Source organism: Epinephelus fuscoguttatus, linkage group LG10 (genome assembly GCF_011397635.1).
Source record: "Epinephelus fuscoguttatus linkage group LG10, E.fuscoguttatus.final_Chr_v1".
Taxonomy (NCBI): domain Eukaryota; kingdom Metazoa; phylum Chordata; class Actinopteri; order Perciformes; family Serranidae; genus Epinephelus; species Epinephelus fuscoguttatus.
The window spans coordinates 26,411,648-26,689,786 of NC_064761.1; the positions used below are offsets into that span (position 1 = coordinate 26,411,648).

The window sequence follows — 278,139 nt, forward strand, 5'->3', positions numbered from 1 at the left end:
ACATCGACAGACTTGACTCAGCTCTTTTTCTGTGTAGTGGGTTGTGTCATGAAAAAAAAAAAAAAAAAATCAAAACAAAAAACAAGCTATCTTTAAATTTAGAAAAAAAGTTATATACACATTGATAACAATGTTAAATTCATAATGTACAAGAGTAGTAAAAGTTTACAGTCAGAAAAAGTAATTGTATTTGCCCTCCATACTTTGGCTAAAAAAAATAGAAATCAACATCTCTAAAATGTAATACTTTTTTCTTTTCTTTAAAACAAAACAATAATACATACAATGCTTTGTTCTCACCCTGCGCTGCGTCACTAGCATGCTCTGTCCAACCGCGTTTCAGGTCATCAGAGTTCAACAAAACAAACCTAAACTTCCCTAAAAATCAAGTGCTTTCGTTTCCCAGGGGGGGCCGAGGATCTGTTGCTATTTACAGTTAAGAGCTTATTAATCAGTTCATTTATTCATTTTCAGAATCAAGGAACAACTGAATGCATTTCATATGGAAATCCCCAAAGTGTAATGCAATCACCTGTTGCTAATCACGGGGTTTTTGCATGTGCATTTGGGGCTGTCAAAACAGACTGATGATGAAAAGTAAAATCAATAAGCATCAAATTATTAAGCTATCTGCTGGTATAGATAATTCATTTTTCATGCACAAAGCAAGCCAGAGCTTAGCAGAGTAGAGACACAAGTTCAACATGGGTTCTTTTTCTTCTTTTTTTGGTAAAAATCATCAGTCATAATCCAAATTACAGTATTTACCCACCGAGCAGTGAGAAGGTTTCTCTCTGCAGTTACAACTAAACAACACAGCGTGTGTAAAAACATAATTTCTGTGTTTTCATTTCATGTTTGGAGGTGGAAAATCCTCTTTAGTGATTGGTGGAGACATGTTTCTGCTCTGAGGGGAGTGGACTGGGTGGGAGGGGTCAGGCGGGCCGTTAGTCTGAGCAAGGCACTATGGGTCGATGGCCCTGTTTGCTTTGCCACCCCTGACCTGCAACACTCCCATCCAACCACTAGAGGGCAGTCCAAACCATATCACACCAGACAGAGAGGAGGATTCCTGATTATCTTCAAAGGGGGCAGAAGGGTTTCAGAAAGGGTGTTTGGGTTTTTGTTGTTGAAAACTTGTCCTTGGACTTATCATCACCATTTTGCTTTTTGCAAGGATGCTGAGAACTTGCGCTTCAGTCAGAGTAGATAAAAGGTAGGTAGGTAGCTCTTCTTCCTCCTCGTCCTCTTTATCCTCCAACCACAAAGCATCAGGCCGCCTCCCTGAGACAAAAAGTTACAATCTAGATTTCATGTCTGTTTAATAGTTCTTATGGCACACAGGATTGTCCCAGTCCAGCTTTTTTTCTTTTCCTTTGCAGAGCGGGGGGGGCTCCTCTTTAAAACTTTTTAACCAGCCCAGACATCAGTGTCCTGATCAGCCAAAACAGACCCGATCCATGGCATTGACAGAAAATAAAGGTCATCTCTTGATATTCACAGTAGAAAAAATATACATACAAAACAAAAAAAATCAGAACAGAGAAACAGACAAATCAACCGACAAGGACTGGAGGAGACGTGGGAGCTAACTGTTTTGACCACAAAGAAACAGATCGACAGACTGAAGAAGAAGAAGAGTAGGGCTTTCTGCCAGACAACAGGTTCAGTCTAGATGTGATTTTTTTTTTTTTTTTTTTTTTAAAAAAGCATGAGGGTCCAGGGCTGAGCCGTGGCTGCATGTAGGTGATCACTGATATGCACAGTCAAGAGACGCTCTTTTTTTGACTCATGCTAATGTCACATCCCCAGAAACCAGTACAGCCGCTACTACATACAGTCCAGATGATTGGTGTATGCGGAAAAGGGGAACACACACAAACACACACACACACAACAAAGCTTTGCTGCTTCTTCCAGTGCCCGGGGGAGGCCTCTTGTGAGTAATTTTATAAACTGTATAGCAACTATGAGAAGGATAGTGTGTCGATAAAGTCAATTTACAGCCTCATGTTCCACATTTAATAAGTGCTGAGGGTAAAAATCATGAGGAGAGGGACAATAATCATATCCCTAGACTCTACACAGATGACTGGAGCTTTACACTCAAGACATTTAACAACAGAAAAGGGCAAAAAAATGATGCTCCCAACAATATCCACATACTGCAGGGGTCAATGGCAGCTTCCCCCGGGACACAAGAAGAAGAGAAAACTGAGAGGAGGCAGAGGGAGTTAATACACCACAGGGGGGAAAGGAATTCATCAGCAGTGTTGGTAATGTTAGAGAAAGTGATATTATTTGACTTTACGGGATACTGAGAGACTGACGGGGATGATTTTAGGCTCTTTAGACTGATTCCTCCATATGCACTGAGGTAGACTCTGGCCAAAACACAAAGACGACGACAATTACTTACTCACTAACTAACTAAATAACTAACTAACTCCTGCTGCTCGCCACCAGCTACTCCACCTGTACAATAACAAACTAGGCTTTTACATCGCTCCACTCTCAAAAACGCTCCACTAAAAAGCTAACTGTGTTCTTCTTATACAATGACAATGATCATAATAAAATAAATATCTGGTATTTCAAAGATATGGGCACCATCTTAATTAAAAATTGCATATGCGTGTGAACACCACCACAAGATAAGCAACCTAGGTCGAGGTGGAGATGAGAGCTGTGTCCCGATTCCATACTACATACTAACTCTAACTGGGTTTTGAGTATGTAATGTGTTCGTACTGGGAAATTAAGTACACTCAAAGATGTACTGCCAAAACAGTTCAGTATTAAGATAACAATTTAGTTTTAGTACATAGTGTGGAACTGCGACACAGCTGAGGTCCACCGTTTTTCTGTCATGTACGTAAAACTGACGGGCTTCAGATTTTTTTTTTTTTTTTTTTTTTAAATATACCTTTTTTCTGCTTTTATTTTCCAAACTATGTCACAGATTATTTACAAAGTACAAAAGCCCAAGATTGTAGTTCCTCTGTATAATTAGCTAAAATCTACATCATAACCTCGGGCACCTCTGAGTGCACAACAGCACAGACTCTGGCCAATCCACAGTGTCACCGCCAAAGCACGAGGTGAACGTCAGCGTTCAAACCTTACGCTGGCAACAAGCTGAAACCAAAAATATAAAATAATAATAATAAAAAAAACCCTGCCCCATAGACTTCTGCTTCTCCAGCTAAGAACAAAGTTGTAATCTTACAAACACAAATGTAGATGCAGCTTCAATTTCTACGCCTCTCCTGCCTCATGTGAAGAAATACAGAGAGAGCACAGAGGCCTGTGTGTGTGTGTGTGTGTGTGTGTGTGTGTGTGTGTGTGTGTGTAAGTGTGTGTGTTACTAGCCGATGTAACTAGCCTGGACGTGGCTCTGGGTTTGAGAAGGCACTGGTAAAATATGGAGGCAGCTTCTCTGCTTTCTCTGACTCTGATTCTGTGGGTTCTGGTTGTTGACAGAAAGCTGCCAACACTTTGGCTATACTATAAGTGCTGAATGCTGTTCGGCTGGATTGGCAACCACACCGGTCTGTGTGTCCAGAAAAATTAAAAAAAAAAAAAGTCTGCTCACAATCACCTCCCACGTCACTGACTGCACTGAGAGAGGAGCGGAGGATCTGCTGTGAAACTCTGACGGCCTTTGGGTTCTGAGTGAAGGTCAGAGTGAATTAATGATCTTAAGAGACACGACGAGATGTCGGCAATGAGGACGACTAACTTCTCTGTAGCTTTGTGTGACCATTTGGTCGACAGGAATGTTTCTGATTCCCGGCAGGAGAAACAAACTTCAAATATTCAATTTCTAAATAGGAAAAACAAAGTCTTTCATGTGTGCTGTGAATCTGATGGGGTGTGGTGATGGTATCAGCTTTGCCAGCAGGCAGGCAAAACAGAGGGTGGGTGGGGGTGGAGGGGGGGTGAGGGAACGAGCAGTTCCAACTAAATCCTGGAATGTCAGACCTGAGTGAAATAGCTGCTGCACACCGTGTCCTGACCGCCTAACTGCATGTGATAGCAGAGAGAATAATAGGATTAGCAAATCACTCACACACTCTCAGAGAGACACAGAGAGAGAGAGAGAGAGACTGCCCCTCTCTCCATTACCTGCTGTGGACTCTGAACACAGTTGGAACTTTCCGCATTTCTCTCCAGCCCCTTAACCACAAAACGTGGAAATTTCCAACAGCCCTGATTTTGAGCAGTGACTTGGGCAGCCAATGGGAAGCCTCGGGAAGAGTGAGGAGGCAGAGAGTGTGCGGGTGGTGCGTGTGGTGCAGAGCGAACCCAACTGAATGACAGTGACTACGTTTACATGCACAAACTACTCTGATTTTTGCCCTTATTCTCATTCATTTTCCTCAACTGCTTATCCCGTTGGGGGTCGTGGGGGGGCTGGAGCCTATCCCAGCTGACACTGGGCGAGACACCTTGGACAGGTCACCAGACTATCACAGGGCTGATACATAGACAGACAGCCATTAACGCTCACATTCACACCTACGTACAATTTAGAGTCACCAATTAACCTTTGGACTGCGGGAGGAAGCCGGAGTACCCGGAGAAAACCCACGCTGACACGGGGAGAACATGCAAACTCCAAACAGAAGGGTTTGAACTACGAAACCTCTTACTGTGAGGTGACAATGCTAACGACCAAAAACCACCTAAAACCTGAATTATACCAGCATATCCCACGTCTTTAACTGGAATATGCTACCCATATGGGATACCCAAATGGGATATGCTGTTCACATGACCACATCAAATTTAGAATATTGTCTTATTTTGAAAAATAAGGGCATGTTAGTGTGCAAGTAAACGTAGTCAGTGTGATGGGACCACAATGTGTGAGTTTAATAGAACCTTCTGTCTAACACTGAGGTCCTGACCTGTGCCAGATCTCAGGTCAGATGAAGAGAATGCTACCGCTCTCTGATGTAAATCATGAGGATGTTTAGTGCTGGTCATAAAACAGACAAAAAAATAAGTTAAAAAAAAGAGGGCCTCATTGTTCCACTTCACCTGCACTCGGCCGATAGCTGTTGTTAATTCCCCTCCCTGCCCTGATCCAAGCAGCACCAACACAACTAAAAAGCCATCGCTGTTACGCCAACATAAGGAAGTACAATCACCGGGCGAAGCTCTCCACGCTCTCTAACTTCACAATGATATAACAAACCTGTGATAACAAACACTAACAGACCTCAGCTCCAGCGTGATCTGACCAGAGAGACAGCAGACACGGAGACAAACACATCAGGTGCACTTCCACCTAGAAAGACCTCATTCCCCTTTTATAAAGCTCTTTTTTTTTTTTGGTTATTTCATTTTTTGTTTTGTTGTAGTAGTAAAGTTGCCTCTAAATATTGACAGCTCTCAGTGGGAACAAGGTTTATAAAAAAAATGATGCAGTGAGTTGACAATATTTCGGGGCTTCCTCCTTTCCCATCCGCATGGAGCGAGAGTACTCACGGGGGACAGGAGGCCTAAGACACAGAGAGCACTGATGGTAGATTAGTGTGATTTCTGGGGCTATAAAAATAAGAGAATTAAAAATAAAAAACCCAGAAAGAAAAACCCGGCAAAACAAAACGCTAGCAAAGCTTCTGATGAAAAATATTACAAATATGAACTATTTACAAAAAACATCAATATGTCATATATTATATATAAAATATTGGCACATAAATACCAATATTCCATATATACTATATATATTATATATATTTATATATTTCTATACCCACTAAAATATATCAAAGCAGCAGCTATTGGTCAGTCTGAGGAACTCTTTTGTCCAATTCTTAACTGTTTAAATATCCTTCAGCCATATAGTGAGGACACAGAAAAAAAACTGAGAAAGAGAAGAGGAAAAGAGGAGAGAAAATAACAATAAAAGCAAATAAATTAAAACTATTCACCAAACACCCGATGAATCTGTGTGTAGTTTGGAATTCTGCAGAACAAAAACAAAATGAAAACAAAAAGAAAACATTCCTCTAGGAATAGATGTTTGTTCTAGGATCAAGTCTTTGAAAGTCATCCCACCGTTCCAAACTGATTAAGTCATTGTTCAAAAAAGGAAATTAGTGTAAGCGCTGATAGACACTTCTCTTTGTTTATAGGCCACATACAAAAAGGCCACTATCTGAGTAACAAGATTTCACTTGGAGATAAAACAAAGCACAGAAATGTGGAAATGCAGATTGGTGGGGAGAGAAGGAGGGACAAGTCTTGAGGAGATTGAGCAAAAGCAGCCTTCTTGGTTGTCTAAGGTTTGTTGTGTTCACAGTTTTTTTTTTTTTATCTGTGTTTCCATCACGAGGAGTCCTGGAAACGTGGCAATAGTGAAAAAAACAATAGATAGGTAATATGGTAATAGAAAGTCCGATGTGTTGTGGAGGAAGTTAAAAAAGTGTTACACCATGTTTGCATCTCTTGCTTGCCTGTGTGCGGCAGCCATGAGGAAGAAAATAAAAAGTCCTGAGATCTGTGTGTCTTTTTTTTTTTTGAAGGGCTTCTCCAAGAATAAGAAAATCATTAGAAAATGATGAGAGGAACATGATACAGAAGAAAATGGACTGGAAGAGAAAGAAGGATGGGAAGGGTGGGTTAAACGAGTTCTTTTTAGGAAACAGGAAATGTTAGGAAGGGCTGGATCTGGGCAACGATAAGATTCGTCCGTTTTTCTTGCCACCGTTCATGTGTGTGTAGGGGACATGTTCCTCATAGTTCCCCCTGAGGGCCACCGAGGGCCCGCTGTCCCTGCCTAAGCTCTCCTCTCTCTGGGAGTATGACGACGGGTCCAGTGGGATGCTCTCCATGTTGTCCAGGTCCAGGTCGTACTCCTCTGTCTCAGGGACTTTGTTCTCCTCGCTGTAGAAGAAGGAGACCTCCTGGAACGACGGGTGCAGGTCCTCCCGCAGCATCTCGATGATCTCGTGGAACATCGGCCGCATCTTGGGGTTGTACTGCCAGCACATCTGCATTAGGCTGTGCCTGGGGGAGGGGATGAAGAGACACAGAGCTATAAACCTTTACTGCAGACCTCGGGTCTTACCCAAATAATTCATTCATTTCCTTTAATTAAGCATTCACCTCCCTGGGACAGCTCAAAAACAGAGGTATAGGAGACTTACTGAAAACTTTTCCAGACACAGACTAGGCCCCATGAGACATAATGTGTAGCTTTTGATGCAACATAAAGGTATATAGACATTTCAGATAGTGATACAAGCGTACAGGGCACAGTAGCAATCTTCTACGCAGCAGGGAGCATTGGGAACTACCTCAGGTTTACTGTTTGACACTATATTGCTGTTGTCTGATGCAAGAGGTTTAAAATGTTTTTTTTCTCTCAAGTACAAAGTATGTATCTGCTGAAGAAGCATCCTGAAAAATGTTATAGAGATCAAATTATCTCCTGTGTGCTGAACCGATCAGTGTAGTATATAAAGTACAATGGAAGCCTCTCAGGTCCCTCACACACCAAGCCCACCATCGGACGTTCGTCAATGTGGGGCCGTTTGTGAGCGTCTGTCGCCCTAGTTTTGGCGGTGTATATGATGGTGTCCCCCAGAGAACACATTATCCAGACATGATATAGCTCGAGGTGCCCAAAGGTGCCTCATTGACTGAATTTACTCACATCCTTTCGGGGCAGTTCTCCGGCCGGTCCAGGTATCCTCCATCCATGACAAACTTTAGAACCTGTTCGTTGGATAAACCCTGGTAAGGCTGCTCCGCTAGCGTGCTGATCTCCCACAGCACAACGCCAAACGACCTGCAAGACACACACACAACCACGTGTGATCGAAGGCACCAGTGATGTGATCAGGAACGTGAGGACAACACAACAGCTGCTGAGGCTCACCAGCAGTCAGAGTGGGCAGTGAAGACTCCATCCTTCAGAGACTCTGGAGCCATCCACCTGACGGGAAGCAGGCCCTTCCCTCCTTTACGGTAGTAGTCAGTCTCATAGATGTCTCGGGTCATACCAAAGTCTATGAGGAAGAGGCGAGAGAGAGCTCAGTACACCTTAACTGTACACCATAACACAGAAGTAACTGAGATGAACTGGAGCTAAACAAAAACAAGCCACAGTACCGCCAATCTTGACGGTGAAGTCCTCTGCCACCATGCAGTTCCTGGCTGCCAGGTCTCTGTGGACAAACTTCTTGGCGTTGAGGTAGGCCATGCCGTCTGCAATTTCTGCAGCCATCTGGATCATCTCCTTCAGTGTAGGTGGTGGACGGCCTGTGGGGTTGTTCTACAAAACCGCACACAAAAATACAGTCAGTGATGTGTTTAAATATCAGAGCTGAGCCTCCCTCAGCTGTAATGACTACCTCCACCTGAGGAGACAGGGCATCTGTGACACATACCTCAGAGTCCGGCCTGAGACTGCGCAGGTAGCTCTTCAGGTCACCGTGGGTCATCAGCTCCATCACGACTAGAGTGGGCTGACCTTTGGACACCACACCTAAAAGTCGCACCTACACAGAGAAACATAAAAAGAACACACATGGTCATACACACGTCAGTAATTCACCTCAGTGCAGTTAAAATATCTTCAGCAATTTCACCTTTAAGAGAAACATCCCTGCTGTTAACAGAGCAGACAGGATAACACATTTATAAAATGTTGCCACTATGTCGACTTGCTCGTCATCTGTGGGTAAATAATAACCCCCCCCCCGGCACACATGTCTCGACATGATTTTTAAAGCTGACAGCACAACATATGGCGATTTAATTGGTGCTTAGTAGGCTGTTTAATGAAATAATATCGGTAGGCACAATTGCTTACCAAGTGTGAACATTTGTTTTTGGAGTCACACTGTGTGTCAATATGGCAGCATCAACACAACAAGCGAGTCATGATTCTGTGAGTCATACATGTTCATGCTGGTTTCGGCAACATGACTGAAAGCTGTAATGTACTGTAATTCACAAGTGTATGGATAGCTGCTCTGCTGTGCCTGTTAGTGATGAGGCTGTGAGAGGAAACGTTTTGAAAGGGCATTTTGCAGTGTCGTACCACGTGGTGACAGCTGAAAGCCTTCATGACGGAGGCTTCGTTGAGGAACTCGATCCTCTCTCGCAGGCTGGCTGATTCGTTGACTGTCTTGACGGCCACGCGCGTGTCCGGGTCTCCTTTGATGATGTCCTTAGCGATTCCCTCGTACACCATGCCGAAGGAGCCCTGACCCAGCTCTCTGAGCACCGTGATCTTGTCCCGGGGCACCTCCCACTCATCAGGAACATACACTACACACAACAAATTTACATTTAGATTAAAAGAGACATTTACAAATAGTCATGAGGTGCTGCTTGTCTTTGTAAATACAGAGCTAAAGCACAATGTGTTCCCAATCTTAGCTGTTATTTTATGAGGCTCTTACCATCATTGGTGCTGATGTACTCAGGGTTTGAGGAGGCGATAAGAGGTCCTGTCGGCCCTTCTGTTTGCCTGTAACACAACCAAAAAAGCATCTGAGACGCTGCACAGTGTAATAAGACGACCTTCGTCAAATCCCACTACAAGTTTATAAAGAAAATAAGCAGCATTCCCTCTTTGATGTCATTTGGTGCAATCTGCTCAGTTTATGTATCCATCAGGGTGGATTATCCTGATAGACAGTCAAAGATCTTACCTCTTCTTAAAGATCACAAACACTCCACCTCCCACAAACAGCAGCAGGATGAAGCAGATGACTGGACCCATCACAATCCAAATTAAACCTTGATCCGCTGTAATAAACACAGACAGGCAACGGTCAGTTCAACAATTATGAGAGCAGTTTATGAACCTCCAGAAACAGGTGAATGATGCATGGCATGCAAGTTCAGTTAAGTCAGACATGTAGCGTCCAGTCTTACGATTGGGCATGAAGAAGTAAGTGGTTTCTGTAAAGGAGCCATTTCCTGCCAAGGAGGTGGCACGGACCCTCACGCTGTAGTTACCAGGTTGCACAAGCGAAAGCTTCGTGCCACCAACCTTGAGGTAGGCTGGCCGTGACACACACGCTGTGTGAACCTGGAACAAAAAGAAAAACACTTGAACACGAGAGATCATGACGAATAATGATAAGTATGTAGAGCGTACAGAAACATGTTCTAAACTGATTCATGCTTTTATAAACACTCAAAATTGCACTAGAAACTTTGGTTAAAAATTAGAAAATGAGAGAAAGCCTCTAAAGAAAGAGCTATGTGGCATTCAACGTCCTGAGTAAAGACAATATCAAGAGCCAGAGTCTACAACATGCAAGCACATCAGTGATAGTGCATTATCTAACTGGGTTTACTCATAATTAAAAAACAATAATGTACTGGTGAGTGTGTAAAAACTGGAAACATTCTGGATCACAGTTAACACCAGTAAAAAGGCAGCAACACACATAAAATAAGAAGTAAGTCCTTGAGTGTTTCGTCACGGTGCATGATTGGAGGTATACCTACACACCTACCTCAGGATGCCACAATATAAATGTATACTATGAATATTAAGCCTGGTTCAGACTTCAGGGGTTTGATATCCAAACTGACTTTGAAATCGGGCTGCATCACACACATAAGGAGAAATTTCAGCATGAATGCACCACCTCACGTGATCTCATGGGAAGCTGATTTAAGCAAAACGTAGTGTGATGTGGTGTGACAACTTGCTGCAATGTGAATGATGCTTTGCAGTTAGAAAAACAAAAGCAAAAAATACAATAAGTCTGGATGAGAAAATGGTTGGGGAGACGCAGTCAGCTTTTACTGTCAACTTTTTAGTGAGAACTGGAGGTGAGATTTAATATCTGTCAAGTCGTATGCTAGCCAACGTTAGCCTCAAGGGCTACAATTAGCAAAAACGTTAGCAGCTCCATACTGACATAATCATAATTGTAATCATCCAGATTTTAAATCTTGAATATCAAACACATTTAACGTGATTTCGGCAGCCGTGATGATCCTGCGATCAGCTTGAGAGGTTCAAGACTGGATGTGTAAACCTGTCACACTACCAGATAATCTAGGCCGAACATCTCTATTGTTTATAGTCCCAGAATGCTTTCTCTTCCGACTGTCAGGAGGGGTGAATCGAGGATAAATCAGCCCAAAGCTCCTGCAGTCTGAGCTCTGCTTTGGGTTAACTCTAAAAAGAAAATTTAATATTGCTCCTCCATCACAACATTAAATTAATCCAAAACTTCCTTAATATTTTAAAAAGAAAACCTAAAACACTGTGTTAGAATATTAACAACTTCAGCGTGTAGGCAAATAAACAGTCAGTCAGTCAGTCAGTCAGACGTCTGCATAAAAAAAACGTGTTTCTAGTCTTGCCATGTGCCACAACTGTGCAATAAACAAAACAATGAACTTGAACCTCTGACATGCTCTAAATGTGATTTTAAAATAAATCCAGATCAGTGTGTGAGCTGCGGGGAGTGTTTTCAGCAGTGTGTTTTGAGTGCAGTGCAGGAGATGTCGTCTGAGATGCCAGTCCATCTCTGCCACTGCATTCTAGTCTTCCTTCCTGCCTCTGTCACTATGGTAACAGAGCTGCTACTGGCTCCTAGGGTCAGGCAGTGCAGCAATGAATAGCAATGAGAGATGAATTCTCACATTTACAGCAAGTAAACAACAACAACAACATCACCGCCGCACACACTTAAAGAATCCCGCCATCACAGATGAGCACTCCTGCACACAAACACACAGGAATAATAATATGCAAACACACGCGGCAGAAAACGTCAACACACACAGTGGAAGCATTGGGAGTTTGTAAACAAATATTTCCTTTGTTCCTCTCTCCATATAAGGAACAAGCAGAATTTGAGTGTATACAGCAAACCTGTTTCTGCCTGCCTCCTCTCCCCAGAGTCTTCCCACATCACATCTCTCTCCATTTCCTCTCTTACCTTCCTCCATGTGTTCTCATGCACCTGTCTGCTCTTTAAGCCCTGTGTGTCTCCTTCCTACAGAGCATATCAGCATCATTTCTGCTGCTGCTCTCCCTCCCTGACTCCTGTGTCCTTCAGTTTAGGAAACCTCCTTCCTCTCCCTTTCTCCTGCATCCTCACTCTCTGAGAGTTGGGTGATGGTGATACTGACCTCTGAGTCTCCAACCTTCCTGTAGAACACTTCATACAGGATGATGAGGCCGTTCGGGGAGCGAGGTGGATTCCATTTGATAAACACATATGGAGGCTCGCCTGTCACTATCTCGTGGGTCACAGGGCCTGGGATGTCGTCTGCTTTCTCTGTAGGGATCGGACACAAAGACAAACACTTAACATGTGCAGGATAACACACTGCATTTTTACATTGTTGTTAGCTGGCAACATTTGTGTTTTTGGGGGGTGCACGTGTGAACTGATGATCGTCTGTGGCCTTTCTAAATGCTTAATGTGCAGGGACATCTTTAGGGTTGTACCAAGTTTTATTTATTTTCACTTGAATCTGAATCTCTTATTGAGATTGTTGTAGACATATTCCTTTAGCATGTATGCATGTATGAAAAGTCTAGTTTATCTATATGGCACATTTCTGCCAGAAGGTCAACATGTATAAGTCCCAGGCTATTGTTTGAGAGCCCTCCATTGGTCATGTATCATACATAGCCATATACATAGACCTTATGTGCTGGGAGTAACGCCATTCATGGCTGGTATGTACTTTAGTCTGATTAGTGTTTCTCAGACCCTGATGAAGACCTTGAGTTCATACGCATTGGTCTGTTAGACTGCCTGTGCTCAAAGAATAAATATATGATATCATGAGAGTCTTGTCTACATTTATTTGAGACTTCTGAGGTCTTATTTTGTAGTTCTGCACATAATACAATACTAATAATATTAGTGTAGCCTAATCTTCATCTGTAACGGCGCAGAACTTCCTAGGTCAAATATAATAAATTGACAAAATAAAGCTGTGCAGCAGTAAAATGTGGATAAGAATTTGAATGTCAACGTTATGAATGAGGCTTTGAACTATTTGGTAGAGCCCTAGAAATGTCAGTATAAGTTGTTATAAGGCACATACAAGTGAGAGATCTGCATTTTGTCTTACCCTCTGGCATAGTTCGGGCACTGACGTAAGTCGCCATGCTGCAGCGTTTGAGGTCTGACGGATGGTTGCAGGCCATGATCTCTATCTTGTAACTGGTGAAGTGGTGCAGGTTGGAAATGACCGTCGACTCCTTTGAGAACACCTTCAGCTCCACCTGAGCGGAGAGGATGAAAGAGATGTGATTAATCCAACAATGTCATGGATTAATGAATACATTCAAGTCAAGTTTATATTTACTTGAGCACAATATGGTCAATGTTTCATGAAGAATGTCATTATCAGGAACAGGGACATGTTCTTCCTTTGCTTTCTTTCTGGTTGTGACATTATTTCAGAACATCAAAATCAAAACATAATTTTAATGATCAGTAGGTAAAATAAATACCATGGATAAAGCCAAGGTTAAAATGAATTTACAGATTTGGAAATACATTCTTTGTCAGGGGACAGTTTTTACTTCTGGTTCTGCTGATTTGAGCAACTTGTTAATGCCATAAGTATTCATTTTTTTCTACTTTACATACACATCTTAAAACTGGAAATCCAGAATGGGGAACAGCAAACGTTCAGCACATAGTTCACACAAATATGACGTACAAAATTATGTATTGTATACAAAATCGAAAGTGTTTGAGACCTTGGATCCTTCCTCGTCTTCGTCTTCAGGGGTGGCTGTTGTGGAGCCTAATGCCAGACTGGGGGCTGTGGTGAGGAAAAGAGAGGGAATGGTGGCGTTGGCAACTCCCACTGAGCGTCGGCGACGAGACGGTCTGGAGAAACAGAGCAACAGGTAAAGCAGTTAGCAGATGTCAGGTAAAATACCACTGAAAACCTAAAGGAAGCAAAGTTTGTTTTTCTCAGACAAGCCAAAACACAGTAATACATAAGTCAGATGAATATCATGTGAATCAGATCCTGGCAGATGGAGCAGCAGTGTGGAGGAGGCCAGCGAGGACCTCTGCTCACACTAACCTTTATAATGTGCAACAAGTCTGACTGCGTGACATTTATCCATACACACACTACTGCCCTGCTGGAGGAGCTACCAACCCTCACCACTGGGTGGTGTCAATGAGCAAGCCCACTTTACTCTCAGTTGTTATGAGTGTAAGCCCACCACAAAGGCCATGACTCCTAAAAAAAAGACCTGCAGTGTACCTCTACTTACGAACAGGTAGAACCTTTGTTTAAAAATTAATTAACTATCTTCATTCCTTCAAAACTAAGCACAATTAAGTGTCCTTGATTACAACACTTCACCCCAAGTTGCTGCAGTGACGCCGCTCCCTCACTGTACAGGGAAGTGGAGTTAATGTTGAACCAATGCTCTCTCAGGTAGGAGAAAAATAAGAAGCTTCCTGCATCCCCTTTGCGTGACGGGAAAAGAGAGCACGGGGAGTCCTCTGTGTACTTCAGTGTATGGAGCTGACTTTGGCCGATTCAACAGCATGGGTTCAAAATCCAGCTGAGGTGTGTGTTGAGTTTGAGTGTTTGTGTGCATCCAAATGGCAGTCTGCATGACTGCTCCCCTGACTGGCATGAATGATAATGGGCACAGTAATCACTCCCCTAGGGAAGCGGAGGGAGAGACTGTGAGTGTGTGTGTGTGTGTGTGTGTGTGTGTCAGGGGAGAGGGTAGGGGCACCATGGCCCAGACAATCAGCACCTCCCACCCTAAGCCCCCCACAGTAGTGCCCTGTACAAAAACAAGGGTCTACACACACACACACACACACACACACACACACACACACACACACACACGGATGGACGAGACAGAGTTGGCACAGAGCTGTTTTGAGACGGACATTACGGTGGCTGGGACAAAAGTGGAGTGATGGGGTTTTGGCTGGATAGAGGGGCTCTGGTGTTGCTGCTGCAGTGCCACAAACAGCAACTAACAAAACAGGAAGCTCTTGTTGGGTGTTACGCTTGGTGTGAGAAAAACATCCTGTAATGTTAATGTGTAAAGGCATTTTAAACAAACAAAGCTCATTAAAAGTTGTGACCAAACTGCTGTTCAGTGTGTGGTTTTAGTGTGGCCACTGTAACAAGCATGTTTTAGTAACACTGCCCTGCCAGTCTGCACTGATATAAGAGGAGCAGTAACAAGCACAGCAACTTGGATGTTGGACTGAAATTGCATTTTGGGCATCAAGTGCCATAAAAAAGGGGGTAAGTGCAACATGGAAATATGACAAAATGTGGAACTGTCATGCACAAATCAGCAATAACAATGTAACGTTCGCTAGCTAGTTGCTAACAAGACGTCAGCATACTGAGTGATTTCTTTTGTTATGCTTGTAAAGAAAAGGACCGTAATACATTGAAACGGCATTAAACTAAGATAATATGATGTTTATCGTAATTTTTAAATCCTAATTAATGAAGGAATACATAGTATGTGGGTTTCTTTTGTTGCATGTACATCTTGCCAATGACTTCTCTTTGCAATCAGTTTGAAGTGTGAAAAATCTCTGTATGGAGGGCCTTGTAGCTCTAATGCTTCGCCCTACTCCTCTATCCCAACAAGAGTTGGGACACCCTATCCCTAAACATGAACGCACAAAACAGAGAGGTAAGGGCTAAGAGATATATACAAGGGGTGTGTTGGGATAGAGATTTAATTACAATCCAGGATGTGTACCTGCTCTCAAAGACTTCATTGTGGAGGTAATTCTCGAAGGTCTTGCGGTACTCGATCTCCTCCTGCTCCTTCTTTAGCTGGTTGTCTGTCTTGGGGCAGGCGCAGCACCTTCCCCCTGACGTAGGCTCATCCGTCTGGTTCCACTTCTGCTCATCCTCGCTGTCCAGGTGGGTCGGGGTACGAGACGGCAGCTTCATCCCTGAGCAGGAGAAACAGGCGTGAGCGAAAGCCAGACAAACAAATGTAAAGTGAGCAGCAGCTGATTAGTTTGCCAACAGTCGCCTGGACGGATCTGAATGGATCAACCTGTAGATACTGACCTTGGAGACAGTAGTCAAACTTGTAGAGGTCGCTGTCCTCTGCCTGCTTACGACAGATGACGCGGTAGTGGGTGATGTTGCCATTGGGACTGTTGGGAGGCTTCCACTTCAGGATGATCTGAGAGGAGGAGTTGGAGGAGGAGATGGGGTCCAGAGGCACAGAGGGTTCTGAGGAGGATGAAGAAAGACAACGGTCAGGACTGCATTGGTGTTGTATGACCTTAGGCCACGTTCAAACTGACTGTAGTCTCATGTAAAAAACGCAGCCCCTCATTTATTTGAATGGAGACAGCCTGGCGACACAGCAGGGGTGCCACTGCAGGGACGTCCAGTAAAAAAGTTGAACCTATGTCAACTGACAAGATTCTGTGGTGGCCAATCAAAAACATGAATACATTACTAACAGATTGACTTGAAACACTGGATTCCTACTGTTTACCTCATCATCATCATCACAACGGAGCATAAAATGATTGCGGTGGTGATGTTTTCCCAGACAGGAAAGGTGGGGAGGGGGAAATTTGCTATCAAGCAAACATGGATGTAAACAATGCAGGGTTTAAGATAAGCAAAAAATGTTGCTAATGATTTATGAAGAAGGAAATGCATTCAGCCTGTTTGTTATACCTCAAGGACAGACCAAATGCGTGTAAGTGAGGAAGACTAAATGTGAACATAACTGCGTTTGTTAAAAGGAAAACTCCACCAGATACCTTTTAGCCAAGACGGTTAAAAGTCCAAAAATTGTGATCCTGTTTAATTTATTCATTGTGCAGTTGTGAAGTCAGATGTTCTCGACTGTCACTGAAACAGTCTTAATCAAATCCAACGTTGTAAACGGAGAACATAGTCTCGATAAAACAGGTGGAACTCACTGGAGGCATTGGTGCGGACGTAGATGATCTCGCTCTTGGCTCCATGCACCTGGTGCTCGTCAGATGCAGACAGTTGGGTTTTGACCATAATGGCGTACTGGGTCCAGGGCTTCAAAGGTCGGATCAGGTGCCCTGGATCCTCTGCTTTCTTGTTGTCCGTGGAACGGTTCGGAGGTTCAACATCAGCGATGGCCCAGCTGTTTGAGCCACACGCGTCCTGTCCATCAAACTCTGTCACGTTCTTATATGGCCTGGAGCAAAGAAAGATCAGAGAAAATGGATCAACAACTTTAATTTAACTGTGAGAAGTACCAATGAAAATAATGTGGCAAGGTAAAGCATTGCAATTTTTATTTATATGGCACATTTTAGTACATATATACTTTGGAGCCGACCATCAAGTGCTCTAACAAATAGAAGTAGCATTTTGAGGCTGGTTCTGCATTGAACTGGGAGCAATTTAAGCGTTTTAATTCCTGGAGTAAAGTGTTTTTGTGTACGTGTGAGACTGCTGTGGTCTGAATAAGCTGGAGTCTCAAAGTGTTTGTTTGGGTACTGCAGCAAAAATAGCTGACTAACCTGGTTGAGATAAATACATGAACCAGTCTCTGAGAGTCACCATCCTCTAACTTTAGATGTCTTTTTCAAGTGAGTACAAGGCGTACTGGTTACTTTACTGACATGACTTTCGGAGTTGAGTCCAAAATAACTCCAGAGACAGTGATTCTAGGCATGAATACATTTACAAACATACGTCTCTGGTTTTTCAAACCTACTAATATCTCAGCCTTGTTTTTATTCAGCTATAAAGAGTTAATGACATTCAGTCGTTGATACTGATACAGTTTACAAGCATGCTTTTGGGACTAAGACCATCGGAATACAGCTGTGTGTCATGTAGATGATATGATAAGATAGGATATGGACAAATTAAAAAGCAAAGGTCCAAGAACTGGCCCTTGTGGGATCCCTGAGAAAATATTAAGGCCTTATCACGCCAAAGAGAAATCAACGAATTAGTGGCACTGGCCACGCCTGTGTCTTGGCCAAAAAGTTGCAGTTGAACACACTGCAAAGACTACAGCCAACAGCTAACTTGCACATATGTTCAGCGCCAGTGTAAGAGGAAATAACTGTACTTATACAAATCATATTTACTGTGTGGTAGTGAGGAGTAACACATCAAGAACTCTTTCTGCTAAAGATCTCACTGTCTAAAAATTTAATCTACTCAAATATAAAAAGTCTGTTTTGATCTCACACTCTCAAGTTTAGTTGGTACTTTACTTTCCTCAATTCCATTTCTGTTCTCTTACACTGAGCTGTGCTGCCAATCAGAGCCGATCCAGCATACTGAATCAACCAGAAAAAAGCAGACTAGAGCCAACGGTGCGGGACACCTTGAAAACTAGCGGAAGGATGCTCACTGAAAGCCCAACATTGACCAACGGCTGACTGTCAGCTTGGTGTTTTAGGGCCCTTAATTTCAGGTTTAAAGGGAATGATAAACATAAATGTTCCACCACTGATGTAAGAAGAAAACCAGCTAACAACAGGACCTGTTGGACCAACTGAATCTTGCAAACAAGGCCAACTGTAATGTTTGCTCACTCTCATTTTATTTTGCTATAAACATTGGTACATTTTATACAATGGTATGGGAAAATCCCAGGACTTCCGTCAGATACTTACGCCTCTTTGTAGAGAACCATAAAGCCCAGCAAGTCTCTGAAGTCTAAAGGCCAAAAGGACTCCCACTTCAACATAATCATGTTTGATGAGGTCTTGATCACGGTGAATTCAAGCAACTTGGTCTCACCTAAGGAATGAAACAGATGGTGCTCAGCACATGCCTTTGGGTAGAGAAGCTAATGAACAGAACATCAAACATCCCACTGCTTCTGATTTTAAAGTACAGGCAATCACACTGTAATGGTTAAAACCAAAGGTATAGGCAGCATTTCTGCACAAACAACAACATGTACTCTCAGCCTTAAAAGCCAGAAAGAGCAATGCTGAGGTGGCAAAAACAAAGTTACACGTACAGACAAATCTAGAGCAGATTTAGATCATCTACAAAATTTAAAAGATAAAGAGATAAAAAGATAAATATAATCAGCTGGCATAAGGTGGTGAACACCAAATGACAATCTCAAGTTCAGCAATCTGGTTATCTTACAGGAGGCTTGGTCCCCATTGGTGCGTACAGCGATGTCGTTCTTTTGGTTGCGCTCCTTGGTTCCCGTTACCTCCTCCATCTTTTTGATTTCAGACATGCAAAGTTTGGAGTTGTAGTGGAAGAACATACGACCACGCTGGATGGTCAGGTTGTGCTTTGACCAATCCCACAGCTCACGCAGGTTCTGGTTGTCAAGCGCATAGAAGGCGAAGGTACTAAAAGAGAGAGAGGGAAGATAGACAAGAAAAATTAACACACAATGTTTAGTTTAATGTCTGAACTTGGAGAAGAAAGGAAAGGAGGGGGGAGAAGACTTACTCTCCCTCAAGATGTTCCCCCCTAATGACGCGCAGTTTGCGGAGGAAGGAGAGGGAGACCAGGGCGTAGGCTCTGCGAACAGTCAGGTAGCCGGTGATTTCCTCAAGCTGGCCCAAACTAGCTTCCAACTCAGCTGCGATGTTGTCTGCAAGAAGACGGACATTTGGTCATACAGTCAGACAAACACACGTTTGAATGCACAGGTGGATAGAGTTAAACTGTATGGCTACAGAAATACCGACTGGATGGAGGGAGGAGACAGGCACAGTGTGCGAGCCAGAGCCTCTACATGAGGCCTAGCAGGTGCTGAGGTGTAGTAGTACTCACTTCCTCCTCGAATCTTGATGATCATGTTGCCGTGCAGAACAGTGCAGCCTCTCAAAGCCTGGGCTGAAGTTACAGAGTCGATCGTCTTGTTCCCCACACACAGTTTAGGACACAGGCCTGCACATGGCGAACAGGTCAACCTACACAGACGGACAGAGAAAGAAAGAGGTACAAACAGATTAGAGTCATCAACACACAGACATTTTAAAAAAAAAAAAAAAACAACAACTTGTGTGTTAATGCAGTAATTAGTGGCTGATGATACGGTGGGCAGAGAATCTTATTGGTGCAGATCAGAACAGATAAGCGAGATCATAACACGAGTTTATTCAAAAAGGGATCATTGTGCTCGAAATATTCCAAAGCTAAAAAACAACCCTGAGGCTGCGATGTTACTAAGAGCTGACAATTGATGTCACAATCATTTCAAACATGCTAAACTTAGTGTCAGGACACTGAGAAGAGCACAGTAATATTTAATAGTAGTGCCTTAAGTAGAAGTAAACAACAAACTGGTTTTTCAGAGAGAGAAAAAAAATACCACAAATGTTTCCGTGTGCAGATTTCAGAACAGGAATGACGCAGAACTGAATGGTATGAGGCAGGAATGCTAAGCGATGTACTGGTGTGGCGTGGGTTGGGGACTGGGGATGACATGGCATTTTTAAACAGGGCTGAATCTGTTTATTGGAGTTTAACTGGGATACATTTCTCCTGCTAGCTGGAATCTGTTTGGATTTTGATGTCCAGGTAGTGATCTGTTTTTATGTTTGGAGATTGTTTTGTTCTGAATGTCCTCTGCCTTCTATAAAGAGCAAATAATGTGTATTAAACCTACATTATGTAACTTTCTGCAGCTAGGAGACTCTCAGTCAAAACATTCACAAAAGGCAGAACAAAGCCGACACTGCAGTTTCTCCCTGTTAGGATTCCTTTCGTCTCATTGTTTTTACCGGGAGCCAAAATATCCACAGAGGTCTTCTTTCTAGGGATGCACCGAAATGAAAATTTGTGGCCGAAGCTGAAGCCGAATATTATTAAACGCTTGGCCGAAAACCGAGTACCGAATACCAAATAACGTTGTTTAGTTTTTCATTAGTTTTTGCAGATGCCCCTCCAGATGCCCCTCCAGATTAGTGTTGTCATGGTACCAAAATTGGGACCCACTGTACGATACCAATGAAAATATCATGGTTCTGAGTAGTATCACGATACCACAGCGAAAATGAGGCAGATGTGCCTTTTGTCATTTATAAAAAGATAAATCACTTTTCTATAATATATCAATGATATTTCAATGGAATAAATTACTTACTGACTTATTCATACTTCAAAAACAGCATCAATCAGTGATTAACATAGGGGGGATCAAAATAAAATAAATAAATAAAATAAAAATCAACCAGCCACCTTCCTCCCCTGACAGTCCCTTCATAAGTAAAGAACAGTCCCTAAAGTGCGCTGAGGTTTGTGGGCCGTTACTGCCACAAAGAGAGAAATGTGAACGGCTCGTTTCTCCTCTGAAACGTCACATACCTGTGTTCGGCTGGCTCGGCTGTTCAGGTACTTCTGGGCAGTCATGACACCAAGAAGAGGATATTATTGGAGCCGACTTCTCCGTCGCCAGGTAAGCTGATGGCCGCCGTATTTGACAGGAATACATTACTGTCTGTGTCTGTGACCCCCGTTCAACCCACAACCGGTGGGATTCGCCTTTCGTTTCTGCTGGTGGTTAAAATCTGTAGGCTGCTCACACAGCGTGCTGAATGATTTAAGCCTATTTTGCTCGCTCAAAACTATTTTTAGTCGCAAATGCGAGTGCCGTGACGGACGAATTGCCACACTGCCGACATTTTAATCCGCCCGTGACGGCAAGCTGTTTGACTGCGTTATCAAAACGCTGCTATTATTCGGCCTTGCTTTTAACTTATTCCACCGAATGTGTGTTTTACTGCAATACTCGGCCGAATATATTCGGTTACCGAATATTCGGTGCATCCCTACTCCTTTCAAAAACAAATGGACCAGGTAGTTAAAACCAGAAAATACACTGAATAAAGCAGTTTCAGGTCAAAAATCAGTGTTTCTCTGAGGCTGTTCGCCTCGTCAAGTAGGGCTGCTCGCCCAGCACCTGGTAATTTGTGCTCAGTTTTTTCTCTGATAACTTAAGATCAAAATGTTCAAGAGGTTTTTACTGGGAACAGAATTATCCAGAGAGGTCTCTGATTCTCCAAAACAACCAGACCTGGTGATTTAAACCGGTAAAAACACTCAATGGAGCAGTTTCATGTTAACAATCAGTGTTTCTCTGACACAGTTTGGTAGAGCTGAAGTCGAACTACCGCTAACGTTTGATCAGATGTTTCTCTGATAACTTAAGCTCCAGACGTCTAATGACGAATGTCCTTCATCTGTTTAAACATATAGCTAAAAATGACCAAGATCTAAAGAGTGTATTGCAAAATGTGGCTGGATAATCAGGAGAGGATAGCAGAAGAAACACCCGTACACCAGTTCTACTGAGCTGGATAGCCACAAAAGAGGTGTGCAGGTATTTCTTCTGCTTATCCTCTCTTGATTTTCCATTGTACCGACGCACTCAAGACGAACTTTTTGTTGCCCTAAATAGGCGCAGTTTCACAGCAGCGCTAAGACTTAAAGCTGGATAACAAATCAATTCATGACAGCTTCTTGCAGACAACATAAAGGGGATGTGACGCCACAGACCGAATGATTCCTCTGGATTTGAACATTGTTGGAAATGTTTGGCACAATGTAAGAACACAACTCACTTTCTCGACTTTCTAATAACCAGTGTGGGAGCAAGATGTATGAAGTTTTTGCTACAACAACTAACTAAATATCAGCAACACTCAACGTACAGTTTCTCAAAAGAGAGACAATCAAACAGAGCCCTGCAATTGAATGAATGAGCTGATGTATTCAGAGGTGAATCTGTATAATTCTCTCAATTAATTTGATAAGTCCCATAATGAATCCATAGGCTTTTAGGAGTGGAATTAGATTACGCAATCTCTCATCCACATCTGAGCCTCCTTCATTTTTATTAGCACTGGGGGATAGAGGAGAAAATGTACGCATCCTTTGCTTCAATTACGTCTGTCGCACATACAACACACACACACACACACACACACACACACACACACGAAGCACAATCACAGACAACAAAAACAACATGACTGAAACACCAGCTGCAGTTCCCAACAGGCATTCCTCTGTTTCTCTCTCACAGCTCCATGAGTGGCGTCCTCTCCCTACAAACATGTGCTTGTGCACGTAATCTCATACACACACATACACTGAGTAATGAGGCCTTGATAGTGCTGCCTTTCAGGAAATTCATTCACAAAAGGCAGGCCTTGTCTAGCGAGCAGCCGGGTACACGCCACGCGGAGAAAAGGGACCTGATGCTTCATTCACAAATGAGCACTTTTTTTTCTTTTTTGAAGCCCTCTCGAAAGAACATAATCCCTCTCTTTAATTCCACTTCCAGCTTTGACATCCCTAACCACAAAGGTCTGCCTCAGACATAAACTTAAACGCCGCTTTTTGGTTGGTCGGCTGCGAAACCTCAACATATTGCTCCTAACACCACTGAGTGATAGTTTCCCCCACCCACCTACATTTTTTCAGAGCACTGCTCAACAAAGCTGAGTTAAAATTATGTTTTCTTGAAAAATGCATCCACAAATGAGACAAGGGCAGGGGGATGACACGGGTTCACTAGAATGGATTCTGAAGCAGTCCAATCAGGGTTTCAAAACTCAAAGTAGAGGAGACAATGACATCAAACAGCAGCCTTAACAGGCACCTTTTTAAAGCAGCCCCTGTGCCCAGGGAGCAGCTAACAAAGGATGCTGTTGTTCGCTGCGGGGACCATGCAAGCTCTGCATGAACTGCTATTTGTAAGCTCACCCCGACTTAATTCTATGTTTATGCAACTCTTATTATAATCCCCCTCTCCAGGAAGCACACACACACATACACACACACAGTCTTACTGAAATTGTGCCCCTACTTTCCCCCTAAACAGCCAGGCCGTGCTATAGACGCCATTCACCATGGTGACATGAAACACTGAGTCCCAGGGGTGTTGTTTTGGTCCTTGTCTGGCCTTTCCTTACCCACCCAGAGAGAGCCAAATGACCCATTACACACCTGGCTTCTCCTAGTTTCCATCTTATCAAGCTCTTAATAATTCACATCAATCAGAAGCCAAATCATTGTTTCCCCTCTATGACTTCTGGGTGAGTGGAAACACACTGTAACGATCTCTCAAAACAACAGTGAGAAAAAAAACAAAAAAAACATGGATATTCTGTGTGTCCCTTTCTTTCTCCCACATGGAAAATCGTGTATTCAGCTTCTCAAAAGTAATGCTCTAGTTGCAGTGTAGAAAGAGAGAATGTTTTGGGCCGTTGTACTGAAAAACACAGACACACAGGCAGACAGGCTGGGTCCAACGGCAGCTCTTAAAGGGACAGTGTTTATCTGTGTCCGGCTGAACTCTGTGACTCGGGCTCCAGGGTCTGCTAGAACCATCTACAGAGGCCGCAGCTGACGCTCGGTTTGGTGTCGGGCCCGGGCCTGGCGGAACCAGACCGAGTGCACTCACTCACTCACTCACTCACATACATACACACGTACACACACACACACACAGCTGTACTACTGTGCTGTCACAGCGTCCAGGAAAGATGAGCAAAGTCTTTTCAGTAGATGTTTGCGACAGCCAAATGTCAAGAGAGCGCAGCTACCTGTCTGAAGAGACAAGACAGACACAGAGGGAATATATCCAAATGAAGAACACATGTATATGCTTAGAACATGCACTATAATATTACCGTAGTAAGTATACTATTTTTCATATCATGAAATGGTTCAGAAACATCCGAGGCTCTTCACCTGATTGTTTCCGTGTCAGTTTTGATCTTATTGTGACATCTGGTTCCTTTTGTATGCATATGCTAATAACTTTACATACTAAACATCCAGACTAACATTACAAATATTTAAATTTGCATAACGCTGACGGACGCCAGAATTTCACTATTTATTGGCGTCACAGAAAAACCACAATGCAAACCTTTTCCCCTACTTCTTGTCAATCCTCATAGCTGTGTGTGTACGTGCGTGAGTACTCATATGTACAATGTGTGTCGTCTGCCCGACTGTCTGCGTGTGTGTTTGTGTGTGTGTCTGTCTGGGAGTAGCTTCTGCCAGGCTAAGCCACTGTGATGACGCTTGTTCTCGCTATAACCAAACCATAGCAGCAAAACAGACGCACAGGAGCCCTGATGTTGTGACTGCGTCAGAATACCAATAAAAAAAAAAGAAAAGTCTTGTTTATCACATAATAGGTGCACACATACATCTATACGCAGGCACACACACATAAACAAACACATACAAAGGATGCCATTCTGCCTTGTGCCTCAGGGTGTATGACTGAGACTTAAAGCAATGTTCTTTTCTGTCTAAGCACCTGATAATCCCTGCAGGCTGGCAGCATGCAAGGGAAAGTCAATCTCACACACACACACACACACACACACACACACACACACACACACACACACGATACATTTTGCAGAAAGTAATGTTCCTTACTATTTCCGCTGGGTGTACTAAAGCTCCGTGCACGTGAGCGTGTGTTATTTACCTAATAAATATATCTCTGTATACATATAAACCTCTCTCTATCTGGACACAGTGGACATTTCCCCCAGCCTGCACCTGGAAAAAGCAACCCGACCAAACGCTTTACTGGGAACGAGCTAATGTAGTCACAAACACGTTCGGCACACACAAACACTCAGACGCACGTACGCGCATGCACATACACACGTATACGCGAAAACATGCACGTACACAGGTATACCAGAGACACACAAACACCATCAATCATCCAGCCACCTGCGGCTTCAAGCAATGCAGACATCTCCAGCACACAACCTGCTCTTATTAGAACAAACTCAGAGAAATACACCTCTCTGTGCTTCTTTTTTTTTTTTTTACCCGCCCTCCATCTTTCTTCCTTCTCCACACTCCATTAACGTCTCTATCTGTGTTCACACCAGCAAAAAGTGGTCTCGTACTCATCTATCGCAGCTTTAACACACATGAGTACTACTTCTTGGTATGTGACTTGGCGTATGATAATGTTTTTAAATTGCCTGGCAGCTCCTGCGGTAGCTGTTTGGGTAGATTTGCCTAGCCGCAAACAGACAACAGGAGTGTTACATGCGGGGTCTGAAATTAGCACCCGCCACCCGCCAAATGCGGGTAAGTTATTGGCAGTGGTGGGTAAAAATTGCCAGGCAATCTGCCACTTTGGCGCACAGGAAAATGAACAGAAAGACATGCTTGGTAAGGTTAGTGTATGATTGGACAGGATTATACATTTGAAAGTTGCTTGCAACTGCTATATGAATGCAACACTACTGGATGTAGAACCTTACTTGTTCTGATTAATGGTTGAAGTTCGCCAAATTCTGACCAATAACCAACAATATAGGGTGGCACGGTGGTGTGGTGGTTAGCACTCTCGAGCAAGAGGGTTGCCGGTTCGATCCCGGGCGTGGGAGCCCTTCTGTGTGGAGTTTGCATGTTCTCCCCATGTCAGCTTGGGTTCTCTCCGGGCACTCCCACAGTCCAAAGACATGCAGATTGGGGACTAGGTTAATTGGTGACTCTAAATTGTCCGTAGGTGTGAATGTGAGCGTGAATGGTTGTTTGTCTCTATGTGTCAGCCCTGCGATAGCCTGGCGACCTGTCCAGGGTGTACCCCGCCTCTCGCCCAATGTCAGCTGGGATAGGCTCCAGCCCCCCCGCGACCCTCAAGAGGATGAAGCAGTTAGAAGATGGATGGATGGATGGAACCAACAATATAAAGACGCCAACACACACACCCACTCACTGTATCTACATTACTACCTCACAAATCAACTTTTTTTGGAAAGAATAGCTCTGTGCGAGTGTGTATAGCGAGCGTGTGGTTATGATTTTCAAAAGTGGCAGATGATACTCATGAGTGGCAGACAATAAAAAAAGTGGCAGGTAGTGAAAAAAGTTCATCACAGACCCTAATTACATGCATCATGTTTCTACTAGAAACGTTTTATCCTCATTGCCCACACCTTGAGTATGTCTGTGTTTTAAAAGCACGCAAACAGCAGAGGTTTCAAACACACACTTTGCCTACTAACAAATAAATGTCCTCATTATTTGGCAACAGCAACTGACGCTAGACGAGGACGCTGGCGATGCTCCTCTACCCCCGTTTACTACAAGTAAGAATGCTAAATAAGGTCATGCCCTTGCTTGTTGCACATGTAGACAAAGCTGTGTGCTGAACAGGACCAGGTGAGGTCCAGACAGTTTTTGATGTTGCTTTTACATCCACGGCACCTGGCTGCCACTTTTATCCAGAGGGAATGCACAATAAGATAAGAGGTTCTGTGTGCTTAAGGACAAATGTCTTTATCGGGAATTTGGACCTTTGATCTTTCACCTGTGTACTTTTAACCACCTTAAACACTGAGCTATGCCGCTACTACAGAGCAGCATCCAGCCATGTCAGTGAACATGACATGAAATCCTGACGATCAATCAACGATTCTTGTTACTAATTTGCTATTATTTCACATGAAATTATCTCCTTATCCTTTCAATAGGAAAATAATTGGCTATTGGTGCATAAAGACCTGGGCACATTATCTCACCCCACTGCACCCCTGTACTCTGTTTCCAAAATAATTAACACTAAAGCATGATTACTCTCCGTGCTGATAAAAACTGATTTCTGTACGCAATGTAAAATCCAGTTTGAGATAATAATGCATTTAATCTGCATGTGTGAATGTTTAAAAACTTTTATAAACTGCTGAATTTGTGCTTTAATGTCAGTTTGGGAAGGCTCAGACTTGATGCAGCTGTGTAATCACTGAGAACAGAATGTGATGGAGGCTGTGGAAACACACCAGGGACTCATTTACGGCAATTGAGATTAGAGGACTTATTTGCATGACATTAAATGGTCTTGTACCTATATGGCAACTTTGTGTTTAGAGCTACTGAGTAACTTCTCATACCATTATTAAGTGACAAAACAGAAATTAGAACCAACCTTATTCTGAATTATGAGAAGGTGGTCTTTCTTACGGGCTATTGATCGTAAATCTTACACCTGCATGTTGTAACGGCTAAACAACGCTGCTTACATTTGACAAACAAAGCCAAACAATGACGCAGGTGATGTTTTGCCCTTATCTTTGCACCTCTGCTTCTCCACAGATGAGAGACGACTTTCCATAGTGGAAAACGACTCCTGCCTTTTTGTTTGATCAACTTCCAAACACCATCACCTCTTGTGTGCAAATGTTATTGAGTGTGTTGGGTGACCACAATCCACTTGTTCTGCTGAATTCACGGAGGGACAGTTTGTTGTGGGTGACAGTTACATCTCCGATCATGTAATGATGGCCGCCATCATAACACGGCAGTGTTTATGGTGGCATTAAAGGTGTGTGGGTGTGTGTGAGCCAGACGTACGTAGTGGAGTTGATAGTGGTGTATCCAGAAGGACACTCTGGGATACAGGCCCCATTGTGGATGACGTATTCGTAGCAGCCAGACTCCCGGTCCTGGTTCAGCTTCTTAGTCTGCCTACACTGATTGTGGAGCTCCTGGATTTAGAAAGAAAGGGATTTCACATATTAAATACGTACGTCTAAACCAGTATGTAGTTTACTGGGTCTACATTTGTGCTAAATATTATGAGTTAACCTCAAGAATTGCAGTTGTAACCCACCTGGCAGAAGGAGAAGCTGATGCAGCGCCAGCCCCTGAAGACGTAGTATCCAGCAGGACATTTGTCCACGCAGGTATTGCCATGCTGAAGGTTCCTGCAGGCCACACAGCTACTTGCATTACCCGGCTCCGAACAGCCGCCCAGGCACTGGTCGTGGCAGCACTGGCCCTGGAGGCTACACGCACCATGCTTACAGTTGTCCAAGCACACTGAGGAGAGACAGAAAGTGAGGAGAAACAGGAAAGAGGTGGTTAATATCAGGTTTGATACACGTGGACTCAGTCACGTTTTATTTTGACCCCCACTAGTATAAAGACTGTGTTTATAACCTCTTCTGGTTTCGCTGGCATTTAAAGACGAGTGGGAGCGCAGTGGGACTTAACCAAAGTTCACAAAAACACACAAATACTCTGCAGCAGCAAAGTAAAATAAAAGCAACATATAAACAGCACAGGGCAGCATGTAGGCAGGGATATTTCTCCGTGTCTAAGTCACACTGTGTTGCATTTAACGGCTCACAAAACGTTAAAACAAGGAGGGGCGGAGAGAGCAAAACCCTGTGGTCAAAATGGCCACCAAGTGGTGGTTTGCTCTGATCTGAGAGCATCGAGGGAACCACATGCATGTAAGTACCCACACATGAACATGGCTGCATGAACTATAAACAGGTGTTCTCGGCGAGGCCTTGTGGTCGCTTGTTGCTTTTTTAGTGTGTTGTTGCTGCAGTCGCTCAAAGAGAAAATGGAAACGGTGTGCAGCCATCAGAGGGAACACAAACCTGCGACTGGAACACTTGAGCCTCACAGAAAGATCAAACAGATTAATCGATTAGTTTTAAATATATTACATGAATCACCAACTAATTTGATGATCAGTTACTTGGTTAGAGCATTTTTTTTTAAGAGAAAAAGATAAAAAATCTCTGATTCAAGCTTCCGAGATGTAGATATTTTCAGGGGTTTTTTATTCATCTATGTCAGTAAACTAAATATCTGTGGGTTGTGGACAGAACAAGACATTTAGGGACGTCATTACATATTACACTAAAAACATCCCTGCTGACCCATGAGGTTGTCTGAACATTTCATCTTCATTTGCAGAAAAGCACACAATCAGACAAACACTAATCTGCATTCAAGAACACAATCAGATGATGCACACCTAGCATCTCTGAGACGCTGTCCACAATTCACGCCTGATAGTCAACAGCGCCAGTCTGCAGCGCCATAGAAACAACCCTAATTGCAAATGGGCTGAACATTATATGCCATTGGCTTATGTCAGGTTTTATTTGACCTATTGCGAAACAGCATTTGGAGAAAGAACCTGAGTGTCAATTGTGATTGGATTAGCAGTCTGGTTTGACCCGTACCCTGTAATGATCTAATAAACTAGCTGTTATTGCCTTGTCTGAGGGCCAGTACAGACTCATTACATCTCATTTTATACCAGCCGCTGACCTTTTTACCAAGTACATGTACTGAGTGGGGGCAAACAGGATAGGAAATCACCATAATGAGCTATGTTTACTGAAGCTGTAAGTTCATTCACTTTGGCAGGTAGAGAACATGAGCCATATGTACAAAAAGTATCCTGTGCCGGCAACGCTAGTGAAAACTCCAAAGAAAATCAGTGTTTCAATCTCTCCTTTCTTTGGGATCCACAAGAGAAAACGGCAAAATATCTAGGCCATATCTGACCTCCGACTGGGTTTCCTGTCCATGACCCTGTGTGTTAATCACCGTCTCTCCCCATGTTTCTCATGCTTCTCTGTCAGCTTTGATATCGTGTGCTAACTGAACCAAGCAGCATCAGGGCAAGACGCAGATCTAGGTCAAATAACAAGCTACAAACACTTTTTTAAGATGATCTCACCCTGCTTTGAGTCCCATATAGGTGAAAATTCACAGCATCAATGAAAGAAAGATTCTGCATTAGAGTATTCTGATTTACTCCCATGATATTGGAGTTATTAAAGCTAAAATCACCACTGTCATGGCTCCCCAGCAGCTACAGAACTGGAGGAAAGAATTTTTAGAGCAGTGCATCACACTGTTAGCTTTAAAGTGCAACGAGGGCACTGTATGCCAGCCTTCGTGGGATGCCACCTCTGTGAGGACATCACATGAGCTCTCACTGCCAAGGATACAGCGAGGACCCCCCCTGCACGGTAGGGCTGCCCATTGTGCTGCCTGAGTAAAAGCAGAGAGGACAGACGGGGTTGTGGCGGGGGGAGTGGAGGGGTAGGATAATGAGGTTAAAGAAAAGAATAATGACGAAGGGGACAGGGGGTCAAAACGGCGGAGAGGGGGGATGACTATTGTATAAAGAACATAATCTCCGACCTTCTGGGGTAGTTCATGCAGGGGTCGCTCCACTACATTTTCTTTACTATGAGCTAGTAAACCCACCGCTGCACACAGTCGTCTCTGACCCACAGAGGAAAAATGCATCGCTCTTCTCCAGCCCTCCCCCTCCCGTCTGTCTGCTGTGTGTGTACATGCTGTGACCACGGCATCGCATAACAGAGCAGGGAGGGCTGAGACAGCTCGCGGATCCAGCTCCAGCTCCAGTCGAGGATCCATGCCGGAGTGCTGCTCCATCCCCAGATCCACCCTCAGCTTCAGCCAATGTGTTTGCTGACTGGGGGAGGCAGCCATTCAATGGCCTCTTCCATGTCAGGGAGGAGAGACGCCCAGGGTTAACCCTGGCCTTGCTGGGGCAGACAGGGGGCAGACGCAGCCAAGCAGCCAGCATGCCAGGGAAGACGAATCTACTGTTGCTGCTTTGGTTGAATTACAACGAACTTAAGATCGGAGCAGGGCCAAAACAGAGATAGATAAATCCATTCAATTCAGGGTCATGAGAATCTGTTGTTTACATCCCTCTGTTATGTTAAGGGGCACGTGCAATAAATCAATGCACAACCTTTGTTTTTTATTCCATCTTTCTGTTATTTTCTTTATTAATCGGAGGTATAGTTACCCTTCTCCTCTCCTGTTTTTATCTGATCCCAGCACAGCGCTCTCAGCAGGGAGTATTATAGTAGCATAACACCACTACTGCAGCAGCATTATTCCCCATTCTGCTCACGCTAGCGCCGGGCTACACAAGCTAGCTGCTATGCCAAACATGCTCCAGTCAGCTCACTCATTCATTCATCCCCTCCTCCTCCTACTCCACTGTCCTCTTCTCTCTCCCTCCTATCCGCCACAGCCTCACCCTGCCCTGCACCACTATCTATCTCTCTATCTGCCTGCCTGCCTTTCTAGGCCACTCAACCCCTCCCACTTTCATTCATACAACGCCTTGTTTTGTTTTCATGCTGGCTGCTGGATGGGGGGATGGAGGGAAGAAGGCATGGATGGAAGGATGATTTCACTCATGCTTCAACAACAAGAGGAGGAGGAGGAGGCGGTAGCATCCTGGAGAGCTTATCTCTCATTAAGCTAAACACACACACGCACACACACGTAAACCTCACTGTGTCATTCAATAATTTGCCTGCCGCTTCCTTACACACACACACGCAGAGTTCCAGTAAGGGTTTTAAATGCAAAGCCTGATCAAAGGTGTGTTGTGTTTACCTTCCATTTGGCTGGGGCAGTAAAGAGCCGTGGCTGCTCAGTCCCCAGGGAAGGAACATGGGAGAAGCTGGGCAGCCAATAGCGTGCAGCCACACACGGCAACACTTCCTGCTCTTAACACATAAAACCTCCCCTTTAATTGGCACTGTTGTCTACAGGCGAAGTGCTGGGAACAATAACAAACACGTTTTTACCCCAGAGCCATTTACTCAGGAGAACGCATGCACACACACACACACACACACACACACACACACACACACACACACACACACTCATCCACCCTCTCTCTCTCACACACACACACACAGCTGCTGGATTCACGTTTACTATATTTGGCCACGGTGGGAGTCCTAAGCTTCAAAAGCTTTGCTATAAATGCTTCGAGTGATCTGATGTAAGACATTCGCCCTGAGAGAGTCGAGGATAAAGACGGGGGGAGGGAGTGTAAACAAAAACACACTGATTGCTGGGAGGGAGAGAGTGATACTGTCATAAGAAGCGTCAACATGCATGCAAGCAAGCGCAAGCATACACAAATACAAATACACTGAAGCAAAGGTCTGTTTGTGTTCATTGTTATGGCCAAAAGGAAAGTAAGATGGGGGGGAGTGGAGGGGGAATAAGGTAAGGGAAAACAGAGGAGCAAAACAGAGGGAGCTAAACTGTAATGTAGAGGAGGAAAGGTATAAAACATATCAATAATTATAATAAAAGTAAAAGGATGGGAACATGTTGGGGTTCTGATGCATTTTCCAATTCAATATGACACAGTTTCCTCCCTATGTACGCAAAAGTTTTACTCAAACCTGGACAAAAGTCCTCACAAGCAGTTTAACAATATGTGATCTTAATATTAAATCCCATCATTACCCATCTATATTTAACTTATCTGAATTTAATTTAGGGGCGGCACGGTGGTGTGGTGGTTAGCACTCTCGCCTCACAGCAAGAGGGTTGCCGGTTCGATCCCGGGCGTGGGAGCCCTTCTGTGCGGAGTTTGCATGTTCTCCCCGTGTCAACGTGGGTTCTCTCCGGGCACTCCGGCTTCCTCCCACAGTCCAAAGACATGCAGATTGGGGACTAGGTTAATGGATAACTCTAAATTGTCCATAGGTGTGAATGCGAGCGTGAATGGTTGTCTGTCTCTATGTGTCAGCCCTGCGATAGTCTGGCGACCTGTCCAGGGTGTACCCTGCCTCTCACCCGATGTAGCTGGGATAGGCTCCAAGAGGATGAAGCGGTTAAAGGATGAATGAATTTAATTTATGTATTGAGCAAAATAACTCCCTCCTATTATTATAAGCCCCACCCATCCCACAAGTAGTTCAGTGGCCAAACTCAGAACTGCAGGTTATGTGTGACGTCCTCAGGAGAAATTTTCCTGAGCATCATGCATACTCAAAAAGTCCATCAGCCATATGTAGGTGTTTAAATTCCACCCAGAATCAAATTAAACTAGAGAATATTTTTAAATAGTTGCTGGGTGCTGAAGACCTGAAGCTGAACAAACTGCGGGACGGGCAGACAGGAGCTGAACTGTGCTGCTGGCTTAACTTTGGAGCAGCTGAAGGAGACAGAGTTGGAATAATAAGAAAGTGCGAAAGGGGGCTAAATATAGTGTAAGCAATGCAAGGTGTTGAAACAAGGGTGATAATGTAAGGACTTAAATGAGCTTAAGTGTACGCAGAGGGAGTTGAGGTGTCATTCAAGTGTCTTAGTTTGAATAAGGGTGAACTATCAGCTGGGATGTGAGACCTACAAACACTGCTATGTACTACAAGAAGTGTGTGTGTGAAGACAAATGGTCATTGAGACATTTCATTTATAAGTCTTCAGCGCTAATGATGGTTGTTACCTTTTGAGGCTTTTATTTTGAAAATCCACGTTAAAAAAAACTTTCCCACAGTGTAAATTATTTCCAAAGTATGTAAGACACTGAATATCACTCAATATTTTTTTTCTTCGGTACCGATACTACTTTTTTACTCTCAACAGCGAGTTGACACACACACACATCTGCAGTGCCCATTTGGGCTTTTTTGTTCTTTGAACTACTGCAAGAAGAATGTTGTTTTCGTTAATTTAAAAAAAAAAAAAAAAAAAAAAAAAAAAAAAGCTTTGAACATTGTTAATGTTTACTACTGTAATATTGATTGATCGATATTTTTCAAGGTATTGCTTCAAAGCTGGAAATTCCAGTATTGTGACTACTTCACAAAGTTTGCGTGTTCAATGTTGAACAGTGTTAAAGTCGCTATATGCCAAAAATAAGAAGAATCAGAATATTAACATTATCCCCACCATTGACAAGATTTTCCGGCATTTATGACAGAATGCTTCCCCGCCATTGACGAGATATTCTGGCAATCCATGTTTTCATTGTTATAAGATGTCCAAAAACAAAAGAAGAAGAAGATCTGCTGGAAATCAGGAGATGATTTTGTTTATAGAAATATAGCCGCTTATAAACTGCATGAAAATGCCAGCGCTGATGGAAAAGTTTACAGCTGCGCAGGCTGTGGAGATGCTGATGGACTCAGACAGCGATAATTTATGTTTTGATCAACATTCTGAATCTGATTTGAACGAAGAAGCAAACGAGTTTGGTGGGACAAAAACCGGATCTCTATGACAGTGACAGTGACACACGGACAAGACAACCGCAGAGGAGAGGGAGACAACAGAACGCTGAACGTTCACTGAACATCGCAACGTGTTCTGCTATACCTCAAAGAGAATATTATCTTAATTATCATCATTATTATTATTATTATTTATACAATTCAAACTGATGTAAGGAAATGAGAAAAGACAAAAAATGTAAATGTGAAATTGATTTTATACTTATAATTGACTGTCTGACAAAAATGCATTTTTCTCAGCTTTTTGTCTGAAATGTTGTTTTTTTTAAATGAAAATGCACAAATTCAAGTGTTGATAAAAAAGGAATGGGATAAGATAGAATAGTTTTTTTTGTATGTGTCTAAAAACAGATGGTCTCTTCTTTAGTTTCATGTATGTACTCTTTACATATTTATATAACAAATTATTCTGTGGGTGTTGAAAGACTGGGATGACTGTTGCCCAGCAACAAAATGGGGTTGGTGATAGTGGGGTTCATCTTAATAATTTCTCATTTTCATGTGATTTTGGAATTAACATGAATATTTTAAACAGATTTTACATGCACTTTGAATATGTGCAAACTTTTTCCAACCTGAATGAAAGGGCGAAGAGAGAAGTAAACAGTCATACCCTTCCTTTCCCTCTGCAACAGCCACTCCCTCTCTGGGTTATTGACACACAGATAAAGAGCCGCCATTATGCAAGCACCTTTCCAAACACAGGAACTTGAGAGGTGTCTATAAGTTTACTCCTGTGTACTTGCAAATATCAAAATATTTCCCTGTGGTTACAAAGCTGTGTGGGGCGAGGGGCAGTTGATCTAATGAGAGAGGGTTGCTTTGAGTTCAGCAGGTGTGCAGTGAACTCCAAATGACCAGGTCTGAGTCATTCTTGTTTACATTATGTGTGTGAATGTGTATCTGTTTGTGTATATATATATGTGAAACCAGACATCAGCCATTAGATCATTATCGGATATCTTCTATTGATATTAGCCTCAAACATCCATTCAGGCTATGGAGTTTCCCAGTGGCACCATAAATATGACAGTTAGGCTTGTGGGTTTTATAAAAGATTTCCTGAGAACAAGATTGTGTAACGTGATGAAAGCAACACTACTGAAATAAGTTCCTGGGAATCGCTGCCAATCAGTGTTCCCTCAGAAGTGGCTCTGTGTATAGCTGCTAATAAAGGAAGTAAATACAGAGATAGCATTCAGGAATAACAAACGGAAAGTGGAGTATCACCACATCTCCCTCCCCTTCTATCAGACTCTATTTATATAATCCTGTGGAGCTGTCACCAAGACAATGACGACCATGACACTCTGTGGTGTCTCTTTACAGAGCGTGTATGACTCACACCCTGAAGCCTGAATCCAAAACAGTAAATGTTTGGACAAGACATGGTCTTATGCAGACCAGCTTTGTGCAGAGACTCATCTCAACAACACACACATACACACACTCATCACTCTGTAATGAGATTGAGTGGTTTACCATGCCAAGATGTTTACTGCCCTGTTTCATGTCACTGGTTCACGATGGCTTTATCGACCACATTGTATATTGCAGGTGGTAACACGCTGACACACAGACAACTAAAGGCCATTTTACACAAATGCATGTGTGTATTAGCACCCTTTCACTTGGTGATGTTCACCTTGTGATGACAGGGCCAACAATTATTAAAGCATCAATCACAGAGGAACTTCCTGTATTAGGTATATATTCTTATATGACATCCAGGGAGGGAAAAGTCAGAGCACCCTGACAACAGATTTTCATTTGTGTGTGTCTGTGTGTGTCCCATTGGCTAAATGGCCCAGACTAAATTGGGTTACTGATGGTTTGAATTGGCTGAAAGAGAACAGGGCTCGTCTCTCTCAAACACAAACACACACAGTTCATGCAGCGGTCTCTTTTTAGCGTTTGGTTTGCTCCAAGCTAGCAAACCTCCCTCACCCATAAACTCAATGACCTGCCCTTTGTAAACAGGTCATTGTGGTGAAAACGTCACATTTGCAAACATATTCACGAGAACAATGAAGACGCCTAAAATTAAATTTTCCACTTACACATCAACTTATTGAGCTCACTGCAGTTTTGTTTACAGGTTTAATGTGTTATTTATGACATTATGATTCAGCAAGATATCCAACAGTAGAGTTTTTCTTTCTCTGTCACACATGTGCACACAATCACACCCCTTACACATATCTGCAAACCTGCCTCAACATGCTTGGTTCTCCCCTTACATAAACAGTGTCTGTCAATCTCCCCATATTAAAGAGGGAGGGTCTGCTCATCGTAACGAGGCTCTTAAATGTTCGCTGTCTAAAACCAAATCTAATAACATCTTCTTCATTGCTGCCAACAGTCATTAAAATGACATAACTTCAGCACTCTGCCATGAAAAAGCTTCATCAATTAGAGGTTTCTTGCTTTGCTCAAGGACAATTCAGCAGCAGTTGCTGAGGGAGCAGAAACGTTTTCTCCCTTAAGGGACATAAAACTTAACTGTGTTTATTGACTTAACCCTCACATGATCTAAAGAAGCAACCTTCTCTGATCTTTACCTGCTGCTGCCCTGTTTAGTCAAATCTGTCCGTACTGGTGTTGTCAAAAATATTGATTTATTGATAGGTTCTAAATATTTGAAATGGTTTCAATACTACAGTACTGGCTGCGCTTTCTTGCTCTCTGTCATTGTTAACCTTTACTGCAGTCATTCTGCTTTTCTCTGCTACTAACCACGACTGAGATGCCTTAAGTTGAGCAGTCTTTTTTTTTCGGCAGTCACTGTGCAGAGCGTTTTGGTCCCCATATGTAGCTGCAAAGTCAGCGCTCCTCTCCTTCACAATGCTCTTTAGTACAGGCAGCTGCAGACCCAGAGTGGATCTGAGTGAGAGGAGGCAGCTGCCCGAAGGATGAGAGGCTTTGCTGAGGTAACGTTACCTTCTGCCTTCAGCTTTTAAGTGGTGAATTTACAGCTCACAGCAACTTCATGTGGTATAGTCCCTGGGATTTTGGCAAAATGTTGCAAATTTCTGATTTACTGTTAGCGTAGTTAGCGGGCATTAGCTCGGAGGGCTAATTTGGCTTGTTTACTATATAACGTGAATTATGCTGTCACCCTGAGCGTCTAGCCAAACCCTGTTCAAACTATTGGGAAAAAGGAACAAGCAGTCAACCACATCTGACATAATTCTGAGTTAACCCCCAAAAATGTAATTTTATTTTCACTTTTTTCCGCCCATGGTATCGAAAACAGTATCGAATATCGATATTTTTAAAGCAAAGATTCATCCAAGAGCAAAAAAACAAACAAACAAAAAAAAAAAACTACTTCTCTATGTAAAGGTTAGCTCTTTGTCGACAGCTGCTCTAGCAACAAATACTAGGTCTTAATGTGGGGTCAACAGGCAAGCATGAACTGATACACACATGAACACACACAGATGTGCAGACAAACAGAGTGAAAGGGTGAATCTGCCTTAATGAGCATGGTTTTGCTCCCTGCTTTGTCTGTCTGTTCATTGATTTCCTTGTCTGTGTCTTCCTGTGTGCTGGCCAGCCCTGCTGGCCCATCTTGTTACCATGGAGATGAGTCCAGACATAGACTGTCTGCAGTAATTAGCTGCATGCTCCCAACAGGCATTTTCTTAAATTCCCCTCTAGTCATCATTTGTGTCTTGTCTTTTCATCGTAAAGCCACGCTCTCTCCATCTCTCTGTCCCTTTAAGCTTTGCACTCTTCTCTCCTCTCTGACTTATTCTCCCTCTGCTCTCTCCTCCTCTCCTCCTTTTCTTGACCCTCCTCTCCCCCTGTCCCACCCAGCCATGGAGTCTAGCCCCAGGTGACAAATCTGCTCCCCCAGAAAGCCACAACCACTAGATCTCATTACAGACGCTCAGGAGGAAGCGACAATCAATACGTCCCACTGATGGTCCTCGTTGCCACTCCCTTATTCTTCTCTCCAAAAGATCTATCGCAACCACCCTCCCCGCTCACGCATTCTCATCCCTCCTTTGGTTACATCCCTCCTTACCATCCTATCCTTCCTCTCTTCCCTCCCCTGTGCCACATCTTTAATTTTGTCACACTGCCACCAACCGCAGCATTTGCTGCTGGCTGCACTTTTTCTGACATCTAGACGCAAACATGAAATACACACACACAAACAAAGACAAGCTGGGACCACAGACACACACACACTTTTATACATGCACTGCTGCAGTCAACACAAATACTCTGACAGGCACAGGCATAAAGCCAAAAGTAGACAAAAAGAGTCAGACATAACTAAGATCAACATGTAGTCTCACCCTCTCATGCACAAACACACACACAGAGGTCCGGCAGGTTTTGCTGACTGGGCAGTTTGGTGACAGTGGGAAGGTGATGGAGAGAGGCAGCGGGTGAACATCCATCTAGAGAGCCGGACACCTGCATCACTGGCCTCATGATTTTCCTTTACATCACTACCAGCTAGAATCACTCATCAACACACGCACAGACACAGGCACCACAACAGACCAGGCATGAGTCTCTTGGTAACAAAACACCAGTCATCCGCTCAACAAAAGCCCGGTGCCATGCTCACTTTTCCTGGTTCTCACACTCTAAACAATGGACCTGTGATTCATTAATGAGCCTGTGGCATCCACCAAGAGACACATTCATCAAACAATGTGGACAGGACTGGGAGACAACTATTTCAATCAGAGCAACTCAAACTTACTAGTTTCAGCATTTTGACCAACAAACACTTCCTTTGTCTCTAATAGTCGGTCAAACTAGAACCAGTAAACACACTGGAAAATGCTAATCTACCTTACACTAAGACTGGATCAAGAAAATCATCTCTAATTACCTTTCATCATCAAGACTTTTCTGCTGCACTGACCGGCCAAAGCATTCGGCCAGAGTGAACGTAACTGAAGTGAAAAGGTCTGGCTGCTCAAAACTATCCTCCAGTTCTAACTTCTGCCATGTCACAGAGGAAATTAAATGCCTGAATATATTAAATAACACTACTTTCAATTCTAGCTCCACACACACACACACACACACACACACACACAAAATGCACACACACACGCAGCCACAAAGAGCTGCAGACAGTGATTTGACATCTTTAACTGGGCACTCTTTAGTGCAGTTTTATGGATTGTAGTTGTGCTTAGATAAATACCCCTTCATCTGGGTAATTTAATCAGTGGCGCTGAGTGGCAGCCCAGTCATGACTAAGGTGTTTTTAAGCCTTCCCTTTCTGCCTCAATGGCCCATTATCTCCTCATATTAGCCACAGAAAGAGAGACGGAGAGAAAGGCTAAGATCGCTCTCCCTCTCTCTGTCCTCAGTTGACACAGAGAAAATGTTTATCAAAGGGCTGATTGTCAGATTCCTTCTCTTTCTCCTCTCCTCTTTCCTTACTCCATCATTCTCTCTTTTCCTCCCCTCCTACCTCTACCTCTGGTTCGCTCTCTTTTCCCTGGCTTTCTTGTGTTTCAGGGGCTTTGGGTTCAGCTCGCCCTTATGACCGGGACGAGGACTCGGCGCTGTTGGGGATGCCGCACATTTTTAAGGCCAGAGTAGCGCTTTGGTTCGCACTATCTTGGATTAGGCTGTGAGAAGACTAGGACCGAGCTCCAAAATGATTAGTCAATTAATGTTAGTCAATTAGTTCACTAACAGAAATTTAACTGGCAACCATTTTGATATTTAATTTTTCCTTTAAATACATACAAAAATTAACAATACAGCTTTTGTTTTGTATGATGCTGGTAAACTGGATATCTTTCAGCTGAGCCTGTGATGGCCATTTTTCACTATTTGCAAGCATTTTTTTAAGATTATTATTATCATTATTATATAAGAAAATAATCAGCAGGTTAATCCATAATCAAAGAAATCATAAATAGCAGCCCTACTTGGAATTTGTTTGCTCAGACACTAAATGAAAGGTAACAAGCTTTTGGAAATTTACTAGGTTAGACTTGTGTCTCAACAAAACTGCCACACAGGTTAAAGAGAGGCCAACAATACAGATGTGCACTTCAGATAAGGATGTAGTAACAAGCATACAGGCAAACGTGAAGACAAACATGCATGCACAGATAGCAGAAATCAATCTTGTGCAGGTAAACAAAGAGTCTCTCAGACACCAAAAGCATGAGAAACAAGGAGATGAACCCACGCAAACAAAGACACAAGTAAACTTAACTCTCTTTGACACACACACACACACACGCACACGCACAAGCTACATGCTCCTGTGTTTCTGCAGGCTGGCCAGCTGCACTGAGCAGTAGGCACAGTGAGGGGGCCTGGGCGGGATGGCTGCAGTGCAGATGCTAGCTGCCCTATTTCATATTCACAGCATAGCACTAAGCAGAGCTACAGTACACAGACAGGCACACAAATACACATTTACACACGTGCATGGATTCATGCACAAAGACCAGAGTAAATGATGGTAAGACAGATAAACATCCAACACTATAATGTTACAGATTCTGAAGTTTCAGAACAGAAAACAAAGCTTCCCAGTGTCGGAATATTATGTTGAGGACTCAGATGGCATAAACTAATTTGGCCAACAGGTGCCAAAATAATTCAATCAAATTAAATCAGATATTTCTTTTGTTCTGAGTCACCGAGTTAAGAAAACAAGGCTTTATCAAAATAAGGCCAGATGTCATTTTACGTGCCCTCACCGCTCTCTGTATCGGACGAATCTGAGCACCCCCATTCCGCCCGTCTCCTCCCTCCTTTCATATCCCACAAGGCCTCAGGAAGGCTATTTATTCTGGGAGGAAGGAGGGAAACTCTCCATCATGACTAGGAGAAACAGGCTTGTCACACGGGGTCACATACACACATTCCCTCATATTATGTCCAAAACACACCAAAAAAAAAACAGCCCGCGGGTCACATGTCCAAGACACGTGAAGTTCTAGTATCTTTCTTTTGTTCTAAGACAAGTGGCCCTCCCTTCCTGCCCCTCGACCCCTGACCCCAGGCTAGAGAACAACACAACAGTTGCCAGCCTTGAATCAATCTGAATTAATGGATTATTATTACATATATGGATATTTCAAATAGTGTCAGTGATGAATTGATATCTTCTCACGGTGACTGTCTCTTCTTTCTGACTTGTTTTTTTTTTTTAAACACCACAAAACAAACACATCTGCTGCTTCAAGACGATAAAATAAGACACTGCCAAATATTTCCAAGAGTATTAAATGCAGATCTGGTAGAAACAATTTGCATGTCAAAGGGGTGAATGTCGGCTACACAGTGTCCTTAAGGAGTTGAAAAACCCTTCAAATATTGACAAAAGTGGCTGCTTTGTCTCGCATATTGGCACGGGTTTAAAGAGCCTGCGGTCATGAAACGTACTTGGGTTATAAAATCTAAAACATGGTTGTAATAACAACTTTGCCCACAGAAAGAAGAGTTATGGAACTGCGGTTATCAATTCACAGTCATCCCTCACAACCTCACTTCAAGTTGCTGAGGCCTCAGTTTGACCTTGCTGAGACTCATCTTTCCATCAGCAGAGTGAGCGGCCAAGGAAAACAGCCGAGAAGACTGGCCAGGGGTCTCCTGGGCTGGTGCGCAGGGACTGATTATGGAGAGTGTTAGTCATAAGCAAAACAGTGTAAACTCAGATTCAGGCTCAAATGCGCCAAAGGAATTTTGGGAAAAATTGGGAGATCTCTTGCTTCTGTTTGCTCTACTTTTTGGTCATCCAGCTGTCTGGTCACATCCCCTGTTCCTTTGTCCTGGACTGGATATGCTGTGAGGCGTTTGTGGGAAAACTGAGGACTGGAACTGACACTGGGTTCTGCTGGTTTTAAGGAGAACAGGTCTACAACGCTATGGATTAAAGAAAACTATGTAAGATGTTTGTCACCAAATAACAAAAGGTGACATATTAATAACAAAAGGCCAATAACAAAAGGGAGAAAACAAAGCTAACGTACATTATTACTAAAAATACCCACTTAAAAGAGATTTGCCACTCCTGGAAAGATGGTCTGGACAGTCTATGCAGTAGAAAAACACAAATGTTTTTGAAACTTGTGCTTCATGACCAGAAAAAAACAAAGGAAAACGGCTGATTCCTTTGCTAAAGCTCAAGGAGTAGAACACCTACAACTACCTGAATGCACTGCGCAGTGCCGAACTAGTGGGTGACAAAAGCAAGTTGCTTGTCCGAGAACAATATGGCAGCCAGCTGTTAACAGACGACCTTGGTTTGAATCTTGGTTCATGCTTGATCGGCACTCCCATTTGTTCTCAGTTTTTTAAACCTCTATTTTTCACAATACAGGAAACAGTATGGTGCCCACTTCCTGTTCACAAAGTCTTCTATTACAGCGTAACAGTGGCCTAATATATATTTCACAAAACATTTTAGGCAAGAAATAGGCAATGCAGTAACAGTATCTTGGTTTATATTTGCTCAGTACTGTCTAGTTTTACATTTTGAGCGAAGTTTGGTAGCTCAGATCAGATCAGCTTCAACACTGTTTTTGTCCGTGTTGGCAATGTTCGAAAATGCGGAAGTGCAATCTGTAGTTTGAGCAACATCCCTAGAGTCAACAAAAATCCGCCTGATGATGGACAAGCATCATTTGGCTGACTTTCATTGACCAACAGGCAGGGAGATCTAGGCACTGACAAGATGGAGGAAGTTTACCATAGTTTATTTAGCTGGTAGAAATCTGCAAAGTATGCCTTTAAGTCACTCTCACTTCAATTTGAGTTAAACAGCTGTCGAAAAGACCATCCGATACCTTACTTATTTGTAAAAAAACAGATGTGGAAACTAGGTTCTTGATCAGATTAGGAATATAGCTTCTAAAATTAGCTATTCAGGCATCACAGCAAACACAAAACAAAATGGATAGCTCAGACGCTGCAGACAAAAGCAGCAGACGGACGTAGACATTTCCAGGTTAACTCCATTTTTGATGAAATTCAAATCCAAACCCATTTGACAGGCGCTGACATGATTCCATCAATCATCCGAACACCTCGCATCAATAACAGGAGGGATTTCTGGCAACAATGTGTGTGTGTGATCAGATACTCAAAAAGAAGGGCTACCACAATGTTCCACTACGACTGAATGGGAAGTGAGACTCCTCAAACTCTTGTAAAAATAATCCTGTGTAAAAAATTGAATCACCTCCCTGTCTGGATTCAGAAGAAATAGCATTCATACCATACAGTTTACATCTGTGCTTCTTATATGACAGGACTGATATGTCTGCTAGTTAGGATGATGATGACTCGCTGTCTGCCTGCCAGTCCACCCCTCAAACATGCCCCTGTTGTAATGCTAATGCAGCGTGTGCCGCTTTAAAACCTCCCCTAATTAAAATCTTAGTTCCAATAACTGCCAGACTAAAGAGATTTGTCATAAGCACACAATATTAACTGCTGAGGCAGAGAATGAAGGGAGATTATGTGCATGTGTCCCTGTGTGTGCATGTGCATGCATTCACATGCCAATGACAAGTATTATATATGTGATGCTTGGATTTCGACAACCTCAAGTTACAATAAACAGCATCAATCTAGGATACGAGCAAATTTTACACCTCCATGTAGCAGCGTCTATCATCAGCCGGACGGGCCATAAACGGATGCTTCTACCGACCTGGTCACACATCCTGTGTCCTGACATGCCTTCAGTGAAGATGTGAGAAAGGACTGGAGGGTAGGACCGATGCAGCGCGTAAAAACAGTCATACGAATGCATCGATACAGATGCACAAGTAAAGAGAGTGGTGGATGGAGGAAGGAGGCCAGGCAGAAGGGTGCTGCTCAAGGGGAGGGAAGGAGCTGAAAAGGAGAGCCAGAGAAAAGACTTGATGCAAGGGACGATACATATAGGACACTGACAGCGGAGGGTGCAGGCACGTGGCCACTTTGTGGGGAACCTATTAGCAGCCAAAACAGCATAGATTCAACAGTCCAGGGTAAGGAGCTCTCTGTTTTTGTCCTCCTATCCCTCATTCACTCAGTCTGATCAGTTCGCTTTGACAAACACCCCTCCCCCAGGCTTGTTTTTTTCTCCTGGTACAGGAATTCGCGGGGCGTCTCCTAGAAAACAAGATTAAACCGTGGACACATCAGTTACCAAAGGAGAGCCATTAGGGACAGGAGTTACGATTCAGTTACAATTTAAGTTTCTTGAATGTTTGTATCGCAGCAATAAATATTCCGTACTGGTATATTTAGTATTTTAACAGCTACTATTAAAAAGAAAGTGTGGTTATATTAAAAATATTATTTATTTGTATTTTTTCAAGAATTTACGACTAAAAACCTGAGAAACAAATGATCAAAGCTCTTCCAGTCAGACTGTGCTCTAACCTGAGCTGTGACACAAATACAACCAGATGTGATAATTCCTTCATCGGCTCTTTCATTATGACACTGTTGTAAATTTGTGTAATAAATGTTGATCCCCAGCACTGATTTATAGACGCCGCTGCCTGAACTGAAAGATTGACTATTAGCGCTTAAAAGGAATATGACAATTATTAAGTAGATTTAACTTGACGTTAGTGCCAACCTCAGTTTCTCACTCCTCTGTCTTTCACTGCATGTTTCTGTTTGCAAAGCCGACAAGTGAGAGACTGTGAGTAAGAACGAGGAGCTGCTTATTCACCGTAAGGACCCAGAGGAGATGAGAGGAGAGCTTTACCACACGCATAACATTTTTATTTTATCTGGGATTTCACATAAGAAGCAAAAGCAGCCACGGCTGTTTACAAACTCTGTCCTGGAGAAGTTAAGAACTGCGGTGATGGAAACAGCAGGCAGGTGCATCTGGCTAGACACCATACAGAAGTAAATATGGTAGAAAAAGAAAAGATAGAAGTGTTGAATTTACAATATAACAATTTACAGACACCGTGGCTTTTTAGTTAGATACTTGAATTATGATGTAGAAAACAGCTGAAAGAATGAGTCAACTCAAGACAATAACATCTGCAGCTCCACTCGAAACAAGTTTGCCTCTTACAACCCAAACAGCAATCCACGTGTTGTACAAACTATTTCCAAGAATTCAGATATATCAGAAATACAAACCACCAAATGTCTTCCGCTGGGACATAATAACACGGTGCTGCCTGCTTTGCTGAACACTGACCTACAACAAAGAGCCGCTGCTAAAGGCCTCCAGTGCCTTTGGATGTTTTGTCGCTATAATTGACTTGATCCTCTTCCCTGATGTTTACAGTCCAAATTTGACAGGAACATAAAAAGCAAATAAACAAACAAAAGAAAAAAAATTGATACTGCTTTGGGCTCCACCAGCTGCAACAACAAGCGCCCATTCTCATGTCTGATACGCACTTACACCCATTACGTCTCTGGCAGAGGGCTCTACCGTAGATGAGGCGCCGTTTTATTCTGAAAACATTCACGAGCTATTACGGCTGCAGCTCGGGCATAATGTGGACATTTGAGACAGAATGCGGAGAGAAGCTGGGTCCTCAGCCAGCCTCTGCTACATGCCAGGCTCAGGCACATGGTGTCCCTTTAGGGGCCTGACTGAGAAAAACAAACCCCGACTGAGGGATTTACACAGCGGGGTGACTGCTGGAGGAGAAGGGTTCGGCCACAAAGGAGCACCATTTGTATCATGATGCCATATGTGTGTATGTGTGCGTATGCATGTATGCACATACATAATACATGTACACTAGGGTATAGGACAAAGAGTGAGGAACTGAAGGGGGACTGAAGAGGCCCCACTTATCCTTGGGGACGCAGGTGTTGTCAACTGAGGCCCCTCTAGCAGGCAGGCAACCTGGGTGAGTGGGTGGGTGGCACACAAAGAGAAAAGGCTTTTGCTGAAACACAGCAGCCAGAGGTAAACAGAGAGAAAGACAAACTGTAACTACGTGTGCCTCGCAGAAAGCTTTACCTCTGCTAGTGCTAATAAAATAGGAATAAATAACAAAGACAGCTTGAACAAAATCACATTATCCTAGAATTCAACCCTGTGATTTCAATGTCTTGATTTTCTGTCTCTGTAACGAACACTGGCCAATGTGCTTACCAAAGCTACATTCAAAATCACATCTACAGAGCAACCCAGGAGAAACCTGTGCTTACTGTTTCTGTCAAAGGGTCGATAAAGAATATCTGACCGAGGTCCACCACCCTGCTCACAACCACAGTCTTTATGTAGCCCCAAAGGTGCTGTGAGCTAAGCTTTCAGCTTTAGTTCATACTGGCTACTTTGTTTTTTATTCAGAAATTCCTTAACTGGCAAATTATTGTGTGTCCTCGCTTGTGTTAAACCTATAAGATTTTATTCTGATAGGCCAATTCAGCTTAACATGCCCCATGTAGAGACAATGGGCCTCATTCACCAGTAAGAGCACACAAAGTGTTCTCACTTTGAGCACAAAATAACTGAGCATGTAAAATTACCTTTGGAGTCATGACACGTGCGCACAGGTTAATTTTGTTCTTACCAACATGCGTATGTTGTGGATCAGAATTATGCTAAACTAACAGGCACTTGTCCTATTTAAAATCAGCCCCCATTTCTCTATGTAAGGAAATACATTCCAACCTGATCTGCTATTTCCCTATGAAATGTCCCCATTACCAGGAAACCCATGGTGGACAGGACTCAAAACATAGAAGGTTTCAGCTGAGGGCACTGTGTCCTATGACTTAGATACACTCTCTTCAAACACGCTATGTCAGCCTCTGAAGATGTGCTCTCCCCTGAAGGCACAGGGAGCAAGACTAGCTATCTAAACACCTGCTTGGAGGTGAATCAAAATCTCTGATATTAATCAACTGGCTAACAATTAAATGGTAACAGTAAACGGACACTTATATAGCACCTTTCTAGTCTTCTAACCACTGAAAGGGCTTTGACACTATGTCACATTCATCCATTCAAACACTGGTGGCCGAGGCTACCATACCACATGACACTTGCTAGTCAGTAACCATTTACTCGCCATTTACTCGTACACTGATGGAGCAGCCATCTGGAGCAATTTGGGGTTCAGTATCTTGCCTAAGGACACTTCGACATGTGGGCCAGAGGAGCTGGGGATCTTCCAGTAAGTGGAGAACCCGCTCTACCCACCTCTGCCCCAATTAACATTGACTACACATGCCTAGTAACATGACATAATTTCAATACAGACATTCTCATATAGTCCACGGTAAGCAAGGACTTTCGGTTCGGAACGACCCTGTACCAAATTATTGGGCGCAGGATATTATTTTATTTTATTTTGTTTTATTTTAATTCCGTTTTTGCGAGCCGAACCATTTAAAATATGTAGTTAACCGGTAACTGTAGCTATTCGGCCGAATATTGCAAAAAACCCACACACATTCGGTATTCGGTGGAATAAGTTAAAAGCAAGGCCGAATAATAGCGGCATTTTGATAACGCAATCAAACAGCTTGCCGTCACGGGCGGAATAAAATGTCAGTAGTGTGGCAATACGTCCGTCACGGCACTCGCATTTGCGACTAAAAATAGTTTTGAGCGAGCAAAATAGGCTTAAATCATTCAGCATGCTGTGTGAGCAGCCTACAGATTTCAACCACCAGCAGAAACGAAAGGCGAATCCCACCGGTTGTGGGTTGAACGGGGGTCACAGACACAGACAGTAATGTATTACTGTCAATTACCGCGGCCATCGGCTTACCGCGCAATGGAAAAGTCGGTTCCCATAATATCCTCTTCTTGGTGTCATGACTGCCCAGAAGTACCTGAACAGCCGAGCCAGCCTAACACAGGTATGTGACGTGTCAGAGGAGAAACGAGCCGTTCACAGTCCACAAACCTCAGCGCACTTTAGGGACTGTTCTTTATTTATGAAGGGACCGTCAGGGGAGGAGGGTGGCTGGTTGATTTTTATTTTATTTATTTATTTTATTTTGATCCCCCCTATGTTAATCACTGATTGATGCTGTTTTTGAAGTATGAATAAGTCAGTAAGTAATTTATTCCACTGAAATATTATTGATTTATTATAGAAAAGCGATTTATCTTTTTATAAATGACAAAAGGCACATCTGCCTCATTTTCGCTGTGGTATCGTTATACTACTCCATGATGAACCATGATATTTTCATTGGTATCGCACACTGGGTCCCAATTTTGGTACCGTGACAACACTAATCTGGAGGGGGTTCATCTGCAAAAACTAATGAAAAACTAAACAATGATATTTGGTATTCGGTACTGGGTATTCGGCCAAGCGTTTAATAATGTTCGGCTTTGGCTTCGGACACAAATTTTCATTTCGGTGCATCCCTACTTTGGTTTCAGGGTAAAATACGAAGATGGAAATAAACAAGTTGACAAGACAAAAGTAGTGTGCCGACACTGCAGAACAGCAGTCAGGTATGTACTTGGAAACACGTCTAACATGCTAACGCATCTAAAGCGACACCACCCGAGTTTGAACGTTAACCGGCACGACTAGTAAAAGCTATCTGGTGCAAACTACGATATCGTTGTCGTTTAAAAAGAAAGAGCGTTTCCCTGACCATTGCGCTAAAGAAATAACCAACGTCATAGGAGTTGAGTAAAATTGTTTAAGCTGCACTTCAGACATAAGCATGTTTTGTTTACTGCACTTTAACAAAGTGGGAAAGCTAAGTAAGTTCCAAGTAAAACTGCATCTGAGCAAGCTTTAAAGCTGACCAGCTGCACTATACTTTTTATTTTAATTGAGTAAAACTGTTTAGGCAGAAATTTATATTTATATTTTTCATTCAAAAAATGTGTTAAAAAAAACAGCAGGATTTTATTTTTCACTTTTATATTTCTATTTTCATTCAAACAATGTGAAAAAGCAGGATTTTATATATATTTGTTTCATTCAAAAATTGGGTAGAAAGAGTTAACTGCTGTGGTGGTATGTTTTAATAAGGTTACCAATAAGTAAAAGATATTTAATATTATTTTTAGAATATTATCTATTTTTTTCATTACTGTACCGAAAAAAAACTGAACTGTGACTTGTGTACCGAGGTACGTACCGAACTGTGATTTTTGTGTACCGTTACACCCCTATTGAATATTCTAATTATGATAATAATTGATGAGTGTTAAAGGACGTCAATTTCATAGTAATTTAGATTAATATATTTGGCCATTCCATTAGTACATCATAGTTTTTAAATACTTACTTAAATACTTACTTTACTTTTAAAGCCTCTTTTAATGAACATAGTTTTAATATGCTATGTGTCAAATTAAAAGGTGGGTGTCAACATTTTTTAAGACACCCAGGCCTTCATCATTTAATTTAATTTTAATTTAATTTCATATACTTTATTAATCCCCAAGGGGAAATTACATTTTTTCACTCTGTTGTCATATACATATACACACAAGCCCGAAATATACACACATGCACAGACAGGACCTATACACGCATTAAATGGAGAGATGCCAGAATGAGGGGGGGTTCCCATAGACAGGCACCCCGAGCAGTTGGGGGTCCGGTGCCTTGCTCAAGGGCACCTCGGCACTGCCCAGGAGGTGAACTGGTGACCTCTGGTTCCCACCCCAAGTCTCTATGGACTGAGCTACTTGTGCGTACACATGGTCTGAGGTACTTCTAAATTTAGTTGAAGAGTAAGAAGATACAGATATGCACAGTTTAAGCACAGACTTGTGCTCACGCATTATCGGTAAATGAGGCCCACTGTCTTTGCTGTTGGGACTGTAGTGTGAGAGTCACACTTTTATATATGCCCTGCCTTCCTTTTTTGATCTTTTAAATAAGACAAAGCGCCCCCAAAAGATCTCCTTAAATCACAGATAAAACTTAATTCTGCAAGACTACACTGTACTGTAAATGATGGATCCCTGAACCAACACAACTCTGATCACAAGTACACTATGTACTGCAAGGCCAACATCGCAAATGAAAACTCATACTTAAACTGTCTGCCTGGTTTTGCATGAAGTGCATGTATATGTAACATCAGACACATTGAATTCACAGACCTGGGGCAGGCGAACACAAGGAAGCCCGGAGCTGATTTACACACATCCAGCAAACAATAAAAGACAGAGCAAGAATTTTATCTCTGGATGCTGCCAAGGCAAACATAATGAAAGCAGCTCAGAGGAGAAGAAGATGCCGCCTGCAGCTAAGCTGGCTACTGGACAGATGTTATTCTAAGAAACGCTGCTGTTGTGCAGATCTGTGTGTGTGTGTGTGTGTGTGTGTGTGTGTGTGTGTGTGTGTGTGTGTGTGTGTGTGTGAGTGAGTGAGTGAGTGAGGGAAAAGACATCCGTATGTGATGAGTAGGGAGCAGTTTGTGGAACAGTAGCATTTACACACCTGCATAGTCACACAGTAACAGGTGGGTTCCTATATATCTCACAGGCGCTTAGTAAAGGTGTGAAACATGTCCATCCTTCTATTGTTTTAATTCAGCGGAATCACTAAATAACAAACAAGCTGGGAACAAACTGCTCAATGAGTTTTAGTGAGCAGCAAACCCAAGTTTCTGTGGTGAGCTTCTAAATATGATACTTGCTTCAACACCACAACGCCACTGTATAACAGATGTGATTCTCTGCCACAGAACATTGGACAGCCAGAGGTAAACAGCCGCGTGTGTGTGTGTCTGTGTGTGTGTGTGTGTGTGTGTGTGTGTCTGTGTGTCTGTGTGTGTTTGTAATAAGATTTTAAAAAGTAGAATGAGGGCTAAATTATATCAGTGCAGAGGGGAGAGTCTGGGCGGTCAGGGGAAGAGCGGTTAACAGGAGACAGTAAACAGGTATTGGTGATTGATGCTATCAGCAGTCATAGCCAACTGAGTGTCCACTGAGAGACCTGTTGACTGCGTGTGTGTGTGTGTGTGTGTGTGTGTGTGTGTGTGTGTGTGTGTGTGTGTGTGTGTGAGTGTGTAGTAGGTATAACAATTCACAGAGGAGGAAATCAAACTGCTTTGTTATAATTAGGTCTTGGGCTGTAACTGACTCAGAATAATGTTAATTAAAATGGATTTGGCTGTTCAATATGGATATTTCACTATTCGTTCATTTTTTTCCCACACAGAATTTAAGATTTTAGGGTGCTTTCAGACCTAGAGTTGTCTTGCTTTGGACCGAATCAGGGACTCATTTTGCTACAAAGTTGTATAATTGCCTAGAGTTGGTTTGTGTTCTCACGGCAGCATTTACAAGCGGACCAGATCAAATGCCTTGCGTGAGAGAGCGGCTCTTAATTGGTCAGAATTGCCATGTGGGAAAAATCCAGGAAGTAAACCAAACGTTGAAGAAGAGTACACTTGCAGGATAAACGTGACACTTTCTAATGTCACAATGGAAGGACAACTACGCAGGTTGATATTAGCACTGGTCATCGTGGACTATATTGCTGTCATTGTTCATTTTAGTCAAACCATACAGTTTGAAAATGAGGCGCGGCTCCAACTAGAAAACAATGTTTTGATGTATCGGATGTGCTGAATGTGCATATAAGGCAGTACAGGAGGAGGTGCACATTAATAATCCTCCAGGACTGTAACATGCTCACGTTTAACCCAAACAATGTGTAATGCAACTGCAGTTGGTTTGGATCGAGGTCGGAACACGTTCTCACCACAAACTAACTGCACCAGAGTTTGTTTGTAATCACCCCGAGACCACCTCTTCAAGAAGGTCTTGAAGACGGTTGTTTTGGTGCGCCCGCACTCAGGGGGCAAACAAATATGAGTAAGATTGAACTGAACCAAACAGAGCAGGTTTGAAAGCACCCTTGAACAGGGGTTTGACGAGATGTTCCAGGTGTCAGCAATGTTCATGTAATATAGTAAAAGAGCCAAGTTAGCCCTCTGAGCTAATGTGTGATAACTACACAAACAATGGATCGAAAATCTGCAAAATTTTTGATGTTATTACATATCAAACAAAAGCCAGAGACTGTATCGTATGAAGTTGCTGTGAGATGTAAATTCACCACTTCTAAGCAAAGGAGGAAGATAACTTTATCTACATCTCACTCAGACCCAGCTGGGTTCTGGGTCTGCAGCTGCCTGCTCAGAGGAGCAGTGTGAAAGCAAGAAGAACTCACTCTGCAGCTGCATCCGGGAAACGTCCTCAGAAGTACACTACACACTGACTGCCAGAAACAAAAAACGACTGCTCGAATGTAAGAATCTCAGTAAACTGAGGGGTCCCGACTGATTCGAACCTTTCAACATTCACGGGGCAGCCCTAATTAGGTCACTTGGACAATTGATAAGTTATTTTCACTCTATTTGGTCTTGGGTATAATTTAAGACTGCCTGGGACGTAAATTAATCACCCATACTGCAATCAGGGATGCAAATTTGAAGCAGTTTCATTAACCAGTTGGCAGCCAGATTAATGATCAATAATCAGCATAAGCCCAAGCCTGAAGAAGCCAACACATCGGTGACCTTGACATGCATAAATAACATACCAGCATTACCACAGTTAATATATTCTGGATTGATCAAACTCTTAACAGTGATTAATTTGTCATTGATTACTCTTCCTTACCTGATTAAGTATAGCTTATGAAGTCAGCTATGAAAGTTAGGATCAGCAAAGGCAAATGAACAAATCGAACAGAAGATAAAAATGTTAAATTTAAGCAAATCTTCTCTCCAATGTGACAAATACTATGTCAAACAAAGTGCCCATTAATAAGACCACAGCTTTAATCAAACCACTGCCAACAATCACAGCTCACGATCTAACCAACATGGCCAATAAGCACGGGGGGGGGGGGGGGTACGGTCATCCAATCAGTTAGCACCGGCGAAGAGTGCCATGCATCACCACAGCTATTTCTCTGCAGTCCAGAAAAGCACTATTGGCACATTTATCTCTGTCAGCGGTACACATGAGACGAAGAGACATCTGTCTCAATCTACACATACACATACTGTCCACAGTATGGAATTATGGAGCGCCAGACAGTCCCTCCTACAGACATACGTCCCGTCAAACAGAACTGGGAGCTGAGTTTGTCATCCAAGCTGTTCTCTGCATCTCGGCATCCATCCCTCCATCACTGCGATCCAACCCTTGGAGGGGTCACACACACAAAGGCAATCATGTACACACACACATACAGCCGAGCGCTGACTTTAAACTGTTTTAACAGGACCATTAAAGACAGGCAAGGCTGATTGAAAGTGAAGGCTCTGATTCAAACATCCACTCCAACACTCAATTACTGATCAGTTCATTTGCATATCAGTCCATTGATTCAGCTAAATATTCAACTCTGTTCTGTCTGGAAAAATATAAACAGCCTCTAAAATGACCAATGACATGATTTAAACAAAAATTAAATACAATAAGTATATATAACATAAATGTTTGGTATTTGAAACATTAGAATCAGCTCTGTGTGGCCTTTTGCAATTTCTAGATGCTATCTGATTACATAGTTTGTCTTTTCTTTTATACTTTGCTGTTTTGTCAGTTAGAGCAATGCTGAGCCTGTCTAACGTAATTATGTTTCTTTTATTAAGAAGGGACAATGCACATTAAATAACACGAGCACTTGGGTCGGTCCATCATGTGAGTGTGTCAGATTGAGCCATACAGGCTAATTCTCGTCTACAGTCCCTGGCAGGCTGATGCAATGGCATATATAAAAACGTTAAAAGCAAATGTACAAAAGCACATAAGCACCGACAAAAGCACATAAACAAAGAATGACAACCGTATGGCAAATAAAAAACATTAAAGAAACGCATTTAAAATCGCATACACAGGCGAAGAGTAAAACAATGACACCCTTATGGCACATGAAAACATACCACAGGACATCAGCACAGACACACATATAAATGATATAAAAACAAACATTAAAGCCTATTGCAATATTGCATAGAAAGAACACAAAAGACATTCTCCATCTAAATTCGTTACACATACTGTATCATTCTTTTATAGCTCCACACATAATATGTGGAGGATAATAATCACAAATCCAATTTTTATGCAACAAAGGAGAGCTATAGAGTGGTAAACAGAGCTGGCTGTAATTAACTAAACAACAAATTATTACAAACTCATATGCTCTTAAATTTAGAGATTTTGTGGACTTTAAAACTGCACAATTAATTTATAAAGTAAAAAATAAAATGCTTTGAGACTGTATTCAGAATTTTTAGAGTAAGTGAGGATGAAGAAAGACTAGAACAAATGCAAAACAAAGATGTATAAAAATCAAAGGAATTTATTTGTGGAATATTTTAAAAAGGAAATGAAAATGTGTAAAACGTGTAATATGTGTAAATAGATATTTAAATTTATGGTATAATATCTAAAAATAAAATTGTATGTGTTGTCATACCTGGGCAATAAAGGAGATTCTCAATTTTAAAATGGATTCACAAGTAGAATATTTGCAAAATCTGACCATGTTTACAGAGTTTAAAGACTCATATTTAGTTAAAATTTTACAATGATGACTTTTTCCAACTGGTCACATTATAAGGAGTGGTCATTATAACTGAGCAGAGTTTAAACTAAGACCAACAGCAGATATCTGCTGCTGCATTTTTGTGTTGTGGTCCTATCAATGCTCTAACCTCTCTCTGTTTATGCTGACCTCTCTTCTCACTTCGCCATCTCCCCCTCTCTACTAAACCCTCCAGCAAGGCTCGCACGTCCACTAATAGGAGCCCCGCCCAGTTCCTCCCTTGGTGTTCCCACTCCTGCTCTGGGAGGAACTGAGGGATAAACACACAAACACACTAAACAGGGCCCGACTCAGGCGACACAGATATTCACCTCTGCTCCCAGACTCCCTTCTACCCACAAGCCCTTGCGACCAATTAGTTTCATGGAATTGGCCAGAGGGGCGCCCGTCTGCCTGGATTGGTCGAGGCAGGCGGCAGGAAGAGAGATGGTGGGCGATAAGGGGGACATACACCAGTATTCCTCCTGGGGGTTACATCTTATGTGGGTGACAAGCAAAACCATTTGTCACAAGATGTGTCAGGAACTTAAGTTCCTACTTATCTTTCAATTCCAGCGCTGTACACAAACAGCAAAAAACAAGTATAAAAAGTAAATCTTGCAACTAGAGAAGAATTCAGTCGAGAGTGTTTGTCCCCTTGGTTTCTTATTTTAGAAGCAGCCACACTGAAAGGAAAAGGCAGCTCCAAAATGGTGGTTAGTGTACTGGGTTAGCTGGCTAGAGACCTGCGGATGGATCAGTGTTGTTGTCGTGTGTCTGCTAATGTCCACTGTTCCTCCCACATGACTGATATGAATTACAGCAGGTCTCATGCTTAATGTCCACACACCAGAAATGCTGTGGGCCCAGTTGATCTCATTAACCTAAATTCTGAGTAGTGCAGGTCAGATGTAGGTACATACAGGCAGACTAAAAGAGGAAAACCTACAGCACATGACAGCAACATTCCTCATGAAAAAAAAAAATCCTCATTACACTCTATCTCTGTCAAGATACGCATCACACAAGGAGTAGTCAGATGATATATGGGTATACACAGTGCGCACAAACAAGCGCAGGTGCACCATAGTTCATCCAAAACACCAGCAAAACATAGCTGTGAGAGTCATCTGTGTCATGCGCATGTGAGAGTGTGTGGAACAGACAGCAGAGTGCAGTATGTCTGGCTGACAGGCGGCGAGCAGAGCACCGGAGCAGAACCTTATTTAGTTGCAACAATGCCATCACAAGGCCCAGAGCAGGAGACACTGGAGAGAGGAGGTAGCAGCCAAGGCATGCTAAATATTAGCTGGGCTGGACGTCACTCTGCCTGGTGATACACACACAAACACATGCGTCGTAAGAGACTAGCTCACTAGCTCATAGTCTATTTTAAGGACAGGCCATGGGTGCTACTCAGTGTCATCTTCAATATATATTAGGGAACGTGAATAATAGAATAGTTTCAGTTTGAGAGCAGCTTCTTTAAATTGGCAGAGTCCTATACAGAGCAACAAAACTATTATTCAATCAGCTGGCATGTAATGAAATAGGCAGATAAATTATAACACTCTGTGGCACCCTAATATATGATGACAAGTTCATCTAAAGGTAGAATGTGACGTAAGCCGTCTCAAATCAAATACTTCTGTGCTTATATTTGCTACTTTGAGTGCACAAGTGAGTTCACACTGAGAAGTATGACAAAAAGCAGCGCACAACAAGAACTTGAATGATGCACACATAACGATTAAAAGTTGAGTGGAGAACGTTGGACAATTCTCACCCTTAACAGAAAGGGCTGGACCACAACCACATTTCAAACTTGTGAATCACTGGCCGACTACCGCAGTCAACACCGAAGCACTGTACCAATATACATGTGCATTTTTCACTACCACTGTACTGTTGTCTCATAAAAGCCATCCGTTTGTTTATTGGGTAATAATTTGGTGCCGCAAACGGTTACATGAATTCTAACATTAGCTTGCTAGCTAGCTGACATCAGCACATTTTATCTTAAGGCACTGACGTTACATGCATTGTGGCATAATGAATGCAAGTTAGTCTTGGTGTTTATGCATGTTAAATTGTCGTCTTTACTGTAGAAGATGTTAGCGTTAGAATTTGTGGTCAGATGCTTGACAAGTCGTAAATATTTGCAAACTGCAGCAACTATCATTAACCCGGCAGATCGGCTGGTGATGGAGCCAGTATCAGCCATGTATACTCATCAATACAGAAACGTGCCATTAAAGCATGTTCATTTTTAAAACAATAATTACAGGAGAATGCAAGTGAAGAAACAAATAAATATGGCAAGCATGTATTTTGTCAAGTAATTATCGTCCGATAATGTTCCGTGCAGTTGCAATTAACCAAGTACAAGATAAAGAAAATGGTCAACTTTTGTGTCCGTCACTAATTACATGTCATTGTTAATTTAATTTTAATTAATTATGTCATTGTGGCCGTCGTAAATGCACAACGGCCCCGTTTGATTTGAGGCAATACTACCCTGATAAAACGTGTGCACTGCCAGGTAAGTACATAGTGTACGCAATGCAAAGTAAGTGTATTAACGGAAGTATCGCAATTAAGACAAACTTAAGAGTTCGTCATCCTTTTGTGTATATTCTAAATCTACTTAATCTGACATTAGTCTATATTTTAAAATTTACAAACTGAAGCGTGTGTGTACATAAGAGAGTCTCATCAAGAGAGAAACATTTTTGCATAGTTCTCAATTTACTTCTTTATCTCTACACATCTACTTTGAACCAAAGCTTAAATGATAAGCTGATTGCCAGAAAACCATGAAATTTTCATGAAAAAATGCCAAACATTACCTGGTTCCCACTTATAAAATGAGAGCATTTGATGCATTTCTTCGTCTTATGAGACAGTAAATAAATATCTTTGGGGTTTGGACTGTTGAACACATGAAACAAAACATTTGATAGCAACATTTTATAGATTAAACTATCAGCTATTTAAACACAAAAGTAATCAGCAGATAAATCAAAAATGAAAACTCTTAGTTGCAAGACCAACTTTGAGCCACTGTCTTCATCTCGAGGCGACACACCCCTCATTCACACACACAAGAAGACACAAACACAGCAGCTTGCAATAACACATACAGTATGTCTCTGTAGCCAAAACTGTGCAGGAAAGAAAACAGAGGAGAGGAAGAGTTATAGTCACTAAGCAGTCACAAATTACAGATGAAAACTGCGCCTTACACAAACAAAAAAACTGAATTCATACTTTTGCCAAGAACACAAGAGCTGTGGACAAACATGTTGCAACCAATCACACGCTGAGTAGCTCAGACGCGCACCAATCGCAGGCGCACACACTGCCAGGGCGGCCATCTTTAGTAACAGGAGCCAGGGCTGACAAGTTTGGTCTATCATTTTGAGGCCCAGAAATTCCTGCATGTCTGCATACCACAGCGCGAGGAGAAGGAAGAGGGGGAGAGAGGGAGAGCACAAAGCAAAGGAACAGAGGGACAGAAAGGAAAAAAAGGAGAAGGGAGGGAGTGCAGAGGGAGGAACTTTCACATAAGGTGGAGCAACAGGGAAGAGAAATGGAGAGAGAAAAAGAAAGAGGCAGGGAAAGACCATTTGTTCTCTTTTTCATGACACTGTTTAAGCGACGACTGATGCTTTTTGCAGGTTTTTCTGCACGACTAGACGACTAGACATCCCTACCATGTTGGTAAAATTATGAACTGAACTCATCCCTCATGAGGGCAACAGGGCCGTCAAAGTGTAGTGAGGAGAGGAGGAGGAGAGATGGTGAAGAGCAGGGAATGCATGAGCATGAACCTTCTACTGTTCAATAAAGATACTGTACTGTGAGAGAGATAGCAGCAGCCATTTTTACTGTGGGCTTACAACTCTGTCACCACTCAGGTATCATTATGGGATGCATTTAGGCAAAAATAAAGATTATCATGGCATTTTATATCTGTTTTGCAAATATATATTACCACTCAAGCTATCACGAAGAGAGTGAAGATGACATAGGTAGCCGAGGGACTTCATAGGCCTTAATGTTTTTATAACATCGCTTTTCTACTACAGGACCGTTCAGGCATGATCGAGACAGACGAGTGGCGGGGCAGAGTGTTTCGAGACAGCGGCAGGAGTGAGGCCAGGCGTTCAGCTGAAGCAACAAATGATAGAAAAGGAAAAAATGAAATAAATATTCAGTAAAAGAAGTAACTTTTTGTTTTTAAGGATGGTCAAACATGCGCTGCAGCTTCAGTATTTAGATTACAACATCAGCCTGCGAGGAAATTTAAAGCTGACGGTTACACAACCTCATGCTGTGACCTCCACTCAACCCTTGTCCATCACCTAAACCAGGGTTCATATCTTCATATCCTGTGACACATACAGACTGTTGGCACCGAGATTCCTGGTTATTTATCTGAAGAGTTAGGTTCACTCATATGTGAATGTCACCCTGTGTCGCTTCAGTGTAAACATTTCTTATCGGGTTTGTTTCACTACAGATTCTACAGATTTCTTCTACTAGCTCCTGATAATGCTGCAAGTCTCACAAAAGCAGCACAAGGGTACAGGTCGGAGGAAAGTACCTGTACAGCAAATTAAGTAACAGATTCAGACCGAACTGGGTGCTGCAATAACAAAATGCTTCATGACACCACTTCCTGACTACATGAGATACTAGATTTCTTTATAAGATATCTTACAACAACATTAAATGCCAAATCTCGCCCCGGGTGGTCCAGCTGGGGGAGACACCAACGAGAAAAAAAATATTTACACTCATCAAAACTTCATTACAGACTACTGAGCAGCAAGCGAGACTTTAAGGACACTTCACCATTTTAAATCGCTTCTGGAGCTGGCAGATATCTAATCAGATATGACATTAATAAGGTTTTATGTACAGTATCCTTGATAAATAGGATTTTATGTATAGATTTGAGCGGTAAAGCAGGTCTGTAGGGTCATGAAGAGGAGGAAGAAGAAGCATATCTCCCTGTGTGTTCCTGTTGCTAGGCAAAAACACTATGAACACACACCTGTCCATGTTCCGCATCGGCACTTCCTGTCTTTGTGAGCCCTCCTGGAATGTATGTGTACGGATGTGTATGCACGTACGCATCTACCCCCCCAATCTTCTACTGACTCACCTCTGACCTGGATGGGTCAAGTAAGGGTCACATTTTCCCAATAATGCGCCCCTGCATGCCCCCCCCCACCCCCCACCCCCCCCATCCCTGAGCCCAGTGTCACAAGTATCGCCTTAAATAGACAGAGGTTCTCTGGACTGCACCATTACAGCCTGCACAGGAGTGGTGGTCACCATCAAAGCTCAGTTCAGTGAGAATTATGCTCCTTTCCCAGACACTTAACACATTCTGGGTTGGGCCCGACTCCCCGGAGAGTGCTGTGTTTTTCTGCACTGAGAGAAACCTGTTAAATGGTTCACGGAAAAGAATTCTTGAAAGTCAAGGACACGACTTTCAGCGAAGTGAGCCGAGTCTGGACACAAGTGCATGGAAAGAGTTGGGTTTGGAAGCAACTTTAAGGATGGGGAGGTCACTTGAGGATAAACAAGTTCAATTCAGGAAGAGCAAGTTTAGAAACACAAAGTTGATTTCCAGCACTGATTTCTGAGAGCTTCCTTTAGTACACGCATGTTTTTAAGATTTAAGAAAAGCAGTGTCTTTTTAACCAAACTAGGGAGTACACATGCTGAAAACATAAAGAAATAATAATCAGAGAGCATACGAATCATTTTCCTAAGTTAGGTGCCAGATAAGCTTGAACTCCACATCTCGCACACCAGCACGAATACATTCCCAACCTGTGGGAAATACTGCTTTCCCAAGAAGCTGATGTAACAACAAAATTCTTGAGAATTTCAAATGTCCAAACATCCCTCCCAACCCCCTTCAGCTGAGCCGGTGTACCACCTCAAAGCCACCCATGAGATTCCAAGTATTTGACGGAGCATGAGCATAACATATTCCAAATACAGTACATACTAGTAGCTGTGGTTACAGACTATGTTAAGCCTCTGACACGCGGTTCTGGACTCATGTATGCATGAACATGCACAGCTACACACAGCTTATTTGCTGCACTGAAGCAGCAGTGTTGTTCCCCTTTACAGTCAGTTAATGATGTACAGGTAGGAACTGTGTGTGTTTTGACTCAGTTACAAAACATCACATCACTTTGTGCTGATGTTTTTTTATAGAGGGACTGTTATAATAAACTCCACAATAAACACTTTTATTATTTTCTTTTACTCATAAAAGATTAAAAATCTTTATGGTAACTGTCAAACTGTTTATTGCAGGCTTCAGATTTCACGTCATGTATATTTCTAAATTAGGAGCAGTGAAACCAATAATACTGTATATAATATAATCCTGTGCATGTATCCATGAATGACCTGTGTAAGTTTGACAACCCTGTCAGTGATACAGTATTGACTTTATTGTTAGGAGATACTGTTGCAGGTATGAGGAGGGTTCAGTCACGACAAACATGAGGTGGCAGGAATCTGCATGGCATGAATCAATAATAAAAATTGATCACAAAAAATACAAAGTCATGATGAATACAAGTGCTATGGTATCTAATTTCTTAAAAAGAAGGGGGCTTTATGATCAGAGGACTAGGATCAGACTTGGTGGGGCGTCACAGGTACAGCGGGTCATCCACTAATCAGAAGATCGGCGGTTCGATCCCTGGCTTCTCCAGTCTGCATGTCAAAGTATCCTTGGGCAAGATACTGACCCCCAAAATTGCTCCCAATGGCTGTTCCATTGGTGTGTGAGAGCTTGCGAATGGTTAATGAGTAGCAGGTGGCACCATGTATGGTAGTCTCGGCCACCAAAGTGTGAATGGGTGAGTGTGACATAGTGCAAAAAGCACTTTGAGTGGTTAGAAGACTAGAAAGGTAGTTTACATGTGCAGTCCATTTACCATAAGCTGTTTGACAGGATGTCTAATAGCAGTTTTTGTTTTCAGTATTAAACTAAATGCGGTTATTTGAGGAGAAATTTAATAAAACTCCATTCATTGCAGTTTCAATCACTTTTACTGTGCAACCATACGACTGACACGGTTTTGTCAGTTGTACTTAAATGAAAGTACAACGTTCCCGGTTGTCCTGTTAGGACTGGACCAAGTTGGTATAATGCTGCGACATGGGGGTAAAGTCTTCACTATCACAGGAGGAATCGGACAGTAAATCTAATGCTTTTTAGGACCTTTTAAGATGAATTTTAACCATTTTTTGACTGATTTTTGGACAAATCATCTTCTTATTCAAGCCCTGAGGGTAAGCATAAAGATAGATAGGTAATATATATGTGGTTCTGTGCTGAAGTAGGTTTTAGAAATGTGGAAGAGTTTGACACATTTTGACAAAAAGACAATAAAAGATAGATAAATAAAATTATATAAAATACTTGTGGTAATTAGGACCTTACAAATTTAAGACTATTTAATGACTTCGAAGGCCTAATATTTCTAAAATTGAATTTAAGTAATATCAAGACTTTTTAAGGCCCTGTATCAAGTGTGAATGTTTGTATAGCGTGTGTAGTGTTGATGTCAGAACTGGAAGCAGGCAGTCATCTGATCTGGCCAAACACCTGAAAACAATCCTCCGAGCAGAGGGAGGGTCGTGTTCTTTTCCTCCCTCAAACACAAACACTTCATGCAATCCTTGCAGCAGCTCACCTCTCATCTCAGCTGCCTGTATTCTAATTTCTGACAAACTGATTCACGACCCTGGGGTTTGCGTTTGCTTGGAGGCTTGCAAAGCCATTAATGAAATAAACATTTGCTGCACTGTCAGAGCTTGGCATTTCTGTTAAAGGGCTGCGGATCTAGAGAGCTGTGATCCATTCATCTAACTTTTCTTTCCTTTTATTTTCTCTCACATGTAAATAATATCCCCCCCACCACCCCCCTCCAACCCCACTCTCTGCGCCCGCCAGCCTTCCCCCCAGGGCCCAGTTGTACAGCTCGGCAGTAGGAAGTATTCTGGACAAAGGCAGGAAGTAATGAGGAAGTCCTTTCAGACAGCTCAGGCGGTAACAACCACTTGCCTGCCAACATGCTTTCCTCCACAGCTCACACACAGATTCACAAACATCAAACCACTCGTGCACAGAGGGAGTCAAACCATCACCCTCATCAGGAAGGTGTAACAGTCTCCTTATCAATATCCCCTTGTGCTATGTTAACACGAGTAACATGAGTATCCTGAAAGCATGCAAAAAAGAAAGGCATTTAGAGACGAGGAATGACTCTCGCCTTCTTGATACTTAAAAAAAAAACATAGTGCGGCAACAGTAGCTACACATCTTGTTCCAGCATGTTGGTATCCTCAGAAGCCCCCATCCTCTCCACACTATAGGCTACTTACATCTCTACCAGCAGCCAATCCCCTGTTAGAATAGTGGGCAGCAGTGTCATTGTGCTCCACTTAGCCTTGTGTGTACGTTTGTGCTCCACTTGGCCCTGCGCACAAGTGTGTATCTATTGTGCATGTGTCTATCTGAATGTGTACTGTTACAATTGCATATGTGCTGTTTGCGCGTGTGTGTGTGTGTGTTTAGAGCAGGATGTGGGAGTGCCCGTCCATTGATGAGCTGGAGGAGAGAGGAGAGAGAGTTTTCCAGATCCCCTGGGGCGCTCGGCTAGCACTGCCTGCCTGCTACTGCACTCGCTGCACGAATAGAGCGGGTAGAGGAAAATACACACACACACTCATGCACATACATAACTGATGCCAGCTTATCAAAGTTAATTTGGATTTGTTAACAAGGATGCAAGCTGCCAGGAAGGAAAACACAAGAGCACGATTACTAACTCTCCCTCTCCATCTGTCTGTTTCTATCCTCCCTTCCCTCCTTTCTTCCCCTCTCTTTCAGTTTTTGTCTCTTCCTCTCACTCCTTGTCCCTTATAAGATATTCATGGTAATTCAAACACCAGCGAGCGAGTGTATGTGTGTGTTGATGTAAGGCAAGCCACCACAGAAAAGCTTTAACTATCACAAATGGACAGCATCAAAGAGGAGCTTGTCTGTGTCTATAGCAATAAATGAGAGAGAGAGATGAGAACAAATGTACGCAGCTCTCTATCTTCTGTGTGTAAGAGTGTCTCACTATTGGGATCACATCACTTGTAATTCACTTTACGCGGGACCTGGAATGGAGAAGGAAATTGGAAACAATTCAAATACTATCATTCAAGCGTTCCCTCCCTACTTTTTCCTGTTTGAATGAGCAGAAGGACGACGGAAGGTTCACGTTTTTCACTTCGGGGCAGAGAAAAAAACTCTCAGAAGGAGTTTTGAATCACAAATCATGACAATATATCATGATAAATAAATCGGCAGAGGCAGATGGCCGCTCACCACAGAGTCTTGGTTCTGCTTGTGGTTTCTGCCTTTCAAAAGGAAGTTTTTCCTCGCCGCGGTCGCACAACAGAGGGAAATAATAAGTGCTAGCTCTTGGTGGGAATTCCTTTGAATTGTTGGGTCTCTGTAAATTAAAAGAGTATGTCTGGATGTGCTCTATGTAAAAAAGTGTCCTGAGATAACTTCTGCTATGGTTTGGCAGTCTATATACATGAAGCTGACTTGGCTCGGCTATTATGAGGGCAAATAACCGTAACTGTAACTGATAATAAAGCCCTAACTCCAACTCTGATGTGAACTTGCGTGCGTCAGACTCTCTCAGGTCCGACACCTTACTATATGACCCTAAAAAGGCATGTTAGACAGATGCCCATACTATTTTTATCCTATATGAGCAGTACTGTACTTTCCTTTCTTCTTACTGTGCACAAGTTCGTTAACTGTAAAACAACTTTCCACTTCCAAGCAGCCAAGTTAATTCCAGTCAGGGAGAAGACAGCGAAGGATAGCGTTTCTAGCTCGTGTCCCCTCTCACTGGAGAAGCATCTGTGTCAAAGTTCAAGCGGCCTCAGGGCTCCGGAATGCGATTATTTACTCGCCTTTAACGCCAATTTTTAGATGCGGTGAGACAAGTGTGCAAATATGCCCTCGAGGATTACTGTATGTATTTTGTTCTTGTCTTTGTCGTTTACCCTACGCAACTGTTGATTACCAGAGGGAAAGGTAATTAGTGTGTTTGTGCCTGTGTGATGGAGTCAGGTGATTGATATACAGGAAAAACAACAAGCCCTCTCCTGCAGATGGAGGCTCTGGAGTCGAGAGCAGTGACTCAGTGTAGGTGCAAAGGTTGTCGCTTCAAGCATTTGGTTGTGCACAATGCCAATTCTAACTCTCATGACAGTTCTGAATGCATATGTAGACATTTATAGTCGACAATATGTACACTTTATTTATAATCTGAATATGATTTTGACAGGGCAGCTCTCTCTGTCTGCTGCAGAGAGAAATAGATGGGTGTTATCAGCTTAGAAATGTTTTTTTAATTACGACTGAAAGCTTAAAACTATGAAAATTGTGTTCCTATTTCTCAAAGTACTTGTATAAAGTATCTCAGGTGTCAAAACTCAGGTATCATATCAGCGTTTGTATCAAACAACATCAAATGACGCTCAAAACAATGAAGCTATTACATACAGTCATCCCTAACATGAACACACACATGCAGAAATGATGCAGTGTTTCCTCACTACTGAGACTCATGAACACCCCTTACAGAACGCCGTAACACTCCTGCACTATCAGGCAGTCTGTCCCTTCGTGTTTCTGTCCTTGTGTTCCCTGTGTCACCGAGTGCTAAATGGCTAATTAAGTACAGCAGCTTCGGGAAAACTCTTTCATTTACTTCTCATTAGAAACAACTGCAGAAACTGAACCAAAGAAAGACAGGAGAGAATAAGAGATCGAGAGGAGTGAGTGTGGAAGCAGCCTGAACGCAGACTCTTTTACACCCCAATTAAGAGGCCGGGCTGGCTGAGTGTTTTTGTTTGGTTGTGGGTGCAGGCCAACAGCATGCTTCATTGAGCGCCTCCATCCTTAATACTGTCATTTTCTTTCTCTCTTAGCCTCCTTTAACTTGGCCACTTGCCACTCTGGCAAAAAGTGAATGTGTGTGTGTGTGTGTGTGTGTGTGTGTGTGTGTGTGTGTGTGTGTGTGTGTGGTTTTTGAGTGTGTGTCTGTGTGTGTACCTGGGAGCCACACTTGAAACTTGACTTGTTTGTTTTGCTCTGTTTATTTTGCTTTGCCCAACCCCTTCTCTTCCCCTCCTGGCCTCCTCATCTGGCCCTCATCTTATCCACACCAACTATCCACTTTCATTTGATAGCACAAGAAATTGGTGACAATTTTCCATGAATACCCACTGAGTATTATATTGTAATACAACAAATACCAATACTTTTTAACAGCAACATATATGGATATTAAACGAATGGTTCAGCATTTAGGAAAGGAGTTTTTCGTGTAGTTGTTCTGACTTAAACCGGAAGACAGATATCAATCTCATTACTGTCTGTCAGGAAACCTTAAGCTTAGTTTAGCCTGAAGACTGAGGGGAAACAATATAATCTGTACAAAAAAACAAAGTGCAAAAATAACAATTTTGTCCTTTCACTCGAGGTCATGTGCAGGACTACTTTTTGGCAGAGACCAGTGAGTTCAAGGAGTCTTTTCAGTATTTTGAATAAAAAATTCCCTCTTTGACTTTGTTCACATTCAGAGGATATGTCCTGGTACTTTCATGTAGATCTGGTGCAAGGACATAAACATAAAATACAGAAATAAACGTAAAACATACCTACCAGAACTAAGATATCGACTTGATTAGGCAAACTCACACTAAATCGACAAATGGCTCTCTCAACATACATGTGGGCAAAATGTGAGTGCCGTCAGATGTTCATTACCACTCACAGAGTACAGCTGCTCTGTGGATATAAAGTTCCAGTTCCTGAGAATAACATAAAGTACTGTAAACACCATGATGTTTCATTTTCAATTCTCCTCACGCTCCCTTTCCTCTGCTCAACCCCTCCTGTGCTTTCTGCCTCAGTCTCTGTTTTTACAAAAGCTTGGACGTTACTTGAATGTCTCTTAAACGCCCATATAATGAAATTAAATTCCCGTTCCCAGTAGAGAGGCCTGCTCAGAGCTGGGCAGTCCGACCCGTGTTCAACTCTGGTCAGTAGGAGGGTCACAAAGCCACGCCGAATGACGCACGCCAACCCATTTAGATCGACCACCAGTGCAGGTTTAACCTGTGTGACGGTCTGAAAGTTGTATGTGTAATGAAAAGAGGGCATTTTCCCACTGTGACTTTTGTCACTGGGAGGTGAAGCTGTGACTCTGAGTGCTGGTGTGTGTGTGTGTGTGTGTGTGTGTGTTTGTTTGTGTGACTGAAAACAATCGCAGCAAACAACAAAGCACGTAGGCGCAGGCGAAGTGAACTTTGACCTGAAAAGCTTTCTCTGCTCCTGCTTGTTTGAGTGTGTTTTTGTGTGAGTTGTGCAAGCACAGTGCTGGCTGGTGTCTGTGAGGCTGAACACAGTGTGCCGGGCCTCAGCAACAGACTGCCTTATCTAAACAGGAGATCGACTGTTTGCTCCCATTCCCTCTTTCTCTCATCTGTGAATATTACCCTTACTTCCTCTCTATCTCGACTTTTTTCTCTCTTTACCTCCCATTTGTTAATCCAGTCCTCGGTCTTGTGTGCTTGCTTTCCAACTAGCAAGCTGCCTTTGTGTGCGTCTACTATCCATCTGTCTGTCCTCTGTAAATAGTGCTGTGTCTCGTTTAGAAGTTCACCCCTCTTCTATTCTTCTTATTGCGCACAAATGCTTTTAAAAAAATGGGAATAAATAAAATAAGAAGTACACTACTACTTTCATATCAAAACAAAACCACTACGTTCGAAGACAGTAAAGAGCCTAAGATGGATCACATTAATCAAAACTGTCATTTAACTCATCCTGGGTGCATCTTGTGCAAACGTGTGCTTGTGCTGAGGTTGTATCCACATGCCTACACATCAGGTCTGTCTCATTTAAAAGCAGGTGCCGGTGATCTATGAACCCCGCTGATCTCAGACCTGCGAACTTTCCCCTTCTCTTCATTTTCTTGCCAATGCTGTATTTCAACACCAGTAGCAAACATTTTTTTACACTTGTGATCCTTGACTGAGAAATAATTATTTTCACTCTGTTTTCCATTGGGACATTCATCTGCAGGGTCAGCTGCAGAAGGGCACGTGTGGAACAGGTAGGAATTCACTGCTCAAAGACATTTCAGCTGCTTCGGTCCACAGAATTGTCCACGTAGAAAAACTAACTTGTGATTCAAGGATTTTAGTGTATTTAAAATTTGATGCCTTAAAAAAAGAACAGCATCTATGACATAAATTGGGAATTTCTGATGCTCTGCGCTACAGCACAACACAGCCTGCATACAGCAGACTACAGTCCTTGATCGAAATGCACTCTACCGTTGTCCAGAGGAAAACAAGCAACCACCAACATTCAATCAGGCAACGAAGCCACAGTAACTGCTGACAGCTTGTAAAAGCTACGAAAATTGCAGCCTGAGTGCACTTGACAAAGCTACTACTACTGGACTGACCTCCACACCCGAAAAGCTACCTGCACAACGTTGTGAATATAAAGGAGGCACATACGCACAAAACACGTGTGTGCATCACACACACACAAAAAACAGAGAAAATCGCACTGGGCAATGAATGTCAAATCTTATACTCTATCCAGGCTGTTTGGATTGCCAACAAGTTACTTAAGGGCCCTGCACAGTTAAACATGACATGTCTTGGTTCACACACACACTCGCAGTGGTTTTCCTGCTTGTAAGGAGCATGTGTAAGATCAGAGGAATGCAGGCTCTCCCTTGGCTCTTACCTAAGGCAACTGGAACCCTGTAAAAACACAACAAAAACAACCCCCCAGTTTCCACTCACACATAAACTTTAATGCCCCATCTAATGTTCCTCCGCCCTGTGCCCGCATCTTTGGTGCACACGCACACGTGTGTATGTGCACATCCAAGTTCGACTGACTGTGAGTTTTCATTCACAGAAGCCCTAATTAAAGATCCGAGAGTTTCCTCACGCCACCACCCAGCACGTGTTTCACTGTATATCACTGCACAAGCACCCAAGGGAAACAAGACATTTCTCCTTCTTGATGTTAACATCTCACATCCTTTTATCTCATGTGGGGCTGAAACATGCCTGCATAACAACACGCTGTGTAAAAGTGGTGTTAAACAGTTTTAAAAACTCATTGCTAATCATATACTGTCACTATGGCCATTGTTATAATTGCTGTCACACTAATAATGCTTTTGTTTGTATATTATTTGAATCTAAAACAGCCCTGATTTGAGAAAAGTAAGGTTTGGCTGATGTGGACTAAAAACATGGACAAGTTGAACTGTGGCTCTCACCACCAGTGGGAACATGCACTTAAGCACACATACATCAAACACAAACGGACACCCGCAAGCATTTACAGTAAGTGTACACATATCATCCCTGTGTGTAGCCTCCATACACACACACACTCACACTCACACTCACACTCCCCCCGCCGCGGGGGCAGACAGCCATTGCATCATGTTCTAGAAATGGCTCCTGCTTTGACACACAGCTCTTGACTAAACTGGAGCCTGTCACGTGACGCAGAGCACAGCGTCATACCTGCTCCCCTGGCCTATCCGCAGCAAAGGAGACATGAACGCACATGTACAACAAGTTGTTTGATGTACTGTGCACCTACTTGTGTTTATCAGCTGACATTCTTTTTGTTAATGGTCGGGGAGTTTGTCTTTGAAATCGAGTCTACGGCTCGTAGTTATCAAACTTAAAAGATTAACACTTACTCAACACAGGAGTAGAAAAAGTTCTTGAAGGTAATTTAGTACCTGACAGTGACGATGCATGGGAAGTGGAAAAAGACACTTCAAAACACGTCCCAGACAGATGTGTACTCACCTCTGTCCTGTACTGCAATCATTTAAGATATACTTTTAAACAATTTAGAGGACATTTGGTGCTCTCTTAAATTTGAAAGTATTTCTCAGTCAGCTTTTATAATCTTACACTTAATTCCAAAACTTTTTCTTTGATAAATACAGACTCAGGTTCTGCACAAGTATCAATGACAAACGTGTTTCTTTTCATTTGCCTAACATTTGAATTTTGCGCTCTTAACTGACCAAGTCCTGACCCCTTAGTTACTGTGACTGGACAGTAGGGCTGCCACAATTAGTCGACTAATTGATGACTAATCGATTATTAAAATAATCGGTGACTATTTTAGTAGTCGCCAGTCGGTTTGAGTAATTTTTCATAGAAAAGTACTATGAAAGTACCCCAAAATACTCTTACTGCAGCTTCTTACATTCAGATATTGGCAGCTTTACACACTCTCCCGTGACAGTGAACTAAAACCCTTTGGCGTGAGTATGAAACAAGACATTAGATGACGTAATTTTGGGGTTTGGGCGAGACAAACCGACATTTTTCAACATTTTAACACATTTTTCGATGAAATGATTAGTCGACTAATCGAAGAAATAATTGACAGAATAGTCGACAATGAAAATAATCGTTAGTGGGAGTCAGGCGATAAAGCCTCAAAAAATCGACAGCAAGGACTAAAGTATGGCATGGAAGGATATATTCACGATGTTAACCTTAATGACCAAGGTAAAACAACGAAAATTGTGGCTTCCCATCAACGAAGAAAAGTGAAGTAAAGAAAGAGGATGAAAAGATGTGTCCCATCCCTTTCCACCGTAAAGAGAGACTAATGTCTCTTTACGGTGGAAAGTTGCATTAGCTATTTTGGGGCAGTACGTAGCTTTACGGAGATAACGTAAAGGGACATTAGCCTTGATCTTCTCTGGCTAACGATAATTCATGTCGTTTTAAAAATAGGTTAGCATCCAACCTGTCTGTTCTTTTCCAAATCTCTTTCATGTTACCACAGAAATAATGAGAAAGCAAACCTGGCTGACGATGTTGATCAGCCATTAGGCTAATTCCTCTCAATGTAGCTATATGTTAGCTAGCTAATTAGCTAGTATTTTGCTAGCCATAGCTAACTCACAATGCAACTGTATACAATGTAATGTGTCCATAAAGATTTTAAAAATGTCTCCCAACCATATTTTTTAACTGTCTCAAAAATGTGGGTTTCTATGTAGGGCTAATTTTATTATGAGAAACTTTTTTAAGAAAGTTTTCCAACACCTGGAGTGCTGGGCAACGCAATCTGATGTGTCATTGCTCTTTATCTGTAATGCTACTAATTGATTTACCACACCATTAAAACAAATTGAATCCTGTACACCTTGTCGAAGTCAAAACTCTAGGGCAATGTGTGTGTTTGCGTGTGTGTGTGTGTAGAGACAGAGGCTGAGACACAAAAAGAGCTATTTCCTGTATTACTTTCCCGACAGTGAGACCTGGCAGAAAATCGAGGAGCCAACATTATATGCGGGCTGCAACAGTCAATGTTAAAGTATAAACATGGCCGAGGTCATTATGCTTTGAACGCTAGCCTTTCTGTCAGACACAGAGACAGAGGAGAAAAAACAACACAAGCTATAATCGCCTTAAAAAAATAATAAGCATTCTCTCTGTGCGTCTTACAATAGAAGCCATTCTCTGTGTTTATGGTAGGAGAGGAAAGACTGACTGACTGACTGGCCGACATACTGGCAGCTGGCTGCAGCACCAAGCAAACCCACAGCTCATTTCTACCAAAAGGAGAGAAAATCTGTACAATTTTTAACAAACAAGTGTACTATACCGTTTATTCATGTCCATTGACTCTCTCGTTTTTAACCTTCTTCTGTTCATTGCATTTCTCTTCCTATAATGCCTACCTTTGAGCTTGCAGTTCCCTGACTCAACAATGCAGTTGAGTCATTTCACACATCAAGCAGATCCCGAGCCTGTAATTACAGATCACTTGCCCACAATGCTCCAGTCAATGAATGCTAATCAGAGGGAGTCCACGACCCCTGGCTTCTGATATTAGGAGCAACCCTACGCATCATGAAAATCATTACATAAACCATTTGGAATGAAAACATCAGTCGTCTCAATTGATTTCTGGGAGGAAAAAAAAATCTCCAGTGCATTTTCTCATTATGTGTCTCAATGGACCACTTTACAATGAACAGCGTGATGGATTCTGGAAAGGTGCTATACTATCATGTCTGTACACAACAGCCAGTCAATATGGAGATTTTTCCACTGCTCCATAAGCCAACGTTTAGTCTTTTTTTCCTATTTATCAAAATACCAGGCTGGTTTAAACACCTGACACCGATCAACCCCTCAGGAAAACTTGACACAGCTGCTGAGGTTGTAAACAGGAAGTGTAATGATGCCATAGAGTCAGTTATTAGCTTTGGGCTACAACTTGAGCCCTTGGTTTTACTCTGTATTATTTTACACTTTGACAAATAAGAACCATGCCAATTTAGATATTAGCAGTTCCTGTTTGCAATGTACCCAAGGATGTAGGATTCTCAGGCAAGTTCTGGGTTTATAAGGAGCATCTTTTTCTATGACTATCAAGCAGAGTTATGGACGGTTATTTGCAATGAAAGTGAGCGATAATGATCCTCGCTTGTAAGTCAAACTGAATCTAGAAATATGGGAGTGTATGAGGGGAAAAAAACAGAGTAAGCCCTCCACTGTTTAAAGCACATTGAGACACATATACACTTACTTCTCTGGCAGTGGTTCTGTGACCAGCATCGTCCCCTGAAGTGTCCGTTGATGGTGTTCTGTGGGCAGATGGTCTGACCTTGAGCCGTGCCGGGACACACGTCCCCACACTCTCTGTCATTCTTATTGGCCACGATGAAGTTGTCCTCCACCGAGTCCAGGATCTTGGACCAGTCCAGGGTGGCCAGGTAGCACAGGTCCGGATTCTTCTCGATCCTCACGGCGCCCCGGGTGATATTCATGAGGCTGTGCAGGCCCACCTCCTTCAACTGCAGCATCTCGTAAATCACAAGAGCGTAGTTGAAGAAGAGGTTGTTTCCGCGGATCACCGTCAGGTTGGGGAAGAGATCGCCGAGAGCCTCGAGGCCGTAGACCCTGAACAGCAGCACATAGTCAGTCACAACTCGCAGCTTCGGGTAGCTGAGACCTCGGAAGTCCTCAGCCTTGGTCTTAAACATGAGCAGAATCTTCAGGTGGCCCTCGATGATGGTGCAGTTCTCCAGCGACTGGAGGTTGGTCACATTGTTCCGGATGTCCTTACTCTGGCAGACTAGAAGGATAAAGAGGGAGGGAGATGTCAGAAACAATAATAAGCCAGTCATACAACACAAGTGTTTTGAAATAGTTTCATTAATGTTTACAATAGGTTTTTTTTTTTAACTTTGCCCTTCTTCTCATTTATTCATCCAAAATAAATTTACACCAGGGAGCTGCCCATTAAAAACACAGCTCTGCTAGAACAATTTACATCAGACAACAGTTCCAGACCACATCAGCAAATGTGTATTTACACTCAGTTGTCAGGTTATTAGGAAGACTTTGCTACAGCCCTGGAATAAATCCCACCATCATGAAAGTTATAAGGTTCCTCTTTGCTTAAACTGTTTCAGAGTGGAGTTACCCTGCATTTATGTGTCAGAATAGTCAGAAAAATAAGTTCCTGACTGGGAAAATTCATGTGATCATGCCCTCAAGACGGTACAACAACTCGGAAAGTCGTCGGAAACTTTGGTACACAAGTTGCAGTTAACGTCATATATGCAAATGTTCGGTTGATGGTAATTAAGTGTATTTTTTATTCACGTTTTGCATGTCAATTTGTTGCACACATGTAATCTGTAATATTGTTTGAAGTTGTAAGTGTTACCATATGGAGTGGGAAGTTATTTGAGTAGTTGTTGAGGATGTACTGGTGCAGCAACAAGTCTGAAACAAAATCACTTCTCATATAGAGCTTCAATCTGTTATTAAGGCGTTGTTGCAGTGCTCTGAACGACCAGATACAACACATTTTCTCTGTAGCGTTCATGTTATTTCCACATTACATCTTAAAGCTCACGAACACAGCAAAGTCAGAGGAACGACTTCCTGACTCAGGAAATTGGACCATCCAAAGAGCATGAGAATGCAGCATAAATTCAATGTTTTATTTTGTTTTCCATTAACAAATGAATTGTTTAGCTATTAAAAGGAAATCATGAAACTATCACTATTTGCCATTAAATTGCAAGTTCATCATGTAAGATTAAGTTAAGCATCAAATCCACAGCACTGAGAAGATGGTTTTAGGGTATGTTTGGTAGCAGAAAAATGACTAAAAGATTAACCGACCAAAACAGTAGAAATAGGTCGATATTTTTCTACTGATCGACTAATTAACTGATTCATGGTTTCACATCGCAGTATGAATGGAAAGACATGTCATTCCTTAATGGTGGCTTACAGTAACAGACCAAACAGGCACAAGAGTCCTCATCGATTCGTAACGGTATCAAAACAAGCAGATATGAACATCAACAGATCCGTCTTTTTCCCATTTAAGCCATGAAACCACCAGTGATCTGCATTAAGTAGAGCAGAGCCATTCATGAAACAGCCTCGCTAAAGTCCCCTCTACAATCTGACTGGCCGCAAGCGCTCTCTCCCTCCCTCTCTCTATTACACACACACACACACACACACACACACACACACACACACAGTCTCTCTTCTCATTGGCTCCAGCATATTCCTCCAGAGAGGAAATTACTGTATGGCACTGTCTGATCTGAATGAAGCAGACATGAAGGGGTTAACAGAAATGAAGCCTGGAAGCAAAATGCTTATCCATGCTCATTCATACTCTTTAGCTGCTGCACACTGGCACATACACACAAGCCCACATTTGGACCAGCAAATGCATGCACACACACTTACTCACACACACACACACACACACACATCAGAGGAGTGGAGAATTCATTAGGGGACTGTTACTTAAGGAGATGTACAAAGAGAGGAGGCATGCTGCTGTTGCTCACTACAAATAATAAGATACACATTTCCAGTGTATTAAAATGAGTTAAAGCGAGGAGGAGGGAAGAATGCTTCGTAGTTTAAATAATATAAGATGTGTCTTACAAAATACAATACAAAATATTTCTATTGGTGCCATTATATCAATAATTTTCATTTCAACTTTTACAAACACAGGTTCAAGTTCCAAAAAGAAAGAGAGCAACAATACTGCTCACACACCTTGCCAAAGCCGTGCAACCATTTTCCTTGAAACCTCACCTTTCTATGAACTGCCCTCCATAAAAAACATCAAGAATGGTCATACAGGTCCGGTGGGATGTTTCTCGGACCATATCACCCCAAAAAAATATAAACAAGCTTGGCCGTCAACACATAAACAAACATTAGGCTACTTCTCTGAGTCGTTTACTGGATTACGGTTCTAACACAGAGGATGAGGAAAGAAGGCTGAATGAAATGCAAATAAAAGCAACACTAACTGTTCAAAAAAAGCAGGAAACTAATCATATTTAGCCTTTAACCCGTTTTGTTAATCAAATGTGAATATCTGTCATCAATACAAGTTCAATTTGTACAAACAAAATTATTGAAAAGGGTCCTGCGCTTGTGCATGTAGGGTAAAATGAGCCTCTTATCACAGAAGCGATCTGTCTCCATGTAGTCTGCTGCTTTCAAATCGATGATAGTGACACACACCTGCTAATCACACTCTGTAAGTGTCTTTCATGCATCTTAATGGTGTGAACCCCATCTGCTCGCCACCTTTTGATACGCTTCCCATTTATTACGCACAACCCCCTCTGCCACTTTGCACATGCAAAAAAATAATTAACTGCACCACAACATGCATCTTAAGAAGAAAGAAAGTCAGAATTCATTGCAGTGGACGACTTGGTTTTATTGAGTTGTTATTGACTGTCGTCATTTCCCAGGTGTAAGCTACCTATTAACTTCCCATTCTGTTAATGGTTTGCAAGACAAACGTCAACAATCCAGGTACAAACTCTGACCAGCAGCACATCAATGGAATGGTTTAAGTGACTTCTTGTAATGGACAGCAGCCAATAAAGCCTGTAATCACTACACTGCCAAATAAAACAGTGTTGTTTACTACAACAGCACGTAATAGAGGTGAGTAACTCAGGTGTGGAAATATGTCAGAGTGGAAAAAGTTTGCAAAGTGCCAACCTTATATAAAAATGTCTGGATCAGGAAGAAAAAAATCGAATTAACATTTTAATATCCATGCAACGCATCAGTGTTTCACATTATTTCAAGCAAGATATGTAAATTATCTCTGTGAATGTGCCTGATACCATCGAATAAATCAGAATAAAATAAAATGAGCTTCACAATTCACTCGTCTATTATCCAATAACATTTTTAACTGAAGAGAAACATACACACGCGATACCAAGACTGAATGTCCAAATCTTTTTTGCCTCTGTAGGACACCTTACAAAAGAGTAATGAAACATAGGCAGGTATGTTGATAACAGTTATCGTATTTGACATGGTGACAAAACCTTTCAGATAAAAGGAATTGTGCAGGTGAGATATTAAACAGTGGCTATCAACTTTACTCCTCTGTACACAAGTGCAGCCATGCTGTTATTCATTCAGCTTTACACTGGTAAACCAGTAGCGAACAGGACATCCAAATGTCTTCATATTGGTCACGGTGACCCACCAGCAACTTGAGGACAAATACAGAGTAGGGATGCATGATAATATCAGCATGTAATCAGTACAGAGCTTCGACCGATGACGCCGCCAGTTTACTGGAATTTTAAACCAGCCTTTGTCTTGCAAACGTACTACGTCAATACCTTTCTAATCAACATAGTTATGTAAAGTGTAGAGCTGCAACAACTAGCCTACTTGATTAGTTGCCAATTACTGAATTAATAGGCAACTAATTTGTTAATTGATGAATCAGTTTAAGTAGATTTTTTTTTTTTTTTAAAGATATTTTTTGGGGCATTTTGCCTTTATAGATAGGACAGTCAAGCGTGAAAGGGGGAGAGAGAGAGGGGGGATGACATGCAGCAAAGGGCCACAGGCTGGACTCGAACCCGGGCCGCTGCGGCAACAGCCCTGTACATGGGGCGCCCGCTCTGCCACTAAGCCACCGACGCCCCAGTTTAAGTAGATTTTTAAAGAAAAAAAAAAGTCAAAATACTTGTTTTTTAGCTTCTTAAATGTGATTTTTTTTTCTGGTTTCTTCACTCCTCTATGACAGTGAACTGAACATCTTTAGATTGTGGACAAAACAAGACACTTAAGGACATCATCTTGAGCTTATGGAAACTAATTAATTTTTCATAATTTTCTGATGTTTTGTAGCTCAAACAACTATTCGATTAATTCATAAAATAATCAACAGATTAATGGAGAATGAAAATAATTGTTAGTTGCAGTCCTAAAAGAAAATGACAAAATCATTTTAATTAAAATACAAATTCAAAATCATATAATGATATAATAATAAGTACCCACTTTCCGTCACTGACATTTTTAGCATGGAGGAAAAACACTGTCATCCATTCATGGTCAACTAGGTCAGACAGCAACAAGTGGGCACTGTCTGTCATTCATCGTGTACTGAAATTACTTCCATCATTACGAGAACAATCTGATAACACTAGCTTGGACAGAAAACATTTAAATGGAGTATTTACATTAGTGCGGACGTGGCCAAAGCCAGCTCAACTTTGCACACTTCCCCCTCGCAGCCAGCCTTGCCAGCAGCCAAAAACAACCCATAAAATAAAACAATAAATCCATTTCAGCTGTTACACATCTCATCAGATAAAGCGGAGTTTGAAACAACAACAGCTACTCATTCACACTAGCTAGCCACTTTGCCCTGGCCGCACCCTCTTTATTAGACACATACTGTATCAGAAACCAAAACACAAAAACACACTTCTTCCTCCACTATGTGGCAGTTGGTGTTATTCCCAGTGATAACAGCAACCTTACACCTCTCGGCCCCTCCTGCCTTATCTCCTGGACACATCAAACAGGCCTACAGGCCACCCACTCGCTGTCAGCCTGCAGAACTAACCGGATACCTATTGTGCAACACGACAACATAACAAACTACGTTACGCAACACCAACAGGGCCAGGGTGCAACTCACCTCTGCCCACAGTGATCTTCAAGAAAACACCAAGAGGACATAAACATGACCTTTTCACATTAATGTATTTTTCACAAGGCAAGTAAGAGGTGCGTTAGTGGAGGTGAGGTCTTTCTCTTCACACAGCGTGCTAACAGGCTAGCATATGTGTCACATCTCCTGTTGGAGACGCTTTATTGACACAAAGAAATGTTAGTGGGCCATGAGGGGAAGCAGTACACGGTGCTGGTGGGAGCTCCCTCCGCAAAATGGAGTCTTGTTTTCAACTGTCAGGAACGAGAGAGAGGGGGCAGGAGTGAGGGGGGGGGGAGACGTGGGTCATCGGGGGGCAGATGGGGAAGAGGAGAAGAGGAGGAGGAGGGAGAGTAAAGGAGTGGAGGAAGGGTTGTTATGCAGTCGGGGGTTGGCTGTGAGAGCCACTGTGTCTTTAAAATAATGAGCCATCTCCTCCCTCTCTCCTCCCAGGTTTAGGAGCAGGGGGACAGGAGAGGCAAAGAGCGCGAATAGGGAGATTGAGTCAGAGGGAAACGGGTCGTGGGCAAAAGGGGTGGGGGGAGGAAAAAGGGGTGAAGGGGAGGGGGAAATGATGGGAGGGGAGTGAGGGGGTGAAAGTGTAACCTGAGCCCAGGCAGGAACACAGGGTGACGTAAGGGACCTACAGGACGGTTGGTGATCACATGCATGAATGGAAGGCCGCTATGGACCACTGTTACATGACAAGCAAGATGCACACACATGGCCTCACGGGAGGGGGGGTGTTGCTACCTATTGACCACAAACACAACAATAACCAATCATCACCTATAACATAAAAAACTCAACAAACTGAGCTGATGAGTGGATGTATGATCGTAAAGACACCTGCTGCACAATCTCTTTTTTTTTGTCATCTGAAGAAAGAAAATTGCTCTGACACAAAAACTACACTGTGAACTGCTGTTTTAATTTACATTTTCACTCACATAAACAGAGCTCAATATAAAAAAAACAACCTGGTAGACAGTGTGTACATGGGGGGTTTGGTGGACAATGACCGTGACCCCTCTAAAGCCCACCCTCCCACTGAGGACCACCCATAAGCAGACAGCTTGGTGCTCTCACTGGCTGTACAGGAGCTCTTAATTACAATAACAACCCAATCAGCCACTAATGAGCCCGCGGGGCAGCGGAGGGGGGCGAGGTCTGTATCGGAGCACAGAATGGAATAACAGAGCACAGACTGGAACGTACTGTACCATACTGTGGATCTCTATAGGAGAAATGTGGGCCATCCACCCGCCTTCCCTGTCTGTTTGACACTTAATTTGGCAGCAGGAATGAGAAGAGGAGGAGGAAGTAGGGAGGTATAGCGGGGTGTCAGACAAACAGAAACAGCGGAGGAAAAAAGCTTGGAGATGGAGTGAGGTGAATGAGTTTAAGTCCTCAATAGGAGATTAACAAATTCCTTTTCAAAATTTTTTACAGAGACGTGTCGAGGAACTGCATCCTCAGTCACTTCTCTTGATAACACGTCTAAAAAGATACCGTCTAGACTTGTCACTGAGTGTGCTGCTGGAATAGTTATGAGGTCTATTCACATATTTGTGCTTTAACAGTAACTGAATAAATTGCCCAAACTGTTCCAGTGAAGGCCGCAGCTAAAGTAGGTATGCTTTAGTGTTATTTTAATATGACATGACCACCATTAATAGTGGCCAATCCTCCATGCACAGGCAATAGAGCACAATGAAATATGCCAGGACAGGATAGGACTCACAATACTTGGAAAAAACAACACTGAAATGTATATTATTTTCCAGTATAGATTGATAAATAATAAAAGAATCAACAGATATCTGCAGTTTTCCAAACTCTACTGAAGACCTTTAGTCTGCACTGAGACTGACTGTTGTGCAGAGAGAGCATGCATGTGAAACCAGTAACCAAACTGTAATTTAATGAGGCTAAATTATGTTATTTATCACAGGGATTGACTGTTTACTTTCAGGATTAGTCATAAAAGTTAATTTTGATAGTTTTCTTTTTCTATCAACCACTAAAATAATTTCCTAGTTTATGATGGTGAGTCTAACTGGCCTTGTCACACTGCCATGTACGCACGTGACTACAGCACATACTCACATTGCTATGTTGATGCTGAAACGAGAGATTGTTCAGCCCTAAAATTAAACTTCAGCACTGACGTCGCCTCAACTTATTTAGACCTCTAAACTGCTCTAACAGATTTTGATTATAATATTTTGGCATAACCTCCTTGCTCACACACAACCCTTTCAGAGCACAATATAAATAGTAATAGTACAGGCTGTGTGAGTACTGTATAGTGACACGGTGTATGTATAATCTACTCAGTCCTTCTGCTCTCCGTGATGTGAAAGTTTGTAACTTGAAACTACGATGTCAAAATTACTCCAACAATGTCTCAAGACATTCCACTACTTTTAATCTACTTGGCAACAGAGCAGATTTTGATTATAAGGTGCCATTCTGAAAATAGATGAACTTTCTGCATGTCCTGGCTCACATTCCCACAGAAAACCTAAATGCTGTGGATGCACTTCAGCCACAGTGTGAAAAAGTTATATGGTGGGAACTAAGGACACATCCACACGGGCATCCAATCTCTGTACATACAAGGTTTTTAGCACAGTTTCAGAATCATTCCCAGTGACATTAACTTGCCTAAAAATGCATATCATGTGACCATTCACGAACACTGGGCATGAGTGTACCAATGTAGACAGGAAGGATTGTCTCCTCTGCAATTGCACATATTGGCTGAGAGCATTAGCCATCACTGGAGGAAGTCATGGCAATGGGAAAGGAGTACTCACACAAGAAAGATAAACTCACAGAAGGTATGTAGACCTAGCTATAATGTTTTGACTTGACATGCTATGACTGATAAGACCCAATCAGGAAGTGAACGTGGGTGACTGTTTCTGCCTATTTAGACTAAAATCCAACCCGCAAGTTTTCAAACTAAGAAAAGGTCAAAAGCAATTCCAAAGGTCTCCATTTCAGGGGTTCCCAAACACCAGGTTAGTGTGGACGTTAGGCGTAAATGTTGCAGTAGTTCTGTATTTTACAACGAAAATGTATTCATAAGGATGACGCCTGAAATAAATATAATGATGATGATTTAGATTTTACTACGCTGCAAATCAAGGCTTTGTGGAATGGAAGATTGCGGTTTATGCAGCATGCTTGCAACACTGTGATCGTCAGTCTAAACTCTCTCCCCCCACTTGTTCTTGCAGATATCGCTTAGATCATAGGAATATTGTCCAGGGCGGCTCTAAATCATAAGTATTGGCTGTTTGTCACGAGTGTGATCAAAAAAAGCAAACATTTTTTCAATTTGCACTCATCCTATGTTACTCTAGAGACATCTGTTAAACGGCAGAAATATTGGCAAATTCCGCTTTAGCTCCCTGCCATTTTAGCTCGTCATCATCTGTCTCTTTCACATCTTTACTCCCTCTCCTTGTCAAATATGGAGCAGAATTAGCTCACAGAATAAGCTCGCCATAATTACAGCTCACTGTAATACTCAAATACAGCTTACTTGGGCATGACCGGTGCAACTGAGGTCATACCAATGTAACGGCTATCTCTGACAGAAACTGCCATCTCCACTATTCAGTGAGCACCCACAGCTGCAGCCTCCGTTATAGTGTAGCTACAATTTCAGACAGATTCTTCTCTTATTTTTAGAGTTGTGCTCCCTGCAGAGAATTTAATATGCATCAACTAACAGTAGCTGGCTGGCAGTGAGAAAGTGGATCACAGCGGCAGTTTTAGAAGGTGAGAGTGGAGCCCTCTGTGGCCCGGGGACCAACCTGCCTCTGCCTTTCACTGTAGCAGAGGGCGGCTGCACGTTAGCTTAGCGTGAAACCAGACCTGTCTAGCATGAAACCAGGTGGCAGCTAACTCTGGACTGTGAGAAGTTTCCTCTCTCTGTCAGCTTAGACGCACGTTGCCCCCGATGAGGTGATCTGCTGATTATAGATTTGTCAACAGCTCAGTTGCTGAACAAACCCCGGGAGAGAGAATATGCTGCCGCCGTGCCAAGTGGACTGCCAGTGGAAAAATGCATTTGTTTGTTAATATAGCTGTGGAAAGTCCTGAGAAGTAAAGCCAGCTCCCCGTGCGCCCACTGCCAAGCTGTGGCTTCCACAGTGAAAAATGATGCTGAGAAACTGCATGAGAGGCATTTTGATTAACATGTACCAACTTGTACCTCCAAAACAAAGAGAGTCGAGGACCAAAATAACAGTACGTGAGCCAGGGAAAGACCGAGAGGGGGGCAGTTTGAAGAGTGGAAATAAGATCAGCGCGCCATTACATTAAACCACACAGGAAATACTTTCAAGAAGAAATCTTCTGAGGGGACAACGACTGAGTGATACTACAAGAGAGCGTAGCGAACACGTGCATCGTGACTGACCTGTGCTTCCACATTTGAGGACATCAGATAAAGGTGTGTGTGGGGGGTGCTTGGGAAAGGAAAACGGAGCGGAGAGAGGGAGTGTGTGGGTTGGAGCACCTGTTCCTTCATTGCCTCAGCTTCCCATTGAGGAGCATGGCAAGGGGAGCTGGCCTAGCCTATTTATACACAACGCTGGGTCCCGTTACAGCTGTGGCACCGGGCCAGGCCGTGGCAGATTGAAGCGGGTAGAAAAGAGCAACATGCAGGCCCTGCGCTGTCAGATGGCTGGCCAAGAAAAGAGAGGCCTAAATCAGATCACACTGGTGACTTTGGCTCGCCTCCTTGCATCTACCTTCCGGCACTGGCAAAGGAGAGAGGGAGGGAGGGATGGAGGAAGAGGAGTAAGGATAGGTGCAGACAGAGGGAGACAAAGAGTTGAAATATAAACAGAGAGAAAGGTGCTGAGGTGCCGGGTCACTGTCACTTGTTCTTAAAAACAATGACTCACTATTTTCTACTTCCACCAACCTTGGCTCGACCTTGGGCTCAAGGCTGCTGAGAGAGAGGAGAGAAAAAAAGAGGTGTGAGGGCAAAGTGGAGGAAAAGAAGGCAGAGGGAACAAGAGCAGTATATGTGTAGACGGCCCTGTTTGACATCCTCCTAGAGTGACAGGGTACCTGATAGGAACTGATCCCTCGAGTCCATGTCCACCAACCCAAACACCAAATATCCACAGTGTGGGCACACCATGTCTGACAGTGAAACATGTCTCATGTCCGTCTTACATCTAAGACTGATATGAGATAGAATGACTAAGACTCTAAGATCTTTCCAGCTTGCCCTTTTACACTCAGAAACAGAACAAGGGGTTAAAAGAAGGGCTCCAACTTGCCCATAATGTCCTAGATAATAAAACACATTTTATCTGGCGACCTTACAGACTGCTAGCCTGTCTCCACGCTCTGACTCCATACTCAAAACCAGCAAACAAAGGCCAAAGAATGTAATATCCTCAGTCCATATGTAAAGCAGATAAGATGTTCATTGTCTTTGTATCTGAGGTTTTTCCCTCACTGCTCAGTTCCTCATTCCATTTCCAGCCCTCTCTCCTTCCCTCTGCCTCAAATGCTTCTGTAGCACAGCACAGTGCAATTTAACCTTTTGAAAAGAAAGTCACATCAAAGAATTTAAAATGCAGACCACTGATGCAAACTGCATCTGCAAGTAAATCGAACCTGACATGTTCGCTGTGACAGATACACACACACAATCACAGTGATCCATTCAGTCTTTCCGCGTTACTCCATGACCGTTTGCAACCAACATGTTCCCTGTCTAGAAAATAATTGGACAGCTGGTAATACACAAACCAAAAGAAAAAAAAAGTCTGAAAAAATTCTGGCCACGCCTTACAAAACAGCTAAACCAGGTGGTGCTCCAAACAAATAAAAAGCATGTTGGGGGGGGAGGGGGGGGGGGGGCAGCATTCCTGACATAGTCGAAGCATTTGGGAACAGACAGAAGACTATGAAACAAGAGCAGGTAATCAACTGCAGGCTGGACTGTGCTGAAGATATAGTGCAAGACAGACAGACAAGACACACAGAGACACACACACACACACACACACACACCAGAGTGAGTAATACAAAAAACATCTGATGTTCCTTTTCATCTTCCCACGTTAGCGAGTGGAGCGCAGAGCAGCGTCTTGGTGTGGTGAGCCTCGGCCTGAGAGGGAGGCAGCCGGGGCTCGGTTCCCCTGCTTGACTTGCAGCCACACGGCAGCAGCTGCAGGGCCCGGCCCCACCAGAGCTCCGACCCACAAACCAGATCTCCACACGAGGCTGGACGAGCTACGCCTGCCTGACGGCTCTGCCAAATCGGCTTCTTCAATCCCGTACGGCTTTCTTTCTTGTTCCAAATCGGCCTGTCTGCCTGCTTGAGACTTCTACAATAGCTGTGAAGCTATATTTCCAATCCTAACTTGTTTCCTTTAGTGCTGCAGTTTGTGCTTTAGCCACTCAGCATTCAGACTGAAACAGAAAAATCACGACAAAGAGGGATTCAGACGGGGAAGGGAGAGTACAAGAGCGGTGATGGGACAGCTGCCCGGGCTGTAGCTCAACGTGCTAACTCTTTCTTTTGACACTGAGCAGTTTTTACCTCCAGCTAAAACAGTTTAGGGGTTTAGTAGAGGTATTCCCTGTGTGGTGAATGGACGACTGAGCTCATCCCAAGCATGGCAAATCCTATTGATTTGACTGGATCGCTGCGAGGCTGCCAACTCCGAGCTACAGCTGAATCCAAAATTTGATGCAAACGAAGAAAAACACCCAGAGAGGAGGAAATAATTTAATTCTAACTGCCTTGAAATGAGACTCTGATTGTTTGTGTGTGCGTATGTGAATGTGTGTGTGTGTATGAGCCAGAGAAGGAGGAGTGAGGAGACAAGTTAACAAGCACAGGAGATGGGAGAGCAAGAAAAAAAGGGGGCAGAACTTGAGCGATGGAGAATCCAAAGTGGTACAGAAGCAAACAGAGAGACGGGGGAGAGGAGTTGACAAACCAAGACGGAAAAGAGGGAGAAGCAGAGGGGAGGCTGGAGAGATGGAGAGCAGAGGGGCCAGGTCAGTTTAATGGCCCGTTTGTCTGCACTGTTAGACCACCAGCTCTCACTGGCTGCTGCAGGAAAACCTCACACACACACACACACACACACAAACATGCAGACACACATCCTGCCTGCCTCTGCTTCCTTCTTTCCATATCTCTCCCTCCCTCTACCTTTTCCATTGCTCAGACCTGCACCCACAGCTTCAGGGCCTCCTTCCACTTAAAGTCCAACTGAAATTAAATTGTATTTTTTTTTGTCTGTTACAGCATAGATATCTGCTCTGTAAATCACCTGTCCAAAAAAATGGCACCCCTAGTTTTGCATTAATCTAACAAAATACCATCTAGTATCAGATATCCATCTACAGCCAATCAAATGTGACATGAATCTGCAGATCATTACTCTCTGCCTTGTAACACCATTTTCCCACATACTTGATATCATTATGGAGAAGCGAAGCACTGTGAACATGTTATCTATAAACATTCAGTCATTTTGATTATGGACAAATATCCCCTCCTCCTGCTGTTTGTTTTTCCACAAAAACCCTCTGCAGATTCCCAAAGACCTTCGATCATTGCCCTCCTCTGTTGGTTTTTCCGTACAGGATATCCACGGGCATGCTAGGTATGGCATGGATGGAATACTGACGTCATGTTAACGTTCACAAGGCCCCCCCCAGCCAACAAATCACTCGCTAGCCTCTGACAGACAAGTCCCTGGAGGGGAGGGCCTGTGGCCGCGGCGGTATTGTAAAATGACTTCCATTCATTACGCTGTCATTTAACAGCAAGGCATGATTCAATATGGGCCCCCTTTAACTGTAAGTGAATTAGGAATGCTTGATGCGGGCTCATAAACTAGGCGCAAACTCTTCATCTCTCTGTCCCTTTTCACTCCGTCTTGGCACGAGTCCCTACAGTGTTTGCTCCCAGGTGGAGGCTACAGTGTCAGCGTTGCCACACTGGGACACTCCTTTCACTCCAGTCTGTCCTCAAGTGTCTGTTTTCCTCACTTTCTTCAAGAGCAAGACGCCTAATGGCCGGTTAAACATTGTTACAGCAGCAAAAGGCACGTGATGAACACTCACACTCACACTCACACACACACACACAGCAAAGCAAGCGTCAACAACTATGCAATGACAATGAAAAACTTGGTCTGACCTGAATGCTTTAAAGCTTAATGTTTTGCCATAACTGGTGCTTACGTCTCTACTTAAATGCTTTGTTGTTTTCTTCCCAGAACATATACACACATATATGCAGGGTGAGCTATACGCCACTGATTTTACTCAACAGAAAGCTTTAACTTGTGACATTGTGCCTCATTAAGAGCTCTGTATTTGGCGTCCTACAGGAGGAACCAGCCCCACTTTTAACGTCAGGTTTTGTAGAATTTCACAAGCTGTTTTGTTCAGTGTGGTTTTAACCTGCGACTCATTTAAATGAACTTTAATCTGCAATGCCTTTCCAAGAAATTTTCTATTTGCTTGTCTAAGAATAATCAAAACTGCATTGCAGCTGTTTAAAAAACACACACACTGTCAATTTCTGCTAACCTGTCCTTCAAAATCAGTGTGTGAATCATAAAATGGTTGATTAGTCCAGTGCAAATCTGAGTGAGCTTGATTGATTCGCACTAAATGTTTTTCAGTTTCAACAAAAACAGAGCTCCAGAGATGTCTTCTGGCGTGTGCAAGGCTATTAGTAGGTTTGTTATTGCATGTATCACTGCCAAGGATCAAATAAAAGCCACAGTTCAATGGATAACACTGCTGAAGCGCAGAGAGAAACCAGTTCATTTGAAATTTAAAAAAAAAGACTAATAAAAATCATACAAGCATACATTCTGTAATTAAAACATTGCATTTACTGCCTGGCCAGTGGTTTTGTGAGGCATGGTCTCACCAATCTGGTTTCATGACTGCAGTGGGTGAAATGGCACAGAGGTGGACAGAGCTTTGCAGTGGGCACACAAAAGAACGGGAAGGTGCTTTACAGGCCTCTTTCTGTTAAGCAGGTGGTTTCCATCTCCCTCTCCATCTCCATCTATCGTAACGTCAGTGAGGATGCAGTAAAAAGTGGGTATAGTGCATGTTGGGAAAGCAAAAGATGTCTGTGGAGTGCAGTCAATGTTTGCTGAAGGTGAGCAACACTGCAGTTTGGCAGTTGAGTGGAGGACTTCTGCAAAAGCGTCTGACCAGTAAGCACCGATCATGCAAAACTGCAGCCGTGTCTCCTAGAAATTATGTGTACGCATGACTAATTTGATTTGTTTTTCTAAGGAAAACTTAATGCAGAGCAGTTTACGTTGCGTTACATTAATCATGGACCTGGCAAGGTGCAAAAATTGTGGATTCTGAATGTCTCAGCAAAATGTTCACTAACAATATATTTAATTTGTATCCCGCCAAAACAGGCAATCCTGCAATACACCTTCGACTTTATAGTGACCACATTATTGTTTGTTATTATTACCTTTTTATTAACATTTAATTGAAATCATGATCTTTCCCTAATTTTAACCAGTGCTTTAGTTGCCTGAACCATACCACAGACAAGGATCTGGAGGCAAACCCTGGGTTCTGGTGTAACAGTCCTGCATTTTGCATGTCCGCCACTTCCCTGGGAATCCAGCGTGGTGCATAAATGAGGAATTTCATTAACTCAAAGAAACATGTCTGAACATAATCCAGGCAGCGATTACATTGTCACCACAACATAATTATGAATGCAATTTAGTACAAAAACATAATTTGACAAGTGAGTCAAAAGTTATGGATCATTTTCAAACACTTTGATAATAGATATTGTAATGCGTTTGGGACAGTAGAAGCACTGAGCTCTGATCAGTTATTGACAGGCTGAGATCAGGAGTACAGGACACACACTGATCGGTGAGAGGTTCTGCCTTGATTACAGGTGTTGAGACTGAACTGTTGAAACAATCAGGATAGATTATGGTTTGTGTACAGTGGACATCACTCTGGGGGTCGAGATAGAGGGAAAATCAACCATGATTGTATCGCCACAAAACCACACAGCAGCACCTCCATAACATGCCACTGTAGACTATATTAAGACAACTATGCCAAAAATTATTATCCCACTTTCTGTTACCGCACATTAAAAATGCATAAATGAGTTAAATGTGAGTTAAACGCAGTGAGGCTAGAAGTGTATTTAGATAAGGGAGGAGGGGGGGGGAGCACTGTACTGCCAGCACAGCTAGTGCTGTCACCATAGTAACCCATCTCAGGCTAGTTCATCAGGACAAAAACAGAGCCCCCACCACCACCCGACACACACACACCTCCACTGAACACATACAAGCATGAGTGCTCATAAAAGCACGCACACACACACACACACACACACACACAGATGCAGCAAACACAACATAATCAGAATGGTCCATGTGACTGGGTGTTCACAATGTGCAGGTGTACATGTTAAGCGTCACTTAGGCCCAGCTGGAGCAAGCAGGCCTAATAAGAGAGGAGAAAGCAAAAAACAAAGAGGGGGGGTGTCAAATGGATGGTGTTCGCACCTTTAACAGGTTTGAAAGAGGAGGCTTTCCCACCACATACAGAGCAGGATTAGCAGGTGTGTGTATGTGTGTGTGTGAGTGTGTGTGTGTGTAAGGCAGGTCCACAGGCTGTGCGCATCTGCAGTGTGAAAGAAAAACAAATCAGTGGATGAGAGTGAACCCTCTTACCCCTGAACGTAAAAGCAAAAGGGAGGGGAGGAAGAATGAGGGATGGATATAAGAGGGGAGGGGAGCTCCAGCATTAAGCGGGAGAGAGATACACAGCTGAGAGAAAAGGCCTGGACACAGGAGGGAGAAGAAGTTGTTGTGGTGCAAACAACTTGTATTTCACTAATCTCATTTTGTTGCATGTTTCTCACCCAGAATGCATCAGAAACATTGCTCGATCATGGACAGACATGAATCCAATAAAGTGGCTGGTGGAGGACTGATGAAGGAGAAATGCTTAAGTCACGTCCCCTTTTTTTAAACTTCACATGCATTCTTCCTAAATTATATTTGCCTCCCTTTTTATGTCTTTCCATCAAGCATTATATTCCAAGCTGCTGGTTGAGGTTCAAGTCTGATTTAAAACATTTTATACAAGAGTGCACCAGTTAATAAATCTTACCAATTTTTCTAATTTAAAAGAAAACTGTCAGAAAACTGCCAGTAAAGCAACAATGCAGGCATTGGCTGTGTTTGTGCGATTGTGATCACAAATGCCAACAGTTGCCTGGGTCTGTAAAACCGTGATGTGCGAAGTACTCTGACATTTACAGCTAATGTCCATGATTGATTTCTATATGTCATTGATCATCTGTAGCCAATATTCCTTTATTTTATAGCTTGAATCTACCCGTTCCTCTGCTCAATAACAGTTTCCAACCATATGACCCTTTGTGTATGTGTCTGTGTGTGTGTGTGTGTGTGTGTGGTTGTAATTAACTGCTAAGAGACTCACTGGGCTGTGTGTCAAATGGCCACTTCTCAGTCATATGACAGTCCTCAAAATAAATTTAACCCATCAGGTTCAGTTACACAGCCACTCCAGCCCAACAAATTCACATAAACACACACACACACACACACACATCCCAGTGCACTTATACACTCAGATTCATGACAGAGATAAAGAGTGGGTGGCGTTTGCACTAACTTGTGCACATGTAGTGCAGTGCAAACAATTGGACGCCCTGCAAGCTTTAGTTTATTGATGAAGCAACAAAGAAATGATTGGAAAAGGTTTTGTTTTTATTAAGTTCATAAAATTAACTGGAATTAAATTAAAATTAGTATTGAAACTGTTTCACATATACAGCATCAATATGTATTTGATAAATCTATACTTAAGACAACACCACAGCATATGTTAAGGCAAGAAAAGACTATTTTTAATGACAGCCAATGTTCAATGCATGTTGTTACTACTATGAAAACAATCTTAATGGCACATCTGGTACACTTAAGCTCTTAATTTTAACTTTATTTTATACATAATCGTAGCCTACATGTCATAATTTCACTGTATCAACAGAATTGCATAAATCACAGGCACAAATTGTAGCTGAAACTGCTTTAAAAAAAAAAAAAAAAAAAGAGGGTTGTCAGAAATTTAGCACACACATCAGTCTACCCTGCACACAGCCCTGTTACACCGTAAACAGGAAGCTGTTTCTTCATATTTCCTTGTAAGGCACAAACTTGCATACATATAAGCTTTAGTCAGTGAGGTCAGAGAGTCAGGAAACATCTAGAAGATCAGTGTCCAACAGAGACGGACACGTTAACTGCTGAAAGTGTGACCCTCAAATTACAGGATGGTTTTCTGCACTGTAACCACCAGAGCTCAGACACAGAGTCCCATGTGACACAAACAATCCAGCCTTGCTCTCTCATACTAATGTAGATAAATCTGGAAACACTGTTTAAAATGTCCCAACTTTTCTGTCTACACAATTGCTTACATAAAAAGTCCGCCATCCACTGAACTGCCAAAACAATAGAAAAAACACATATCTCTTTTGCTGGGCAGGCGCCGGCCAACTGAGCCAGGAGCTCAGTTCTACCAAAGATGTTTCCACTGTTTTTGAACGGTTGTTTACTGAGCAAGGGGGAACAACGAACTGCGCAAGGAGTCGTTTTGGATGTGTAGCTAAAGCCTGGATCATATCACGATGTATACTTCAACATTTCCGAAACATTTTTCCTCATGACAATAAAATCAAGACTTGTTCAACCTCATCGGCTTTGGACAGCATCATTGCCAAAACAAAAACCCATTTTGGATAGTCAAAAACCCCAGGCCACTGACAATGGAAAGCCAATATGAAGACAAAAAGATGGATTTTCAAATTAACTCACATAAGGACATGGACATGGCCTCAGCCAGTGCCTGGTCCTGCCGGCAAAAGCTCCCCAAAAGATCCCATTGCTGATCCCGGCATTACAGGGCCAGCTCAACTTGGATTTTACTGTGTGAAGTCACCAACAGTTAAAATAGGGCAGATCCAAACAGCAACAAGGACTATCAAATCAGATTGTTGCAGCATGGCGTAACGGCGCTCTGTGTGTTTGTCTGTGTGAGTGTGTGTGTGTGTGAGTGATTCCCGCACCCCATCCATCCCCTCCCAACTCCACCACATTTCTGTGCAGTGAGCAGAGGTTTACATAAACAGCCACAGTTCTCTATCTAGGAATGGGAGTCAGAGAGAGGAAGGTATTAGCTCAGTATTAGAAAACCAGCCCAAGACTGATGCACATATTTCAACCTCACATGATAGTATGCTGGGTATGAAGAACTCCTTTGATCACTGTGGTCTCAACTCAAAGACACAAAGTAGCTTGAATCGATTCATTTCGACCAGATTCTGGATCAATTTGGCAACGACAAAGATTGCAGAATACGAATGAATACACTACAAGTCTTTGGCTGTAGTTTTATCCATAATAATGGACATTCAGGGTTGTCGGTTGTGTGGTATTAAAGAGACATTCAATAAGAAAAACTAAATGAAAAAAGTAATTTCTAATAAAAGTCTACATTGAAACTGATGGCCACAGATCCCCCCTTACATTTGTGTCCTTGCACCTTCCAATATAAAGGATGCTCTGACTTTACTTTGAATGAACTTCTTTGTAGACTTGAAATCAAATACATATCTCAACAATAAGAACTGCCCAAGTGCCCAGGACAAGTAAAATGCCACACTGGGCTAGTAAATCCAGCAACTCAGAGCAACTCACTTGCCCTCAAACTAATTAAACACACTGTTTTTTAATGGAGTTGATGATGGAAGTAGCTAAGGAGTAAGCCATCTTGCTTCCATCTCATCTCTTTCACGAAATGCATTTGCGCATTACCAATCGAACAAATGGAAAAGTGAAAATGGAAGCAGGTAAAGGCTAAATTTGTCAGTTGAAGTGCAAGTGAGCATTTTAATTTGTTTTTGTTTTTTTCTTCAAATGCAGGTCAAGTTTCTGAAAAACATTGCTGGAGTGGTGCAACAAGAGCCAACACCATCTCGCTCGCATGGCAGCTATGAATGCTGCCGACAACCCCTGAGTTGTTGTTGTTGTTATTGATAACTGCTAATAAATAAAACAATTTGTACAGGGGCAAATACAAACTACCTTTGAGTAAGTACATTTCTAACCCACTTGCCCAACCAGGCAAGTGAAAAAAAGAAACAGTAACGCTGAGCCCTGAAGAAAGAGGTAATATGTGGCTAAAAAACTGATAAAAAGTTATCAAAGCCAGACACAATGGCCCAACTCTCAGCATGCCTACACATTATGCCGAACAGATAGACTTCACATCTTTAGCATGCTCTCTAACCCCTAACAAAGACCGATGAGAACACTGCGATTCATAATTATTGTCTCTGCTTTCCAAAGGCTGAATTCAAATAACCCTCTCAGCCTTTACAATCAATTATGAAATGCAAACAATGTTAATGTTGCATTGAAGTGTCTGTCGAAAGCAGGCAAAACTAAAAAACACCAGCAATCACACTTGAATGTATTTGCTTGTGAATTGTGGGAGTCAAAAGGTCAGGTTATGTTTTTCATTCTCCACTTGTGTTGCTGTTGGAAAAGACTGCCAGGAACACACAAACACACACACACACACACAAATAAAAAAAATGTATTGGCAAGTAAGGAGTGGTTGTAAGGGATACTTGGAAAGATAAGAGCAGAGGAGGAAGCACTTAGGAAAGGCACCCCAACAGTTAATTTCCTTTTGCAGTGCATATTGCCTTCCTGGCCAACGCTCAAAACGCAGCTGGTGGAGTCCTCAGTTCATGACCCCCATTGTCTGCAGGCTCTGTGAACATGGACAACCCAAACGTACAATGGCAATCGACGACCAGCGATATGGCTTCATTGTGAAAGACAGGATTCTGTTTGTGGCCCATTAAACTTACAGTAAAGTCTGATAGCAATGTATGAGAACAAAATGCAACAGTTGACAACACAAATACAGTAATAGGTAATTACTTTAAACTCATTTATGTTTGAAATGGTGAGTAAAATTCAAATGGATTCACTGATAACAGCTTCTTACCAGCAACAGGTGCGTTAATATCTTTATTCTACCTAGATTCCTCCGATCTTTTATTACCGATTCCGATCTTGTAAAAATAACGTGATCAGCGCCGATACCCGATCCGATCCCTACTAACTTCACTGTTTACTGCTTTACAATGTGACATTCTTTGCCTTCACCTCATTCATTGTTTTTATGTATCGCACACCTTTTCATCCATTAATGCTAATGCTGTCTTATTTCATCACAAAAAGCATCATGCAATCTGTCCATTTGATGAATTGGATGTTTGGTGGGTCAAGGGGGCCACTCAGGGCGCAGGGGCTAGTGCTAACAGGCAGCCCACTCTTGAGCCTGCCGCTCTGGTACACACTGTTCTCATGCATGACCACCTCCTCCGGACACACACACACACACACACACACACACACACACACACAGATACACAAAAAACATACACTTCCCGGAAGTGGGCAGGTCAGGAGCTGAGAGATGAGATCCTGCAGACAGCACAGGGTGTCTGGGGAGCATACTGATATACATACACACACACACACACACACACACACACACACACACACAGACACACGCACAGACACATGCACAGGCACCTACATGGTGGGCCACTTCAAACACATTCCACAGCATGCACAGCATTGTCGGAAAATGCCACTGTGCACTCCAGTGAAGAGTGCCTGAGTATCCAAATGGGCTACAGACAAACTCGCACACAAACAGGGGGCATCTCTAGTCATCCTAATTTTACAAATCAACATGTTACTCTACCGGCAGAGTTGGAATAACTATTCAACTGAAGTTCATGAATAAATGAGACTGCTTTGGACACTTAATTCAGATCATCAGGGTGGGAGTTACTTTAGGTTTTGCACTCTGTGTTGTAGACTTGGTTTAAGAAGCATACAGGCTGTGGAAGCATACATAACAACGCATGCATACACACATGCAGCACACTACCCCTTTCCAACAGAGCTGTGCTCACAAGCCTGAGAGGAACAAGAAGGGGGCAAGGCTCCCAGTTGCACAACTTGTTTTTCGCGATTTAGACCAGGAGACAGCTCAGCGGTTACTTCAGAAAACTACTGATAACTATGACAAACAGCCCAATCAGAGTCAACACAAATGCTTTGGTACATTGTCCGGAGAGCGCTCAGCCGATCACAACCACAGCATGGTTTACATATCAATACAGCTTCCTCTTTCCCATGACTGAGGTGGAGATGTGCACATTCAGAATTAAAGTATTCTAAGTATTTTGGTTGTTGCCCCCCCGGCTCCCACTCCACCCCCCCAGGCGTAAACATCTCAAGAGTGCCAAATATGGTCACTTCCCAGAGAATTGAGTAAATCAGGAACCAGAAGCAGCCAATGATATGAACCCCACTCCCTGAGAGAGAGAGAGAGAGAGAGAGAGAGAGAGAGAGAGAGAGAGAGAGAGAGAGAGAATGAAAGAAGAAAGAGGAGGAAGGAGGGGTACCAGCAGCCCTGTCTCCTAAGACCCCTTTTCAGGGGCCTCTGTTCTGTCTGCATACATGACCTGTGTAAAGTAGCCAGAACATTTCCTTTGAAGCTGGCCACTGGGAGCCATTTTAAGTGATATAACTCAAAGTTTCAAGAGCCACAACATTGCTTAATTAAAGACAACACTATTTTATTAATAGTCTAATTAAGGTGCACTGTTGCCCAAATTTTTTGGCTCATTTGCTCAACTCACATGTGCTAGCTTCATGCGCTGAAAACACTTTGTGGACTTGTGCAACACATCATCTAAGAACTCCACACAAATCTCAAAAGTGTTAATGTAGGCCGAAGGTTAAAGCACTGATAAACAAGTTAAATGTGCATTAATTAATTTCACTTGTATTCCAGCTGCTCTTTATCTACAGTGAATATGTTTTCCACTGTGACATTCATTCATTCAAACTGAGACAACAGCCGTGAATCACCACATGGTCACAAGTATTATCTACTTTAAGTAATCATCTTTTCTTCTCTCATTCAGTCATCTCCTGCTGTTAAATTATACTTTTAACAATGTTAAGAGCTTGAATATATAATGCAGTCAATTGTACAGCTGGGAAATTAATTTATGAGTCAAGTCTGTGTATTTCTGTAACTTTGGTCAATGTGATGTTTCTTATTTAAATGTTAAATATCATGTTAATCCCAGTGAGAACTTTTAGACTTTAGATTAACTTGTCAGAATACATTTGTTACATTTAGTCTATTTGTGTCTAAGGACTCATTGTGTGTGTGCACATACATGGCCAATAAAGGTGATTACTTTCCACCATTATATGACTGCTTTATTGCAACAGCAGCCAACAATGATCGCTCCGACTGAAAACACCATATTTCAAATTATCACTCCTCTGATATTATTAAGGCGAGGTCATTACAGCGGAATCGTTATCTCCTGCTTCATCTCTGGCAAAGCATCACGTCACTGTTTATAATACGCGCTGTTATATTATTACAATCACTCCCCCAATTCATTGATTTAAAGAAAGAAAAGGAAACACCACAGGAAAGACATCCTCCGACGAGGAAGGAAGACGCCCATACTTTGGTGCGATCTGCTAAAGAGCAATGTAGGCTAATCCACCACCTATAAAGAGACTTCTTAGCGTCGGCGGCTAATTTGTTTACGTTCAGGCTGCAGCAGCACCCTGTGTGTGTGTGTGCGTTGTTTTGGTGTGTGTGTGTCTGTCGCCATGAGAGGCCTAGCTGCGCTCACAGGGCCAATCCTGCTACTCCCAGTTTAGACTCGCTGCAGCAGACCACACTCGTCCAGTTACAGCGACTAATCCGGCCCTGGGGCTGGCGCATCCAACACAGGCCGCTACTTTTATGTACCTTTAAGAGACGGCGCGAGGGGGGGCGGGGATATTACTCAATAAATTTACGCAAGAATATCAATTATTAGCGCGCGGCTACTCGTACGCAACAACTGAAATTACTAGCCCCCTTAATTAGACGCTGTGCCAAACTTTACGCATGCGCCAGAGCGCAGGCGAGAGTCTCGTGACTGAAATTACCATCCTAATTGATAAAATTAAGACAATAACACAGTCGGAAGCACTGTAAGCTTTCACCAGGGAGTAAAACCGTGTATTTATATGCCAAAAATATTTATTTTTTTAATAATAACCAAACAATAATATCCCTATTGTAACTGAATGTGTCTCTATGGAGTTTTGTGGTGTGTTTATGTTGTTTTTAATCACACTTGATAGCAGTTTATCCTTCTATAATGATACACTAATGTCACACAAATGTAAATGCAACATCCACTGTATTATTTAAGCATTAAACAATTTTAAAAATGGCGAAAATTGTTATTTTTTTCTGCATGCCCAGCCAGGAAAAGAGTGAAAATACGCGCTACGACTATCACACAGAAGCTCTGCTTGGGAAAAAACAATATAAAACATAAAAGCAATACTCACTTTCTCCGTTTATTAGTCCACACTGGCAGATAATGCAGGTGACGAGGATAAAAAACACAATTTGTGCTCGCAGCTTTAGCGTCCACCGTCTCATTTTGACGTGAAGATAAGTTGTGCTCTCCTCTTGAAGCTTCTCGACACAAAACAAAACAAAAAAAAAACTCCAGTCTTGTCTCCAGTCCTTTATTTCAATATCAAAAAGTATTGAACAAACTCTTAAAAATTAAGGTCCAGCAGAGTCAAGTGATTCAACGTTGCCCCCCGCAAACCGGGGGGGAGTAGTAAATTTATGAGTATCTTCCCAGCCAAGTTTGTGATATATGTGAGCCCTGGAAAAAATGTAGACCACTAAATAACGTGATCTTGGGTTCTGGCAACACATGTGCGAGTAAAGATCTTCATTTTCCATAAGTGAAGGCGACAGTCCACGTTCATCTGTTTGATTTTGGTGCTCCAGTGAATCAAGAGAGAAATAACTATTATTATTAATATCCTACACGCATGGAAGGGGGGCTGGTGTTGGAGGTCCCCGAAGGAGGTCCACTGGCCCCGGGCTCATTTCTCTGTAATGCACAGCTCCAAATGAGGGAAGACCCACTTCAAAAAGCAACTGCTGAGAAGTATTTTTCCTTTCGTTAAAAAGCAGCCTCCTCTTGTGCTCCTCCAGCCGACATGAGCTGAAGTTATGGATATCGCCAAACGCAGAGCCAAGAACGGGAGTTGGCGAGCTTTGCGCTTTCTCCTTTGAAGTCCACAGGTCTTTATAACACCCCGTTTGCTTGTATGGTCTCAGGAGCTCACCCTTTTTAAGACAGATGCGAGCACATCCCAGGAAACTCCTCCGAGCAGCTACGTGCAGGAAAAACGTGCAGCGACACACAGCTTTCCCCACTACGACCTTCCTCTGAACTCCTTCACCCCCGCTGACCACCACGCCGCAAACGAATGAACACCCATAAAACGACAAAACGGGAGAAAGAAAACAAAGAAGGGAAACTTGGGGAGGAAAACGTTACTTGTTTCCCATCCGCCGTTGAAGGAGGAGGAAGAAAAAACGGTAAAATAACGGCTCCGTTAAACCTGCACGTTGCTAGGGAAGTGAGAAAACTCTCCACCACGCCGCCCGTTTCTTTTTCTCAGATTAACGTTAGCTGCTGGGGGAAAAACAGCTAACGTTAGCTAGCTAATCCAAAACAAACGAGGTTTCAGTGTCGGCGATAGAGTTAAAAATTTAAAAAAAAAAACACACACACACATACACGCAGACAAAGTCAGTATCTCGTCTCCGGTAGTCAAAAAACGATGAGGTAAACAAACATAAAAAGACTTAAAAAGACGGGTCAAGTGTAAAAACTTGGATTCCCGTTCCGTTTAGCGGTTGCTCTCCCTCAGGTTCCCCCTCTTTCCGTCTCTCTTTCTGCGAGTCTCTCCGCCAGTAAACAAGTCCTGCCAGTCACCTCAGCTGGGCCACACATGGTCTGAGGGAAAACCCGGAGCGGATTCCTGCTAACACAAGCAGCATAGTCCGGATCTGGACTGTCTGAGCCGGGGCTGCCGTTAGTGGTGTCAAAACACCGGTGCTCTTTGTTGAGGGGGGGGGGGGCTCCATACACATCAACATCTTTAAGAAACTGAAATAAAAATAAAACAGGACTGGATATATGTTTAAATATAATTAAATATGTCGAGCAGAAGAACCATTTCCTGACATGAGACGGTCTGTGTGTTCAAATGGAAAATCACCTGTTAAAATGCCTAGTTAATATTCACCACAGTGGACTCTTTGATAAAGGGAAGTTTCCAATATTTTTTCATTTTTAAACCTTTAATACACATTGTGGACGAAATAACAGAAGTTCAAATAAAACAAATTATTATTATTATTATTATTAATTTGTCGTTGTCTCGGTTGATTGTTGGTCGGTTAAATGTCAAAATGGTGAAAATGCCCATTTTGATCAAATACATTCAGCTTGCTATCATATGTGATAAAGAAAAGCAGATAATACTCATGTGAGACGTTTGGAATTTGATGTCCACTGCTGCCTTTTGCTTCAAAATGTATGAATCTGTTGATCAATAATCAAAATATTAGTTAGTTAATATTCACCACAGTGGACTGTTTGATAAAGGGAAGTTTCCAATATTTTTCATTTTTAAACCTTTAATACACATTGTGGTCAAAATAAAAGAACTTTAAAAGCTGCAGCTAACAAATATTTTTATTATTATTAATCTGCTGATCATTGTCCAGATTAACTGATTAATTGTTAAATATCAGAAAAAGATATTCAGCTTGCCATCATATAGGCTATGAAAAAGAAAAGCAGATAATACTCGTGAGATGTTTTAAATTTGATATTGAGAGCTCTTTTTGCTCAAAAAATGTATGAGTCTGTTAACCAATAATCAAAATAGTTAATTGGTGTGTTAATATTCACCACAGTGGACTGTTTGATAAAGGAACATTTCCAATATTTTTCATTTTGTGGACAAAATAACAGAAACACAACAGCCCTGCAGTAGTTAACAGTTTTAAGGCTGGAGTTAACCAATATTTTCATAATCATTAATCTGCTGATCATTGTCTCAGTTGATTGTTGGTCTGTGAAATATCAGAAAATAGTGAAAATGCCCATTTTGATCAAAGATATTCAGCTTGTTATCATATATGATAAAGAAAAGCAAATAATACTCATGTTAGAAGTTTGAAATTTGGTATCAACTGCTGTTTTGCTCGACAAATGTCTGAAAATGTCAATCAACAAATCAAAATAGTTAATTGGTTAATCTTGTCAGCAATCAGTTTGATAATATTTTTAAGATTAGAGGCTGTCAGTCAGTTTTTCTGTTTGGCATATAGGGTCTTAATAAGGATAAGATAAGATATGATAAGACACAATTATTTCTCAACTAAATACAAAATCAACTCATATTTTAATTTGAATTTTATTAGCACACAAGATGTGATTAAACGGTAACTAATTATTTTAAAGATAAACTGATACATTAACTATGGCACGGGTGTTTTTTCAGATAAGATTTAAATGAGAGTAATGATGGACAGGTTTTAATGAAGTGGAGACTGTCATTCCAGAGTATAGGTCCTCTTCAAATTTCTTTCCACTTGAAGATGAGCCTTGATTTAAGTTGCTACAGTATTGTGTTTTAGTAGATGGGAATTCACTGATTTGTGCCACATAAATCATTAATATGCAAACATATTTTAAAGTTGCAGTGTGAAGGATTTAGGGCCATCTGCTGGCAGAAATTGTGTATAATCTTCATAAGTATGTTTTTATCAGTTTATGATCACCTGAAAACAAGAATCTTTGTTTTCATTACCTTATAATGAGCCACTTACATCAGAGGCCTGTATATGGAACAGGTTCTTTTCCATAGAGTCGGCCTAAGCTGCCGCCTCTAGGGCTGAAAAATTAAGCCAACACCAAAGTTCGAAAAATTGCAGTTCTTTGAGGGGCCACTTGACACTGGCTCCAGAATCCAGTCAATCCCATGGATGTGTTGAGAGACCTGGATACAGCATTGAGGGCAGGACCCTGTTCATTCCTATCCCGGATGATTGGCGCCGCTTCTGCAACATGGGGCCTATAGAGCAGGCGCATTAGAGACTTCCGTCAGCTGAGCCAGATACATCACGTTTAGCACTCCAATAACTTGAATGGAGATAAAATTATTTAATCTGGTAGCTCTTTTAGACATTGAAAATGTTATCAGACCGAATTAATGAAATCCTGATAGTGGAACAAGTCAGGTTGGAGTCGGGTTGTGACTCTCAAAACAATGTATCTACAGATTTACCAACGTCTTTTTCCCAGTGTAAGTCAATGGGAAGGAGTTGGGGTTTTTTTGGGCCCAATGGCAAAACGTGACGGACCCAGGAGTTTCATTACCACTGTCTGGCCACTATGAAAATTTGTGTCAACCATTTGCCAATAGTGTCATTAGCTTCTCAGTCAGATCCACCTCTCGCTCCTCCACAGCTTCAGCCTCTCAAATATGGTCACTACTGGCTCCAAAAAACCAAGATGGCCACAGCCGCAATGCCGAATTTGAGGCTTCTAAATGGAGGTCTACAAACCTATGGTTGACATCATGGTAGCTACGTCCATTATTTTTACAGTCTATGAGTCCACCATGTTGTTTCTACAGTAGCCCAGAACGCCCAAACCAAACCCTGTCTCCAGATACAGACATTTGTGTTGTTGCACCACCTACATGCTCAGCACATGGTAGAAGTTCAAGTTCTGCAACCTCTAGATTCCACTAAATCCCACATACTACATCTTTAAGCATTTTTTTGTTTACTTGTCACCTGATATATGTTTCAGTAGCAACATATATCTTGGCTGCGCGATTTATCTGAGATACTAGCTTAGAAAATTGTTTTGTTTTTTGAAAGACAGACCTTTTTTTCTTTTCAAAAATTTCCTGAAAAATTTTAGGTTGCAAGTTTACATGGAAAAAGATACAGAGTGTTTGAATTGAACCTCAACTGTAGGAAGAGACTGCATTTATTAAAGCCACAGGTGAAGCAAAAATGATACAGTTCCTTTTTTCTCCACTAACAATGTCCCAACATGCATTCATGCTGAACCAAGCAGCACGTGACAGTCGATCCATACTTCTAAGATATTGTACAGCAGGTTAACATGCAGCTACTTCATAATGATTTTACATTTTTCACCAGATTTTCTCTTTCACATTGTCTGTGGAGTCTTGAAATTTGTGGGCAAAACAAAGTAGCTGTGTGTCATAGAGCAGTGTAAACATTACACACTGCCTTGGCCCTGCAGCCAGGAAGTAAAATACCTGCCTGCATTAAGGAAGGTACACACAGTTCCCTCAGATTTGCATAGCAAATATCCTTATAATGAAACCTGCCATACTGATGGAAATTAACTGCACACAATACCTGACAGTTTTTCCCTACTAACACTTAGAGGATGGCTGAATCTTGCCACGGTTCTCACCTTTATGAGAACAATACATGATAATAGATGAGAATAGAGTGGAACATGTGCGTCTTGTTTATCACGTAGGGGTGCAGTTTGTGTGCTTGGATGAGTACATACTGGTCTACTCTGGTGAGAGCTTGTGGAGCAGGCTTGTTAATCTGAGGAATGTTGTTACCCAGTGAACAGAGTAAATGAGGTCTTAGTGAGATTAAATGTCACAGGTCTGAAGGACTAAGGGTTGTGGAATCTAGTCAAAACAGATCTCTTTGTGGTAGTCACGCTGTCTGACGCCAACTGGAGGCACACACACACACACACACACACACACACACACACACACACACACACACACACACATGCGGTCTCCTTTCTCTTGTTCTCTTCACACACTTCCCCTCAGGTACTGTGCATAATACCAATTTCTTTCCTTTTTCAGTGGGAGTAAAGGAAGTCAAGTGAATGGCTTTTTATCCCACTAACCTACCTAGAGTGCTGTTATGAGTCTACACATGCAGCACTTGTGCAGCACTACAGCCGCTGTACTACGACTTCATTTCAGTAGGTGGCACTAAAAATAACTCCAGCCAATTCACTTACTCCAGATGTCAAACCGGGACAAAGGGATATAATGTTGTGAATAAATAGGATTAAATCTGACCAGAGAGGAAAGCGTAGGGAGCTTTGGGCTATGTCAAATAAACATTACATAATTCTGTCAGCGTATATGCAGCTCTGTGAGGTTGTAGGGATGCGCAGGGAGAGGATGCTTTAAATCATGACTGCAGATGAAAAATTTAAAATCAAGTACAGGTTTTTAAAGATTCCTGAACATTTTATTTTCTCTAGTTCTGTCACTCACAAATGCGGTATTCTCCACCGGGAACATGGATATCTCAGAGCTGTAGTGCCTGTCATGAACATGTTGACAGTTCTCTTTTTATCACAAGCTCTGGGGCAGAATCGGGATGTTTCCACCTGGTATCTGGTAGTTTATTCAGACTGCAGGATATGCAGATATGTGAATGACAGAAAGATGGTTGACAGTTGGAGAAAAAGCTGCAGGGTCAGCACTCATTGCATCAGTGAACGCTGCTCCTCAAGCCCCCGAATGTCCCAGTTTCTATCTTTTTGTTTCCTGGCAAAACAGCATGCACATATACATGGATTATCATGTGTAAAACTGGCAGGAGTAGCACAGCTAAATATTCTCTCACCAAGGTTTCTGCAATTTCTGCAGGTCCAGAAAGGTAACGTATAAGAAAGATGTCAAATTATTGTCCCTCTTCAAAACATTGAACTGATAGAAACTAATAATAATAATAATGTAATAATGATAAATATGATTTGCACCTTTCATACAAGAAATGCAGCACAAAGTGTTTTACAATAAGAGAATTACATGCACTGAGTGCTTCACATGAAAACAGACAGCAGGCAACTCTGTATAAAAAGAACATTTAAATACAATTGTAAACAACAAAACTGATAAAATAAAGTACATAGAAGGCATCATAGCTCAATATTAGTACAACTGTAAATCATAAGATCAGGTAAAATACAACATTTTAAAAGAATAACAGCAGTGTTAAGTGTAAAAAGAAAGAGTTTTAGGTCTGTATCAGGGAAATCATAGCTAGTTAAAGGCTGAAGTGAAGAGATAGGTACAGGAAATTAACCAAGTCTGTATCCCTGATTTTCCTTTGACTGTCGCTGGGAACCTCCAATAAATCAGCAGCAGATAATCGCAGTGTTCTTGAAGGCAAATAACAAGGGAGTTAGCAATGTAGCTTGGCCCTGGCACATTCAGGGCTTTGTATATAAGGAGGGAGAGCTTGAGAATAATTCTAAATGTTATAGGAAGGCAGTGCAGAGCAGCTAAAACTGGACTGATGTGCTCTCTGCACTTGGTTCTTTTTAATAGGCGAGTTTCAGAGTTTTTGAAGAGCTGAAGTCTCTAAAAAGTGCATCACAGTATTCGAATCAGCTTGAAATAGAGACATGAATCAGTTTATCAGCATCCTTTTAAATATATAAATGCTTGTACTTCAGCAATAAGGTGGAAAAATTATTTTTCCCTCACCTGGCTCACATGGGACTTGTGAGTGTAGTGTAGATCTGAATCTAGGATCACACCAGGACATGTAACCTCAGATGAATCCAGGGAGTTAATCTCCCTAGATTATTAAACAGCATTTCTTTGTTTGATAGGACTCCCTAAAGCAGGGGACAAGTGTCACCGTGGATGGATTACTGAACTGGCCTGCCAGGCACAGGCCCAGGGGCCCAAAGTGTCAGAGGGGCCATTGGCCTTCACCTGCAAAATGTCACTCAAATTCACATGTACAGATTGGGAAGAGACTCAAAATGACCACAAAGAGACTCAAAAAGGCCATGAAGAGATGCAAAGGAACTGCAAAGGAAAAACAAAATAACTACCTAAAAAAAACAACCACTGTGCCACTTGTGCCTCTGTGTAGGAGAAGTATTGGGGCTTCTGCATATCCGTGCCCAGGGGTCCATTGTCTCATAATCTGCCCATGAGTGCCCCTGTCAAAGCAAAGCTCAACATGAAGGCTGGAGATTACGCTGTCTTTACTTTATTCAGCAATGCCTTTATAAATGACAGACATAAAAACCATGAATAAATGAGTGGATGAGCATAATAAACGCAGATGCTTCCATACAGGGCACAAGGGGTCAGTGAATGATTAGATTAGGGATGCGCTGAGCTGCTTTTTCTCCCTTGTTACCGACTCCAATATACCTCAGCTCAGGTCCAAATGATATCTTGATTTGGCATCAGCCTCACTAAACAAGCAGCACTCAGGTGACTCCTTGGAGAGAAGCAGTATTAGATGGCATCCACACACACAAGTGAATGTGTGTATTTGTATTTCCCCCTCCTGCCCCACGAAATAAACTTCTGCAACATTAACTCCTACTACATATTATGTGTTTATCCCCCCCCTCTCTCTCTCTCACATACACACACACACACACACACACACAGATGCAGAAGGCAAAACGAACCCCCGCTCATTCTCTCTGCAGTCGCCTCTGTTGCAGCCTGTAAATGGAGGGATTAATATGTTTGAATGGAGAGAGTCTCTCTCCTTTGTTGGTGTGGAAGGCTCAGTAATTAGCTGCCTGGGGAGCCAGGAAGCAGGAACCTCCGTTCAGCCCGTGTGCGTGTCTGTGTATGCACGAGGGCATCTGTGTGTGTTTATGTGTGTGAGATGTCCACCAAGGAGAGGGTCATGAGCTTAAACAGACAAAGCATTCCTGGATTATCCTCCTCAAACGGCTCCCTGTGTTTGTGATTTACACTTTCAGCACTTGCTGTTTCTGCACTTCAGTCCCTGCAGCCTGCAGCTGAGACAAACAAACGTTACTGCCTCTCTCACTGTCGGATTCCCCTGTTGTCTCTCAATCACACAATGCAGTCACATGTACGTATTGTCATTTGAGCAAGAGGGTCCACACCTATTCCTCTCATGCGGAGGAGCTGCACATCACTCCTCTGCAGCCTCTGCACACATGTGACTCTGAAAAGGGAGTTTGCACAAACACACACAACAGGATGCACAGCTGATGCACTTCATGCACATTATCTGTGGCGAAAGGAAGTTATATATTTTGGTGCATCTGCAGAAAATATCAGTACACAATCAGTGAATTCCCTCTGTGTCTTTCAATAAGTAAATGACGCTCATGCAAAACACTGCACTGGTATTACACTCATACTGTAACAGGTCTGTGATGTGGAACATGATCCGCTCTTCTTCCTGTACAGGTGCAGCGGGTGTGGGGGCGCGCGACAGGCATTTTGTGGCTGTTTTTCAAAATCTATTTTGACTTCATCATCGTCATGGTTGGATATATAGTAATTAGATATTAAATTATAACTGATGTAAGCTAAGAAGCTGTCCGCTGACATCTAAATGTAGTCCTTAGTGATGTTTTATTTTAGCAGCTAATGACATCAGCCTCAGCTGTACTTCTTGTTCAGAGTTAATTAGCAAAATGTTAGCATGCTAACACACTAAGCTAAGCTGCTTAATATGGTAAACACTATACTTGCTTGCATTTGCAAGTGGCTGATCCTAGGTGTTTTTACCGACCCATTGCAGCATTTCAAAGTGGCTGATCCTGGGTGTTTGTACTGACCCTTTGCAGCATTTCAAAGTGGCTGATCCTAGATGTTTTTACTGACCCTTTGCAGCATTTCCAAGTGGCTGATCTTTGGTGTTTTTACCTACCCTTTGCAGCGTTTCCAAGTGGCTGATCCTGGGTGTTTTTACCGACCCTTTGCAGCATTTCCAAGTGGCTGATCTTTGGTGTTTTTACTGACCCCTTGCAGCATTTCAAAGTGGCTGATCCTAGATGTTTTTACTGACCCTTTGCAGCATTTCAAAGTGGCTGATCTTTGGTGTTTTTATCAACCCTTTGCAGCATTTCCAAGTGGCTGATCCTGGGTGTTTTTACCGACCCTTTGCAGTGTTTCCAAGTGGCTGATCCCGGGTGTTTTTACTGACCCTTTGCAGCATTTCCAAGTGGCTGATCCCGGGTGTTTTTACTGACCCTTTGCAGCATTTCAAAGTGGCTGATCCTAGATGTTTTTACTGACCCTTTGCAGTGTTTCCAAGTGGCTGATCCTGGGTGTTTTTACCGACCCTTTGCAGTGTTTCCAAGTGGCTGATCCCGGGTGTTTTTACTGACCCTTTGCAGCATTTCCAAGTGGCTGATCCTGGGTGTTTTTACCGACCCTTTGCAGTGTTTCCAAGTGGCTGATCCCGGGTGTTTTTACTGACCCTTTGCAGCATTTCAAAGTGGCTGATCCTAGATGTTTTTACTGACCCTTTGCAGTGTTTCCAAGTGGCTGATCCTTGGTGTTTTTACCGACCCTTTGCAGCGTTTCCAAGTGGCTGATCCTGGGTGTTTTTACCGACTCTTCGCAGTGTTTCCAAGTGGCTGATCCTGGGTGTTTTTACCGACTCTTCGCAGTGTTTCCAAGTGGCTGATCCCGGGTGTTTTTACCAACCCTCCGCAATGTTTCCGAGCTGCTGATCCCATGTGTTTTTACTGACCCTCCGCAAAGGTTGTCTGACTACAGGGAGTATGCAGTATTCAGAGAAATGGGGCTTCATAGCAATGGGCATTTGTTTTTGGAATTATGGGCTGTTGGAAAAATGGGCTTTCAGTCCAGTGGGACACGGGGTTTTAGGCCATCAAAACAATGGGCTGTACTTGTTTAGGGACACTTATTTATATGATGCATCTTGTACTTCTGCTCTTGTGACACTTAAATCTACTGATGTAGGATTATTGAATTTATCTTATGTAGGTATTTGTAATATGTTTTCTTGTCGTGTTGTCTTTCATTCAGCTTTTAAATGGGATGAGGTGAAGCTGAATGAACTGAAGTGGTCCCAGGTGATCCCAGTGAAGTGGAGGCACCGACTCCCTGACTCAGTGTGAAACAGTTTATCTGAAATAGGAACAGCAAGGAAGATGAGGGAAGCTGCAGACTATAACAGTAGATGTCAGACTAAGCCATTGATGAGGAAGACTAAGGCTTTTGGAAAGAACATCGCGGTTGACTCAACACTGTGATTATGTGCCCTATGATGCATTCAGTGATCCGATAAATCTCACACACAGACCACACAACTCATGTTGATAATCCATGTTGATAACAGCTGCCTTTCAGGTTGTCGAATTGATCCGTGGAGCTTCAGTTTGTCTGTCTGTCTCTGTTAGTCTGTCTCCATCCGATCAATCACCTCCGCCACTAATGAAATTGTAACCAAGGGTACACTGTGCCATCTATAAAGCAGCTTGACATGCATTACTGGGGATTTATGAATTACAGCCTACATACTGTATGTCCATCAGCCTTGCAGACGACGAGTCTCTTACTGTCCACAGCCTACTGCTCCCAGAGTCTCAGCGGCAGATTTAGACTCAAGTCATGCATGCACATGTTGTAAGATATTTAAAGCACATATTATCTGCTTTTCCCATCCTCCTTCCACATTCATGCTCCTCAAGGCTTAAGATCCATTGATTTATTACCATGTTGGGAAGAGCTGATAAAAAACTCTGCAAAAACACAGTATAAAACTGACATGTAATCCGGGAGTGATATCACGCTTAGGGAGAGATAAAAACCTGTTTCCTGGGCCAAGCACCTGGAAAGCTTGTTATTTGATAAGATGAGATATTGTTGAAACACTCGATAGAAATGCACTATTTACTCGCTTTATATAGACCATTTATATAAGCCAGGGGCCAGCGAGTGTCTATATGTTCCAGTGTTCCAGTTTATTGCAAAAAAAAAAACAACAAAACTTAAAGGTATACTATGCAGGGTTTCCCAGAAAACAACACACAGACTCATATCCCTCTCAGTCATCACTTTTGACCCACTAGAAGTGTGTGCCAGTGTGTATTCCTTCAGAGACTCTGCCCTCTGCTTTCTGCTTGTATTTTCTTATTATCTTCTGTGTTCAGGATGTTTATGGACGTGTACACCTTTTAGTAAACCTAGCTGCTCTTTGTGACTTTATTGCTTTAATGTAATACATGAGTAAGAATTCACACATGATTTAAAATACTGCATAGAGGTGCATGGGTGCATTATTTTCTTTTGTTGAAGCTCCTTTCTCACTGGCCAAGAAACCCACTTGACGACGCCACTGGCCGCGCACATGTGAGTTGTCAACGGTGACAATGTGTGTGTCGGCTTTGTCAAGTGTACCAAGTGCAGCACGATGCTGGTATATGACAGCAAAAAGACGGGGACCTCAACACTTAAGAGGCACATGACGAAGGATTGCCATGGAAAGAAAGACAAGAGTCAGCCTTTAATGTCCATGTTTGTATCCTTAAAAAAAGTCGGGTTTAAACCGGGCTCGGGCTCATAATTACAGTTAAAGGACAGAGCATGCACGGGCTCGGGTGGGGTCGGGCTGGATTTTTTGGGCCCGATCTAAGCTCTAGCACTTGTAGAAGCCATTGTTTCTAGCAAAGACGATGGAGAACAGGCGTTCTTCTTATGCGCTTGTTCTCAGCACAGACTGACGCGCGTATACTGCCCCCGTTAGTAGGAATCGACATGGCCCGCTGAGGGCAAAGTTGTATCTGGTACTTACGGTACTGAAAAACAACAGGTACCGACAATTTTTTGAGTGTTGGCATCGACATGGTACCGAAGTACTAAAGACAAGCCTAACCTCCATGCTGCTTTCTACTGTTTACGGACCTGTTTTCTGGCCTGTCTGTGACATTGAATGTGACACAAAAGAACAAAAACAGACAGGCCTATTAGGCTGCTGCAGAGCTGCTTACACAGATGTGTTTAAAAAACCCACATACCTGCGCTAATGTTGGTGGTTAAAGGGTATAAGTCTGTGTTTCGTTGGTAAGAGTGTTTACAAGCAATAACCAACAATCCTGTATACTATATGTATAATACAAAGGAAACAAATTTAATTAAAAGATCAATTCATATTCAGTCGTTACTTTTTATTCTTTTCCCAATCTTAGTTTCTCATTTAAGGACTTGAGCTTATTTGATAAGTTGAATGACAAAAAAATCATTGTTTAAGTCACTTTTTAAGCACAAATCCCCAAAATTTTTGAGTTCTAGTTTTTACCAATCCGGTTTCACTCCGAAGTCGCTGAAATCCAGCGCTTGGGCAGTGACTTGCAGCATCAGACACTGACGAAAAAAGCCGTCCTTTATCGTCAGCATGCTATGTAGCCAGCCACTGTTATAGTTTAACTGTGTCTGGGGAAACAGCAGTACAAGAACTAAAGTCAAGGTGGGAAAGTCCAAGTGGGGCGGGCGGGAAACAAACACTGACTTTCAACCGGAGAGCTGTGTTCGTGTCCCATAAGATTATAATGCCAAACCCTGTTCTTTGTTCCTAATCATAGCCATGTGCTTTTGTTGATGAAGAAAAAAAAACGTTAATTCTCGGTGTTGTACTGACGTAGTGCATTTATTTTGAAAGAAAGTGTATGTAAACGGTAAATCGGAAGTATATCTTGAAAGAACACAATGCATGTAACAGGCAGAACTTGACACGGTGTCCCAGAACGTCAACAACAAGCACACCCAAGGTACCTTGTATGTCGTATCTGGATGTGGAAAGTCCATGACCAAACGTCGATATGTGACGAGGTTGGAGTGAGAATGTGTTGCTTTTTACATAATATTTGCTGGTAAACGGAATGGGATTGGGTTTTGAACTGCTGAACAAAACAATCAGTGATAGAAAAATAGTAATAAGTAACAGCTTTATCACAATACAGAGCTACCGTTGCGAACCAGAGCCTTAAAGTTTCTTTTATCTATGCTGGTGCTACGAAGTGGAACAAACTGCTTGCAGTAAAGCAGGTGCAGAACCCACATGCCTTTATGAAAATGTTCAAACAGAGGCTGCTCGATAGCATCTCCAAATAAGGTCATGGTCGTTTTACACATTGAAATCAGGTTTATTTAAAAAAGAAGATACATTTTATGTATTGTTGTTGTTTTTTCTAGGCATGTATATTCATGAGTGGGTTGCTGTGTCGGATGTGGCATGTCGTGGTCAAGCGTTTATGCTTTGGCCGTCTCCATCTTGTTGTGTTGTGGAAGGTCTGATGGAAGATCAGGGACTATGATGGAAATGATGTCTGGAAAATATTGTGTTATCCCCCGTGAAATATGCCTGTATCTTAAGTGCTGTATTTGAACTCTTATCAAATAAACAAAACTATTAAAAAGTTTCTGTATCAAACAGGAAGCTGCTGCTGCTGATGTTGAGAGGCTGTTACATAACTGTCTATATTTTGAAGTCAAGCAGTTACAGCAAACGTGACAAAAACCATGATCTGACCTTGTTCCTGACATCTAACTTCCTTTGGCTCTATATGTCACGCTGACCAAGTGAATTCTGCAAACCACTTTGAAGATAAAGCGAGACATACTGCAGTTTATTTTCTAAAGGAAAGGTTTGACTTCCTCTTTCAGACAGCTCTATCTCAATCACAATGTCCTGAACTATAGGACCCTTCAGTAAACCCGGCCTCCACCCGTCATACGCTGCTCCATCATGTGTGTTGTGAGTCCCTCTGAGTTCACCCCTGGTCTTTGTGTAAGACACTTAACCCTGGGTCACACTCACACATCCCAGAGAGCCTTGTTCTCCCACAAATGGACCACAACACACTTATCTATACACAGATTAGACTGTCAAGGTCACCTCTGCTCACCCACTCCTCTCTGTCCGTGCACAAACTCTCATCACCTGCTCTTTTTCTTTACGCTCTCAAATATAATTCCACCTTCTTCTATTTCCGCTCTTTTGTCTTCCCTAACGCCTCATTTTTATCCCTTCTCCTCCCTATTTTTCAGGTTTTTCTCTTGCTTAGCTCCCACCCTCCCCTCTATTTGTTCCTTTTCTCACACTGAAGGGCGGTTCAGGGGGCCATGGGGCCATGTGCGGGGCCAAAGGATTAGCTTTATCATTGATAAGGAACTGGGGAGGTGTGATGCATGGCCGGCTTGAACCTGAATGCCCTTCCTGAGAGGATGTGTCAGTGACAGCTTTATCCACATATTGTCAGAGTGACAGCGAGAGCAACACATCCAGAGAGAGGGAGGCACAGTAAATTCATAGGATAGTCAAGGTCAGGTCAAAGTCACAGCTCCCCAAACAGCGAGGGCTCAGGGGGAAAAGGTGTGTTGGCGTCAGGAAGACAGTGTGTGCTGCACAACATCAAAGTATGGCTCTCACACTGCCCCTCACACCAGGAGGAGGAAGATGTGGGGGACACCGTTGTTTTGTTGCTTCCTTTCACATGTAAATGCATACACGTGTAGGCACACATGCAGGACAGCGTGCGTGCAAACAGCTCAGTTCTTAGAAACATTAGCGGTGGAGAAAGTGAGAGGAAGTGGCTGGAGGGAGGGTCATCCTCATCTGCACGCAGCAATGAAAAAGAACATGTGCTGCGTGAGCCCAGTCTCATTTCAAAGTCGTTGAAATCTGGCACTTGGGCAGTGACTTGCAGGGACACTGATGAAAAAAGCCGTCCTTTAACATCCGATCACCGTTATAGTTTAACGATGCTTGGCACTGTCAGGGGGAAACTTGGTGGGGCAAGTACGATCCTAAAGCCAAACCCTGTTCTTTTTTTCTAAACCTAACCACGTGCTTTTGTTGCCTAAACCCAGCCATGTTTGTTTGTTGTTGAAGGAAAAAAAATGTCAATTTGTGGTGTTGTACTGACGTAGTGAGTTTATTCTGAAAGAGACTGTATGGAAACAGAAGTGTATTTTGAAAGAAGACAATTCATGTAGCAGGCCAAACTTGACACGGTGTCCCAGAACGTCAACAACCAACACACCTAGGGTACCTTATATGTCATATGTGGATGTGGAAAGTCCATGACCAAACATCAATATGTGACAAGACTGGAGTGAGAATGTGTTGGTTGTGTTCCTGAAAGCTGACGTTAATGCTATACAGAGATCTGTATTGAAATTAGGACTCTGTCTCAGTAGACAAATACCAGAATTTTCTGTCAAATTCATGCAAGACTAGAGGGCATTGTTGTGAAATTAAGAAACCATCAGATCTAAATTTCTGAATTTAAAGGGTTTTTTTTCTCTCAGAGGAGAACACAGGACATTTCCAGAGCTGACATGTATGTTGTAGCGAACAAAACATTTAAACTTCAGGTAGGCTTTAAAGCTGGAGTGCGGGACTTTTGCATACAGTATAAATGAACATCGCCAAACAAATTCACACAATGCTGATTTAGCCTATTGCTGCCAGGAGACACTCTCTGTATTTTGCTGTATACCAGAGTAGGTTTCTGTGGTGACTTTCTCACACTTGCCCATTGCTAAAGGGGAGAGGAAGGCGGGAGAGACCATAGAGAAGAGTAGCAGCTGGGAGTATGGCGGAAGTTATGGCAGTAAATCCTGAGGGGAGCTCATCTGCAAGCATACATCATAAGACTGTGTCAAAAGACAGCTTGTTGCCAGAAAGGGAGACAAAAGTTCTGCACTTAAGCTTTGACAACAAATGATAGACCAGCAGACTAAAGAACAGTTAAAAGGATAGTTCGACATTTTGGCAAAGTCGCCTATTGCCGTAATCCCTATAGTCATATGGGTAGGTAGGTAGAGCGCTTTGGAGTCATTTGATGGTGTATTTGATTAGTTTTGAGGGAGAGAGGGGGATGTACTGTTCACCTCCATTTTGTGCGCTGAACAGTGGGCAGCTCTGCCCCACTGATCTCAGAACAGCACGCACTGACAATTAAAGGTAATATACCTACTCATATGACTATAAGGATTATGGCAATAGGTGAATTTGCCAAAATGTCGAACTGTCCCTTTAAGAGCAGCAGCCATGACAGGAACTGACCTGTCTTCAATTTAAAGAAAATATTTATCATATACAGGCTATATTGGGTTGTTGTCGAGCAATTGTAGTTGAGAATGTAGTTTGTGTTATAAAGAGCTGAAGTGAAACTGAAACTTCTCTTCCTCTCCTCATTCAAACTCCTGTTGACATTTGTTGCATGTAACAATCATTTCCCTTAAAGCCCCAGATGTTTGCTGGCTAAACATCAGCTTGAGGGGTCGTGGCTAGCTCAGACATGTCTGTAATAAGAGCAGGAAGAGAGGACTGAAGTTTTCACAAGTTTTTAGACAGCAGAAACAATTAGAAGGTTCATCCATCTGTGTTAAAGGTTGTATTTTAACAAGTGCATCAGTGATTATATTGTGTAGTTTGCTGTAGATGCAGTCGTGTCATTCAGCAAAATGTGTCATTTGCAGTTTATGATTGTCAGCCGACTTTCTTTAACTGCATGTGAAATCATCCACAGGGCGACTTGTGAGTGCAGATCAGAGCGGGGATAAAAAAATTCCCAGAATTCCTGTGACACAGGGACCTGACAATGACCCTCTGTGTCGTCCCTGAGTGGATATGTCCAACACTCTGAAGATCTAAATATCCATCACAGCTCCTCGTGTCCGAATGGTTTAATGAATGTATCTGTTCTTTATTTAAAAAGTATTTGCCATTAACTTCATGTTTCAAGATTTTCTTAATAATTCAAAATTTGTGGCGTTTCAAATAGAGCAAATTTCTCATGATATGTATGTTGTTGGATATTAAAGTGAAATTTCTATTTCCTGCTCCGGATCTTTTTCCGTTTATTGACCATGTCAGATTTAAGAGCGCAGAATGCATCTTCGTGGACCTCGCTGACATACTTGTAAACTTTTATTGGACACATATTGTGCATTAACCATTCACCAGCACTTTTATAACTACGTGTGTTTTCCTGACATTTGACCTCAGCAGGAAATTGTTTGAAAACCTTTAGACTGTATCTTATAAAATAACAAGCATGCAACTGACATGTATTTGCTCCTTACAACATCCTATAAATACTGTACAGCAGAGGTGTATCACAAAGAGGGAGAATGTAAATAAAAAATTTGTTTTCCTGACAAAAATAAACCTGAGAGGCTGATGCAGGTCAGACTGCAGGATGTATTTTCTCACCGGCACACAGACTGACTGTGTCTCAATAAGAGCTTTGGCGCTTCGGATCTAGGAAAGCCTTCTATAAATAAGGTTTATTATTATTTTTTGTTATTAAGAGAAAGGGGAAACACTTAATTACTTCCTGAGAGTGAAGCATGGTTGTGGGATAAATGCAGCAGCATTGTATTAGTGTTTACAGAGGAAACACACCCAGACATGCACCGCCCATCCTGGACGTTACAAACACCACATCCAAGGTGAGAACGACTTCTTCTGCAATGATCAAAGACACACCATCGTGTTCATGACACCATCAGTTACAGGGCAGCAAGAGACTAACTGCTACTCTTATAGTAACCTGGCTCGACATCTGTGAAGCTATTTCCCCCTCTGGACCGTCTCTTCCTCAGACAAAATGAGTAGCAGCATGGCTGCCAAACAAACTGCCAAAATCCTTGATTAGTTTCCTCTTCCGTCTGCCTTTTACTATTGTTATTGACCCCGTGGAATGAAGCCTAAATACTGGCCCCGAGCCCTTGTCAGCTGTTTGACAGAGAGGTTTGAGTGTGTGTGTGTGGGTGTGTGTGTGTGGGTGTGTGTGTGGCCTGTTCTTTTCCGTCCCAGAGGAGCAGAAGTGGGGAAGCCAGGCATCAAGGTTTTAACTATTCGCTATTCCCAAGTCCTATTTCCAGCCACAGCCCTGAGGCATGCAACTCAGGCCTGACTGACCACAGCGCTGCTCCATGACCCCGGGGGCCAGCAATCCGCGTGCTAAGAATGGGAGGAACCCGGGGTCGTGTTGTGTCTTGAAACTTCCCAGAATGACAATAATAAAAACAATGTTTGTTTATGTTCTCACACGGAGAGGGATGGGGAAGTTGGGGATCAGGGAAGTAGGATGAGCGTGAAAGTTCAGCAAGCGGTCTGGGAGTCAACAAACAAACTGTTGCTTTAGACTTACGCAAGCGGCAATTATTGTAATGTAATGACATTTTCTTGACAGAGTGCAAGTGTGTTGTGTGTGTGTGTGTGATGATTGCATGCCTGAAAGAGGCCGGCTGTGTGAGAGTACAGTGTGTCTAGTCTCTATAAATAACCCCCGGTTTGAAAACATGAGAGAAAAATAGCCCAAATTAGGACATAAATATTCAGAGTGTGTGCAAAAATAACCAATCCCATCAAGCACGCAGGCCAACATTAGACAGGCGATGATTGGGAACATGTTGGAACTGTATCAGCAGGACATGACCCTGCATTTATTAAATGCTGATGTGTGTACTCGGTTTAATTTTTTTGTCGACGGCACTCAGAGGCTTACAAAAACTTGTTGGGGATGTTTATCTCGTGGCAGTTTGGGGATTACAATTATTTCTGTAACTGCAACTTTTTCTGTGACAGGACGACACATTTTTTTATGAGTCAAAAATATACATAACTTACAGTACTGCACATTATAAATACAGAGAGATCTAAAATGTCATTTAACATCATGACTATCAACTATCCGTCACTTCTTTCCTGTCAGAGATTCATTCCTCCTGAGACCCTGTGTCCACATATGTGGACATCACATTGTGGGTTTACTTGACCTTATACTTCATTCTACTTAATTTAGACCTGTTGTCCTCATTTGTGGACACGTCTTTTTCCCATCTAGTGGTAGTAAGAGCGCAATACACTAATCCATGTAAAAACAAGATGGCAGCCATCTCTAGCAAGTCAGTCTGCAGCAGATCCCGACACAAAAGTGGACATGGTCCAAAACCTGATCACATTTGGTTGAAACTTGTTACTTACTTACTTATGATAAATAATGTCTGTTTTTGATATGCCAACAAATGTAACCAATTTTAGCAACAGTAACAAGATAAGACACTGTTACTGAGGAAGTACTCGTTTGAGGACACTGGGACTTTATTGTCATTGACAGTGTTCAGTTTTTTTTATACTTATTGGGTCCTACTGATCCCAAATAGCCAGGAGAAATTAAAAATATACACCAAACAAAAGTCCAGGTTTCAGGAGGTAATGTTTATTTGTACAGGGACAAGTATGTAGCATAAAACAATGCCACACCGTAGCATTTACAACCTAGGATAATTTGCAATGCCTGTCCCCAAATGGTTCTTCAGAATACATAAAACTCAACAACAAATACACAAGAGGCAGCAACAATAAATACGCACATTAAGAACACTAAACTCAACTAGAAAAACACAGACAGCGCAGTAAAAGAACAGAACAACAAGCACCAGATCATTCATTAATGACTACATGACTGATCCCTCTCCAAAACCTGTTTCAATGTGAGTTTAATGGCCCCAGTTGGGATCTAGTTTGAGTTCTGCATGTACAAAATTACACATGAACAGAAAATGCTGTTTGTCCAGATCAGGATTTACATGAGAGCATCAAACAGTTCCCACTGGATGCTCCATGTCTTACTGAGCCCGAAACACAAGATCAATGAGCACCTGAGGAGCCTGATTATGTAGGCGTTTATAGATGAGTTTGAGTTTAGCAAATATTATGATTCACTAGAGTTGGTTTTCTGTGCCTGTATAAATAGAGCTTGTCTGCGTGCATCAGATTAGAGACGCAAACATCAAAATGAAAGTCCAATGAGCTCAGTGCAGATCTGAGAACGTCAGAAATGACCAACACATTCTCACCTCGTCACATATCGACGTTTAATCATGGACCTTCCACGTCCAGATATGACGTGAAAGGGACCCTGGGTGCGTTGGTTGTTGACGTTCTGGGACACTGTGTCAAGTTCTGCCTGTTACATGTGTTGTCTTCTTTCAAAATACACTTCTGTTTTGACAGGAAATGTCCCATTTACATACAGTCTCTTTCAAAATAAACGCACTAGGTCAGTACAACATGAATCGACGAATATGGATGATGGTGATTTTTGGACCCATCCACCATGACTCCTGGCCACCTTACTTGACTTTTGCCACCTTAACTTTCGTTCTTGTCCCACCATGTTGCCACATTAAGCTATACCAGCAACCGGCTGTGTATCATGCTGACGTTAAAGGGATAGTGCACCCAAAAATGAAAATTCAGCCATTATCTACTCACCCTCATGCTGAGGAAGGCTCTGGAAGTTTTAGAGTCCTCACATCCCTTGCAGAGATTGGCAGGGGGAGCAGCCAGCACACCTAATGGCTGACAGCGCCCCAGACTAACGTCCAAGAACACAAAACTGAATCCACAACATGCTCATCCGTAGTGATCCAAGTGTGCTGCAGCCCCGACATAAAAAGTTATTTGGAAAAACGTTATATGAACTCTGTTTTTAGCCTCACTGTAGCCTGTAGCTCTGACTGCTTCTCTGTGCTCCGTGCTCACGTGTGCGCGCGCTCAGGGTGATTGGTCTCTGAAGAGCAGCAGCAGTCTCGTCAGTACTGATGTCCAGATTCTCAAGTGCAGGCATCGTCAATTCCCAGTCTGAGCAGCAAAGACTTTCCTCATCCGTTGGCATTGCTTTGCATTTGAAACAACTACACCACCAGGTTTCCAGTGCTCGACTCCAGTATTCTGCGGCTGGCTGAGGGTCATGAGCTGCGGCGGCTGCTTCGTCCAGTAGTCTGAGTTCTGTGTCCGTATACTCGGGCTCAAACAAATACGGCTCAACAAAGAAATGCTGTTCCTCTACAGTGAGGCTAAAAACAGAGTTCATATGGCGTTTTTCGAAACAACTTTTTATGTCGCGGCTGCAGCACACTTGGATCACTACAGATGAGCATGTTGGAGATATTTTGTGGATTCAATTTTGTGTTCTTGGACGTTAGTCTGGGGCGCCGTCAGCCATTAGGTGTGCTGGCTGCTCCCCCTGCCAATCTCCGCAAGCAGGGGCGGACTGGGACTAAAAAACAGCCCTGGACTTTGACTCGGCCCAGCCCACAACAACCGGTGCGCGGAAACTCATAGATATCTATGGGCCGGCTGGCAACCAATTTAAAGGCTGCCACCTCGCGGACTGGACGTGGAACAGTAGATTATTAGGAAGAAAAAGGAAGAAAAAAAAACGGTGAGTGAGGGGTATGGGTGAGTAGATAATGGCTGAATTTTGATTTTTGAGTGCACTATCCCTTTAAAGGCAGCTTTTCTTGTCAGAGTCTGACATTGCAAGTCACTGCCCAAGTGCCGGATTTGACGACCACGGAGTAAGACCGGGTTGCTTCAGGTCTTCAGGTCCCAAGATCAGCAGTGGATTCAGGCTGTCTGAGGGGCAGAAAGGAAAAAGGACACCAGCACACAGAAAGTTTCTCCACATGTAGGGCAGCATATATGGCACTGCATCGTGTTTTCCCCAGGGAACCCCAGCTGATGCATAGCAGAAAGTGGACGGAGTAAGGAGGACTACTTCATAATTATTCAGGACAAGATTAAACCATCAGCTAGAGAGTCAATCCTTGCACTACTTGGGGTGGTTCAGCCAGGTAGAGTGAAGGATATAGGTATGAATCTCATCGCTCTCTTACTTTTACCAATAATGCTCTACTTTGTTTTGTTTTGTTCTTTTGCTGTTTTGCAAAAACCAATAAACAGATGATAAAAAAGAAAGAAAGAAAGTCAATCCTTTGAGGCAACCAGGTGGTTTTGGGCGGCTACATCAAGCTGACACTAAGCTTTTGTTTTGAGTCCTGACTTCAACTCCACCAAAAATACATGGACTGCCCTGAAAAGACGAGCCCCTGCAAGAAAACCAACACATTCGGTTGAACTCAACAAGAGCAGAATTTTGCCAGAAGCTTTCTTATGGCAAAATGTGCTCGGGGATACGCAACCTAATAGTAGCTGTGATTAAGCAACCGGTCGGGCAGATGGCTGCCCACCAATATCCTGGTTCCGTTTGAGGTTTCTTCCTGTTAGAAGAGAGTTTTACCTCGACACCACCGCCACGCACATGGGAGAATTGTTGGTACTTTGTAAATTAACGAGTATGATCTCGACCTGCTGTGTATGAAAAGTGTCATGAGATAACTTTTGTTGTGATTTGGCGCCATAATACACAGGTCCCCTACTGGTATACGTAAACTTTTGATTCTACTCTTCATCTCTCTTCGACCATATGTCTTCTTTCATGTTCGTCCATATGGATTTCCTGTGTGTGTGTGTTGTCGCTGAACTGAACTATGATCAATAGCTCTGCCAGTGTTCTTCCATGCCCCATCACCTGCCTGGTGCTCAGACAACAGGAAGATCAGGGCTGTAACTCGTCAGTGTCAATCACAGGTAAGTGAAGCGATGTTGAATATCACACGCCACAGAGTGAGAAGATTCAAGAGTGACAGGAGTGGAGGTTGTCTTCTTATCTGCAGCATGAAAAAAAAGACAAATGAAAATTTGCTCAATCCAAAATCAATTTTTCAGTTTCCTTTTAGCTGCAGCGCAGTTAGCGCCTAAATCATCCCACTGATTTATGACTGCAGGTCAAGGTTTCTCACAACCTTCTCCCTGTTCCTGTGATGTTTTATTCAGCTGTAACATTTCTCCTCTCGCTGTGCTGCAGTGTGAGACAGGTCGAGACAGAGGGGGAGGAAGAGGAGAGGGTGAAGGAGGATAGGGAGAGGGGAGCAGGTAAAATCTGGAGAGAAGCAGTGCGATACAGGTAAATAACAGATGAGAGAATATGATATCAGTATCTGGAGGCCAGCGTGACATTTACTGGGAGTGTAATTTTCACACTGGGCTGCGCAGAAAACCCCAAAAGACACTGCAGAGCATCTGAACCCGCTGATGACACCTGACCTGAGGAGCCAATAGTAGTATGCTCAGTGTGGCTCAGTGTTATCAGCAAAACATACTTAAAATCAGTGGTGTAGTGGTGATTGATGAGGCGGGTGTACTGGTGGAAAAAGAAGTGGTTATGTGACGTACACCTGCACATACTCTCCACTACACCGCTGCTTCAAGAACCAAAAACAGTGTTTGTCATGCAGACAGATGTGATTGTGTTATATTGTTATAATTTTGCATTATTGTTACTGGTTTGTATTAATGTGAAAGAAGCATTTTATTGTTACAAATTTAGATCTGTGACCATATGTCATATTTTAGTGATCCACACACTTAAAAATGTGTTTTTCTGTTGTTTGTTGCCCTCTAAAATGTCTGACCTTTGCTATACTGACTTGAATCTGAGCCACGTTTGTCACCAGAGAGTTGTTTTTACATTCCTCTACCAAAGAGGGTGATGTGCACTTCTCTAAAATCTGAGATTCAAATCGAGGCAAGGTGGATTAGGTAAATCAAAGAAAGAAGCCTGACATGTTCAGCGCAGAACGGACTTAATACAGTTAACATAAATATCTCTGACATACGGAATATATCTTTCATCAGTCTTTGATTAGACCTCTTGTATAATTACACAATAACAATGTGACGATGTGAACATACTGCAACATAGCAGCAGATATCATTGTGTTGTTGTTTCACAACCACTAATGCTGTGTCAGCCACTGCCAGTTAAGCTAAGCTAACAAGCTAACAAACAACAACAAATTAATGATGCTAACTACAGTTACCATTCTGAAACGTATGCCAGTCACCATCGCCGATTTTGGTGCACAAAACACTCCTCATCTGCAGATCCAGACAGCATCACCGCAGATTTAAAAATATTACTACTACTACTACTACTACTACTACTACCAATAATAATAATAATAATAATAATAATAATACTAAAAATCAATATTTTCAATCACACTGGTTCTAAACCTTTTTCATGTCAAGGACCACTACATTGACACATATTAAGTCACAGACCTCCATTTGATAAGATTTCGGTTGTTAGATATCATTCAGACCAGAATTCTGTATTTGTCAACTCCTGAGGAGATAACTTTGGAGAAAGTGAACCCTATAATCTGAGCTGTTACAGCTCGTACTCACACTGGGCTCACATCTATAGTGAACTAAACAATGAAAATAAACTATTCCCTATTTTTCTGGGGACCCCCTGTAAAAAAAATCTGAAGAATTCTGCATATTTTTCTGCAGTCTGGGTCCAAATGAGGGACACATGAAGGTAGAACGGTTCGTATGATATCCTATGAAGTAGCACCCCATGCGTTATGTTACGTGATTAACGTATAGTTACGTAATTAAAGTTAGTTAGTAAAGTTACTGAGGGTTTAGGAAAAGAAAAATGGCAAGGATGGGCCTTAAAATTACTTAAAGGTTACACGGTTCCAATCAAAGTCCTGGGGAAAGTCCATGTATTTGTGACCCATCCACCACCCTGACATGCCGTCTTACAAGACTGCTTCCTAGTTTACTCCTGTAAGCGCATTGGTCATGTGATCGCAGCAACTCATTTTCCACAGGATAGGTACGACTTTGGGTGTGTTACACTTTGGAGGAAAACCTATGTACAGTTTGTGAGAACAGCCTGTCAAACATGGTTAAATCGCCTCTGATGTTTCCTCTAATGCTAACGCTAGCCATCCTGATGCACACTACTCTTTGATCGGTCAACCTACAGGCACGAGCAGTGAATTTCTTAGTGAGGGACAAATAGTAAATCTGCTTTCTGCCCTATTTTCTGTATTTATTTTTCACTTTTATGTGATTAAAACCACGTGAAATGTAAAATTAATCCTAGTTGAGTTTTTTTTACAGACTTTAAATGTGTCTTGAGGGGAACTTTAATTGTTCATATGTTTTGTGGGTAAAATCTTAATCTGCAAAATAACTACAGATACATCAGATACATGTAGTGGAGTATAAAGTATGATATTTTCCTCTGAAGTGCAGGCTCACATATAAAGTACTGAAGAATTGTGCAGCACTTGAGTAAATGCTCTTAATGTGGGGTGAGGGTGTGGCACCTATGGGATGATCTGCAACTGTGTATCTGGAACTATATTTTATTTCAGTGGTTTACAGTAATATAAAAGCATTTGCTGGGAGTCAGACATCCTCACCCTGCAGCAGGAGTATGGCTGCTCATTCATTTATGAATAGTTATGTATCGCACTAAAGCAAAGCACAGTGAGCGCAGGGTTGAGCCTGTTACACAAAAACCATCCGCTCCATCTCCCCACTTATCGAATTTTGTCTCACTGCTTTCCAGAAGCGCATGAGCTCTTCTATTGCTGAAGACACTCACTATTGTACGCATCCTCCTGCCCGTCTGCTCCTCTCAAACATCCAGTCATTTAACAAGGCAGAAGAAACGGAGAAAGAAAGGGATCAATAGTTAAGTACAAAGAGCCAGAGCTGGACTGACAACCAAACAGGCAGCGTCACTATTGATCTGGATCGGTTGGGATATGATGGATTTGAGAGGAGAGCACTGTCTTCTCCGGTTAAAGCCATGTGGATGCAGGATGGACATGAACAAACACAATACAGTATGTTACACTTACAAAATACTGCCCTTTGCAACAAGTGAGAATCTCTGCAGCTGGAATCACGACATTTACTGTTTGGGCTGCAGTTTGTCAAAGGTTACACTGAAAAAACAACATGGAAACCTTGGAGAAGATTTTTTTTTTTTTTTGCCAAAATGTAACCAACACCTTTATATTTGTAATTAATCAAGGACCATCTGGTTGGCCTTGACATACCAACTCAGCGGACAAAACACGCGATGAATGACGTTGAAGCTACCCTTGAAAGAAACCTTGGTCTCAAACATCCTCACAAATAACAGCCCAGCCAAGGATTCAGCCCTTTATCAACACCGAATTCTACACACACACACACACACACACACACACACACACAACGAAAGGAATTTGATTATGTCCACATCAAGCTCAAAAACAGTTTCACTTGTTTAGGTTAAATTTGGTGGTTTCAGGGTTTTGTTCATTTGCATTTTAAAAGAAAAAGCAAAATACAGGTTTGGTGGGAAACTAGAGAGAAACCTGGGAGATGAAAGCAAAAACAGAAACACACACATGCATACACACCCCCTAATCAGCTACCCTGAGGAGCCTCCCTTGTTCAGGAGGGGCCCTGCACCTGCTGTGGCAGCTTGGGGGCTCCTGGGAGAGAACGTTGAGGAGGCCCAGGAGAGGAGCGCCTGGTTCCAACATATCACTTTTGTTAAACAGCATATTATTCCTGGGATGTACCCCCACCCTACCTCACCCCCTCACCCTCCACCATCCCCCAGGACACATCCCAGTCTTGGCTCCAGCCTCAGGCGGAGCCCAAAGCTTCAACGCTCCAGCTTCATAGTGTCTACAGCACCTTTACGTCCCTGACAGTTTTCACCCTCAAGGCCTCCTCCCTGTCTGAGCAGCGATTCCCACCCCAAGGCTCAGTCTACTCAGAGCAAAACAAGCCCTGCATCCAAGACACCTGTGACTTCTTACCTCCATCCTACATCTAGCTTTAAACACCAGCTTAAAGACATTTTGGGAAATACGTTTATTCGCTTTCTTGCTGAGAATCAGATGACAGGACAATACCACTCGCGATTCAGTGTGAAGCTACAGCCAGCGGCTAGTGAGTTTAGCTTAGCATAAAGACTGGAAACAGCTAGTCTGGCTCTATAGGGCTTCATTTACTCCGTGAGACACACCTGAGCCCTGTGTGGTTTTTAAATAAACCTCACCACCTTCCCACGGAGCCCCTCTCTCGTCCCTCACTATTGTCTGATTTCATGCATGCTCACATGACTGACACTGACTTCCACGTTTCTTTCTGCTCTTTAATTTTTTTGTAATTAAATATAAACACTCCTTACTTGCAAATTTGTCTGGTCTCCCATTTTTGTTGCAGCCTTGGAGCTCATTAAAGGTCTAGTATGCAGCTGAGGAGAAAGATAGTTGATTGTTGTCATATACAGATGACCTCGTGGCGGTAGTGGGACCAGATCACCAGCCCAAAGGGTTAATATTTGATGATCTGAGAATCAACTATCTTTCTCCAGATTTACATAATGCACCTTTAATACAGCACAAAAAAAAACCTGTTTAGTCTATATCCAATCAGAAAAGAAGATGAAGATGCGCATCCCAAGTTCCCTGAGATCGAGGTGATGTTTTTAAATGATACATGTTATGTAATTCTGCGTAATATAAAGCAGAGAAAAGCAGCAAATCCTGACATGTGAGGAGCTGGAGCCAGAAAATATGTTGCAAGATTGCTTGATAAATAACTTAAACTGTTAATCAATTATCAGAAAGGTCTCATTATTTTTCTGACAGATGCGGTTCTAAAAAATGAAGTGTAAAAATGAAATTATGTGCCAAATTTGAGCAGTAACTACCTAGACTCTTTGCTGTTAAACGCCGCAAAACAGTAACTTGTTATTCAGATTAAACAAACAACATATAACATATCAATTAGCGAGTTTTTGAAGTGCTGGTAGGAGGACTTTGTTGCCTTTGGGTAGAGCCAGGCTAGCTGTTTCCCCTTGTTTCCAGTCTTTATGCTAAGCTAAGCTAACTGGCTCCAGCTACATATTTACCATACAGGCATCAAACTCTTTGCAAGAAAACAAATAAGAATGTGTACGCGTGTGAATGTATATGATTGATTGGTTGTTTTTTCCATTCTTGCCTTATTTAAATGTTGTCTTAATGTGTTTCATGATGACCATGATGAAGGCCACATGCTGAAACGCGTTGGTTTTGCAATCAAGTAATTTTAAATACTTCAAGTGTTTCTGGAGTTCCGACACCAAGGAAGCAAATAAGCACATTTCCACAAAATGTTGAACTATTCCTTTAGGTCTGCTGTCTTATGCATGGATGGATTACTGAACGGGCCCACCGGGCACAGGCCCAGGGGCCTTTAGTGTCAGGGCCCCCCCGTCCTTCACCTGTAAAATGTCACCCAAATTAAAAGTTTGTGGATGTGTTTTTCTAAATCCATGATCTGAAAAAAATTGTTACGCACAGGACCCTTGTGAAGACACAATTCCTCCTTTGCCTCTCTCAACTGGTTATCTATCTCACTGTACCTCTCCCTCCCTGTCTTTCATTTGGCTCCACAGGTGCATAAAGGGGTGGAGCTGTCCTCCCTGTCTGTGTCCACATTCTGTGTGCGGTTGACATCCTCCTCCTCCTCCTCCTCATCATCATCATCATCATCATCCACCTGAATGTTTCTATCTGACCTGCTGAAAGTTGAACATGACTCTGTGCAACTTATTCCTCTGTCTTGCTGTGGCTGTGTCCCACCGCCACATTTTCTTCACTGATTCTTGGTTAAATAACTCTCTGAAGGTTTCCGATGAATGCGAGAAACGCAGAAAATCAAACCTGTTTTGAAAATTTTGATGATGGATGAAGGTTTTGGACTCAGACGTGTGAAAATTTCAGACGAATAAAACAGACCCAAAGTGCAAAGACCTTAACACGTGCTGGCTGGGAAGAGACAAAATGACCACAAAGAGACACAAAACAACCAGAGAATACAAACAGTCCTTCCAAAAAGACACCAAACAACCTGAATTTCCAACTTGAACGCCCCCTGGAATTGGATGTCCAGCTCAAAAAGTTGGAGGAACCTTGCCAACTCCGACCTCAAAATCCAAGATGGCCGCTATGTTCATCAACAGTAGTGAAAGCTGTAGTCTCACACAGTTTACTGTAACATTCATGTCTATTTTGTGTCTCATTAACAGTCGTACACACAGTACTATCCAACTTCTATGTGTGGACATGTTGCTATGGTGTCTCCATGCACAAAATACAGTGTAATATGTGGTTATCAACTGATACTACTAACCTGACTAGAACAGGTATTGCTAACAACATGCTGGTTTTCCAATTTCCTTTACTGGAACGTGATCAACTCGGGCTTGATGTCATTTCCAGCTCCGACCTCCAGCTTTCAAGCTTAATGGAATGTGACGTTGCTCCTATGTCAAAGAGGTGGTGGGGCCTTTTGCTTGTCTCTGCCCAGGGGCCCATTGTCTCACATTCCACCCCTGGTCTTATGGTCATGTAAGCGGCTGAGAAGCTTGTCCTCTCAGTATCAAGCCACAAAGCCTCCTGTAGCAGCAACAGCCGCGGCCTTGAGTCCTGCCCACTGGGAGATCCTGAATCACTAAAAGGTGAAGGAGCAAAGAACCAAGAAATTAAGCCTCTCAGCGGCAGCACTACCTGAGCTCTATACATCAAAGAGCTGAGCAGAAATCAGCAGGGAGTTTTTTCTATTTCACTGGGGACTCTTTCAGCACCGCGCTGCCTGACAAATAGGCTGGAAGGTTCAGTGCATTAACCCACATGTTGACACTAGGCTGCGAGCGATAGAGGAGCAATACGGGGCTGCAGAGAATGACATATGGCTCAGGTCTTTGGGGTGCAATAAACATACATGCACACACAGGCGAAAACACACAGACATGTACAGGCACACCTAACACACAGCTAAAGAAGTGCTGTTATGGCTGCTTGGTTTATCTGTGATCTACTTGTTGGAGGATTTTCTCAGAAATCAACCTGGATCCTCAGTAGTCGCTGTGAGAGAGGTGAAAGTGGTCCTTCTAGGTGCTTCAACGCTCCAGTCAGAGAGCTGCCACAACACAGCTGTACACGTGTGTGTGTGTGTGTGTGAGAGAGCTTTGAGATGAGCCCTCATTAGACTGAGGAAGAGCCACAGACACAACACAACCACACAGACAGAGATACAGAAACAGTCTCACACACATGGGGAGGCGGGTCCCGCCGAGGGAAACAGTAACGGCAGAATGAAAACAGAGAAACTTCCACAGCACCTGTGTAGACAAGAGAGATTAAGGGATTGAGATCAACAGTGGTGCAACTCTGATCAGAGGACACAGACCTCAGTGAAATCATCACTCAAGTCTGCATAAAAAGTTTTACTAACCTATCACATTGTTACTTTGAGGTGATTGAACAAGTCTCAAATTTAAGGTCCAGTGTGTAGGATTTAGAGGGACATATTGGTAGAAATATAATATAATAAGTATATTTTCTTCAGTGTATAGTCACCTGAAAATAAGAATTGTTGTGTTTTCTTTACCTCAGATTAAGCTGTTTATATCTACTAAGGAAGCGGGTCCTCATCCAAGGAGATCGCCATGTTGCACTGCCATGTTTCCACAGGAGCCCAGAATGGACAAATCAAACACTGGCTCTAGATAGGAGCTGTTTTCGCATCAGCCACCATAGTTCACAGCCCCTCTGCATCAGAAGGAGAGCATCGGAAAAAAACTAACACCATTTAAATCACCGGCGCTGTTTCTTTTGGAGAGGAAGAGACCACTGTGGATACAAACTTCCAGAATGTCTGGATGTGAAGTTACCCAAGAAAAAAAGGTGAGCACACATTAGCAGGTGCTGGGCTAGAGGCCTGTCTCCAATGTGCAAAACAGCGTCGAAGAAGCATTAAGCTGCTTTAATCAGGGTTTTTACCAATTTTAGGGTGCTTTCACACCACACAGTTGTATAATTGCCTAGAGTTGGTTTGTGCTCTCATGGCAGCATTTACAAGCAGATCAGATCAAATGCCTTGTGCAAGAAAGCTGCTCTTGATTGGTCAGAATTTCCATGCGGGAAAAATCCAAGAAGTAAACAAAACATTGAAGAAGAGTACACTTGCAAGATAAATGTGACACTTTCTAATGTCACAATGGAGGGACAACTACGCAGATTGATTTTAGTGCTGGTCATCGTGGACTATATTGCTGTCATTGTTCATTTTAGTCAAACCATACAGTTTGAAAACGAGGCGCGGCTCCAACTAGAAAACAATGTTTTGATGCATTGGATGTGCTGAATGTGCATATTAAGGCAGTACAGGAGGAGGTGCACATTAATAATCCTCCAGGACTGTAACATGCTCATGTTTAACCCAAACAATGGGTCATGTGACTGCAGTTGGTTCAGATCCAGGTCGGAATATGTTCTCACCACAAATGAACTGCACCAGAGTTCATTTGTAACCAGTCCCAGACCACCTCTTCAAGAAGGTCTTGGTTTGGTTGTTTTGTTACCCAAATGTGATTGCTGTGTTCACACCTGCCCAAACAAACCGCACTTAGGGGGCAAATGACCTTGAGTTTGACTGAACTGAACCAAAGAGGGCAGGTGTGAAAGCATCCTTAATCACCTGGTCTGTTTGTTTGGGAGAGGAAGAGACCTCTGCAAGTGATAAAGCTCCTGGTAAAAACCTCCTGAACAATGAACACCTAGAAGACACTCTGTCTGTGTTCCTGGTAAGACAATGGCAAAGAAAATAAAAACACATACTGTTTTAAAGTGTACAGGGTTCAGTGGCCTCTAGTGTTGAGGTTGCAGATTGAAACCAGGTGAGGCTTCTTCCATGTGCCAAGTGTGTAGGAGAACTACAGTGGCCGACGTGAGAATTCGAAAATGCAAATGGCCCCATCTAGAGACAGTGTTTGATTTGTCTGCTCTGGGCTGTCAGCCTGCTCTTATTCCAAACTCATCAAATACCATCTCTTTGTCAATGATTTCCATGTGGGACATGCAAAAAGACAGTTTAAGATCTACACACTGGACCTTTAATATAAATACATCAGTGCAGTTGTGTCCTGCAAACTGTAAAACTACTCTGGTTAACTGCACCAGTGTTGGTTTGGTTTATTGAAAACTTTACTGTGGGAGATAAATTATTTCCATCATTGCCCTCAGTGTCTTAACTGTTCATTAACCTTTATCTAGATGTACACAAGATGTCTGATCTGAGAAATACTGGAAACTAAGCACTGAAAACTGGAAAATTAAACCATAAAAGCAGCCACTCCACAATAAAAAAATCAAGGAGTTTATTGAATCATGGAGATTTGATTGCAAATAATAAATTCTGAGCGATTCCACACCATGCCCCAGTGACTGAGAGGAAAGACAGAAGCACATCAGTTCTGTTTCCCATGAATTGGAGTATGTGTGTGTGAGATAGTGACTCACATTATGAGCTTAATAAGCACAGTCTTTTACACTCCCATTAGGTCATTAACATTACAGCGCATTCAAAACTTTGGCAGGAAGAAAAAAAAAGAAAAAAGAAAAGCCCTCTTTACCCTTTTGCTCCCTCAAGGAAGTACATGGAAAAAAGAGAATGAAAGGAAAATCTCCTTCATCTCTGTAGGCAACCCAAATCCTCACTGTAGCTGCAGCCAAAAACTAAATTAAAAAGACTGGAGTGTTGGTGTTTAACAGGCGCAGCGCTGCGCTGAGAGGGGATAGAAGTTCTCTCATGCTTAACAATTTGTTCCTCTGCTCTCTGCTGTTTGGAGGGATCAAACCAATTAAAAACATACTCTCTCTCTCTCTCTCTCTCACACACACACACACACACACACACACACACCAGCTCTGATATCAGCAGCACAATATCAAACAATATTCCTTGTTTACCAACTGTTTCCCTCCTAAATGACCATTCTTTGATTAATTTGACATCTTAACGACAGGTTTCAAGATTCAAGGTTGTGTAAAATCCCCTGTCTGCTGTTTATCCTTTTTTAAATGTTCCTCTCACTCATTCACTTTCTAATAAGCCATCAAGTCTGCAGGCACACGTGTTAATAGGTCGTTAAAAAATGGTTTTATTCATCAAACTGGATTGTATGAATAAGCTGTTAATAGGGGCTGGAGCGTTTCCCAGCTGACACTGGGCGAGAGGCAGGGTACACCCTGGACAGGTCGCCAGACTATCACAGGGCTGAGACATAGAGACAAACAACCAATCACACTCACATTCACACCTACGGCCAATTTAGAGTCACTAATTAACCTGCATGTCTTTGGACTGTGGGAGGGAGCAGGAGAAAACCCACGCTGACACAGTGAGAACATGCAACTCCACACAGAAGGGCTTTGAATCCAAACCCGGGTTCGAACCAGGAACCCTCTTGCTGTGAGGCGACAATGCTAACCACAGCATGAAAACATAAATCAACTAATAAACTATGACGTAAAGGGGAACGCCAGCTACATAAATAACTCCAGTGTGTTATTTTTATGGCCTGGGAAAGTTCAATCAATATCTGTGAACATGAGCGACTCTCTCTCAAAGCCACAAACCAGAGAGGTCTCAAACTCATGATGTCATCAATTAAAAAGTCTGGAGCTGCTCCACAGACAATACGTGTTTCTTTTTCACCTAACTGTAGTGTTCTTAGTTTTGGAACAAAAAAATGTACCCATATACGTATATAGATATAACAGCAGCTTCAGACTTTATACCCTATGACATTAGATTTGAGTTTTAGCACTCTAGTTTTTGGATTTGGGACAGAGATGTTCATGTTTACTTATTGGACTGTCTTTGACCACAGGAGTAACATGTATGAATTGTAAAAATGGGCGTAGTTCCCCTTTAAATGTCATTGTAGCGTCAACGTAGATTAAACTACCCAGCAGTATATAAAGCTCCACATTTACCAGCATTAACATCAAAGTGATGAACACACTAATGCATCATAATTAGAATCCAATCATATAATAATAATTATTATTCTGAAAAGAGACATTCTACATGAGTATTTTCACTTTTCAGTAAATTAAATATATGTTAATGGCAATACTTTTGTACTTTTACTTGGGTGATATGCAGATGCAGGACTTTTTCTGACAACAGACTATTTCTACAAAGTAGATCTGTTGATTTTACTTAAGAAAATGTCTGAGTATGTCTTCCACCACTGTGTAAAAGCACATTTCAAGTAAAAGTAAAAGTTTTACAAAGGAATGGTCCCTGTTTGGGTGATATATCATTAGATTTTTATTACTGATGCATTGCTGTGTAGCTAGGGCGGTACGGTGGTACAGTGGTTAGCATCGTCACCTCAAAGCAGGAGAGTTCCTGGTTCGAAATTGGGGTGGGGAGCCGTTCTGTATGGAGTTTGCATGTTCTCCCTGTGTCAGCGTGGGTTTTCTGTGGGTACTCCGGCTTCCTCCCAAGACATGCAGGTTAACTGGTGACTCTAAATTGCCTGCATGTGTGAATGTGAATGGTTGTCTGTCTCTATGTGTCAGTCTGTGATGGTCTGGTGACCTGTCCAGGGTGTACCCTGCCTCTCGCTCAATGTCAGCTGGGCACACCTGCAACCCCTAACAGGATAAGTGGTTACAGAAATTGAAATGAAACGAAAAACTGCGTAACTAGTCTTAACTATGTTGGGTACTGTGATACTGAAGTTGATCACATATCTAGTATGACAAATGTTGATCATCAAAGTCACTACTAACTCTGGAGATACTTTCTAACCCTGGTTGTAACAGCTTCATAAAAGGTCTTCTTACACAATAATTGATTCAGCTAAATGTCCAAACACAGAGTGCCGAGTGTTGAAGACACTATTTTCAGAGTGTTCCTGTGGGAAAAGAGCACAGGAAGGAACCCATTCAGGTTTCTGGGGTCAGAGGTTAAAAGTGTCATTAATGAGCCCCACAGATCTCGGGGCATTTTCTGAATAGAGGAACTTAACACGTCCCAGACTCTGCAGTCTGTGTAGGAAACTAAAACGAAACAGTCTCTTCCAGCTAATGGGATAATACAGCCATAATGAACATGAGAAACCACACCGCTGATGAAGTCATGTTCTGTAGCTGCAGCCTCACAGAGCGGATCACACAGCCCGAGCATTAGGCCTGAGAATGGAGGCGCAAACAGCTGTGATTTAACTGAGGGATGATGATCCTCCGCAGTGACACAACCTCATTTGGTCTCCTGGTGGCCTGCATACCTCGGCTTCCAGCAAGCAAAATACCCCCCAGGGATCCTAAAATACACGGCAGGCCGGGCTCAGGCCCAGCCAGCCAGCCAGCCAGCCAGCCAGCCGTGAGGAGGGGCAGCAGCCGGGGAGAAGGGAGAGAGGAAGGGCCAGGGGCAGAGCTGCAAGCCTGGACAAGCTAGTCAGCTCCGCAGTCCTCAGACGACAGTCAGACTGACAACACAGCAGGAATGTTAAACTCTTAGAAGCTTTCTCACTGCGTCTGCTCTCATTAAAAAAAACTCAGCTTTGAAGCAGCGATTCCCCAAATGTTATGAGGATGAATGAAGTCAGAACAAAAGCTGACAAATGCACAGATCACCCAGAAGTCACATATGGTCGCTGTGTGCTTTTTCTGTGGCCAACTGCCTTTATTTAGCCATACTTCAGTTGTCAGATCACTGCTAAATGAGTAGCGGGGTTAATCAGGCCATCAGGGTCATGGAGGCCATTATCTGGTCTTATATTAAGGATGTGACTGACACACTGTGGCCGCATCATGTCATTGCATCTGATGTTTCCAACAACAGAGGGTGCAATTTGGTATTTTAGCTCATGAGGAAAGGTCATACACAGCTCTCACAACCCACACACACACAGTACTCAGGATCATTATGCCAACACAATAACAGGAAGTGGTTGTAATTTGCCGCTGTGAGTGATACGTGATTCATGGGGTTACAGTCGTTTTAACAAGAGCTAAATCTTACGTTGTCAACATCATCGGCCTCAGCAGTCATCACAAACATACAAATATCAACTGATGGACATTTATGGAATCAAACACGTACAGACTCGTAAACGACAAACAGGACTGAGGAGATTATTGGACATAAGATGAGAGGAGAACTAAAGAACATTTAACAAATACAAACAAAACAAAACTTTAAACCTCTTCACAAGGAATGCCTCTAAAACTTGATATAATATTCCAATTTAGTGAAACACTTTACTTTAACCCCTTGTTTATCATTTATATGCAAACATTTAATAACTGGTTCATAGGACGCTATAATGTCATTGTTACGGATTTAAGTGTTCATTAATGTATTGTTCGACAAATATAACTCCTCCTGATGGTGAGTGGAGGCTGCTCTATAAACAGATCATGACTGATAATAAATATCCGAACATTTATTTGGTATGCATTTTTAATTCCTCCTAGCTATCTTGGATTAGTAGGACCTGATAATATAGTCCCAAAATCCTCAAACGAAACAACAATTAAGTCCCAACGTCCTCAAACAAGTGCTTTATAAGCAGCTTCTCACCTTGTTACTGTTGCTATTGTACGGCATATCAAACTACAACAGTTATTAATCATAATTAAACAAGTTTGAACCATTAAAATCTGATCAGGTTTTGGACCTTGTCCACTTTTGTGGCAGGGTCGGCTGTTGACGGCTTAGCAGAGATGGCTGCCATCTTGTTTTTACATGGATTAGTGTGAGCAAATAAGTGTCCACGAACGAGGACAACAGGTCTAAATTAAGCAGAAATAAGTATACGGTCCAGTAAACCCAAAAAGGCAGGGTCTCAGACAGATTTAATAATTAAGAACACGAGTTTTCGTAGCTGAAGAACTGTAGACAAATACATGAAAAGGTCTTTATAGGTGCTTACAACATTATAGTGCTATGAACCGTTTATTAAATGTTTAGGTTACATTCATGATACAACCAAATGTGGCCCAAATCTGATTTTTTTGCTTTTATGTGACACAGATCTGACTCTTTCTCAGCTGTGTGGACACAGAAATCCAATTTATTCCCAATCAGATCAGGGCCACTTTCATATGTAGTCCTAAATCTGATACATATCTGAACCAATGGCCATGCGACCAATGTCAGAACGATCATTTTTTCCATACAGCTGTGGTTTTTCAATAACATACATCACTGTGCAGGTGCAGATCACTCACAATACAGTGTCGGAGTGGTCTGTTGAAACTACACAGGGCTGCTGTGGCTGTACCGCTACTGCTTAAGGCTGCCCCAGTCACCAGTCAAGAGAACTCCACAGCTAGATGCTCTCTGACGGGGACAGTTTACCTACATGCCATGACAGTGGTGTCACGAGGTGCTGACATGGATACTGGAATGTAGCCCTGGACATCCTAAAGTTTTGGAGGAACTGTTCTTCCATGAAACCCTACTCCAAAAACATGCCACACACCCTCCCAAACAGAAGCACTTACATGGCTAATTATCATGCAGAATGACAAAATCAGACCTTCCTACTATGGGCTTTATTCAGGAGATGAAGCATGCACTACTATGTCATTCAGTTTTTTCCCCAAATGTGACGTTTGTTGTTGTTCCAACGTGCATGTGTGTGACATTACTGTTTGCATGTGAGGCAAAGACCCGTTCACATTATGTCAGATATGGATCACTTCAAACATGAATGTGAACAGCCTCAGCAGGAAGATCAGATCTAGGGAAATAATCAGAGTCAAGCATTAATCCCTGCAGTGTGACTGCAGCCTTATATAGTGCTTATAAATGCTAAACAGGGGCAGTTAAAGTGTCACCGAGTTTAAGCACATCACAGCTGTTTTTAAGTCAGATTTTTTGGGGTCTTGGATCAACTCAACATAGTACTGAAACCGTGGTGTATACAGTGGACGGTTCGTGAACTCTTCAAGATGTATGCACTGCGAAAAAAAAGTTCTACAAGCTGATTTTTGACTTAAGTCCCACTGAGAAAGAACACACATGTATGAATGGCTCGTAGCCTCCCTGATGAGGGATTAAAATAATTAAGGCTCAGTCCCTGCTGTCTGGGTATTAAGACTATGTTGCTGCTTGCAAACTAACCTCCAACAAGAAGCTCTTCACCTCCAGTCATGCTCTGTCCTGCTTAAAAAAAGGAATACTGATGCTGCAAACCACATTTTAAACTTCCACCGGCTTGTTTAAAGGAAGCATTTCTGTTTCAAAAGTGCAAATGTTTCGGTTCATCAAGCCGAGTTGTTTTGGTTCTGACCGCTACGGATCTGTATCACGCGTACAGACGAGCTGTGTAGATCTATGAGGCCTATGTAGAGATTGCTTTGTAAACACGAGGATGAAAGACTAAAAGAGTTCGGGAATGTGCACGGTCATCATCGGAGTCTGGGGAAGATTCTGATGAAGAGGATCATGCTGATGAAGGTGAAGGAGACCAGGATGAGCATCAGCCACAGCAGCCAGTTGACGGACTTCTTGGTGTGCTGCTCCAGCCGCTCCGACTCCGTCTTCAGCTTCTCGAAGTTCATGTCGGCCTGACGCATGGATTGGCTCAGAGTCTGGGAGGGAGAGGAGGAAACAACTCATCAGGTGAACAAGACAAATGTTGAGCACACAAACCTACAACGCCGGTGTCTTATTCAGAGACTGTAGACATTCATAGGTTGGTTGTTATTCGTCTTGTATTGCCCACTTGTGAACAGAATCAGCTGAGACGTGTGGCGTCAGAAAGAGAAAATGTTTGTGGAACAGAAACACAAAATGAAACCTAATAACTTCCGAAAGGCAGCGACTGTATGTAAAAACACCATATCTCACAGAAAATGAAAATATCTGACACATAAAAACATACTGGCCTCAATCACTAACAGTTGCCTGCCACTTTTTAACACCACAGTGTTTCCCCCATATGCACCTCTTTAACGTTACACCATTTTGTACTACAGACACATGATTGTAAGAAACAACAACTGGGTAGATGTCAACCATGACGCACGCAATGCTGATCACGGATTCAGGATCATAATTTGCCGAGAGGAAAACAGTCCAGCAACTTCACGTGACTACTGCACAGTTATGTTTTAGCGTATGCAATCATTTGATAGGAATTCGCAAAGGTAACATGCACCGACTGTTTCCTTCTTCCTGGAGGCGGGCCTCACTTTGCTTAAGGCCCTCTATAATCCATTAAAGCTGTCAATCTCAATGATAACAGAAAAATTCCCTCACATAGACATTAATGTTACATATTATTTGAATAGGATTCCCTGATAGAGCCATCATAAATGTCAGTTATTATCATTGAAAATGTCAATACGTTTAAGTAGATTAATACTGTTTGGTAATACAACTTTTTTTTGGTTCAGTAAAAGCATATGTTCCTAAATCTTGAAACACCCTCCCGGTGCTGGCAGACACACAGAAACCTCCTGGAAGGGCGCACCTTGCCAGCACACACACATACAATAGATAAATAAATCAAGAATTCTTTTTACTTCACTGCAACAACTCTATTCTAGAGGAAACACTGCACGATACCATCTTTGACATGATCACAGTATTTGCTCCTGACCACCATATACACAGTCAGCCAGGCGTATAAATGCAGAACGATGTGTATCAAACTAGTTCCTTATTTGCTTCCTGTTGCACTCAGCAGCCATAGATCAAATTCCTACAAACAAATTTAATCTCTGATCGTCTCTGTAAAACCTGGGTCTACAAAAAAACTGCTGCGAGAAACAGACAGGCTGACATATTACTGAATTAAAGTTTTGTTTAATCATTATTTTGTCTGGTGAAATGTAGTCTTGGCAAATACATATTTTATATGGATGCACGATATCAGCACATCATCAGAATCGGCCAGCATGCTTTTTCTTAATTTGAACAACGAATGAATATTATGTACATTTACAAGTATTGTATGTCATGTCTCCATCTGCTGATGAGCCATCATGGTAAGAATATGCATGCATAGTATGATGTTAATTCCACTACAGAAGAGACTAAAATTAGGTGAGGAAAAAGTGGATATATCAATATCAGTATCGGCTATCTACCAAATGAGTTGTTACATATCGCCATATCGGATATCTGCAAAAAATCCAATATCGTGCATCACTAATATATCACACTGTAGTAACCCTGATCTTATACAGTGTGACAAACACTGTAATTCTTGCACATGTGTGTCCAGTTACCTGGTTGTCCTGTTTGATGATGTTCTGCGCTGCCAGAGTGTTGTTCTTCAAGTTTCGGGCCAGGTTGAGCATGTCATCAGCAAGTTTCTCCTGCAGGTTGTGGTGGTGCTGCAGGACGGCCTCCAGCTCTGCAGCCGACTGACGCTCATCCAGAGGAAGACCTCTGCACAAGGCCGCACAGCTGGGTTAGCATTTTTATTTTACTGCAGGCACAGTCAATACATACACGGATCAAAGTTCCTACTGAAAGCATTTAGCAGTGAGGAGTGAGAGTGTGCACAGATACAGATGAAAGGATACTGTGAGACACATTCATGATTTAACAAACTGGGAATGAGCCTGAACTTTTCAGACACAATCACTAGATGTTAGTCTTATATGTAAATAAATACAGTATAATGGACATTAGTTCTTTGTGACAAGAAATAATACGAGCAGTGTTACCTTCTGTTTCGCAAGTCTGTTTCTGACGTGCCTGTAGAGAGGAAAGGAGAACGTCATCATTCTAAAATATCACTACCAGGAGAGGAGCTTGTTTAAATATGTCATGTCATTTCTCAGTCAAAATACTGAATTTAAGATGACTTTAAAACTTTGAATGAAAAAAAAAAATCTTACCTTTGCCTGACAACCCCTGCAATGACACAAACATAGACAGAGTGTGTGGCCCACAGTATTTTTAAATGTAGTTTTTCCAACCAAATTTAAAAATTAGGAAAGCCAGACTTAAGCAATTGAAGCATGACAACAGAATCTAACTAACTAACAACACTAGTTTAAAGCTAAAGTACAGTCTCAAATGTACAGATTTTACATGGTAAACCAACTGTAAATGAACTGCTGGCTAGTAGTGAGCAAAACAATGCAGATGTCATTGATCAGTTTTTACTTCTACAGTGTGTAAATCTCATCTTACCGTGCCGAGCAGCTCGTCCCTCATCTCTCCTGTACAACGGGCCTTCGTCTGCATGTGGACAGTTTTAGAGGCAGGCATCCTCTCATTGGCTATCGTGGGTGTTCGTCCGGGGGCGAGGAACTGATTGGCTAAAGCTTTTTCTGTTGGTGAAGACTGTCAGCGAGCACAGAGGAGAGAAGAGGTCAGAAAACTGAACAGGAGAAAAACTCAAGAAACAAGAGCTGATAGTTTCATGTTTTAGGTATTTAGGATGTCCAGTTCAGATAACAAATAAGGAACACAGAGGATGAAGTACTGTTTATAACACTGCCATAAATGTTAACGTGACAATAACACATTCTGTGCATAATATAGAAAATGGCAATGATCATAAAAGTGTTGGATTTGTAAAATACTGCCACTGACCAGTTTCTCTGCCTCAAGAAGTCCTTTCAGAAAATCTACTTTTCTTGTATATTCAGTCAGGATTTCTGCTGTGGGTTTGCTGGAGAAAAAGATGTATTTACTTATGTGTTACAAATCAGCAATAGTAATAATAATAAAAAACACATTAAGATACATGAGAGGTTAAGAGAGATGTTACCTCAGGCTTTTCCTCAGAGCCACCAACATCTCCTCCAGGGCACCAACATACTAAAGGAGACAACACACAGACAGTGACTGTAAATATTATATAGTCTGAAGCAGACATGAACTTTAGAGATGCCAAGCTGTGCACACTCTGCTGTGCCTCAGTCTTCTGCAGCTTTTTTTTGTATTAGAAAGCAAAGACAAGGCGACACTAAATACCTAAACCCACTGTTCTTATTAAAACATCCATCCAGAGGTCAAGTGTGAATGTTAGCCACTTTAAATGTATTAACAAACACATTATTTAACCTGGAAATTCAGCAGTTCGCTGGGATGAACATCACAGTGGCATTTGACTTCACTAATGTTTATCTAACATTGATAAACCAGATAAAACAGCAGACTTTAAGGGACTGAGGGTGTTCATTCTCACTATCTCTGATCCAACGACAGCCTTCAGGACAATACATTAATGATCTCAAGATTATGGTAAGAATCTGTGTATAAATTACAACTAAAGAACATGCCAAGGCCGTCAGATTTTTCAAAGAAGGCAAGTATACACCGATCAGCTAAAACATTAAAACCACTGACAAGAGGTGTAGTGAATAACATTGATCATCTCGTTACAATGCAAAGTTCTGCTGGGAAACCTTGGTTCCAGGCATTCTCGTGGATATCACTCGACACGCTCCATCTATCCAAACACTGTTGCAAACCAGGTGCACCCCCTTGTAGCAACGGCACCCCCCGATGGCAGTGGTCCCCCAGCAGCACACTGCCCCATGCCACACCATGAAACTGCTCAGTAATGGCCCGAGAAAAATGAACTCAAAGCTCAAGGCATCGACCAGGCCTCCAACTTTCCCAAATGCCAATATGATGGAGCATCTTTGGGACATGGCGGTACCCCAGAGGACCTGCATCCATGCCTTGACAGGTCAGAGGCCCAACTGTGAATCAGACTTGGCTCTGACCTGTCAAGGCATGGACACAGAACCTCCGGGGTCCTGTAGTGTTTGGCACCAGGGCATTGAGAGTGGACTCCTGTAGGTTGCGAGGTGGGGTACCCGCATGTCGCACAGATGTTCAATCATATTGGGATCTGGGGAATTTGGAGGCGAAGTTATCACCTTAAGCTCTTTATCACGTTCTTCAGAACATTCCTTGGCTAATTATATAGTTTGGCGTGGCACACTGTCCCGCTAGGTGCACTTAGTTTGCAATAATGTTTGGGTGGTAAAGCATGTTAAGTGTGATTTAAATGAATGCCAGGAACCCAGAGGTATCCCAACAGAGCTTTTCATCGTAACAACATGATTAAAGTTACCTATCAGTGGCTTTAATGTGTTGACTGATCAGTGTATATACAAGCTGTTTATTAGACACACTTAGCCAAAACTAATGCAGTCTAATACAACAGTCCTGCATTTGAGAGGTATTGATTCAATTTAATGATCATCCTGGAGACTGCAGTTTGTTTAATTCTAATATTTAGTCCAATCTCATTGATATAAAAATGTGATGGACAAAAGAAACACAGCTCAACAGCGCCACAAACTACATCCTGCAAAATGACCATAAAGTTAAATCAACACCTCTTAGCACAGCATAAAAGGAACATGATTAGCTTTGTGATAGGTAGGATTAATTGCAGGAAAGTTGAATTATACAACTGTGACAGCTATCTGTATCTAATAAACTGGAAACTTAGTGTAAAGGTGTGAATATACAGTTGTAGCTGTGGTTTAGATCCTGGTTCAGCTGTAGGTGTTCAAATGTGGTTTGCAGTTCAGGTGCACATTTGACGTGACTGTTAGCTGTCATTAATACAACAAGCTAGCTTGGCAAAAGGTTAGCAAATAGTCTACAGATAAATTGTACCGCTAGTTAAAAGTGTTTAATGTAACGTGTGTCGGAGCAGAAAACACCAGTGAGAGGTAAAACCTTACAACAGACTCCTCTGTCAGTGATTTCAGTGACGACGTGGCTAACAGCCTGAGCGGCTAACGGCTAACAACAACAATAGTCATGCTAACTGTAGCTGATGAAGGTCACTGAAAACAGCACCGGACGGTAACAGTCACTTCCGGTCTACATCGTCTCACCTTCTCCAGCCTCCATTCAGTCTCTCCACGTTTCTCCGACGCTATAGATTCACAGCGGGACAGTAATCTGATAAAATTTATTTCTAATCGCGAAGCCATGTCTGAAGCTGACACACGGTCGCAGGAGTATGACGTCTATCAAACAGCCCAGAGATGACGTAGGCGGAGAGACACGTTTAACAGCGTGGAGGCTTAATAAGGTGTCTTTCAAGATATCACATAGAATTTACCAGGTGAAGGTTGTGATTTAAAGATTCAAGCTGAATATGGATTATTAGTGTGATTTCTGTTTGTTTTTATTTTATTTTCCACTGTATATACACCAGACTGTTTTGAATTGATGTATAAAAAAGAAACTTAAGATTAATGTTGCCATAAATGTGTTTGATGTATTGCTATATTTGAGTCAAGATAAGACTGGAAATAACCTGTATACCCTAGAATACTATTAATTTTGACAAATCCCATATTCATAAAAATAAATGGTCAGAAACCAAACCAACTTTCCTGCACTTAACCGTGATTTTCAACAATATAGTATCAAATTATCTAATGTTAAGAACAAAAGCTATTAAGATCTTAAAGTTAATAAATGATTATATTATGCATACAACAAAAACCCATTATAAACTGTTGGGGAAAAGAAGTGTTGTGGAGTGACTAGTTACATGTAACCAGTTACAGTGATTAAATTACAAAATAATTTAACTGCAATCAGTCACAGTTACTGAGAAAAAAATATGTACTCAAAGTACAGTCACTTATCAAAATGTTAATAATGCTAATATGCACTCTGTTGCTTTACATTTTTTCTCTGTGCAGGAATTCCCTCTTTTGGCACAGACTATTTCCTGATATTTTTCAGTTTTATTGACTAGTTTAAAACATTGGTTAGAAAAGGAATCGAATGTAATATGTTACATTACTTTGAAGAAGTGATTAAATTACAAATTAAACAGGATAATTAGTAATCTGTAACATTGCATTTCAAAAGAAACCTCCCCAACACTGGTTATATCAGAATGTTACATAATGTAATATCAAAGTTTTGTCATCTTATTTTGCATTTTATTTTAGTTGTCTGTGTAGCCTGAAGAAAATGAAAAAAGGGAGCCTGCTGTGAACTTCACAACAATTTATCCAGGCATTTAAACAGTGAATTCATATTTAATTTCTTTTTACCCTGTTATTTTTTTTCTTTACCTTTTAATAAGATTCACACTGTTATTTGCATGAATGTAAATGAAGGTCACTCTCCAAACGCTTAATTTAGTCTCCCTTGTTATTTGCAGAAGCCACCAAACCTTTAAGGATAAGATTTGTGTTAATATTTGTGATATAATAAATAAGAGTGCAACACCAGACAAGCTTAACCAGTGTCTGAGAGACTGTACAGTGGTATCATATTTACCATATATTGCTAGACCGTGGGTGAATAAATATTAACTGTGTAAAAAACTGAATTAACTGAAATACATTATCATCTGTTCCTTAAAAAGAAAAAGTGTGTGGTATGCACATTATTCTGACCCACTTGCCAGTAAAGTATAATTTGGAGTATTGTAAACTTTAAGTTGATGAGAGTAGGTTCAACACAATATTTAGAGGGGCACTCAACTAATTTTACATATCAGTGTCAGTTTACTAGTCACGGGGAGAACAGCACAGTGTGAACAACTGTGTGTCTTCTGTGGCTCTGAAGGAGCTTTATTAAAAATGTCATGTGACATCACTTAAGTTAGGGGCAGAACACGACTCATTCTAATATTAGGACGTACCTGATGATCCTGGAGGGTCTTCTGGATGTTCCACATTGTACTCCAAATGTTTAAGGTGCATCTTTTCCCCTTGTGCGTGAAAATCACCATATAGTTTCCTGTGCCTCCTCTATTCTTCACCAGGTTGTTCAAATCACAGATATTTTCAAGAACTTAATTCAAGTTATTATACAATTTCAAAATCGTCTTGTACAACTCTGCCTGCAGAAAGACGGTATGGTGCTGCAATATGATTTTATAAGATTTGAGCATCACTTAGTACAAAGAGGCTTCATGGATGTTAAAATCAACAGATCTCAACCCAGTTTCACACCAATGGAAGATTTTGGAGCAACGTCTAAGACAATGCTCTCAAACCATCCACAGAACTCCAAATTTAAATTTCTACTTAATTTGTGACTGTGTTGCTAACTTCATTCACAGTTCTTTTCAAAATATTGTTGTCCATGGGGTAAATGAGTCTGTTAACTCTTGTTAGAAGAGACAAATGTATGGAGAGGTCACAAACACACAGCAGCAGACGTAACAAGCATCATGTTCTGTATTGTCATGTTAATACTAAATAACCATTACAGTTCACGTCATTCAGTCCCAACCACACACTCTCTGATACACACTACACATCAGAACATCTTCCTCATAATCCAGACAAACTAACAGACATCATTCAACAGCAGTCAGAGAGGAACATTAGTATTACATTTCATACAAAGTTGGCTAGAGCTGTGCTTCAGCAGAACCTGCTCATCGTGGGACTGTTTACTCTGAATGGCAGCTGAGTGAAGTTCGTTCGAGCGAAAACAAAAAGGGGGTAAGGTGAGTTCAAGGACTTGGAGCTTTGAAGACATCGTGGCACGGCTTGTTGCATCATGGCTGGGTTTGTGTTTTTTGTTGTTTCAAAGGAAAAAAGTGGCGTGTGCTGCTCCCATTTCCCTTTGTGAGGCAATGACTTCCTATATCTGGCATTTATTGTGCGGTAGGTGGAAAAGAGGCTGTTGTGACGAGGCACCTGCGCGACAGTCACAATGTGCACCATTAGGTCCTTGTTTCAAACATGTCTTGTGTCGGTTCAGTACAATAAACACAGAGTCACAATAGACAAAGGTACCCTCACTGTATCCCAAATAACCCTCCCTCCCACCCTCTGCCAGCACTGTCCATGACATGACATGAGAAATGAGATCTTTATCAACTTACTGTACACACCAAGGCACTAGCTAATGTTACAGTGAGCGTGTTTCGCTCATTAGGAGAACTTAGAAATGAAAAGTGCAGCTGGAACCTGAAATATCTCCTTGAATTAGCACAAATGTGTTTAAAAAAAAAAACAGGAGCAAGAAAACAAAATTGCAGGTCCGTCATCATGAGGCTACAGAGAACACAGCCTCCGTCCCAACTCATCAACAATATATTAAAATGGTAGAAAAGGTGCTTGGCAACATCATGTCCAGTTATTTTTACTGTCATAGAGGACAACAAGACTAAAGACACATTTACAGTTCTTGATTAGTTCCCACTGATGACAGCGACAGGGACAGCCTCCATTTTGTGTCACTTCTGTTCAGCTCTGTGGATCCACTGCACGTGTCGTAGTTATATTCCTCTACTGTGATTCTTGATTCCTCTTCTCTCTCTCTACAATCCATCATTGTCATCTGTGCCACTCCATATACGTTCACTTCCATTAGTCTGACTCTGAGGTCGCTGCCTGTGATCCTCTTCACCGCTCCATCTTTCCTGTTCTGCCCTGGTCAGACGTCATCGTCCATATAAGGTATGTCTGGGTCAGAAAAACGTCTCTGGCCCTTCACGGCTTGTGTGTCCTGGTGCTGAGGAGAGGGTGTTGCCATGGAGATGGAGGAGGAGGAGGTGGAAGCAGAAGGAGGGCAGGAGGAAAAAAACAACAGGTCACACTCGGGGCTGTCGATGTAGAGGGACTGGGTGCTGTCTTTACGGCGGCCGGGCTGCTCCCTTCTCTTTACCAAGTACTTTAATGCTCGATTCCCTGGAGGGGAATACGTCTGAGCTGGACTGGAGGCTGCAGACTGGGAGACGACGCCGTATGGGAGTTTAACTGTGCTGGGGATGATGGGGTTGCGGCGTTGCAGCGGATGCCTGAAGGGGGAGGATTCAGAGGTTGAAGAAACGCAGCTGAACACGGAGGAGGTGGAGCTAGCAGGGGTGAGGCTTTGCAGAGAGAGGCGTCCACCAGGGACTTTAGGTCGCTGGGCCAGGTCTGGTGGTTTGGGTGGACAAACTGGCTTGTGTCTCCTCAGCTGGGGGACACCTTGTCCTGGAAGAGAGAGAGAGAGGGGAAAGTTGAGGAAGATAAACATGTTTTCCTCAGAGCTGTTTGTTAAAAGAACACTGTGCAAGATTTAGGGTGATTTAATGGCATCTAGCAGTAAGGACTGCAACCAGCTGAAACTTCTCCTGGTCAGAATTCCTTCAGCGATCATTGTTCAGGAGGTTTTCAATGGTAGCTGAGTTATCTGCAGAGGTCTCCCCCTCTCAACAACAAATGGACCAGGTGATTAACACCAGTAAAAACACTGAGTAAAGCACTTTTACGTTACAAATCAGGGTTTCTCTGATGCTGCTTGGCTCGTTGGAGACAGGTCACTAGCCCAGCACCTCCTGATGTGTGTTCTCTCTTTTTTTCTCTGATAATTTAAGATCCTAACTAGCCTAAAAAATTCTAGCACTGAGTCCCAGCTTAGGGGTGATTCAGGAAACTTCCTTGAGTTACAGTGTTATTGCGTTGGATGGGAAATGTGAACACATCTCTAATGAGATCAACCACAAATATTATCCCTGCACTATCTGCTCTGGAGCATTTCAATTACTCAGTGTTATTCAGCATTTGGAGAATATTTCTCCTACCTCTTTGTCTTTCTGCCATCGTCTCCTCTGCTTTAAAAACTCTTAAGCTACTTAAAAGTCCACCTCCATGTTCCAACTAAGGAGCACCCTTAAAAGCTAAGATGCCTAGTCTGACCTAGTCTTAAATTTAAGGGGAAATTCTTAGATTTTTTCACTAGCAGCAACTTCTAGTACTGGGATGCTTTGTGAGTACAGTCCCAGATATTTAGGAGGTTTTAACCCAGAGTGAAATTTTCTGCAGAGGTCTCCTCCTCACAAATAGACCTGGTGGTTTAAGCTGGTTAAAACACTGAATAAAACAGTTTCACATTAACAAAATCTATCTTCTACTGATGCCGCTCGTCGTGGAGGATATTCCATTTCTGCCAGTATATCCCCCTAAATCCTACACACTGGACCTTAAAATTCACACAGCAATCCTGAGAGGGTGAAGACTAATGGAAGAGCATGCAACCATGTTATCTACCAAACATGATGTTTAGTGAAACAGAATTAGACATTAAACTTCTCATTCGATATGTCATGCCAAATGTTCAATTAATGAATTTGGAGAAAGTTTGAGCATGCTTCTGTGCCACACATGCATTTACATGCATACATGGGTGTGCAGAGGGATGCACACAAACACACACACACACAAACACACAAACACGGTTGCTGTTCCTCCAACCTGTTTGGTTACAGAGCAGACGTCACCGCCCCCATCACCATCACTGGTCCAGACCTGCACCACAAAAAACAGGTCTGGTCTGGTCAGACACCCACAGGTTAGCGAGAGAAACAGGTAGAAGGAAGGAAAGACCACACTGTACCTTAATACTGACCTTCAGGCTCGGAGCCATGAACAGTGGAGCGCTGCTGCTCGTCCAGAAGGCTCTCGGAGCTCAGCGAGGCTTCGGAGTCGAAGTTCTCCTGGTCTGAACCAGGCTGCTCCATCTCTGGCAGTCTGCAGGCCAGATCCTCTCTGCAGAGAGACAGACGACAAGGACGTCAGAGACATGAGACCTGAGAGGACACTATATCAACAGAGAAATGGTACAGGAAGCATCCTTACTTCTCCTGTTTGATGGACTTGATGCGTTCCACTAGGTTCTTCTCAGTCTCTGTGTCTGTGTCTGAGTCCAGAGGCTCGTTCTCAGGGACCACGCTGAGATCAGAACTGACCTTCTCATGCACCTGTGGGACACAGAACATCACGCGCTGATACCAAATGAACTTAACAATGTCTATCATGTAATTACTATACAAGTTTAATAACTCGTATAATAATTACACAATAAACATAAATGGCACAAAACCTACATCTGAAACATTTTGTTAGTGAGGAAAAGAGGCTGGATGGTGCCCGTGGCATTCATGCATCTGCACATCATTCCTGCAGCACGTCGGTGACACACAATTACTTGGAGGTAGCAAAAAAATTGCTGCGATACAAAAGAAGCTTGTAAACACATCAGCACCCCGTGAAACTACTGGTGTAAGGCGTTTACATAAAATATGCAAACAGGTCATTTGAGCTGTGATAAAAATTAGAGATACATCACTGCAATCCAGAAACATCCAACCTCCAACAGCAAATATAACATGACTTTCAGAGCTTTGTATTGCCTGGGTCCAGACCTTTAAAACCGCCCGCTCCATCGAGTTGGAGTCGACTGATTCATCTTGCATCACGGTTAAAATCAGCGCCACAGTGGGACTAACGCCATTGTCAAACATTATGAGGTGATATGCCGAAACCAGTGAGGAGCGATAACTACAATGGTGGGTGCTACAGACAAGATAGACGCTGCTATCGAGGCTGTTCTAAATCATCACGTCTTCTCACTATTGCACATCGTAGTCGGTTTTACTTTGTTCTGCTCCACTTTTAAAACCCCGGAAAAAATGGTGCAACTATGCATCAGTGTGGACTTGAGTGACATTACACTCAGGCAGATTCATTGGTCTCTAGTGATTGGTTAGGTAAAATCGAATCCCCCTCCCCCACGGAAATCGGTTAGAGTTGACACAATGTCTTACTGAAGCATAACGAATTGACAATATTGTCTGATATCAGGCAAAGCTTTGTAGTCTTCTTTCAATTAAAAAAAATGGAAGAAGATAGGAAGGAATAGCACAAAGAAATAAAGCATGATAACCATCAAGCTTTGCCAGTCACACTGTTGTCAGGCCATTGTCTTCCAATGAGACAACAATAGTAGTATAATCACGACACCAACCCAGAACCATCTTGTTCTCTTGTGAGAAGAACAAGATTAACAAACATGCAAACTAATACCAGTTAGTAAGGGAGAATAAAAAGGATTACGGGAAGAAGGATAAAACAACAAAAACAAAAACAGCCAGAGCATCACCCACATCTAACATGCCATGCACAGGCGGTTCTACATGGCACGCTACTACACACTACAACTACCAGGTCTACTGTACTTGGAGAACTCGATGATACATACCACCACTCCTTTGTAAGGAGGTGAGAACCTGAGAGGTAAATGCGAGAAGGGCTAGAAAGAGACAAGGAACATTGGCCATGTTACCCATGTGATTCCTTTACATCCAGACACGAGGCTGAGCAACAATCTAAAACTTTATGTTATTGCCATTCAGACCAAAACAAAGGTGATCCAGAGCGAGGCAGCGTTCGTTTCTCACCGTGTTCTGTCTCTTGAGTTTGAGCTGCTTCACGGCCAGAGCCTCTGCGTACTCCAGCTGCTCGATCTCATCCATCTTCTCATTGTAGCGTCTGATCTGCTCTGTGATGATCATCTCTACACACCTACAGGGCGAGGAGACATCAGACAGGGTGAGCGTGAGTGCAGCAGTTTGCTAGATCACTACAGAATGAAGGACTAATGTGTAGTGTGAAAAAAGCAAAAAGCAGATTTTGTTGTTTTCGCTTACGTGGTGGTCTTGGCAACATCCTTCATGCTGAGCAGTGGGTCAGCACTGTCTGGGCAGCGCAGGACACACGGGGCAAAAACTATGGCCAGCGAGTTAGGAGACATACGGTTGTGAGCCTCCTCTTTACACACCCTGCAACAGAATTCATTAGATATTATTAGTGTGTTTTTTAGTCGTACATACATATAATCCAAGGTATACTACGCAGGAATTTCCTACAAAATACTGTATAGACTTATACAAAAATCATCCCTCTCAATCATCACTTAAGACCCACTAGCAGTGTGTGGTGGTGTATTTATCCGCAGAGACTCTGCCTTCTGCCTTCGACCTGTATTTTCTTATTTTCTCTTATCTTGCTGTGTTTGGGATGTTTATTGGCTGCAACATTTGTGCAGTGGTGTGTAGCCCCCAGCTGAGAATAGCAGGCAGATGAGGTCGGGACTTAATAAAAAGGTAGAGACCTGGTAGAAGCAGCAAGCATCCAAGAGGAAGCTACGAAAATTGCAAACACAAGGCTGAAAAAATGCAAATATAGCAAGGCGAATGCAAAATAAGAGTTAATCTGGGGCTGGCTTTCACCTGCCGGCAGGCATTTAAGGAAAGTGGGAATGAAGAGTGACACAGACACAAAGCTGGCCTGTTTTTGTTGGACAGGTAGGTCCCGGCGACTCAGTTAGTTAGCTTACTAAGTATCTGCTTTTCCATTGCAACAACTGTAATGTTTCTACAATAGCAGCCTGCAGTATACAAGCATGTTTACCAGCAGTAACAATTCCTGCAGAGTATACCTTTAACTGAGAGCCAACACAAAGAGTGCATACATTTTAGGAGCCTTGATGGATTTCTGTCATGACCACATTAAAATATGCAAGACCACAACGACAGATTTCCTACCTGACAAGGTGGAAGACAAGTCTCTCTAACGTGTTGAAGTTTGCTGGAGGAAGCTCTTCCAGCACTTTGTATACAGCATGAAGCTGCTCCTGCTTCTCTGGCAGTTCTAGAGGAGAAAACACATCATAAATCGAACCCCATAATTAACCGTGAACGCTAAGCTGAGCTCATTATGTCGTTGAAAACGCCTCATTTCAGTTTTAATCACGACTAATAAATGCTTTCCACGTTTACATGTCAAGTTTTAGTTAAAAAAACCACTGTCATAAATAGCTTTGTCAGCAACCCAGCAACAGACAAAACACTGAAAGGAACAGCTGTGCACACGTTGTCTCATAGAAAATGCTGCCCCCTGGTGGGGAGCATGCTGCTCACCAACTGCATGCAGGAAGTCACTGTAATTTGTGAAGGTCATGAGTGGATCTGGCAGCTCCCTTAGCCACTGCTTCACCAGGCCCGTCACTGTGTGGATGGGATAGTCATCAAGGCAGACCAGGTGGGGGTCTAAACACATTGACAATGTAACATCAATACAAAAATCAACCAATCAATCAATCAATAAATCAAGAATAGAAGTTAGAAAAAGAAGGCAGACAGAAGCCGACAGACAGGCAGTCCTTTATCAGTTTGCTGTAAATGTCAAACAGAAGGGGTCTAACCAGTCTCTAGTCTCTGATGCAGCTCTTTCATGCGGTTGGCAGAGCCAGACTTGCGGTAGATGCCCTCAGTGTACAGGCCATTCATCTCCACATGCTCCAGCATCATCTCCAGCACAATGGGTACTGGGTTCCTCTCGCTGACCAGGTGACACACACGTACACAGAAGTGCATACCAGTGGGCTCATCGTCACTCTATGGATTCAGACAGACGGCAGCAGTCAGTCATTGAGACATCTACTCAAGACAAACTGTCCACAACAGCCACGGAAATCACACATTCCTCTCTACTATATTGTTAACCATCTGATTTTGAAATATGACTATGATAAACAAAGCTGTTACTGAAGTCTTAACAGGTGAGACACTGTTCTTTTTTAGAATTAAAATTAGGTACAATAAAGAGGGCCAACGTCCTGCCATGTTTCAAACTTTATGAGAAATTGTGCTTGCAGCTAGTGGAACAGTAGCTCACTTAATTTAGGACACTGCCTCTCTACACTGTATAAAGCCCCACCTCACTCCAAACCCTTATAAACCTAAGCACATGAATAATCCAGGACTGTAATTTTAAAAATAATAATAATAATAATAACATAAAACACTACCTTTTTGGCACAGAAGGTGGAGCAGTCAGTGACTATTTTGCAGAGGCACTTCTTATGGCACACCATTTTACAATCTGTAAGAGGAGATAAAAAACATACATATTATGGATTGGTGCAGGGATATCTTTTTTGTTATGCTGCAAGATTTATTGTTGATATCTGACCACAAATAAAACAATAAAACATGAAAAGAAGTTTTGTTGGTAAACTCACAGCTGCACATGTAGGCCTTCTCCATGCCCCAGATGTACGAACTACACTGGTCACACGACTGCACAATGTTGACCTGATAGTTGACGAAAACATGATCCAGCGGACTCTCCATCTAACAAGATGGACAGTCACTCGATTAGAAATCACAATATTTACTAAGTTATGAATGATTATTAAATGAAATGAAAAAAAGGTGAAATAAAATTTTAACTTTAACTTTTGCATGCTTACACTTTTATCTTTTTTCCTCCTCTTCTTTCTCGCTTTCGCAGGCTGAAAAACACGTACAGAGACCAACAGCATGGATATATTCCTTTTTCACATTTTGACTGCTTAGACTGAATGATAATGAAGGTCAGTGTTTTTACCTTAGAAGGTTCACCCTCCTCCTTCTTCTTCTCTTTTCTGATGAAGCCATCCAGCACAGACTGGAAGAGGTTGACCACAAGCTTGACTTCTCCTTTCTGCTTCTCGCCCGCCAGGTGGACCACTTTGTTGTGGTAGCCTGTCATCAGACCTTTGTAGCCGATGGTGGGTTTCTGGTAAAGTTCAAGGGACACGAGAGTCAATGAGGAAGAGGAGAGGATGGTGAGGAAGAACTCTGATGAATATGTGTGTGTTATGTGCCATCAGATAAACTCACTGGGAGAGAATACATGGCTTTGATTGTCTCTCTGAACTGCATGGTGGCTGTGACAAAGATGGCCTCTGTGGGTGACAGTCCCCTGGAGCAGAAATCATTGACCTATAACAGAACACAAACAGAAATTAGTTTTGTGGGTAAATAAGATAAAATTATTTACTACAACAATCAAAAATCAATTTTCACTCACCTGGTTGCCCAGAAACTCATCAAGGTTCCGGAGCTCATTGGCATTGGTGATTTCACGATCCAGCGAGGCGTTCCACTCAGACACCCGCGTGGCACGACTGATTTTTATGGCGGGGTTGCCGCCTTTACCAGCACGGTCCCCATGTGACTGGGAATGAGGCCGAGATGGATGTCCGAACACTGGAGCTGAAAGAGAGGGAGAATGTTTTCATACGTATCATCACAGAGTAATATCTATAACTGGGAGAAGACTGAGTGAATGATACGTTGCCTGCTTCTCCTACTTTCTCAAACTGAACTCAAACCTCTATAACGCAGAACGTACAGTACACTGAAGCACCATGGAGGAAACAAAACCCAGAGTAAAGTTATTCTGTTTACACTGAGCATGAACGTGCACGGGTCACTGTTTTCTCAGAAAGTAAGCAGCAGGATTAGTAAAGGCCTGAGAATATTAGTGATAATACACCTGTGTTTTCTTTCCATTTCTCACTCCATGACGTGTGATAAAAGCAGACTGAGCAGTGCAGCAGTTGTAGTGCAGTTAGTGTCGGGTGATAAAATCTCACTATCTGATCTCAAATAACCACCCAGTCTTTTTTAGTGATGATGAAATATAATCACTTTGATCTTTTTTATTGAAGTACACAGCAGAAATACTCTCTGTTTCACAAGCTTTTGGCAAGTAAACCCAAAAAATCTGATGGGTGAATTCACAAAAGGATTGCGCAGCTTTTGCGGCTCCTAAACCTGCGTGAATAAGACAAAAAGAAACTGTAATTCTCAAAACACCCACAAAGGGTGAAATGCACCCCTAACTACACTGCCAAGCAAATAGCGTCTTGATGTTTCTGTGTCATTTACCTGTATTTAAATTAATCATATGTTTGGTGCAAAATTGTCCCTTTCTATGCAAATAAACCTTGGTGTCCCCATTTCCACCAAACACTTTCGGTATGGTACCTTTGGAACCAAAAGTAACCCTTCAGACATTGTACCTAGACCCTAACACGTCCAACACTCACTGTATTTCTTCATTACCGGTGACACAGATGAAAGTCTGCACCTCGCTTATTGTCCACAGAACGAGGCTGCACAACGACATTTTCAGAACAAACTAAAACAGGCTGCAGTCAGAGTCTCTCTCCATGACATACTTAAAAAAAAAACCAGGTTTGGACATTTAGTCCTTCTCAGGCAAGCTCAGGGGTTTAGTGTTGCTGGAGCCCATTGGAACAACGCCACTTTTTTTTCCTCAGAGGTTTGGGATATATGCTGTCCCAGTCGAAATTAATATATATAAATGCTTGAAGATCCACTCGTTACTAAAACTGTGTATGTCATATCAAAACTAATGGAGTTGTCAAAGTTGTCACAGTGAAATTTAAGGTGTGCTGCTGATGGATTCACGTCTTCACCCCATGCATTGAGTAACATCCCAAATTAACATTCCACCTTTAAAGTCGCCAGCAGTCGGCCCAGTGAACAAAGTTATCTTTTCTCAGTCTACAGCTGCTGCAAGAGGCAGCAAATCCATCCTTTCATTTTATAGTTACAGTTTACTAATAAAACTCTCCACAGTATGAACAGTAGTTACATGAGCCTCAAAACCAGCCACAACTCAGCCCTGAGCAGAGTGACCGTCCTCTATTGACCAATCTACAGTGTTCACAGCTCCACCTTTTAGTACAAGATCTGTGTGCTAGGTACCCCAACGGAGGGGGGACCAAAAATGGTGACGGTACCGAACAGTTCCATTGGTACCATCCACAACTTTTCACAGTGGAAACAGAAAAAAAGCATACCGAACTAAACTGAACTGTACAGTACTGCTCGGTGGAAACGGGCTAAAAATCAGGGCCACACACAGTTACAGTGACAACTTTTGTTTTGAGAACAACTCTGCACCTCGCCGGTCAGGACCTGAAGCTCACAGTCAGAAAATTTCAGTTTTCTTTCTCTCTCTCCCATTGTTCTGCCTGCTCTGCTCTTGGCCTCAAAGGCAACATTTATACCTTGCCACATGGAAAATTGCAATCAGACACAAAAATAGGGCAAATTGCTCTCAGCTGCAAAACTTCATGGGTGTGTTGCTTGTGCTGTAATATTATTAGTGCTGTGATTTTGGTGAATCAGACCTTGAGACAGAGCAAGTGATGTGCAGATGATAGTGCCGTCAGTGGACGCAATCCATTCTTTGTCTGTCAGTCAATTTAAAGGAGTAAAGATATTCGCCCTGCTCCAGTGAATCCTATAATGCCTCTGATTAAACAGTTTGCATTATTTACCTTCCCCTCCTGTTGGCTTCTCATTGAGAATCTGAGCAAGTGTCAGCTCTCCGTTGTCTGGAGTCTGGGCCTCCTTGTGCGGTCGCTTTTTCAAAATCTTGCTGAAGAAACCACCTGACCTGCAGGACACAGAAACACAGGAAGCTCTAAAGAATATTCACAAAGCTGTGAAAAACTGTTGTGTAACTCTAAAGTGACTCACAGCAGTAGAATGATGTTCATGCAGAATACAGGGAAGATATGTTTCAGTGTGGATTCACAACGTCATATCTCACAACTCATTTCTAACTAAGTAAGGTTTGGTATGTGACCTTAATCATATGCCTGTTTGTAACTTCCTGGATTGTTTCTGGGCAACAGGCAAAACACATCACAAACACAAATGACTGAGATGTCCAGTTTTTAAAAATACTATCAAAATGGAACTGTCCTTAAGGAGTTTTTTAAGGTGCCACATATTCCAGCTTTGCTCCAGCAGTGTCTCCATAGCAACAATACAAATCAAAAACAAAGCAGTCCACCCGATGCCTCCGTCTGATAAAACTCTGGCCCCATGACTGAGCTCTAAGTGCTCATTTTTTGGCAAATGAATCCATTCAGAGTAAATTCAGTTATCAGGAATTTCCAGCTGTGAACATGGAACACCACACAAGGAGCTGAAAAAGGTTTTCCCACAATCAGTCTGACTCAAGCAGAGATCGAAATGGGTTGTGATAAAACTGAGGATGATTTCCTGTGAATGTCTTTGTCTCTGCGGTGAAACAATATATTTAGTGATAACACTACGGACATAGTTGTCTACTGGACACATCATCCATCTCATTCATCACCTTTTTTAAACAAATGCATGAGCCAAAATGCTTTTTCGCCACATCTAATAGCACCCCTGCTGCATCCCATCACCGGACCAGTCACCTACAGGCCAGTGGAGTTTAGTACCTGTCTGGTGTGGAAGGGATGGAGAGTGCAGAGTCCTGGTGACCAGAACTATCTTGGTGTTTCCTTCTGAAGGAGCTTCCCTTTGAGCCATCGACATAGCTGTCTGAGGGGGACATCATCTGCAAAACAGATTTACAAGTGATGAAAACACTAGTTCAAATAGGTTTCTGCAATACAAAATGTCAAAAATGTATATTTGAGATCATTTTTCCATAACAACAGATAAACATTTAAAATACCTCTCTGGCTGAAAAAGCGCCAGCTCCTTCCGAACCTGGAGACAAACTGTCAATTGATGAGGCGGCTGTTTCACTCCTGTATATGAACAGAGAGAAAATATAGTTCTCAGTTTTTTAAAATAGTGTTCTGATATTTGAGGGGCTTCATAAACAACAAGAAAAGAAAGAAGCCATTTGTTAGAGACAAAACATGAGGGTAGATGTGAGAGAATGGACAGAAGACGTACAGCTGTGTTTTTTTCCTCTTTTCCTCCCTGCTGTGAGTTGGAGGAGGGCTGGCGCTTTCATCACTCCTCCTCCACTTCTCCGGCTTCTCCTTAATCGCTCCAGGACGGCGATGCAGGTTTGTCGCTCCCACGCCATCACCTAAACCGTTTCTGTCAGGAACAGCATCAACGTTGTGCAAGGGTAACGAAGATGGACGAACAGGACCGGCAGTAGGAGACGTTTTTGTGTCCTTCTTCCCTCCGTTGTTTTCCTTTATTTTCCATTCCACAAAGGTGTACTGGTCCAGCTCCTTGCTGTCCGCCCGCTCCTTAAGCTTAGAAGTCTCCTGGCCTTTGCTCTTTGTTGTTTGATCCTTGCTGCCGGCTGAGAAGGAGGAGGCGGCTCGTTCAGTCTCTCTCTGGTTGTGCTCCAGCCCTCTTCGTCTCCTCTGCTCTCTCTTCTCCTGGCTCCTGGATGCCGAGCCCCTGCTAATAGGTCGTGCTTTCTTTTGTTCAGCATTGGAGGTACTGCTGGGCGGCTGTTTATCCAACCCTTCACTTGGAGTTGTAGGTGTAAGTGCGTTGGAGGTGACCCCATCAGAGGGTAGAGCACGTTTTGAATCCTCATCATTTTCTTTCTCATCCAGCTGAGGTCCAGCCTCAGCCTGAGTACTGTTAGCCTCCAAATCCAATCCCTCATCCTCATCTTCCAGCTCTTCATCCTTGCCCTGTTCCTCCTCTGTATGTGAGCTTGTGTTAACATCTCCGTCTTCCTCCCCTCTCTCCTGGACGGGGGGAATGTCATTCAGCATCTCCTCAGTGACCAGCTCTATGTCCGGATCCTCTCTTGTTTGAGGCTCGCTTGTCAGTCTTTTCTCTGCTTCTTCTCTCATTTTCTGTGCCTCCTCTTCTTCTGCTCTCCTCCTCGCTTCCTCCTCCTCTGCCTTTCTCCTTGCTTCCTCTTCTTCCTCCAGCCTCCTCCTTTCTTCCTCCTCCTCCTCTGCTCTTCTCCTTGCCTCCTCCTCTTCCTCCCTCCGCCGTTTTTCCTCTTCTTCTGCCCTCATCTGAGCTTCTCTTTCCTCTTCCTCCTTTTTTTGTCTCTCCTCACGCATGGAGTGGCACCTGTAATGAGAAAAACATAAATATCACAGCCCACATTTTAGCATTGCATGTGCTTCTGTGGTCCAGCTGATGTGTTCTGAACTGGACCTTTATGTTGTCTACAGTTTAAAACTCAGTTGTTACCTTCTGCGTGCTGAGTGACCTCTGACCAAGGCTTGTATTTTGGTAGCGCCCTGTTTTTGGCGGTGATACTCTGATCTCTGTCTGTGCCCTCTCCACACAGCCTGGATCAAAGTGGCTGCCTGTCGCCTGCGCTCCTTGCAGTACCTGCGCCATGAACGCTAAGCAGGAGGAAAGCGAACAGGGCAGGATCATTTTTATAGTTTAGTTCTCTCTTAAATATTAAAATGGGAACATAAGAAACAAAATGAATACTGCTGGAAAAAATGTTGTGTCTTACCTGAATCAAAATGGCTGCCTGTCTCATGTCCAGAAACTCCTTCCTCTGCAGGCGACCTCTGAACCAGCGCTGAAGGAAGATGATCTTACGCATTACGTCCTTGTGCAGCGTGTCCTGCAGCTGCTGTCGCTCCAGCTCCTTCAAGAACACCTGAACAGAGGGAACACACCAGAATTTACATGGACAAAAGGGAAAAGGAGCAGATAAGAAAGGGGGTTTATAAGGTGTATTAAAAGATAAACTCAGGAGAAATTTAAAGAATTTAGTGACGTACCTTGGTTTTGCCTATCTGGTATGTGGTGGGGTCCAGGCCCATCTTCTCCAGCAGTGCTGAGATTTCCTCTTTAGTGGCAGCAGCGTTCTTTGGCAGCAAAACCCTGAACTGCTCTATGAACTCCTGCAGGGACAAGACAATGCAGGTAAGAAGTGTTCAAGAGACGAGTGTTGTGGATGTGGATTTTTTTATATATTTTGATGCTGTCGCTATGTGTGTCTCTACCACTGTTGCAGGCCATTGCATCAGCTTCTTTTCAGCATCTTTGTTTTTTATCTTCTGTGCCTATTTTGGTGTGTGATTATCACATGCATTTTCCAAAAAATGGAGGAACTTTACAGTACCTGGAATGTGTACTTGGCTCCGTAGCCTGACCTCCTGATGCGAACGGTTTCCAGCATTCCTGTGTATCGCAGCTGCTGAACCACCAAGGCCTCATCCAGATACATCTCCTTCTGCTCATGTACACGCACACAAGAAGCACATTCGGTTTTACTCTTGACCATTTAGATATCCTTATTTACCAATTAAACTATTCAAGTCATATTGGTTTGATTCCTGTCTGATAAAACATAATTTTACTCTGCAACAGAGCAAAGAGGGTTGTTAGCAGCGCTATATGAATTCAACACTTCCTCTTATAACGTCTCTGACCTGGAAGAAAACTTCAGTATTCATTTAGGTGCCCGAGGATTTGAACAGAAAGATATGAAAAAAATAAATTACAAATGTCTAATAAATAACAATAGTCTCACCTTCTCAGCATTGGAGCGGATACAACGAATGAAGAAAGGCTCTGCTCTGTTCAGTGTCTCCAACAGTTTAGTCAGAGAGGTCTGGAAAAAAAAAACAGGAAAGGGGTTTGTTGTTGAATGTTATGGGCTGCAGCTGGAGGTTGTGTTTGTCTTGTTTCTGTGTGTAACGTGCATGCTGTTGTCGGTGATGTTACCTGGAACTGGGCACTGATGCTTGGGGGCTTCTTCTTCTTGTGCAGGTGGAGTAGAGACTTGGTGGTGCGGTCGTGCAGCGTCAGGCTCACAATGAACTTCAGAGACCGAGAATCCAGCAAACTCTGCACAGCAGTAATAAGGTAAATTATTGTCCTTCTTAAACACAGGAGTTAAAATTCTAATGAAATGAAGGCCACTGGTAAAATCCAATCAAACTCTTGTACATGACATATACAGGAGTTTTAAAATTCTGTACTGATGTAATCATAACATCCAGATTTTATCCTAAATATCAAACATGCTTGAAATTGCTGAGGCAGCCCTGATGAGTCAACCTCTCACATCAACAAATAATCTCAGCCCAACATCAGTACAGACCAAGGTCCCAGACTAAATTTCTCCTCCGGATGCTGGGAGGGGAGAACTTGGGAAAAATCAACCCCACACTCCTGTAGTCTGAGGGGTGCTTGAAACAGCATGCTCTCTTTATCTGCCCCTAAACAGGGGGTCTGAGATCTTCACTCACCTTGGGGATGACCTGCTTCTGTTTGGTGTTCTTGTTTTTCCTGTGAAAAAGAAAAAAGATGCAGGATGAGTTAGAGGCAGAGATGCATTAAAGGCCTGAGGCGGGAGGATGAAACAAGTAGTGATGGAGTGTGTGAAGCCAGGTTAGTACGGACGGCTGACTTCTTCATGCGCTGCCAGTCAGTGATGAAATCAAGAGTTGCACCTGGAAGACGGGATGAATAAAGGGCAGAGATGAGGGATGAATGAGTGAGAAGGTGAGGATGACAAGGTGGTGGTGGAGCAGGAGGAGGATGAAGGAATTTGCTGCAGGAGATGAGATTAACACTAGACAGCTCAGCAGAGACTCACCATACACAGACAGACATGCTCTCTTGCTATCATCACTATATAAAAAGGGCTCTACAGTCATGTTCATCCTCTCTCTGTTGCCACGTGTCAGACTGTAGAACTTGCTGTGAACTGTAACATGCTGCGAGGCCACTCGGACATACTTTCACACAACGCTCCAAAAGACCTCACGTGCCAGCGCAGTCTTCTGATGATGTTCATGCAGCAGTTAACAAAGCTATTCAAGGCGTTTCAGCTTTAGCCTTCAAAAAACTAGACGGCGTTGAACACAGAGCTAAAAATGAAATGTCTGCTGATAAAGCAGGAGTGTGTTTTATGTTTTTTTTGGATTTGATCATAATAGATGTTAATGGTCTATTTAGAAAAGTGGGGATAAATGTGACAGCTATAACTATGTATGGCTGGTCAAATGGGGGCATGGAGCATGTTCTGCCTGAGCCAACTAGACTGGACTGATCTGGACAAGAGCGGACACCAGGTCTGTCTGCAGACTCACTGGAGGACGTGTCGAGGGAAGCGGAGGCGACCCCAGGACTGCAGCAGCTTGCGAGGGTCCTCACCATCCAACGGCAAGTTCTTAATGGAGCTGATGATCTCTGCATGCATGTCTCTGATCACACCACACACACACCCAGTGTGGAGAGGGAACGAGAGGAGGAGGTACAGGGAGCAGGGGAAGGGAGGGGAAAGACATTGGAAAAACCGACAAGAGGAGGAAGGAAAGAGAAAAAAAGTGGGGCGTGATTGAACACAACAGTTAGGACACCTTAGAAGAAAACACACCAACGCAGTTATCAAAGACAAGAACACACACTGCAGAATAGCTGGGGGTCTGTTATCGAGAGGAACTTCATGCTCTGCTCATCCATGAAGAATAACCCACAAAATTTATTCTCCCGCTGTTCATGTTTATGTACAGAGAGACCACAAGACACGCTAGACCACCCAACCATGCTGCCATATCCCTTTTAAGAACAGAAACACACACACACACACACACACACACAAAGAGATTGGGGCACGTAGGGATTGTGTTCACTCTCGTATCCCTGCCACTGGGGTAGTTATCATGCAGAGCTGACGATCAATGTGGCTGGCCGTCCGTTTCCATGCTGGGGTTGTTACTGGCTGTGTGATTGTAAGTTGTTACTGGTGTGGCTGTTGGATTTACTGTCCTTAACTGGGGCTGGTGTTACACTGGACACTGAGTCTGGTGAGGTTAATATGGAATCTTTTCTGTGTCTCAGAGCTAGTCCATGCAATGCTTTTCTATACTTACCACAACTGCCCATGAAAACAGAGGTCAGGCAGTGAAGGAATGGGCAACATATACAGAAAATGAGTCACAGTGAATCTGACCTCTACACCTCAGTGTTTGCAGATCTGGCAGAGGCTGGATGATTTAATAATGGGAACAATGTGCTGGGAGGTTCAACTCCGTATAGGTACTGCTCTGTAAAAAAAAAAAAAAACCCTACCCAGTAATTTCAGATCTGAAAGCAGGAGGTAAAAGGTCGAGATCCAGAGGGCACAGCAATCCAAAAATATTCTTCATGGTTTGGTTTCCATTCTGAGAAAGCTCCCCCAATTATTTTGGTCTATTTGACTTGTGGCCTCGGTACGTGTATGAATACGTGTGTGCCTCTAAAGCTCCACAGTTGATGTAAGTAATCCTGGTGGCTAATCAGAGGAGGCCAGTACAAACACTTTCCTGTGCTCTATAGCAAGAATAATAAACGTGAGGAAGGAGAGAGATTATCGCAGCTACAGTAAAAGATGGGGATTACAGTGAGGGAATGCAAGGTAAAGGGCAGCTTTGTTGTACTGGGTTATATCGGTGTACTGAACTTCCTCCTCTGCTTTTATATTTAAAGAAGCAGACCTTGCAGCATTTGACAAGCCAGAACTTCTCAGATAAAACTTGATGCACTGGTTTCAATTTAACTATATTAAATAGCTAAAAAAAAAAATTATTATTTTTTTAGATGGGAGCAAACTCAGAAAATGGAGCAAACCCGTATCTGTTACCCAAACACATTTCCTTCCTGCTTGGCCTCATTTCTTCATTCCTTTCTCCTGTCCACCAAATTCACTTACTTCTTACTCTCATAGCTAGCAAAGATGTCTTCAAAGGCCTCTAGAGGGCGCTCCTCTGAGTGATCAAAGTAGAAATCGAGCATAGAAGCTCGTCTGTGGAGGGGAGAGGAGAGAACCGCACACAGTGGGGTCACCAAGAGGTGGAGAGGATATGGGTGACTGCGATGAGATGAAGGAGGATTCATCTGTCAGGGTAATGTCAAAAGCTGTGATTATGTTTAAGTAACTCAGCTGAAAAGAGTTTAGGTGTCTGACATTGTCCTTCCTCATCTCATCCAGCACCACAGGATAAATGTGGAGGTCCACACTTCACCAACCATTTGAAACATTTCCTTCACCTTCAACAAGGAGCATCAAACTGGAAACATGTTGCTGTGTAGTTTTTACGTGAAGAAAAAGGTTGCAGCTTCACGAAGGCTGTATATTACATAGATCACATTTGAAATAACCAGTCTGTGTGAGTCATGAAAGAAAAGCAACAGAGTAATTAACAACAAAGTAAACAGGACGGACAGTCTGCTTCCACGTCCACAGGTGCTACAGCAAACAGATTCCTCAAGAGGAAATAGATCTGACAGTTAAAAAACCACACAAAGACACAGTGGGACAAGTTTTAGACTTTTACATACAATAATGTAAATTACTTACTTGTACATTCTGTCTATTGGGGCATTGGATTGCTGAAGCTCTCCTAGAGGAGTTCTGGAGGCTGGACGGACGACACCTAAAAACAATCAAACAAAGTTAACACAAATTATTGGCGAGTAAAAATAAGGCAGCTTTCAGGTTGAATAAAAGGTGATCACAGTCACATGACCGCAGCAGTTTTGTTGTTTTGGTTTTTATCTTGACTTTATTTGGTCTTGATAATCCACGTAAAAAGACTCCTATGTCAGTGGGCTGCACATGAGAGCAGTGAGAGTGAGAATGCACTTTCTCCATGAATAATACCAATGATTATGACTAAAGACTAGAAACAAGAATATTAGCCTTAGTTTAGTATTAGCATAATTCAAAGAGTGTCAGCAAGCTATCAGCTACAAAAATAGAATGCTCATTAATACACCCGAGGATTGGCTCACACTCCAACACCAATAATGTACCTGCAGTTTTGGCGGCCCATGTGCGGCCAGCTTCATTAAAAGCAGCCATGCCCCTGATAGTGGCGCGCAGGATGCCCCATCGAAACATGGCCACCGGGTCCATGCCAATGAGCTGCCGCACGTATGCACGGTCGCTACTCCGCAGCAACGCCACAATGTCTGGACGCATGTGGTCTGTGTTCTTCTCCCGGAAATCCTGGTGAGGTCAAACAAATCAAATTTAAGCCATATTCATGTATATCAGTATAACTGAAATCCTCTTGCTTTTGTTACTTGACATCTTCTCTGTGTTTTGCTTCTTACCTTGACTTTATATTTGACTTTCCCAGCAAAGTGTCGAATGACAAAGGCGGGCTCCATCACTGGTGTGGGGACAAAGTATTTGTTCCCCTGGTGCTGCTGCTTGAATTTGGCTAATAGTGTCTCATCTGTAGCGTGGGGAAAGCTGGAGCACAGGCATGGAGAGAAGGACAGAGGAACAAAGGTGGAATAGAAAGAGGAGAGGAAAAGAAAATATTAATATTAATAGAGACCTTCGACTGAATCAAAACAAACTTCATCCCAACTCGCAGCAATGAGACATGAATAAAACAGTGTGAATCGCCTGCAGCTGTTCTTACTTGCTCTCCTCATCCAGCAGGTAGAGCAGGCCGGTGGGTTTCTTGCTGATGAGATGGATACAGCCCACATTGTCTGTGTAGTCGATATTGTGCCAGGTGATTCCCTCTGCTTGATACTCTTCCTGGTTGAGGCAGAACAGAACATTTTGGTGAATAAGCTTGAAGGTGAAATCAAGTCAAGCTAAGAACAATTTCACTGTTGATCTTTTTACCTAAATTATTTAACCTATTGGTGTAAATACTACAGTGTGTGTGCTAAAAGATGCAACAGTATACATTTTTGTAAGTCAAGTTTGACTAAATAACTAAATATTTTAACAATAAATTAATCTTTGATTCATATTCCTGTTTAACCAGGCTCTTAAGGTTAAGATAAACTAGCATGACCTAGCAGGCATCCTTTACTCCCTTCAGAGAGGAAATGTTTGGATGACTCATCATTTGAGTAGTCATTACAATAAACACAGAGCAGAGCAGAGAGTCATAAGTTTCAATCACAGGGCAGCAAATCCTCTGGTGGTGTGTTGTTTCTGTGCGTCACGTAAGAGGATTTGGGAGTGAAGCAAACGAAATGAGACCACTCACCTGCTCCAGGTTGAAGATGTGATGGTTGAAATAATACTGCAGCTGCTCGTTTGCATAGTTGATGCAGAACTGCTCAAAGCTGTTGGTCTCAAAGTCCTCAAAGCCAAAAATGTCCAGAACACCGATGGACAAACACTGGAAAATAGGACCATGAATACAAATGAGGCGCAGGAAGGGGAATGTATCCCAAAAATAACAATTTCTACAGCATTTAATAATGTAGACTTTTTCTGTCACATCAAAATGAAATCTTTCAGGTTCGATTGGTCTTGTGTGTGAGAGCGTTTGTGTCTTACCGGGACAGATTCCTCCATATCTCTCTTGTTAAGCAGTGCGTGATTGATGCGCAGGACGATCCAGTCAAACAAGGCGCTGTACAGAGATTTGGCCATGGAGTCTCTGGCTGTGATAGCCTGATGGCACAAAGAAAGATGATGCTTATTGTAAAGAAAACTTTGATAAATGTAATCAGAACACAAGCAAAGGTACCATTTCATCAGTGGTGGAAAAAGCACTTAGATCTTTTACTTTAGTAAAAGCAGCAAAACCACAGTGAAGAAGTAACATTCATGCATTCTGAAGTTTTACTTTAAGCATATCACAGGATGTCTTCAGGTATCAGGGACTTAAATTCAATGTGACCTTTAATAAGATCATTTCTAACCAAATTTAAGACCAAAGTTTGGACAAATCATCTTTTTCTTATTAAAGCATTGCTGGTAAGTTTAAAGGTAAGTAGTATATATGTGGTCCTGTGCAGAGGTAGGTCTGATGTAGTAATTTGGATACTAGAGTGAGGTAGTTCAATATACATTTTGCCTACAGGTAAGCACAAGAATAAAGTAATAAGACAGTATCAGGTTCAGAGGTATTTGTAACATCAGAACTGTGGAAGCTGACGCAGAAGAGCTTGACTCTTTTTGACATAAAAAGATTGAAAGTTAAATTCTTTGTAGAGATTAAGACCTCACAAATTAAAATATTATATATATATAATACTTTGTGATGACTTTTAAGGCCTAATATTTATTAAACTGATTTTAAGACATTTTAAGACTTTTTAAAGACCTTCAGCCACCCTGTATAAATATTCACATCAAACAGGAAGTATACCAAAAGTAAAAGTAATGGCCCATTTCATTATAATATTTTATACTATTAAAATAAAATTAGTGATGCATTGAAGTGTCCATCACTTGTTGAATCTTTATATGCTGCTGGGTGTCTTGTAAATTTCCACCAAGGAAATCTTATTCTTTATTTCCTAGATTAATGATACAAAATACAAAGTAAATCTTTACTAAAGTCTGTCAAATAATGTAGTGGAGTAAAAAGTGCATTATTTGTCTCTGAAAGGCAGTGGAGTAGAAGTATAAATGACCAGAAAATGGAAATACTCAAAAGATTTTAAGATTTAAAGAAAAAGGAAGAGAAAGCAGAGAGGAGAACATAAAAAGTCAAACAAAGAGTCATTATACACTGACTGTAGGTGTGGTGTCAATAAAAAAGAAGTAGGCATACAAGACCACCAATTAGTGTGCAGTTGGACACTATTATAGTAATGACAGGTTGGTGATGTGTCCTCTAGGCTGGTGCCTACCTCAGGGTGGCTGTAGGGGAGGATCAGCTTGTCGTTGACTGTCACTGTTTTCCTCTTCGTCAACGCCTCAACCAGCAGCTCCTCTTTAACCTGAGAGGGAACCACACAGGTTAGTGCTGATAATCACAGACAACTCGCTTGACACAGTGAAGTATAGAGTCACACAAAGACAAACACGTTACCTTCAGCAGGTCAGAGAGTGTAGCCAGGATCTCTGGCGGTCCCACATCCAAGCCCTCATCACGTCCATTCGACTTCCTCCTGTAGGTCACGTTGCCCAGATACAGGATGGCCGAAAGCACAGAAAAGATCCTGCAACACAGTCACATAAATTGCATAAGTTGACATAAGCAACAGTGACAATGGAGTCATATGACACATGCAGTAACAGCGCTACACATGTTGTTCCTCAGTCTGGTCATGTTCAGTAACTAGTAAACTGAATAGAAGCATTGTATGGAGCCGCATCCGCACACTGTTTCTAATAAACTGCTACATTAGCCAATTGGATGCAGCTATTGTTGGTGCTCTTAAAAAGTCTCTTTGTTGTAATTTATATTTTTGGTAATGTGACTCAACGCTCAGACCGAAATAACTTGTTTCCAGCACTGAGTGGAAAAATGCTTCAGGATGGATTTTTTACACAATCCCTTCAACATGTCTGGAAGAACTTTGTGTCTCTTTCCTGCATGACACACAATATATACGTTGAGCATGTTCATGGATTCACTTACTGTTTCTTGGTGGCCGGGAGGAAGCCAACCATCTCCATTGCCTGCTGCAGCCTTTCAAAGTCATGACGCAGGTCTTCCTCATCTTCAATCTTAAAGTTTTGCTACAAGACAAGACAAGCAGTTAGTGGGGGACTGAAATCACCATGACATTGCGCCAACAACAACAATCACTGTTGTAAACATTTAAAGATATACAGTTAAATGCTGTAGTCCAAGCTATCTGACATTTCCGCTGTGCTTATTTTATGTACTGTGTTGCTTTAGTAGTGTCTTCGATGAACCAAAGCAGGATAGTTAAACCATGTACTTCCAACAGAACAAATGTATGGGGAAAGAAAACAATTGTCCTGCACAGAATTATTTTACATACATTCAGCCAAATTCTCAGGAGACACAGCAAAATGTATTTTAGCTGCCTCAGTTTAAGTATACGTGTTATTTAGTATATTTTCACTGCTTTACTTGCACACTAACTGATCGAACCAGCGGTACTAGCAACTCCTGTGTTTTGCTAAGTGAAGTGACTGTTTTTGTCAATGGAGTCTGGTGACTTTGAGATTCAGTCATCAGAAAGGGCTGTCTGATGGCAAAATAAAATAATAAAATAAAATATTCTAAATATAGAGTACACTTAAACTGATATTGTTTTTTTTAGGTGGGCCTTTTCTTAGGTGGCTAAAACTAACCTATTTAAGGCAGCATTTGCTCAGCATCATTTGATTTTATTCTATGTATGTGACGCAGGGGGTTTTCTACCCAGAAGTTATTGAAAACAAACATTGTGATTTGGTCTTTAGAGATGAGAAGAAGAAAGCAGAGCCCCACAATGGACAGACAAACAGGTGAAAAAAAGAGGTGGATAAAAAGGAGGGTGAGAAAAAGGGGGAATAAAAATGAGGGAGAGAACAAAGACTGCTTCATTAACATGCAGTGCACATGTGCGCAGTGAGCTGGGAGTGTATACAGCAGCTTATTCAGGAGCTTGACAGTCTTCATGAATACAGGGTTCACTCTGAGTGAATTACAGTGTTACCTTAAAGGTCAAATCACACTCAACAATGGGTTATAGTTCATTAACACCCTTTCAAGGATATTCACTGGGGCTGAGCAAAATGAACAGAGTAGGATGACACAAAATGATTTTTACCGTTTATATCAAACTATAAACTACTTGATGTGATGAGACCAGGGTACTATACCTGCTTGAGGTAGAAGTATTCTTCAGGCGGCAGCAACTTGAACTCCTTCCTCTCCTCTTCTGAAGCTCCCAACAACAGGTAGTAAAACACGTGGTAATTCCTGGAAAAACAACACATCCTTCTTAAAGCCTGTACTGCACACACACTGTACTCACAACAAGTTATTACTGCAAGAACATTTTCTTTAGACTGCTCTTAACTCTTATTTGCACCAGTCATTTGTTTGTTTTATTATGTGTCAGGCAGTTATCAGTGGATATAAGCTTTGTGTTTATGGGCACAAATAAGGGGGAGTTTTGGTTATAAACCAAGAGTCAACACATTGTAAAAAGCTAATAGAACGGACACAACGTCTGGGGCTCAGTGATATCAGTTTTCCACTCATGCTATCAGTGGGCAGGTAGGTAGATCGGCAACAAAGCTTTGTTATAAAAGCACACAAGTGTAATGAGTTTCCACACTTATCACTAAGAAACAATTACATCATACATTGGAGTCACTCCCTGACTAGACAGGCAGAATGCACTGTCAATGGCAACTGTAGGCCAGGTGGTTAACAGTACACTGTGCAGGCGGCTAGCAGCCTGAAGGTTACGGAGGCAGGCTTGTCAATGGAAGGTGACAACATTTCCAAAACAAGCGGGGAAAATCTGGACAGGAAATGTGAATGTGTAACGCTCTTCCCACTCAAAAAGGCTACAGTATATTTTTATACAAGACATCTAGTGCTTCAGCTGAGCTGCTCGGTGGTAGCTTGTGGTTTTAAAGACAAACACACATGAGAGGATTTTTAACTTTACAGATTTTAAATAGAAAGTATAAACCATGACTTGTATAATTAGAAAAGGCTTTCCTGCGCTGTAACAGTTAAATCTACACTATTTCATGGTTAATGTTTTGCTGTACTTATCATCAATATGGAAACATTCTTATATTGGTTTCACTGGTGTACCAGTTTAAACTAGTCTTATCAAAGTCTGTTCCTTCTTTTGACTCATTCATTAGTGATACATATTACTGCAAATGAAATGACAGTGGGGGATTTGCTCACTCCCCCAGCACTCTGACTCTATTTCCTAATTACCCAACCTAGATATTTGTTTGCATATTAGTCACACAAGTAGCAACAGACCTGTGGTCTAGTCGGCAGTGAATGTCACAGTGAGTAATGAAAGGTTTGCCTGACTTGTAGAAAGGGTGAGTGACGACATGGGTAGTGGGGACAGGAAAGTGTTTTTTTTCTTATGCTTGTATCTCTGTAGAGCAACAGTTAAAGCTGTAGTAGCTGTATAAAATTTTACTTCGTCACTTATAATGTAAGTACAAGAGAGAGATAATCTGTCAAAAAAGAAAAATCAGGTTCCTCCCACACTATTGTTTAGCTGTAAAATGAGAACGTTTGTGACCTGGCTGCCATGGTGGAAACCGTCAAATCGAAAACTCAGCACCACCCACAAGTTAGAGCAAACTTTCTCGTTTTACAACAAAAAGAACACTAAAATAAATTTCTGAAAACATCTGAAGTGAGAAACAGGCAGTGCAGTCACAAAATCTTGATTCATGTGTTTAGCCCTGTCTAAATTGGCAGCTTGACCGCAGTTCACAAGCCGTGATTGACAGCTGCATTAGAGACTCCTCAGCTTTGATTGGTTGTTTTTATGAGCCGCTGTAGATTCTAGCATATGACATTAGATGCACGACGAGTCAGAGGAGGAACCTGATTTTTTTTGACAGGTTATCTGTCTCAAAGACTGAAGCTGAACTTCATATCCAACCATGAGAGGCTTCCCTGTTTGTACAGAGGGCACCATGAGGGTCAGTGGGGGTTAAGGGTCAGGACCCCTCCTGTGCCTCCTCACCTCTCATTCTTCTCTCTGGAAACCAGACGGGACTTCTCCAGGAGATACTTCTCCACCACAGCCCTGTAAGGCAGAGAGGAAGAGAGGGAGGGGGGAGTAGAAGCAGACAAGGAAAAAGGGGAAGAAGAAAAACAATGAGGATGAATCACTTAACACTAAAGGTCACTCTCTATCTGAGTGTGTGTGTGCTTGTGTGTGTGCGTTTTCAGGTCATATGTGAAAGTGAGCTGGTAATAAAAAATGAGGGGTGGAGCAGGAGGGGAAGTGAGGACAGATGGTTGAAACAATCAAAGACTGAACAAAGCGTTCAGATACGGTTAGATGGATCATGGCACATCACATAGCAACACACACGCACAACCACAAACAGACAGCTTTGGCATTAATTCATTTTATATTTATATTAAATGTATACTATAGATGGAAAGAAGAGACTGGAAGGCTACTGCGGGGGTAGAGGTATGCTTTCAGACCACTGCAGTCATGAGATATGCACTAAAAGCAGTGGTTTTACCCACTACACCAGGCCAAGGCCATAAAGTTGTCTAAATCAGATTTTATAAGTAAGAGTTGTTTTTTCTATAGCCAGGCAAAAACAACACTGACGCCAGTCCTCATGACACACTAAGAATAGAGCTGTGCTGTGAGAAACATAGTTGTGTCCATCTGCTAAAACTGCAGCCACAACTATAGACAACTTAACTGAGACCAAGTTCATACATCTGCTGCATAGATCCGCTAGTTCCGTTTTCCTCTTAACAGTCTGCACTGAAATTTCTACGCAAAAAAAAAAAAAAAGACTGTTATGAATATTATAATACTGGGGTAGGTGTCATAGCCATGATCGCACCCACAGATACTAGTTAACCTTAATATACAATGGGTAAATATATATTTTTTTTATCATGCAAGTTCAAGATGTATACGTATAAAGAAGTATCAGGTGTTTTTGATGGGGCATAGCCTTCTTGTGCACCCAAGGGACAATCTCTGCAGCTCAAAAATGAAGCCAATGTGGAAGTGACACAAACTGCAGTTCCTCGTATGGCCACTTGAGGCTGGCTCCAAAAGCGAGTCAATTCCCACAGGCATCCATGTTACAATGCGTTTTTTGTCTATATGGCTAATTTCCCCAAACATAACTAGTGTACGGGAGATTTTTATATAACTCACCCTTTTAAATGTTATTAACACTTAAAGTTATTCATAATTAAAGGTGTGGCTGCTTTGACTAAGAAGTAGGTACTTTCTGTTGATGCACTGGTTAGGTAACACAACCACACTGTAACCCCACATTCACAGAGTATAGGTGTAGCTGTAGCACATTATTTCAGTGTGTTTTTAATTGATGACAGCTAATTGTAACATTTCGTCTCCTAAATAAGTCTAAAAGACCCTCTGGGAAGTCTAATGTTCAATTTTGTCTGGTAAGCACATTTTGTTATATTGGATTTAAGCCTGTTCATTCCTAGCGAAAATTAGGATTCACATTATCACAGTTAACCACAGCTGTAAATGCACTGAGCTAATGAAAATAGCAGAGCTTTAGGGTTATCTTATCTCAAACCTCTCATCCAAATATGGTCACTTCTGGCTCAAAAAATCCAAGACAGCAATTGCCAAAATGCCAAACTTGCAGATTCAAAATGGGAGTCTCCAAACCAATGGATGATGTCACAGTGGCTATGTCCATTATTTTATACTGTCTAGAGGCAACTCAGAGGATGCCATATTCGGCTGTTTCTGCTCTGACACACTGATGTCTGTCTGATAAATACCTAGAACCAGTTAGAGGAATTTGACAAAGGTTAAAACATCTACTTACAGACATACAGGCCATGTGAGAGTTTACTGCTTGATGCTGCTTCTTGAAAAAACTCTGCCTAAGTCCCCTAAAACAGGCATCTGAGCTTATTAATGTGCCCAGGATTTTGAATGTTTTGGTACATGTGGAGATAATTTGTTTCAGTGAACCCGTTTCACACCTGAACCCTTTCCAGGATAAATTCCAGTAAATGTTGCAGTTGGACAAAATGTCTCATTGGCTCTCATATTTACATCTTGGTACAGTATGTTTGTAGAAGTATTTTCGGGGGGTTCTGAGCATGAAGGGTCACCACAGGAGACATGTGAGAATGTGATAGCTCCCTAAAAGATCTGATGGAGAACAGTACACGTCTGCAGGAATGTTGACAGAATCCTCCTTTCAGAAGAGCACAGAGGAGCCGACTGACAAACTGGCTGTACAGTATATCTGTCACCGTATATATCAAAGAGTAAAAGAAGTCTCACAACACATCCACACAGAAAGATTAATACTGCACATGTTCATGCTTGGACATATTTCACTGACACACCACCTCCTTTTTACACCCCCTCTAAAGTGTGTGTTTCTCTTCATTGTTCTGTTCCATCTCGTTCAGATCCCAGTGAGGAAGGATAAGCTGGACAGAGAGTGAGAGAGAGAGCATAAAAACATCCCGTCTGTCAGTTAGTCAGTCTGCTCTCAGAGAGCAGAGCAGAGCGGAACAGCAGCCTTTCCTTTGTTAATCTCCTCTATTGACTGTGTGAATGGCTGCCACTGGAGATGGAGAGATAGACAGGCAGCCTTTGTTAACGGCTTCAGAGCAGAGTTGTGATGCTGCGCTGAGTCCAATATGTTACTGATGTGAAGCAGAAGGATACACTAGCACTTACAGTGATGGGAAACTACATGAGGCGTTTTAGGCTAACTCCATTCATAGCTCTTAGCATTTCCTTGTTTGAGTAGGTTACCTTTGTAGCACAGAAAAGCACCAGGCAGTGAAAATCAACTCTACTGATTGGATTATAGACCTTTCTCAGGGTAAGCAATTCAATAAAGCATGATGGTGCCATTAGGGGATAATCAGGTTGGGGATGCCCACTTACTGTGGAGATGAGCAGCTGTCGCCACGGGCATTTACACATTTCAAATCAAATTTTATTCCTAGTACGAAATATTTGTATCTTATCCTGAAGGAAATATGGTCCTGTTAGCTTTTATTCTGAGCACTGCACTGAATATTATCTGCAGGCCGTCAGCTTTTGACTCTTTCACAACGATAGCATAACATTTTCTTTCTTCTTTTTTAAGACACTGTATTGAGCAGCTGTTCCCCTCTCCGAATGAGGCAATGAGGAAGTGACACAGCGGACCAGACTTTGATACAGCTCCTAACTAGAGTCTGACTGCTGAGAAAAAGGAAGGACGTGCTGGTGGTTGAAAGTTTCAGTCTCCACACACACACATTGCACAGAGGGGGATTCACATGACCAGCCATTAAAAGAGCAAAGAGGAAGATATTAGCCGATAGAAGTGGAAGACCCTGTTGACAGGCTACAGGAAGAGGACACAGAACAGAAAAACAATCATTAACATGTTCCTGTATGGTGCCGTACTGCAGATAAAGGCAGCGTGGCTTGACCTAATTTGTGTGAGGTTTTTTTGAGAGTGGTCTGTTGCAAATGTACTCATGCACCCACTGTTAATTACTCACCCTCTGACCACTCCATTCTCTAGGTAATTCACCTGGATGAATTTACCAAAGCGGCTGGAGTTGTTGTTGTGGGCTGTCTTGGCGTTCCCAAAGGCCTGACAGAGACAAGACGACAGAAACACAGGGTAAGTTTCAGAGCATGAAGTCAAAAACATGCAGTGCATTACAAAATCAACCAACAACTTTTCAAGATTACTGCAATATCACTATGGTTGTGTTTCTTCTCCATTTGTCTTCATCTTTTTGCTCAAATAAACAGATGAGGTAACTGTCTTATATGTGAAATACAAAATGTTTCAAACATTGTGGAGGGGGCAGAATGACAACCTTCATACCAGGCTTGATTTTAAGATTTTAAGTCTTAGTTGCTGAAGACAAACTGGCTGTTTAAAATCTCTTCCTGCTTACTGTTGAGGTTCTGAAACTTAACTGTGACCTGTTGAGTTTCAAACCTTATATGCTACTGAGTGCAACACAATCAGGGAGTGCCCGCACATGTATGTGCACCCTCAATGCAGTCAACAACAACAAAAACAAATCACCATGACAATAAAGAAACTAGATAGTCAAGGGGTTAAGTCTTGTTTTTAAACAGCAGCTGAGATGGCAAAAGGGGGTGGGACTATGTAAGTGAGAGTGTGTGTGTGTGTGTGTGTGTGTGTGTGTGTGTGTGTCAGCATGCTTGTGTGTTTATGTATGTTGGGGGTTTAAGGACGGGGCGAGCATCTGCAACTCGTTGTCCCCTCTTGCCCTCCTCTCACTCTCTTCCCATCCATCTCTTTCTTTTCTTTCCTCCTTAAAGAGCTTTTCCCTCATTCTCTTGTGCACTGTTCATGTGTGTGTGTGTGTGTGTGTGTGTAAAAGAGAGAGAGCATAGGTCAGTGATGATAAATGAGGTTGGGACAGCCGTTGTGTAGAGCAGTGTCACGGACAGAAACAGAGAGGACCAGGGTTTCTCTCCAGGCTTCAGACTCATGCTAACCCAGCCAGGGGCACACAGAGCCCAGCTACCAGGGGCCCTGTTTACTTCACTGATACGGCAACAGAATAGCACTCTTTTTTCCCCCCTTCATGATGCACATGCTCACATGGTTACAGATAGACAGAGATACACACACACACACTCAACAAAAGGCCACCGCAGGGGAAGTTGACTCAGTGCATGTTAAATAGGAGCCACATTGTATCTTCCAAAGCTGTTGCAGGGTGAATTTGATACAGTGGTGTTGAGGCTGATTAGACTTGGGGGGGCTCAAACACACACAAATACACACTTACAAGGTCTTATTGGGATTCCTTAGGATGAACCTTTGATCTATTTCTGCTGCTTACGTAGACCTGCAAGTTTTTCCTTTATTCTTTTCCTTTCACTAAAAATGTTCTTCCCCTTTAACCCAGTTTGCACCGATATAATTCTGCACCAGCTTTCTTTTTTTTCAGTACGATAAAATGTTATTTTAAATTACTTCTGAGACCTGAGGGAAGTATGAGGCAAGAGTTATTGCTTGCTGATGGATGACACAGATGCTCAGTTGTCTCTTATCCATGACCAGAATTATATTCAGACTAACTTGGACTTGCTCAGACAGGTCTCCTACCCACCCACTCACTCGGCTCACTCACCCACACTGTCTCTTCTTTTTAATTTTTGTGCATGTGTGTGTGTATACCACACACAAACTCTTCCACACCGTTATTATTCAATGAGTGTTTTCGTTGTATGTTTATTATGCCAATAATAATGTGTCAAATCCTACATTTATTTATTCAGGTGTTGCCTGTGTTTACAGAGCACAATGCTATCATTTCTGTTCCAGGTTTGAGGGTCAGTGTGTTTTGGCAATGATACTCCGAAGTGCCTCACTGCTCAATGCTGCCCACTGTGCCCAGTGCTGTTCTGATCACCCCCACTCCACAAACCTTGCAGCCAAGAGCACAAAACCCTGGGAAATCTCAGCAAAGCCCTGGCTGCTGAACCATGGAGGGAATGCTAAACATGTCACAGCATCATTCGTATTCAAACTTGCCCATGAGCGGACGATCTGATTGGCTGGAAGGCTCAGCAGGTATGGGGAAGTGGACTGACGGCTCACCAAACTGTGTCCATGGAAAGGTCTAATCTGCATTCTTACGAAACAGGGGTTGCTCTCGAGGAGGTTATGGAAGGAAAGAAAAAAGAGGGAAGGGAGAGTGAGAAGTAGAGAAAGGGAGAGAGAGAGACAGAAAGCAGAAGGGCTCAGCAATGTGCAATGTGTACATATCTGCATTTTGTGGGTGCATATCCAGAGATCGTTTCATGACGTACAATTCTGTCTTAACTGATTCCTCTCTGCGGTGTGCCGGTTTCTCTGGCAGTCCGCTCCCCTGTACATTTCCACTTCAACAAAGCCAGGCCTATCTGAATGAAGTCTCACATCCCCAATCAGCCGCCTCACGAATACACACACACACACAGAAAGACACATACACACTTCTCCTTACAAACCAAACTAGGGGAGTGTCTCTAAAACAGTGCAGTTTATGAGCTGTTTCTCTCAACAAGCATAGGGGGCAGAGACGACAAAGTAAAAATTATATGTTTTAAAAATGTTGTGTATAAGATTAAGTGTACACAAAAACAACAACTCAGATTTGCTGTTGGCTCTGAGAGTTGTCATACTCTCCCCCAGGCTGTGTGTGTCACTCATGTATCTGTCACTCCTGTGATGATCTGAGTTTTGAGTATTTTCTTTGCATAATTTCAACATGCCTGTAACACTGGGAGAAAAGAGAAAAACATTTCTGTAAACCGTAAAAACATAAAGCTGGTGGTTTGGTAGTAGCATGCTATGACACCGAGGCACTGCTGCATCCTTTAAAGTTGAGCTGCTCAAAAGAGCTTCAGTTTAACGTTTCCACAGGCACTGCCAAGGCCCTGACACTGACACCTCACTACAGCATGGATACACTCACAAAAGGAGTCTAAATAGTCCAACCGTCACAAAGAGAGTTCCCACATTCAGAGGGCAACAGCAGGCACTCGTGCAAGTTCATATACTCCTCAATTACAGGTTAAACTGGAGAACCAAGCAGCAAGGTAATAAACTATATAATCACTGGTAGCTGTAATATTAAGGCAAAACATCAATGGTACTTAGTGAGAAAATAATCACTGTTTCTTGTTGTCCTGAATGTGAAAAATGCTTTGGTGAAATCACATGATGTTGGCAGTGATTGAATGAAACCACGTCTCTACACAGTTCCTCCTCTATGCTCGCCGCTATATCCCATCAACTACACTTAAACCCCTTGAGCTTAACTCAACTGAACTGTTAACAAAGAATGGATTCTTTGACGTACAATAACGGCATCAAAAGCGCTCAGAGGGGCTGGCGCTTCGATTCAACAACGGTGAATGTTCCAATGAATGCGGTTATACTGACCCACTTCGTGACTTTACTGCATGAAGGTCAGGATATTCCTAAACACTTTATTTCTTGTCTTGAAGAGAATGGCATGGCTCTACTTGGTTTCATGGGAAATGACTTTCAGTTCACTAAAAAAATGAATGAACCTTTCACACTGCAGATGGTTTGAATATAAAGATTTTGGTGCTTCAAGGATAAGGAGATTACTCAATTAGTATTAGGCAAAAATGAAAAATATTGTGGTTGTTCCAGTATCAAAAATGTGGAATTTTCTACTTTATGTATATCATGATATATAACATTATATACCCTGTTAAATCAACATGTTTGTGTTTTGGACTGTTGGACAAAACAAGCATGATGACGTTGCTTTGGGCTCTGAGAAATTGTAATAGGCATTTTACCTATTTTCTAATCAACTGATTAAATGGTAATAACAGTTGTTAGCTGCAGCCCTACTGATTTACAGATTTACATACAGAAGACAGCAAATGATGACAGAAACATTAATTCAGACACTAAAAAGCTTGTATGAAAAGTGGGGTCAGTTATCACGACAGCTACACAGCAGTAAATCAACTACAGTGGAAAACAAAGTAACTTGTGTTGGATGACAGCATAGTGGAAATAAAGTGGCGGTAGTGGTGGTTGGGGAAAAAAAACCTGTAATTGGTTCAGTATGCAATGGTTGAGTGTAATAGATGATTGTTATTATTAGCAAAGGCTGGAAAACAGATCAGACACTCGCATGCATTAACTCTGGGGTAAATGCTATGCTTTGCTGAGCTGCACGGGAGATTAAAGGTCCAGTGTGTAGGATTTAGGGGCATCGATTGGCAGAAACGGTATATGATATTCATAACTATGTTTTCATTAGTGTATAATCACATGGAAATAAGAATCATTGTGTTTTTGTTACCTCGAAATGAGCTGTTTATATCTACATACAGAGCAGGTCCTCTTCTACACAGTCAGCCATGTTGTTTGAACAATAGCCCAGAATGGGAGAAGTTGTAGTTCTGCAACCTCACTGCTAGATGCCACTAAATCCTACACACACTGGACCTTTAACAGATGTGTAACTACCTCATGGAGTCGGACTAACTCTGAGGTATATTAAGAAAACTACTTAAGCTACATGAGGGTCTATATTTCAGGGACAAAATCTAAAAACACACAGATGCAAAGAATGACTCAACAAACAAGTTGACACAAACAGAGCAAACCATATCGCAATCTGTGTCGAGCCCCTTGAGGAACTGGAGCAAACTGCTTTTTCTTTTTTTTCTTTTTTTTATTGATCTAGTGTACGAATTTCAGCAGACCTCCTCTTTCAGGCATGTTCAGTCAGAACATTTCAAACCACAAAGGTATTTCAACATTAAGAGCATACATCGTGCATGGTGTCACAACTCATAACTGACTCCACTACAGAACATTGGGCTGCAATGTGCAATAGCACCAAGAACTGTGCAAAATATGGTCAGTTAAATAACTTTTCTGCAGCATTACAGTTTTATCCTTAACTCTCTGTATCTCACATTATTTCCCCCACCCAATTCTCTTGTAAATATTCTTTATTGGTAAAGTGTGCATGGCTTTTGATGGTTATCTTTGCTGAAATAAGTTTATATATTAGTATCCAACATATGTCTAAAATACTAGCATCTGCAGTTTTACAGTACAATCAGCCCCCATCTGTGACCTCTGCACTCTGTATGTTACTCTGCAACTTGGTCATGTAGACTTCTCAGCACAATCTGTAGTGTGGGAAATACAAATGTAATTTTTTTTTGCTGTTATCAGGCAGCGGTTTACATCTTCAGATGGTATTTCCGTGATCTCAGGGGTGTTTGCTATCTAGTGTGTAAATAATTTGATCTACCCCCTGTATGCATGCATAATAAGGGTCAAGTAATGAAGATGTCAGAGAGTTTGGACTAGTTAGAATAAAAGTTTCTAACATCAGTTTTGCTGCTCTTGTGGTCTGGTGTTTTACCAGATTGGAGCCATTTCAAGCAGCTCCACCCATGTCTAGCTGGGTACCACATCAAACCTTAGCTTGTGGTGTGGTCAGAGCACCATGAATAGGCCCAGAAGTGGCCTGCAGAACGCTGCTGCATGTAAGCTGTACTTGGCCTGTGGAGAACAGCATATTCCACTCTTCAATATGATTCTGAGAAATGAATGACACGTGTGCATGACGCAGTGACTCAAACACAGTAATGCCAGCTTTTCCCAGACTCATACACAATGCCACCCAGCCTGACCAAATATAGCAGAGGAATAAAGAGGTGCAACCCATAACTAAGAGATAAACAATGGCTCAGCAGACAGAATGGCCTGCTCTGCACTTCCTGAACAACAATACAATACTTTGGTGTATCCACGCCCCTCAAGGCCCTGAGCTAACAGCAGAGAGAACTACTGCCGTTACTTCCCGTGTCGTAGCTGCTTCCTGTTAAAAGGGGTTCCGGATGATAGGAACTTCCTGTCTGAAGTTGCGAGACGGAGTGGCATGGAAGCTGGGGACTACCAGGAGGCAACTAGGAGGTCAGAGCACAATTAAAAGTCTATAAAATTCAATAGCATGGATAGATGGAAGAATAAAGAGACTGTGACTTAGATAAAACTTCACATCAAAATAGATTTAGTTAATGTTTGAGCAAGAAACCCTGGTGTTATTTGACTGATCTGTATCGATCTGTATTTCCCTATGACTGAACACATAACTCCAGTATATTGCCTGCAATGTGTCAGCCAACTCTCTGCAATGGAGGAGGGCCCTGTTGACCTTAAGAATAAAAAGGCTTCAAAGCCTGACAAAAGAAAACAGAAACACCAAAAGAGCCACGTAATAGAGGATCAACCAGTTGGACCAGTTTGCGAGTGACATACTCATTCAGAGCTGGTGAGCTGCTCTGCAGGCAGAAGCCCTGTTTGTTCAAACTGCAGAAGGTAAGGACAATCGCTCCTTTACCTGCATTATTGTCAAAACAAAGGGAGGGAAATTTATAGAATAGAACAGAGTAGAATAGAATAGAAAGAAGTGGTACAATGGACTAAAGTAGGACAGCAGATTTCCCACATGGTTTCAGGTTGGGGTCATTTAATCTGCCAGAAACACAGCACACAGCCAGTCCAGCACCATAAACGATGATCTCATCTCCTCAAAATGTGTGACCCAGACCTGAAGACCTCCCCTATAGCTTGAGGACACACACACACACACACACACACACACACACACACTCATTTTCCATCTCTGTAACCCGATCTGCCTCCAGGACTAAAAGAGAATCAAATAAAAACCTTTTGTCAGAGTCAAAAAAAAAAAAATCCTTCATTTTGGTACATGCATCTATAAATAGATTCTACACTCCCTATATTAGACCTAGACTGGAATTTGTCAGGAAGGAACCACTGTGTGAAGAGAAACTGCAGGGAACATCATTTCAGAGAATCTATTGCTTCCTCAGTAAAATGACACTTGTTTCATGTCAGCCATCTTCCAAGCATGCTCCTTAAGATAGCAGGTGTTGTCAAAACAGAATGGGAAGGGTCTCTTAGCACGTATTAGTGTGGAAAAACGTTAACGGCAACAGCCTCTGCTTATGCTTTAACTATTCTGGGTAAAATGCAAATTTAGATGCAAAAACTTTGCGGGGGGGGGGGGGGGTACGGTTGTACAACACAACCTCTACTTCCTTCCCCCACCAGGCCAGCAAGGACCAAACCCGTCTGCCTGTCTGCCCCTACAACCACATCTCTGGACTGGGCTAACACACGCAGTGCATTCTGGGAGTGAACAGCAGAGTGGCAGCATGGCTGCCAGAGGGACCAGAACTCTGCTGATGGAGGGGAAAATGTGTCCACCCCCATCGCCCCTCCTTTTCTCAATCAGCCGTCCAGAACCAAAGGCTCTGACAGACTGACACACATCAAGGGACCAACGCTGCACTTATTCAAATACATCTGAGAGCAGCAGCAGTTCTGTGAGTGAAGGCTCCAGCACTGAGTCAGAGGGTCTGGAGACGACAGATGACAGACGATGGATGGATACACCATGCCTGCAAGTTACTGTGGCAGCCCACCCTGTATTCTTGCCATTAATAGCTTGTGGCCAATTCTGTTTAATTTTGTTCTGCCCCATAGAATTGTGTTCCAGTGTGCTTAGTTTCACAGATTAGCGGTTTTTACTTTTCAGCACAGTTTTGTACTTTGAGTAAACCACATTCCACATACAGCTTTTCTAGCGAAAGATCTATTTTTAGCCACATTACTGCAAAATAAAACAGAAAAATCTGTGGAGGGGATTTACTTCCAGATTGGGACTGTGAATAATTAGTTCCCCACACCACTGAAGGCTATTAAACTGAAACTCAGTGCTGGGATTTCTGCTTTTTCTCTACATGGAATTAAGGTGATTGTGCAGAGATAGGGGGCTTCCGAGTCAGATATTTACTCTGCAGCCTCAGGCAGAGCTTCATTTGATCTTTTATCATCTCTAGTCCTTCCATATATCTCAAATCACAAACATGCATCCAGATTAAATCGCTGACAGGAAGCACTCACAGCACAAACATAACATGACCTACAGTAGCGTCACACACTTTCACGCCACCCAGTGCACTAAACACACACAACATCACAGTTCAATCAACAAAGCCATAAATTCAGGGCAGTCTTATAGTTCACAGTGTTAAAAATATACATCATAACTGGTGTTAAACTTCCAGTGATGGAGGTCTACACTGTAGAGCACAATGTGAGAAAACACTCACAATACTTGTAAAAGAGCACAAGAGTGGGAGTGATGTGGATGCTGAAAATGACTACACAATAATAACCCTGCTTGAGGTCTGACCAGAGGTAAATTCTTCCATATGTGAAAGTGGAGGAGACCCCGTTTCTCATTACAGGGATGAAAAATAAACAAAATGAAGGCAACTCTGTTCTTTGCCACGTAGCTCAGGGTCTAAACTCAAGCAAAAACAGTACTGTGTGACAACATATCTTTCATGATGCAACCATTTCATGTTTAACAATGTAAAAGCTAACAGATGTCTACTTGTCTGCGTGTATTTGTGTGCACTTCTTTTGTCACCAAACACAGAGAGCTGTAGTTTGCAGTGAGTGCTGGATAGTTTACTGTCTGCAGCATAAAGATACAGTCAGCAGCCTTCAGTCACTGGTGACACCACATACAGTATCTAAATGCCTGTGAGCATACAAAGTTATTTACTCCTTCATAAAAAACACACACATTCATGTCAAAACTGCTGACAGAACAGGGCAAAAAACTAAAACAAATAAATAGGTATGTTTTGATTTGGTTCATTCACAATATAAAAACATGGATTCTGAATTCAAATGCATGAAAGACGAAAGATGTGTATTCTGGTGGTGTGCTGCATCTGATTAGCGCTGCCTTTTCCTGTATATCAGTGAGACAGTTGCTCACTGGAGTTAATCAGAGAACTAAGCAGGGGAGACACTCTGTCTGTTCAGAGTCAATATGACTCAGTTGAACAGACTGTCAGTTAGTCTGTCCAGAGTCAGGCCTGAAAACTGTGCAGCATAATTACCAACCAGATGGCCTTAGACAAATATCCAACACACAGTGATTAGAAAACAGTATCATGGAAAAATCTATGTAGTCTTTTATGATTTGTTTATAGATATTCTCTGGCTAGCTTATCAACCAGTGACTTACATAAAGCTTTCTGTATCACTTTGGCTGTAGATTAGGTTAACTCTGTCCTATCAGCGGTTGTAGAGAGCAAGTCGGGACAAGCATTCAATTTCTCAGAGAGCATAAAGCAGGAAGAGGAGCTCTGTCACCTGGCCGAAACAACAACACAACAACAGCTCCAAATTAAATTCATATCGATCATCTTCTGATGGTCAAAAACAGAATGTTACACAATCAGTTACCCAAAGAGTGCAAGGTTAGCACTGACATTTCAAACATGATCAGAAAGATCAGTGTTTGCTCAAAGGCAGGCAGAGATAGAAAACAAACAAACTGCGCTATCTCACTAGATTCCCACAGCATTTGCAAAGGCAAGGGGGCCACATGACAGGTTAATAAAGCAACTTCCCATCCTCTTTTTCATTTCTTCTTTTTGAGCAGACCGTAGACTTCATGTTAAAGTCTTTACACTGCGCACAGACTACCACATGCCCCATTAGATCAGCCCACGCACGGAAGGGCAGCGGAGTCACAGCCTGAAAATACATTTGCTGAGTACTGCATGGGATTTGATACTTTCATGGAATGTTTTATCATTCATAACCACTGAACTGTGGAGAATTACTGCCCCATAAAATAATCTCAAAATATAACTCGGGTGTATTTAGCATCCTCTTCTTATGCACAGTGTGTATATGTGTGAGTGCTTTTGCATGCCATAGCAACAGGATGAGTCACTTTTGAGGAAGCAATGCCACTGCTGGATATGACTTAATCAAAAGAGCAACATATTTCACACCTGACTGAAGACATTGAAGCAAAGAAGTGTTTATTGCTCTCACGGTTGATTTGTGATATGAGATGATTTCCATGTGGTTGATGAGACTAATGGGGATCTAACACACTCACCTGTTCACTAACACAATCTACAGTATCTTTCATGCTTTTTAGATGTGCCCTGATACAAGACAGACACTAGAATTAAATGTAGTATGACTTTATCCCATGTCTCATCTTTTCACAAGCATTAACTTTCCCCAACTAGAGCTTATCAATAATCTTTGCCTAAGAGCAACAACACTCAACACTAGTTTACCAGTTACTTAATGTTTTAGAGGAAAAAACTCAACATGAGGTGCTTGTCAGCCAAAGTGACTACTGGAGCAGACACAGGCTGGAAATCTGTTTTCACACATGTTAATATCTTACCTCCAGAACTGGTCCAGCTCCCAGTATGGTCCTCTCCACCCCACTGGCATATCCTTTCTGGCTGAGAGCAGTCAGACAGTGGATCAGGAAGTTTGTACTCTGGGTCTTGCCTGAGCCACTTTCCCCAGAGATGACGATGCACTGGTTCACCCTCTTCCTGAGCATAGCATAGTAGGCCACATCTGCGATGGCAAAAATATGAGGGTCCAGTTTGCCTAGCTGGTGGTTCTCGTACATCTTGACGTACTTAGGGTTGTAGATGGGAAGGAACTTGAAGGGGTTGATGGCGATGAGGATGCTGCCTGCATAGGTGTAGATCTTTTTCTTGTAAAAGCGCGTGCGCAGGTTGTTTAATATGCTGTCCTCATTGAGGACGGGGAGGTTGCAGAGGTCTGCAAAGTCATCCTGTGGAGGAGGAAGGAAACCCCTAGCAGCTAGCTGTGCCTCCTGCTCCTTAGTCACAGGCGGGAGGTGGACATAATGGATAGTACCATCATGGTTCCTCTCCTGGATTTAAGAAAGGAAAGGAAAGAAGCTTGAAACAACTTAAGTGTTTATTGTTGAAAGTGATTCACTATCCAATCTTTCTGAGATAATCAAAAATATTCGGGGTTGTTTCAATTTTTAAATACAGTCAAAATATTTACGGACAGTCCTAAATGGAATTACACTCAAAGGGGATAAAATTATTTGGGGAAACATAGCTAATTTAACTGCCTATTTGCTTCTCCAACATTAGTGTGTGGTTTGCTACCAAGGTTGTCTACTTGTTTTGTTTTTCACTGAACGTGGCAACAAAGAGGAAGCAGGAGCAGAAGGAAGCAGAGTGCAATAATCAGACTGTGGGAAGACATTTCTTAGCGGCCCACATCCACTGTGTCTGACTGCAAAGTGAAGCGTGTGCTGCCAACTCTACCTGTAGTAAGAAGTAAAAGCCAAGGCTCTGAGGGTGTTGCTCCTGGGCTTTCCGAGGCCACAGCAGAAACCTCTGCGCTGGCAGGTCTCCGGCCTCTAGCACCCACTCCTCCCCGCCACATTCCTTCACCTCTGCCAGCACATACATGCGGCCAGGGTCCAGCCCCAGTGCCGTGGCAGCGTCCGAGATCACGGAGGCTGCTGTTGCATCCTTGTGCACTCTGATGAGTAGGAAAAAGTAATTACCATGTTTGATCAGTGCCGGGTTACAGTAGCTCCTATACCTTATTTTGTTCAACAATATCATAGCTAAACATGAACTGTTGATGCCACATTTTCTAACAGTACTACTGCAACACACTCACCTAAGGGTGCAGCAGGTGGTGGTCTGGGCAGCCAACCGTGGGTAGATCTGGAGCAGGTATGAGCGGCCATCATTGTCATTTGGGCTAGCTGGCCCGCCTCCCCCCCCTCCTCCACCTGCATTCGTTGCCATGGTGGCAGCGCCATCTCTGACACTCATCCTGGGCCAGGGGGAGTGGCCTCAGCATGCCGCACCCACTGCTTTCCTCTCACCACGTAGCACCTGAAAATGACAGATTAACTGATCAGTGACAATGCACACTGTCAGTGGTGCCTGATAACTGGACCACAATAAAAGCAGGCTTTCTGAGGCCACAGCAGAAACCTCTGTAGTTACAACATTTTGGACGGAAGAGAAAGGATGGATTCTCACGCCAACAATGAGCTTTTCTATCGCAATAAACACTCAGAACTGGTTTAATGCTGGTAGAAACACAGAAAGATAGTGAACAGCTTCCTCTATAAAGCAGTGAAGCTTTCTAAAGGCCTAAACAATGCGTCATTGCAGCTCTGAGCAAGCATCTTAAAATGCAAACAAAATAGTTGATTTTCAAACAAAGCAGTCTCAAACCACATGGGAAGCTCATCCTTGGTATTTGACCCTCTGAATTTTACCTTCTGGACATAATGTTACTCTGCTACAGAGGTGTGTCTTAGATTAGCATAGCAAAAGAGGCCCATACAAGAAATATAAAAGTTTGATAGGATACAGGCCTTTAAAATCAGCAACAGATTGTTTGTGAGGCATGTGTCTTATCAAGTTATTTACTTGCCTAGACCTCTATTTTTGTAATCAGTGGTTCATTATAAAAAGGTTTTTATAACTGTAGATTACAGTGAGTGAAGCAACATATAATTTGCTTATACCAAGAAATGTTTCAGACATACAGTATCATAAAAGAAAAGTGTGAAGTGCTAACTGCTACACTTAAAGAGGTTACTATGCTGGGCCATAATCGCATGATTGTCACCAATAAACAACTCTACATGCTCAAACTGCATATTATTTGTTTTATGTCTTTCCCACAAAATGTTTAAAGTGATACCCTTAACATTTTAATCTTTAGTTAAGTAAATGGTGCAATGTAAGATTTCTAAAATTACTCTTTTCTGAAGTGATGCTAAAACAGAATGTGACAAGTGCCCACAGAAAAAAAGGTAAATAATAAATTGCAGAGAAACAAGCAACAAAACATATGACTTACAAAATGCAGACAAACAAACAGATTACATTTTGACTCTATGATATCTAACTGAGCGAAAGCTATTGGTTAAATATAGTGAATGCATGTTGTTTCCAGTTTGGGGTTTTCCTTGCATCTAAAAATAAACTACAGCCATCATAGTAGGTTAAACGCAAATTAAACTGTACTTCAATTTATGTAAAATAAAGAGCAGCATGTTTTTATTGCTTTAGAAAGCACATGAGGTTGAGTGCAGGGCTCAGACACATAAATCAGTGGTGACTCACATCTAATAACACTGGAATGCATTGTTGTCACATCAAATGTAAACAGCTTTGCCACTGAAACTTTACCGTAAGTTGCAGCTGCATTTGCTGCACAGAAATTGAACCCTTCCGCTTGATGATAGCAACCAAGACTCTAAAACAGAGAACACTCAAACCACAAATGGTGTAATGACTGCATATTATTCACTCTCAAAGGCAAGACACCTACAGTGATGCATGATGTACAACTTGGTGGCAGGATGAAGTGTTGCACAACTTTTCACCACAAAAACTCATCTCTCAATCCAAGGATAACCCAATTTTTCTGCCTGGCAAGGTTCCAACACAAAAAGACTTACAACATCACAGGGCGCTGAGCAGCAGGCCATTAACTGAGAACAAAGTAGAGGTTTGTTCAGTCCTTAGGACAGATATTACTGATTTCCTGACAGAGGTGAAGCTGCCTTGAAGATGTACCAAACTCTTTATTAAATAAACCACAATAGACTACAGAGGCAGGACAAACTTATTACTGATAAATCACATGACTGGGTTCCGTACCATTAAAGTCACTGGAGTCAGTGAGGTCAGGCACCAATTCTTTGCAGACTCTTTTAATTCAAACCAATTACTATACCTATTTTTTGCATTTACTGTCTATTAATTAGAAAAGTTAGCTGAAAAAACATACATACTTTCAGCTCTCTACAGCATGTGACTATTCCTACTGTAAGGTATGAGCAGTCACTACCAGCATTAACAAGGTTTTATTACACAAGCCTAAAAACAAAAGGATAGCTTCAACCAGTGTTGACATGCTGCTCTGTAGAAGTTGAGCAAGAGTTCACAGCATGCTATACTTCTACTTATGTCAAACATTTCTGTTAAATGGCCTCATGTTCCTCTTTCAAAGAAGTGAACTTGAAACACCATTCTATAACTCTTCCATAAAGACACGGCTTTCTGCAACCTGCATATAGAGGCAAGAGCACAGTTGGGTTCATCCATGAATGAGTAGCAGTTTTCCACACCACAATCTACTTTACAGTAGTTGATGTCAGTACAGCACCATGTAGGGCTAAATCTACTCTGTAATTAACACTAAAATCATTGTACAATCAGAATTCTTTATACAACTGCAAGTTCATTTTACTCAACACCCAAATTACTGACAGTGCCAATTGCAGCTGTTATTGAGCCAGACTGACGTGATGACAACTTTACCCATAGAAATAAAATGAGAGTAGAACCGGCATTCCCATTCAAACTGACATAGCAGGATGGTCAGAGTGGTGGCCATCTATTTGTGTACCGTTGCCATTGCAACCATTGTAGTGGGCTAACTTCCATAAAAACTTCACTTTAAACAAACCAACTAGTGGGAAATCGCGAACGTACTGACGTGAGGTTTTGCTGCCATGAATGTCATACTTGTCCAAACATGAGGTACTGTAGCTGCCTCGAAGAAAAAGTGCGAGCCGCTTCTTAACAGTCAGCTAAGAAGCAGAGAGCAACGCGGGGATAAACAGCATGTAGAGCCAGCATATTTGTTTTACATCTACCTCAGTGAATTAAAGATTTATTTTGACCAAAGCGGAACTGGTGATAGTAGGAACAGTGGTCTACCTAACTAGTTGACAAACAAGACTAAGACGTTTTGGGGAGTTTTGTTTCTGTCGAGTTAAAAAGGCAAGGCAATTTTTCTTTTAATATATAAGTGTAAAAATTGGCCAAAATGACGTTCTCAAACTAGACAGTAACAAACTTTACGGCCCCACTGACATGTGTTTTCACCATAACAACTAACAACAATCACCATTTTCTTTTGTACTACTCAAATGGCCACGGCAAACACTTAAACATCCTTTCTACTCATTTATTTCTGACTTTACCTCACAGCCACTGAACAAAAAGCCAACTTTACAGATTTAAAGGCAACTCTCTGAAGTAGTGCTGAGGTATTTCAGGACTGAGTCAGTGTAACATCCAGCTATACCACAGCCAAAAGAAATATGATCCAGGTTAATCCTGTCTGTTACAAAAATCAATACAGAATAGTAGTGATCTATAGGTGAGTGTGAATCACACGGACAGCAGCTGGGTAAAGTTTGTTCTAATGATGGATCATGTTGCAGGGCTTCACATCAGTAATGTATTCTGTGTACGCTGTAAGTCCCCCTTGGGAAACAGGAACCTGGTTTAAATCACTGTATGGCAGACAGACTGCCCTGCTTTGGTAACCTGATCCAGGGTCGAGTCCTGAAAGCACTGAGTGCTACAGTTTATCACTTTTATCATTCAAGCAGAGACAGTTTATTTTCTTAACCTAAAAAACAAGAAATGTTATAGTCTGAGATATGCCCAGAAAAGCACACCAAGGGGAAAGAGGCTCTCGCAGACCTTTGTGTGCATTATGAAATCAAGATCTGCATTCCTCCATTATAAACAAATGAGTTCTGTAGATCATAAGTGATACACACATACAATATAAGGTGCTATTTCACAATTTAGCTGTTAAGCTCAGTAAGAGGATAGCTCATTTCAATTGTGCAAAAGTATCTGGTTGTGTAATGGTAGCAGAGACGTGTTTTGTCTCTTCCTCTACCGTTTACCCATGGGAACTTTTTAGAGATATTTTTTCGGAGCTTTTTGCCTTTTTTCGATAGGACAGATAGAGCGTGAAAGGGGGAAAGAGAGGGGGGTAGCACGCAGCAACGGGCTGTGGGTTGGAATCGCACCCAAAGCTGCTTTAACAAGGACACAGCCTTTGTACATGGGACGCCTGCTCTACCAGGTGAGCTAGTGGGCAACGTACACCACGGGAGCTTTTATCAATAAAAGAAATCAAAATCTCACCCAACCAAACCAAACCACATGGTGCTGCTCATAACTGGTTGGGTGTATCTACCCAATCTGGAGTTGCCATTATTGATCTTTTTGTATTGTACAAACCTGTTTCAGATACCGTTTTCTTTTTGCCTTTATGTGCACAAGCATAATTGAATTTGTTGTTAACACATTAAAAAAGGACAAAGCGCTCTACATATTATAAATGGACCAAACACAAAACTGCAGCAACAAAGATATCTTAACAAAGCCAACTCTGGAATCATTTAGGTCACAGCAGAGAATTAGAGGAAAAATAGAGCAGCTTGAGAGTCATGAGTTTGTGCCTTTGCCAGGCTAGCTGACCACAGTCCCAAAAACATGCAAGCCCGTAAAATGCCAAGGCATGCAGAACTGCAGAGACCACAAAAGACAGCATCATCATTATCCCCGATCATGGGCCCTGTCTGGTTTAAATCTGTTACTTTAACTCCTGAGCTGCTCTCTCAACCAGTTTCAAAAGAACAAAGTACAGTATGTGTAAGCATTTCATCTCAGTTTGTGTGTCTGTGCAGAAAGAAAAAAAGGGTAGTGACAGAGAGAAAAGCGAACAAAGACAAAGAGAGGGAGGCAGAAGGACAGACCGTGAAAGAGAGAAAAGTAAGCATCTAAAAGTGAGACAGAAAAGAGAGAGGTCTCAGGGGACAATCAAAGAAGATGGAGGCTTTGAGATAATACTGCTTCCTCCCTGCGGAGGAGATCCTCTACAAGGATGCCCAGCATTCCTCAGATAAGACCTGGGGTTGTCTGCTCTGCGTAGGCTTAGACTGGCACTTTAGCTGCTTACTGCGGGCTGATGGGAAGACACCAGAGCACAAGACTACAACTAAGGGTGGAGAGGGGCTCTTCAGCTGCATACTGAGGGCAGGAGGGGGCTTTAACAACGAACAAGCTCCTTAAACCAGCCATTTTTTTTTTAAAGGCGGTACCTCTTATCCCTGGTGGACTCACTAGCCTCATCCCACCTAACCCCTCATTATCCAGTCAAGGAGAATAATCTTGCAGTAAATTAATCTGTAAGACAGATAAAGACCTGCACACCGAGATGTTACAGCTGATTTATCAAAAACAACAGAAATCACACCATCAGTACGATTGGTTTAACAGCTAGTAAAACTACTAATTGAGGGCTTATAGTTTAACTTTCCTTTAATGTGTAATTGTCTTGGAGCACACATGTTCATGTCTGGACTGCTGCACTGATTTTCAATCTTCTGTCACAGGGGAACTATTAGAGACAGGCGTCCTGGGGTCGATATTTCACTGAGCCGTGCTGTTAACACACAAAGTTATAGCCCATTTTATATTGCTATAATTCTGACCAGCACAATTTTCAGAAGAGCAACAGCGTACACAATATGTAAATAAAAGCGTGTCGCATTCATGCTTATAGAGAAACTGGAAGAACAGTAACTGCCAAACTAAGAAAAAATATACAAGCACTCCTCTACTGTCATTGTAACTGCAGGTGGAGTTGGCAGTGAGAGCAGGAGTTGTTTGACAGTCACTGACAGGAATGAAATATGCCAACAAGGTTTTATACTCCACCTTCTCTAAACTCCTCCTCTTTCTTCCTTACTCAACTTCAAAGAGGTACTGAAAAGCTCCACCCAGAGAGGGACTAAAAGGAGGAGCAATAGTAAGTCTAGAGTGCCAATTAGTGGAGAGAGAAAAGAAATATTTTGCCTTTATATGGCCAGTTGTTGTAGTGTTTAAGGATCTCACTAAGAGATGTATGAAAGCCTTGAGTATTATGCTCTTAGTCTGTGCTACAGACAGTAAATTTTCTCCCTAATGGGCCTCCTAAGACTGACACTCACACTCATATATATAGACTGTTTAAACAGAGAAACTAGTCAGTGCTGAGACACCACCAGCTGACTCAATGATCAGGCAGGAAGTGAATGACCCAGTGACACATACAAGGTCAGTGAGCTTCAGCTGAATACGCTTTGCATTTCTCCACGTTATCTGTCCTTCTCACTCCTCCAGTCACGCTGTATGCCTCACACTCTAATAAGCACATGTACACAAAGAGGTGATCCAGAAGGAAGCCAGATGTGATGTCAGCAGTGAGTGTGGACCAAAGATATGGTGACTCTCAGCATTCCCTTTCAGGACGCCTGATAAATCTGATGAGTCAGGGCTACAAGCAGCTCCTACAATGGACGTGCCCAGTCAATGACATTACAATGACAGAAGTCAGACGACCCAGAGGGCTGTTATTCGGACTTTGAGGAAGCCAATCACTGCAGCGCTTTTCAAAAATGCTCAAAAGCTATCTATAACTTTGAGTGCTTCTATAGTTTACACACATTTGTTTGCATTTCCACCAACAGTGATGAACACCATCCTGACATGTAATTGTTCTTCTTCTTATAATTAAAATGAACAATTTACAAATACGCTTAAATTATTGATAATTAGCAGATGACAGGTAATACATGACTAAATTATATACTACTAGAATTGAAATAATCAATGAAATGATTACTTGATCAACAGAAAATATACTGCGACTTTTTTAATATTCGATTCATTATTAAACATGTCTTATCGCCTCTGCTGCTTTTCTTTATTTGATGTGACTGTGGAGTGCAAATTTTGGGGTTTTAAAGTATTAGTCAGACAAACTAAATAACTTTAAGATGACACCTTGGGCTTTAATAATTAAAATCGTACGTTTCATCCCTATACACTAGTGTTTTTATACATTACATACTTCTCTGGAAACTGGAAAATGCATTTTCTTTCTACCTTACATAGTTTTCTAGAGAAATTAAAAAACCTAATTGACTTACTGACGTACATGCTCACCTCCATACACACTCCTCAGCTCAGGAGCAATTTGGAGTTCAGTGTCTTGCTCGAGGACAAGACTCAGCAGACCACAAGAGCCCTGAATTGGGCCCTAAACCCCTGTGATTAATGGTCTACTCACTCAACCACAGCTACAGCCATGCAGGTCAAATTTTCACGCACGAGAAATCATTCAAAGATCAGTCAAATTCCAAAACAATCAAATAAAAATATTTTCAACAAAGGCTTAAACAAGACTTCAGAGGGGTCCTTAGGGGATTCATGAACCAAACAACACTGACTCCAAAGGTATCAACAGACAGTTTGTGTGGGAATGTAGAGTCCTTATAAGAGACATTTTAACATCAGTAGCACTTTGACTTCAGTTGTAAAAATTCTCATGGCCTAAAGAAAGAAAGCAACAAGAATCCCTTCATCTTTGTTCTGGAGGACCAAGCCCTAATGAGTAAATGCAAGGCTGCACTTACAGTCATGAGTGTCGTAAAGCAGACATTTCTGAATCTGACTCAGAAAGGATGAGCAAGTTAGGTACAACTGTAGAGACGAGAGATTGGGACTATGTAGTAACAAGGGGTGCGTCAGGGAAATCACACTTTCACACACAAAACGACTACATTTCTGATGGCTTCACAAAACAACCAAGGTGTTAGACTGGCAGAAGTCAAATCAAAGCTCTGTGGGTTTAAACTGTGCCTTTTCCGACAACATGTGTTTGTAATGACAGACCTGCCGAAAGCTTTGTGGGGTTCACAATCTGAACATCTGTGCTCAAGTTAAATGTAATCATTTTGTTTTACACTGACTTTCAAACATTTCAAAATCCCCAGGTCCACCTACTCCCCTTCCAGAGTACATCTGTGTGACTGGCTGCAATGTTGTAGCCCAAGCTCCTTTCCTCTCCCCAGGGGAAAGTGCAGCTGAGGGCCACTGAGGTATCCATCACTGCTACAACTCTCTCTGCATGACCTAATGGAGATGAGAGGGGCTGGCTCTTTGCCAAAGTGGCCTGTTTTGTCCTCTGGGCACAATGAGAAGCAGAAGCAAGGGAAGTACAGATTTACTCTATATGTGTGTGTGTGCCTGTTTGTGTGAGCTCCCTGAAGGTTTTGGTCAGTGTGTGTGTGCATGCGTGTGTTCGTTTAGAGATTCATCAATGCACTCGGGACTTGTGAGATAGAGAGAGAGGGGAAGATCACTCCTGTTGCTGCTGAGTGGTGGTAAATCAGCCTCACAGTTGTGGCTCTATAGGAAGTGCAGATGCACCCAAAATGGCTGTGAATGGATCAGAGCCCTCCCACTGGAGCCATGTGGCCTATTCAAAGATGCAGCCTTTTGTTTAAAAGGGACCAAAACCTCAATCAGGGAATTAACTCATCCAGGAGACACCAACTGGGCTCAATAAGACAAACACAGATTGAGAGGGAACTATGAGGAGAGTGAAGGAAAAAGAAGAAAAAGGGCACTAAAAGCTCATCTCCTCCCCCCTTTTTTTTAAGTCAGCTCCCAGGCTGGCCAGCGATGAACAATAAAACCAGAGCTGAGGAGCATCTGCTGCCTCCGTCTAAAGGAGAGGATAAAGGAGAGAGGAGCCGCAGGGATCCAGTCTTTGACTTGTTGATATCACCCTATTCATTCAAAATGGAGCCCAAGCTCATGGTCAAAATCCTCATCACCACCACAAGTAAGCTGCTAGAAAAAGGGGGTATAAAGTACAGAGAAAGACATCAAAGATGCTGCTTGGTCTTACAGCCAAGTTGCACAGCGGCAGGTCTTTGAGAGAGATAAACAACACCATGATATCTCCCCCATCACAAAGACAGCTATACCCGAGCTAGCCAGCTGTCTGTCACAACAAATTACCATAACTGCCATGGACAATGCTAATCAATTATTACATGGCCATCTGAGTGCACTCCATTGATCTGCCACTCCCAATATCATGTGTCTGAGTCATGTATTGACAAACTGAAGCAGGCTGCTGTTCATTTGACATCGCTCGGAGGTAGGTATGACCCCATATCACGCACAGATCATTCAGCTGTAAACATACTGGACAACCTACTTTGAAAACAACTTGAAAGCATGGATGTATTGCTGCTCCAAGACCTCCACGCGTCAGCCTCTTCTACTGTTGCTTCAAGCAAACCAACATTAGTTCCAGCCACAGCTTTATGAACTCCTACTTTATGTACATTTCACAGCAGGTCAGTAATCCAAGAGGCCTGGATACAGCCTTACACTACTCCCCCGTGTCTCGCCAGCCGTCTGCCTCAGCTGGACCACTGTGTTCTCAACTGCTTCCTTAACTGTGCCCCCTTCCCTACATCTTTCCTGTCATACCACTGTCTTTAACAAAATCTCCCCCAATGCCTCTGCTCTGACCCCCCACTGCTTACCCCCTTCTACTCCCCACCGCCTAACATTTGGCACTGCTGCTTTAACTCAGTCCAGATGCCAAACCACACCGAGTAGAGGGGAGTGGAGGCGAAGCTCAGTGTTGAGGGCACTCTGCTTACTATAAAATCATGTCCTGGTGTTTTTGTCTGCCGTCCAGTCAATCAGACCTGAGGGCATGCCCCACTGAGCGGCAAAGAAAAGCCAACAGAACAGATTTGAAATGAACACAAGATATTATAAATGCTTTGTATTGTTTGTCTGTAACAGCGCGCAGCGAAGCTCACATGCAAACACACATGTAAATTCCCTCCAAATAATATCCTAACCTTGAACGTCTGCCTCGCACAGACTCAAATCCCAAGGTTCTTTCATCCTCAGGTTAATATGTGATGATGCATAGCAACCGAAATGGTGTAGAGAAATATATGTTTTCAATCAGCGTGATGAGATGAAACTCTAGATTCAAAGCAGCAGCGTCCACATGAAATACACCAGACCCGTGAGGCCATGGGATGTCTGACTTAATGCAACCCAGAAGGTCTCTGCACAGTCTGATTGGCTGTTTTGGGATTCCACGCTGGTTGGTGCTGACAAGGGATTCCGGAGAGTTTTCTGGACCCGTCATCTCAGCCATGTTGGGCTAATAATGGACTTGTTTAGACCAGCTGTGTACAAATGCAGTTAAATGATGACATGTAGGACACTAGTATGTTCTTAATTAGTTTTACAGACTTTCAGGGAGTGGACAAAACAACACAAACACTATTAAGATAAAAAAAAATCTCATAACAAATTCTATATTTGTAAAAGTTTTCAGTTTGCAGAGCAGTTAGTTTAACTCCGCTGTTAGTGATGGTGGCAAATATATAATGAATTGCTGTAATAGCTAGCAAAAAGTAGTCAAAGTAGTGCAAATAGCTAGGCAGGAAGCTGAATGATATTAGGAAACTACCCAAAATTTAGAGCTGAAACAAACTGGTGGGAATCTTTGCTGGTATAAGTGTTTGTTGGGAGTGTTGGTCAGATACACAAGTAATTTCAATAGATCAATTCAGGCTATGGGAGACTGTATGGGCATATTTCACACTTCCTTACATTCTATAGACTAAATGATTGATCAGTTGTTCAAAAATATAATCAACAGATTCATTTTTAATGAATAGGTTATTAATTGTTATTTGCAGCCCTACATGTGTTTAGCCTGTTAAAATAAGTGCTAATACTTTGCACAATGTGTTTATTTGATTCAGGTGCATTTGAGCTGATCTGCTCAGTATGGTCTCCAGTTACGGAAACACTTCCTTCCCAGTGTGACAAACCACACGCACAAACAACATACAGTATGCCGTCTGGAGATGTGGGGCAGCTGCAGGCAGAAATCAGGAAGAGGAGAAAAGGAAGTGAAGGGAAGGAGGCAGACAGAGGGGATTATTGTACACGCTCACTCATGTGGGGTACCCTGCTCTAAAAACATTTCCCAAACACATGACTCCATTGTAGTACCAGAATAGTCACTGCACTGCACCAAATTCATACTTATTTCAAATCCCTTAGTCCTGCTGCCAGTTACACATGCCACACACATTTTCTTTATTCCCTACTTTAAAAAAAAAAAAAAGCCCAGACAGCAGGGTGCAATGCCAAACTGCTTCTGTGCTTCTGTCTATAATCATAGGCACAGGTAGAGGAAAGAAATATCTGACCTACCTAGAACAAAAGCCTCTGCTCTCTCTGCTGTGGCTGTGTTTTAGTGTGGATGGCTAACAGCAGTGTCCAAACCACAGGCTATCAATCCAAAAAACACCTCAGTGTTTGTAATGTTACTCATCCTACCTTTTATACATGCCTTGGCCCAAGCTTGAACTTAAAAGTGGGACAAAAAGCAGCAGGAGGGCTAGCAGAAAAGAGCTTGTAATGAAGGATGTGAAATGAAGGAGAGCAACAAAAGCAGGAAAAGCATAATCTCCGACATTTGAATATACAGTAGAGTATTTGTTGTGGTGCGGCTAGTATAATCTAATGAAACAATCTTCCCTGGGGTTTGTCCTGATGATGTTTGGGTGGCCTGGCAGATTCGCACAGCAACGTGTGGATGATAAGCATCTTAGAGAGGATAATGTCATTCTGACATTTAGGCCTTGGGTAACCTTTTTTCTTTAAATCTACCCATCTGTATTGTTTTTAGAGAAGCAGACTGGACAGTGTCTGTATTAAAGAACAGAAATGATGCAACAAACAATACAGAATAAAAAGACAACACCACAAAGGCTATTTCCAAATAATTTTTTCTACTGTCCCTTTCTTCTCAGATCATGTCTCTTAACACTCCCACCTGGGCCAAACTTCCTGAATGATTTCTGTCAGATGAAATGTAACTTACATATGGAGTCATTCATCAGTGACCACAGTCAGACTGCACAGTAAAAATAGAGCAAAAACAAACAGAACAGAGCAGCGCCCAGCCAATACAGAGTGCACAGCCAAGGTCTACTGTTCCCACTCCATCTACCCTCAGCTTGTCTCTTTCTTTCCATCTCTTTCCCCCATCTGTGCCTCCCTTGTCTTTGCACTTCTGTGCTTTGCTTTTTCTCTTTCACTTCCCTTGTCACTCTCCACAGCCCTTCAGGCATCCAGTGGTAAGGCTGGGCTGCAGTTGGCAGGCGTACAGAGCAGAGTCCTAGCCTTATGCTGAACATAAAGACAGTGCTAAAAATGTCCCATATACATTGTATTATTTAGCCTGGAAATGTAAGTCGAAGCCTACATACATGACAATAACAGCATACCAATAAAAAACGTAGTTCACATTAATTATGTTGCATTTGTTTTCCAAAGAAGATGAAGCCTCATCACATAGAAATCCAAAGCTAATCACTTCCAGTTTTGTTAATGATTGTTTACATATACACAAATAATCCAATTAAACAGTAATCAAGGCAATATGCGAGTGAAGTGGAGTAAACAGAATGCAATGTCTCTCACTGACACAGGAACATTATATCATGCAATCCAATTTTACTCTCAAGTTTTGATGAGCATTTTAGCCAATGAACACCATAAACTAACTTAGAACTAATAATAAAGACAAATATCATGCACTATAAGGGATGCTGTGCGGACCTTGTATGCCCCAATCCAACACTGTGCCACCTCCGCCATTGTCCTCTGTAACCCGCTGCCGTGCTTCTGCCCTGGCACATATAATGGGAATGGCTTGTCACCTCAACCGCCCTGCCTAGCTGAGATCATTCATTTTTTCCTCACAGAATTTCAAAAGGAGTGAGTAAGGAATGACGCTAGCAGTCTATATCCTTTCCGTCACTCTTAAACCAAGATGTAAACAAGCCCAACCCAATTTGTGCCAATATACTTACACCTTTGAGAGGATTTTGGTGGACCAGCCTTTCTATTAGATCAGGGACTGCATCATTCCCTTTAGTGTCTTAGGACTTCGGGTTCATTCTTGAATCTCTTTCTTCCTCTGTATTTGCATCTCTACAATATTTGTGGGACATGCGAATGCAGGGAGTGTTTCAATAAGTAAACACAAAAGGAGATCACAGCTTCAATTTCACTAGTCATTACATGGATATCATGTAATGTGCATATTTATCTCTATCATACATGCAGGGGATCATCTTTTTCAGAATGTAGTAAAGCTATATGTGCACTACAAATTCAGGAATTCACAGTCAGTTACACATGGCACTTGTGTGACTTCTGTGGTTTAGCTGCAGTGAAAGACAAAGCATCTGATGGTTGTCCGGATGTGCTTGTTGGAGGCAGTGTTGTAGAAAACAAAATATAAAAATTCAGTGCAATTTAGTCTAAAAAACTCTCAGCTAAATACTCTTCTGGCTACTTTTTGTCTTTTTCCTACAACCCAAGGAGCAGCCGACAAAGACGTCATTAGGACTTAGGTAAATAATAATGATAGGTGTATCCGCCTGGCCCTTGTTAGCTATGATCCAATTTTGACAGTCACCTTCAGAGCTGAACTATGGTGCAGACTAACAGCAAATAGAGCTTCTGGGTGTGCCCTCTCTCTGCCCATAATCCAGAGCCAAGGGACAGGATCAGTGACCGCAGAGAGGATGGAGGGGGAGGTTATAACACTCACCACAGCCATCAACTAGTCAGTCAATCTGCATCCACACACACACAGTCCCCTTCCTGAGGGTGACCACTGTAGCCGGGGGCAGGGAGCAAATGACAGAGAGGCTTCAACTCAATATATCAGACTTCTGAGATATAACCATAGATTGGATTTTATATCTTTTTGCAAACAGGTTGCATGTGATGTTGACCAGTATTGATATTGATGCATGGAAGATTTCCAGATGGGTCTAAGAAGAGAATCAAACTGTGGAATCCTGAGAAAGATGTTGTGATCTATTGTGGATAGTTACATTATTTTGTGTGTTTTTGTAGCTGAAATGTTTTTGTTCAGTGGCCCTGTGTGGCTGCTGCTCATTTTTTTTGGCTGACAAGTTGCAGGCTCTTACTGGGAGATCTCCAACCACAGGAGTCTCTGCCAGAGCGAAAGCCCATGCATAAAAATCACTAACAGAGACTTGTAACTCATACCACCTCATGTCAAAAAAGTATAACTATCCCTTCTACATAAAAAGAGTCAATTGTTGCAATCGTAAAAATCAGGGCTGTTGAGCTGTTGGTATCTGTAATGTGATTCAAGCAGGTGCTGTAAACTCTTGAGGATTACTATGCAACAGAGAGTAATAGAGATGTCGCACGTAGATTCCAACCTAGCCTAAATGAAGTCACTAAATGGTTATATAAATGTCTTCCGTGACGTTGACAGACCACTTTTCACTTCACTGTGGAAAATTCTTGAGTTGTATATTTTGGTTAAAACTTGTGCTTGGCTTATAACTGTGCCTATAATCAGAATCTAAACAGGCAGATTTGGTATAATCATAATCATCACAATCAAGCTTTGATCCCAATCATCTTGACTTGATGTGTTTGGACCCTGCAATGATGGCTGAGTGAAGGCACAACAAACAAATGCACTGTAAGTAGGCCATCCCTAAACAGTCGGTCTGCCTTTTCCTCACTTATACCCTATCATTACAGCTGGGTCTATTTATAAAAAACCCATAAATTCAGCTTGCCACATTGAAAGAGCCAAGTTACCAAGGAGTTTGTGGAACTGATGACTTTAAACCCTCACCACTCTCCCTCTTTTACCTCTCTCCTTGTCTACTCTCTTGCTAACTTTCTTTTGCTTGCACTCTCCATCTGGTGCAGTCCCTACAAAATACAGGTCACTGCAAATCCACACTGCAAAGCTCAGTTAGCAGCTTTCTGAAGAACGCAAGGCTATTTATTCCCCTCGTCTTTCGCCACAGAAAGGCGGACCCTGGAGCATTCCTGTCACATTATTGGACTAAGCGCTAACACACTGTATGTACACAAAAGAACACACTTACGCACACATACCGGTGTCCCATTTCTCCTTTCTGACCTCCTCCTTTCCTTTCCTCTCTTCCTCTGTCTTCATACACCTACCCAGCTTGCTTTACTGAAAACGCAGATAGGCAGTTTTTACCCTTCTCAGCGTATTGAAATCAGCTGTCAACATCTGTGATAAGATATGGAGATGGAGCTCTTTCGACAGCTGAGTAGTGAAAGATTCTGCCCTATTGAACCCGCCCAAAAATTTACAAAAGGCACAATGACACCCAACCGAGCCCACCCTTGTGTTCTTGAGCAGCTAACAGTGGTACAGACCTCCTCCTGATGAGCACGCATGTAATAGAAATACAAGCCTCTACATGTCTGACTTGCCTGCCAAGCCCTTGGCAATGTGCCCTTTACTATACCTCTGAAGTAGCAAACAGACTGACACTAGGTCAACACTCGTATCCTACTTACTGAGGCTGTTCTGCAGCGCCATGGGACTGCAGGTGTCTGCGTCATTCCACAGGTAGCCTACATCATCTTACCCCAGCACACAGCTGCATATAGAGACGACGCATGCTGCTAAGGGACACATTAGAAATCCCTCTGCTGCCACAGCACACCATAGCTCGACCTGTTCCTCTGTCCCTGTTCTGTCAGAGACTTGAATTAGTCAGATTCTGAAACCAAAAATAAAAAGAGGAACACAGTAGCCTAATCCTGAACTCACATGAACAAGCTTAGACACACACTGCGTCTTTGCTTTGAACACACGAACAACAAAAACAAGGCATATACCTGTATTTTGTGTTTTCATTATCATTTGGAAAAGAAAACGTCAGCCAACTTTGCACATTCTGCTGATGTTACACACAGACACCCAACCTCAGGCTGAAACTAGCTGTGAGAAACAAAATAGTTTCCAAGAAATGCGGCAAACACCCAAAACATTTGACGACACTTGACAGAGGTATAGAGAGATCAATTGAAACCTCCACAAAGTTGCTTTCATTATCTTCAAGGCAAAAACAGCCCCTGCACCCTCTGAAGTAATCGGCTAAAATTAAAATGCTCATATGTAGCTAACCACAAGACAAAGACATGAATGTATAAATAAGCCGTTGCAATTTCTTTGCCATTCATTGCCCACCACTTCATCGTTGTTGCCTTTACAAAACATTTTACATGTTTTAAACTATCTTACTGGCTGCGTTTGTGATGTCACACACAGAGCAGCTTGCTTGATAATCAAATTAGGAAACAACAGCAGTTCCTCTGAAGTGGTTCAGGTTGAGGACAAAGACAGTTACATTTATTAAAAACACGGACACACAATCATACAGCCTCTGCAGATAAAACCAACAGCTCTTTGGACTCGGGCTTAGCTGAGATAAGACTGATTTATAGTGTTATTTGGGAGGATATTAATATTTAATAAAACACAAGCTAAGATTTAGTGGTTGAAAATAAATGTAATAAAGCTGAATATGAAAGCTGAGTCTGAGGAAACCCTTGAATCTCTCTTCTGAGAAATATTGGCACAGCTATGATTGAGGCAATTATCTTTTCATCCGCAGTTTCACACAATTGCATCCACCAGGATGTGTAGACCAATTACCACTCAAGGCTGAGCAGGAGATGTAATTGGTCTTCCTTCCCCCACCCCCTTCTTGTCCTCAACCACTGTCAGCTCCGCAGTGGGGCTTGCAGAGTACCAACCATTAGCAGGGGGCCATATGGCCTTTTTCTTCCAAAGATGGCAGAGAGCCGTCCTGTGTGGACTGCCTAAGTGTTCTGAAGCACTTTAAGGAGGTATGGGATAAAAAAAAAATGCCTTTAATGCAACATAATTTCTTCGTGGGGTTTTCTGTACAAAATAATTTAAGGATACTGGGACATATCCTTCAAGTGAATAATTAAATGAAAGTAAATATTACACCTGTCGTTCAAATGCCATTCATTACGTTTAGACAGCACTGTGTGTTTATACCTTAATAATACCTGTATTCAGTCACATCTCCTCCCTTTAACATTTCTAAATATTTACTATAGATGAAATTGTGAGACAAGAAGCATTTTAATAAATGGAGATTTGACTCTTAAGCCTTCTCTGAGGGATTGGGATGTTAATTAGATTTTGAATATGACAGATGGGGACGCTGACTGTACTGAATATGCTGATGCTTGATCCACAGCATAGTGCTGTTGGCAGGCCCAACACCACCAGTGGGCTTCCAGATGCTGCACACACACCCACCACACCTCTACACGCCTCCCCTGTTAATGTGCCCTTTACAACTGATATTGTTACAGACAGTGTTTCAACACCATTACTCTGCAATGCTCATAAAGGTAATATTTAATAGCTATATTATAGGCTTTTTTAAATAAATAATAGTCATGCAAGGTCAAATATGTTAATAAATTTAAAATAATTAAATTGTGTTCCATGTCACTTCCTGAGTTTGATCTTGAAGATTTAATTCAAAAGGTTGCCTGGTTGCATTCATCTTTTTAATGAGATGTCACTTGAATTTATATTCCAGGCAGAGGCTTTGTAGTTCAGTGATGAACTGTGGCATGCAAAAAAAATGGTGAAAAATGGTGGTCCCTGACTGTTTTGTTTTAGTTATTTGTCTAATTATTTATCCACTTGCGGTAGAAAAATGACTTGTTATTTTCAATGTTCTTATTAAGTGTTATCTGAGGAGAAAGTAAAGTAAAGCCTTAAAAATATAAAAAATTAAAATAGACTTTCAACAGTCACTTGTTCAGAAAGCTACACTCAAACTAAAGTTGATGCCCCATCTACTTGTTCTGCAGGGTCACAGAGTACATTTTCTGTCGGACATCCCATAACCCTCCAGCAGGTGAATATTTAGGCTTTACGTTTCCACTCTTTAGTCTGCTTATTTCAGGCCATTCCTGAAGACCTGAGTCACAACATGTGGCTTAAGGCTTTTAAAGCACGGAAGGACATGTATACATTATTTTACAATGGGGAAATTACTTGCTCGTTAGGCCACTGCAAGAACACGACAGCATTCAGACCAAAGTAAATCAGAGAAAAGGAAAAAGGGAAACAAGCACGGGGAAGAACTTCTAAGTTAAGTGCATATGTGTGTAGTTTCAATGTTCCTATGTATGATAACTTTTTTCCACCACCCAGACATTAGTCATGTAGAGAGAGCTTGGTCCTGCGCTGGTGTGGAAGATTTTGTCAAGGTCCAGCCAAGGTGGTACTTTATGGAAGAAACAGCTCTGAAATTATTGCCTCAGCACGATTATTTTATATTTGACTCAATACATCTCGTCATGTCAAAATATTAATCAAAATGGCAAAATATCCGACAATAAATACTGTGATATTGACCTTCGCCATATCTAACCAGTTCTAATTGTTTACCTGTACATTGACATGATGACACTAGTTTCACATGATCACAGACACAAACCAGGGTGGGTGGTATTAATATTAGTGTGCAATGACAGGAAAGGTAAGCAGAGGCAGTCATGGCTGATATTACTCAGCCAGACAGTCAAGTAAGTTCAGAATGTGGTTAGTTAGTTGCTATGCAGTTAAGTATGGGAAAAGACAAGCTCTAACCTATATCAGGATGCCAGCATAAAAAGCCAAGACAATACCTATCACCTATCAGGAATACTGCATCACTATACACCGATCAACCAAAACATTAAAACCACTGACAGGTGAAGTGAACAACATTGATCATTTTGTTACAATGCAATGTTCTTTTGGGAAACCTTAGGCTCTGACATTTATGTGGATGCCACATGACACGCTCCACCCACCCAAACACTAGTGCAGACCAGGTACCCCCCTCATGGCTACGGCACTCCCCAGTAGCAGTGGCCCCCCAGCAGGACAACGTGCCATGCCACACCACAAAAACTGTGTGGCCAGAAGAACATGACAGAGACCTCAAGGCATTGATCTGGCCTCCAACCTCCCCAAATCCCAGTCTAATCAAACATGTGTGGGATGTGCTAGTACCCCACTTCACAAGCCACAGCCAACGCCCTTGTGCCAGACACCCTCCAGAGGTCCTGTGTCCATGCATTGACAGGTCAGAGCCAAGTCAGGCCCAAGGAGGACCCACCACCACGGATTGGTGTAGCTCTGGGGTACCAGCACGTCCCACAAATGTTTGATTAGATTGGGATCTGGGGTATTTAGAGGCAACGTTGACACCTTGAGCTCTTTGTGCCATTCCTGGGGTCATTCCTGAGCAGTTTTCATGGTGTGGGGGCCACTACCATCGACAAGTGCTGTTGCCATGAGGGGGTTTGTTTTGTCTGCAATGGTGTTCAGGTGGGTGGAGCGCACCAAGAAGCATCCACATGAATGCCAGGACCCACGGCTTCCCAGCAGAACATTGCACTGCAACAAGATGATCAACGTTAATCACTTCACCCACCAATGGTTTTAATGTTTTAGCTGATCGGTGTATGTCCCCGCATTAAATCAGAGCTGCAACTAAGGACTGTTTTCATTGTGGATAAATCTGTTGATGGCTTTCTTGATTCTCTGATTAGCTGATTTGTCTCTTAAATGTTAGAAAACAGAGAAAAATATCAGTGTTTCCCGAAGCTCAAGATGATGTCTTCAAATGTCTCACTTTGTCTACAACCCAAAGACATTTATGTTACTCTCATAGACGAGTAAAGTAGTCAGAAAACATTCACGTTTAAGAAGCTAGAATTAGACAACTGTTCAACTAATTGATTAATGGTTGCAGCTCTACTTTAAATACATTTGTGGCTGTATTATACTACTTCACCTATCACTGGCAGTATGGCTGTACTGTACTGTACTGTAGCCATAAATTGTGCACCACCACGGAGGGCACATAATAACAGTAATGATACACTGGTAATTTGGATAAACTGTAGTTGCCCCCTTCTAGACAATTCCAGTTTGATTTTATTACAAGGACTACAGAGTCTGCAACAAAACTCCACAATGTGTGGAGCTTTTTTGTGTGTGTGAAATCCAAGAGAGCTTTGTTGACTCCAATAAAACAACAAGAAGCCACTGACATGTAGGTTAGTCACATTATCAACCAGGCCTGGGCACATTGCACTGCAACAAGTCAGCCTACATTCTCAGCTCATTCACACACTAACTAGATGCAACTATGCTTCTGTAACACTGACCAGACAGGCGACATGCTGTTACAACAATTATCATTGCAGTCAGCCAGGACGGTTGTGAAAGGCAGCTAGCAAGCTATCTCCATTTTGTCTTAAAATGGGACCTTAGAAACTCCTCTCAACAGAGAACGGTTAAACTGGTTAACGTTACGAGACTTTGACTGAATAACTTCCTATAGCAGCACTGTCAATGCAGTGTCTAGTAGCCATAAACACGAAACACATATATATCGACAACAGTAAACCAAAAATATTTCCACATATACATTACTTTATATATACAGCTTGAATGAGCAGGCTCGTACAAAGCCAAGTGTACAGGCAAACAGTGTTTAACGTTCGTTACCTTTACCGGCTGTTTTTCTCATTGTCTCGGAGTAATCCTTGACTGCATTCCCCACGATTCAACCAACTGCTGGAAAAAATAAAAATAAATGAAAACCAAGACGCAGCTTTTCAGTTTGTGGTTAGCTTTTTCCCTTTGATGAAACCAGCACTGACTCGTATGGACGAGGCTAACAACGGTGGAGTCCCAGACAGACAAAGCTCAGAGTTGAGTCAGTTTGACGGTTTGAAAACCGTTTGGAAAAAGAAAAAATGAACCGACAAAATAACCGTCTCGTACGCTTAAATTACACAAAGAGGAGCAGCCTCTGAGATAAAATAACCCGGAGGTCCACTCTTTCCTGACAGACTGTGTGGTTTCACACCGGCTAACCAGCTAGCCTGTCGCTACTTCCTTTCTCTATGCCTAAATAACAGAAGCAGTCTGGGCGGTGAAAAAAAAGTTGAGGAAAAAGGCAGAAGCCAGATTCAGTGCAATGAAGGCACCCTGTTGCTCCGGGCCGTTTGTGACACAGCAGCGCCCTCTGCAGGTTCACAGTGGCGGTACGTCAGGGTGCCACAAAGGCTCACTTCTGTCTTCTGTCCCCATGAATTACTTCCTCATAGTTTCCTCTTCTTTATCATACAAACACGGAATTATACAAAGTAAACTTTTAATATCCACACTAAAAAACAACAACAATGGACTTTTATTTATTTTATCTTGTTTTGTTTTATTTTATTTATTTATTGCATTTTTGGGACAAAATTGACAAAAATATTTTTTTCTTCTTTTTCTTCTTCGTCTTTTTAAGTACTGTACTTTATTATTATTTTTATTTAATTTTATTTATTTATTGCATTTTTTGGTCTTTTTCTTTTTCGCATTTTTAACAGACTCCATAGTTTGCTTTTATTTTGTTTAATTTTTTTTATTCATGTATTTATTTATTTCATTAGTCAGTTAGGTATTGCATTTTGGGGGCAATTTTTTTTTCTTTTTCTTCTTTTTTTTAACATTACCCATAGTTTATTTTTATTTTGTCTTATTTATTTATCTATTTATTGAATTTTAACACAAACTTAACAAAATCGTTTTTTTTCTTTGTCTTCTTCTTTTTTTAACTGACCCCATAATTTATTTTTTACTTTATTTATTTATTTATTTATTCATTTATTTATTTATTTATTTACTTTATTCGTTGGTTATTGCATTTTTGGGGCAAAATTGACAAAAATATTTTTTTCCTTCTTTTTCTTCTTCTTTTTTTAAACAGACCCCGTACTTTATTTTTTTTTTAATTTAATTTTATTTATCTATTTATTTTGTTTTAATTTTTATTCATGTATTTATTTATTTCGTTAGTTAGTTAGTTAGTTAGTTCTTTTTTTAACAGACCCCATAGTTTATTTTTATTTTTGTTTTATTTATTTATTTATGTATTTATTTGTTTGTTTATTTTTGAAACATTGGCCTATGCCAAACTGTTGAGATGCTGCAGATGGTATGTGTAAAACAGAAACAAAAAGAAAAAAAAAGTAATAAAAAAAAGTATGTATTGTCACAATCCTTGTAATATGTTAGTATACCAACATACATCAATTTGTTACCATGGAATTAGAAATATAACCAGTATAATTATCATTTCCATATATTTGTTCATTACAGTTCATTACTGCACCATTACAGTACTTTGAAAACATCTCAGAGTTACTGAAAAATCGTACTGATACACTTTTTTCCATCAAATATATAATGAAATAACATTAAATATATGGTAGTAATGTTAGTGAATAAAAATAATAATAATAATTAATCATCTTTCTTTCATGTTTTACAAAAATTGTATAATTTTAGCATCACTACCTTTTACCGTAAAATGCCAATTCAATCATTTCATTGAGCATGGCTTTATACTGTAAAAAAGTATACTTACGAAACTATTTGAGCATACATATTAGGGATAAGTTATCTGTATCATTCAACAACAATGAATGATAAGGAGGTTTTTTTTAAATTTCATAGCAAATAGTCAGTTTTAGTTCCACTAGCATAGTTTTACTATCTTTACCATAAAAGATCAAATTAATTGTTTGTTAGCGCATGTTTTTAAAAACCATTTGACCATCACTAGACTTTTATTTTTGTATAAAGTTAGGCTTCTAAAATCTGTTCAGTAACACTTCTGAAACTACAACATGTCAAAAAATATGCCTACCCAGAATGGATCTGCATGGAGAACAGAGAGGAAGAGTGAGAGCAAGGGGAGGAGGAGGAGGAGCAGGAAGAGGAGGAAGAAGAGGAAGCTGGCGATAGCCCTGGCCGAAGGCATTATGTTTTCAAGTTGTCCATCCATCTGTATTTATGTCCATCCATCCATCTGTACACACATACAAACGTACATCCCATCCTTGTGAACACGATATCTCAAGATTGGCTCAGGGGAAATTCTTCAAATTTGGCACAGGGTTGACTTGGATTCAAAGATGAACTGATTAGATTTTGGTGGTCAGGGGTCAAAGGTCAAGGTCAGTGACCTTGCATCTGTCTAATTCTCGTGAGCATAATATCCCAAGAACACCTTAAGGAAATTTCCTTAAATTCGACATCCACTTGGACTGAAGAATAAATTCATTCGAATTCTGTGGTCAAAAGTGAAGGTCAGTGTGACCTCATAAAATATGTTTTTGGCCATAATTCAAGAATTCATATGCCAATTATGACAAAACTTCATACAAATATCTAATAGTATAAAGAAATGAAGTGATGACATTTTATATCCAAAAGGTTAACTTCCCTGTGACGTGATAATATTCTGCATAAAACACTTTTCTGACTATTACTTAATGTCATATCTCAGGAACAGAAGGGGAAATATTTGGTCAGATGCTGAGCTCTTTTTGGGTGCCCACCTTGCAGCTGTGCTGATTGTATAGATTGTCTGTGCTATGGGGGGGCAATGAGTGTGGTGCATCCATGTTTTCACAGACATGGGTGTAAATTGTAAGAGAAACTTGATTGGTCAATGGAGGCATACAACTGTGGGGCTGTCTAGTTCAGTTACACATGGAATATACGTCATTACCTTATTAACTCTGCATCCCTGTGCATTTTTTTTTTTTTACAGATTGGATTCAAATCCCACTTGAAGTCGAGTGTGCCATACATGGTGACCTTCCCATCTGATTGGGAGTTCCTGTTTTTCTCTTGAAGTCTACTTTCTGAGAAATATTGACTAAAAACATCGACTCTAATGTGAGGATTTTGTAAGACATTTGGTTAGGTGCCATGCTCTTGCAAGTGCAAGTGCGATTCTTGCCACATATCCTTCAAAAATATTGAGTCACGTTACAAAACATTTACAACTTAGTGTGGCACATGTGTTGAAAGAGCCTTGTATGAGTTATCATTGGGCAGCTTGGTCAGTAGGATTTAATTTTTTCTAGTAAAATCTGCGTGATGTCCTCACGTGTCTTCAGAAAAGTGGTGGAAAATTTGTTAATATCAGTAAAAGTAAAACACATTTTTGGAAAAATTTATAGGAGATACTTGTTGAACAATTTGGACTTCTCAGAGCATGAAATTTTAGAATTGTAGGCAACTGGGAAATTTGAACAGTTTCTTTGTTTCTTCTCAAGGTGATGGAACAAAAGTGACAGCAATCTTGCTGTTGAATATCATGTTTGTGTGTGTGTGTGTGTGTGTGTGTGTGTGTGTGTGTGTATGTGTTTTGGGTGTGGTGTGTGAATACCTAGCCTCGTTTGGCTTACTTCCCCATCAAAAATGCGGTGCAAAACTCTGTAGTCAGTGACATCTTCTCAGTCACTCAGCATCACCACCAGCAGCCAGAGTAAGTACTCTCCTCTGCACAGCATTCACATCACTCCACAGCCATAGAGCAATAATAACAACCTGAAAATGGATTTTAACAACCAAAACAGGGTAAAATTAGAATACAATGTCAAATATATCTTAATTGTTAAACACATTTCAGAATTTTCGCTTAACTCTTGGAGCACAGCGTAGAGCACCTTATGTGGATGTTTTGTTCTTTGTTTGCTTTTTGTTTTGCTCAGATTTTATTTAAAACAATATGAACATTGCAAAAAATCTTTTTCATCCTTCAGTCTTTTTAATTCATTTATTTTGATTGACATCACTGAAGAAGAAAAAAAGTGATGCTTGTGCCATTTTGCTATTATTTATAGTGCAGTAATTCATTGCTGCAGTGCTGTTTGGGAATTTTAAGAAAGCATGCATTTCCAGTCACAGTTACAGTTTTTCCTTGACCCTATGCACACAATTCTAAAAACCTGAAGCTCACGTATTAACAGTATGACTCTGCAAAGCTGGGTTGTGACTTAACCCCAGCTGGAGATCACTGACAAATTTCATTGTATCCTACCCTCATACAAAGATGAGTCCAAAACATATATAAACTCTTTTGATGGCAGTGTTTTACATTCGCCACACCTGTTTTTGACTGATGCTCTGTAAGAGATATTTGTTTCATAGCTGTGTGTATTGTTTTGGTGGAAAAAATCAGAGTTTTGCCAAATTGGTTAACTATTTTTAGTTTGTGTTTAGAGTTCTGAGAAACTGAGCAGCAGTTTTGCAGCTGCTTACTCATCCTGTGTTAACCACAGTTAGGTGCACGGTTGTGGCACACGAGGGAGGCATTTAAATGAGGGCTTTTAAACTCAATGAAGCACTGTAATGAGGGAGCAGTACAGTCAGGACAATGAGGGGAATTGTCTTTATATTCACATAGATGCTGTATTTAGACTACCTATTCTTTTGTCTTCTCAGGTGTGTGTTGTGAACAGGCAGAGTGTGATGATAGCCTGTTTGATCACAGGAGTTCCACACTAATTCCCACTCAGCTCGTACCAGCTTGGTTCTGCCTGTTCCCACCCACAGCCTCGATCACTCACTGGCACCGCCTACGTGGTCAACATCTTCATGTCAGGCAGCCAGACGTTTCGCCTCACCCCTGCTCAATGGCTTCTCAGGGAGGGGATGCTGTTTGTGGCCCTGGCTGCATCCATATTCAGTTTGCTGCTGACTGCTATGGAGTGTTACACCACCATGATGAAATCACTTCCCCAGAAGTCAGCCAGAAAGACCTGTAGGATCTACGGCTTGGTGGCACTCTGCTGGGTTTTGGCGCTGGCGATTAGCCTGTTTCATCACAGGAGTTTCACACTAATTCCCGTGCAGCTCGTACCAGCTCGGTTCCGCCTGTTCCCACCCACAGCCTTAATCTCCACCAGCCCGGTCGTTGCTAATATGAATGCCCTCTCCTCCCTCACCTCCTCCTCCTCATGCCCCCACCTGTACCACTTACCCAGTTTCCCCAGCAACACCACCATATCAAACGACACCACCACGGCCACCGAGATCAGCCATTTGATCTTGAGCCCTTCTACCTCTTTCGATGGTGCCCAGAACCACAGAGCTCACCAACGCAGACACTCCTGGCAATTCATTATAGATTTTTAGAATGGCGAACAAGCGTTTACCTTTAGACTAGATACTTTTTCTTCACTGTTAACACAACACAACAGCTTCATACAATGAGCCAAATAGAATGGTTAAGTTTCTGCTCAGAACGGCATCTTGCTCATTAAACTCCAACTCTACATTTCCAAATGCAAAAAAACCCTTTCTCTACATGCACTAACTATTAAAACATGGCGGAACAGACTCATACCAAACACCAGCATGTGGTTCCAACTCAAGAGAACAGTCAGTGCTGACTTTCAAAATTTCAAAATACAAAGAGTTGATGACATTAGCAAACAGCACATGATGCTGTGCTCATTGTGTTTAGAGTTTTGAAGATGTGAGCACAGATTGGACATAAGGATGTGAGCAATTGTAAAAAACTGGGGAACTGTCATCACCATAGTTGGAGTTCTTTCTGCCCTGCTGGGGGCCACTGTTCCTGCTGTTACTGTCCCGCCAGTGTGCACTGCTGTCCAGCACTGACCTTCACATCACCCTGGCTGTCCTTAACTCAGGCCATTATTTATAGCCTGGGCAGCAGTGAGATGAGGAAGACTATCACTAAGCTGCTGTGCTGCTGCTGCTGCTGCTGCTGCTGCTGCATGAAAGCTGGCCTCTGTCAGCCAGACAAATTCACATCCAAGGAGACCAGCAGCACCTGAGGGAGCAGGAGGGACAGTCTGAGGAACAGTTTTATGACAGAATCATTAATCTGACCACCATCTTCTGAGTTTTGGTTTGAATGTTCAATACAACTGAAGAAGCCTCCTGGATTAGAGTTGAAACGTCTTCAAGAAACTCAAGCAAGTCCAGTTATCTCCAATATTAGGATTACCATGACCTGGATGACTGAGAATCTTCATCAAAATGTTCAATACTTTCCCTGCAGGTACTTGCACTGATGATCACAAACTGTCGGAAAACATGTTAAAAATATTAACTTATCTGTACGTTTGAAATGATAAGCACTTTTCTTTTTGAATTCCTCTTCATATATGACATAATTGATTGATGTACTGCACTTTAACTGTTAACCTTTTACCTTGTCAAATAAAAATAAATGCATTTATTTTTATAGATATGAAGGCAAGGTTACAATGACAGCACATTTTGCATTCCTTTCCACTGTACTTTGATCACTGACATTCATCTAATCAAATGAAAATGCAGATATGAAGGAAAATTATTTACCAGAAGTATTATTGTCATGATATTTAACATAGAAATAGGTAATATGCGTGTATTGCACTGTAATCATTTATGTTTTACTGTATGATGAAAATATAAATAAAAGACAAGATAGACATGATGTGACTGTACACGAGAGAAAATATTTTTTTATTTAATTTCAAAGGCTCGTCTTCTCCGTTGGACCTGACAGTCTCCCCAGAAGGTTTTTTTTTTTGCAGGCTGCTCTCACCTCTCTGCTTTTATACTACAGTTACAGGCTTCTGTACAGTACTCTCAGTATGGTATACTGTCTGGAAGAACTGTTTTTTATCTTCACCTGTAAAAATATTTCAACAAAACAAAAACCAACAGTCTGCCATTGTGTTTGTCACACTCCAGCCTGTCAGGCTAAATTATGAAAAAATGGATCTGAACCAAAAATTGAAAAACATATTTGATATAGTTATAAAAGTTCTGTCTGTGTTGTCTTGTTAGTTTCTAGTTCCCACCATGTTGGTTCTGTAGATCAGTGGTTCCCAACCTTTTCCTTTCTCGAGGAACCACTTTTCTTCCACTGAGTTGACAGCCTGACCCCTGACTAAGTGACATATTTTGTGGCTATTTTACATTAAAACTGATAAACTGTAGCCCAAAAAGTAAAAGCAGTAACTGCAGGAAGTTTGTGTAAGCAATCTGGATGCATTTGATCAGACTATTTCCTGTGAGTTTTACATCAGAGATGAGTTTTCTCGATATTTTTTTTTAATTTTTTTTGTCTGTATTATATATATATTTAAAAACAACTAACATTCACACACACTTAATAGTCTTTTTTTTTTTTTGACAAATTCAGTGTTTTCATCTCCCTGATGCAAGGCCATTGTTCGTCAAGCCTTTTGCTTCTGACCTGTGTACTTCTCTGGTGCAGGGTAAGGCTGTTTAGCAGAGTGTGAAGACTCTGTGTATATAGCTTGTGTTCTGCTCTTCACCGTGCTTTCATCCTGTGAGAATTTTTTTCCTGTGAGAGTTTATATCTTGAATAATAATTCAAAATTTAATTTCAACAAATTAATTTAGTTTTATTCATGTAAATAAATGAAATGCTAAATATATATGCTGTATATTTGAGGGGGAAAAAAAGGTTTTCCAACACCCCTTAAAATCAAACTATCCACCCTTTTCGTGAAGCTTTGGTGACCCCTAATGGTGGTCAGGTTGGGAACCAGTGCTGTAGACCAGGATTATTATTTGAGTGCGTGAGATCGGCTAATATGTTTTCCTGACAGTTAAATATGTCACTGTTCTTAAATAATGCAAAAACAAAACAAAACAAAACAAAAAAAAAACCATGAAAAATACATGGTTGTTTTTTTTATATTCAACCCATTTAGTTCACTACATAGATGTGTTACTTTACATTAAAAAAAATAGACTTCTCACCTGGTATGTTAAATGTAAAACAATCAGTCCAAAAACACAGAAGTGACTTGATGTCAAGAAATAAACCTCCAATTTATGTTACATCAAGGTGTGTGAACTCAGTTTTCATGATTTCGGTGAGCTCTGTCACAGCTTCCAGTGGTCTCACAGTGATGCTGTATGTTTTCCCTCTGACAGGATAATGACTGTAATACTGCTTTGTTGCCACCAGATGTTGACTGCTCAACACCATGCACGTCTGTGTCCTTGAGTCAAGACTTGAGCAACCACATTTGTTAGAGATAACTGTAGATTGTTGCATGAATTGAACCGATTGGCCAGATGGTGTCACCATAATCAATAGCTCTACTGTGACCAGTAACTTCTCAACCATAAGATTGGAATTAACATTTATTTATTTCAGTCTCTTTGGGTGTAGTTCCACCATGAAACCATTTCTGCAGCACATTCTCCATAGTTGCCATCAGATGTTTTACACACCCAGTTTAACTGTCTTATGATCCTTGTATCACAGAGTTTTCAATTTAGTTGTTGTTTGACCACAACATACTGTGAAAGTTGACGTAAAAAACCCACAACAGGAAGGGAGTTGGTTTCCTAAACGTCTAAAGCTCCACCAATCAATATTTTCTTCATATTTACAGTGAGCAAAGTGGCTGTGTGCATTGTGAAAGGGCTGGGGGTGCAGTGGATGTGCACAGCAGGCAATTCATAGCTCATATGAGGCAACAGTACAGGAGTGGCATATGCCATGGACACAGGCATGGATTAAGAATGATTGCACGTTTGTGGAGAAATGTCGTCTAACATCACTGTTGTAGGTTGAAAGCCTTAGCATCCCAACATATCTGTTGGGAAGAACTGTAGCTCACACATGTTTTAAATTTATGCTGTGTCAAGTCATTTTTGATGTAAAGCTGGTGGCATGAAGCTGCAAACTGACCACATGCCTGCACCAGTATTGCTTGCATCCAGACCTTTGAATCTGCCCGCTCCACTGAGTTCAAGTTGACTGAAACAGAGTGTAACGAGTTGACAGTTCTGCCTGATAACAGGCAAGCAACAACACTTTCTTTGGCCAGCTGCAACAGCATCAGTGCATTGGCCTACAGTGTGTAGCTCAATGGCATACGGAAACCCATACTGCCCCATCTACACCAATACAGTTGTATGATTCAAACTCTGCCATCAATCCATTATTTACTCAGCTTTTAAACAGGCTTAAACAGGATATAAACATGCAGACATGTTTAAAGGGACAGATGCTTTAAAGCAGTGAAACGACAGGGAAGTGACAAGACAGAGAGAGACTGAAGCTGCAAGCAGTTGTTTTTACACACTTCCCTCTGCTGATTTTGACAGAGAAATTGTTCCTCAGTTAAGTATTTTGTGCTCCAAATAAAAAAGGGTCCCCTCACAGTCTTTACATCCCACTCAGTCACTTTAGGGGCTTGGTGTGAATAGATAGTTAAAAAGTATGATTGGAATAGACAGATTAAAAGTAATAAATAAATAGTGGGGCTGCTAAACTGGTAGCCTCCCCACCAGCACTACCACGTCGCTGCCTTCTGTGTTGGTGTCGGACTGACAGTGCAGCCCCACTAAATGCAACGAGACATTTGCCCCCATCTATTGTGTATTGGAAGCAACTGATTTGCTGCACAAAGCATGCTGGGACAACTGCAGCGCAGACCTACCTGGTGGTGCAATGAGAGGGTGTCACATCAAGGCAGCCAATCAAGCTGCAGCCACAAGCAACCAGCGGGGCAGGACAGACCTGAGTGTGTACGAACTGATCGCATAGAGCAGGGCTGTGCCACGACATTGCAGCCCCACTGGCTGGGTCTCTAGCTCTCTGTGCACCATGTTTGACCACCCTTTACATGTCAGGAATCTCTGTCTGTCAGCTTGGTATGTGTTGTCAAGAAAAGGTAAATGCAGCTTCAAATGCCTGGGAACCTTGAATTACTCAAATCAAAACCACGCTGCACTGCGTGGGCTGAAAATTTCAAAGGGAAACTCCATTGATTTTACACATCAAAGCCTGTTCTTGGGGAGTATGACTACCTGTGTGTGAAAAAACAGTTGTATAAAGCCTTTTGTGGCTTTATAGCCTCTTTTGATAACTAATGAAGTACCTCAAGTGATGTCACTTGTGTCAGCGTTGGCTGGAGCTGAAGACTACAAGAAAATAAACAAGTGTGGACTTAGACAGGAGAAAGAGAACCTCCTCATTTAGTAGTGCAAACCTAAATCAGTGGAGCACTCTTAGGGCCCATACACATGCCATGTCTTTCACCATCTGAAAAACACGAGGTCTCGTGGCGGATGCTACTCTTGTGCTTACTCTGAGTCAACTTTCAAAACCGCAGAAGCAGGTTGTGTCTGAAGGTGCTTAGCAACCATAACTAACACCGTATCGTAATCTACACTGCTCAAAAAAGAAATAGAGGAACACTTTACGGTCACAGTATCAGGTCAGTTAAATTTCAGGGAATTAATCTGTCCATTTAGGAAGCACAAGTGATTGGGAATCAGTTTCACCTGCTTTGGTGCAAATGATAGTTGCTCTCTCCTTATCCTTCCTGACTGGTTCTTGTCTAGTGTTGTGTTCTGCTAGTGTCCTTGTCACTACTGGTAGCATGAGGCGGTACCTGCAGCCCAGTCAGGTTGCACAGGTAGTCCAGCTCCTCCAGGATGGCACATCCATACGTGCAGTCACAAGAAGGTTTGATGTGTCTCCCAGCACAGTCTCAAGAGCATGGAGGAGATACCAGGAGACCGGCTGTTAGATGAGGAGAGCTGGACAGGGCTGTAGAAGGGCATCAACCCAGCAGCAGGACCAGTATCTGCTCTTTTGTGTGTGGAGGAACAGGAGGAGTGTTGCCAGAGCCCTACAAAATGACCTCCAGCAGGCTACTGGTGTGTATGTTGCTGACCAACCTGTCAGAAACAGACTCCATGAAGATGGCATGAGGGACCGACATCCTCTACTGGGACCTGTGTTCAAAGCCCAGCACCGTGCAGCTCGAATGACATTCGCCAGAGACCACAAGATTGGCAGGTCCACCATTTGCACCTCACTTTCTTCACAGATGGGAGCAGGTTCACACTGAGCACATGTGACAGACATGAAAGCATCTAGAGACAGCATGGTGAATGTTGTGCTGCCTGTAACATCATCCAGCATGACCAGGGTCAGTGATCGACTGGGGAGGTAGATCCTTGGAGGGTCACACAGCCCTCCAAGTCATAGCCAACGGTAACCTGACTGCTGTTAGGTACGGGGATGAAATCCTCAGAGCGATTGTAGGAGCAGGTGTTTCATTCAAAGGCTGGGCTAATGTTGTTGTGATGTTATTGGTTGGAATTGTGGCATAAAGAAGAATAACGCAATGCTCAAACCCATGAAAAGCAGTTCAGGAGAAATCTTCTGAGCACAAAGGCAAATATGGAAGTGACTACAGATGAAATCTCTGCAATATTCACTAAATGCTGACACAGGAAAACGCTGGCCTTGTCATAATGTCTTCTCGTACAGATGTGTTTATGACTTGTATATGAAGGCTCACTGTGAAATTAGCAAGGCATTCAGGGCTTTGTCACATATTTTCTGATTGCTTTTTGCACATTTTTCCACAAGTTGTAATGCTACAGACTTTGTTTTAGGTGTTACTATACGGACAATTAATAGTATTCCAATTGCTAAGTTATAGATAAAGAGCTGGCAGAAAAAGGTTTCCATTTATGTACAGTGTAGTAGCAACATAGTGTCCGGTTCTTTACTCACGAAGGCAAGATCATGTTGATTTTTGCCAGCCGTGACAACGCCGTGTGGATCTGTATGTGTCATCCAGGCGAAATGTGGCCTTGGTGATACCCAGTGTTACAGGAACTGTGGTGGAAGACTGTAGTTTATGTGTCTGTCTGTCTTTCTATCTCTGGACAGGTTTTGTCCAGACAATAGCATCACAACCGTGCAAGATACAGTCACGAAACTTTACAGGTGTGTAGTGGAGATCAAAATGAAGGCCGAGTATGACGATGGATGTGGCACGATCAAGGGGGCTAGAAGTAATGACATAGAAGGGGACTGGCTAACATTTGTTTTACATATGTGGCAGATCAATGTATCATGGCTGGAGCGATGGTCTCTTGTTGTTTCATATGATTAAACAAACATATACAGATATTGTCATATTAAAAACAGTTTTATTCCATTACACATGAACTATTCCTCAATGCACTTGTTAATCCCCTGCATCCCTCTGCATTCTTACATTGTCACAGGTGATTGATTCAAATCCAACCTGGTTGGCCAGGGCTTTTCTGCGTACAGTTTGCATGCATGGTAGGTTATGTTTCCTCCCACAGGAAACCTAAATGCCTGCAAATATGACAGTCTGGTGACCAGTCTGTGTGCTGTCTCACCGAGTGCATACTGGGATTGGCTTCAGCCCCCTGCAACTCTGAACAGGAGAGACAGATATAAAGAGCAGTGTGGCGGATATCAGTGGACAAACAATAAAATCCCTGGACTGACTCGAGGGCAAAAGCACAATCTTGTTTAGAGCCACTGCAGCAAAAGCCTACAGGGCTGCTGGCTCTGCTTATCAGTCAGTTAAAACACACTCACACACACACACACACCACACGTGGTTTAGAATACGCACTTTGTGGTTATAGTGCTGATTGAAGTTATATTTTCAGAGTAAGGGCGTATTCAACAGTCGTCTGGGTGTTGTTAACACCTCAGGTTGCTGTTGTTTGCATTGAAATGAATTCTGTTTTTCTTTTTCCACATTTCATTTACAATAACAACTCACCACAGTATTAGGGCATGTAGATAGAGGAGCATCTTTCCTCTACTGCAATCCTTACTGTGTGGTTTATTGATGCATGTTGTTTTTTTACATCTCAGGTCTAAAAAGGAGAAGTTAAAATTTAGCTCCTTTGGTTTCATGTGTAAAGCACCTTCATGTTGTGCCAACTGTTACACTTGACTCACAATATAGGTCAAGTCTCTCGCGGTTATACTACCTATGTGTTGCTTCCATCTTTACGTGCACTCTCGTTTTCTTGAATAGAGAAACCATGCAATGTGGAGAGCTGTTGAGTAAAACCACAGACACATGTTTATGATGGATGTAGATGGAAGATGACAGATAAATCCACTAGCAATTTCTCGTATTACTGAAATAATAACATTTTCTATGAGCATGAAAAACTACATTTTCTTAGAGAAACATTTGGGGCCCTGGCATGATTATAGTTCTATTTTCTCAAAGGTCTCGTCTGACCTTTTTTCAGACCACACTGATAAATGAAAATTACAGTGCAGCGATACAATTAGACCCTACTTTGCTGAAAGCTTGAAATATATAATCATAAGTCTTTGAGAACTCCACTCTGAAGGGCAAATGTGTTCAGCCACAAGTTCTGGTTTTGCTCATATTTGAAAAGTGGTTTCTTGATTTCAGGGTCTGGCATCACTTTTGGGTGCTTGCAAGATGCTTCGTATGCTGGTTTTCAGTATATTATGTATTTATGGTTGACTTGAAAGTGGTCTTGGTCTCATTGCCACTGCCTGTCTTATGGCATGTGGTTACGGTCTGCTGCTGCATGGTTGGAGGTTTGCTGAAGTCGAGTGTGCCATACATGGTGACAATGAGAGCATGGAGCGAATAGTGTGACTGTGGCCTGTTTACACAAACCAACAGCCACATCTGTGTGATGAGACGTATGAAACCCTACATCTGCAGGGAGGGGCACCTTTCCATCTGATTGGGAGTTCCTGTTTTTCTCTTGAAGTCTACTTTCTGAGAAATATTGAGTAAAAACATCGACTCTAATGTGAGGATTTTGTAAGACTTTTGACTAGATGCCATGCTCTCGTAAGTGCAAGTGAGATGCTTGCCACATATCCTTCAAAAATATTGAGTCACGTTACAAAACATTTACAACTTAGTGTGGCACATGTGTTGAAAGAGCCTTGTATGAGTTATCATTGGGCAGCTTGGTCAGTAGGATTTAATTTTTTCTAGTAAAATCTGCGTGATGTCCTCACATGTCTTCAGAAAAGTGGTGGAAAATTTGTTAATATCAGTAAAAGTAAAACACATTTTTGGAAAAACTTATAGGAGATACTTGTTGGACAATTTGGACTTCTCAGAGCATGAAATTTTAGAATTGTGGGCAACTGGGAAATTTTCACAGTTTCTTTGTTTCTTCTCAAGGTGATGGAACAAAAGTGACAGCAATCTTGCTGTTGCATATCGTGTTTGTGTGTGTGCGAGTGTGTGTTTGTGTGTGTGCGTGTGTGTGTGTGTGTATGTGTTTTGGGTGTGGTGTGTGAATACCTAGCCTCGTTTGGCTTACTTCCCCATCAAAAATGTGGTGCAAAACTCTGTAGTCAGCGACATCTTCTCAGTCACTCAGCATCACCACCAGCAGCCAGAGTAAGTACTCTCCTCTGCACAGCATTCACATCACTCCACAGCCATAGAGCAATAATAACAACCTGAAAATGGATTTTAACAACCAAAACAGGGTAAAATTAGAATATAATGTCAAATATATCTTAATTGTTAAACACATTTCAGAATTTAAACCTCTAGGGTGCTGCATGAAGTACTTGGGGTTTTTTGCTCAGAATTTTTTTTAAAACAATATGAACCTTGGGGAAAAAGCTTTTTTATTTCTTTAGTAATATTTTAATAATTTGTTTTGATTGATTTCACTGAAGAGAGTTTTGCTGGAAAAAAGAAAAAACAGATGTTTTGCCATTTTGCAATTATTGATTAATATTATAGTGCAGTAATTAAATAAAATATAGCTGCATTGCTGTTTGGGAATTTTTAAAAACATTTTTCCTAGCATTCTCGTAAGAAAACAACGTGCGTATTTCCTCCATGCGGCAATTTAAATGCCTTTGCAGCTGCTTACTCATCCTGTGTTAACCACAGCTAGGTGGAGTGTTGTGGCACATGAGGAAGGCATTTAAATGAGGGCTTTTAAACTGATTGAAACACTGTAATGATGAAGCACACAGCACAATCATGAGAGCCAGGGAATTTTCTTTCATATTCAAGTAGATGCTGTATTTAAATTTCTTCTTCTTTTGTCTTCTCAGGTGTGTGTTGTGTGCAGGTAGAGCTCCAGTGGTTAGAGTGTGATGATAGCCTGTTTGATCACAGGAGTTTCACACTAATTCCCGCGCAGCTCGTACCAGCTCGGTTCCGCCTGTTCCCACCCACAGCCTTAATCTCCACCAGCCCGGTTGTTGCTAATATGAATGCCTTCTCCTCCCTCACCTCCTCCTCCTCGTGCCCCCACCTATACCACTTACCCAGTTTCCCCAGCGACACCACCATATCAAACGACACCACCACAGCCACCGAGATCAGCCATGTGATCCTGCGGCATTACAACCACACCGGCCGCCTACACAACAGGACCATCTCAAAAAACCAGAGCCACATCAGTGTCTCCATGGCCGTCCTCCTCTTCATCAGTATTTCCATCATCCTGGAGAATCTCCTGGTGCTGGTGGCCGTCATCTCCCGCATCTGCCACAGCCGGCGCTGGGTTTATGTCTGCATTGCCAACATTACACTCAGTGACCTCCTCACTGGCACTGCCTACGTGGTCAACATCTTCATGTCAGGCAGCCAGACGTTTCGCCTCACCCCTGCTCAATGGCTTCTCAGGGAAGGGATGCTGTTTGTGGCCCTGGCTGCATCCATATTCAGTTTGCTGCTGATTGCTATGGAGCGTTACACCACCATGATGAAGCCAATGCCCCAGAAGTCAGCCGGAAAGACCTGTAGGATCTACACCTTGGTGGCACTCTGCTGGGTTTTGGCGCTGGTGATTGGTTTCCTCCCTTTGCTGGGCTGGAACTGTGTGTGCAGCCTGGGCAAATGCTCCACCCTCCTCCCTCTCTACTCCAAGTCCTACATTCTTTTCTCTCTCTTCATCTTCTTCGTCATCCTCCTGGCTATTGCTGTGCTTTATGGTGCCATCTACTGCCACGTTCACAAAAGTACACAGCTGGGTCCACAGCGCAGTCGCAGGCGCTCTTTGGGACTGCTTAAAACTGTGATCACCATAGTTGGGTGCTTCATGCTTTGCTGGGGGCCACTGTTCCTGCTGTTACTGGTGGATTTCTTCTGTGTCTCCCGTCAGTGTGTACTGCTGTCCTATGCTGACATTTGCATCACCCTGGCTGTCTTCAACTCAGGCCTGAACCCCATCATCTACACAGTGGGCAGCAGTGAGATGAGGAAGGCTATGGCTGAGCTGCTGTGCTGCTGCTGCGTGAAGGCTGGCCTCTGTCACCCAGACAAATTCACATCAAAGGAGTCCAACAGCACCTCAGGGAGCAGGAGGGACAGTCTGAGGAACAGTTTTAACAAAATCAGGAATCTGAGTGTGGCCTCCCCACCGTCAACTCCTGGCAAGACTCGCAGGGCATCCAAAAAATACAGACTGAGCTCCACCACCAGCTGTCTGTCAGTTTCAAGTGGTTAAACCACAATGTGATCCCCTCCCAAGCAAACAAGTCCTGTGTGCACTGATACACATCTAACCGTTTCCTCTCAGTTTTGGTTTGAATGTTCAATACTGTGCCTGCAGATACTTGCACCAAACTGTCAGAAAACCTGCTGTAAATGTGAATTTATCCTGAAGTTTACAATGATGGGCATTTATTTTTTGCATTACCAGACATTATGTTTTTGCACTGTATTTTGGCCACTGAATATTTTACAGATTTATTTTTACAGATATGAAAGCATATTATTTACCAGAAGTATTATCTTTATAAGAGTTAACAAAGAAATGTATAATGATAGTGTATTGCATTGTATTGTAAGCTGATGTTTTACTGTATGATGAAAATATAAATAAAGTTTATTTTTGCTTAATACATGAGTGCATGCTTTTTACATTAAGTATACTACCTCTGCTTTCCTCTGGAGGGAGACACATCATCGAAACCTTGACTAGCTCCAACAGATGGGTCATGCTTTAGATTTTCCCAGCCTGAAATATACCTTACTGTAACCTTAACATAAATGCTTCATAGTTTTCTATATTTACCATATCTACCTGTCACATATTCCACCATATTTAAAATTACATTTCAATCTCTGCCAAAAAAAAAAGATCTCTGTTCATGAAACTGGTCCGATGCAGGCTTTGCAAAACACTCATGCAACTCTACATGAGGGAAAATATTTTTAACTTTAAAGGCTCACCTTCTTTGTTAAACCTGACATCCTCCTCAAAGCGCCTTTTTGCAGGCTGCTCTCCCCTCCCTGCTTCTCTGACAGGATGACTGATGGAAGTTCAGTGCAGAGGAGGTGAGGGCTGGGACTGCAGCCCCAAGGGCACATACAGCCAGGGCTAATTGATAAATGCATTATGACTGCCTGGCAGGGTGGATAGATAAGGTTTAGCAGATAGTATGCACCCGTAAATTATACAGACTACTGTACTCCTGCTACTGTATACCAGAACAACTGGTTTTGCCTTGACGTGTAAAAGTATTTTCACAAGACAAAAGCAACGGTTGGCCATTCTGCAAAGGCACAGGATGCAAAGTGTGCTCTCTGGCAGTTTCACTGTTTTGTTCCACGAAACAGTTGCTGCAACAGATCAGAGCCACAAGGTGCAAACTCACTTGCTGTGGGAAGTCAGTACTGTGTTGTTCACACTTTCAGCACTATGTGTTTGCTTTGCTTGAGCCCAGTTTCCACATCATATCTCAAATGAACGGTCAAAGTCCTATTTCTCTGTATCATTAAATGCTCATGACCAATAACACAAGTTGTAACGGGGTGGTGTGGTTTCATCACATTAGATTCATACCAACAAACAACCCACAACTGTGGTCAGATTCTGATTCAAATGATGCTGAATGCTGATTGGTGCTCAGGGGTGCATGACATCACCTTTTTCCAACTACTGTAAACCCCACCCATGTCAGACCAGTGAGAGGAGCTGGGGCAAAGACAAAAAATCTGAAATAATCAGGCTTGTGCAAAAAAATAAATTAGCGTGTTCATGTCGCACCAAATCACTGATAGAGAAAATGTGATTTTAGGCTCTTTAACCACAGAGGACCCAGGCCAACCAAAAACAGTTTCAAGAGGCCTATTTTATCCCATCACAATGTTTTATTTGTGACCATTAAAATCCCATATTTAATTAAAGCTCCAGTGTGTAGGATTTAGAGGGATATTGGCAGAAATTGAGAATAATATAATTAATATGTTTTCTTTAGTGTGTATTCACCTGAAAACAGGAATTGTTGTATTTTCGTCACCTTAAAATGAGCCGATTATATCAACATAGGAAGCAGGACCTTGTCCACAGGGTCCACCATGTTGCACCACCATGTTTCTACAGTAGCATAGAATGGACGAACCAAAAAATGGCTGTCGAGAGGGTCATACATGTTTTCGCGTTGGCCACCATAGTTAGCAGCCCCTCTGTAAAAAGCAGCGTCCAAAAAAAACAGACTTTTTTAAAGGGGAAGCTGGTTTGTTTTGGAGAAGAAGAGACGTCTGCGGATAATTTGGCCTCTGGTAAAAAACTTGTGAACATCCTGATCTTAAGTTAGCAGGTGCTGGGCTTATAGCCTGTCTGAAAGGCACTGATTAGCAACGTGAAACTGCTTTATTCAGTGTTTTCACCGGTTTTAATCATCGAGCCCATTTGTTTTGGAGAGGAAGATAATTTAGCACTCAGTAAAAACTTCCTAAACAATGAATACTGAAAGAATTCTAACTGGTAGAAGTTTCAGCTGGTTACAGTCTGCAGTCCTCACCACTATAGACTATTCATACCATCCGTCCATTTTCAAACGCTTATCTGGGGCCAGGTCGCGGAGGCAGCAGGCCAAGCAAAGCACCCCAGACGTCCCTCTCCCCAGCAACACTTTCCAGGTCCCCCTGGGGGACCCCAAGGTGTTCCCAGGCCAAATGAGTTATGTAAACCCCCCAGTGTGTTCTGGGTCTACCCCGGGGCTCCTACCTGTGAGACATGCCCGGAACCTCTTCCAAGAATCGCCACCATAACGTGGTGGAGGGGTTTGTGTGTCCCTGTGAACCTATAGGAGCTCTGTTGTCTGGGGCTAAAAGCCACTGGTAGGGTCTCCCAAGGCAAAGTGGTCCCATGGGAAGGGCCAGACTAACAGAGATTCAAGAGGACCTCGATGAAAAGCACAATTCGGACTTCCAGCACCTCACCCAGTATGGGGTACGCCAGCAAGCATCTGGTGGCCCGGCCTCAGGCTATGGGGCTGGTCAGGTTTTGCCCAAAAATATAACATGGAGCCATCGCCTTGTGGGCCCACCACCTGCAGTGACAGAAATCAGGGTTTGGTGCACTGTGTGCCAGGTAGCAGGCAGGGGAACCTGCCTGCCACCTGTGCGGAACCACTATAGACTAAATCCCCTTAAATCTTACACACTGCTCTTAAAGTGTTAATCTTAAGCACATTCAAATCCATCAAAATCATAGTGAATCAGCGAAAATTCTGAAAATGATTGATGCATTACGACAAGTTATTACTAATTACAGATCTGACTACTGATAAGAGTGCGTGTGGTGGTTGTTGTGTGTGTGTGTGTGTGTGTCATGCTGACAAACATGTTGATATTAAGAGATCAAGCAAGAGAGCAAGATGGTGAAATATCCTTAATCCTTTTTTTTTTTTTTCTCAGCCAGATTTTGCAGGATATTGTTGTAAATGCCTTAAAGTGTCCCTGTAGACTGCAGCACTGCTGAAGCCTCGTCTCCTCCTCAGGTCAGCCTCTGTTCCATTAGCCTCGCCAGGAAGTGTACTTTCTCACAGAGGGTTTTTAAAACGCTCAAACATGATACTGGGATTTTCTGTCCATTGTCTAATGAGTACTTATTTTCTCCTGTTCTTGCTGGTATGTTGTCATTTTCAGTACTTTTCATTTGTGGCGAAGATAAAACAGCTAAATATTTTATTAAACAACATATGCCATGAGTTTTGGCAACATGCTCTCAAAGCCTGATGGAAGCTGTGTGCAGTCCTGATTAAAAAAATCAGACCCTTTATCTTTGTTAGCATAAATAAAGATGGAAAACTCTGATATCAGGTTTTCAAGCAAGAGGAAACAGATGGGAGCTTAGCTCTACTCTATATATATTCATGCAAGGATCAGTAAGAATCTATTTCTTCAGCAGTTGCTAAAAATATTGAGCTTGATTCTGTTGATGCAAACATATTAGTAACTAAAATGATTAACAAAACAATCCTGCAAGTCATCTTAACTTTAACAATAATCCACTTGCCTATCAGTAATAATTTTGAGATGTTCCACTGGCAGCCTGTCATGCAGACATTCCTGCTCGTGACGTGTGTGAGCTGCACGGGCTCGTCACTGACGACTGGAGGAAGGAAATGAGGCGTTGAGGTGCGATAGGAGGAACTTTGCTTTTATCCTTCATACCTGGAACAGCCGCCCACGCAGCAGCTGAGGTGATTGTGCAGTAACAGCAGGAGAGCACACACTCAAATATGCAGACACACACATATTTACTATTCATTATGTGCACATGACAGTGAAGCAACTTGAAACCAGAGCTGGATTGCAAATGTTCATGCATAGAATAAAAGCCCACATACATTCTGCACACACTCACAGGCAAATATGCCCGTAAACACACACTACACTCTAAATCCGGTCTCTGCAGTCGTTTATGAGGTTTTTATGAAGTAAGGATTTCAGAGGCCGGCTCTCCTCAAAATCTTTTCCTGTTTTTTGTGGCCAAGGAAGCAAACAAGTCATTGCTGGCTGTGTGTGTGTGTGTGTGTGTGTGTGTGTGTGTGTGTGTGTGTGTGTGTGTGTGTGTGTGTGTGTGTTTGTGTGAGTTCCCCGCTCATGAATTCCTACATCTTTACGGTTAAGAGTAGGGGATAAGCCTCTCTCATCCTTGGCCCTGGCACAGCTCCAGGTCCGGTGCCTGATGAAAAAGCAACAGCAAATTCCAGGCTTTATTAGCTCTAGCCTCAGAGACATTCGTTGTATCATATTTGACATGTCAGGGGCTGATCACCAATCCACGCTACTCTCTCTCTCTCCCTCTCTCCTACTCCCCTTACAACAACAAGGCCTTTTCTCTGCTCTAAATGAGGTACGATGGGTTAATGATGGTTGCGTGCAGACTTGGCTATGCCCTCAATAATTACCTCGCTGGCTCTGCCTCCAGGTGTTCAGCAGACAGCTAATGATGTACTGTCTAAGGAGAGGGGAAGGCAGCGCGTGAGGCACAGAGAAGCTACACGGGGGGAGTGTGTGATACGCTGCCATCAGCACTGCGACAACTCGGTGGTGGCACATGTGCTGCACAAAAACTGAATGTAACTAAACAGAAAAACTCAGAAATGTTAATATCTCTCTGGATGATATTTTTTGGACTCAGTATGTTAACAACAGTCATTTGTTCAAGGGATAGTTTGGGATTTTTGAAGTGGGGCTGTATGAGGTACTTATAGTCAGTGTGTTACTCTCAGTAAATGGCGGTCGGTATTCTCCCTGGTTGCAGAAACAGACAGGACTGGCACCCCAGGAGCTCAGCAATGCATTGCTGTGAAGGGGGGTTGACACCAAAACATACTCTAGCCACCTAAAAAGAGGCCCACTTAAAAAAATCAATATCACTCTAACTGGACGCCATATTGAGGATATTTTTACTGCTTTTCCTCACTGTCAGACTGCCTTCTTTTTTGGCACTACATTTTCTCAACTGCAGAACTTCCGACGAGGAACAGCAGCCTCCACTTAGACTGACAGTAAGTCGAAATACGGTTCTTGGGCAGTGACTTGCAGCGTCAGAAACCAATGAAAAAAGACGTCCTTTAACGTTGGCCCTGATACATGGCCGGTTGCTGTTTTAGTTTAATGGTGGCTGGCAGCGACAGAGAGAAACGCGTTGGGACAAGAACGAAAGTTAAGGTGGCAAAAGTCCGAGAGGGGTGGTGGATGGGTCCAAACAAACACCGACGTTCATCCAGGAGAGTAGTGTTCGCATCCCATAAGATTCTTAAGCCAAACCCTGTTCTTTTTTCCTAAACCCAGCCACGTCTGTTTGGTGTTGAAGGTATGTGACGAGGTCGGAGTGATAATGTGTTGTCCATTCACAGCAATGCATTGTAGAGCTTCTGGGGCACTAGTCCCATCTGTATGTGTAAACAGAGGGTGCACCAACCGCCATCTATTAAAGGTAACACACTGACTATAGATAAGTACCTCATACAGCCCTGCCTCAAAAATACAGAACCATCCATTTAAGGGGAAATTAGACTTTTTACAGTATATCCTGGGTCAAATTGTTGGTATTTTCGGCCATTATTCACTTCAGCTCTCAAAAGATGATTCTATTTTACTTGCTGAGATAGTAGACTGACAAACACAGCAATCAATTTACATGCATACTCCACCCAAAACGTATCTCATGAGTATCAAACACAACCCACGTAGATTTGAAGTGGTGGTTTGCGGCTCTCTCAGGGCGGAGGTCAGCATGTTTTCATGGCAGTTATAGAGTGACCCAGTTTCTTGCAGAAACGTACAGATCAAGATGTCTATAGATACATCTCTTCAACCTCATCCTGTAGCATAATCTGCTTCTCTGTGTTCCAACCATGTGCCCAAATATGTCTCAATGCACAGTTGCTGGTTTCAAACACAGACTTCCTTAGCATGTGCATGTGTTGGTTTGTGACATTGGAGTGGAAGCCTATGTACGTCTATGTAAGCAGCCGTGCATTGTGATGCATTGTGTTTCTAGAGACGGGACATTCACTGCTCATTTGCATGAAGTTGATTCAAGGCTACTTTATGCAAGTCAGGGGTGCCCTGCGTGACTCGCAACTTCTGGAAACTCCCTAAAAACTTTTAAATAACTGTTGTTGATCTAAAATGGAGCCAGATTCATCAACTGCCTGGCTTCTTTCTAACCTCAAATGATTTCAGACATACATTTTTTTAATATAAGAGAAAGCTTTCAAAGGAGTCGCCATGCTGGTCTGGTTTGATATCCAGGAGCTAGGGTGACCAGATCCCTTTTAAAACAATTGTGGGACAAAGAGTATGTCTGAATGGGACATTGTGGGAAATATCACCAATGATGAGAGATTGACAAATAACAAGTTCCACAAAAAAACTCTCCGGGAGTTACCTTCCAACGGCTTCACCCAGTTGTAAGTAGAGTAGTTTCCCAATCTTTGTCGTAGCTGCCTTCACTTTGTGGTAGTTTCCATCATGTTCCATTTAAATGTGTGTGGTGATTCTCACTTGTCTCTGTTGAGCGTAGCATAGCGAAGGCATTGATGTTCACCTGCACTTGACCCACATGTGTGTAGTTTGATGACATCAAACACAGCCCTGTGATAAAAACCTTCCCTGCTTCTTCACAGCCGGTGGATGAAAGCCAGGTTTTAGAAAATTGTCTGTCCTGCATTGGTTTAACTTTTGATAACCAGAGCAAATCAAAATGCAGGACATTGTCTCAACATGTGGGATGCAGGACAGAATAAAACCTGCAGTACAAACCTGCATAAAGTGGGACACCTGGTCACCCTACCGGGAGCAGACAGGCCACGTACCTAGTGGAATCCATCAAGCATCCAATGCTGGGAAGCAGCGCCACCCTGCGTGTCCAAAAACACCCCTGTGGACATGTAGCTAAATGCTTGATTTATGCTTTACACATCCGTGAGGGTGGCGAGTGTCTGGACCGCCAAAGTGAGGTCACACTGTAGACACACCCCTCATGGGAATTCCGTGTGGCAGGTTTTTGCCTGTCTGTGCTCATCTAACACTTTCTAACCAGGCAGAGAAAACTGAGAACCCTGCTGTCGACGTGAGTTTCAGTACCCTGCTTCCTACAGTGTGGGAGAATATCGGTTTGTTGCAAGGAGAAACCTGCACACAGTATAAAAGACCCAAATATTTCCTTGTTATGGTTCTGTGTCACGTCACTGCATCTGGAGTGGAAAGGTGGAAGGTGGAAAGCCTAACTGAAGCTGTGTGAAACAACAAGCTGTGACATCATGCATTTTTTAATTTGTGGGAAATTCCAGTGTCCTTTGGTGCTTCTCTGAGCCCTGACTATCGTTTCAGTCAGGAGCGACAGGTGAAAGGAGTAAAGATAATAATAAGATTACGGGTGTATAGATTTTCCGATGATACGTGATGATTAAGATTTGCTAAGATCCGCTTATACTCTACAGAAAGATTTTGTAACCTGTGTTACCCTGAGCAGCAGCAAGATAAATCGGCCCGTGGAGTTCAGACACTGGGGGTGGTTGTGGCTGGTGACTCTGATTAGGCTGATGAATCTGATAACTGCAAAGACTAGGTGGAGTATGCGCACAGCTGCAGCGTGAATGTACTACAGGCAGAAATAGAATCATATTTAAAAAGACAGCAGCAAGATAATAGGCGAACAATGAAGGTGTGTTGCTGTGCTATTGTTAAATATGATCAGCTGATGGAACAGCTAATATCTCCACTGACAGCCCCAGACAATGACATAAAGAAATTGTGAGTGAGCATGCATGCAGGGAGTGAATGGTAGATGGTATGAGAAACAAATTACAGGCCTAAGCATGCAAAAGTATAATCCTCCTGACTGCACTTTCACTAGAGCTTCATTTAACCTACCTTCACTTCGGCTGTGTGGTGCTGCGGAAACCTGAAAAAGGTGAACTACTTTGTCTCAATCTTCACGGTGGAGTAAGATGAATCCCAAGCGTCTACGCAGGACATTAAACCACCCAAAGACAAAGGGAAGGTTGAATTAAACATGGCATGGCAAACTATTTGACAAAACATTCTCCCAGCTTCTCATCAGCTCTAGGAAGATTTTACAACATGTCGAGCAATCGGAAATTTTTACAAAACCGATGAAATGAGAATAAGGTCCAGTCTCAACCTCACTCACTCAGACCACAGGAAGCATTAAAATATGGAAGAGGCCGTTGCACTGAAAGAAAAGTCTATTGACACAGCAACTAGGTCACTCACTGTTAAATCAGCTACACTCAGACTGAAGAAAAAAAACGGTAAGGTATTTTGTTTGGATACAAATATTTCCAACGGTGTGTCTATGGCAACGGCACAGCCAAAGCTGCAGAAAATTATCCTTCAGCTCCAGAAATATGACTTAACTAGTGTCTGCAGGCCAGATATGGGAGGACACCCTTTGACTCTTCGCTCCAGACAGTAGCCAAAGAGAAGGTAGTGTATATAAGCACCATAACTATGAGTGACACCACAATTTAAAAGAAGTGTTGAAAGACACACAGTTCACTACTCTGACAGAAAATGTATGAGCTGGGGGTAAAGAAAGTTCCCACAGTGTTGCAAACGGCCGAAATTACAGGAATGTATTGACTCAGATGACGGCGGAGAGATTATCATTCCTGCCTCGCTGACATGTTGTCACGCATATTGTAGGTCACATGGTAATGCAGGGCTGGAAAAAAACAAGCTTGTGACGTCTCATTTTCTTTTGTACCTATTGCTCACAGAAAAGTGGAGGAAAGATTTGTCGGAATATCAAAGGTAATCTACTGCCTGATGGTTTTTGTGACATAAAACATTGCATGATCTGTGAGCTTTATCTTTAAACATCAGAATGAATGGGAGTCCTTAAAATAAGGAGTTGCATGGCTTCCTGCAGCTGTTAGATGAATATTGCGATGGGAATAGTGCAAGTTTCCGTTAAATGTCTGGATTACGTCAAAGGGTTTAATGTAAAGAAATTCTGTCATGATCAATAAGCCATCAACATTTAGAGAAAACACAACAGGGCTTTGTTTGCGTGTGTTTAAGTGAACATGTGTTGCGTATACGTAACCATATATGTCAGCGTATGTATTTATATGTGCTCGTGCACCTGTGTACTCAGTAAATGTGTTCCCACGGTGATATTTAGCAGACAGCAGCAACAGCCAGGTGTCTGCTGGGTCAGGAGGTCGTTATCTGGTCTTTATCATTCACACACACACACTGGATGATTTCATAAACTGGCAGCACCAGGAAACTCTCTCTTTATTTAACCCAGTGGACTCACTCCCTGAGAAAAACTCCCCAAGAAAATATCCAGTTTATTTGGCTACCTTACAGCGTCCCATTCCGCTTTCAGACATCAATAATGGCTGTGCAAATATCCAATGTTGTGGTTACAATTATACTCAATCAATCAATGTGTTTGCCGTTTTCCTGTGAGCCGACATCGGGCTCTCGCCAACAAGGCGAACAAAAGAGCAGGAAGGGCGTTACTCGCTGCATGTCCAAACGAACAAATCAAATATTTGAATACAAGGGCCTTTTCTTCTTCACGTGTCTGTCGACTGCACCTGGCTGAGAAATCAATGTCCCCTTTTTCTCTGGTGCCAGTGGACCTAATTTAGGATTTATACATAGTGTAAAGTTGTACATGTCTCTTTAGTTGTGCATAATAAACACATATTATCATCCAAACTCATTCAATATCACCACTTTGTCAGTGCACTTTCTCGTCTAAATCTGACGCGTTGGGTATCCTCTTGCATACATTGTTGGCGTCAGGGACGGTGTGTGAATTTTTGCTTGATATATGCATTAAAAATAGAAATCACTAAATTATATATTTTGGGCGGGGCAACACAATGGTTTGAGTTGAAGGTGTGAGAAAGAATAGTATCAGTAACTTTATTAACACTGTGCTACATTACAGAGAAATACAAAACCTTCAAATGAACCTTCATTAATATAGGCCTATATTTTATCTACAAGTGCACGTCACACACTGAGCGAGCCGCCTGTTAATGACACTGTCTGCAAAGCAGTAATGATTGTGCTAAGTGGCTAATGGGCATGTAGCTACTCACATGTTTCAGATGATACGTCATGTTTGTAGTCGACCAATGAAGATGAGTTTACATATCACCTTGGGTTCGTCCTTCACCTTCTCAAAATGATCCCACACTTTGGATTTCCTGCCCGACATGTTATTAACTAGCCTGTGGAATAACTGCAGGCACCAGCCGTGTAAATTAGGGGCCGCATACCGCGTCTTTAACCGCTTGGAAAATGCGAGGTCGGGCACTGGGCGCTACTCTAGTGTCTTTTTTGTGCCAGCTGTCAAGTGCCAGGTGGCAGGTTGCGTCTAAGGTTGCTACCTTAACAAGCTTCGTATAGCCTATGTACCTGAAATCCTGAGTGCAGAGCTGATCTTCTTCCAGGAGCTGTTTATAAGTGGGTAGGCCTATCCGTATTTATCAGACTGAATATTTGCAGAAGAAGGGAAAGATATCTGTCGGCGGAGAATGGTTTGTAACGTGTCTGACTGCTGAGTGTGGCCACTTCCTGTGTCTGTCCTTTACAATTAAATCCCCACATGGTCCGGTCATATAGGTTTTGATTTGTTGTGACAACACGCAGCTCCTAATTGAGTTTCACATCTGTTTTTTTCCTACAACTAAGCGACCAATGAAATCTTGCCGACTAATGACCTTTCTGGTCAACTAACCGTTGGTCTACCTGATACACATAACCTTAGATTGGCTGGGGTGACACTGGGGACATGTTCGCCTAAAATTATTTAAAAGATATACAGTTGTCATCCCACAATTCAAACATTAAATCAGCAAAGGACTTTAATTTTGTTGAAATTGAAGACATTTCCAGCATAAATGGATGTTAAAAAGGCACAAATTAGTGCATAAAAATTCACTAGAATGCAAGACATGAAGTGTTGTTGCCCATATGTCTTGAGGGAGAGCTCCCAAATCTCCCCTTTCATTCACACCCTTGCTTATACACACAGTAGGAAGAGAACTGCTCAAGAGGAATGAGGAAGGATAAGGGAACAGGGCAAGACGTATTCTCTTCAGTTGTTGCTTAATTAAAAGGGAATGCAACGCCACGTTGTCTTTGCTCTGCATTTTTTCCCTCTGTATCTTAACAGAAGAATAGCTCAGAGGTACACAGCCTGTTCTGGAGAGATTTCCTCTGATGCCAGTTTGGGTACATGTGCAGGAGGAAGGACTCTTTAAATCTACACCATCTCTGGACCCAGCTGTTTCCTCTTTATCAGATTCCAGATAGTAGGACAGCGGAAACAAAGGCCAGACGTTATGAGTTTTATAATGATGGAGGCAGACATGCTGTCAACACAAATTCTCCTATTAACCGTGTTTTTGAATAAATAACATGTTCCAACAAGATGGAAAAATTGCCACAAGCACACAAAAGTGCTTTTTCATTCCTCTTTCATTATGAGCGAAGAAGACAATTACCAAAGACAACAAGTTTCCTCTTGAGGGCTGGATGTCGGCCATGTGCAGTGACTTTGCTCTCAACCTTGGAAATGTATGTGAGCAAGTTTTCTCTCTTTTCTTAATCCCCTCTCTCATTCTCGCTGTGCTTTGGCTGAGCACCGTGACCACTTAACTAATTGTGTTGTGAAAGATGTTCCAAGGGTGATGATTCGCCTTCAGTTTCTTATGTGAGGAGGCAGGTTTTCTTAGAGAGGTGCTCTGCAGGGGGACTCCTTTAGAAACAAGACTAAGACTCTGCAGCTGCAGCGACTCTGTGAGATTGTACTCAGGAACAGTGGTGCTCTGAGGGAAATGCTAACATTAGCCTGCTTATGTTAGCATTTCCCTCAGATCACCAATGTTAGCATGCTGAAGTTTAGCAGGTATAATGTTTGTCATGTTCACCATCTTATTTTAGCGTGTTAGCATGCTAACATATGCTAATTAGCACTAACATAAAGTACAGTTGGGGCTGATAGTTGTAGATCCCCTGGGGACCATGAATGTCTGTGGAAAATTTTATGTCAGTACATCCAATAGTTTTATTTTTCTTCCAACAGAGTGGTGTGGGGATGGTGTTTTATTGTAGGCCAACTCGGAAGTTTTCATCACCCTGGTTTCCTTGAGAAAAAACATACAACCATTGGATATTTCCATTGGATTTTGGATTATTGCAGAACGTAAGCTCTGTGGCAAACAAAAGTTTATGTTTCTTACACATTTGGTTCAGTAAAATAATCTTCACAAATGAACACCACTTTTAGGATTTTTGAAGCATAAATTAAATCACTAAAAGCTAACATTAACCATTAAACGAATTTCACCACAGCCACATGATTTCAAGGTCGCCACCACTGAGCTTGTTGTTTGATGTCATAATGATGTGTAATGTCACTGGCAATCTCTGTTACCTTTTTTTAATATGTAAAAGCTTCAAAATTCACAAGTGGGGTATTTTTTGACCTACTTTATATGTAGAACAAACTCAAAGCTCAAAATCTCATACATTTGTGTGAACCACAGCACTTATTTCAGGCATCTAACCAATAACCCATTAAAGAAACCAAGCCCCCAGCAGTGCAAAGTTTCAAAGCCAATTTCACATGGTGGCTAAATGTGGACTTATAACCTCTGGGTCTGTCATGTGACGCAGTGGGGCCCAAAAGAGGTTTTCCCATAGACAAACATTGCCAAAGATAATTTTGGGATGCGGATATGTTTTTTTGAGTGTCACAACCCCCAAAACGATTTGTTTCCCTTTTATCGGTCACACTAATCACATTTCAAAAGTCTAGAAGAGCCGCACCATTATAGCACCATTAAATAATTTGCATCCTCATTCAAGTTAGTAGACCACTAAATGGACCACTTGGCTGCTGAATGTCTCTAGTGCACTTGCTCTATAGGCTCCACAATGCAGAGCATCTAGGTTCTTTCATACTACATACTACTAAGCAACTCTCATAGGAATGAACAGGCCCCACTTCCAATGATGTATCCAGTAATCTTTATACATGCATGGAAAAAAGAACCATTGACTTCGAGATGAGGGAACCTGAAGTACAAACATGCTCATTTTCTGCTTTTAGGACTCCCTCTTGCTCCTGCATCCCTCTATCATTCTTTGGGCATTTCAATTTTTGTACGGTTTTAAACATGCAAGATTTAACATTTTATTTAATGAACTTTAAAGGTGCTGATAGGCTGGGGGCTTTATTATAAATCAACAGAGCCTTGCTAGCTGTTTCCCTTGGTTTCCAATCAACTGTCCCCTGGCTCCGTCTTGGGATAGTGGTTTCTTCTTCTCATCTATCTTTGGCAAGAAAGCGAATACACATATGCCTCAAAATGTTGAGCTGTTCCTCTGAATGATGACAGTGTTTGAAGATGTTTATATATAGCCTATCACCATTTGTCGAAAATAAATACAATCCACTGTTTTTGGAAACCAGCTCAATAAATCCCATCTTGATGTGGGTTTGGATGCAGGCACAAGATGTCTGCACATTTCTTACGAGTGTGACCACAGATCTCTGTCTAAATAACACAAATAACAGTGAAACGCTGAAAATATTAATGTCACAGCTGTACGTACCCTGTATTCACATCATAAATCTATCTCATCTAAGTCATCTGACTGAATGAAACACTTTGTCTGAAAGTTTAAAACCTCCTACTGTGCATATGAAATCAATAAAGCGTACTCTTAATCACTGTCAGTCCGACTATAAATCCTACACGACTTCACACATTTGAACCTTCCATTTCAAAGCCCCCGTCATTCTTCTTCTCTCATCGCTGAGATTACTCTTGAGAGGGTCTCCACTTTGTGACGTGCATGTATGGAGGTCCCATGCTGCAGCAGTGGCCCCACCGCTGGCCTTGGTTTTTTTCCATGAGGCCTGGGGAATGGAAGGAGCTGAAGCTTTGTAGAACAGATGTTCCCGCTCAGCTCTAAACCAAATTACGCAGCCAAGCTCACAGCCACGGGCCAGAACCGCACGGATGCTGATTGAATGGCAAGGGGGGCAACAAAAGCAGATCAGGCTCAATAAAGCAGCCACATCATGAAATCTGGTCAGCCTTTGAGGCCTGCAGATAAAAAGGATATTGACATCGCTATGGAGACTAAAAGGAGAGCTGGAGGCTTTGGTCTGGGTACCCGTCTCCAGCTGTGTGGATGTGTGTGTTTCTTTTCATGTGAACTCATATTTGTGTATTGTTGTGTTTTTGATATCGATGTATGAAACAGGCAGCCTGCAGCTGGGTGTAACAAGTGTAACTCAAACAGGAAGCTGACCCCTTGACCTTTTGCTGTTTGATGGAAACGGTCTGCTGCAATACTGACAATAAACAAAACACTATCACTATCAAAACACTAGTGGTACCAACATAGAGTACATCATCTGATACCCATAACATGAACGGAGTGGCGTGTAGTTCAGCTTTTATTGAACGTTGTAGGGGCATCTTGACACTGAACTGCCAACTCTGCTGCTGCTGCAGTGTGAGCTCTGCGCAGGGGATGAGGATGGTTGTGAGAGTCTACCCTGCCGCACACACACTGTGGCACTGCTAACTGTTAGCCTCACGGTTATAAATGGGTTTAAATGACAGAGTCGGTAGAGTTGGTGTCTGTGTGAGTTTGTTGGAATGTTTAACAGCTTAGTGTTGGATGCTAGCCACTGTTAGCTTGTATTAACCGGGGAGATGTTGAACTGATCGCTCTAAGGCGGCAGCAACAGAATGTTTGCTAAGTTTGGATGGTGTAGGATCAGACCCTAAAAACAAGAAGATACTGGTTTATTTTGATCGATACCTTCAAGGTACTGAGTACTGATACCCAGCCCTACACACTGGTGAGGGTTTTCACACTGAGATAATGAGTCCAAGTCCCAAAACATTTTGACCAGATAGCATACTGTAAAATGTCAAATTTTTCGATTACACCTTAATTAGGAATTCCAATATGTTATGCTACTCTCTCTCAAAGCCAGAAACCGGTCTGATTTTGTGGACCCACAGAATATTTATTTTCTTTTTTATACCCAAATGAGCTTTATTTGACTGTAGTGTTCTCAGTTTTGAAACAGAAAATATACCCATACCTTCAGGGCATTTCCCCGGATGCTCTCAGTGTCATCTATAACATATTTCACCATTCACTGTCTTTGAAGCAGCTCCAGACTTTATACCCTATGACATCACACATTTGAGTTTTAGCATCCCAGTTTATGGACTTGGGAGAGAGTTGCTCATTTTTGCTACTATTTTTGGACTGTCATAGGCCATAGGAATGACATGTATGAATTTTGAAAGTGGGTATATTTTCCCTTTAACTGTGTAGTGGCATTGTCTGCAAACTTTATCTCCAGCATGAGGGTGTCTTGAAGGTTTTTTGAAACCAAAAATCACCAAAACATCAACATTTCATAACCTGATGGCTAAAAAGACTTTCTTTGACAATGTGTTTTTGAGAAAAGACCAAAAAGTAGAATCATTTTCTCAACCAATAACCAAACATTTAATCATTCAAGGGCAGCTACATCAATTTTACACATCAAAGTCTGCTTACAAGGCTGGAGGAGTGCTTCTGTACTTCTGTAGCTCGCTGCTCAGCTCTCCTTGAGGCTACATTAGCCACTACTAGCATGAGCATAACACACTTCATCTCTGACTGATCTGTCTGCGGCTGAGTTGCATTATGGATATTGTTGACAAGGAAGAAGAATGTGTGGGATAAAAAAGACAATTAAAAAAGCAGTGTGAAGGATTTAGGTGGATTTAGTAGGACGAAGTGGCCCTATCTAGAGCCAGTGTTTTGTTTGTCTGTTCTGGACTACTGTAAAACAACATGGTGGTGCAAAATGGATAAGCATCTGCTCCCTAGGCAGATATAAATGGTAACATAAATGGCTCATTCTCAGGAAATGAAAACACAACTGTCGTTATTTTCAGGTGACTATACACTAAAGGAAACATACTTATTATATTACATTACATTTCTGCCAATATATCTCCCTAAATCCTAAACACTGGACCTGCTAAGTTTACCTGAAAATGTCACCCACTGACAAATGTAAATGGGCGTCAGGTTCCTAAAGCACTCAAATTGACCTCATGACCTCACTTTCCTCAGTGGTAGCTTTGAACCTGAACGGTAAACACATGGCAACATGGTAATTATTTGCAATCAAACCTCTTTTCACCATTTCTCATTGCCACAGAGATAATCTCACATTTATCCTCATTTCACACCATAACTTTTTCATGACCTTTTTAAATTGTCTCCACCTTTGTTCTCTTCTGCTGCAGCATGTTTCCCCTCCAGGGATAAATGATGTTATCTTATTGAGAATTAAAAACAAAAGCTACAATTCTTTTTCAGGCTCATTTAAGCTTTATTACATTAAATCATGGCTGCACTGGTAATGAAATGAAACATTGGTTGCACCTGTAACATCAAAATAAATCACGCTCCAAATGAAAGTAGTTAGAAACTTACTGACATTTAGAATAATGCACTTCATGCACCGTTGTCTTCCACATTCAGGTAGATTAAATGCTAACACAAATCATAGCTAAGTCGTCAGTGGTACCACTTGGCTGGAACAATGCCCTGAAGTCAATATCACACCGCTGACATGATGAAAAAAACAACTCGCTAACCTTTCTTTGGGTAATCTCCTCAAGGTTTAAATGAAACATTTATCCGCAGAAATTCAGAGTAACAGAAATATAATTTTATGGTGCCAAACCACGATCACTGGAGTTGCCGGATAAGAGCAGATTCATCATGCTTGCTAATGAGCTTTCATTTTCCCGTGGGTATGAAATCTTCAAGATGAAGCACTTTTCCTTTGGTGGCTGCGAGTTATCTGGAGAGCGGGGAGGAAGCAGCATTGCACACATTCACAATCACTGATAATGGGGACTGCTGGGTGACATCAATTACACAGACACAGCAGACATTTCATAAGGATTACCTGACAATGAACTCCAGTCTCAGTCTGGCCTTTGACAGCACAGAGAGACAGAAAAACGAGAATCAGAGAGACACATGGGCGAAGAGTGAGACATGTTTGCAGCTTTTTCAAGGGAAGAATGTTGAAATAAACATGAAGGCTGAGCACAACAACAAGATCAACGGCATCAGTATGTAACAGTATTCACACAGCGGCTCAGGACGCCAGGGCCTACCTATCAAGCACAAAATGGTAAATCTGCTCATGAAACATTCATACTTTAGCAAAGGAAGGGACAGTCATCTAAAACTCGAGCTGCACCGCCTTGCATACACTTAAGGGTTCAGTGCCGTCGTCTGACAGGTTGGAGGGCTCGGGTTTGAATTTCATCAGGGCCATTGACTCGAGGCAAACACTCGCACCGCTCTGCACTGGGTGTGGTCAGCTACAGTAGACACGAGAGCAGACATGTTGAATCTGGGTTGGGCTGCATATTCAGTGGAAGCTGGTGAGGTAATACGGGATATAGATCCTGCTAGTTAGTGGACTCCACTCCTGTTCCTGCTGAACTGAGCCAGTTTTTAGGTGAAACACTGATACCAGTTCAGTAGGCACGGGAGGGCACAGCCCAGGCATCGCTCCGTTTGACAGTGCGGTGTGCAGTCTGCATGCAAGGCGCCGTTCACAACCCAACAAGAATATGATGTGCAACATGCAGTGTGGGAACAGTGGCAACAAACACACGATCTCTGAGCGTTAGGGTGAATGTAGCGGCTGCTCCTGTCAAGCTTTGTGTTCTTGTATGGTGCTTAGAATGAGGAAAGTGGCAGAATAACAAAGCAAACATCTAAATTATATTATAGCAGCTTCAGGTGCGCTAACTTCCCCAACACTAGTAAAGTGCAGGACAGAGCTGCTAACGTTATGTCAGCCTGATATAACCTGTAACTCTACAGACTAGTGATGTTAGTTAAGAGTGTAGGCTTGGTGGTAATACTACTGTCGTATCAGAAGGTGGGCTGGCCCTCCCTCTCTGTCAGCCGCAATCAGCACTTTTATCTGTTCATCAGTAAATAATAAAAAATAAAAATAATAAACAGTTTCTAATTATTTTAGGTGTGGCTGTTTTACATAATAAATTATTTTCATTCTTTTGTATACCTATGCCAAGGATATTGAATGAATGTAAATATCTGCTATTTTATTATCAGATTTATGTCATTATCATATTTTGTTTATTTTTTCTTTATTTCTTTTTTTGTTTTACTCTGATCTCACTTTTAGTTGACATCTCGATCTTAATGTCACTTCCTGATAAAGTGTGTGTGTATGTGTGTGTGTGTGTGTGTGTGTGTGTGTGTGTGTACTACTAAGCTAGCCAGATATGCTAACATCCATAGGCACAGATTTTAGAGGGTGCAGGGGACACGTCCCCCTCAATATTAAAGTTGCAGATGACTTTTATTTTGACAAAATTAAAGACATTTCCACCATAACTTGATGGAGAAAAGGCCAAAACAGATGCATGAAATTTGTGTTTGATGCTCAAAATTTCCTTAAGGATGAACACTAACACCCAGTTTCATTTGCCTCCCTCCCAAAATGTTGAAATGAAACCTACGTCCTCACTGACATCTGCAGCTTTAACTCACTCTGTACACTTTGCTGTTGTGTGTTAGGTTTGGAAAAAGCTATAAAAAGACACAAAACTTTTTCAATTCTGAGTATCTCTCTGGCTTGTGGAGGAATTCAAAGCTTGACAGTCCGGGGTGGCTAATTATGGCTGCTAAGCTTAGAAAATGTCTGCTCGGGGAGGGGGTTATCAAATAGCTGATAGGTGCATGCAGGTTTCCTCTCCAGCACTTAAGTCCAGGCTGCCGTGTGGCACCGAAACACTGGCACACCCTTCCTGAGCAAACTCAGTTGGACATGAACTGGGCATGCCCTGACGGGTCTGACATTTAGCACCACATTCCTTAAATCGCAGTGCAACCTGTGGCATTTTTAAGTCCACATTAAACCTGGGTCAAAGTGTCTCACAAAAACACTGTCAGATATATTATGCATGATGATTCTTGCCAGATGCATCAGGTGAGATAAGACAGTTGTTGCTTCAGGCAAACACAATAAAGAAAACAGTACAGCTTGTCACACATATGGACCGTGTTGCACAACCAAGACCTCATTTGGTCCACAGCAACACGTTTAACCCTAAAAAGCTCCTACACGGGACCACGATCTGTAGTCGTCTCACCTCCCTCCCTCCCTCTCCACCTAATCTCTCGTCACTCCTCTCCTCCTCCCTCCTCCTTTCTTCATATCCGAGATCATCAAGTTCTTTCCATTCACCGGAACAAATCCCCTCCGTCGAATCAACTATTTCACCTCAGGCACTGAACTTAGCCACTGTGAACAACACATAGCAGGGATCAATGCTCACCAATTAGCTAAGCTCTGTGCCTTTAGCAAGTGGGTGGCTGGCTTTTGAGGGAGCAGAGACTCACGCAGACCTTTACGTGACTGCTCGGTGGTAAAGTTTGGCGGGTTTCAAAGCCTGCAATGCTAATGACGCTGAGGTTTGCCTTCGCCTTTGACGGGGGCTCATTCATATTATGTTTCAGAGTGTGCTGCCAACGGAGGATCCTAGCCTACATTTGAAACATCAAAATCGTCTCCTTGTTTATAACTCTAAGTTCAAAGAGCTGAAACGTGATCAGCCTGTAAAGATTTGTTCTTGTCATCTAAAGCTGTATGGCTCTCGTACGCATCGACTTCCTGGCTGATTTGAAATGGGAGAATAGAGAGTTTAAATTTCAGACAGCTGCACGTTTAACTGCAGCCTTAAACGCATTTTCCGTGTGAGAAACTGATTCCACAAGTTAACATCTTGAAGTCCACTGAGAGAGCTGATCACAATATCCGTCTAAACCTCTCCAGTATTTATTCCTTTGACTCCATAGCAACATCCAGTGTCAGATAATAACAGAGCAGCCAAGGAGACTACACAAAGGCATCCCACTGTGGAAATATAACGCGGGCGGGTCACCTGCTGAGCTGTGAAGGAGTGGAAATCCCTGGCAATGTGATTTTTGTTTCTCTTTGTGCATCAAATCACGGTGCCAGGAACCCTCCCCACCACAGCCGGGGCAGAGGCTGGATCCACCCTGCACCTCTCCGCCCTCCGTGTCTCCTCCAGCATCCACCCAGGCTCCAGATGCCTTCGTCCACAGCAGCTGTGGAGCACCTGTGACCTGAAAGAAAGCGGAAAAGAGAGATGTGGGAGTGCATTAGTCGTCTGAACAAAACCTTTACAGTGGAGCTGATCTGAAAATAATCTATGATGCACTTCAAACCGCTCGTGTAACCCTGGGAGGAAAGACGATAAAACTTATCTAAAAATATTAAATTTGTGGGGCGTGAGGAATGACTCTGCAGACTTCTCTGCTGCACACATCAGCAGGATGCAGCAGATGTGAAATCTGGTTGGAACATGCAGAGCCAGCTACCTGGTCAGTTTGTTTAAAGCAACTCGAGGGCAAAAAGAAAACACTGCTTGTTTTACATGGCGACAGCAACGCAAACCGTCTGGTGGTGCTCCTGTGTATCAATACTCTCACTATAAAACGCCAGCCGGAGAGAATGCGCTCCATAAGGAGATCTGTGCCTTGTTTTTTGCAAATAATAACCCAATTTGACATGGCTCTGTTTTGTGTCTGTATCTGAGGGGGTTTCAGGTCAGAGAGATTTGTTTAATTTGTTTTCCCATTGTGGATGGCTCGACATTGCTGGGTGGGTCCGCAAGGGGAGACATAGAAAAACAAATTCTTTTTACAGCTTCCTTCTTGAAAGATTGAAGCGTTGCCGTGTATTATTATCTTTTGTTGTTGTTGTTTATGCCGTTTTGCAGGGAAAATTCCAGGCCCACCCTGCTGAGGAAGGAATAATGACAGGATTGTTGAGCAGTGAGGAGGAGGAGGTTAGGGCTGAGTCTCAACAGTCTCTCCTTCACCGCTTTTCATACGTCGTCAGCGTCTCCTCACACCTGATACTGAGTTAAAATGATTGGAGAAACACATCTGGAGTTTCTTCTATCACAAGGAAGAAGTCCAGAACAGTTCTCTTTAAAGGGGACCTATTATGTTTTTTCTTATTTCTGTCAGTGTTACAATGTCGGATGTTCATATTAAACATGGCTTAAGTTTCAAATGGTGAAGTACATGTATGTAAACCCTGTGAGCAAAAAAAAAAATCTCAGGCTTTAGACTTTGAATACTCTGTTTACAACATCTTTTTCTACATTCAAGACAAGATGACATCAGATCGTGATAGATTTCTTCCTCGAATGGCCATTGAGACTGGCTGCAGAAGAGATTCAATCCCCATGGACCCCAGTGTTAAGTACATTAAGTACCAGACTTTGCAGCAGATATAAACATGTTTACAGCCTGGTATGAGAAAAAGTTGTGGTTACTATAGCTAATTTCAACATTCGTGACAAACAAACGGGGATGAATTCTTATATAACTCACCTGTTCACATTTTATTAAGGCTTAAAGTTACACATATTTAGGAGCAGGATGCTACAAAAAGACAGGCTGTCAGTGAGGAGAAGAAACAACTCCACATTTTCATCCAAAAATGGTTACCTCTGGCTCTAAAAAAGCAAGATGGTGACAATTGAAATGCCAAACTCGAGGCTTCAAAATGGGAGTCCACATCATTTTATACAGTCTATGGTGAATACAGGCGTTTCAGCACAAACAGTATGAGGAAAATAAAGTGTTTTTTGCAGACATGTTCTAATAGAAAGCTCCGAAGTCGTTGAAATTCAACGCTTGAGCAGTGACTTGAGGCGTCAGAAACCAACGGAAAAAGGCATCCTTTAATGTCAGTATGATACAAGGCTGGTTGCCATTATAGTTTAACAGCAGCTGGCGGCATCAGGGGGAAACACGGCGGGACAAGGACAAAAGTTAAGGCGGCTGAGGAGGGGGGGGTGGAAGGGTCCAACAGATATCGACTTTCAAGAGTGGTGTTCGCGTCCCGTAAGATTCTAAAGCCAAACCCTGTTCTTTTTTCCCTAAACCCAACCATGTGTGTTGTTGAAGTAAAAAAACATCAGTTCGCCGTGTTGTACCGACATAGTGCATTTATTTCCTGTGTGAAAACCGATGTGTATCTTGAAAGAAGACAATGCATATAACAGGCAGAACTTTATACGGTGTCCCAGAATGTCAACAACCAACACACCCAGGGTACCTTTAGCATTGTATGTGGACGTGGAAAGTCCATGACGAAAATGCCAATATGTGACGAGGTCGGAGTGAGAATGTGTTGTACAAATCCTAAAATAAGCATCACCTGTGTAGAGAGCCAAGCTAATATTTTCCCTGTTTCCAGTCTTGGTGCTTAGCTGGATGTAGCTTTACTGTATACTTAACAAACATGAGAGTGACAGTGATCCTCTCATCTCTCTGCCACAAAACGAATAAGTGTATTTCCCAAAATGATGAACTCTTCCTTTAATTATCAATTGCATATGTTAACTGTCTAAATGTATTGTAGCACACATACCAGCAACAACTTGTGCCAGCTCCACTGAAGAGATAAAGAATGAATTTAAAGGACAGACTTCCATCTATAATCAGCTCTGCAGGAGAACAGATCTCACCTGAGAGCACTGTCATCAGTGCATTTTGTAATCTGGATAATTACAAAGAATTTCACAAGACCTTACTTTAAAAGTCAAAGCTTTCCTCCTGTCTCCACTTGCAGCTACATAAACAAGCATTAAAAAGTCTGCTGACAGGATCTCAATGGCATGTGTACATCATATTGTAAAGGAACTGGGTGTCCTCCGCAGCCCTGGTGTTTAAGTGCGGAGCCACAGTACATGTTGTACAACCTAACGAAGGCGTGCAAAATCCTTTCAGACAGAGAAATATGTCGGTCCTGTCAACCAGCGTTAACAGTCCACCCCACCCTGCACGGGAATCATGAATAAATATGTTTGTCTAGGTTGTGAGATGTGGAACGTGAAGTTGTGCTTCACTGAACAGTTGTAGGGAAGAGGAATGAGGGATTGCCATGTTGGTGTGTGTGTGTGTGTGTGTGTGTGTGTGTGTGTGCGTGTGTGTGTGTGTTGTTCATTTGCATGCATGAGTTGGAGCGTGTGGAGTGTGAAAGAAAAGAAGAAAATGGTGAAAGTGTGAGTGAATCAAAGGGAGTGTTCGTGCCCTCTGACATGTCTGTGAGTCAGTGTTTGCTTGCTGGGTGTGAAAGCCCGATATGGGAAATAATTGATCGGTGACATTATTGTCAGGTTTAAATGAATAGTGTGATGATGTGACATATTTTTGGCAAGCAGGGTGAGTTACAGTGCAGGTTGGCATACAGAGCAGAGGTCGGATGTGGTAATGGTTCAAATGAAATGCGTCAGAACAAAAATCCCCGACACACATACAGTAAGCTAGAGCTGCTACTAATTATTTCAATCGCGAGGTAATCATCAGATAATCACTTTATTTTGCTTATAAAATGTCAGGAAAAAGTAAAAAGGAGTCAAAGACGATGTATTAAAATGTATATTTTAACTGTCCAATGATCCTTTACCCAAAGAGTTTCTTTTTATTAACAAATATGACAAAGAAAAGCAGCAAATCCTCAAATCTGAGAAGGTGGATTTAGTAAATTTAGCTTGAAAATATGTGAAAGGAATAACTGATTTGGAAAAAAAGTTCAATTTTCTGTCAATTGACTAATGGTTTCAGCTCCAAGGTAGATAAATAATCCACTGCACATTGAAGAAACCATTTCTGTCAGGGCAAGACGATATTCTCTACAACTGTAAGGCTTCAGTTTGACATGATTTCCAAATCAACTAAACTTGACTCTCGCTGTAATTCCTTTGTGGTTTGTGAAAGCATTGTGTCATGTCTCCAGGTTGTGTGAGTCCAAATGAACATAATTTACAGCCTGATGGAAGTTATTATTTTACACGAGGCTGAGGGTGTGAACAAGTCACTGCATTTAGAAAGTGCAATGTTTGCACACTCAGTCGAACAAAATGACCTCATTCACGCAGCCCGGTGGAACTGCTTGTTGGGCAAAAGGCCAAAGGAGAGTGGAAATAACACTGAGCTCGAGTGGCATTCGTTAAAATGAAAACACTGGGAGAAATCCACAAATATCAGACTTTCTCTGAGTTGCCTTTCCCTCCATTTTCTTTCACAGGTGACAAAGCCGCACCATTTGCTGAAAAGCACTGTCTCATGTAACTCTTCTCTTGGCAGTTGGTAGTGTTTACACAAGAGATGTTGTGATATATGTGGTGGTGACCGCAGGCCTGAGATTCACATCTGAAACCAGCCACTCAGCGCTGACGTCACCCTGTATTTTGCACATTGGTGCTGCTGTGATTTGTCACCCTGCTCCTACAAAACATAGGCAAAGTGGTGAGAAGGAGACGGAGAAACAAGAGAGACGGAGAGAAATATAAGTATATGAGAATGCGTGTGTGTGTTAAAGCAAGTACAAGTCAAACTGCATTAGAGAAGCCTTGGTTTATGGATGCCAGTCTGTCATGCTGCTCTAGTCTGTAAAGTGTGCAAAGCTCTTCTGAAATGTGAAGCTGTTTTAGAGACACAGCCTTTCTGAGGGAGTGTGTTAGTACAGCAGAATGTCTTAACTAAAGCTGTTCGATGATCCTATAAGCAAGAGTACACGGTGATGAAACATTATCCCCATATTTAAACAATTATCTCATCTCCCACTCCTCTATAACAGCAGGCTTTTCACCCTGCCATCGAGGGTGGCCTTTCTAAACACTTTTGTCTTAAACAACACATCATGCAAACTAGCATTCTTCCTGAAACGGGTCGTATGCTTCAAACAAAGCACTTGTGGGGTTTCAAAACAGCATCTGACACCAACTCATTCTCACTCCCAACTCATCAAATTACGGATGCTTGGTCAGTGGCCCTGGGCTTCAAAACGTGACGACCCCTCTAGCGTCAATTATGGATGCTCAGTGAGGACGTGTCAATTTATGCTCATTACGTGCACTGTGTCTTCTCAAAATGGACTTCCAATTTTACAGGGAATGTACCAATTCTACATCGTTAAAAATAAATATATTTTTTAGGTCTACTTCCTTGGGTTTAGGCAGCAAAAGCACGTTGTTACATGCCGTAGAGTTTGTGGTGTGTGTGTGTGTGTGTGTGTTAGTGTAATACCAGTGTGTAGTGATTTTCCGTTTAGTGACTAAGAGTGTTTTCTGAGTTGTATTGATTGTGCATTGTCGTCCCTCCTTTTGAGTGGACTGTTTTCAGTTTATAGTTAGTTCTTATCATCCTCAGTTTTTGGAGGATTGTTTTGTGTTTGTGTTTACATTTTTGTTTAGTTAATAAAATATTTGGCTGACGTAAATCCTACCAGCGCTTCATTTTTCCCTCTCCAGTATGTATTGTTTATTTAATTATTACAGTTACTCCTGAACTTCCTAGACAAGTTGTAACGTAACACATGTGGTTACGTTTACAAAAAGAAATCATGGTTTGGCTTGAAATAACTACATTTGTTAGTAACATAAGGTAACGTCACATGACATGCGTCACTAGCATAGTATGCTACACGTACTAGCACCCTACACTGTTATCAAAATAACTCCACTGACTTTTGGTTTCACACAGGACATGAACAGCTGACTCCCAGGTGGAAGTCTGGATATTGTTCGACCCATTCACCTCCCCTTCCACCCGCCTTATGTGAACTTTCTCACTCTTGAAGCTACGGTAGTTGCCTGGAGCTTAAAAAAAAAGCCTGGTGCGTCTAATACTAACGCTAAAGGGTGCCTCAGTGTGTTGGTGTGTCGATGTCTGATAATGAGACTGACTGAGCGTCTGTATTTGAAGAGCTGGGAGTGAGACCAGCCTGGAAACACCCTCTCCTCACAACTTTCTGATGCCAGAATTGGTCATGCTGCAGCCAAATTTCCAAAATGGATAAGGAGGGCTGCAACTAATGATTATTTTTATTATTATTTAATCTTCCCATTATTTTCTTGATAATTGTTTTGTTGATAAAATGTCAGTAAATAGTGAAACATGCCCTGTTTATTCAGTTTATTATCATGTATGACACAGAAAAGCATCAAATTCTTACACCTATGGAGGATGAAACCAGCAAATGATTTTTTTTACTCAAAAATGACTAAAATATTGTTAGATTATCCCAATAGTTGCCAGTAATCCAACATGCACGCCCATTTCATAGAGTAATAATTCAGGTGTGAAGAATGTTTCATTCTCTCCTGTTTAATATGTGATTCGACCAGATTCGACCTGCAAAGACGCAACTGTGTGAGTTGAAATCTTTCAACTCTACCTCAGGGCTCAGTGAGTCTGCTTGAGAAACGTGGAGAAAGAAAAGGTGAGAGACTGGAGGAAAATCAGAGGAAGAAGAGGAGGATCTGGTGAGTTCAGTCCGAGGCTGAGTTGCCACGTCAAACAGTGTTAGAATTGATCAGAGAGATAAAACATGAGGCCCCTGTCTCAACCAATCACACCTCTGTAGGTAACTAAAGAGCATTAAAAAGTCATTACCAGAGCTTGTTGGGTCTGAGCTTCATTATTTAGCTCATTAGATCACGCAGTCCCGATAAACCAGCCCTCGCATGTGACTGATGAAGGGAGCAGGCATCAAGCACGAGCTTTTTCTCATGTCCCATTAACAATAATCCACTTTGCATAGCGTTAATGTAATTCTGGTGGGGATGTAATTTCATGCAAAATCAATCATTACCAAGCTTTTCTTAGAAATGGAACAGAATAAGACATATGAGACTAAACAGATTTGGGAATTTCACGTCAAAAGGTACTTGATGCTAAATCATGTGAATGTTATCTTTATAGAGGCACTGACTCACCTCTTGTAGGAACAATGAAGATATGAAAAAACGATCTGGCCCTCTGCGCTGACAGGAACATGATCCATTATAATGCATGAGGGGAAATGGCACCGCTGCATTAAAGCCGGGCATATGCTATCTCTGAATCTGATAGTAGTAGCTATCTCAGCTATTAGCTAATAGCTGTGGCTGCGCTGATAACATTATGACTAGAAGGGAGAGACTCTCAGAAGGAACCTGAGGATAAAGGGTGGTGGTGTTGCGGAAGTGATGTGCAAAAAATGGTAAGAAATATGAAAGATAAAAGAGATTACACACACAGTTTTCACGTGTGAGAGTGTGTGAGAGTGATGTAGTCGAGGAGGAATGCAGACACAACAACAACGGAGTCCCAGGTTCATGTGAGGACACCGGGATGTATCCATGCTGCTTTTAGTGGAGCTAGTGAAGTCTCATACCAGACTCAACTAAACCAACCACTTTTTTTTATGTGAGGCACACCCTGAACGCAATGTTCTCGCTCCTATAAGAACAAAAGCTCACTTGGGGTTGTTTCCTTCTTCCTTTTTTAAAATCTGCATCATTCCAAAAGTCGTCACGAAAAAGTTGTGAAATGTTAAAACAGCAGGTGAAAGCCGAAGCAAAATCTAGTGATACATCTTTTTTAATTCAGATAAAGGTAAGGAGGGAGTGAAGGAGGTTTGGGAGGGATCCCTAACTGACTATTGAGATGCATCCGTCAGCATGGCATGTTAGAAGGCCAAGAGGAGTTGGCGTGTTCGGATCGTGACCTCCATGACCGGCAGGCTCCCTCCCACTCCAAGCATGCAATCTCTCCACAAACTGAGGCCTGTTTTTCCACCACACATGGCTTCAATTGAAGGCTACTGCTGCTGCTGCTGCTGTGTCTGCAGCTCCGACAAAACACACACACACACACACACACACACACACACACGAAAAAAAAACAAAAAAAAAAACAGCCAGGCGTAGCTCGACAAACCTGATTATGAAATCAGTGACTGGCAAACAGATGAAGCTGGCAGTGTCACTTAGTTGTGGATATTTCTGTGGTGCATGCTGAACTGGCAGAAGAAGAGATGTCTGTATAGTTTTCTCGTGATTTCTTGAAAGTCTTTATCCATTTCTGTGCATGCGTGTGTGTGTGTTTATGTGTATGTTTGTGCGCGAACAGGCCTGTATTTAAAGTCTCGCTCCAGCGCCAACAAGGCAAGCTGTTTACTACTTGGTTGGTCGTAAAAAGTAAATATGCATCAGTCGGGGCCTATCAAAGGCTCCTTCATTTGGATCCTGGCTAAGATGGCTTTGAATGTGTGCTGTAATTGCCTCGGCTCAGACAGAAATTCTCTGTGGTAGACGCATGACCGGGCTGAAAGAGCTGAGGGAAACCATGCTGTCCTGTACACTTAAAACTCTGCAGTTGATCTGAGGGGAACCAGCGAACACACAAAGTGCCGGGAAACCATGAGAGAGAGGAGAAGGCCATGTGGCTGCACACAGGACACTGACACACACACAGAAACACACAAACAGGAAGCTACTGCAGAGTCACACAGGTGCACCTCTTGCAGGAGCACACACACCACACTCAGACATGTGCTCACACTCACATAAACTTGATTGATTAAATTAGCAGCAGAACCAAAATAACAAACATCTGTTCATTGTCCTCTACGAGACAACACCCATGTCAACATCTGCCATAGATAGCGGGTATGCAATGCTTGGCCTATTCTGCAACAGAATTTAGATTTAAAGCTGAATTAACTGATATTTCACCACTAGGGGGCAACACATATATATAGCGCTGACATAATGACAATTTATCGAGTTGTTATGGCTAACTTGTTTGCGTAAACTTCTAGCAGACACAGAGGCAACATGAGCATCCCATTGGAGCCTTATTTCTAGCCAGCTGATGAATGTAAGTGCATTATTCATTTGCAGTATTCATTGTATGCACATTAGCTTTTGTTTGGTAGAGGGGGATTTATCTTGGTTGCTGTCTTGATAAATGTTCAGCCACTTTTGGCTATAAATATATGTTATGGAGGGTTAATAAGACAGTAAGACTCAACCCCAGAGCTTATGTGCAAGCAGGGAAACCAAAACATGAGCATTTTATAATCAGGACTGTTATTTTTTTCCTCCTGATAGCCGATAAAATACATTATACATGCGCTACTTTGGCTCTAATGTAGCTCCATAAATGTCCCACCCACAGCATCTGATTAGTTACACGTCACGCCTATCAGCATTGAAGGCTGCTGTGCCACAGATGCATTCACAGACTGAAGCTGCTCAGTCGCACACGTTTGGCAAATATAATGCAGAAGATATTTCTTTAGTTGTCATAAACATCACAATCCTTAACACTAAAGTCGCAAAAACACCAAGTGTCTCGGCTGGTGACATTCTGCCATCAGTAACAGTCGTTACTCAATGTAACTTCAGTCATATGAGTACGAGAACTGCAAGGAGAGGAAGCAGGAGCGAGACAAGGCCTGGACATGGCGATGTGATCCATAACCAGATTATCATAGTTAATAAAAATGCAAGGCAGTAAGAATACAGAAGTATATCCACCAGAAGTATACAATGCAGACCTGCCGATGCACATTCAACCCACACAGTGGGCCTATTCCTATGAGTCAGCCGTCACTGATAAACCAGAAAATTGTAGAATAACACTGGGATTCATGATCAAAGAAAGATTTTTTATTGCGTCACAACTTCTCTCTTCTCCCTCACTGTCTCTCTCTCAATGGGTGCACTAAAGAAAAAGTTTATAAGTGCAACCAACCAACATCAGGGTTGGCAGAGTGTAATACATGCAAAGGTGTAAGCATGGGGAGAGCAATGGCTTTTAGTTTCTTTAAGATAATGTTAAATGTTTTAGCATTTAATTAGTTGGAGTTTCATTTTTCCTGCAAATGTATATCAGTTCCACATATCGGTTATCTGTCCCCTTGATTATCAATAATCAGTATCGGCCCTGAAAAAAACATATCGGTCGACCCGTCTTCCACAGTAACATTATTTTCTCATTGGCTCTGCTGCATTCAAGATAAAAACTAAATATCCAGAAGCTTAAAACTTTTCTGAAAGCATTAGCCTTGCCCTTGTGTAACATGTCTCTAACACATGGGAACAACTCAGTGATTTAGCAGACCGAGATAAAGCCTTGGAGCGGGCTCAAATATTTGAACTATTTGTCCAAAAATGTTCTGTGCACTTGACTTTAGGGTGAGTTTATCGAATCGAACTCCTTTTCCAAACAGTGCTGAGATTATGTCGTTCTACAAAAACCCCCCACAGTCATGAGTTTGCTGAGAAAAAGTGCTGGTACAGCAGCCAGAAGTCATGCAGGTGTGTGTGCATGTGTGTGTGTGTGAGAGAGAAATACTACTGTATCTGGTTCTCTGTTCACAGAGATCAAAATCAAATACAGGTTTATTCAACTTTTATAAGGTTTTTATTGATTTGGCATTACAAACCCACGACGCTCTAAAGTAGCCCTGAGTAAATAAAGACCTTATTTTTCATCCGACCCTCATACACATGAAACCACCCGTGTGAAACATCTTGGTGAGACAATGATGGCTGTAAAACCAACTACTTGTTTGTCATACAAACAGATGCACTGTCTCCCTGAGTGCCATCACAAAAAGATCAAAGCGAGACTATGTCAACTGCGTAAACTCCATAACATCAGACCCAGGCTTTGATCATATCTGTTGTCTTGTGTTGTGTCAGCTGCCAAAGGAAAAAAGAAGGATGAAAAAAAAAAGGAGAGGCACACAACAGAGCAAAACTAATCCAATTTGGAGATGGAACACTACACCCACATAAGGACAAGAGTCAAAGGAAAGAAATGTGTGTGAAAAAAAAGCATGTGAGAGACAGAGAGGGGTGTTTGCCACTCACCATGCCCACAGGTCCGTTTTTTGTTATTCGGTAAGTCTGAGTCACCTCAAGAGTTCAGATGAGGATATGCACAAAGTTGACCCTACAGGGAGGACCCCACTGACCGATTTACTGGCTGACTAACTAACCATCTGACTGGCTAATGACTGACGAGACAACTGCATGGCCGCCTGGCTGTGCCAACTGTGCCATGTTCAGATCCAAGAATCAGTCGGCACTGCAATCCTCAGAGTCTCCCGATGGGGTCTCGCTGCCAAAGCTGTCCATGTCATGTCCTGCTCTGTCCAGGGCCGCTTCCCAGAGCTCGACAGCCCGGCGAGAAGCAAAGAGAGGGAGGTTAAAATGAAGATCTGCCCCCCCCCACCCCTTGTTCCCACAGCCTGCCAGGAGGAGAGGGGAGGAGTGGAGGCTGCTCTGTTCCCATAGAGGTCAGATGTGGAGTTAACACACCCAGCCAGCAGCAGGCTGGTAACTGCTGCCTGCCTGCTACCGGAGTTGTCTCCCCCCCTTCTCTCTCCCTCTGTCTCTCCTCCCTGCAAACCTGACAAATCACTCTGGAGACACAGCAGAGCACCGACCCACTCAGCCAGGAGTAACAGTAGAGACAGAGAGAGACTTTCAACCAGTTGCCCCAAGAGATCCACTGTCCATATGAGAGTCTGGAGGCAGAGCTGCCAGTTCTCCTTCTTCCCTCCCTCCTCCTCCTCCACCTCCTCCTCTCTATCCCTCCCTCCATTCTTCCCTCCCTCCCTGCCTCTCCTCTTTCATTTCCCTCTCTAGTTTTTTTTTCTTTTTTTTTTTTACAGCCTCCGCTGAGACACTCTTATTGTGGCAATTGCATTAGCCTTTAGCGAGCGAGGAATGGCTTAGTGCCTAATGCGATGTTGTGTCTCTCTGTCTTTGTCTCTCTTTCTCCTTATCTCTCTTTCCTCTCCCTCTCTCTTTCTCTGTCTCCCTCCCAAGTGTCTATCAGTTGGACATGTACACGTACACATACACACCTCCTCTCCTTCCTTCTTTGCAGCTTTTCTTCTTCCTCTGTGAGTTATCCCTTAAAGGGACACTGTCTCTCTTTTTCGCTCTTTCCGTGGAGGTGCTGAGGTGCTTTGAAGGAGTCCAGGTGCAGGATCATATTTCTGGAGGCTGAGAGGCATCGACTGTGTTTCTCTGTTTGTCTTGTGATTGTCTCCAGTGTTTACCCGCTATTACAGAACTAATGGTCTACTGCAGGAGATATGTATGTAGAATCAATAAAACAACAATGGGCAGAAAACACATTTAACCACTTATAGTTTACGACCATAATAACATAGTAAGAAGGGTATTGTCTCAATATGCCATGATGGAAATCTGAGTTTTCAGCATGAAGCATGTCAGTTCTCAAACATTTCCAGTGTCCTTTGATCCGAGGACATTAAACTTCACACTTCTGTTTCCAAATTAGGAAGACCTGAGCAGTCACTGAGCCCCACCGCCCTGAGGGTGTTTTCATATCAGGTACAATTGTCCCTCTCTCCACTCCCCTGCTGCTCAGCTTTCACATTAGTAATATTGTTTTGTACCTGAGTACACTTGCATCACCATCTACCTGACATGTGTTTATGTTGCTGCTGCAGTGTAGAAAAGAGTGCAATTGTAAGATCCCACGTTCAAACAATGGAGTCAACCTCCACATTACGCCTATTGTTTATATTTTGGAGACAATGTCCAGATCGACCCTCCTGCATGTCTTCCTACTTTATCACCGTTTGCCGTGCAGTTCAAAGAATGAAATCAGCATGTGTTATGCAGATTTCAGAGAAGACCAGCAGCAGCAGCGTTTACAGCTCTTTTTGCCGACTGTTACTCTCTTTAAATAGTAGTCCACTTCCATGTGTTGGTACAGGAGGTTTCACACCTGATGTGAACTGTACCCGCATACATATGAACCGTACTTGAGTGGACGCTGGCACAGATCAATGTACATTACCCTGGTACAGTACACAGAATTCATGCTAATTACACAACCTGGGATTTGTGGTCAAGTTTATCGGATCCAGGCCAGAGTCCCTGATGTGAAAGCCCCCTGAATTACTGTTGCTACACATCTTGGTGGCAGATTTACCCTTGGAAATTCTTATTTTTTAAACAATTGGCCCATGATTTAACACAGAGGCAGGCAAAAGCAGACTCCTCATATCTCATAATGTCAGTTTTGCCAAGTGAAGTAGCTGTAGCTGGTAGATTTTATCAGCTGTTGCTAGCTAGCTAATTAAAAACACATTCTCACGCCCAAGTCATCAAATACTGACACTTGCAGTGGCCCTACACCTCAAACTATGATGTTTTAGATACCCCTCTAGAGTCAGTTTTGGATGCTCAGGAATGACGTGTCAGTTTATGCTCTTGACATGCATTGTGTCTTTCAGAAATGCATAGTTTCCGATTGTTAGATGCATACAGTCTTTTTTCAAAACAAACTTAAAGCAGGTAAAAAACTTCATTTTTAGGTTTACGTCCTTAGGTTTAGGCAACAAAAGTACGTTAGGTTAGAAAAAAACATCATGGTTTGACTTTATATAAGTAGGTTTGCTACTAATGTGATATCATATCAATTAACATATGTAACAAGTGTAGCATGCGTCACACTACATTGTTATTAAAATAACTCAAGTGACTTTTGGTTTTGTATGGCACACAAACAGCAGGCTCCTAGGTGAAAGTCCAGCATTTGTTTGACCCGTCCACATTCCCTCCTGCCCATCCTATGTTGTTAAGGCAGTTCAATATTAGGACCCAAAAGCAGACACCACCAGAAGACTGAACAGTTTAGACAGTTTATTTTTTTGGGAAAAAAAGGAAAGTTGGTTGAAGGCTTGGCTGGAGTGGACAGGTTGGGTTCGACGGAGCAGGGCAGGTGGTGGAGTTGAAGGAGGAGAAACCAAATTGGCTGCTGAAGACAGAATTGAGGCAGGTCGAGTCTTGTATAGTGGTGGAACTGGCGTGGAGGATCTGAGGCACAGAGAAAAAACAGGTAAACTGGTTGTCCAGGAAAAAACACCAAAAATACAAATGATCCAAATAGTCTTAGGAAAGGAAGCCTAGACGTCTGTACCGCAACGGAGACTGAACGATCTGGCGGAGTCTGGAGGTCTGAACCAGGGTTATACACACTGCAGGGCTTGATTGGAGATTAGGTGCAGGTAAGGAGAACCAGCAGCTGCAGGAGATCAGATGGGCAGGCAGGAGGAGGGAACCCAGAGTCCACGCCCAGCAACACAGACAGACTGAGACAAACATGACACAATAGGGAGGGGAAAACAGGAAAACACAAGGAAAGGGAGAAGCTACGCCCAAACTCTAACATATGTGGATTTTCTTGTTCTTTATACTAAGGCTGTTGCTTGAAACATCAAAAAAATAATTGTTCCGTTTGTCTCAATCCACCGCTAAAGGGCGTCTTGGTGCGTCGGTATTTGAAGCGCAGGGCGACTGATCAGACGTTGGTATTTGATGAGTTAGTGAGATCTGATTAAATTAAGCTAACCTTAGCTCAATGCACTGGTTAAAAATGATGTCTCTGGCTGACTTCTTACTATTTCAAACTGAGCTTTACAACGAGAACCCTAGGTCAGCGAACCCTCCTTTATCGGCAAAGCTCTCTTCCTCTTCAAAACAAATCAATTTGTCTATTAAAACCAGTAAAAACACTGAATAAAGCAGTGCTCTCAACACAGAGGAGCTGCTAACTACAGTGGCCAATGCGAAATCGCAAATGACCCTATTGAGAGCAGTGTTTGGTTTATCCATTCTGGGGTACAGTTGAAACACAGCAGTCCAACATGGCAATGTCTGTGGACGAAGACCTGGGTCTGATGTAGGTATAAATGGCTTATTCTAAGGTAACAAACACAACCATTTTTAATTTCAGGTGATTGTAAATGAAAGGAAACATTTCATTTCTGCCAATATATCCCCCTAAATCCAACACACTGGACCTTTAAAGTACTTTGAAGCACAGAAATATCTGAAAAAGTAAATGTGAAGAGGTGGCAAAGTCACATCCACTGGTGTCTCTAAAGCCCAGCCATCAATATGCTCAACCCAGTAAATAACTCTGTCAACAAAGCCAGTAGAGGGATGACAGTGTTTCATCAGCAGGCACGATGCAGCAGTTTTGGACTTGGCCTTTAAGTCTGACACTGCAGAGTGACAGGAGGCCCAGCGGAGAGAGCGTCCTTTAAGTAAAAAGTCACGAATTTTATCCCCACAACAGTGTTGCAAAAACAGCTTTTCTGTCCTGCTGAGGTGTCTTTAAAAGTATGCTGAACCCTCATACAAAAAGTGAAATGACTTCACTTTGTTAAAAAGCAGAATTTAGTGTCATTAATGCACAGCAGAATATGTGAACAACAAGTAAAAAAAACACTCAGCAGGGATATCTAATGATGTCCCTCCGAGGTAGAGGCATGGCCGACGGTGGCTCCAACTGCTCCCTGCTGTAAATCTAAAATGATTAGAGGGCAGCAGCTAAGATTAGACTGTATTTCAAAGAGTATTACATGTCCAGACATAACATTCATTAATTAAACTCTTGTGTTCTCTTTGAAGTTAGATTATATCTTACAAAAGCAGTTTTGGGGACGAGAACTGCAGCCCCTGCAATGTTCTCGGAGCCGTCTGTCCGTCTCATAACTCACAGCTTCTTTATCAGTGCGATCTATCATTTCCACTGCACAGAATTAGACTTCAGTGTCTTTTTCATGGCTGACTTTTCCAAGTTTCTGAGCTAACAGCGAAGGAGGCTACTGATGCATCGAGTCTCTCCTGAGCAAATGACCTGGGTGTGATAGGCACCCCAGGAGGACATGCAGCATTTAATCACTTCCTCTAATGATACCCAGCCATGCAGATAGTGTAGGTGTTTGCACAGGCTTTCTTATCAACCACAACAGTGCAGTGGAGATGAATGGAATTTGATTTGATTTGTGGTGGTTAAAACTGCAATAATTAATATTTACATATAAGAGTAACAATGGATGAAATAGCAAACAGGGAATGATCTCTCCTCACACTGAATATTTCATTTCACTTTACTAGTTTAATAAGATGTTCATGTTAGCCATCTGGGTTTTGGTGAGGGTTATTATTTTTCTCCGACCAATTTAAATGTACTCGGCTCAGTGTCGTCAGTGTTGAGCAGACATGGAAGCTTCGGTAGTGGTTGCTAAGAGCAGCCAACTAAACATTTTAATCTGCGTTGGAAGAAATATGCCATGTTTGAGAGTTATTATGACATACTTTTTCTGCAGCAGGAAAATGACATCCACATTCTTCCTCCTGTTACCTACACATTATTGACTCCATTTTTTTCCAACCAGGGCAACAGTCTTCAGTGTGACACCAGACCTCTTACTGAACAAATCTGAGAGGTGGGCAGAGAGTCAGAGACCGGAGCCATACTTGTCATGGTGGAATCAATACTTGAGCAGGGACTAGACCCAAATGCAGAAAGTCGAGGAGACAGTGGGGTTACTTTAGTGTTTTAATGAAACAAAGCTTAAGGGTGACAAGAGTCCAGGGGTCATGACTGTGTGTATGCACAAAAACAGAAATGTACATGCACAAGCTTTGTTATCCATCTCTCAACGTATATTTACTCTTGTCCTTATTTCACCTGCAGCTATCATGGCTAATACCTTGTGTACGCCTCATCTGAAGTCTGCATGAGGTGCACGTATTCTCACCATTAATTTTTGGCCGGACACATTGTTTATGCATCAGCCCCAGGTCAACACTTTCTCACTCCGACCTTGTCATGTTTCAGCATTTGGTCATGAACTTTCCACGTCCAGATGTGACGTGAAAGGTACCCTGGTCGCATTGGTTGTTGATGTTCTGGGACACTGTGTCATGTTCTGCCTGTTGCATGCACTGTCTTCTTTCAAAGTACACTTCAGTTTTCACAGGAAATTTACCATTTTCATACAGTCTCTTTCAAAATAAACGCACTACGTCAGTACAGCAACACAAATTGAAATGTGTTTTTCTCCAACAACTAACGCACGTGGTTGGGTTTAGGCAACAAAAGCAGTTTTCCCGCCTGTTTTCTGTCACACCTGTCTCGTTAGTCCCTCCCTGTTCCCAAAGTCTTCCCTTCGCACCTGTTCTGTATTAGTCTTGTCTGCTCCACCCTTGTTTGTCAGCTCATCTGTGTTGATGCTGTTCCTCCTGGGTGCATTCTGTGGTTGTTCATCCCTGCGTTGTTCCTGTGCTCAGCCCTGTTCATCGTGTTTTCTGGGTGGTTTTCAGTTTGGTTTATGTTCTGCTTTCGTCTGGACTTTGAATTGCCTGCCTGTACATGACGTTTTCAATCAGCTACATTACAGCTCGCATTTTGTTAGAAACTCACACTGTCTGTTAGTCTGCATTTGGGTCCTCCTCTGAGCTGCCTCGTGACAATATTGTGCCTTTCACCAAAACACCATTTTAAACTTACAGCTATCGTGATTGCTTTTTAAAATATGTATTTATTCGTTACAACAAATGCAGTTGAAAGTAATCATTAAAGTAGTGCTGACATTGCATTTTCATAGCATATAGCATTATTAACTAATACCACAATTAGCTCATAGCACCTACATTAGCTCACTAACAATGTTAATATTAGCCTCGACTTCTTACCCCGTCCTTTGTGCAGCATCAAGCATCAAATGAAGTTGGAAGTCCGTCTCTTATTTTGGACCTGTCTGTTTGGCATACTACCATTATTTTTTGTTAACAACTGCACAGTTTTGTGTGTCAACAAAATTATCTTTGGTATTATTGTATTCCAACGGGTGCTCGGTAACGTAACATTATAGGTGTTCATGGTTGTCTCCTGCAACCTGATTGGATGCTGTTGGAACAGTTCAAACAAAGTGGATCTGGGGAATGTATGTTGACTTGCTGCAAATGAACAGTGTTAATGTTAGTTAAAACATGAGATTGATTGATTCGTGACACACTTTTTAAATTATATACCTCTTAATCTTTGAGTTTGGGGGAAGGTATCAAGAATTTTCGAGTCAAAGACTTTCAAGTCAAGTTCCTAGCCTTTTTCTGATTTTGTAAAATTGAGTCTAAAGTCATCATAATCCATAGTCCATCTCCTGCGACCCAAATCCACATCTCTGATTACAGGTGACAAAAACTCCACACAGTCACGATGATGAAACTGTTGATGTCCAAAGTAATGGGACGCTATTTCTGAAAAGAAATGTAAATGTAATTTTCAGTGCTTTGAGCATCACAAATAAAGTCTCATTCAGCGCTGTTGTGTTGGTGTCGAGGCTGAAATATCAGAGATGAATATCTCAAACCCAGAGCAAATAAAACCTGAGTGAAAGAAATTACTGCCCACTCTAGAAACTACAGAAAATTAATCAGCGCTTATGAGAGAAAAGCTTCACAGGATGAAAACAGGCGCAGCGTGACAACATAAATCACAGACCATGTAGCTGATGCCGTCTCAGCACAAAACAAGCCATCTTTCAAGGCAGCGAGCGATGGGTGCTCGTTGCTCGAGCCAAGGTGCCGATGTTTGCCTGTGTTTCTCATATTTTCCCTCTGGGCTTATTTGTTTGTTTAAACCAGTCTGAAGCGTTCAGACTTTCCAGCAGGCCGAGCCAGGGTAAAGCAGAGAGGCAGGCTGACCAACTGGGATCATTCCCTCATTTCCAGTGACTAAAACCAAACATTCACATTCGAATCTCCGAGCAGAGTGGTTTGACTGCATGCAACGAGTTCTGTTTGTTACACATTACTATGTTACAGTATATAAACACTGTCACACATTGTTTGTGTGATGTGGGCTTGTTTGCAGGGAGAAAATGTTCATATTTTCCTTTAACACCATGAACCAACATTACTGTAAATCAGAGGCATTGTGCAGATTCCAGTGAAAGTGCACCATCTTCATACTGGAGAAACGGTCTGCAGAGCTGTTTTTGTATCTTTTGGAGAAGGTCCAAGTCAAGTCTTAAGTCTTGTTAAGACAAATCTCCCATCCATTAGGGGAGGCCTGCCTCCAAGTTAGGTCACAAGTCTTTTTTTTTAAGTAATTTTGGGGGCATTTTATGCCTTTGACAGACAGTTTTCACAGAGATACAACAGGAAATAAAGGTGGGCTTTGCATTGCAAGCTAAGAAGTTATTTTTCAGGTCTCTAAATGACATTGGATTTGAACATTTTCCTTTCAAATGTGAGTTTGTACACAGCAGCTGAGTCACTTCAATGCATATAAGCCTAATAATTAAATATTCAAAGTCTGAAAAATCTCACGTAAACTCACTTAAACCAGCAAAGTCCAAGTATAGTCTCAAGTCCTACTAAGGCTGACATGAGTGCAAGTCTCAACTCTACACTTGGGTCGTCAAGCATGTTTTTCAGTCATTGCTAAACGTGTGTGTTTATCTAAATATGATGCTTGTGAGAGTCAGAGCGAGATTTACTTACTTGTTAGGGGTAAATATTTTTGGAGCGTGCTGCCTCTGCCCTGACTGTCTTCGTGTTTTGATATTCTACCACACACTGTCAGAGCGGAAAGATGGAGAGGTGAGGCTGATGACAGACTGAGGGAGACAGACAGCCTGGCTGCCTGTCTTTGACTTTTCCAGGGTGGGCTGAAGACAGTGCCAGCGGGGATGCCATGCATGTGCCGGGAAAAGGAGCCTACGCAAGATATGGGGGAGGGAACAAGCACATACACAGACACGAATTTATGCTCACACACATACACACACACACACACACACACACACACACACACACACTTTTGGTTTACAGGCATTTCACAAAACTGGGGGCATGAACCCAACATTTGCAAATAAACACACGCACAAACTGACAATACACACGTACGCAGACACACATGCACACAAGGATTTTATTGGACACCCAGCTACAAACCAAACACTTGTGCAAACACACACACATACACATAACCTATGCAAATGAGCTCCAGAGGCTCCATGGCATGTGGCAGATGCCCAGTTCTCCTGCCCACATCCTGTTTCCAGACCAAACCAGAGCTCGCCTCTTCACACAGGGCAGCAGCATGGCCGCAAATGAAAAATGACACTGATGAAAGAGAGTTTTTCAAATGTTTATCGTTTCTCTCTCATTACAAAATTTAGATCATTCCCAGTTCCTTGTAATTCATGCACAGGTCTATACATGTGCATGTCTGCGTCCTTGAGAATGTGGTTGTGGTTTTTTATCAGTTACCTGCTCACCCTGTGTTACCTTAAATTTGTGAGGCAAACTTTGTTTTTCTTGCCTCCACGGTGAACGAAGAATCAACGTGTAAGTGAGAAGAGGAAAACATTCTACTGTATGATGTAGGCTTTCTTAGAGATGCTGCTCACTAAATTTTCTTGACGTAAATTCTTTCAATTCATTCCTGCTGGCTATGAGCTGCTTTTGTATCAGGCAAAACACCCACTATATTAGTGGTTCTTAAAGGTTTACATCATCCCCAAAATGACTGTGTGTATATTACTCTCTGAACTTGAATTTGTAAAGAAAACACTTCTGCATACGCCTGAGCAGGCACGTGCACTGGAACTCTACTTGTGCACTCTGTTGAGCAGAGTTCAAAGGCACGCAGCCAGGTGCACTTCCTGTCTGTGCAAAGTCTGTCTGTCTGTTTATGCAGAAGTGTTTTAAATAGTCAGGTTTCGATAAAAATGCCAGCAAGTCCTTCAACCCGTACAACCACATGTTGTATGTTCCTACCCTTTGTCTACAACCCACAGGAGTGTTTCCTAAATTAGCGTACCTGGTCGACAGAATAGCTCATGTGACTGTTAATGGTCGAAGTTTTAAACATGTGGGCGACACTATTAAACAGTCGCAGTTGCACCCAAGCTACATGGTTAAGTTAAAGGGATACTATCAAAACAATGTAGTATATGAACTGTGTTAAACTTCCCTCCATGTAACCAGCACCTAGATATCCCTACCCGCCCTCTGATGAAACTCCAGCGGATGATGTAAATTACGTCACTGGCTCTCGGGCTGTTGCTCAAACAACAAGCTGTACTTCAACATTTTGTATTGCCCGCCACCTAGGCCGCAACCGTGGACACCCCTAATCCAATCAAACGGTAAAACTGGGCAGTGTTGATAAAATATATCTTGAGTTTAATTAAAAGGCCATCTTTCCAGCGGTGAAATACTTCTGTAAGACAACAAAAGTCTTTGGATGGGTTTAAAAAAACACAGTGGTATGGCTTAAATAAGTATGTTTGTTACTAAGGTAACATATGCATATCCCACATACGTAATGTGGAACCACTCATGTGACATGTCATAGAACATACGTGTTTTGTTGTAAAAATTACTCTGATGTTGATTTTTGGTTTTACATGAGGCACAGACATCCGTCTCCTAGATGAAAGTTGGTTCGACAGCCCATTGGTTTGACATCCCATTAGTCCGACTGTCCGCAGTGCTGAACAGCTCGCGGCGGGCGTATGGTGCGCCGCGACCGGCTTGAGGTGGAGCAGGCTCACAGCTTATGTGTTTGTCACCTTCTTTTTCATTTTAACCCACACCATGATCTTTTCCTGACCCTAACCAAGTGGTTTTTGTGCCTAAACCTAACCAGACCTTAACCACAGGGCATCATAATGATTTCGGAACGGACTTCAGAACAATGAGTTTAATATGGTCGGAACAATGGGATGTCGAACCAGTGGGCAGTTCCCGATGAAAGTCCAGTGCTTGTCTGACCCATGCACTCCTAAGCTCCTTCCCACCCTTAATGGACTTTCTTGTTCTGTAAACTACGTCATCTGACTGCGATCTTTGTTCCACTATGTCCACTGGAGGTCACTGCCTAAAAAAATGTAAATATGGGTCGTAATTTCTGTTTGTAAAATGCTCTGTGGTCGAATATTGGAGGTGGACAGTCTAAAAAATGCATGTGTTTGGGATGTACTGAGCATTCGACTGGATAAATGAGACTTGGATTACACTGCACGTGTTATGTGAGAGTTTGTCAAACATGGTTACGCGGTTGTTAAACACAGACCACTTTTACTGCACTTCATCAGGCATTTTGGATTCTTTGTTCCCCTTTCCAGTTTTCTTCATGAAATCAAAGGAACAAGGGGTGAGTAATTGACACACAGATGGTCATTTTGTTTCTTTCGTACCCAGCAGAGGCACTTATAGCTGGAGGCGGCCTCTGTTGCTGTTGTGCACGGTAGGTCCAGTATTTACAGTACTGCAGCTTTGTGTTGCATCAATAACCAGCAACCAGAAACAACCTCTGTCACTATATAGCCAGACATAGTGAGAGAAAGTAACTCAAAAACAAGCACACACACACACACACACACACACACACACACACACACACACACACACACACACACACACACACACACACACACACACACACGCACACACACACACACGGCCATGCTAGATGAGTCTTTTGAGTGAAAATAGACACATATGTTCCCTAAAGCTCGGTGACTTTTAGCTGTAAGCCGTTAAAGAGAGGGATTGTGTGTTATGCATGCTGCCTGCGGGGCTCTCTCTGTTAGAGTTCTCACTCTCTGCTTTCTCATACTCCTCGAGCATCAGGGCCATCTGCAGCTTGGCTTCTAACAAACTGCACGGCCACATGTGTATTCATTTTGAATACACTTACTTCACCCTGTCTAATGCAATGGATTACACACCTTATTTATATTTTATGAGACCATTTTGTGATTTATTTAATCGGCTTTTTTTCCCACAACACAGACATTCTGATTTGTCATAGCAGGAGAAGCACAGGTGTAACTAATAACATTAACAATGGCTCAGTTACATTTTAATGTCTCGGTGAGCCAGCATGTCAAATACCACAGCCCTGGGCGTTTTGTGTGTTATTAATTATACCTGTGCTTTTCCTCCTATGACACAAAAAAGAGTTGCAGAGAAAGGGCAGCATGATGACATAAAGATATCAAATTTAACTTAAAATAAGGACACAGAGAAAGAAACACACACAGGAAAGAATCCCAAAGGCTTTACTACCCTTAATCCAGTACAATAGATCTTAATGTGATAACTATATCCAGCTGAGGATGTTGAAAATCAAAGGACAAATGTCAAAAAGAGGAGAAGAAGGAGAAAGACGAAGCAGCAGGTAAGAAGAAGAAGTAGCAGAAAGTGGAAGTGAGAAGAGAGAGCCTGTGACAATGGAGGGAGGAAGACAGAAAAACACACACATATGCGAGCTGTATGGGTCTTCCCAGCGGCCTTGCTTGTGCGAGGGGCTTAGGGGAAAATCCCCAGGGACTAACTGAACTCTTCAAACCTCTGCCGCCACATCTGGATGACACACCGCCGCCCTGCATCAAAGGAAGGGACGCAGCGGATGGCCAGACAGGTGGCAGGGCAGTGCGCCTGGGACACACACATGCAGTGTATATATCTGCGCAAACAAGATGTAAAACACATGCACAGATGCAAACATGTACACGTACACACTCATAGTTGCACATGTTAATAACCTGACGTTTTTAGAAATCTGAAATAACTCAACAACTTCTTGACTGATTACCGTTTAATTTTGATTTGACATTTATGAACCCCAGAGGATGAAGCTCACAGACATAATGATTCTCCTGACAGAGCTACCATGACGTCGACCATCATTTTTGTATTTGGACAAAACAGCTGTTGGTTCAGATATTCAAGTTCCCCTGAAGGTGAATTGTAGGCCTACTTTGGTGATCCCTTAAAGGGATAGTTCACTCCAAAATTCATATTTTTTCCTCTTGCCTTTATCCAATTATCACCCGAGATTGTTTTGATGTCAGTTGCAGAGTGTTGGAAATTTCGGCCGTAGAGATGTCTGCCTTCTCTCAAATATAATGAAAGTGGGAAAAAAAACATTTGAAAAACTCAACGGCAGTGTCTCTTTCTAGAAATCATGACCGGGTTAACCAGGATAACCTACTGACCTTGTTGTGGAGAGTTTCATGTGGGACTATTTTCTTTCTCCTGAACTACGCCTGCCAACTGTAGGAAGTGTGCATCTACTGCTAGCTCACCTAGCATCATTTAGCTAGCTAAGGTTACAGCTCGGCTGATGAGGACGGAAATAATGTTTACTGCTCACGAAACTGCTCAAAACAAGGTCTGTGGATCATTTTGAATAGCAGGGTCATGATTCCTGGAAAGAGACACTGCTGGTGAGTTTTTCAAATGTTTTTTTTTTGCGGCTTTGAGCGCCTCAAGCCTCAAGCGCCTCAAGTGCCATAGTTCCATTATATTTGAGAGAAGGCAGACAAATAAAGCCAATATCGCCAACACACAACATCTCACGCCAAAACAATCTAGACTGACAAACAGCACCACAGGTGAAAACAAATTTATATATTTCTTGATTTTGGAGTGAACTGTCCCTTTAATGTCTCATCAAACACCATCATCTGGTCAAAATTTCCAGTTTGTCTGACACTTTGGTTTATGACCAAATACTTGCAAAAATAATTAGATTGTACTTTGTGTTAAGTGCTAATTAGTAAATGTTAGCATGCTAACCTGCTAAACTAACAACCACACAAGAAATCTTAAAAAGCCTTATTTAATAAACACACAACACAGGTGTGGCCTCACCTAGCAACATACTATACAGTATCTAGCAACAACAAGTGAGAGGTAATCACATGACCTGGATAAAAACATGACAGGTGAAACAAATTAAAAAATTATTAAAACAAAAAATAACATAAGGGACAAAACTGAAAAAAAAAAACAATAGGCAATAAATGCAAAAATATGTTCTCATACAGAGGTTTCATACATTTTTTATATTTTCAAATGAGATGGTTTTATAGGGTAAACAATACACCTACTAAATATCAGCACGTTAACCTAGTCATATAAACATGTTAGCATGCTGGTGTTAGCATTGAGCTCAAACGTACAGTTAGCCCTACGTACAGCATGACTGCACCCTGATCACCAGAGTAAATGGTAGAATTGCACGTTTCTGCAAACCACAGATACTCCACATTTGTATGTTATTACGAAGCGGATATGTTGAAACATTATGTTTCAGCGGTAGGTGCCTAAAAAGCCGCCCGTAACACACCAACTTTTGTTTCACTAAAACACAACCAGCTTTGTTGTTTGTAGGTCTCAAACAGTGGTCTGCAGCTTGGCAGGCATCTTGTATAGGTGACATGCCATCCAGCATCACTCCACCTCCCACTGACAAAGTCATCTCATATATTACATCACTTCAGAAATGCTGATATGATACGTATGAAGCGTGTAAATGTAACGTATTTGTGGTTTGCAGAAACGTCCAATGGAAACATTTTCTTCTGGCGACTGACTGATGGCTTTGGACTCTCGTTGTTTCAGTTTTCATGACAAGAATTACAATAAATCAAGTTTCATTCTTCACATGGTGAAATAATCCTTATAAACAATATTTAGACAATTACTTAAACCTAATCTTTGTGGCCAAGAGGAGAGACGCCTATTTAGAGTTAAACCTTATGACTGGGAAGCATTATCAAATATTTAGGAAGTAGTCACAAAGTACAAAAAAGTAATATGATAAATATCATCTGTAGAGGAACACATGACCGAGCAGTATCAAATAAAATTCCAGTGCTGGCCTGATATATTGGCCACTGATTTCTCTTAAAAAACATAAACCAGAACTCTCGCTCCAGGCCTCCTCTAAAATCTTCTCTTCACATCTTGTTGGATCAGAAGTTAGTAAAGTTAAATAATCAAAAACACAGATTGAAACTGAATCCTCTTCCTGTAAACTCAGTCCTTTATAATGTCACTGAATTATTCAGATTGACCCGAGATGGCATTAATAGATATCTCATAACCTCCCTTTATTACCAATCTATCACCTCAACATGTGGACACTGCACAGGCTGAACTAATCACCGCACTGCACAACAGGACGCTCTCTGAAGCACACGCTGGACTGAGCACCCAGTTGGGTGCTCCGAGCAGAGTGCTCCCCATAAGCGCCCGGGCTGTCACCCCGCCCAGCGCTGCTCCTCTGCCTGCTGCTGGTGATGGATGACCTGTGAGGGATGATGAATCGGCTCCTGTCAGGTCCTCAGCACATCCTCATCTGGGATTCAGCCATAAGGAGAAAGGAGCATCACCATCGCCCTGCACTGTACTTTAAGATACAATGTAGCAGAATGTTAATGTGATTTTTTTTTAGTGTTTTTCATGATTTTATATTCAAACTAAAACTGAAGAACTTTATGATCATAAAAAAATAACAATAAGCTTGTGAGACTATTTTAAAAACAGAAACACAGACACATTAACCTAAATACTTTTTTTATTAAATTCTGAAAACAAGATGAACATTTCAGTGATGTATCCGCACATATGCTCCAGAATCACACACTTAATGTTGAAAATAAACAGCATAATATGTCCCCTTTAAACAGAGGACAGATTGAAGACTATCTGTGCGTTTCAGTATTCATATTACCATACTATTTAGTATGCCAAAAATAGACAGTATGCTCCAGTATGACAAATAGAGTATCCCAAAAATGCTAGGGTGTCCCTCTGCATTCATTCATACTTTGCAGTGTGCATGCCACCGTGATTTTTTTTGCTATTCTGACCCACAATCCTTTGCACAGCGTAAGAAACGTCCCACTGACTGAGGTGCAGACAGATAACAGCTCACTGACAGCCGTCAGAAACAACAGATGACAATCAAGTGACTGGTGGCCAGTGGGATATAGTAATGATAGAAATTGTTTAAGTGAACAAAATAATCAAATATTAATAACAACAAAATGACATGTATATATGAATATAATATGTTAGAATCTACAATGTATGAAGTTATTTCTCAAAGGTAAAAACTACAGGAGAGCTCTTTGGGTTAACGTCTGGCAAGCTCGGCAAATAGCATTTTGTTTGGTCTCCAAGGTAACATAAAAATATAACGTTAGTATCTGCTGTGTCCCAAACTGCACACTTTTACTTTTTAATTCACATTTTGCACTAGGACTTACTTACTCCAATATCTGTATGCATTTCTAAGTTCTAAGCATTTTTGTAACTTCATTACTACAAAATAAAATTGTAAGTTTTGGTGAATCAGCGGTCCTAGCTCCTGAGTGAAATCGTAAGTCAATTACATAAGGGCAAGTGCAAACAGGTGCTTTCAAAGTTGCAGTTAAGATTGTATCTCCAGTCAAGCCCATGTCAGATTAGATGCTACATGCTAGCGACTGCATTCCACTCGACGATGAGACCGACTTCTTGATGGAAGCAGAAAATGGCGTCCCACAGCAGAGAGGGTGAGGAATGATTCAAGGAGATAAAGATTTGCTTTCAATGCTTAATGACATTTAATATAAATATACTTTTGATACCTAAGTACAGTAAATATCAGAAACTTTAATACTTTTACTCAAGTGACTTTAACTTCTTCTAAAGTCATTTTCTTGTAAGATATTTGTACATTTACTTTTTCAGGTACTTCATCCACTACTGAGTTTGTGTATTATTTCCTGCCCTTTTAATGCTTCTGATTTGTTTCATTATTTGGATTTCTGTATTGATTTATCCTTAGTTTTTGCGGTGTGTGTTTTATTTGTGGGGTTTCCTATGTATGTGGACCTTGGAAACTGTAGCTGTGGGTGACATTTCCCTGTATGACAAAGCACAAGTACACTCTTTTTGATGTCATTAAGTTTTAAGATGGAAATACTGAGAAACATTTGCCCAGATGAATGCCATTATCACTGATCCCGTGTAGTGTTCTTTAATTCATATTTTATGTATTTGTATAATAAAAAAACTTAAAAAAGTGCCGGTGAGGACAGTGAGGTTTTGAATCAATGTCGACAAATCTCATCCATTAATGTTACAGTGCAAGGGTGTGGGTTTTGGAGGGGACACATATGAAATGGGGTATTTGGGCGTCCTCTGCCAGAAAGGTCTGAGCAGCTAACACTTAATTTCCTGCATTCTGGCGATTTTTTTATTCACCATTTTGTGCCTTTTCTGCTCTAACATATGTTGTAAATGTCTCCTTGTTGTTCTCTGCTACTTTCAAATGCACACTGTCTAAATATTGAGGGGAACGTGTCCTCTGTGTCCCCCCTGGAATCTATGTTATGTTATAGTATGTCCCTGAATAGAAACAGCATTTTTGGTTATGTTAAGGTGGTGTTAACACTTTCATATATTGTTTTATATATATATATATAATAAGTCATCATTCAGTCCACAACTGACACAAATCTTATTCACACACCAGATCCACTCTGGTGTTACTGTTTGAACTTCACACTCTTCGCTTTCCTCACTCATTTCATCACGTTTTCTTCATTTCCTGTGTGCAGCAAGCAGATGGATCTGAGTTTGGGCTAAGGCCTGAGTGTTATCTGTGCTGAGTGAGAGCCGGGCTTTCTCGTGGCTTCAAAGCCAGCAGATTTTGAGCAGCTTCAAGCCAAAGCAGCCTCTCTGCTATCAGGAGTACAGTTTCTCACCGAGGTGGTCAGATGGCTTTATGAGAATCAACGGCACAGATGTTTTGTGTTTGTGTCGAGAGATCCGGGTGACGCCCAACACTGATATTGTGTGAGCGGCGAGATCGATAAGATGTTGGTCAGTGCTGAGATATCCACAGAGAGAGAAAGAGAGAAAGAGTGTGAGACATGTGTGCTAGAAAGCCACATTTCACACAAATCTCAGCACGAGTGCAAACAGAAGCAGACGGAAACCATTCCCTCTCTCCAGCGTGCCCCGGTCCAGATTACTTCCTGAAGGTTCACTAGAATTTCAATCATGCCCCCCTCCTCCTTCCTCCTTCGCTCTCGTGCATCTGGCAAATGCTAGTCAATATTTATATTCATAACAAACAATGAATCCACAAGGAATAGAGAGAATGATAGAGAATAACTCAGGCAGAATGGCTCAGGAGGCAGATACCACGCTGTAACAACCGTGCTCTGATGGGGCGCTGCCAGTCACATATTGGACTCCCCTTTGTAAACCTCAACCAGCAAGCTGGATGCTCAACCCTCTGCATCATCCTTACAGCAGCACGGCCAATTACAAACCAGATGTGGCGAAAGCCCGGGGATCAGGCCTCCCTGATTGAAACAGATCAAGATCTCACGTTTGGTTCTGGCTCTTGATTTGAGTTCAGCCAAGTGGATCTAAGGCCTGCGGAAGAGAGGAGTCATCCTGTCCTCAGGTTGTACATGTCGAGTCAAGTCAGTTTTATTTACATAACCCAATAGCACAAATCACAGTTTGCCTCAGTGGGGCTTTAAATCTGGCACCCGTTGTCCCTAGACCCTCGCAGCAGATAAGGGACAACTCCCCCGAAAAACTTTAAAAAGAAAAAAATTGAAGAAACATCAGGCAGAACAATTGAAAAGGGATCGCTCTCGATCGACAGACAGATGCGCAATAGTTATCTTGTGTACAGAACAAGGTTATTACAGTTAACTAAATATAGCTTGAAAAATAAAACCAGTTGTGAAAAAAAAAAAACATTTTAGTAAATAAGAACAAAAACTAGACTTTAGAGAAAAAAAATACTTACAAAACAAACTAAAGTAGTTGTAGTACATGGAGGCATTGCTGCATATGTTATAAGTATTATATAAGTACTCCGGTTCAGTTCAGTTCAGTACACATTAGAAAAGGTTCCTTTCATGGCATATGATACTGTACACCTCCGGGTGGCATCAGGTTCAAATAAACCCTGGACTTTCAAACTGAGGCCACTGTTGAATGTTGAGCCACACCATAATGTTTTTTTTTCTTAACCTAATAACATGCTTTTATTGCACAGGGAAATAAACATAAAACAAGGTACTTGATCTACCTTGAAAGTGTATTTTGAAAAAGGCTGTTTTTGTCTAAGGAGCAGAAACTGTACATTTCCTGTGAGAATGGAGGTGTATTTTGAAAAGACACAATACATGTAACAAGCATAAATTGACACACTGTCCTGAAACTTCAACAGCAGATGCAGGAGGGCACTTATAGCACATCATGTTGAGATGTGAAGGGCTACTGACAAAGCGACAATATTTGATGAGTTGGGATGAGAACGCGTTGGTTTTAGAGGTGCTGATGGGCAGATTTTGTGACCTTTGGACAGAGTCAGGCCATTTCCCGTTTCCAGTCTTTATGCTAAGCTAAGCTAACCAGGTAATGGCTCCACCATCGATCAATATGAGGCAAGAAAAAAGTCAAACTAATCCTTTAGGTCAGGGCGTCAAACTCAATTTAGTTAAGGGGCCACATACAGCTCAATTTGATCTCAAGTGGGCTGGACCAGTCAAACCATTGCAAATAAACTATAAACATCTCCAGAACTCTTCCCTTAGGTACATTCTGAAAATGTTCAGTCATTTATAAAACAGACGGTGAACAGCCTGAGATGTCTGAAGAAAAATATGTCTTTGTTTTTTCACATTCGTTCAGTCTCCTACTCGCTGTCATTACATGTGCATTTCTACATACATTTCCAATCCTGTGTAATGATGCTGGCATCACCACACCAAACAGAAGTGGAAGCTATTGAAGAAGCAGGTTATCCCCTGTCTTACCGACTATTCACAAATCAAAAGTTTTGGCAGTGCCTTAGGAGTATGATTCTACCAATATTATTTAAAGACAGAAGTCTGATACAGATTCATTTGTACTGAAGCTGCTGATTGAAAATATTTTTGCGCAATGTTCAATATCATTAAATTTGGCCGCATCACTGTTTTTTCAGAGAACTGTACTCTGGTCAGGGTTGAAAAAGCCTCTGAAGCAGCAGTTTACATGAAGTGGGCTACTCACAGTTTAACTCCTGAAACCTAACACCTCTCAGCCCTCACAAGTGCATCAGTATTAGATGTGCAAAGTTATCCAGTGGGCCAGATTGGTTTGATATCCTGCTTTAAGTGGAAGGCCTGACATTGGGGTGAGAAATACTGTGCAAATGTCGATAGTTTGAACTGTGAAATGCTAAAGGTGTATTGTCCCCTCTTCCATTCTCTTACACTCGGAGAAAACTGTTGATTTGACAATTATTCTGTTTGCTCTGAGAAGCAACAGCCCGCTGTATCACATAATCAGACACTGAGCTGTAAATGCATGAACACACACAAGTCTGATCCTCGCCTTGATTCCTGTTTCTCTCTCGCCACCTGAAAAACTCGAACCTGGCTGGCAATCAGTCAGCAATCAGGCCAATCAAGCCGGCAAACAACCAAAACAAACAGCAGGAGGGTGAGCGATGGTCGGACAATGCTCCCGCAGGCCCAACACGACCTCCGGACAAGGCGGCCTCATGACTGATTGGTGTTTAAGCTCAATCACAGTCAGCACACTTCCTACTCCTGTGGGCCAGCTAAATGGCTCTATTCTCTCTTTCTCTCCCCCTTCCAGGGTCTCTAACACCCCCCCCCCCGTCAGTCTTTCTGTCTGGGCCAGAGGGAGGCACCGTGGGAGTTTAATTGCCTCGTATTTCCATGAAGCCAAGTTCATTACATTAACAGCTCCGGCCCACGCTGCATACTTCTAACCTGCTGCAATTTGTTTTTGTATTTATTAGGCTGGCAGAGCGGCAGCTTCCCGCTCAGCTGGGGGAGAGAGACAGAGAAAGAGAGGGAGCGGCTGGGTGAGGGAGAAGGTCAAAGGGAGCTCGGCAGGCACAGGCATCCATTGTGATGCACCAGCTGGGCGGATGAAAACATGACAGGGAGGTACAGGCGAGGAACGCAAGGCCTACACGGTCTAGGAGAAATCAGGGTCGCTCTGGTGGGGACGCAAAGATGTGAGACAGTGAAGGAACGATGAGGGGAAGGTCGGAGGCAGCGTTGACTCAGAGTGTAAACATCTGCTGGAGGGATGGAGGAGACTTTGAGAATATATTGTCGCCAGTGTGAAGACGCAAAAACAGGAGAGAAAACCATCATCACAAACAAATAATTTAAGGCCCATTTATACTCAATGTTAAATACAGATTCTGTCCGTGCTCCGCGTTCATTTCGTCTGTATTTCTGCACGTTTCCATAAAGCTTATGGATACGGCCAAACGGAGCAGTACCACCGGGAACCATGGGGGCAGTGTTGCTGTCACTACACGAAACGTAGCTCTAGTGAGACACGAAGAAGAAATAACAATTCAATTTCTCTCATCGGCAGTACTAGAGAAAAGAATTCTCCGTCCTCCAGTCGCGATGTATTTAATGGCCTCACCGACCACCGCCTCCTACAACGCTGCCTCTGTTTTTGTCTTTTATGCAAGAGGTACATTTGTTTTTGAGTTTGTTGTTGTCATAAACTTTTGACTCTGGGCTGCCTCCTGGTGGATATATTGGTTAACATGCATGCCAACGTAAATTGGCACATGGAAGTATGTGGGCAGTGACGGTAACATCGTTTGAAACGGACGTATACATTTTCGCACGTAAAGGGAGCATAAATGGGCCTTTAGGTTGCCTTAACATGACTACTTTAACAATGACTACTTTAATTTTTATACTTAAAGTAAATTTTGCTGATGATACTTTTACTTACACAAGGTTTTGAATGCTTCTTCCACCACTGCTTAACACTAGATTTTAACCCATGTCCCCACTACACGAGAGAGCCACAAATTAGCTGACACTGCAGGACCCCCCCTCCCCCCTTCAACTCATACTGTACATTAGTGGTGCAAACAAAGTAGCATTTAATCAAACTACCAAAGACAAACTGACATGCAGTGAACCTGGGACTTTAAGGCCCCCTAATGGGAGCAGCCACTTTGCACAGTTGGTAATGTGAAGACAGAAAGAGAGAGAGAGAGAGAGAGAGAGAGAGAGAGAGAGACAGGAAGGCATGAGACAAGATCCTCACCCATCATGATGCTTACATTCCCAGCATTATGTAGGAAGTGATTGCCCAACACACACACACACACACACACACACACACACACACACACCCATGTCCCCATTCATGATTTTCTCTCTGTTCCGCCCACTAAATGTACAGTTCAGAAAGTACAGACGGCCGGTCATGACACATTTTCCTCTTTCACAAGCCTGGAGTTCCCGGTTTGCCACACATGCTGCAGTGATAAGCACGTGTAGCATTAGAGAAGTGCAAAGATTCGAAATTGGCTTTTAAAGAATTTTGTATTGCAAAAGTGGGAATCTGCCGCAATTCCCCCCGGTGCGGTAATTCAGAGACAATATGTACCCTTTTACTCTTGTGCAACGATTGTGATGATACTGTCGCAAAACCACAAGCTAATCAAAAGCAGCAGCACAGAATGGATGCACTCGAACCCTCCCAGGAATCATGGAGAAAGGGTGTAAAGATAGAAAGAGCAGGAGAGATAGAAAGTAAGAAACAATGACATACTGTAAGATGTGAGAGAAAGTCAACAGTAAGACAACGGAGAGAGCAGGAGAGAGAGATGGGCTGAATCCACTGGCCAGCATGAGTGAGCGTCTCTGAAAGTGGATATGAAGGCGGATGAGCCACGCCAACCTCCTCTGACCACATTAACAAAACCTAATGGAACGGCTGGCTCCAAGAGGCCTCGTCATCCATTATCTGACTGTTGCCCCGCGCAACCAAATAGGCTCATGGTCTCAGTGGCTGCAGCTCAGCTGTCATACACTCTGGTCTCCCTTTTTCTTTGTCTTATTTCCACTGGCCTTAATGAAAATGATTGGTAAATCAATTGCCTGGTACGTAAAGAAGCCAGGGCAATATTGCCTCCACCAGGCCTGTGGCCACAAATCAATTGTAAATCAGCAGGAGAGGAAAGGAAAAGGATGGTTGTATTTTGTAGTGAGAAGCAGCCATCATCTCAGATACGTCAGTAGCAGGTCATGCTGAGAGCTCAAACCCTCAGACTGAATCTTACATATTTAAAAAAAACTGACAAATGTGTTTTTTGTTTTTTTTTTTGCATTTTTCTATTATTAAATTAAGATCAACTGTTAAAAACAAAAACATTTCAGGTTCTGCCTTCCTGTGTGTCTTCACCAGGTAGTTGTAGACATTTACTCAAACACTGCACACTCAGGTTTACGTATTTCAATTACTTTTAAAATTTCCATCCAACTGAGTCAAGCCATTCTTATCACACTGAACCAAAAGAGACTTAAATGCAGATTCAGGGATGGAATAAAGTTCAAAACAAGGTCCTTTAATAGGCTTAGTACACAGATGTCAGCCACTCAAGCAAAGGTATCCAAAAAACGACAAAGGCAAAGACAAAATCCAGAAATCCAAAAAGTGGGTCAATAGCACAAGGCAAACTAACTAACAAAGAAAGCGCTGAACTGCTGACTCAAAGTACAAGACAAACTGGCACAGACAAAGGGAAACACAGAGACTAAATAGGGGAGACAACGGGACACAGGTGTGACACATTAGGACAGGTGCAGGTAATCAAACAGGCGGGAAACACAAGGGCGCAGGGAGACAAGATGTGAGTTTCAAAATAAAACAGGAAACACAAGACAAGAAACATGAGAATGTGACAATTACAAAACATAAACCAAAACATAACATACATTTAAAGTATGCTGAATTTACTCTGATAAAGTTTATATAATTGCTGCCAATAAATTCCATGTATTTCCAATATGTTTACATCAACATATTTGAAATAAATTGAATTTATTGACAGTAATTACATAAATTTTACTGAAGTAAATTAGGTAAACTCTATGAGCTATAGTTACATACATTTTCATAGCCTGTTCATTTTAGCTTTATTTGATTTAATTACATAAATAGTTTGAATGGAAATTGTATATGTAATTGAAATATATCAACCTGACAAACTAGACTAAAACATGTCTGTGAAGTAACTAATAACTAATGTAGTTATTAGTTACTTCACAGATTAAGATTTTATGTACAAAAAAAAAGATGACCTGATAAATATGACATGTCACTTGATGCAAAACTACCCAACTACATATATAGTATATAAAATTAGACTATAATAATCAAAAGATATACTAAATAAGAATATAACAATGTCCAGAATATACTGGACTTTAAAGAATATATGATAATACTTACACACTTTTACTGAAGTACAATTTTGAATGAAGGAATTTTACCTGTGACAAAGACTGTTTTTTTTTTCTTTTTACATTTTGTGGTACTCAAGTAAAGAATCTGAATCTGTCACCACTGACCCCAATTCTGCTCATCAATAATCAGGGCCTTTGTTTAAATTAGTCAGTCAGGATGTTTTTTTCCCCCAGATTTGGTAGGAACCTGAAGGATTTAATAATTTAATGGGTAACAATAAGTATACACAATTTCTGGTAACTGATTGTTCCATATAATAGAATTCTGTTATTCTTATTAATATTATTATTGTTGTTATTACTAGCAGTAGTAGTAGCAGTAGTAGTAGTAGTAGTAGTATTTACTAGGGTTGAACTCAACTTGGACTTTAACACCAATAACTCGTGACTTAACTTGGCCTTAACTTGAAAATACTTGAAACATCTCCCCAAGTCCAAAGATTAAAAAGTGTTTTTTAAAAAAGTGTGCCACAAATCAGTTCAGTTTCCCTTCATTTCCTTCATTTCCTCACGTTAACACTATTTATTCCCAGTAAGTCAACACTTAATCCTCCAGATCCACTTTGTTCAAACCAGTCTGAGAGCATCCAATCAAGTCGCAGGAGAGAACCAGGAAGATCTAGTGTCACGTTACTGAGTGCCACCAGATGGAAAAAATGATCCCAAAGATAATTTAGTTCACGTACAAGAACTATGCGATGATCAACAAAAAACAAATTGCACTTTGCAAAATGTACAGGTCGAAAATTAAAGATAGACATCTTTACCTGTGGACAAATTTTAGACAAATTTTAAAAGGCACTCATGATTTGTAAATCTAATATATTAATACTGTGTTGTTAAAATGGCATTACATCTGATGAAGAGCGCATTATGACTTGTTTGGGACTTCCAGGCTTGAGTGCAAAGACTTGAGATTTACTTGTGACTTACAAAGCAACAACTTGGTCTCACCTCTGCAAAGATACTGATTAAATGCTTGTATGAACAGTACAACTTAAACTCAAAAATTAGAATTTATTATGAAGTTACTCTTTAAAAACTTTCAGATTCAAATGACCGTAACTACTCTGTCATGTTATGGACGCCTTCACTCATTAGCAGATCTTTCCATTAAGCAGGAACCTTGTTGTTTTCAGGCTTCTGCTCATTAACAAGGGGATTACAGCGGGTGGTGTTTTTAAGGAGTGAATGACTCAGAAGACCTGCTCCATAGGTCCTGGTTAGAAAGACCACCATTGTGTGTTAATAGCAGTGTCTGTGTGGAGACTTCATGCCAGAAATCACTCCCTCTTACAGTACATCTTTGGTATTCTGTGATTCTGACCTTGTCATCGAGCGGTCTAAACACTTGAGTGTGGCCAGTGTTTGAGCAACCTTTCAGTGTGGTGAGAAAATGACAGCATCCTCTGAGAATGGGAAGGGGCAATAAACTGAAGGGTGGGAGGGGGGCTACTTACATAGGCACACCACACAGAAATTGCTTACTTACTGCTAGGTAGCTAATCTCTCGTTAATCCACGGTACTTACCCACACACACACACTGACTGCACCTTTTGTGTGGTCGCACAGAGAAAGTGGTTTTCTGTGGCCGGGGGTCGGGAGCAAAGGCTGGTCTGATTCAGGACATTCCCAGGAGCACTGGAAAGAAATGAGGACACTGAACAGCTCATGCATTGTGTGTGTGTGTGTGTGTGTGTGTGTGTGTGTGTGTGTGTGTGAGTCTTCACTGTAGTGTGCACACAGTCATGTTTGGGAAGAAATGTTTTTGTTTTGGACGACGTGACATCAAGTGAAAAATCTGACCCTGTGCATTTTTGCTGAGCCACTGTGCCGGAGGATCCTGTGATAATAAGGATGTTATTAACTATGTGGAATTACATTCATGTGACTCATGCCACCATCCATACAAAAGCATTAGTTTCCTCTCGAGACAGTCTTTCTTTTCTGCTGT

General features: G+C 42.1%; 4 protein-coding genes across 12 annotated transcripts; 1 reads left to right on the forward strand and 3 right to left on the reverse strand.

Annotated features, from left to right (window-relative positions):
- Positions 1-1,305: 1,305 nt before the first annotated feature.
- insrb (insulin receptor b) lies at positions 1,306-98,519 on the reverse strand. The gene is made up of 23 exons (XM_049586948.1): positions 97,082-98,519; positions 73,044-73,592; positions 28,592-28,800; positions 28,333-28,466; positions 19,756-19,895; positions 19,429-19,573; positions 19,111-19,325; positions 18,624-18,750; positions 16,932-17,182; positions 16,057-16,224; positions 15,737-15,935; positions 13,727-13,859; positions 13,090-13,243; positions 12,133-12,281; positions 9,907-10,063; positions 9,681-9,777; positions 9,429-9,496; positions 9,065-9,294; positions 8,409-8,519; positions 8,131-8,293; positions 7,898-8,027; positions 7,673-7,807; positions 1,306-7,023 (listed from the first exon to the last, which is right to left on the reverse strand). Exons 1-23 carry the CDS (start codon positions 97,173-97,175, stop codon positions 6,669-6,671), a joined length of 4,113 nt encoding a protein of 1,370 aa, XP_049442905.1. The 5' UTR covers positions 97,176-98,519; the 3' UTR covers positions 1,306-6,668.
- A 34,113-nt stretch (positions 98,520-132,632) lies between these two features.
- Positions 132,633-140,988, reverse strand: use1 (unconventional SNARE in the ER 1 homolog (S. cerevisiae)). Its single transcript, XM_049588514.1, has 8 exons — positions 140,843-140,988; positions 138,748-138,797; positions 138,570-138,648; positions 138,165-138,317; positions 137,867-137,882; positions 137,693-137,723; positions 137,249-137,411; positions 132,633-135,604 (listed from the first exon to the last, which is right to left on the reverse strand). The coding sequence occupies exons 1-8, from the start codon at positions 140,939-140,941 to the stop codon at positions 135,422-135,424; spliced, it is 774 nt and encodes a 257-aa protein (XP_049444471.1). The 5' UTR covers positions 140,942-140,988; the 3' UTR covers positions 132,633-135,421.
- Positions 140,989-143,143: 2,155 nt separating this feature from the next.
- Positions 143,144-204,730, reverse strand: LOC125895414 (unconventional myosin-IXb). Of its 8 annotated transcripts, XM_049587214.1 has the most exons (45): positions 204,311-204,730; positions 183,815-184,035; positions 183,451-183,670; positions 182,535-183,041; positions 172,224-172,318; positions 168,706-168,768; positions 166,847-166,946; positions 165,648-165,748; positions 165,096-165,225; positions 164,914-165,003; positions 163,610-163,726; positions 163,314-163,448; positions 162,729-162,850; positions 162,412-162,553; positions 162,109-162,304; positions 161,654-161,729; positions 161,006-161,098; positions 159,405-159,518; positions 158,559-158,598; positions 158,032-158,154; positions 157,838-157,918; positions 157,427-157,537; positions 157,083-157,205; positions 156,809-156,958; positions 156,532-156,689; positions 155,308-156,408; positions 155,081-155,156; positions 154,842-154,960; positions 153,903-154,021; positions 151,616-151,800; positions 151,426-151,527; positions 151,151-151,321; positions 151,014-151,055; positions 150,783-150,894; positions 150,570-150,643; positions 149,964-150,156; positions 149,680-149,808; positions 149,305-149,410; positions 148,408-148,539; positions 148,159-148,282; positions 147,960-148,010; positions 146,558-146,679; positions 146,328-146,467; positions 146,174-146,227; positions 144,777-144,913 (listed from the first exon to the last, which is right to left on the reverse strand). In XM_049587214.1, exons 2-44 carry the CDS (start codon positions 183,970-183,972, stop codon positions 146,214-146,216), a joined length of 6,357 nt encoding a protein of 2,118 aa, XP_049443171.1. In that variant the 5' UTR covers positions 183,973-184,035; positions 204,311-204,730; the 3' UTR covers positions 144,777-144,913; positions 146,174-146,213. The 8 variants fall into 8 exon arrangements, with proteins under 8 accessions (XP_049443166.1, XP_049443168.1, XP_049443169.1 ...); XM_049587209.1 differs by lacking the exon at positions 146,174-146,227 and having other exon boundaries at positions 143,144-144,913; XM_049587215.1 differs by lacking the exon at positions 146,174-146,227 and having other exon boundaries at positions 144,781-144,913; positions 146,316-146,467.
- Positions 204,731-208,104: 3,374 nt separating this feature from the next.
- Positions 208,105-221,336, forward strand: s1pr4 (sphingosine-1-phosphate receptor 4). 2 transcript variants are annotated; one of them, XM_049588878.1, is made up of 2 exons: positions 208,105-208,139; positions 219,540-221,336. In XM_049588878.1, the coding sequence occupies exon 2, from the start codon at positions 219,698-219,700 to the stop codon at positions 220,937-220,939; it is 1,242 nt and encodes a 413-aa protein (XP_049444835.1). In that variant the 5' UTR covers positions 208,105-208,139; positions 219,540-219,697; the 3' UTR covers positions 220,940-221,336. The 2 variants fall into 2 exon arrangements, with proteins under 2 accessions (XP_049444835.1, XP_049444834.1); XM_049588877.1 differs by lacking the exon at positions 208,105-208,139 and adding an exon at positions 218,805-218,865.
- The last annotated feature ends 56,803 nt before the right edge of the window (positions 221,337-278,139 follow it).

Excerpts from the sequence above, each read along its gene's own strand:
- insrb (XM_049586948.1), bottom strand. The coding sequence starts at position 97,175 with ATGAGACGGTGGACGCTAAAGCTGCGAGCACAAATTGTGTTTTTTATC. Across the intron at positions 28,801-73,043 it reads ACAGAACCACTGCCAGAGAA|TGTGCTTGGACAACTGTAAG; the intron begins GTAAGTGTATAT and ends GTCTCTCCTCAG. Across the intron at positions 8,028-8,130 it reads CTTCACCGTCAAGATTGGCG|ACTTTGGTATGACCCGAGAC; the intron begins GTACTGTGGCTT and ends TCTTCCTCATAG.
- use1 (XM_049588514.1), bottom strand. The coding sequence starts at position 140,941 with ATGGCTTCGCGATTAGAAATAAATTTTATCAGATTACTGTCCCGCTGT. Across the intron at positions 137,412-137,692 it reads ACAGACTTGCGAAACAGAAG|AGGTCTTCCTCTGGATGAGC; the intron begins GTAACACTGCTC and ends GGCCTTGTGCAG. Across the intron at positions 135,605-137,248 it reads TCATCAAACAGGACAACCAG|ACTCTGAGCCAATCCATGCG; the intron begins GTAACTGGACAC and ends TCTCCCTCCCAG.
- LOC125895414 (XM_049587209.1), bottom strand. The coding sequence starts at position 183,972 with ATGAGTGTCAGAGATGGCGCTGCCACCATGGCAACGAATGCAGGTGGA. Across the intron at positions 162,851-163,313 it reads ACATCTTCAACCTGGAGCAG|GAAGAGTATCAAGCAGAGGG; the intron begins GTGAGTGGTCTC and ends TGCCTCAACCAG. Across the intron at positions 158,155-158,558 it reads AGAAGCAGGTCATCCCCAAG|AGTTTGCTGGATTCTCGGTC; the intron begins GTGAGTGAAGAT and ends ACTGCTGTGCAG.
- s1pr4 (XM_049588878.1), top strand. The coding sequence starts at position 219,698 with ATGAATGCCTTCTCCTCCCTCACCTCCTCCTCCTCGTGCCCCCACCTA.